Source organism: Bos javanicus, chromosome 26 (genome assembly GCF_032452875.1).
Source record: "Bos javanicus breed banteng chromosome 26, ARS-OSU_banteng_1.0, whole genome shotgun sequence".
In the NCBI taxonomy this organism is placed as follows: domain Eukaryota; kingdom Metazoa; phylum Chordata; class Mammalia; order Artiodactyla; family Bovidae; genus Bos; species Bos javanicus.
In genome coordinates, this window is record NC_083893.1 from 50464193 (window position 1) to 50742563 (window position 278371).

At 58.1% G+C, this 278371-nt stretch overlaps 3 protein-coding genes and 3 long non-coding RNA genes across 10 annotated transcripts; 3 read left to right on the forward strand and 3 right to left on the reverse strand.

The window, feature by feature from the left end:
* The first annotated feature begins 3643 nt into the window (after positions 1-3643).
* Positions 3644-147995, forward strand: INPP5A (inositol polyphosphate-5-phosphatase A). Of its 3 annotated transcripts, none has more exons than XM_061403912.1 (16): positions 3655-4017; positions 56011-56052; positions 73325-73425; positions 76341-76428; positions 100650-100713; positions 108677-108780; positions 113343-113395; positions 114591-114710; positions 121838-121922; positions 132414-132509; positions 132871-132945; positions 137288-137361; positions 143026-143137; positions 145561-145629; positions 146428-146464; positions 146603-147995. In XM_061403912.1, the coding sequence occupies exons 1-16, from the start codon at positions 3943-3945 to the stop codon at positions 146650-146652; spliced, it is 1245 nt and encodes a 414-aa protein (XP_061259896.1). In that variant the 5' UTR covers positions 3655-3942; the 3' UTR covers positions 146653-147995. The 3 variants fall into 3 exon arrangements, with proteins under 3 accessions (XP_061259898.1, XP_061259896.1, XP_061259897.1); XM_061403913.1 differs by having other exon boundaries at positions 3656-4017; positions 146428-146515; XM_061403914.1 differs by lacking the exons at positions 121838-121922; positions 132414-132509; positions 132871-132945; ... (3 more) ...; positions 146428-146464; positions 146603-147995 and adding an exon at positions 116847-117309 and having other exon boundaries at positions 3644-4017.
* Positions 131764-132479, reverse strand: LOC133239582 (uncharacterized). Its single transcript, XR_009733900.1, has 2 exons — positions 132390-132479; positions 131764-132057 (listed from the first exon to the last, which is right to left on the reverse strand). It is a non-coding gene; the product is annotated as an uncharacterized LOC133239582 (long non-coding RNA).
* On the reverse strand, positions 147682-151110 carry NKX6-2 (NK6 homeobox 2). 2 transcript variants are annotated; one of them, XM_061403916.1, is made up of 3 exons: positions 150502-151110; positions 150242-150414; positions 147682-149999 (listed from the first exon to the last, which is right to left on the reverse strand). In XM_061403916.1, exons 1-3 carry the CDS (start codon positions 150905-150907, stop codon positions 149754-149756), a joined length of 825 nt encoding a protein of 274 aa, XP_061259900.1. In that variant the 5' UTR covers positions 150908-151110; the 3' UTR covers positions 147682-149753. The 2 variants fall into 2 exon arrangements, with proteins under 2 accessions (XP_061259900.1, XP_061259899.1); XM_061403915.1 differs by having other exon boundaries at positions 147682-150011; positions 150502-151103.
* Positions 151111-167186: 16076 nt separating this feature from the next.
* CFAP46 (cilia and flagella associated protein 46) lies at positions 167187-261706 on the reverse strand. Its single transcript, XM_061403917.1, has 59 exons — positions 261560-261706; positions 260901-261025; positions 260616-260747; positions 260094-260158; positions 259050-259214; positions 257931-258054; positions 257402-257496; positions 255974-256084; positions 253305-253404; positions 245290-245388; positions 243420-243610; positions 236157-236385; positions 235948-236068; positions 235223-235346; positions 234963-235093; positions 234320-234447; positions 233302-233435; positions 231920-232132; positions 230797-230962; positions 229091-229240; positions 227770-227877; positions 227010-227176; positions 219324-219455; positions 218839-219001; positions 217117-217201; positions 213853-213991; positions 213084-213267; positions 209847-210006; positions 208843-209042; positions 207438-207587; positions 206696-206845; positions 203552-203700; positions 202617-202715; positions 201697-201829; positions 200933-201079; positions 199284-199484; positions 199096-199202; positions 197830-198006; positions 197013-197148; positions 189990-190178; positions 189123-189311; positions 187687-187818; positions 187435-187614; positions 186841-187011; positions 182284-182381; positions 181812-181888; positions 181015-181145; positions 180711-180835; positions 179904-179969; positions 179174-179358; positions 171825-171895; positions 171644-171704; positions 171535-171570; positions 170974-171076; positions 170224-170336; positions 169244-169325; positions 168568-168704; positions 168388-168486; positions 167187-167620 (listed from the first exon to the last, which is right to left on the reverse strand). Exons 1-59 carry the CDS (start codon positions 261606-261608, stop codon positions 167496-167498), a joined length of 7809 nt encoding a protein of 2602 aa, XP_061259901.1. The 5' UTR covers positions 261609-261706; the 3' UTR covers positions 167187-167495.
* Positions 183231-186481, forward strand: LOC133239584 (uncharacterized). The gene is made up of 2 exons (XR_009733901.1): positions 183231-183968; positions 184607-186481. It is a non-coding gene; the product is annotated as an uncharacterized LOC133239584 (long non-coding RNA).
* Positions 190114-201952, forward strand: LOC133239585 (uncharacterized). 2 transcript variants are annotated; one of them, XR_009733903.1, is made up of 3 exons: positions 190114-190545; positions 199313-199495; positions 200146-201952. It is a non-coding gene; the product is annotated as an uncharacterized LOC133239585 (long non-coding RNA). The 2 variants fall into 2 exon arrangements; XR_009733902.1 differs by having other exon boundaries at positions 201812-201952.
* Positions 261707-278371: the final 16665 nt, after the last annotated feature.

Below are 278371 nucleotides of genomic sequence, written 5' to 3' on the forward strand. Positions count from 1 at the left end.
TAGGTCCCTTTGATATCATGTGCATCAAGCTTTACTTGGCTTCACATGGATGTCCAGTGGATCCCAGAACCGTCAGTGGAAAAGACAAGCCTTTCCCCATAGATTTGGCTCCTTTGTCTAAACTGATGACCACACAGATACAGGTGCCCTGTTCTGCCCTCGGATCCACGTGTCTGCCCTGCCGACGGAACCGTCCTTGTTTCTGTAGCTTCATGGTCAGGCTCCATCCAGGCAATGTGAGGACACTAGCTTTGCTCTTTTCACAACTCTCCTATCTCGTCTACGTATTTTACCTCTCCATATATCTTTTAGAATCGACCTGTTAATTTCTAAAGAAAATCAAACAAAACAAGCTTTCTGAGGTTAGAGCAGGACTGCATGAAATCTGGGCATCAGTTGAAGAAAACTGACATTTTCACATCTCAGAATTTTTCAACCCACAAATACGTTGTATCTCCCCATTTACTTAGATGTTCTTTAAATTTTTTTGATGTGGATCATTTTTAGAGCCTTTGTTGAATTTATTACAGTGTTGCTTCTGTTTCATGTTTTGATTTTTTGGTTGTGAGGCATGTGGAATCTTAACTCCCCAACTAGGGATTGACGCTCACCCCCTGCGTTTATTGGAAAGCAGAGTTTTAACCACTGGACCTCCAGGGCAGTCCTCAGATCTTCTTTACCTTTAATTCTCCATGTTTTGTAGGTTTCTTGTACACCTTTTGTTACATTTATTCCTACACATTTTCACTTTCTCACGATTATAAATGGAAATGATTTAAAATTTTATTCTTCCAATGTTCATTCTGATATATAGCTGTACAACTGATTTCTGAATACTGACTTGAATTCCATGAACTTGTTAAATTCACTTTTTCAGTGGCATGTTTTGTAGATTGTTGAGGATTTTCTATGTAGATGATCAAAGGCAGAAAGCCAAGGCAGGCGGGCCAGTTCTCTCCTGAAACTTTGCAGAACTTCTTTCTCCTCCTCCTTTTCCTTACTATTATTGCAAAGGTAACAAACACAGAACAATGTTCAAAAGGCAAAGAAGGGCATCGAGCAAAAATGATTCGTGAACGTGGCTTCTAACACAGGTGGTCAACATTCAGTTTCACTCTGAAGGTTGGGCAGCCCTGGCCCTGGGCATGGAGATGACTCCTGCATGTCATCGATTCACGCAATACATGTTTCTGGATGTTTCTCTGTGACAGGCTGTGCCACGTGGTGCGGGACGGGAGGCAGTTGACAGGCCGAGGGGACCGGAGAGTCTGGTTTCCATGGTGAGGTGAGTGATGTGACATGGATGTGTGGGGTGAGGTGGCAGGGGTCAGTGGGGTGCGGCGGCAGGGGTCAGAGGGGTCTGATGCAACCAGGGACACTGAGAAGCCTGACAAGCCGGAAGAAGCTGGTTGAGTCACCCCCAGGGCATGTGGCCTGGACCCTGCCATGGTCGCGGGTCCGAGACAGCAGCAATCAGGAATCTGTGGCCATGAGCTGGGTCTGAGATGGCCCTGTCCAGTGAGGCACCCGGGCGCACGGCTGAATTAGGAGACCGTGATCACAGTGAGGGTCCCCATTGTGCTCTGAGGGCCTGGGAGGGAGCAGCCCACTGGCCCTGGGGAGAGACGGCCCGACTCTAAGGACCAGGTCTGCAGCAAAGGGAGCGGACAGAGGGAAGGAAACGGTGGCTGCAGAGCAGGTGGAACCACACGGACGGGGTGGCCAGAGGGAGGAGGAATAGGTGCTGGAGGCCTGCCGACCCAGCGGGAACACCTCTGACTACAAATCCTCCCCTGCTGAGGGGTCAGGGCATCCCTGGGTGGGAGGACCTGTTGACGACTTGGAGCGGGAGAGGAAGGGGTGCCATCTTGGAGTGATGGGGGCTTGAGCGGCCAGAAGGCCTGGTATTCAGCGTGGACATCCCTGAGGTCGGTGCGATGTTGGCTGGGGGCAAGGGGTTAGAGTCTCTCTAGTTTCCCCTAACCTAGGCACAGTCTCAGAGTGAATGTGTGTGTGGGTGTGCATGTGTGCAGTGGGGTTTGCTCCTGACTGCAGTGAACTGGGGCAGGAGGGAGAAAACAGCCGAGGTAGGGGGCGATGCCACTGCCCAGGACAGGCTCTGGGCGGCAGCGAGGCCTCCGGACCAGCTTCTGTGAGGGTGCCCTCGGCCCGGGCTGCTCCTGTCAAAAAGCAAGAGAGACGCGGTGTCAGTCAGCTCACACTGCCGAGCCCGAACACCACAGCCTGCACCTAAGCGACAGTGATTTTTTTCTTCCAGTTCTGTTTCTGGTTTGTGGACGGCCACCGGCAGACTGTGTTCCCATGACCTCTTCTTGTTTTCTGTCCAAACTGGGAGCTGGTGGGGGGAAGCGAGTGCCCTGGGTCTTTTCTTATAGAAGCAAGGCTGTTGAGAAACAGTCCCACCCTCATCACCGCCTGTAACCTTAATTAACCTCCAGAGGCAGGTCACACAGGCGGCCACACTGGGAGTGGGCCTCATCTGGGGACTCTGGGGACACGTTTGGTCCACAGCCAGCCGCCGCGGGGACCGGACAGGCTTTATGCGGGCAGGAGGGGACGGCTTCCCCGCAGGGCTATGCCCTGCCCTGTGTCCCCTGGACACTGTCCCCCCTGAACACTCCCCCTGGACACTGTCCCCCCTGGACACCCTCCCCCAGACACTGTCCCCCCTGAACACTCCCCCTGGACATGCCCCCTGGACACTGTCCCCCCTGGACACTGTCCCCCTGGATACTCCCCCTGGACACTGTCCCCCTGGACACGCCCCCTGGACCCTGTCCCCTTGGACATGCCCTCTGGACACTGTCCCCCCTGGACATTGTCTCCCTGGACACGCCCCCTGGACACTGTCCCCCCGGACACTCTCCCCCCTCCCCGACACTGTCCCCCCGGACACTCTCCCCCCGCCACCCCGACACTGTCCCCCTGGACACGCCCTCTGGACACGCCCCCGGAGCCCAGCGCCGCTGGGAGGAGGCCGTCGGCCAGGCGCCTTCAGAGCCCCCGGAACCACGCGCGACCCGCATCGGCCGCGCGGACGGCGCCCATCGCCAGCTTCAGCGCGGCTCCCTGTCGCCTATTCCGGCGTCCAGTCTCCTCCGCGGACCGCCGGGCGCGCGGCGTGCGCTGGGTGACACCACCGGCCCGGCACGCCGGCGGCCCTCAGCCCGCGGCCCGGTGGCCTGGCCTCGCCGCCCTCCTCTGTGCGGGTCCTGCGCAGTTCACACGGGGCCATGCGCTCCCGCCGCAAGCCTCGCCTGAGGGCCAGGGGGTCGCGCTAGGCAGCAGCCACGAGCAGCGCGCGGCCCCTTTAAGACGTGCCCTGTGGGAGCAGGGCCGTGACGTCATGGGCTGCGGGAGGAGTCTGTGCGCAGCCGCGGCGCGGGGGAAGGCGGGGCGGCCGCTGACTGACAGGAACGCGGCGGAGGCTAACTCCCGAGCGCCCCGAGCAGACCCCGCCCTTCGGGCCCCGCCCTGTTCCCAAGCCCCGCCCCTTCAATGCCCCCCCACCCCCGCCCTCCGCGCACTCCCCGCCCCGCCCCGCCCTCATGCCCGTCCCCTCCCCAGTGCCCGCCCCGCCCCTCGTACCCCGGTTCCACCTTCCGCAGGCCCCGCCCCGCCGTCGCCCCGCCCCCGGCCCGGGCGGGCCTCGCCTCTGCTCTCGGCGGCGGTGGCGCTGCGGGAGCTCCGGCGGCCGCGAATCTAATGGCTGCGCCCGGGCCGCGGTGATCGCGGGCGGAGAGCGACGGGCGCGGGGCCGCGGAGATCGAGAGCGAGCGCGGCCGGACCCCGGCCCGGCCCGGCCCGACCGGCCGAGCCCGCGATGCGCCCCGGGGCCGGCCCTCGGCGCAGCTGACGCCGCGGCGCGCGGAGACCCCGGCCGGCCGGCTCCGGAGAGCGGCTGCCCCGGCCCAGGCCGCGATGGCGGGCAAGGCGGCTTCTCCGGGCACCGCGGTGCTGCTGGTCACGGCCAACGTGGGCTCGCTCTTCGACGACGTAAGTGTGGCGCCGGACCCGGGATCCCGGACCCCCGGACCGCGGACCCTGAGCCCCGGGACCAGGATCTCGGTCCCGAAGCCCGAAGTCCCAGGACCCAGACCCCGAGTCCTGAGCCCTGGGACCCCGGGACCCGGGCCGGATCCCTGGCACCCAGGCAGAGACTTGAGCGCTGGACCCGGGAGCCTAGCCCCGTCCCTGGAATCCTGGTCTCCAGGTCCAGCCTTCAAACTCCATGGGTTGAACCCGGAGACCAGTCCCTGAGCCCAGGTCCCTAAATCCTAGTCCTGATCCCTGTCCACGGTCCCCAGTCCTGACTCCAAACCCCAGTTCGAGGGCCCCACACCCTGTACCCAATGTTGACCCAGGAAGCTTGACCCTGAACCCTGGGTTCCCAGACCCAGCCCGTGTCTCCCGGGCCCCAATGCCTGACTTCTGGCCGCTGACTCCCAACTCTCTAGTCCATGGCCCTGGCCTCTGCCGGTCTGCCTGTCTCCCTGCCTAGCCTGTGGCTGCCCCCAAGTGTGGGCGCCCTCATTTTACCTTGTAACTTAGTATCTCTCTAGTTCTCAAACAAGGGGCTTCTGTTGAAAGCCTGGAGGACTTTATGTTTCTTGCCTGTTAAAGAGAAAGATGCGAGAAGCTTTTCAAGGCCAGAAAAAGGATGCTGACTGTCCGAGGCCTTTACCTTCTGGGGCCTCCCACCCGGCACCCGAGGCCACTGGGAGAAGAGTCAGCCAAGGCCTGGTGCTCCCCCGGCTCCGGAGGCAGGCCCAGGCTGACCTAGTTCACGTTGTAGCCGCGGTGCCACCCCGCTGTTGGTACTTACACTGCCAACCCAAATAAAGCAGAATGCGGCTCCAAGTGGCGTGCTTGTTTAAGAAAAGAGGGTGATGGCCCAGATGGAGCTCCAGGCAGCCCCGCACTACACCCCCCCACCCCCACGGAGATGAGCGGTGGGGCGGCCCCTTGACCAAGCAGACCATGGGGCAAACATGCCTTCCACCTCTGCCTTCCTTTGCTGGCTGGCAGTGAGCATCGGTGAGGTGTTTCTTGGGGTAAGTTCATGCACAGGCGAGGAGTGATTTTATTAATCAAAGGTGGGCGCTAGTTTTGTGTTTTTCTGTTTTTAGCTTCCAGGCCGGCGTTCTGTACTTCCCTGCTGGGGGTGACCTGCTTGCCTCTGGCACGGACAGGACAGCTTTATCTAGTTTCACGTTTGATCATTTTCTACAAAAGTGCCCGGTCTGGGTGTGTGTCTGTATATTTAGCATTCTATTCTTGGCTTTCCAGTAACATCCACTCTAACATGGTTTTACTCAGATGATTCAGATCCGTTAGCTGTGGCTTCAGAGCCTCAGAAATGTCAGGAAAATTAAGCACGATGGGGTATTTCAGTCTCAAAGGGAAGAGAATTTTGCTGTGCAGACGTTCTTCCCAACAATTTTCTGACCCCGAGCTCTAGTGTTTCTGTTGTGTTTCAGCTGTGTACACACGCTTCCCTCCATGGATGTTAAAGTGGCTCACTTGGTTTACTTTTGGTTAGCACCAGCCTCTCTCCGACTTTCCATTCTTCTGAAAGGCGGCGTGGAGCGCTGCATCTTGTTTGTATCGTGAAGGAACCTTTGTTTTGGTAAGCCGTGCACAGGTTAATTCTGCTCGGTGGCTTTCGACTCAAGGGCCAGGAGAGACGTGTCTGTCCTCACCCACATCTTTCTTAACGTGCGCAGCTTGGCTGAGGACCGTCCCTCCTCAGCGGTGTGGAGAAGCAGGGGTGGGTGTGGACCAGTCCCCCGGAGCCTGGCCGGGGAAAGCAGCCGTTGCCTGAGTAAAGGACGCTCTGACTCTTCGCTTCGTGGGAGGCCTCAAGAGGGCTGCTCCATGACTCTGTCTTGTGTGGCGTGCGCCCTGCGCACTGACGCTGCTCAGACGGCCCAGTTTCATCATCTGGAAACCAAGCTCCGCCGTGTGGCCGGGCCGTGTGGTGGGCGACATCGGCCCCCTCCTGGGGGACGCGGGTGGGGATGGCCCTGCTGGGTGGGGGACGCGGGTGGGTGGGGATGGCCGTGCCGGGTGGGGGACGCGGGTGGGTGGGGATGGCCGTGCTGGGTGGGCACGGTCTCCTTTCGTGCTCAAGCGACAGGTGGCTGTGTTTGCTGGTGCAGCCCCGTGGGCTCCCCTGGCTGCCCCTCCTTGTCCAGCAGTGACCCCGTGGAGCACTGGATGTGGACTTCCACGTGGCTTGGCCCTAACCCCCTGCGAGCTGCAGAGCGTCCTGTCTGTGGTCGGCTGTGTCCTCGCATGCTCCCCCCGGGCTCCGTCGGGTCTGGGGTGGCTGAGCATCTTGCCCCCTACGGGCCCTCGTGTTGCTCCCCACTGTGCAGTGCTACACACCTGGGGGTGGGCAGAGTCCACAGTACAGTGGTTCTCAAACTTTTCTCGCTTAATTATGGAGTGCCCGAAGAGTCCTCGATCAGCCCCCGCCGGTCAGTCCAGAGAGACCGAGGATGGCGGAAACTGAGACCGCTGTAGGTTCTCTTAGAAGGAAGGTGTCCTCGCATGTCACAGCCCTGGCAGGCCCTGCCGGTCGCGCGGGAGGTGGTGGGATAGAGCGTGAGCCCTCAGGTTGTCTTGCTGTGGACAAAGCTGGGACCTGCCTCACCCCCGGACCCAGGGCCTCCATCCTGGCTGGGGGCGAGCATGCAGCAGGGGGCTGCCCCCCGGCGCCCCAGGGAGCCCAAGGCTGTCCGGAGTCGCCGGTTGGGCTCCTGCTGCCCCGAGCCGCTTGCTGGCAAGACCCCTCACCTGACTGCTTTGCTGACTTTAGACGAGCGAGGCTGCTAGCTGTTGGTTCTTTACGTGGTGGGCTTTTTTTTTTGCTAGAAGTTAGCTGGGAAGGTGGATTCCTGCAGCTGTGGCTTCAGAGCACGGTCCCACCCTTACATGGTAAGGCTGCTTCTTGGGAAGGAGACGAAGCCAACAGCGGGGTTCTGAGAGCGCGGCTCGCTCTTGGGTGTCTGCCTGAAGCACTGGTCCTGCTGTGCCTTCCCGGCCGCATCAGCCTTGAGCCGTCTCCCACCTCCCCCGGTCTGCTTGGGAGCAGCCCTCTCTGTGCCCGGACCTGGGGCTGCCGCCGGCTGTGTGTTGGGGTCTGGGAGCCCCTGCGCTGGGCTGAGCGCCTCATTCACCTGTGCGTCTCCCTCCAGCTTCGTCCGTTTGCCCTGTAGCCCCATTCCCATTCCGTCCTGAAAGCCCCTTGCCCTGGGTCCCCCTCCAGCTCTGTCTCCGCCTCCCCAGCCCTGTGTGCAGGGGGCCCATAGGGGCCTCATGCAGGGCCGGCCTTGGTCCCAGCCCTCTCACTTGCTCTGATGGGGGGAGTCCCCCCACTTCTTGGAGGAGCTGCATTTGGTGATGGCTTCACCAAGGCGTCATTCACGTACATGGACTTCATTCCTGGGAGGTGTACAGCCCAGCGGTTTCTGGAGTCACACAGCTGTGTGACTGTCCCCACAGTCAGCGTAAACTTGTTTTCTGGAAAGGACACTCCGTACGCCTTAGCTGCCCCCTCTCCCTAATTGCCGCCGTCTCCCCAGAAGCCCCCAGCCCTTGGTCAGCACCTGTCTGCTTCCTGTCTCTGTGTGTCTGCCTGTCCTGGGTGTCTCGTGAGTTTATAAGAGCAGCTGGCTGGCATTTTCAGAGCTCAGCAGCTGGATGTTAGCATGTCCGTCACTCTGGTGGCCAAGGACCGCTCTGCCATCTGGCCGTTTGTCCCCTGCCGGCGCTGGGTGTCTGGGCGGCCTTCCATGCACGTTCTGCTTCTCCTGGGCCCGTTCTTGGGACAGGGGTCGGCCGGGCCTGTGTGACTCGCGCTGAGCCTTTTGAGGAACTGCCGGCCATTGTGCAGCATCGTGCGCTCTGCGTCCTCGCCAGCTCAGCTCGAGGGTTCCGATTTCTGCTCATCCTCCAGCGCCCAGCGTCCCCCGTCTTTTCTCCAAGTCTTGTTCTGGGCCTCTGCCCCGCCTCCCAGGATGGCATGCTGCTTCACGGGAGCTCGTCTCTTGGGACTCTGGTCTTTCACTAGCTCTGTACACGGACGCCCAGGAGGTAGGAGGAGCCCCCAGCCCCAGGGAAGGGCCAGAGCATTTGGCCAGAGCTGAGGACCGGTGGCCAGATCTCCTCGAGGACGGTGGCGTGTCTCAGTTTCAGAGGCGGTGCTTCCTGCACTGTCCCTTCAGCCCCAAGGCCCTCGAGGGCTGTGGCGCCGGCCAGGGTGAGGCTGAGCCCCGGGCCTCTCTGCAGACCTCTCCCAGCCCCCGGCAGCGTGGGGACGGCTGTGGGGGAGAGACGGCAGCGGGAGGTGTCTCTGCGTCCTGGCTTTGCTGCCTCTGACCTGGGGCCTCCGCGTCCTTCCCCTGTGGGAATTTTGTCTGTGTGCCGAGTTTGGGTCTCTCTGTAGATGGGGTCCCACCCGGCTCCAGTGTGGTGGGGTTCAGCCTGGTGGGGTTTCGGGGTTGCTCCCCCAGGTCAAGAGGCCGTGCCTGCACTACACACCTCCTCGTGGCCTCAGTGAGCCACGGTCCCACCGCCGCGGTGCGCCTGGGGTCTGCAGCCCGTCGTCTGTCCACAGGCGTCCCTGCCCCCTCCGTCTGCCGCCATCCCCGGCTGGCCGCCGGCGCGCATGGTCACCTGCGGCCTTTCCTCATTCATCGGCGCTGCAGACGCTGGGAGGCCGGAGGCTACTGTGGCAGAGATGTGGCTCAGCTTTAACGTCTCGGATGTTTTGTGTTTTGAACCCGGTGGCGTGAGCCCTGCGGGACAGCTGGGGGAACAGCCCTGAAGGATGGGGTCCCGGGGCGTGTTCACACCCGCTGCCTCTCAGGCTGTGTCCCTCCTCGCGGTCAGGCTCTGGGCCCGCGTCGTGCGCTCCGTTGGCACGTGGACCGAGCCTTCCGGGGGAGGAGGGGCTGCTGCTGCTGACCAGGGTCATCTCAGGTGGACGTTTGCTTCTGGGAAGGGAGCTCCTGCTGGGGGTGATTCCACGACGTGTCAGGTCTGATTCGGAAGTTACAGAACTCAGACCAGGCCTGCCCCCAGGAGACATCCCTCGTTTAGGGAACCCGCCGTCTGACCCAGGAGTAGGGATGAGGAAGCAGGGAGGCTGCCTAGGGGAGGGGGCGAGCCTTGCTGAGGAGCCAGGGCAGAACAGCTCCTTCAATGTGGACCCCCCAGTGCCTGCCCCGGTGGGCAGGGGCGGGAAGCAGGGTGGCAGCATCTGCTGGGGGGTGGGCCCCGTCCAGGAATGGGGTCCTAGGCAGGGGGGTCAGCATGGGGCTGGGAGGCTGGTCTGAAAGGCAGTGGCGAGTCTGAGGGGCGTCTCAGCCCCACGCTCTGTGTCTCCTGGGCCATGGCCCTGCTCGCTCTGTGTCTGCAGGGCTGGGGCCCCTTCCCACCTGAGTGAGTTTCAGGGGGGTGGTCGTGGGCCCGCGGAGGGGGAGGGGGAGGGGCGAGACTGTGGCGCGTTCCCCAGTGGACACGGACGTGGCTGCCTCAGTTAATCGGGGCCCGGGGCGCTCTGCTGATGAGCCTGAGGGTGACTAGACATGAGCTCTTGTGCTGGCTGGGGTGGGCGGTGCGCCCCGAGAAAGGCTCTGAGCTGCGGGACGGCCCACCCCGGAGGACACAGGCTCTGAGCTCGTGGGACACGGGCTCTGAGCTGCGGGACAGCCCACTCCCGGGGACACTGGGGGCCTCGCCCTCGGCGATGCGTGTGGGTGAAGGGCCGCTCCCCAATGCGGCTGAGACGCGGGCCGGCGCAGGGCTGCAGGCTGTCGAAGTGATGAGAGGCGTCACCCACGCTGTTGCTGTGTGAGGGTTTCTGTGACTCCGGAGTTGGAGGGTAGGGGTCGCCCGCGTGTTCCTGAGCCTGTGGGGACCTTTGCCCGTCTGGGTGAGGCTGGGCACATGTGGGCCTCTGTCTGGGGAGCATCCCGGACTTCCTGGGGTCTTCCCAACCCTTCTTCAGTCATGGTCTCTGCATCCACTTAGTTCTGGTGATGAGACCTGTTTTCTAAAACAAACCAGGTGCAGCAGGTTTCTTTGGGAGATGGACATGGCGCTGGGGCAGGGGTCCCTTCGGGTCACTGTGTGTGCAGGGATGGGGACGGTGTGGGGCTCAGGCTGCACTGTGGGAGGATGTGAGCGGGCTGAGCAGCGAGGGCCGCGGGGTGTGGGGGCGCCCTGCACCTGACCCAGGACGCCGCCTGCTCAGCGCCAGACCCCGAGCTCCTGGAACGAGTCGGGGTGGGCGGCTGTGCACACGGCGAGGGGTCCTAACCGTTAGGGACGCGCACAGCGAGGGGTCCTGACCGTCAGGGACGCGCACGGCGAGGGGTCTTGACCGTCCCGTGCAGGGCGAGGGGTCCTGACCATCAGGGACGCACATGGCGCTGCCCAGGCTCACGGAGCTTTGCTTTTGCCTTGAGTAAGAAGCCCAGCCGTCTTGGGAGTGCGGCCATGGGTCAGCGTGGGTCCTCGAGACCCTGGGCCGTTTGTGCCTCAGGCAGGGAGGAGGGACAGTGGCGCGGTGGCCGCCAGGGGTCATGGGGCGACGGGGTGCCCGGCGGGTGTGGGGCCCTGGCGCTGCCCGGCCTGTCCTGGCCGTCCCCACGAGGCCTCGGTGGGCCGCAGCCTTGTCCTCGCCCGTGTCCCAGGCTGGGTGTGCTCAGGCTTCCTGGCGGGCCCCTCACCACGGGTGTGGCCAGCAGGACGTCCCAGCATGCTCACGCGCTCCTTCCCAGGGGCCCCTACGCGTGACCCTGGCTTGCGCCCACACGAGCGCCTTCAGCTGCACCTCCCCTCCCCCAGCAGAACGCGTTCTCCCGTCTCCGTGCTTTGGCATCAGTCCAGGAGTCCCGGCCCCTGGGGTGGCAGACATGCACCCTCGGCACAGGTCACTGCCCAGCTCTCTGCTGCCTTCTCTGCCCCCCCATTAATTACAAGCTCCTGGGTTTTTGTTATGTTTTAGGGTGATCGGGCCTGCTGGCCTCTGACCAGTGGTGCGGGGCTGGGTTTGGGATCCCGCCCCAATGGCCGTGTAACCAGACTTGCAGCCAGCCCGCTGGCCGGCTGGACCCTGTCAGAGCTGGGCGGGGGCTGAGCTGGGGAAGGCAAGTGCCCCCTGCCTGGCACCTTGTGGGCATCAGGGCCCAGTGTCAGAGCTGTCCTCGGCCGTCGGTGCACAGGTGTGGCTGTCAGGGCAGACGGACTCACATTTCCGGCAGCTTGCCCTGCGAGAGTGGAGCCCTCGGTCTGAGAACAAACGTTTGCCGCCGTGCAGCGGTCCCCACCATCCAGCCTGAAGCCCAGCCCTCCTGGCCGCCTGCGGGGCTGAGCCCCCAGCTGCTCACCCCCCAGCTGTCGTCACTGAGGGTCCCACGGCTCGGGCTGTCTGGGGCCCTCCTGCCGAGCGCTGCTCTGCTGGCTGGACAGACCAGCCGGCGTCCGACAGGTGCACAGTTTGCCACGTTTCACGGGTGGTTTTTGGCAAACTGTTGACTGTGTGGACAGCAGCGGCTCCTTGGGGGTCACCCTTCTCACTCCCTGGGTGGGGGGGTAGAGGGAGCCAGAATCCCCCACGAGAGGCCTGCTTCGCCCGGACAGCAGTGGGTTACGACGGGGGCGCCCCTCTGAGCAGTGTCTTGTGGGAGCACGGGGCCACCGTCCGGGGCTCTGCTGTGGCCAGGGGTGACGGACAGCACCCCTCCCTGAGGGGCTGGCATGCCGGCCGAGTCCCGCGCTCTGCCAGGGGGTGGGCTGCTCAGTCTGTGCGAGGGGAGGGCTCAGGCGTGCCCCCTCCTGCTGACCCCGATGCGGGGCGCACTTCCCCAGGTTAGGGGCTGACCCCCACGCCCACCCCGCTGCCTTCTCTCCTGGCAGAGGAGCCGTGAGCCCAGTGTGGCCTCGGGTCAGCTCCCACTGGCCTGCGGGTGCCTCGCCTGCCCCCGGGCACAGGGTCCCTATGTCCGTGCCCGTCTGGGCTCGAGGGCGGGGAGGGCAGTGTTGCACAGGGCCGCAGCGTGCGGTCAGGTGCCCGTGTTTCCGGCCACTTGGTGCTGGAAGAGCAAGAGGCGGCCCTGTGGCCTGTGCCGTCCCCTTTAGGAACAGCGTCTGCCTCTGGTCCCCGTGTGGGGGCAGGTGTTCAGGCTCCGAGAGGCCTGCCCCCAGCCCAGCCCGGCCTCTTGCCGTCTGTGTCTGACCCAGTGGTCATTTCTGCACGTTGGGCCTCTGCGGAGGTCTGTGGGGTACGACAGTCACTGCTTGGGCCTGCGTCCCTGGGGAGGGGGCTCAGGACCCTGTGTCCTCCCAGAGGGGCTGCTCTGGGGACCACCTGGGCTGGGCCAGAGGCTTGAGACCCCCGCTCCGAGCACCTGTCCCGCCTTCAGGGGCTTCGGGGCAGCTTCCGCATGGGTGGTGGAGAGCTGGGCAGGGGCGCTCTGGCCCCGCGGTGAGCCCGGGCATGGGGGGCAGCCCCGGCTCTAGCCATCAGCACTGCCAGCACCCTCGTGGGCTCCTCCCACAGCGTTGCTGGGGCCCCTGCCCTGGGAGACCGCCAGGAAGGGCCGGGGAGGCCCACCGTCCCGGTTTGCCTGCTGGCGTCCCGGGTGCTCTCCCCTGCAGCGTCTCTTTGCCCAGGGCTTAGCTGGGGCGCCTCGGGGGCACGCGCCTGGTCCATCGCAGGCCGTCTACCCCTCTCCACAGGGCGGAATGCGACTTGTGGTGGCTGTGCTGGAATTTGAGGTGACGTGGGCTTTCCTTTCTGTTGGACTCACTCTGTTAAGAATGACATCTGTCCAAGTAACCAGAAAGCTTGTGGGGACAGCTGTTTTGCTTTTGTTTTCTCCTCCATCCCTGTCGCAGTTTGCAGATCTGTTGTAACTTCCTGTTTTTGCCGAGGCGTTGCTTCCCTCCTGGCCGCCTGCAGGGTGAGCGGCCCAGGCGGGGGTGGGGGCGCAGGCCAGCCGGGACGCTGTCGTGGTTATCAAGGCAGCTGGCAGGACACGGGGCATGTGGCGGGAGCTGGCCGGCGGGGCGGGACACAGGGCTGTCTCAGGAGAGCAGGTGGCGGCTCACCTTGGTGGCCGAGCAGCGGCCCCCAGGACCTCGGCCTTGTGTGCGTGGCCCTGGGGACACGGGGGCTGCAGGGGGCACGGGGCAGGGGGTGCGGGCGGCCCAGGGCTCCCGGGCCTCGGGGCCAGCCTCCGCCGAGCGTAGGTATGCGGTGACACCAGCCCCTCAGAGGCTCGTCTTTGAGGACGTTTAGCGCAGCTGCCCACCCAGGGGAGCTCACTGGGCACCCTGCAGGTGTGCCCCTCCCCCAGCCGCACTCCCACCAGCCCGGCCCCAAAGCCCGTCCGGGCGTCTCTGAACTGGTGGCCTCTCGTGAGCTGCCCCCGGCCCGACACCCCTCATGCCTGCCCCTCCCGTCCTTGTCTGACGGAGCAGGGGTCTGTGGCCCAGGGAGAGGCCGGGCAGGTGGGGCCTGGGGGGGCAGGGTCTGGGAGGGGCGTTCTGAGAGTGGGAGGAGTATTTGGAGGAGGTTGCTGGGGGTCCCGAGGCTCAGGGTCCAGGAGGCTCTAGGAGCCCACAGGTCCGCCTGCACATGGCCTGCGGGGCCGGCGCATCCCCCGGTCGTCGCCCTCTGGGGCCGGGCTCCCGACGCCCTTTGCTTACAGGGCAGAGGGCGCGCTGACTCGGACCCCCTGGCTCATAGCTCGTGCTCGGTCCCAGGCTGCCCTGGCTGCTGAGTGCAAGCCGGAGACCATCAGGGACCTCGGCAGTAACTCGCTCAGGCGACGCCCTGAACACAGAGACCACAGAGCGTCTCCTGGGCTGGGATGCAGGGCTGGGTCCTAAAGGCTCTGGGACATGGGAGTCAGCCGGCGAGCTCAGGCAGGGTGGCCGCTGGGGCCGTTGTGGGCTGGAGCAGTGCAGGAAGCGGGGAGCCGGCGTGTGAGGCCACGTGGCTGGCGTGGGCTGGCCTGGCCCACGTGGGCGGTGAGCTGGAAGCCGGCGCTGCAGGACCGTAATGGTCTGTGCATCTGATCATGCCAGGCCCAGGGCCCTGTAGGGGACGCGCGGGGCCAGGCCTCAGTGTGGACAGTCGGCTCCCTCCTCCAGGGAGCTGCCTGTGACCCGTCTGCGTGTTTAACAACTGATACGAGTCGGTGTGGAAGGGGAGGATGCGGGGACTCAGACCCGGGAGGGCGCGCGCTCTGACCGCTGAGGGGTGCTGCTGGAGGCTGCCAGCCCCTGGAGGTGCGCCAGGTTCAGGGGATCCCTCCGGAGGGCTGCCCAAGGAGCCCAGGGTGGCAAAGCGGAAGCACCAGTGTGTGGCCTCTCCACTCAGAAAGCTGGGAATTTGTCCTAGCTTCCAGGGAAATTGACGTCTGTGCGTCGTGATGACCCTGAGAGTTTGTTTTTCATAAGGGCAGTCACGTGGCAAGCCCCGGAGTACCCCAAAGCGCCTCCTCTGCTTTCTGCAGGGTGCTGCCTTCTAGCCACCAGCCCAGACGGACCCCGGGGAGACCTCAGTGTTTTGGGCAGCTGCTGCGCCACAGACCTGTGCTGTGGACACAAAACAAGGTTCTGATGATTAGTAAGAGAATGGAGTCCTCACTGCCCAGCGGAGCCCGCCAGGTGGGGCCGCAGAACTGCGCCCCTGTGCTGGGTCTGCTTCTCTGGAACGGGGCAGGCGGGCGTGGTGCCCCGTCCAGAGCCTGGCTGCGTGTCCGTCCGTGTGTCCTGGCGAGCGGAGCTTGGGCGAAGGCACCTCCAGGCCAGTCCTGCCTTGTTGGGGACGGGCTGCTGAGTCCCTGGGCCTGGACTCGAGCTTCTGGACTGTTTGAGGTGGAGCGGGGCCCGGATGGCGCGTCCCCGCAGCCCAGCGCCCTCTGTCGGCTGAGTTCTGTGCGCTCGCGGGCTCCCTCCAAGATCCACTCCGCCAGGGCCCCGGCCGAGGCTCTTCCTGTCCTCGTGGGGTCCCCATTCCCGGGAGGTGCCAGGGCCCACGGCTGCGTGACCTCGCAGGGAACAGGCACTCAGCATCCCCAACGCGGAGCCTCTCCTTGCTGCCCCTTCAGCCCCAGCCTGGCACCCTCAGGCCCCCGAGTGGCCTCTCCTCCTCTCGGGGTCCCTTAAGGACCTGGTGAGCTGCTGCTGAGCCAGAGCAGGTGGTGGGGTCCCTCCTGGCTCTGGAGGAAACCTGCTCAGCACGCCTGGGGTGCTGTGCCCTGGCCTTTGTGCTTGCTGTCGGGCAGGCGCCGCGGTGGCTCCCTCCCGCGTGGCCCCTTAGGCCTGGACCCCCATCCGGTCTCGCCCCCCAGCTGCGGCCCACGTGTTGTGAAGGTTTCCCGCCATGGAGGGCCCGTCATTCTGCCGGGAGGTCTGCACTGGCTGCGTTCACTTGTTGTTACCATCATCTATGGAGGACAGGGCCGCCCACTCCAGCATTCCTACCTGGAGAATCCTGTGGACAAAGGGCCGGACGGGCTACAGTCCATGGGGGTTGCAGAGTCGGACATGACTGAGTGACTCACACACACACGCATTATCATCCAAACGTCGAGACAAGCTTCAGACCCTGCGTCCCGCTCTTCCTGAGCCTGCCACTCAGCCTGTTGACGTGTTCTCCAGGCTGAGCAGCCGCCACACGGCCCCGCCCTCGGGGCGCTGTCGGCGGTCACTGCCCGCCCCCCACCCCAGACCCTCGTCTCCACTGGTCCACCCCTTGTCTGTGCATCGGGCTATTCTGGACGCTTCCTGCACACGGCTTCGGACACCTGATCTGACTGCTCTTTCGTATCCGTGGTCAGGGCTCATCCACGTCGTGCGTGTAGCAGAATCTGCCCCGTTCACGACTGAGCGCCACCTCGCAGAAGCGCAGACCACACTCTGTCCGTCCAGCAGCTGATGGACGTGTGGGTTTTATGCATCGTGTGGCTGCGAACATTCGTGTTTAAGGTTTTGTGTGAACATGTTTTAGATTCCCTTGGGTATGTATCCAGGCGTGGAGTTGCTGAGTCACAGGATAGCCGTGTATAGCTTCTCGAGGAACTGCCAGACTGCTTCCCGGAGTGTCTGCACCGTTTTGAATTCCCACCAGCAACACGCAAGCGTTCCGGTTTTTCCACATCCAGAAACACTTGTTTTTATTCGCCTGTTTGAGTCCAGCCGCCCCGCTGGGCGTGCAGCGCATCGATCTGCGTTGCCCTGACAACCGATGATCCTGAACGTCCCGCCTCCCCCTGCCATGTGCCTCTTGGGTGTTTGTTTGTTTGTTCACCTACTTTGGAAAAGCATTTATTTACATCTTTTGCCCGTTTACAATTTTCCTTAATTGTTGAACTTTTCTGTGCACATTCTGGTTGTAGATTCTTCTCACACACACGATTTGCAAATGTTTCTCTCGTTCTTCGTGCTTTCTTTTCACACGCTTGGTAGGGTCTTATTGAAGCCCTAGCGTTCCAAACATTGACGAAGTCCAGCTTGTTTGTTTTTCCTTTGGTTGTGCTTCGGATGTCACATGTAAGAAGCTGTTGCCAGGGGGAATGTGAACTGGTCCAGCCACTGTGGGGAAGTGTGGAGGTTCCTTATGAATTAGAAGCAGAGCCACCTCGGATCTTGCAGGCCCACTCCTGGGCACGCACCTGGAAAAGACAAGAGCTGATCAAGCAGAGGCCTGCGCCCTGCTGTCAGTCACAGCGGCAGTGTTCACAACAGCCAAGACACAGAGGCAGCCTGCGTGTCCACAGGCAGATGCGCGGATAAGGAGGGCGTGGTGAACACGCACATGGAATACTGCTCAGTGTGAAGAGAACGAGCGAACCCCGTTTGCAGCAGCAGGGACGGACCTAGAGAGAAACACACTGAGTGAGTAAGTCAGAGAAACACACGTGTCGCTCACATGTGGGCCTACAGTGCGGTGCAAGTGAGCCTATTCATGAGACAGAAACAGACCCACAAACACAGAAAACAGAGCTACGGGCTACGCAGGGCGGAGGCGGGCAGGCGACTCAGGAATTTGGGATTAACAGGTGCACACTGCCGAACACAAGGCTTCCCGGTGGCTCAGCGGTGAAGAACCCGCCTGCAGTGCAGGAGACTCAGGAGATGCGGGTTGGATCCCTGGGTCGGGAAGGCACCCTGCAGGAGGGCACGGCAACCCACTCCAGTGTTCTTGCCTGGAGAATCCCGTGGACAGAGGAGCCTGGTGGGCTGCAGTCCATGGGGTCGCACAGAGTCAGACACGACCAAAGTGACTGAGTATGCACTGCTGCTGCTGCTGCTGCTAAGTTGCTTCAGTCGTGTCCACTCTGTGCGACCCCAGAGACGGCAGCCCACCAGGCTCCCCCATCCCTGGGATTCTCCAGGCAAGAACACTGGAGTGGGTTGCCATTTCCTTCTCCAGTCAATCAGCTATACTTCAGTTTAAAAAATACAGGGAAGACAAGAGGGAGAGAGAGCAGAGAGAACAGAGCCCATTGCCAGTCCAAAGTCGTGAAGATTTATTCCTGTCTTTCCTCTAAAGCTAACAGTTTTAGCTCTTCCATGCAGATTCTAGATTCACCTTGACTTAGGTGGTTCAGACAGTAAAGAATCCGCCTGCCGCACAGGACACCTGGGTTGGATCCCTGGGTCAGGAAAACCCCCTGCAGGAGGGCATGGCAGCCCACTCCAGTCTTCTTGCCTGGAGGATCCCGTGGATAGAGGAGCCCAGCGGCTGCAGCCCCTGGGGTCGCACGGAGTGGGGCCTGAGTAAGCGCACCGGCACGCAGCTCCTAGACTCATCCCGACGGTGCTTCTGTGCCTCGTGTGAGCTGGGCGGCGCCCTGGTTCCTGGGTGTGTGCGTGTCTTGCTGCCCAGCACTGTTTGTTGGAAAGACTGATCCCCCCATTGAACCGCCTTGCAGGTTCAGCGTAGTCACCCACCCTACCTGACTGTAGACATATAGACTTTCTCTTGGCCTCTCATTTCTGTTTTCTTCATCTCTCGTCTGTCCGTATGCCAGGACCAGAGGGTCTTGGTAACTGCAGTTCACAGCGAGTTTTGAAATAGGAGGTATGGGTCCGCCAGCTTCTGGTTTTTCACGTTTCTTATGTCTGTCCTGGGTCTCTGCGTTTCCACGTGAATTCTGGGCTTCGCCCGTCACCCCCAGCTGGCATCCTGCTGGTGGCTGCCGGCTCTGACTCCGGGTCCCCTTCCTGCATGAGGAGCTTCGGACAGTTTTCCTCCGCGCCCAGCCCCGGGCAGGTGGCCCTCCCTGCAGTTTGCTGGCTGTGCCTGCTGCTTGAATGAATGCAGAGCAGGGCCTCCTGCACACTTTGGCTTCCTGGGCCCTGCGCTGGCAGGTCCGAGCCCCTGAGGGTCATCGTGGGCTCCCTTCATGGTGGGCTCCCTCTCTGACACAGGCAGGCACAGTGGTCTAGGGTTGTCCAAGTCGACCCCAGGGCAGTCTGTCCAGCCTCCTGGTGGCCCGAGGACACCTCCGACCTGGAGGAGCCCACGCGGCTGGCTCTGGGGGCTGCCCCTGCGTCCAGCCCTGGTCCCCCATGAGTGTGGACACTCTCCGCCTTGGGCGGTTTCCTGGGGCCCTTGAGGACCAGATGCGGCCTCGAGCCCTGCTGCCATTGCTCCGCGTCCCAGGAGAGAAGCGCTTCTCGCAGCCAGGCGGGCCTGGCGCCACCAGTGTGAGCAGCGGGTTGACTCGAGTCCTTGGGAAACAGCTTCCCGTGGGACACACCGACCCCGCGTGCCCTGCCCCACCCCTACCCGCCCCGCTCTCCCTGAGGCTGCTGGCGGCCGGCCCCCTGCTGCCACTCAGACACCTCACGGCGGAAGGTCAAGGTCACCGCTCCCAGCACGAAGTTGCTTTGGGGGGACCCGAGAGAGTCTCAGCTCTGGGGCTGGCTGGAGTGCTGAGCTGGCTCTCACCAACCACACTCCGGACCCTGCCTGGGTAGGAGGAGGCCCGCCTTGGCCCGAGTGGTCGGCCTGGCGTCCACGCCCAGCACTCGGGGTCCTCAGGGGCCCACGGAGAGTCTTCCATCCCCACAGAGACTGAGCTCTGTCCTGGGCTCGGTCTGAAGCGAGTACCAGGCCCTCCCGGGGGTGGAGGCCCCTCTAGAAGTGGTGTGGCCGCACCGACCCAGGTCTGAGCCCCGCTGTCGGTTGCAGGGGGACCACGGCCCGGTTGCCCGCTCTCAGCCGCGGGTGCAGGTGCCGGAGGTGGAGCTGGTGTCTGAGCGGAAAGGGAAGCTTAACGAGCAGGCGGCTCCGCTGGGCCCAGTCCACCCTTGCGCTGCCGTGGGGCAGGAGGCGGGGCGCCGGGCCTGCCCGGGGCCTGGGGCAGCGGGTCCTGCAGCCTTGCCGAGGTGGGCGTGGGCAGGCCTCCTCTGCTCCGCGCTGGGGTGGGGCCCAGGAGCCGCGGGGGCCCTGTCTGGCCGGGGTGCTGTCACCCTGAGGCTGCGTGACCCCCGCTGGGCATGCCGGCTGGTAGGTCTTCACACGCCCCGTGTGAAATTCTGGTCACTATGAACAGCAATACTTTGGCCTAAAATATTCTTTTCCAGCAGCTTGTCATTAGAGCCTAAAAACAGACATTTTAGTCTAAAACAGAAAAGGAAGAGCTATTAATAGAGTGAAAGGCAGGAAAGCCTGGCGCGCTGCAGCCCGTGGGGTCGCGGAGTCGGGCGCGGCTTAGTGACGGGACAAGAGCGTCAGCAGAGGGAAGGCTGTTCGTGGCTCCTTGCTCACGGCCGCGCCTGAGCCGGCGACCCTGGGCGAGTGCAGGGCTGGGTGCTGGGGGCCGGGGCCGTCAGGGCCTGCAGGGCCCAAGCGCGGAGCTGCCCGCCTGTGTCCTCCGTCTCCTCCGCTTGACATCAGTCTGCGGCGGGACACGGCGCGTTTGTGTCTGCTTTCCTGGAGGTTTTATAAAAACGGCCCTTGATGGGTGTTGATGGCTCTGAGATGGAGACCACGTGAGTGTGCGTGTAGAGTTGACAGCCTGTATATAGACAGGCGTCGTCCTAACAAATTACCTTCCGTTTATTGCTCCTTCGCAAACACTGGTTTTCAGAAACACAGGAGCAGTGATGGTCTCTGTTGACTTTAAGGAGGGCGTGGGGCACGCAGGGCCCCCCTTCCTGAGTCTGAACTGCGGGGAGGAGCCACTGGCCAGGGCCTCGCGGACACCGTCCTGGGTTCAGACACAGTCCGGGGACCATTGCTGAGCAGCGGGGTCTTGGACTTTTGCCCAGGCCGTTGACCCGGAAGGAAGAGGGAGGCCCCCGTGCGGGTCAGGATCTCTAGGCGCAGCAAGGCCTCGCAGGACTGGCCCTGTGCCCGGGCTCTCCCGGGACTGCCGCAGATGCGGCCCCCAGCCTCGCGCCCCACGCCCCTGGGCCCTCCGGTCCTCGAGCCCGAGACGCCTCCTTGCGTGTCCGGGCGTCGAGCAGCTGTCGCCGGCTTAGACGCCATGGGAGGGACTCGGGCTCATCCCACGGCATGTGCTGGCCAGCCTGGGTGGTCTGCCGCCCACCGCTGAGGCAGAGGGCAGAGACACCCTGGTCAGAAGGGGATGAGGTGGTGTCCCCGAGGAAAGGGGGTGACCCGCGGGGCTGTCCCGGCCGCAGTGCATGGCTCCTCTGAGGCCCGCCGAGGCTGACCCGCTGCCGGCCGCCCTGGGCCTTTCTCAGCTACGAGGGCACCCACCTGCGGGCTGGCCCCGTGGGGCTGGCACCGTGCTGCCTGTGCGAGTGCTGGGGAGGCCCTCAGTGGCTCACCCGTCTGCCGGGTGGTTTCCAAGCTCTTCACACCTGGCAGTGCTATTGTCGGCCGGGGGGCCCAAGCCACCAGGGCCACCCGAGGCGGTCAGTGTCCCCCCGCCCCTGGTACCCACAGAGACGGAGCTCTGGGGCGGAGGCTCCCTGGCCCTGCCTGGGTGGGACTGAAGCAGGGCTGGGGATGCGGGGGCTCTCAGACCCCCGGCCACGATGATGGGGGGCCTGTGTCCTTACAGCCTCTGTGTGTTTTCTCTCTGGGCCTCCTTTGGCCTTTGGAGCAGGGGTGACGGGCCGTAGGTTCAGGGGTGACGGGGGTCGTAGGTTCAGGGGTGAAGGGCCGTAGGTTCAGGGGTGACAGGTCCGTAGGTTCAGGGGTGACGGGGGCCGTCGGAGCAGGGTGACGGGGCTGTGGTCTGAATTGGGAGTCTAGGCAGGAGCAGGCAGGAGCTCGGTCAGAGTCTGGGCCGTGAAGCCCCGGGCCCAGAGCTGGTCTCGGGCTTGGACCTGGTACCAGGGTCTCCTCACTGCCTCCCGCACAGCCCCTGACCCCCGGCCCTGGACCAGGCTTCTGGTTCTGGGGTTTCCACTGGGGGAGTGGCCCGGGACTCCCTGTGAGGCTTGAAGTCAGGCCGTCCCTGCGGGGGTGGCTCTGTCTTTTCCTGGCGGATGAGGGCTCTCTGGTGCGGATGCTGGCTTTACATTTAAGACAGAAATTAAACAGGCGTGTGTTCGTGCTGGCGAGTTTTGCAGGAAGGCTCGGGTGTCGTGTGTTAGTGAGTGAGTGTAAAGCGTGCACAGGTGGGGAAGCGATGGAAGACACCCCCGGCGGAGAGGGTTGTCATCACACACTGTGTGGCGAGTAACCTTAAGATCAAAGGCCTTCTTTTCTCAGCGCTGCTCCTGAAAAGCAAAGTGTGAGGGGGTGTCCCTCGAAAGAGGCCACAGAGAAAGGAGCGGCAAGAGGGAGATGAGCCCAGACCCCCAGCACGCGGGCTGGCTGTGTGGCATCGCCATGACTGCTGCTCGGGCCTGACCCACGGGGTTCAAGTGCCCAGTCCTCATCACTCCATGTTTCGAGAGGCAAGGACGTCCGTCCTCTCGAAGCTCGCCAGCCAGGGCCTCCAGCACAGGCTCGCAGACCCCGTCTCTAGAGCCGGCAGGCTGGCCGGGCACAGCGGCAGGGCCCCCGCTGCCCCTGCGGGCTCCTCTGCCGTGCACCGCGCCCCTTCAGCCGGTGCCCTGGAGCCCGTGAGCCGCAGCAGGAGAGTAGCCCCGCCCGCTGCAGCCAGGGAAAGCCCCCCCAGCAACGGAGACCCAGCGCGGCCAAAACAATGAATAAATGAATAAATAAGATAAACATGGGGCAGTTAACAAAGTCAGCGGTGGATGGGCAGCATGATGAGGGTACAGCGTGGCTTCTGGGTGCCCAGCACAGCGGGCGATGGGGTGACGCTCCTCGGGACCCGCGCGTTCCAGCCTGCGCGGGGCTCCCTTGGGGTTGACTCCCGTGGCGTGTGTGTACCGCGTGCCCACCGTGTGCCCGGCCCTGCATGGCCCGGGGGACGGTGCCAGTGGGCGAGCCGTGCTCGGAGGCCCAGCTGGCCCTGCTCTGTGGGAGGGCGTGGACACCCCCACCCATGGCGCGCCCTGCAGCCCGGCCGAGTGTGACACGTCCCCACACGTCTGTGTCACGTGGTGCCTGTTTGAAGACTTACTTCCATTCCAAATCTAAACACTTAAGAAAGTGAGCTAGACTTTTCTTTAGGAACTTTTCACCTCTCTGTCTTTGGCATCCAGCCCGCTGGTGTGGACGACACGCATGGTGTTCGAGGTCTGCCGAGATCTGAGCGCCCCCCTCGCAGGTGCCCCTGGACTCGAGAGTTGGACGGGGGCGCGGTCAGGGCTGGAGGTCCGTGTTTGTCCGACTCTCCACAGACCCGTGTACCAGGAGCTCTCCCTCCTAGTTGCGAGGCTCTGAGTTTGGGCTGTGTCATGGAGGCGACTTCAGCAGGATGTTGGGAAAGAGACGAGGCGGTCACCGGCCTCCCGGGCAGTGAGGCCCCATCGTCCCGGCCGGCCGCCAGGAGCAGTCTCGGCATGCCTGTCATCTGCCCACCTGCAGTGACTCCCTGGGTTCCCTGAGGGCCCTATCAAAAGGAAAACATCTTTAAGGTGTTAATTTATTCAAATGTGCCCAAATAACTTTGAAAATTTTTTTTTCAACAAAAAATTTGTTTTCTAACAAAACATATGTGACCACACTGACCCTAGAGAAGAGAGAAAAGCGGAACCAGCCAGTCATTTGAACCGAGAGATCAGCGGGCTTGTGAGGGCCCAGCCCCAGGAGGCTCGGGGTGTAGGTGTCCTGGAGTGGGTCCCACTGGACGCTCCGGGAGCTCCCCCTGCGGTTCCACCTGAGCCGCCCACGAGGCCCCAGGGCCGCGGATGCAGCGCCAGCCCGCTGCAGGTGGCCCTTCTGCCTGGCCGCGGGATGGCCCTGGGGGGGCAGTGGTCAGCAGCGGATCAGGAAGGTCAGACCCAGAAAGGCGGGGCTGGGCAGTCGAGCTTATTAGAGTTAATGGTTTTATTAAATTACTGTATTTGTTTTAATTGGAGAGTAATTACAGTATTGTGGTGGTTTTTGCCATACATCAACATGATTGGCCACAGGTGCATCCTGAACCCCGCTCCCACCTTCCTCCCCATCCCGTCCCTCTGGGTCGTCCCAGAGCACTGGCCTTGGGTGCCCAACTTCATGCATCAAACTTGCACTGGTCGTATATTTCACATATGGTAATAATATACATGTTTCAGTGCTGTTCTCTCAAATCATCCTGCCCTCGCCCTCTCCCAGAGTCCAAAGGTCTGTTTACATCTGTGTCTCTCTTGCTGTCTCGTATACAGGGTTATTGTTACCATCTTTCTAAATTCCATGTATATGCGTTAGTATACTGTATTGGTGTTTCTCTTTCTGACTTACTTCACTCTGTATAGTAGGCTCCAGTTTCATCCACCTCATTAGAACTGATTCAAATGTATTCTTTTTAATGGCTGAGTAATACTCCATCAAGTATATGTACTACAGCTTTCTTATCCATTCGTCTGCCGATATATGTCTAGGTTGCTTCCATGTCCTGGCTATTATAAACAGTGCTGCAATGAACACTGGGGTACAAGTGTCTCTTTCAATTCTGGTTTCCTTGGTGTGTATGCCCAGCAGTGGGATTGTGGGGTCGTATGGCAGTTCTGGTTCCAGTTTTTTAAGGAATCTCCACACTGTTCTCCATAGTGGCTGTACTAGTTTGCATTCCCACCAACAGTGTAAGAGGGTTCCCTTTTCTGCACATGGAGTTAATTTATCAGTAGGAAATCCCTTCCTGGGTCATCTCCATAGATGCTAAAGTTATATATATTTGATAAAGTTCAGCATCTCTTGATAAAATTGAAACCAGTAGCTGTATCCTTCATTTGATTTTAAAACATGGAAATCAAACATCTCCATTAGATTCAGGGGGTAAGGCAAAGATATTTGATGCAAACAGGATTATCTGGGGCTTCCCAGGCGGCCCTGGTGGTAGAGTCTCCCTGCAGTACAGCAGACACGAGCTGTGGGTTTGACACCTGGGTCAGGAAGATCCCCTGGAGAAGTGAAGGGCAACCCACTTCAGCATTCTTGCCTGGAGAATCCTGTGGACAGAGGAGCCTGGTGGGCTACAGTCCATGGGGGTCTAAAGAGATGGGCATGAGTGAGCACACACACACACGCACACACACACACGATCATTTAACATGTTTGAGAAGCGCTGGCTCGTGCCATCAGCAGGCGACTGAGAGGAGCACAGCTGTTGCGGTGTTAGAGTGGACACGGTGACACATGGCTGGAAACACTGGAGAAGCTCCTGAAAGCCCACAGTGCACAGTACAAGCGCTTAGAAGTGAGTTTAGTGCGTTCTTAGACACCCAGACAGGAAACAGGGGGTCCTGTGTATGACAAGGAAACACACAGGCATGAAGGGCCACGTGGGGGCTGGCCCCGGTGCTGTGAGGCTGACCCCCTCTCCAGGTAAGCTGGTGCCGGCGTCACCCCACCGTCCCATCCTGCCCTGCTGGTCACCGGATGCCCCCACTCCCGGGAGCACCCACGTGTTGTGTCTGAGTTTCTGTTAGTCTTCCTGTTTGTTCCTTGGTTCAGCTGTCCTTCAGCGTGGACTCACGGACTTTCGTCCTGTTCCTGAGTCGCAGCCATGACTGTAGTACACAGGGACGCAGGTGAGCGGCGCTGGCCATGGGGAGTCTTACAGCCAGCTCCGCGTTCATGCCCGTCCTGCTGTTTTCTGAGCGCTTCCTGACTTTGGGCCCAACATGGTGCTCCCAGCAGCTCATCTTGGACTTTCCCTACCCAGGCCTGGAGTTGGCCCGTTCTCCAGAGTCGGGCTCTTTCCTTGAAGACAGGGTCTGGGTGCTTATTCCTGGGCATGTCACAGGAGACTTCCTGTCACAGACAGAGCCTGCTGGAAGGCCCCCCAGGGCCCCCGGTCTTGTCCAGACCGTCTGGCAGCCGGTCAGGCCAGCCGGCCTGCTTACAGGGGCCCGGGGCCAGCCCTGGGTGGGCACGTGTGCCCCTAGACCACCAGCACTGCTGGCAGGTGTCCAGGTAGGGCACACGCAGTGGCATCCGGGACTGCTCTGAGTGCGGTGGGTGGCGGGGTGGCGGGGCACTCAGCCGCTGGTGCAGGGGCCACACGCCGGGGACGCAGGCCTGTGGGGCTGCAGGGGCCGCGCGCCGGGGACGCAGGCCTGTGCGGCTGCTGTTGGGAGGCGTCGGGTGGCCACAGCGCACACGGCTGTGCTGCAGACGTGCACACTGCCGGGAGAGTCGAGGGGCAGAGGCTAGCCTTCCTTGTCTCACGGGGAAGACCGTGACCCTGTGAGGCGCTGCAGGCGCCCCTGCTGCCGGGGCTGTTCTGCTCCATAAACAGGTATCCAGCCCTCACTTGTACACCTGGAAACGCGTGCGATGTGCGGTGTCAGTTATGTCTCTAAGAAGCTGGAGACGAGGTCGGGGGGCACGAAGAACCAGAAAGACCCAGAAGTGCACGCGAACTTGCCCTCCGAGCCGGCGGGGCTCTGTGGTGTCCGCAGCAGCCCGGTGGCCCGTGAAGAGCAGAGCTGAGTCAGACCAACTGCCGTCCCCACACCCGAGAGCACCGCTGGGGTGGGGCACCTTCGCCTTCTGCAGCGAGTTCTCAGGAAGGGCCCAGGAAACCACTGTGGAGGGTCCCCACCATGCGCTCGCCGGGCAGGGCGCTGAATCCGCATGCTGAGCAGATGAGACACAGGAAGGTACCAAGGAAGTGAAAGGAAGCGGAAGTCGCTCAGTCGTGTCTGACTCTGCGACCCCAGGGATTATACAGTCCATGGGATTCTCCAGGCCAGAACACTGGAGTGGGTAGCCTTTCCCTTCTCCAGGGGAGCTTCCCAACCCGGGGATCAAACCAGGGTCTCCTGCATTGCAGGTGGATTCTTAACCAACTGAGCCATCAGGGAGAGTACCAAAGTGATTTTTTCTTTAAAAAATCCAGGCATAGAGAAGACCTTTCTGACTAGCACGTGAACACGTGTACATGCCGGCACACACGCACTCGTGCACACACGTACTCGTGCACACACACACCTGTGCACACATGCACTCATGTGCACACACACTCGTGTACACACACACACAGAATCCACAGCCGTCTTCACAAAGGTCAGTCCGTCCGTCCTGCCCATGTTGGCCTGTCTGTCCTGCTCCAGCCTCGCTCTAGGCTCTGGGGAGAAGCTGGTGAACAGGACACAGCAGACAGCCCGCCTGTCCGAGTGGCTTGCCTTCCAGCCAGCGTCTGACTGACGTTCATGCTCAGAGTGTTTGTTTCCACATAAGGCGGCCTCTGTGGGGTCGCATAGAGTCGGACACGACTGAAGCAACTTAGCAGCAGCAGCAGCAAGGCGGCCTTGCGAGGTGACTGCACGGCTTGGTGTGCTTCTCACAGCTGTGCCTGCTCCCCGGGCCCCACCATCTGCCCCGAGGCCCGCTGACCGTCCCCCACCATTATTTCAGTGCCTGGTTATTGATGGTACGTTGTTAATTTTCTCTGAATGCAAAGCTTGCTGTGACGCGAATTACACTCCCAGCTAGTTTGGCATTACACGATAGCCTCATGCTCAGTGGCAGCATCTGCAAAACGCTCCTGTAACTCGGTGAGAGCCCAGCCATTCTTCCTCGTCTTTGCTCTCCCCATGCGAGGCCCAGATGAGGTTTCGCACGCAGACCCTTGCGAAGACCGCTTTCGTCAGCGCTGATAGGGAGGTCTGTCCTGGAAGTTCAGAAGTGTGTCTGGCAGCCCCGTGAGAGCAACAGGCTTTTCAAACGATTTTAATTAACCCTCGATCTTTCCATTTCAAGCAAGTCTCTATGAGTTTTGTGAGACAATGGAAGCTTAGTTAATAAAGATTGAAATTTTATTGCCAAAAACAGTAAATGTGAATTCATGACATATATTTGCAAAAATAAACGTAGATTGCAAGTGATATATGTATGTTTTGAACATTCTTTTCAACACTGGACATCCAGAAATGTCTGATGAATTCTGGTCACACAATAAACAGCATTAAATTCAGACACTGCATCTTTTTCTTTCAGATTGTCATTGAGTCTCTGAAGTTAAAAACAATTTGAATTTTACTTAGTTCAGTTCGGTTCAGTTGCTCAGTCATGTCTGACTCTTTGTGACCCCGTGGACTTCATCTGGCCAAGCTTCCCTGTCCATCACCAACTCCTGGAGTTTACCCAAACTCATGTCCATTGAGTCGGTGATGCCATCCAACCACCTCATCCTCTGTTGTCCCCTTCTCCTCCAGCCTTCAATCTTTCCCAGCATCAGGGTCTTTTCCAATGAGTCAGTTCTTCGCATCAGGTGGCCAAAGGACTAGAGTTTCAGCTTCAGCATCAGTCCTTCCAATGAATATTCAGGACTGATCTCCTTTAGGATGGACTGGTTGGATCTCCTTGCAGTCCAAGGGACTCTCAAGAGTCTTCTTCACATCACAGTTCAAAAGCATCAGTTCTTCGGTGCTCAGCTTTCTTTATGGTCCAACTCTCAAATCCATACATGACTACTGGAAAAACCATAGCTTTGACTAGATGGACCTTTGTTGGCAAAGTAATGTCTCTGCTTTTTAATATGCTATCTAGGTTAGTCATTAGCTTTTCTTCCAAGGAGCAAGCGTCTTTTAATTTCATGGCTACGGTCACCATCTACAGTGATTTTGGAGCCCAAGAACATAAAGTCTATCACTGTTTCCATTGTTTCCTCATCTATTTGCCATGAAGTGATGAGACTAGATGCCATGATCTTAGTTTTTTGAATGTTGAGCTTTAAGCCAGCTTTTTCACTCTTCAGTTTCATCAAGAGGCTCTTTAGTTCCTCTTTACTTTCTGCCATAAGGGTGGTGTCATCTGTATATCTGAGGTTATTGATATTTCTCCCGGCAATCTTGATTGAAGCTTGTGCTTCATCCAGCCCAGCGTTTCTCATGATGTACTCTGCATATCAGTTAAATAAGCAGGGTGACAATATACAGCCTTGATGTACTCCAAATTGAGAAATTTGGAACCAGTCCATTGTTCCGTGTTCGGTTCTGACTTGCTTCTTGACCTGTATACAGTTTCTCAGGAGGCAGGTCAGGTGGTCTGGTATTCCCATCTCTTAAAGAATTTTCCACAGTTTGTTATGATCCACACAGTCAAAGGCTTTGGCATGGTCAATGAAGCAGAAGTAGATGTTTTTCTGGAATTCTCTTGCTTTTTTGATGATCCAGCGGCAATTTGATCTCTGGTTCCTCTGCCTTTTCTAAATCCAGCTTGAACATCTGGAAGTTCTCAGCTGATGTAATGTTGAAGCCTGGCCTGGAGAATTTTGAGCATTACTTTACTCGTGTGTGAGATGAGTGCAATTGTGTGGTAGTTTGAACATTCTTTGGCATTGCCTTTCTTTGGGATTGGAATGAAAACTGACCTTTTCCAGTCCTGTGGCCACTGCTGAGTTTTCCAAATTTGCTGGCATATTGAGTGCAGCACTTTCAAAGCATCATCTTTTAGGGTTTGAAATAGCTCAGCTGAGTTGTACTTAAATGTCTTATTTTAAGAGGCTGACTTAGGATAGTCTTGTAAAGGCTCCTTGTTGGTGAGCCCCATTTGCACCACTGCGGTGAGCCGTGGCAGCCTGGACCCCCAAGACCCAGGGCGGCAGGACGCCCCCTGTGCCCCTGGCCGTCGGCACGAGCTTGGGGGGTGGTGTCACTTGGCGGGGGTCCGTCCAGATTCTGTTCATAGACTCTGACAGGTGCCCCGCGCTTCTGGGCAGTGCCGCTGGCTGCAGGGCGAGACTGGGGCCACCCCTGACTGGTGCCCCGCGCTTCTGGGCAGTGGCGCTGGCTGCGGGGCGAGGCTGGGGGAGAGGGAGGGCCCCTGGGCGCCTCAGACCCCGCCGCGTGCATCCTGGATGTCTGCACCTCACGCTCTTACATGCCCTTGTCTTTCTGAGTGCCGACATCCTTGCGTTTCCCCCTCTCCAGAGCACTAACAGTGAACCCGAGGCTCTAGCCAGACCACCCGGAAGGGCAATAACAGGAGTGGAGCATGGACTCGGGACTGAGGGAGGCTGGCTGACACAGCTCTCAGGACAGCGGGGGTCTCGCGTGGCGGTGCCCGCGACCTCAGCGGCACACGGGCCCCCTCTCCCTGTCAGCCAGGCGGGGTCAAGGGGCTCCCTGCTCTGCTGAGGGCGGCCGCGTGGGGACCTGGGTCATTTCCTGGGTCAGTGGAGGCGTGTGTCAGCCCAGCTGAGTCTGTCTGAGCGCTGCTGTCCGCAGACGGCGCTGGTGGACGTTGGGCTCGTGGTGGGCGTGGCGCACATGGGCCGTGAGGATGGGCTGGCTCCCGCTGAGGTTGCTCTTGGGTCTGGCCGGGTCCTGGTGGACGTGGACTGAGGGGGGCTGTGCTCGCCTCTGATTTAGAGGGGTCTGTGAAGGTGGCTTCCGTCCAGTGCACCCGAAGCTGTGGGTTCGGGGGCAGGGCAGGCGGGCTGCCATGCTTTCCTGGTGGGGAGCCTCCTGTCTAGAAGCCTCGCAGCCAAGCGACGATGACCAGTGCAGAGCACGGCGCGGGGGCTCACGCCCGTGAACCGGCGCCGACCCCGCCGCCCTGTGACCCGGGCCTCTTCTCTGCAGCGCGTCTGCCGCAGAAGGGTCTGCTCCCGTGGGGCGGTTTTTGCATTAACTTGCGAGGGGGGTCTCGGGCTCACTGCAGCCATCTGGGCTCTTCCGTGAGAAGGCCCATGGTCTCCGTGCCGCCCGGGGCCTGCACATGTCTTTAGGACTGCCCGGTGCCTGTCTGCCTGGCCGTGGCCTGTGGACGGCGCCTGCTCTCCGCCTGGATGTTGGTGCTTCTGCCTGACCCCTGGTCCCCCTGCAGACGCCTTCCCCGTGAGCTCCCTGGGCTCAGAGCAGGTGGGCTGCACAGGCAGGAGTGAGCCGGCGCCCTCCGCAGACCCACCGTCGGCGCGTCCGGGGGCTGGATGCTCAGGCAAGTAACCACATCCAGTCATGTGGAACCAGCGAGAAAGGGAAAGACCGCGCCGTCCACTTCCTCAGGAGACCACAGCGGGCATGTATTTACTTCTAGGCTTTTTCCTGCAGAAATCCGTTTATTTGAAATTCTGAAAGCTGTGTTTATACTGGCGAGGCGCGATCAAGAGTGAACTCGAGTCCATGGCTTGAGGGGGCCTCCACCGTCAGCCATCAGAGCAGCCCTCCCCACAGCCCCGCCCGTGCCGGCACCCAGGTCCTGTTGGGGGGGCCTCTTCTTTTTGTTCTTGTGCTGGCGTCCAGGCAGCCGTCCGAGGGAGTGGACACCGTGGCTCCTGTCTGCTCCTGGACGGGGGACTTCAGGAAAACAACTCTCCCTGCCCTGCTGCCACTGCCTCCCCCACAAGGCCCCGCACCGGCCGATGTCTGTCCCCCGCTCGCCCTTGGCCATGTGCACGGCCCTGACGCAGCAGCGGGGTGCCGGCTGGGGAGGGGGCCTGGGGCACAGTCCCTCCCCCTGAGGACCTGCCCTGCTGTGCTGGTCATGGTGGACGGAGCTCTGGGTTTGTAGGGTTTGCATTCTGTTTGCAGGGTGAAGGGTGGGCTCAGGGTGGGGGGACAGATGTTTCTAGCACCTAGTCCTGAGGGATGGGGGATCCCCCGGGGCGGCCTCCTCCTCGTGCCCCTCCATTCCCCCCCGCCCATAGCCAAGCCCCGAGCCTGCACTGCATGACGTGGACACCTGCCTTCCACTCTGCTGGCCAGCAGTGCGCGTGTTGGGACGTTAGCTCGGAGCTTCCGCATTGCTTCCAAGAGCTGTGTTAGCTGTTGAGATCACGGGGCCACCCTCAATGGGCCCAAGCCCCGCCCTTGCTGCCCAGAGTGCACGCTGTCAGCTCTCTCAGCCCAGGGCCTGGGAGAGGCCCGGCCAGAAGGTGGACTGCACTCCCCAGTCGATCTCAGAGGTCCCGTCTCCGTGGGTAGGGTGGCGTTCCTGGCATGTGTCCCGGACGCTGAGCGGCTCTCCATCCCCCTCCATCCCCCTCTTGCTGTCCTCTCTCTCTGGTTCCTGGGTAGCCGTCGAGCTCCTGACTTGGGAGACAAGCGTGGGCTTTCAGGCCTTTAGGGGCTCCGGGGCTGCTCCCCAGGCGAGCTCCGCAGGGCGGGCAGCGAGCGGCTGAGATGTCAAGGTTTCTGGGTTATTTTAGTTGTGGGTACATTTGCTGAAAGTCAGCTGAAAGTCTGGCCTCAGCATCTGTTTTGAGATCAGACTTAATATTGAACTTGCATCAAAAGCAGAAACTAGAGCCCTCAAACTAAAAGGAGGGGAGAGCTTCGTACCCCTTGGGGGCTGGTCACGCCCGCAGCAGAACAGGCCCATGCTCACACCCGGTCGCGGTGGGCAGGCAGGGCCTCCCAACCTTGTGTCTGTCTTTGGCTCGGTGGCACGGGACCCCTCCAGCCCCAAACTCTGCTGCTGCACATTGTTAGGGTGGGCTTCCCAGCACAAACACAGCCTCGTGAAGGTGCATGTGTGGGGTACGCAAGGGGTACGCAGGGAGCACGGGGGCACGCTGGTCCCCTGCTGGCCTCTGGACGCCGCAGGGTGTGAGACCCGGCGGAGGGGCCCTGCTGGGGCAGGGTGCAGCCTGTCGCCCGCCGCCCAGGGAGGTGTGCAGAGGGCTGGATGGCAGGCCCTGCGAGGGTGGGTGGCAGCGGGGGTCAGGGGGCCGGGGGGGCAGGTGGTGGGGGACTGGCCCAGCGTGGGGGCGCAGCTGTGGGGAGTGTCTCCCAAGGCCGCGGAGGAGCTGGAGAGCCACAGGGCCTGTGGGGGTCTCTGGTGAGAGTGTGACGGTGGGGTATGGAAGGGTTGCTCTGGAGTGAGCTGGTAGGAAGAGAGTCTCCGGGGAGGGCACCCGGGGGTCAGGTGGCCTCCAGGTGACCTCGGGGAGGACGGAGGCTTGCTAAGGTGAGGGACCCTGCGGGGCTGGGGCCAGGTCACTGGAGATCATGCCTTCTCCTGGCGGGGAGGCAGTCAGCAGTCCTAGAGGGGCAGGTCCTCTGCGGGCGCGTGGAAAATAGTGGGAGAGGACGCTGTCTGCAAGCAGAGTTGTCCGGGAGGCCGGGTGTCAGGAAGCAGAGGGCGTGCTTGATTGTTGGGGGTCGTGAGGGGCCCTGTCGGGTTCTGACTGATTTCTTTGGGAACGACACTGTGATTTGGGGAAAGCACAGATTGTTTTCCAGGCCTGCATTCAGAGCCGGACAGGGTGAAGCCAGGCGCTCGGGGCTGCTCACTGCCGCTGTTTCCCCACACGCTGGAGGCCGGGCCGCCGTCCCCTGCGAGGATGATACAGGGAGAGACGGCCTCCCGCGCTTGGGAGCCCTGCAGGCCGGGCCGCTGGAGACGAGGAAGCCCGGCCTGAACACCGGGGACATGGCCTCGTCCTCGCCAGGCCTCAGGCTCCTGGCTGGCGCCCCCCGGTCAGCAGCAGGCATGTGTGTGTGTGGGGGGGCAGTGGGATTCTATCTCGGCCGCAGGCAGCCTCATGTGGGCCCAGAGGTCTGTCCGCCAAGTGCTGAGGGCCCCCGGGCACCGTGGCTCCGGCTGCGGGCAGGGCAGGGGACGGGGCCCACGAGGCACTTGGGGCTCAGGCTCCCTCGCAGAGGGGCCTGGGACGGGGGAGGGCGGGGCCCTTGGCCTCCGGGGTTGGCCGCCCTCCAGGCTCTGTCTTCCCTGGGCACACTGCTGGTGCCCACCCTGCCAGCTGGGCTTGGGGGGGGCTGGTACTGGTGGTGCTGGGGGGGGCGTCTCCACGCCCCTCAGCCTGGCCCCCCTCCCTCACCCTGATCCCTGCCTGCTGCGCCCGCGCGTGTGTGTGTGTGTGTGTGTGTGTGTGTGTGAGAGAGCCAGCCCTGCCCACGCTGGGGGCCTTGGGGGACCCTCTCCAGGGCCAGGGCCCCGCGGAGCTTGGGGGGCGCTGTGACACCCGGCACCACTCAGGGGCTGGCTCCCTTATGTTCGCCGGTGAGAAGGAGAGGAGAAGCTGGAAAGATTTTGAGTGTGTTTATTTTGCAGGGGCCCTATTTTTAGACTTCAGTTATTCTGGACTTGAGTTTTACATTTTTCAGAAGTCTCCCGAGACGCAGAATTAGCATGTCTGATGGAGGCAGGATGCTCTGCTTCGCTGCTCCGTGACCCTGGCGGTCCTTCCATGGCTCCTGCCTCCTGTCTCCTGCTCAGTCCCCGCTGTTGAGGCTCGAGGGGCCACTTGCTGTGTCCCCCAGCCTGGACTGTGGGCGGCCCCCTGGCCTCCCTGCACCGTGGTGTTCTCCTCCCGCAGGGACTCCGTGGCTCCGGGGTTCGGGCTGGGTCAGCTTAATGCCGTGGCCTGCCCAGAGGTTCTGGGGACAGCAGGTCTGCCTGCCTGCTTCGAGCAGAGAGGAATTCTGCTTGAAAAAAAGAAAAGCAAACTCTGCTCCACGGCGGAAGTCAGAGAAAGGACCTCAGAGACTGTCAGCGTCAACCCTTTGTTTTTTCTTTTAAGCTCTTTCCCGGCATTTTATGATAAATGTTCCAAGAAGAGAGTCAAGTTGAGAGAGTTTATCGTTAGCGCTTGCGTGTCACCGATCTAGACGCCGCCACGACCGAGTCACGAGGCTGCTCTCGCGCTCGTCCGCCGGCTCACCCGCTGGTCGGCCTCGTCTTCCACACGTCGCACAGCCAGTCGCAGCTGTCAGGTGGCGGCGGTGGCTTAGTCGCTCAGTCGTGTCCGACTCTTTGCGGCCCCATGGGCGGTAGCCCGCCAGGCTCCTCCGCCCATGGGATTCTCCAGGCAAGAGTACTGGAGTGTGTAGCCAGTTCCTCCTCCAGGGGATCTGCCCGACCCAGGGATCAAACCCGGGTCTCCTGCACTGCGGGCAGATTCTTTACCAACTGAGCCAGGAGGGAAGCTGCCCTCTCAGTACTTCAGTGGGAATGTCACTGGCTAGAGTTCATTATTGGTTTAGTTGTTTCTCTGAGACAAAATTTATGTACAGTGAAATGTACACATTTAGGCATACATTTACTGAGTTTTCACGAATGCTTATGTTTAACCCAAACTGTTATCGTAATATAGAACGCGACCATCACCCCGGAAGGCTCCCTTTCCCTTTCCCTGGCTGCACCCCGCCAGGCCCCGGGCTCCGATTGGCCGCTTGCAGAGAGTTCTGCCTATCCTAGGACGTCCTGTCGGGGGTCCCGCCTGTGTCCCTGCTCTCTGTCGGCCTCAGCCCGTCGGGGAGGGTTTTGACGTTGGCTGAAGGTCCTTCCCCGTCTTGGCAGGCAGGTGCCCTGCCCAGCGCCCTGAGTGCCACAGTGGCTTTGGCACGTCGGACCTTATGGGAATGGCCATCGAACCGTCGTCCCCTGCGTTGGCAGGCAGAGTCTTAACCACTGGCCCACCAGCCAAGCGCTGCTCGAGCCCCAGGAGTTCTCACCCGGGGCCCCTGCACCACCCTCAGTCTCTGTGCCCTGAGAAGTCTTTGCCCACTACCTAGTCATGAAGACAGACTTCTCGCCTCTTTTAGGGACTCTTCGGTTTTCCCGTCTACGTTCCAGGGCTCCGTCCTTTGCAGGTGAGTTTCGTGTGTGCGGTGAGCTGGGGCCGCAGCGCGAGGTCCACCACCTCCTCTTGTGACTTTGTTTCCCTGGGCGTCGCTGCGGCACCTTCGTTGAGAATCACTGTCCGTGTGGCTCTTTCTGGACGCTGTCCTGCCCCACTGGTCTGCCCAGTGAGCTTTGCTCCAGGACCACCTGTCTTGGCTGCTGTGGCCTGATTGTCGCCATGGTGTCGGGGAGGGCCTCCCACTGTGGCTGTCACTGTGGCATTCTGGCCCCGCTGCACCTCAGGCGCGTCTTGGAGTCAGTTAGTCCGTTTCTACAGATTGTCTGATGAGATAATGGCCAATGTTGCACTGGACCCACAGGCCAGGGTGCAGAGAGCTGACGTTTCAGCGATTTCAAGGCTTTGCTTTCGGACGAGGCATCACTTCCTTTATTTAGGTCTTTAATTTTTCCCATAGCATTTTGTGGTTTCCAGTGTAGAGGCTTGCGTGGCTTTTGTTAAATGTATTCCTATGTAATTTGCTTTCTTTGGACGCTGCAGTAAGTGGTATTTTTAAACGTTTCATTTTCCAGTTGTTTGCTGTTGTTAAATAGAAATGCAAATGCGGTTTGTGTATTGATCTGTCGTCCGTGACTTTGCTAAACTGCAGCTGTTCAGGGAGGCCAGTCCTCTGTCAGCGTCTGCATGCGGGCGTACCGTCCGCCCCGCTCTCTGCCTCCTGCTGCTCAGGACCGGCCGCCCCCGGCAGTCAGATGGTGAGTGTGGGCCGCCGCGCCTCTCTTTGAGGCAAAGTATTGACCTGCATCAGTAACAGCGGTGGCAGCTGGAGGGCTATTTTTCTTCTTTTTTTCAGTTGTCGTTTATCCAACTGAAGAAGTTTCTATTTCTTACTTTGCCAAGAGGTTGTTTTGTTTGTTTAGCCATGAAAGAGTGTTGGATGCTGTTAAATACAGTTTCTGCATCTACTGACATGATCCTGTACTTTTTCTTTTTTGTCTGTAGATTTGGTGAATCAGGTTTTCAAATGTTAAAGCAAACGACTGCATTCCTGGGCGACGTACTTGGTCAAGTCATATTCTTTTTTACGTATTTCTGCATTTGGTTTCTGTGTGCATTCGTAAGAGACGCCGGCCTGTAATCCTCTTCCTCTGCCGAGCGTTGACGGCTTTGGGTGTGGGCATCGTGTTGGCTTCTTAGAAGAAACCGGAACGTGTTCTCTGTGCTTTCAAAGGACTGAGTAAGATGGGAGTGTTTCTTCCTTAAGTGATCAATGGGACTCACTAGTGCAGCCATCTGTGTTTTTGTAGGAAGGTTTTTGGTACACATCCAGTGTCTTTAATAGATAAAGGCTATTGTTTTCTCCTGAGTTGCCTTATTTTTCAGGCGTTTGTGGGTGCAGTGTTCACACTCCCCTGCCGTCTCGCTCGCGTACTAACAGCCCCTTCCTGATTCCGGCTTTGATCCTTTGCGTCCCTCTCCTCCTGCTCCTCTGCCCAGGACTTTTCAGCGTCGGCAGTCTGCTCCCTGCCGCCCTGGCACAGCGGGCCGGGGGCAGCTTGTTTCCGCCCAGGGCTCCCCGGCCCCGTGGGGTTGCTGTGCCTCAGTAGGTTGAAGCGGAGGGTCCCAGCCCCGTGCTAGTGTTTCCAGCGTGAGGCGGGCTTGTTCACAAGCCTGAGTGAACCCAGTGCTGGCCCTGTGTGCTTGGCCTCCCTGCCAGCCCACCTGGGGTCGCTCCCAGGGGCTGTCCTGCGTCCTTGCGAGCGTCTGTCTGCACTGTGGCCTGAGCCGTCCTGGGTGCTGGTGGGTGGGCGCTGGCTGGGCCTCTGCCCAGGCGCGGCGAGCTTTCTCCTCGCACTTCCCCGTGGACCTGGGCTGCGATGTGTCTTCAGACACCCACACTGCCCTCCCTGGAGCTCAGCGTCTCTGCAGTTCTCCTGGGACCGTGCTCCTCCTGCTGTGCCCGTCTGTACCCGCAGGCCCGCCGGGGTCTGGCCCTGCCCTGCAGACGGTGGTGTGTGGATGCGGGGCGGTGTTACGGGCAGTCGGGCCTGTCCTGGGCAGTGGAGTCTGCCCCTTGGACTCTCCTGCAGAGGTGGGCTGCCGTGCGGGTCCCTGAAGGTGGGGGGCTCCGTGGGGTACAGGGCTCCTCCTTCCTGTGTGTCTCCCGCCCTCCCAGACTGTCTCCGCCTCTTGCTGTCCTGGGTCCACCCAGCAGGGGCGAGGGGCACTCCAGCCACTGAAGGCCGCTGTGGAGTCCTGCCCTCGCAACTGTCACCCAGACGGTCACCTCTAGGAGAGGCACCTGTCCACCCTGCAGGGAGAGGCACCTGTCCGCCCTGCCCCCACCTGCTCGTGGCCCTGCGCCCCCCGACCGAACTCCACGGGGGGGCCCCTCCTAGTCCTGTCTGGCAGGGTGCCCGCCAGTCACCTGTCCCCTGGGGTTGGGAGGCCGCCTGACAGCAGCTGCAGTGGACGGCCAGCTGGGAGGGTGGGGGCCCCAGAGGGCGGCAGCTTGACTGTATTTCTGGGCCTCCTCTTGCTAAACTTTCCCCAATTTTTGAAACAACTATGATTCTCTTTTGCAAAGAAACCTCTTTTTAATTTTTCTTTGAAGTTGCCAGTTTTATTTAAGACTTTACATATCTGAATAATTGGTTAAAAAAGAAATGTTCATCATTTTTAGAGTTGCACAAATAAGGAAAGTAATAGCTGGCTGGCCAGATTCGTGTGATGTGAGGCCAATGTCCTTAAATTAAAAAAAAAAATCTGAGTTTTAGAACCCGGGGCTCTAAAAATAGCACTTGGAATTAATACTGTTCTTGGATTCATGGTTTAAGGGAGTCACTACATTTTATTTCTTGATGCTATAGATTTAACAGCATGTGGGTAGAAACATGTAACTTCTCACGTGGGTTAGACATGGAAACCAGTTTGTGTATATAAACTTAAACACTGAAAATGCATACATTCAGCTATTATGGAATTTGTAACAAATATAAAGTTTTTAACTTTCTTTTTTTTTTTTTATCCAAAAAAGATTTATTCTATTACATGGAGACCCTCAAACATGTTTGAACATAGAGTTTGGGTCTTTTTTTAAAAATCTGCATTTAAAGAAAGTTTAAATTCCAGCTTTCTGTGCCTTTACAGTGTATATAGCACTGGCAGATTTTCCCTCTTTTTTTCCAGTCCATAAAAAGAGCTTCTTAATGCTCAGATCCCAGGAGCTGGGAAAGCAGGTCATGGTCAGTGACAGGAAGTACAAGTGCTCGAAACTCCGAACTCACTGGAAGGTGTTAGGTGAAAATTCATGTTGACTGCAAGCAGCGGGTGCTTCATGAATCAGGCATGAGCCAGGCTGACGCTGTTTGTTTACACAGACTTGATTCATTAAGTCAGAGCCCGGCACCTTTCCCCGGATCTCTGCCCCGGAGCGCCCTGCATTAGGCCGCTGTAATTGCCCCTGTTGGAGCCTCTGGGAGGCCTCTGGTCCCAGCACCTGTGCAGAGGACTCAGAAACCACACTTCCCTCCTGCAGGGCTCCCCCCATACACCTCAAGTTTTTAACTTTCCAGAAGGAAATAAAAAGCAGTATTAATAAAGAGTGGTCTTTTGCATCATTTTCAAAAATTCTTCCTCCTTTATTTCTCCATCCCCATCACGATCAGCCTCATCAAGCATTTCCTGAAATTCTTCCTCTGTTAAATCTTCCCCTAGTTCCTTAGCAACCCTCTTGATGTTGTTCAGTGATATACTTCCTGTATCATCATCATCAAATAATGTGAAAGCCTTCCATAGTTCTTTTTCACACTTTTCACTCATTTTTACAGTCATTGTCCCCTGGAGGAGGGCATGGGAACCCACTCCAGTATTCTTGGACAGAGGAGCCTGGCGGGCTACAGTCCATGGGGTTGCAAGAGTCAGACACGACTTAGCGACTAAACCACCACCGTGGCAAAACAATCTTCAAAACCGATGGTGCCGCTTCCTTCCTTGTCAGTCTCAGCTTTCATCTTTCTAACATCTTCCTTCTTTGGCTCAAATCCGAAGGCCCACATTGCAATCATGTCCCCAGCCGGTGCCCTGGCCGGGACCTCCCAACTTTACCTGCCTGCCACACCGCCCAACGGTAGTTCACTGCCCGCGAGCCATTGCTCAAGAAGCGTCTTTGTAAGTCGGACAGAAAGGCGTCGGTGCGGCTCACGCTTCTCCCCAGGCGCCCCCTCGGGGCTTTTCCCGTTGCCCTCCTGCGTTTCTGGGGCCTGGGGCTCCCCTGAACTGCAGTCCTGGGGACCCACACGCACCGTGTCCTGGGCCCAGATGCGTGCCCTGCTCTCCTTGTTTCTCTGCCTTTTTCTTAGAAAAGAAGGAGGATCAGCATGAGGAAGAGAGTGTGTGCGCTGTGTTGGCGGGGTCTGGAGGATGGGGCGGGGATGCTGGGCGGTGGCTCGCGTGGGTCCCCCCGCAGATGCCTGCGATGGGGCAGGATGGAGGCAGGCCTGTGGGGGCGGGGTGGCGTGGGGCCCAAGGTGGAGCCCACCCCTCTGCTGCCACCCCAGGGCTGTGCGGGGTTCCTGGCGCACCGCGTTTGCTGTTCAATCCCGAAGCGAGGTCCTGGCAGGACCCGGGGTGCCAGAGGGAAACGTGGGTCCTGGGAGGAGTGCCCGCACTGCAGTCCCAGTGCTGACACACCAGGGTCTTGAGACCCCACGGGTTTCCACGCCGACATACACCTGCCTCTGACGGTGGCTGCCTGCCACACCTGTTTCCTTCTGCACCTGGTGCCAGCGATCCAGCTGGACAGGCCTCTGCTGAGAAACAGGCTCGCACCCGGTCTTAGCCCTGGTGGCTGCCCCAAAGATGGATCATTTCCGTTTTCATAGGCTGTCATTTCTAAGTTAAGCTTGTTTTGTTTCCTAGAATTTGACCCTGTTGGATGACCCTGTCCTTGTGTGTGCTCAGTTGTGTCTGACTCTTTGCGACCCCATGGACTGTAGCCCACCAGGCTCCTCTGTCCATGAGATCCTGCAGGCGAGAAGACTGGAGTGGCTTGCCATGCCCTCCTCCAGGGGCTCTTCCCCACCCAGGGATCGGGCCTGTGTAACCCATGTCTCCTGCGTTGACAGATGAATTCTTTACCAACCACACCACCTGGGATAGATTGGCATTTAAACACACGATGCCCAGGGCACTCTTCAGGGCAAATGTCTATTGTGTCATAGCTTTGCCAGGCCCTCCATCCCGGTGAGTCGGGTTCTCAAGTCCCAGGCCTCTGTGGGGGGCCTTGGCAGCGTTTGTAGATGTGAGCTAAAGAGGAGGATGCTGCTGGGTTATCTGTCGTGGGAAAGCCTCCCTCGCTCTTCTTATTTTCATCTTTTTCCTTATTGTCATTTTTTCTTTATTTTCATTGTTTTCCTTTCATTCTTTCATTTTTAAGCTCTGCAGGGTTTATCTAAAGGCCTAACATGCAGAGAGGACAGGTGGACTTCAGGGCACGCTCCCCGCCCGCCGCACGGCGTGTCCGCCGACTGGTGGCCGGCCCACCGGCATTTCCTCTGCAGAGCTATTCTTAGCCTCCGTGTTTGTGCCTCCAGAGACAAGATTTCCTTTCTCGGGAAAGGAAATGGTTTTCCACAGGGATAAGCGTGCAGCGTGGGGCAGGATTTCCTGAGAAGCCGGGGCAGCTCAGTGCCCAGAGGCCTCGCCGCAGGCGCAGAGCGGGGAGCCGGGCGCCGTTCCTTCCTAGTGACTTGCCCTTGGACGTTTCTAGGGCATATTTGAGAAAGACGACTGTACGTCCTGGTGCTCCCGGTCCTGCGCTGTCTCTGTTGGCTTGGAAGGCGGGTGCAGCCACCTCCCTGCGGGCTGGGTTTCTGCCTTCAGGACCCTGGGGCTTTGAAGACCCTGACTCCGCATTGCCCCAAGCCCAGGCTCCAGGCCACGAGGCCGCTGGGCGCCCGGCCACGCGTCCCAGGGCAGCTCCCTCAGTCCCAGTGCCGCCTCCCTCAGATGCTAAAAGCACATTTCCATGTTTTAGCCTCTGAATTAGACCAGGCTTCACAGTTTGAACCTTAAGGGGCGACAGTGCCCTCTTGGATGTGTGAAAGGGGTGGTCTCACTGGCGGGAGTGCGACGTGCCGAGGGGCCTCCCAGCGCTGGTGGCCGTCTTGTGGGGCCTGAGTCTGACCTTCAGGAAGGGGTGCCTCACTCTTTTCCCGGTGGGGACCCTGGCTGGGCGGCCGTGCCTTCCTGGGGCCCTGTAGAGAGAGCTGCCGTTGGCCCCTGGCTCCCCGGGCACCTTGTCTCAAGTACCCTCTGCTGCTCACAGTCTGGTTCCTTCCGAGAAACGGGGCCCTGGCCCACAGAGAACCGAAGTTTGGCCTGGGCCGGTGGGAAGCAGGCACGTTTGACCTTGGAGTACAAAATGAAGCAGAGCAAAGGCTAACAGAGTTTTGCCAAGAGAAAGTGAAGTGAAAGTGAAAGTCGCTCAGTTGTATCCAACTTTGTGACCCCATGGAGTTTGTCCATGGAATTCTCCAGGCCAGAATACTGGCATCGGTATCCTTTCTCTACTCCAGGGGATCTTCCCAACCCAGGGATTGAACCCAGGTCTCCCACATTGCAGGCGGATTCTTTACCAGCTGAGCCACAAGGAAACCTAAGAATACAGTAGTGGGTAGACTATCCCTTCTCCAGGGGATCTTCCCAACCTAGGAATCGAACTGGGGTCTCCTGCATCTCAGGCAGAAACTATAAAACTCCTAGAGGAGAACATAGGCAAAACTCTCTCCGACATACATCACAGCAGGATCCTCTATGACCCACCTCCCAGAATATTGGAAATAAAAGCAAAAATAAACAAATGGGACCTAATTAAACTTAAAAACTTCTGCACAACAAAGGAAACTCTAAGCAAGGTGAAAAGACAGCCTTCAAAATGGGAGAAAATAATAGCAAATGAAGCAACTGACAAACAACTAATCTCAAAAATATACAAGCAACTCCTACAGCTCAATTCCAGAAAAATAAATGACCCAGTCAAAAAATGGGCCAAAGAACTAAATAGACATTTCTCCAAAGAAGACATACAGATGGCTAACAAACACATGAAAAGATGCTCAATATCACTCATTATCAGAGAAATGCAAATCAAAACCACTATGAGGTACCATTTCACACCAGTCAGAATGGCTGTGATCCAAAAGTCTACAAGCAATAAACGCTGGAGAGGGTGTGGAGAAAAGGGAACCCTCTTACACTGTTGGTGGGAATGCAAACTAGTACAGCCACTATGGAGAACAGTGTGGAGATTCCTTAAAAAACTGGAAATAGAACTGCCTTATGACCCAGCAATCCCACTGCCGGGCATACACACCGAGGAAACCAGAATTGTAAGAGACATGTGTATCCCAGTGTTCATCGCAGCACTGTTTATAATAGCCAGGACATGGAAGCAACCTAGATGTCCATCAGCAGATGAATGGATAAGAAAGCTGTGGTACATATACACAATGGAGTATTACTCAGCCATTAAAAAGAATACATTTGAATCAGTTCTAATGAGGTGGATGAAACTGGAGCCTATTATACAGAATGAAGTAAGCCAGAAAGAAAAACACCAATACAGTATGCTGCTGCTAAGTCATTTCAGTCGTGTCGGACTCTGTGTGACTCCAGAGACGGCAGCCACCAGGCTCCCCCATCCCTGGGATTCTCCAGGCAAGAATACTGGAGTGGGTTGCCATTTCCTTCTCCAATGCATGAAAGTGAAAGTGAAGTCGCTCAGTCATGTCCGACTCTTAGCAACCCCATGGACTGCAGCCTACCAGGCTCCTCCATCCATGGGATTTTCCAGGCAAAGTACTGGAGTGGGGTGCCGTCGCCTTCTCCGATACTAACGCACATACATGGAATCTAGAAAGATGGTGATGATGAACCTGTATGCGAGGCAGCAAGAGAGACACTGATTATAGAACTGCCTTTTGGACTCTGTGGGAGAGGGAGAGGGTAGGATGAGTTGGGAGAATGGCATTGAAACATGTATAACATCATGTATGAAACGAGTCGCCAGTCCAGGTTCGATGCACGATACTGGATGCTTGGGGCTGGTGCACTGGGACGACCCAGGGGGATGGTACGGGGAGGGAGGAGGGAGGAGGGTTCAGGATGGGGAACGTATGTATACCTGTGGCGGATTCATGTTGATATACGGCAAAACCAATACAATATTGTAAAGTTAAAAAATAAAATAAAAAAGAAACTCAGCATTCAAAAAATGAAGATCATCACATCCAGTCCCGTCGCATCGTAGCAAATAGATGGGAAAAGTGGAACGGTGACAGGTTTTACTTTCTGGGGCTTCAGAGTCACTGTGGACAGTGACTGAGCCACGAAATTAAGACACTGCTTTACTCCTTGGAAGAAAAGATATGACGAATGTAGACAGTGAGTTAAAAAGCAGAGACATCACTTTATGGACAAAAGTTGGCATAGTCAAAGCTATGGTTTTTCCAGTAGTCATGTACAATTGTGAGAGTTGTACTGTAAAGAAGTCTGAGTGCCAAAGAATTAATACTTTTGAACTGTGGTGCTGGAGAAGACTCTTGAGAGTCCCTTGGACTGCAGAGAGCTCAAACCAGTCCATCCTAAAGGAAATCAACCCTGAATATTCATTGGAAGGACGGATGCCGAAGCTGAAGCTCCAATACTTTGGCCACCTGATGCGAAGAGCTGACTCATTTGAAAAGACCCTGACGCTGGGAAGGATTGAAGGCAGGAGGAGAAGGGGACAACAGAGGATGAGATGGTTGGATGGCATCACCGACTCGATGGCCAAGAGTTTGATTAAATTCTGGGACCAAAGTAATGGTGAAGGACAGGGAAGCCTGGCGTGCTGCAGCTCACGGATCACAAAGATTTGGACACGACCAAGGGTCTGAACAACAAGCTAGATGCAGAGGTCCCTCCTCGGGTGCTGTGGGGAAGCTCCTGGGACCGTTGAGTGCTGTGGGTAGGATGAGTCTTAGAGACAAGCGTGTCCCCCAGGCCAGGCGGGGAGACCTCGGTGGGCGCTGAGAGTCGGGGGGATGTGGGCTCTGGTGGCCCGCTGACAGCTCTGCCGTCCGGGCCCACGCGCCCCGCTCCTGCCCGCCTGTGCCTTCCTGGTCCGGCGGCTGGACACTGACCACTGTCCATAGCCAAGCCCCTCCTGGGTGCAGAGGGGCTGTGAGCTGGGGTGGAACCTGCCTAGAGAGGAGGTGGCAAACAGCCTGCCTGCAAGGACAGTGCCCGTCCGACCACTGCGGGCTTTGCTGCCACAAAGCTCCCGGTCGGAATGAGTCCCGTGGCCCAGTCTCTTCCGCACGTTGCTTTCCCTGGTTTTCCCGTGGCGTGGGGTCTCCGTGGGCCTGGGGCACGGTTGTCTCTTCCAGTCTGGCCCCCATCCCTGATCCTTCTGCCGCTGACCGTCCTGCAGGGTGACTGCAGCGTGGATGCCTACGTGTCCCCCCTTCGGTTTCCGGTTGGACTTTGGGGTCCAGGTGCCCCCCTGCCCCACCTTGGAGCCCGGCCCCTCCGGTCTAGGAAGCAGGCGACGTCTCTCCCACGAGAAGTTAGTCAGGTGTCTTTTCTGTGATGCTGTTTGAGTTTTTTCATATTTTGCCTTTTTCCCCTCGACTTTAAAGAATTCTTCAAATATTAGGAAGATAAGCTCTTCGCCCCTGATATATATTACAAATATTTTCAATCAGCTTCACAGTTTTTGATTTTACTAATTTTTTCGCTATGCAATTTAAAAAAATTTTAGTTGAACACATGATTGTCTTTAAAACTGATATTCGAACTTTGAGTCATGACTCCTTTCTCTGTGTGAACTTTAGAACTGCTTATCCGGTGGAGCTGGGTGGGGTGGGAGGCTCACCGGGGATCAGCCCTGACGCTCCCCCGGAGTCAGGCTCTGAGGACCGCAAGGCGCTCCGGTGACTCACATCTGACTCTCGTCTCTGCCAGGAATGTCTTAATACTTTTCTCTTGTAAACTTGTCACATTTTAAAGTTTACTCCTCACTGGTACCTTTTCTTATGTTGCTGTTGTAAGTGGGGCTTTCCTTCCCCACGCACCTTCTCACCGGCTGCTGTCTGTATTTGTGGCCGCTGCTGATTTTTGTATGTTAATCTTTTGTCCTGCCATTTTCCCCGAGTTCTTTTGCTGTTTGTTTCAGATTTACCACCTGCTCCGCGGGATCACGCTCTGTGGGGCGGGCAGCCTGGCTCCCGTCCTGCCGTGACGCCTCTGGCTGCTCCTCACGCGATGCCACCCCTGTGGCTTGGGTGTCAGGTGGCATGAATGTGGGAATGGTGTGCGCCCTTGCCAGGCACCTGACCTTTCCAGGAGTGCCTGGCGTGGCTGGCCTGCCCACAGGAGGCAGGGACTGGCCTTAGGATGAGGGGCAGAGGTGTGCATGTGGTGGCGTTTTTCTAATAAATATACTCTGTGATAAGTTGTGATAGTATTAAAAATAAAGAAAGCACTTTAGTCAAAATGAAATAGAGAAGTATGCCATAAACTGAAGGAGCGTGGGAAGGGTAAACATAAATCCAAACATTGCTGAATAAGAAACAGGAAAAGCCCAGGAAAGCAGTAACCTAAGGAAGCGTTGAGTTGTTTGTTTGAATATGTGAGTGAAATAAATATTTGATAAGGCCGATTATTGGAGGGAGCGAGGGAGGCACAGACAGGCCGGCCGTGCAGTAGCAGCTGGGGAGAACAGTTACTCGTACAGTTTAACCATTTGGGTGGCGTTGTGAATTAGATCCTTGCCATAGGCCTTACCCCGCAGTGAAACCAGAGCGGGGAAAGTTTAAAGTAGCAGGCCTTCCGTCTTCCTGCACTCACACGTGCGTTTGCAGCATCAGGGTTGTGATGGGCTCCCCTGCTGTGCAACAGGCCGTTGTGGACTTCGGGTTAGCTCAGCGCCTCCCTGTGTCCCTCTTCTGCAGGGTGGGGGGTGGGACACAGAGCTGGGTCCCCTTCCCAGGGGCCGCCTGCTCATCTGGAGCCCCCAGGTGGGACAGGCTGCGGGTCAGCTCCCCAGGCTGTACAACCCTTGGCGTCTTGCTTCTTCGGGGCGGCAAAGGAGAGCGAGATCCTTTGCTTCCAGACTCTGACCTTTAGACCCTTTTAAATGACTCACCTGATACCAGATAAGGTTGGACCTACCTGAGATAATCCCCCTTTTGATTAACTTAAGATCCACTAACTTTGGAATTTCATTACCTCTGCAGAGTCCCTTTCATCTTGGCCGTGTGTTAGCCAGTTGGGGGAGTGGCATCTTACAGAGTCACCCCCGCCCCGTGTGGGAGTGAACGCCCAGGTGGGGCCCCTGGAGGCTTGTTGGAATTCTGCGCGCTCAGGAAGCACTTACCAAATCCTGGTTGATTATCATTTTATCATAAATGTTGCTTCTATTGAGGAACTTTTCAGTTAATATTTTTAGCCTTCGTTTATTTCTTACCCTTATTTAAACCCCCTTATTCTATATCCCCTCTATAATTTTCTCTCTCCCTGAAAAACGTTTGAAGCCATTACTTTTCGTGTTCGCGTGTACTGGTTATGAATCTCCTCAGTTTTGTTTGTCCAAGTTTAAGTGTCTCCCCTTTACTTTTGGAAGATAATTTCGCTGGATACGTAACTCTGGGTTGGTGTTTTGGTTTTCTTCCGCCCACAGGAAACATGTCGATTCCCTGTCTCCTCGCCCGTGGGTTTGTCAAGTTCACTGTGGTTCTTGCCCTTGTTCCACTATAGATTAGGTGTGTTTGTTTCCTCCTTATTTCAAGGTTTCTCCTCATCTTTTGCTTTCAGCAGCTGTGCCTAAATGCCTAAGATGAGGTTTAGATGTTTTAGTGTTTATCCTACTTGGGGTTGTCTAAGCCTTGGGGATCTGCGGTTTGGTCATAACTTTGCAGAGTTCTTGGCCATTGTCTCTTCAAACTTTTCATCTGCTCTCTTCTCTCTCTCTTCTGGTCTTGCTCTTTTGTGTCCTACAATTCTTGGATGTTTGGTAAATTTTTTTCGTTTTTATAATCTCTGCATTTCAGTTTTGGAAGCTTCTATTGCCGTATCTTCAAGCTTACTATTTCCTTGGCTATGTCTAATCTGTGCATGAGCCACTGAAGACAGTCTTCATTTTTGTTAGTGTTTCTGATTTCTAGTGTTTCCTTTTGGTTCTCAGAGTTTCCATCACTCTGCTGCTGTTACCCATCTGTTCCTGAAAATTGTCCACTTTTCCTGTCACAGTTATTTTAAATTCTCTTTCTGATAATTCCAAAATCTGTGTCATAATTGAGTCAGATTCTGATGCATTTTTTAAAATGTCTTTAAGGAATTCCTTGCAGGTCCGGTGATTAGGGGGCTTCCCCCCAACTCCAGTACTCTTGCCTGGAAAATCCCATGGACGGAGGAGCCTGGTGGGCTGCAGTCCATGGGGTCGTGAAGAGTCGGACACGACTGAGCGACTTCACTTTGACTTTTCACTTTCATGCATTGGAGAAGGAAATGGCAACCCACTCCAGTGTTCTTGCCTGGAGAATCCCAGGGACGGTGGAGCCTGATGGGCTGCCGTCTATGGGGTCGCACAGAGTCGGACACGACTGAAGCGACTTAGCAGCAGCAGCAGCTGATGGCTCAGCGGTAAAGAATCTGCCTGTGATGCAGGAGTCTCTGGTTCGATCTCTGGGTCAGGAAGATCCCCTGGAGGAGAGCATGACAACCCACTCCAGTATTCTTGCCTGGAGAATCCCATGGAGAGAGGAGCCTGGCGGACTACAGTACCTGGGGTCGCAAAGAGTCAGACACGACTGAAGCGACTGAGCATGCACGCATGATAGTGACTAGGACTTCGAGCTTCCAACTGCCGGTGGCCCAGGTTCTACCCCTGGTCAGGGAACTAAGATCCAAAAGCTGTCCATAAATATCAGTCAATCAATCAATCAATCACGTTTAGACTGATTTTCTCTTGCTGTGTAATTTTTGTTGAAATCTGCACGTGATGAGTTGGGTCATAGGGACTGAGGCCTGCAGTGCGGGCTGGGGGTGAGCCGTGTTTACTGTCAGCTGTGGCTGTGATGTCAGAGGTTTGCCCCCTGCCCCCTGCTGTCCTGGTTTGGGGGCCCCCTGTGTCTCCCCCCATGTCCTGGTTTGGGGGGCCCTGTGTCTCGGGTTTGCCCTCCACCCCGCCGTGTCCTGGTTTGGGGGCCCCTGTGTCTCGGGTTTGCCCTCCACCCCGCCGTGTCCTGGTTTGGGGGCCCCTGTGTCTCGGGTTTGCCCTCCGCCCCGCCGTGTCCTGGTTTGGGGGCCCCTGTGTCTCGCCCTCTCCCGTCTGGAGCCCACGACTGTTGCCCTGGAGCCTCCTCGTGTGGGGTAAGGGGGGGGCAAGGTGACCTGTAGCCTGTGGTGACGCCTCTCTCTGCTAGGGGGCCTCTGCCGCTGGGCTGAGACCCTCACGTGTCTCATCTCCCCCACCCCCATCCCTGGGACGAGACGGGAAGGCTCACAGGGGACGTGCACGGGTGGTGGAGCTCCAGCCAAGCCCTTCCGCTGCCGAATGTCTAGTTGACTTCTCGGTCACTGTAGAGATAATCATGTGCTTTTCTTCATTTTGTTGGTCAGTTGCGTTAGAGGCTTTCCTCACGTTGAACCGTCCATTGCTTCACGGTTGATTGCACTTGGTCCTGATGGTGAGTTTTCTGTCTGCCGCCGCGTTCTGTAACGGGGCGTCTGCACTGCTCTGTGAGGCTGACCTGAACGCGCCCTCTTTTGTATGCGGCCTTCCTCTCCTTTCTGTGTCAGTCGATAGCATATGTGTTTTTCATGGTAGACCTCAGAGTTTTTCTTCCTTTTCTGTTATCCAGAGCTGTACTGTCTAGTAATGGCTAATTATGTGTGACTCATATTGATTTAATCAAAATTAAGTAAAAATTTAAATTCAGTTATTTAGTCACAGTACCCATTTCAAGTGGAAATTCAGCTGGTGCAAATAGAGAACGTTCTTATCATCACACAAAGCGAGTGGACAACACTGGTCTTGAGTCAGAGACGTTTCCTGTGTTGATGGAAACACTCTGAAATCTGCTCCATCCAGGCCAGTGGTCACTGGCCACAGGTGGCTTTGAGCAGCTTTGTATCTGTGGGGTGTGTGTGTGTTTGTGGTGTGATGTGTGTATGTGGTGTGTGTGTGTGTGTGTGGCATGTGTATGTGTGTGGTGTGCGTTTGTGATGTGTATGTGGAGTGTGTGTATATGTTTGTGCTGTGGTGTGTGGGTTGTTGGTTTTCTGACTTATTTTTGTGCAGGAATAAGCAGATCAGCCCAATACCTTTCATATAAGCTGCGAATACTTTTCCCTGTTTGTCCTTTGCCTTTTTTTTTTTAATTGTTTATAGGGATTAGCGGTTGTTTCAAATGTTGCCAAAGTATTCTGAGAGCTTTCATTCTTTTTCTCTTCCTCAAGCTTTTAAAATTAGGAGTTAAAGATATGAAAGTAATGTAATTATAAACATGAAAATGAAGAAAATAAAAGAAAAATACAGCCACTCAGAATTTTGGTGTTCTTTTCATTGTTTTTCTCTTCCTCAAGCTTTTAAAATTAGGAGTTAAAGATATGAAAGTGATGTAATTATAAACATATTAAAAAGAAGACAATAAAAGAAGGAGAAATCCTTCACATACAGCTGCTCAGGGTTTTGGTGCTCTTTTCTCAGTCTTTTTGTTGCCCTGCTGGAGCGTTTAAAGCGGCAGCTGGCCAGACCGCGCCTTCGTGCACCTTCCATGCAGCCCCTCGTTCCTTGCGGGCCACATGGGCCGTCCAGCTTTCACGGGGGCCTGGGGAGGATGTGGTGGGCACGGCGGCCAGGCCTGCAGGGGCTTCTCAGCAGGTGGGCGTGTGTGTGCGGGCCTGGTCCTCGCTGTGGGGCTTGTGCTCCTTGCATCTCCGTTAAGGTGGAAACCGCTTCCGTGTCAACGTGTGCTCATCAGATGTTGTGAGTTTTTTGGTAAAATACACCTTATCCTTTTGGCCTTTTGTAAATGGCATTACATCCCGTTTGCGGTGTTGTGTGAGCAGCACCACGTTTATCTGTTCAGTTCAGTCGCTCAGTCGTGTCTGACCCTCTGCGACCCCATGGACTGCAGCATGCCAGGCTTTCCTGTCCATCACCAACTCCTGGAACTTACTCAAACTCTTGTCCATCTTGTTGGTGATGCCATCCAGCCATCTCATCCTCTGTCGTCCCCTTCTCCTCCTGCCTTCAGTCTCTCCCAGCATGTTTATACTCAGGACTTATTTACTGTTTCAGGAATTTCTTTCTGTTGCCGCCTCCTTCCTTTCCGCAGACGGCCCACGTGACTTTCTTTATCAGTGAACTCTGTGGTATTCTTAACTGTAACTCTTATAAATAATGCCATCGTGAACTTCTTTGTGTGCAGAGCATTTTTGTTGTTTACGATTACTTTTTTCTAGGATCGAAAATTCCAGAAATAGAATTTCACATTTGGAAAGAATGAGTATCCTTAACACCTCCCAGCGTGCTTTGACAGTCTCTGCTCTGCAGACAGGGTGCTTGAGAGCTCAGGGCGGCGTGTGCTTCCTGTGAGCGCACAGAGCCGGCCTGGCCCATGCTTTGGGCTGAAATGAGAGTATTTCTTTAAGAACTATTATGTGTGTTTATCTTTTATTCTTACTTTAGTGGTTTTAAAAATAACTCTGCATTAGCCAAATATGGGCTGCAACTCTGAGGCCTCCAGGCCTGGCTGAGAGCAGCTCCTAGGGCAGAAGCGAAGGAGAGACAGATGGAGGAGCTGGGGAGGGGCAGGGGGGCGCAGGCACGTGCGAGGGCAAGCATGCGTGTGTCCGCGTGTGTGAATGTCTATAGGTGTGAGATGTGTGTCTGCATGTGCACGTTTGTGAGCTTGTGAGTGTGTATCTGTGTGTGTCTGCGTGTGTGTCCACATGTACACATGTGAGTGTGAGCAGTATGTCCACATGTGTCTGCATGTCTGTGTGTATGTGAGCATGTGTGTATCTGCATGTGCATGTGTGTGTGAGCATGTGAGTGTGTATCTTTGTGTGTGTGAGTGTGTATCTTTGTGTGTGTGTCTGCCCACATGTGCACGTATGTGAGCATCTGTGTGCCCACATGTGCACATGTGTATGACTGTGAGCATGTGTGTGTGCGCATGTGCGCGTGTGAGCATGTGAGTGTGTATCTTTGTGTGTGTGCATGTTTGTGAGAGGTGTGTGAGTGTGTGAACATGTGTGTGCCCACATGTGCACATGTGTATGAGTGTGTGAGCATGTGTGTATCTCTGTGTGTCTACATGTGTGTGTCCCCACATGTGCACATGTGAGTTTATGAGCCGTGTGTCCTCATGTGAACAAGTGTGTGAGCATGTGTGTATCTTTGTGTCCACATGTGTGAGTGTGTGAGCATGTGTGAGTGTCTGTGTGAGAGTGTCTGCATGAGTGTGTTTGTGTGAGCATGTGTGTGTGAGAGCATGTGTGTCTGAGAGTGTGTCTGCATGAGTGTGTGTGTGTTGAGTGTGAGAGCATTGTGAAATTGTGAGTGTGAGAGCATGTGTGAGTGTCTGTGTGAGAGTGTGTCTGCATGAGTGTATGTGAGAGCATGTGTATCTGTGTGAGTGTTTGCATGAGTGTGTGTGTGAGCATGTGTGTGTGTCTGTGTGAGAGTGTATGTGTCTGTGAGTGTGTGAGCATTCGTGTGTGAGAGCATGTGTGAATGTCTGTGTGAGAGTGTGTCTGTGTGAGTGTGTGAGCATGTGTATGAGTGTGAGAGCGGGGAGGGCAGAGGAGCCTGAGGTCCGGTGGCTTGGGGTCATGGTGCTGCCCCTCAGCACTGAGGGTCTAGGCTGGGGGCTCCAGAGTTGGGCTAGGCTGTGAGGAGCCCTTGTGAAGGGAGAGGGACATCCCCTTGTGGAGGTCAGGGGTGAGCGGACAACCTTCAGGGACGCGGAGGGGCTGAGGGGCCAGCAGTCAGCTTGGGTGGGTGAGATGCTGGCCAGGAAGTGCCCGGGTCGGGTCAGCGAGTGGGTCAGCGTGGCCCTGATGTGCAGGTGGGCTGGGTTCTCCAGCTGCTCTTGTCCCCTGTTGTCTGTTTAGAGCTGCCCTTTAATTATCCCACAGCCTCTGGAGGCCTCTCTAAACATAAACATGGGTGTATCTTTGTTGAAAGCACTTTTATTAGGACTGTTGGGTTAATGGTTTTGAGGAACCCATAGCCGCCTGGGCTGAGAGTCATACTGGTGATCTAAGCGAGCTGGTGACCCACAGTCCGACTAGAGGAGCCTCAGGTCCTGCTGCCCCTTCCCGACGTGGCTGCCCTGCGGAGCGTCCCTGCACTGCTCTTAGGCCGTTGACCTGGCAGGACCGCTCCCAGGCCGTGGGCCCGACCATGCACGGAAGGTTCTGGTCCATTTCATAGGCTGCAGCAGGGCGCCCAGATGACTTACAAGCTGCTTGGGGCCGAAGGCCCCTGGAGTAGGTGGGCTTCTGTGTGAGCCACTGTGGAGCACACTCTGGTCAGTATGGCCAGGACCTCCTGGGCGGTGGCAGAGTGGACGCCCACTTACAGGAGGCCGTGCGCCCACTTACAGGAGGCCGTGAGCCCACTTACAGGAGGCCGTGCGCCACTTACAGGAGGCTGTGCAGGTCTGTGACCGGGGAGGGCGGGCCATGCTCCGTGCTGTCCGTCCCCCACAGGGCCAAGTCCAGATGGTGGTTATGTGTACACACGCATGTGTGTGTGTGCACTCATGTGTCTGCATGTGTGGGTGTGTGCACACGTGTGTGCCTGTGTGGGTGTGCACGCGTGGGCATGCATGTGCATGTGTGTGTGTGTGTGTGTGCGTGCGCGTGCGGGGTGTGTGCACGTGTGGGAGTGTGTGTGCTCTCAGTGTGCCTGTGTGGTGTGTGCACACGTGTGTGTGCATGGCTGTGGAGTACCTGGCCCAGCTTCTGAGTGCCCGGTAGGGATGGTAGGAGCAGAGGCCTGAGAACCTGTGGCCGCACTGGGGACCGAGCCCAGGCCGCGCGGAGAGATCTGTTGCCTCAGCCCCGGGGCCTGTGCGTGCGGTTTCCATTACAGGGGACACCACAGGCCTCTGTCCCCCCGTTGATTCCTGTCCGTGCCGTCCAGAGTCATGCAGGGCAGCCCGCTTCATCCACATGCCCATGTTTTCCCGGGGACCTACCGGGCAAGTGCCTTGCCTGCGGTGTGTCCAGCCTGTCTCAGGAGAGGGAGGCCCTCCGGCCCCACAGCTTTGTGCAGCCCTTCCTCGTGCAGGACCCTTGGTTCAAGCATGGGGGCATCGCGCCCCCAGTGCGGCGTGAGCCCGCCTGCTGCCGGGGGCCTGACTCCCCCTGCACTGTGCCCGCCCCAGGCCTCTCCTCCGGCTCCAGGCTCAAGCCCCCTGTGCAGCAGCTCTGGGGCGCCTCCTGGAGGGAGTGAGTCCCGGGCACCCGAGGTGGGAAGCTCAGGCTTAGGAAGGTTGGGTGGTCCTCGCCCTTGGAGACTTCGCCGGCCCACCTGGGCAGTCACGCGGGTTGGGTCCTGGGCCGGGGACAGGATTGAGGGTCCCGGTCACGCCTGTCCTGTGGGTCAATTGGGAATGTGGTGAGGGGTCTTAAACAGCAGCAGCTCAGCGGTCCTAAGGCCTCCTGCCTCCTGCTGTCGCCACTTCCTGCAGGGTTTTGGCGAGGATGTCGTGGACACATGTGTCGGGCGGGGCCGCAGGTGTGAGTGCAGGGCTAGGGGCCTCACGTCCGGCTGTGCGCCTGGACATCAGGACTACGGACCGAATCTCTCCTTCCTCTGTCTCCAGGCCGAGCCCATGGACGCTGGTGTGGAAACGTTGCAAAAATGCTGGTGGGGCCCTCTGCACCCCCAGACCAGCCCCTTTGCCCTCAGTCAGGGCTGGGGGGAATTGGGGGCCTTGCCCTGAAAGTTCTCTTCCTTTGATCGCCTTGGGGCCCGAGGCCGACTGACCGTGGCCCCCGCCCCTGTGCCGGCCCCGGCGCGGGTGTGCTGGGTCCCTGGCTCGGGGAGGGGTCAGCAGGGTCTGTGGGGGAGGGGCTCGCACTGCAGTGCTGTTCCCGCTCTCAAAGCGGAGCTGCCCCCCCACCGTCGTGGTCAGCGCATACCAGCCCCGCCCTCGGATGCCGGGGCTGGCAGCGGCCCGCCCTGTCTGTGGGCCTGCCAGTTCTGAGCGCTGTGTAAGCTGGAGTCCGGCCTCTTGCACTAAGCACGGTGTTTCTGAGGCCTGCCCACGTGTGGCCCGGGTCCGTGGCTGCGTGCTGTGCTGCGTGACCACGGATTTTATCACTCTGTCTGTGAACTGATGGCATGTGTGGCCCGTGTCCGTGGCTGCCGTGCAGTGTGACCACATGCCTTATCTCTCCGTCCCTGAGCTGATGGGTCTCCAGGTAGTTCCTGCCTTTCAGCTCCTGGTCTGCTGCTGCGCGTGCTCGTGGCTCTGTCTCTGTGGATGAGCATTTCTGGGTCTCGTGGGCACATCGCCCAGCCACATGGCAAGTCCACGCTGTTTCCCACGGCTCCTCCACCCCCAGCGTGTCTGAAGGTCCGCTTCTGCACAGACTCCCCACGCTCGCTGCTCTCTGCTGTCAGCCTCCTGAGGACCTAGGGTGGAATCTCTCTGGCTCGGGCGTTGTTTTCCCTGAAGTCCAGAGACTGACGTTCAGCCTTGGCCGTGCTGCCCGTCACGGCTCAGCCTCTGCCGGGGCTTCTCCGGGCTGCCATCTCCCGCTGTCATCTCTTCGCTCGCCCGTGAGGGTGGTAGAGGGGGTAGGGCGTGCCCTCCTCGCTGTTCAGACGTGGGGCAGGGGGCCTGGGGGCCTGGCTCCCGAACCTGGCCTTGGGGACTGGAAGACCCCACACCTGGCTGGACCCCGGCCGCCGTCTGTGTCCGGCAGGTGCCTGGGACATTCTCTGCCTCCTGCTCGGTGGTCTGTGAGGCTCTGGGTCTGCAGGCATTTTTTCTCTTTGTTCGTTGATCTGTCCACAGTCCAGTCTTCCTGCTTTTCGGGACACGTGGAAGCCTCTGCTGGCGGCAGCCCCCGCCTATGGCGCTGCTGTGGCCGTGTTGCGCCCGGGTGGTCGGCCAGGCCCTGGCTCCGCCTGCATCCCCGGTGCCCAGAGCCCTGCTTGGATCCGGGGTGTGAGTCTCAAGGGTGCTGGGCTGTGTTTGCTCTCAGTCGTTTCTGCGTGTGGCCCAGTGGCGTTGGACGTCGGGCTTCTCGTCTCCCACTTGTGAAGCTCTGCCACCTCCTGAGGGTCCCGTGTGTCTCCTGTCCCCGCCTCAGCTCCTTGACCATGCTGGGGGGCTGGGGCTGTGTGCCCTGCTCGGCTGGCTGGTCTGGGGGTCCAGGAGCCTGGTGGGACATGTGGGAAGAGGCGCACCCCCATTTTCCCTGTGCCAGCTCTTCCCTGGGCCCACAGGCCCAAAGCTGACACCTGGGGCCACGCAGCTTTTTGCCCGTTCTTGCCCGTTCTCAGGCCGCAGCTTTTTGCCCATTTTTGCCCGTTCTCAGGCCAGTCCTGGGCCCCACGCTGCTGAGTCCTGCCTGACACCCTGGCCTGGCCTCCAGGAAGCCCTTCCAGGGACGCCCCACTGCTGAGGACGAGCAGGGCTGGGGTCAGCTGTGGGTCCAGCTCCGGTGCCCGCCCCTCATCCCCGCTGAGTGGCAGACCAGGCCCCGGTGTGGAAGGGGCCCCACCCCGTTGTGCCCCAGCCCTGCAGTGAGCACGCAGACAGGCCATCATGTTAGCCTCTGCTCGCGGCTGCTGGCCTGTGTCACGGGCCTGACTGTCTTCTTTTTTCTCTTTAATTTACAGCCAGAAAACCTCCAGAAGAACTGGCTTCGGGAGTTTTATCAGGTAAGAGCCAGGCGGCAGCCGGCCCACGCGAGGAAGCACCTCAGGCTGCTGGAGGCCCGGGTTCCCCTGCGGCCTCGCTGTCCTCGGGCGGGGGGAGTTCCCAAGGTGGAGGGCCCCCCTGGGAGGGAGGTTTGGGGGAGGGAGAGGGGCTGTGGCCTCGGCGTCCTCGGGGGGGCGGGGGGCACGGCACGGAGGGGAGAGTTCCCACTGCGGGGGTGCAGGGAGGAGTTCCCACCGGAGGGAGGCCCCCTGGGAGGGGTTCCATGGAGGGGGAGGGGGAGGGCTGCGGCCTCAGTGTCCTGGGGTGGGGGAGAGTTCCCACGGGGGTGGGGCGCAGCGGGGAGAGTTCCCACCAGGGGGGAGGCCCCTGGGAGGGCAGTTTGGGGGAGGGGGAGCGGCTGTGGCCTCGCTGTCCTGGGGGGGATTGGGGTGGGGGTCCCCCTGGGAGGGGTGTCCCCCAGCGGGGGAGGGGTGCCTCCCACTTCCTGGTTCCTCCTCAGAAGCCCCTGCCTTCTTAGATGCCCCTGGATGGGGCTCTGCTCGTCAGCGGGGACCTTCGGGAGGACCTGCGGTGCAGGGTGGGGCAGCAAAGCCCGTGTTCGGCCCCGGGGTCTGGGCAGGATGCGTGCTGACGCTGGGCTGGACTGTGGCCAGAGGCTCCAGGCGAGGCCTGACAGGCAAGCCGCTCCTTCCCAGCTCCCCGAGGGCCGCACGTCTGTGCTCAGCTCTCGCCGGGACGTCAGGGTCAGCTCTGCGGTGTCGACAGAGGGCTCTGCTCCTGGAGCCTGTGTTCCCCAGGCGGGTGACGTGCGTGGGACCCCCCGTGGGGCGTCTGAGAGGCCACTGGGAACTGCTGGGCAAACGACGTCCTGCTCGGCCAGGGCTGCTGGGGGACTGTGGCACCTGGAGGCTGGCGGGGCCGCAGAGCAGGGAGCTGGGCGGGGACAGCATGGCTGACAGCGCGGGGCGCTTCTGCGGTGGGTCTGCGGGGCAGGTGCGGGTGCTTTGATGGCAGGAGGAGGTGCAGGAGTCAGGTGGTCCCAGGCGCTGAGCCTCAGCGGGTCCGCTCCATGTCCTTCTGTGTCTGGGCTGTCCCCCGACTCCTGCCATCCACACTGGCACAGGGGGCAGCTGCTTGTCCAGTCTGCTGGTGTGGGTGGTCCACACCCCCAGATGTACCAGCCACGGTGAAGGCCAGGGAGGGGCAGCAAGTCCTCTCTGGAACCGAGAGGCCCGGGGTCTAGCGGGAAGGGCCTGGGCTGTCGGAGGGGACGGTGGTCTTGGCCAAGGGGGACGGGTTCCCACCCGAGGCCCAGGAGGGTGGGGGGCGCGAGGTGCCAGGGGCACGTCCAGCAGGGCATGGGCCTTGTTCCTGTCACGGGGCATTCCGAGCCCGTCCTTCCCCGCATTTCACCCGCCCAGGTGGGCAGCGGCCTCAGGGTCCCTGGCCGAAGCCTGGCCCGGCTGAGCTGTGGGGTCAGCTTTCGGCAGGCAGCTGGCCCAGTGGGCCGGGCGAGGCCCCTTTCCTGGAGAGGTCACCTCGGAGGCGTGCTCAGGCCCCAGCGGCTGCCCGGGCTGACTGTGGAGGGAGAGGCCCGGAGTGGGGGGCCCCGTCTCGACCGTCGGCCTCTGCTCTCCGTCACTTTTGTTTGCTTTGCACAGCTGGCCCCGGCAGGTGTGAGACGCGGTGGGAGTATGTTGGGGTGGTGGCAGGTAGTGGCCCTGGGTCCAGGCTCAGAGGGGTCCTGGTGGTGACAGCCCCCTGGGAGCAGGCGGGAGGCGTCCCTTCAGAGCCTCCTGGCCGCACATGCAGCCCGGCGGCTATACCCCAAAGTGGAGCCCAGGGGGCGGGCAGGCATTTCCCTCCAAGTCAGTGTCCGGGCGCCCGCCTCCTCCCCGGAACACACGCCTTGGCCCGGGGACCAGGAGTGTGTGTGCACCGGGTGTGCTCAGCTCTCTGGATGAGAGTGAGGAACTGCGCAGATATGAGGATAAATAAATGCCGCCCCCCGAATTCTGCCTCGAGTTTGACGTCAGAGCCTCCCGCCCAACGTCTGTGCGTCCCAGGGAGAAGGTGCCGCCCTCGCTGGTCACAGGGCTGCGCACGTGTTGACGGCATGTGGGGCGCTGGCTCACACACAGACACGAGAAACGAGCAAGTGGTGACGACTCTTTATTGAGATAATAGATATTTGTTATTTACTGACGAGAGAACCAGTAAGGTGTTAAAACTGGTTCAAAGAAGAGTCCAGAGGGGGAACACCGGCCTCTCTTTTCAGCAATGCCAAAGGGAGGGCTGGCCAGGCGTGAGCTGTGCTTCTCTGGACACTGGCGTCCTGCGGTCCTGAATCCTTGCGATGCTGCTGGAGTTCAGAGTTCACGGGACTGTACAACAGCTCGGGGGTCACTAAGGTTGGAAGAACCCAGACAGGGGCAAGGCGCCTCTAGTCTGTTATGCCCATTTGAAAGCCTTTCACAGTTTTCCCTGGCAATAATTTAAAAATAACGTGATGAGTATTATCTGCTTCCAGCTAACATGGAGCAAGTGAAAAGTGAAAGGCACTCATTTGTGTCCGACTCTTTGCGGCCCCGTGGACTGTAGCCCGCCAGGCTCCTCTGTCCATGGGCTTCTCCAGGCAAGAACACTGGAGTGGGTAGCCATTCCCTTCTCCACGGCATCTTCCCAACCTAGGGATCAAACCTGGGTACACACAGAAACAGGTACCAAATTTCCCGTCCTGTCTTAAACAAATTAAAACCAGAAAATGTGTAAGAAACACTGGTTTTCAGACCTCAGGCAGTGGGCAGGACAGAACAGTGTGGCTGCGGGGATCAGGGGCCAGGCTGTACTGGCCAGTTAAAGCCCGAGAGGACGTCCAGGCTAGTGTCCAGTGAGCTGGAATGCACAATTTGATGTTTACAACCAATAAAAAGAAACGAGCAGGCAGGCGAAGATGCAGGGACATCAGACCCTTCTGCCCATGGGACGGTTAGCGGTTCCCCAGCTGTGCTGACCTCGGGGGCTGCTTCTGATTTTACTGATTCTGTCCGTTGTTTTCTTTTTCACTGTTTTTTTTTTTTCCTTTTTCTTGATTACTTTCCATTTAATTTGCTCTTCTATATCTAATTTCTGAAAGTAGAAGATAAGAATTAAAGAATGATCAATTTCAGAAATTTGACACTGGGGAATGGTCACTGAAAATCCTGTAGACAATAAAAAGATAGTAAAGGAATGATCACGAACAACTTTTTGCCAATAAATCTGGACACTTACATGAAAGGAAGATGTTTTTGGAAAAGCAAAGGAAGCTAAGTCGAGAAGAAATAAACGAGCTCTTTATTAAAGCTTTCCTCAACACTGATAAGTTCTGTCAAACATTTAAGCAAGACACACTGACGTTTCTGTCGAGCTTTTCAAGAAGCTTGAAACACGTGACGCTGTGATGCGAGCGGTGCCCTGACAGCAAAGGCGGACAGAGTCGTCTCGGTGAGAACACAGGTCTGTCTCCTGCGTGGAGTAAACGCCCGAGTTCAAGGGACTTCAGCAAGTCAAGCATGTAGAGCTGTTTACGTGTGTAACAATGCATGCAACACAGACGCACGCACACAGACGCACACACGCACACGTGTGTGCATGCACACACAGATGCACACATGTGCACACATGCACACACATGTGCGCGCATGCACACATGCACACACAGAGATGCACACATGCATGCCCACACATGTGCACACACACCCACCTACGCATGCACACACATGCACACACAGACGCACACGCATGCACACGTGCACACGCACACATGCACACACAGACGCACACGCATGCACACACGCACGCGCGCACATGCATGTGCATGCACACACACGCATAGAAACAGCGGCGCATCAAAAAGTTATGCGTGAGCACCAAGGGGCTCAAGCCTGTGTAACGTTCAAAAATTAATAGATAAGATCACCCAAGTCAACCAACTGTGAAGAAAAACTACACCATCATCTCAGCACATGCCGGAAAAGCGTTTGCTGAAATTCTGTAACCATTTCTGATGAAAGCTTCCAGCAAGCTGAGTGGAAGGAGCTTCTGTAACGAGCACTCGTGCCCCGAGCCTGACGGTGCAGCTCCTGGGAGATAGATGCTTTCCTGCCAGGACCCTGGACGGGGGCGGGGCGCCGGGCCTGCCTGCAGAATGGCGGTGAAGGTCCTCGTCGTAGGGCCATGGAGGAAGCAGAGTTCTACAGACTAAAGGGAGGAAGCCGGCCTGCATCTGGGCAGAAGGCGTGACGGGCTCTTTGGGAAGCTGTGAGGAGCGCACAGAAGTGTGAGTGTTACCTGATGTAAGTGAATGTAGTCAGTGTGCAGCACACAGGGCGCTGTGAGAACACCTTTATATTAAATGTGAACATACACAGCAGCACCAGAATGAAATAGTGGCTGCACATCTGACGTAACACGTTAATGTCTTTGCTCAAGCTGGATTTAAAAAAGGCACACAACCCAGAGATCAGATTGCCAACATCCGCTTTATCATCAAGAAAGCAAGAGAGTTCCAGAAAAACACCTACTTCTGCTTTATTGACTACGCCAAAGCCTTTGACTGTGTGGATCACATTAAACTGTGGAAAATTCTTCAAGAGATAGGAATACCAGGACACCTGACCTACCTCTTGAGAAACCTGTATGCAGGTCAAGAAGCAGCAGTTAGAACTGGACATGGAACAATGGACTGGTTCCGAATCGGGAAAGGAGTAAGTCAAGACTGTACATTGTCACCCTGCTTATTTAACTTCTATGCAGAATACATCATGCGAAATGCCGGGCTGGATGAAGCACAAGCTGGAATCAAGATTGCCGGGAGAAATATCAGTAACCTCAGAAATGCAGGTGATACCACCCTTATGGCAGAGAGTGAAGAGGAACTAAAGAGCCTCTTGATGAAAGTGAGAGGAGAGTGAAAAAGTTGGCTTAAAACTCAACATTCAGAAAACTAAGATCATGGCATCTGGTCCCATCACTTCATGGCAAATAGACAGGGAAACAGTGGGAACAGTGTCAGACTTTATTTTTTGGGCTCCAAAATCACTGCAGATGGTGACTGCAGCCATGAAATTAAAAGACACTTACTCCTTAGCAGAAAAGCTATGAACAACCTAGACCACATATTAAAAAGCAGAGACATTACTTTGCCAACAAAGGTCCATCTAGTCAAGGCTATGGTTTTTCCAGTGGTCATGAATGGATGTGAGAGTTGGGCTGTGAAGAAAGCTGAGCGCCAAAGAATTGATGCTTTTGAACTGTGGTGTTGGAGAAGACTCTTGAGAGTCCCTTGGACTGCAAGGAGATCAAACCAGTCCATCCTAAAGGAAATCAGTCCTGAATATTCATTGGAAGGACTGATGCCAAAGCTGAAACTCCAACACTTTGGCCACCTGATGCAAAGAGCTGACTCATTGGAAAAGACTCTGATGCTGGGAAAGATGGAAGGTGGGAGGAGAAGGGGGTGACTGAGGATGAGCTGGTTGGATGTCATCACCGACTCAATGGACATGAGTTTGAGTAAACTCTGGGAGTTGCTGATGGATAGGAAGGCCTGGCGTCCTGCAGTCCAGGGGTTCGCAAAGAGTCGGACACGACTGAGTGACTGAACTGAACTAAATGTCTATGCAGCGACGAGAGCAATCAAGAAAGGCCCGAGGCAGCAGGGAGGTGTTCCTCTCCAGGGAGACCAGAGGCGGGGTCCCCGCTGCTCTCTTCGTCAGCCTCTGAGAAGCCAGGCTCGTGCTCTGGCCTGCTGGTGTGGTGTGTGAGACAGGAGGGAGGCGCCCCTGCGGGATGGGGGCTGGCAGGGAGGCAGGGGCTGGGCAGTGCCCTGTGCCCTCTGCGTGGGCCCCTCCGCACCCGCCGCTCTCTGCTCTGGGCTCGGCCTGAGTCTGCAGCTGCCCCCAGTGCCCAGCCTCCTTCGTGTCGGGGTGCGAGGTCCTCCCTGCAGACCTGCCGAGCCCGCAACGGGCTGCTGATGCCGCTAGTCTGTACTGTGGCCGCGGATGGCAGCCCGCCCTCACGGCGTGTGAAGAGGGCACACTTCCCGGGGGCCCACGGGGGCCTGATGACAACCCTCACTGGCCTTGAGGAGCTGCTTGCTTGCCGGGTCAGCGTGGTCACGTGTAACAGTGCAGCCGGGCGGGGATCAGGTGTGCCGTCTGCCCCACACGCCCCGAGGCGCCCGTGAGTGCCCGGCGCACACGAGCATCCTATCCCGGCCCTTGGACCCCCACCCCACCCCAGCTAGAGCTGCGGCTCCCTGTCTGCCTCTGATACGGAGAGAGGTGGGTGCTCCCTGGGAGCCCAGTGACCTGGTGGCACCGGTATGTCCAGGCTTCCCTTCTGATACGGAGAGAGGTGGGCCCCCCGAGGCGGATTCTGGGGGGGCTCACTCACGCCCATGGGCGCCCCCCGCAAGGTGGATCCTGGTGGGGGCTGGCTTACGCCCATGGGCCCCCCCAGAGGTGGATCCTGGGGTGGGGCTCACTCACGCCCATGGGGCTGCTGTGGTCAGAGGCTGTATGGGGTGCTCTCGGCAGCCTTTCGGCCCGTGGTCAGCGTGTGCATCCCCCCAAAACTGGAAACCACCCTGAGGAAGCGGGTGGCTTCAGGGAGGAGGTTCTAGGGCTGAGATCAGGAAGCTGTGGCCGCCAGCTGGCCCCGGGGTCCGCGGGGAGAGCCAGGAGGCAGGGGGCACCCCGTCGGCTCGGGACCTGCTTCCATCCTGCGTGCCCCTCGGCGGGAAAGGTGCTTCTTAAATGAAAATCAAGTCATTCTTAGAGACCTCTGATGTCCCAAGCAACAGGCTGTATTAAGAGCGGACCAAGCTCCGTATTTCTGCCCCTTTGGAAGGAGCAGCCTTGTGTCTGTCTGTCTGGATCTGGGGTAAAGCCACGGTTCGCCTGCTGGACGCTGCTTCAGCTTTGCGGTCGGCGGTCAGGCACACTTGTGGGTGCCCAGGGCCAACGGCCGCACAAGAAATCCTCCAGCCCCAAGGACTCGGAGCGGGCCTCCTGCCCACACGGGGCCCGGGAGCCACCCTCGCTGCTTGGACGGCCAGGCCCCCCGCCTGCTGGCGAGCTCGCGGAGCCTCATGCTGCCCTGGGTGCCGGCCGGCAGCGGCTGTGGGGCCTGGGCTCTGGGAGCGCGTCCGGTCGGGGCTGCCAGGAGCTGAGTCTGGGCCTTCTCGGGGGGCAGGCCCCTGCCTCCCCCGCACCGTCCTGGCTCAGCCCTGTGGCAGAGGGCGGGCGGCTGGGCATCCAGAGGACCCCTGCCTCCCAGGCTGAGGGTCACAGATGTCTCTGCAGGGTGTTCTCAGGCGTAGCTGGTAAATAGCAATCTTGCCTCCGGAGAAATTCCTTTGTCCCTTTTCGCTCCTTATCTCGGCTCTCCGGCCTGTGCTGGGTTGTCTGTAGGGTGTAATTCCTTTTTAGGTAACTCAGATACTTCTCTCTGGAGCAGGCCTAACAAGGCCTGGCTGCTGCTATTTTTAGCGGGCCGGGCAGCTCTGCGTGTCCTGGAGACCAGGGCCGCCCTCTCCTCACCACCTGCACAGCGTCAGGACAGGGCCTGGTTTTGTTTGGCTGCGTGGTGTGTTTTTGTTTTTATTTTTAATTCCCTCAGCTTTTCCTTGCCAAAATCTCTAATTCACTCTTTTCCAAAATATTTTCCTGAGCCTTCCTAGGAAAGAACCCGCGTGTTCCTATCAGCTGCCTGTTTCTCCCCTAGAGTTCGCAGGATAGAGTTCGCAGAGGCTCCTTTTTTCGGTAAAGGATGTTGGCCCGGCGCGTGTGCAGATGTGGGCAGGATAGGAGCCCAGTTAGAGCCCAAGCTGCGGAGGCCCCGACCCTGACCCCCGGGGCCAGGAATCCCCTGCCCGTCCAGCTCCTGCTTCTCTGAGCTCCTTCCCACCAGTCGTGGCCTGAACTCACCGCCCACATCTTGGAGGGACTTTCCTGTCCGTCCTCAAGACAGCCGTGCCATCCTCCCCGAAGGGCTCTCCATCTAGGCTCCTTCCCGGAGGCGGGGGAGGCCTGCAGCTCTGACCTCAGCGGCCCAGAGAGCTCCAGGCCGGCCCTCTCACTCCGGGTCCCGGGGTCCCCCCGGTGACAGCTGGTCTTGCCCCCGCGGCACTTGTCATGGTGTTGAACTGGCACGCTGTCCGGTGCTTACTCTGCGTCCGCCCTGAGCACAGTGAGTGAGCAAGGCAGGCACGTGAGGAAGGGGGCGCTCAGGGAGCCTGGGCCAGCGGCGCTTGCTGCTGTTCAGTCGCTCAGTCGGGTCCGACTCTTTGCGACCCCATGGACTGCAGCACGCCAGGCCTCCCTGTCCTCCACTATCTCCCAGAGTTGACTCAAACTCATGTCCATTGAGTCGGTGATGCCATCCAACCATCTCATCCTCTATCGTCCCCTTCTCCTCCCACCTTCAATCTTTCCCAGCCATCAGGGTCTTTTCCAGTGAGTCAGGTCTTCGCATCAGGTAGCCAAAGTATGGAGTTTCAGCTTTGGCATCAGTCCTTCCAATGAATATTCAGGACTGATCTCCTTAAGGATGGACTGGTTGGATCTCCTTGCAGTCCAAGGGACTCTCAGGAGTCTTCTCCAACACCACAGCTCAAAAGCATCCATTCATTGGCGCTCAGCCTTCTTTATGGTCCAGCTCTCACATCCATACATGACCACTGGGAAAACCATAGCTTTGACTAGATGGTTTGTTGGCAAAATGATACCTCTGCTTTTTATTCCACTGTCTAGGTTTGTCATAGCTTTTCTTCCAAGGAGCAAGCGTCTTTTAATTCATGGCTGCAGTCAGTATCCACAGTGACTTTGGAGCCCAGAAAACAAAATCTGTCACTGCTTCCACTTTCCCCTTCTATTCACCATGAAGTGATGGGATCAGATGCCATGATCTTAGATTTTTGAGTGTTGAGTTTCAAGCCGCTTTTTTAAATCTCCTCTTTCACCTTCATCAAGAGGTTCTTTAGTTCTTCTTCACTCTCTGCCATTAAAGTGGTATCATCTGCATATCTGAAGTTGTTGATATTTCTCCTGACAATTTTGATTCCAGTTTGTGCTTCATCCAGCCTGGCCTTTCACATGATGTACTCTGCACAAGTTAAATAAGCAGGGTGTCAATATACAGCCTTGTTGTATTCCTTTCCCAATTTTAAACTACTCAGTTGTTCTATATCTGGTTCTAATCATTGCTTCTTGACCTGCATACACGTTTCTCAGAAAACAGGTAAGGTGGTCTGGTACTCCATCTCTTTAAGAATTTTCCACAGTTTGTTGTGATACACACAGTCAAAGGCTTTAGCATAGTCAGTGAAGCAGAAGTAGATGTTTTTCTGGAATTGCCTTGCTTTCTCCATGATCCAGTGAATGTTGGCAATTTGACCTCTTGGTCCTCTGCCTCTTCGAAACCCAGCTTGAACACCTGGAAGTTCTCAGTTCACATACTGTTAAAGCCGAGCTTGAAGGAGTGTAACCTTACTAGCATGTGAAATGAGTGCAATTATACAGTGGTTTGAACATTCTTTGGCATTGCCTTTCTTTGGCATTGAAATGAAAATTGACCTTTTCTAGGCCTGTGGCCACAGCTGAGTTTTCCAAATTTGCTAACATATTGAGTGCAGCACTTTCACGGCATCATCTTTTAGGATTTTAAATAGCTGAGCTAGAATTCTGTTGCCTCCACTAGCTTTGTTCGTAGTGATGCTTCCTAAGGTCCACTTAACTTCACACTCCAGAATGTCTGGCTCTAGGTGAGTGACCGCACTATTATGGTCATCCAGGTCATTAGACGTTCCTTGTATGGTTCTCCTGAGTATTCTTGCCACCTCTTCTCAACCTCTTCTTCTCCTGTTAGGTCCTGCCTGTTTCTATTCTTCACTGTGCCTGTTCTTACATGAAGTGTTCGCTTGGTATCTCCAATTTTCTTGAAGCGACCTCTGGTGTTTCCCATTCTGTAGTTTTCCTCTGTTTCTTTGCTTTGATCACTGAGGAAGACTTCCTTATCTCTGCTTGCTGTTCTCTGGAACTCTGCGTTCAAATGCGTATGAGTGCATCTCCTTTGCCTTTCCTTTCTCTTCTCTCCTCAGCTGTTTGCAGAGCGCCCTCAGACGACCATTTTGTTTTTATGTATTTCTTTTTCTTGGGGATGGTTTCAGTTGCCACCTCCTGTACAAATTACGAACCCCATCCATAGTTCTCCAGGTACTGTGTCTACCGTATCTAATGCCTTGAATCTATCTGTCTCCTCCAGCGTATAGACATATGGGGTTTGATTTAGATCACACCTGGATGGCCTAGTGGTTTTCCCTACTTTGTTCAGTTGAAGCCTGAATTTTGCAATGCGGAGATGATGATCTGAGCCCTAGTGAGCTCCCGGTCTTGTCTTTGCTGACCGTATGGAGCTTCTCCATCTTCGACTGTGATCCCTGAAAGGCCAGGCAGCAGCCTGTGGTTTGTTCTGTGGCCTGCGACGGCCTTTCCTGCCGAGTGGGCCGCAGGAGAGGGTGCTCCCCGTGGCCGTGTCCTGGGCCCTGCCAGGGCACTGTCCACACGCGTGTGTGTGCGTGCACTCGTGTGTGCGTTCCCGTCACTGGCGTGTGCACGTGTGCATCTGCCTCCCGAGCCGTCTGTGGTCGTCCTGTGCCCGTCGTCCTCTGGAGCCCCCGCCGCTCCCTGAGGCGCCTCCCGGCCCCTGGGGCTCAGGCGCCAGCAGGGCCTCGTCTCGCGGGGCCTTCCGTGGCGGGCGCTCTGCTCTGCGCTGTCTGGCGTGGCCGCCACTGTCCACGGTGGCCGGGCAGCCCTGCCGCTCAGCGTGGGCCCAGGCCACCAGCGTTCGGTGTGGCCGTCGGCACGCTGGGCTTGGGGCCTGCCCCGTGTTGTCTGTGTTACGTGTACACCTTCTGGGCTGTTGCTTTATTTCCCCATTTCGGCTTTCTTTTGGATTACTTCTCTTCTTCTTTCGCGTTCCATTTGAAATCGTTTACGTTCCTGTTTTCCTGGCAGCTGTGGATTTTGAGTCCCCTGCCTCTGGTTGACATCCTGCTCCTTCATGTGCCACGTGGACGCGCTGGACCGTGTAGCTCTCCGAGCAACATGTGCTGTCCCTCCGCCTGCACTGGGGGCTCCATCCGGCGGCTTATGGTTGCTGTAAACTATGAGTTGTAGTTGCTACTTTAAATTAAGGGTCAGCACCCCGTCCCTTCCCCCCACCTTAGCCGGTCCAACCTGCCGCCTGGCCTGGGGTCAGGCTCCCGGGGCGGCCTCACCCCCTCGCATGGCCCCCACACCTGCCCAGCGGCGTTGCCTCGAAGCTGCCGGCCGTGGGGCCTGAGTCTGCACTGGTCCCCCGGTCAGCGTCTGCCCAGCCTGCTCTAGTGGAGCTCCACACGGGCTCACGGGGACAGAGCCCACCTGAGTTTACTCGTGAAAACGTTTGAAGGACGGTTGGCTGAGTTGTGTGATTCTTGGCTTATACTTACTCGCATTGAGGATGTGAGCCAGAGCGTCCTTTTTATAAAAGGTGGTTCTGCCACTGCTCCACTTAGACGTTAGTTCTGGTGTGGGTGTCGGCGGTTCTGGTTTGGGTCTCTGGTTCTGATGTGAGTGTTGGTGGTTCTGGTGTGGGTCTCTGGCTCTGGTGTGGGTCTCTGGCTCTGGTGTGGGTCTCTGGTTCTGGTGTGGGTCTCTGGCTCTGGTGTGGGTCTCGGTGGCTGTTTCCTGGAGGCCTGGAGGACTGTGTCTTTCGCTGAGGCGTGTCTGGGAGTCCGTTGCTCTGGGGTGATTCCTTCTGGTGCTCAGGCGCCCCTCAGTGTGGTTCAGCTCCCCTGCCTTGGGAGGCTTCCCTGGGCCCCCAAGTTTAGATGTGAGTTTAGATGTGAGCTCCGGGCCCTGCCTCGCTCTCTCCCCTGGGGACCGGGGTGCAGGGCTCCCCGCCTGCCTTCGCCACACCGGCCCCCGCCCCGCCCCCGCCCTCTTCCTGAGGCTCTTTTCACTTTCTTGGGTTTTAGTGGCCTGTGCGGCCCTTGCTGAACTTTCCTCGAAGTTGATCCTCCCTCGGGCGCTCTGAAACGTGCTCTTCTCTTCTGGGACGATTTTGTCCTTTTCCCCATTTCTGTCCTGTGGTTGTTCCCGTCTCTCTTTCGGGTTTCTTCTCCCCTCGGCGCCTGTTTGGATGTTCAGCTCTGTCTGCATGGGGCTCGCAGCTCTGGGTTGCTCTGTGCCTCTGTCGAGGGCGGGCCTCTTCCTGGGGGTGCTCTTGCCTCTCGGGCCGCAGCCCTGCAGGGACGTGCCCTCCCTCTGCCCGCCCCCAGCGGCCTCTGTGCAGGTCGTGTTCCTGGCCTCACAGCACCCTCTTCTGTCCGTCAGGCAAAGCTGTACCGCCTGCTGTGGGAGAGGGGGTGCCTCCTCTGCGTCTCAGAGCGCCCGACTGCCCCCTGCTCCCCAGCTCACATTCCCACTGCAGCTGGCCCGTCCTCCTTGTGGCCCTGCTCTGCAGAAGCCGGGCCTCCTGGCGCCCTGCAGCCAGGCCCGTGGACCCTGCTAGGCTGAGTGTTTCCTGCCATCTGCAGCCGCCTCGGGCCTTCCCTGCCCAGGGTTGGAGTGTGACTGCGCCGTGTGGACTGGTCACCAGGCTGCCGTTAGATCCAGAAGCTGTGAGCCCAGCGACCTACACCCCTCCCCCCGCCCCTCACCTTTTCTGCTCTGTTTCTCCGAGCTGCTTCGATTCCGTTTGGATTGAAAGTTGGTTTGGGTTTTCGCGTGGGGGCCTCTCTGTACCCGCTTCTCAGCCGGAAGCTCTGGGTTCCCATGTGGCCGCGCAGAGTCTAGTCCCGGGGGCTCCCCTCCATTTCTTGGCTTGACGTTTCCCTGAGCGGGGCTTGCCCTCCCGTTTCCCCAGAGACGCAGGAGGGAAGGAGGGCTTCATTCTCTTCATCCACTGGTTTTCAGAGGGGTGTCCTGACTCCACTCTGACTGACATGTGAGGGGAGGTTAGTGTCGTCATGAACTCATGGATCTAAGTGTGTGTGTGAGTGTGTGAGTGTGTGTGTGTGTGTGTGTGAGTGTGTGTAGCCTGTCCTGGGTGGACCAGGAGTGCTGGTTAAACTCTGATGTGGCATCAGGCTCCTCTCCCACTTCCTGCAGGGCCCCCCAAACCCCCCTGACACCCCCCCACCCCGATGCTCCTTGTGGGGCCAGGCTCCTCTGAACCTGCTCTCTCCCCCGAGCCCCGTTCCTAGCTGTGCATTCGTCCCCAGCCTGCCCAGGGAGAGCCTCTGTGGACCCCATGTGGCCTCTGGCGTGGAGGGTGTGTGGTCTGCAATCTGCGGAGACGGGCGTGGCGGCTGCTCTCCCGACGCGCGGGGCCCCTCTCGCAGGCGTCTGTCTCTTCCCTCCCCGAACGCGTGGTGGTGAGGACCTGTCACTTCAGCACCTTCGTTCTCAGGCGAGACGTGCCTCTGTCTCCTCCTGTCCACTCCCGCGTGAGCTCATCCGGCGCCTCATCGTGGCTTTTGAAGCACCCTCTCCCCTCCTCTGTGTGGAGGGGTCTCCCCACTGGACCCTGAGGCGGGTGTGCCGGGCATGCGGGCCACTGGGGGCTCCCCGACGTGTGGAGGGGCGCAGGTGGGCTATTTTTGGATCCTTCATTTTTTCGAGATTTGTGGGATCAGAGTCAAGTGTTTGAGGAGTTTGATGTCATGTGAACAGTGAATTCTGTGCCTTAAAAGGCCACTTCAGTTCAGACCACGACAGAGTGAGTGGTCTCGTGAGGGAGACGCGTGCAGGCATGAAGGCGGGCAGCAAATCCCCGCCCAGAGGGACGCGCCCGGCCCGAGGCGGCTGCTTGAGGGGTCACGTCCTGGGCTCCCTGAGTCGCCGCGGGGCGTCCTGGAAAGCGTCGCTTGGCCCTCCCTGGGGACTTGGGTGTGGTTGTTGCCAGACTCTGGTGACCCATAGCCTCTGTGCACCTCGTGGCAGTGTGACCTGCAGGAGCCCACGTGAGAGCCCTGCCCGTCTCTGGGGTCCCTTCTGCCCTTCCCGCCCCCGGACTGGAGCTGGGCCTGAGCTGCAGGGCAAGGGGGACTGGGCCCAGAGGACGCAGCCCTGAGTGGGGTCATGAGCGGCCAGCTTCCTTGGGATGACCTGTGCGTGTCCATGCCCTCCCCGTCTGTGCAGCTCCCGGCGACCAGGGGGAGCCGCTCGGGGGGACCCTGGGCCCCTCGTGAAGGTCTGCCTTGTGTGCTGTCCCAGGTGGCAGCCGCGGCGGGGACAGCCGTGCACACCACGCAGCTTTTGGTGGCCTCCACGTGACTATGCTGTCTCGTCACTCGTTCCTGGGCCTGAGGCCAGGCCGTCTGGTGACCTGACCCAGGCTGCCCCGGGCCTCTTCTGACGGGGGTCCCTCGTGCCCTTTGTGGGCCCGGCCCCGGGCCCAGAAGCCAGCCCGCAGCCTGCCCTGGTTGTGGAGGTGGTCTGCTGCCCGAGTGCCTGGGTCCCTGCCCGGCTGTGGGGTGTTGGGTGAGGCGCCCACTGGGAGGCGTGCTGCCTGTTTCCTTGAGCCCTGAGGCTGGAGTCCAGGTGTGGGGGGTCCAGGCAGGCCTGTGTTGAGGAGGCAGTGAAAGCGCCCGGGTGAACATCCTGTACCCTGCTCAGACGGAACGCAGGTGCGAGCCGGGTGTCACCGCATGCCCTTCCCTGAGGGCACGCCCGGGTCTGGGCACACTCCCTGAAGCTGGACGTGCCACCCACCATCTCAGGTCAGGGGGCAGCTGCTGCCGAGCGAGGCTTCCTTCTGCCCCTGCCTGGCACTCTGCGCTCCGCTCCAGGGCCTGGCCCCACATCCCTTCCCCCTGGCCGGCTCTCTGGTCAGCTGGTTGAGCCCCAGGTGCAGCCCCTTCCTGTCGGGGACCTACCTCACTGCCCTGTGCCCAGAGGAGCCGTGTCTCAGCCCGTTGACCGCAGCCCATCTGCCCACGGCTTGCTGACCTCTGGGCAGGACGTGGTGGCCGAGGCTGGGTGCAGGCGGTGTGGGAAGCAACACTGTGGCCCTGGGGTGGGTCGCCTGCTGTGGGAGGCCTGCCTCTGGGATGGTGGGCGGGGGAAGCCAGGGTGGCTCCGGGGCTCGGTGGGCGCTGCACCAAGGGTAGAGCAGAGCGGAGGACGGGCGGGGCGCGGGCGTGGATGGCCGGGGCCCTGCTGCTTCCCCAGCGCCGGCCGCGCTGTCTGTCCCGGCCACCCTGCCCTGGCTGCTGCCTCGTGGACGTCCTGGCACTGCTGCCCACTCCCCAGCTGTGGGCGCCCCAGGGGGTGGGGCCACGACCTCCGGGTCCCCCCGTGAGCCCGTGTGGGTCCACACCTGCCCCGGTGACCCGAGGGTCGCTCCCGACGCCCAGCCCGTTTCAGGTCCCAGGGGAGAGGCGGGTCTGGGCCGTTGCCCGAGTCAGGACTCTGTGCGGGGAGGGCTGCAGGGCGGCTGCGCCGCTGGACGGCTCCCTCTCAGGACAGCTCCCCCTCAGGAAGGCTCTCCCCCTCAGGCTGGCTCCCCGACTCAGGACGGCTGTCCCTCAGGACGGCTCCCCCTCAGGACGGCTCTCCCTCAGGACGGCTCCCCCTCAGGATGGCCCTCCCTCAGGATGGCTCCCCCTCAGGATGGCCCTCCCTCAGGATGGCTCCCCCACTCAGGACGGCTCTCCCCCCCTCAGGACAGCTCTCCCTCAGGACGGCTCCCCCTCAGAATGGCCCTCCCTCAGGACGGCTCTCCCCCTCAGACTGGCCCTCCCTCAGGACGGCTCCCCCTCAGGACGGCTCCCCCACTCAGGACGGCTCCCCCACTCAGGACGGCTCCCCCACTCAGGACGGCTCTCCCCCCCTCAGGACGGCTCCCCCTCAGGACGACTCCCCCTCAGGACGACTCCCCACCTCAGGACGGCTCCCCCTCAGGACAGCTCCCCACCTCAGGACGGCTCCCCCACTCAGGACGGCTCTCCCCCCCTCAGGACGGCTCCCCCTCAGGACGACTCCCCACCTCAGGACGGCTCCCCCTCAGGACGGCTCCCCCCACCTCAGGACGGCTCCCCCTCAGGACGACTCCCCACCTCAGGACGGCTCCCCCACTCAGGACGGCTCTCCCCGCCTCAGGACGGCTCCCCCTCAGGACGACTCCCCACCTCAGGACGGCTCCCCCTCAGGACGGCTCCCCCCACCTCAGGACGGCTCCCCCTCAGGACGACTCCCCACCTCAGGACGGCTCCCCCACTCAGGACGGCTCTCCCCCCCTCAGGACGGCTCCCCCCGCCTCAGGACGGCTCCCCCTCAGGACGACTCCCCACCTCAGGACGGCTCCCCCTCAGGACGGCTCCCCCCACCTCAGGACGGCTCCCCCTTAAGGACGGCTCCCCCCTCAGGACGGCCCTCTTGTACTCCTGGCAGAGCCTCCAGGCTGCAAGGCTGCAGCTCCGAGGAGAGCTCCGTGGTTGAGGTTGAATGACAGGCGGGAGGCGCGGCTGGGCGCTGCCTTGGGGCCAGTCTGGTTGGCGCCCGGAGTGGACCCTGGTGACCAGGGAGATGCTGCAGGCCCGGCCCCGGGGGCTGGGCTGAGCCAAGCCCGGGGCAGTGGGCCCGCCGGCTCTGCTGCCTGCCACTGCGTGGCTGCTCCCAGTTCCGCTGACCGCTGCAGCGTGTCCACCTCGCCAGGGGGTGGGCTGGGGTTCAAGTGCGAGTGGGCGTGAGGCAGCGCCCGCCCTCGCGGCCAGCTCTGCTTCTCCGGTGCTGTGTTAGTCGCTCAGTTGAGTCTGACTGTCTGTGGCCCCGTGGACTGAGGCCCGCCAGGCTCCTGTGTCTGTGGGATGTGGGTCGCCATTCGCTTCTCCAGGGGATCCTCCCGACCCAGGGATTGGACCCAGGTCTCCCGCATTGCAGGCAGGTTCTTCACTGTCTGAGCCACCAGGAAAGCCCTGCTGCCTCCTAGATGGTGGGAAACATGCACACACGTGTGCACAGCCCCGACACACACATACGACACGCGTGCACCCGCACCCCCGCGGGGCCACAGCAGTGTCAGGACGGCTGTCCTCTGGGCCCTGCCCGCTGCTCTGTGGCCGACACAGGACCTCCCGCCATGGCGGGGACACCAGCGTTCCTGAGAGACCAGGAGCTCCCTGAGCCTCAGCACGGGGCCCGGGCGTGGGCCGCCCTGACGCCTGCCTCTCCTCCACAGGTCGCGCACGCCCACAGGCCGCACTTCCTGGCCCTGCACTGCCAGGAGCTCGGAGGGAAGAACTACGGAGCGTCCATGGCGCACGTGGACAAGTTTGTCAAGTAAGTCTGCGGCAGCTGCCTGGCCTCCGCCTCCTCCCGGGGCGAGGTGGGTGTGGCTGGGGGCGAGGGGCACAGCCCCACCTGAGGGCCAGGCCCGGGGCTGGGGGTGGGGGAGCAGTGGGACGGCTGTGCCCCAGGGTTAAAGGCCATGGCACCTGTGGGCTCAGAAACGTCAGTCCCAGGTCCAGGCCGAGATTCCGTCATGTGGCCTGATGGCTGTGAGCCACCTGCTGCTGCTAAGAGCAAACAGATGGACGGACCGATGGACAGATGGACTGGGTGTCCACTCAGAAGCTCACAGCTTGTTGGCCGCAGTGGGATGGGCACAGAGCGCCATCGTCCATGGGAGGCGCGCCCTGTGGCTCTGTGGGAGTCAGCCCTACCCAGAGCCGCCCAGAGCCGCCCGGGGACAGGGACGCGGACCTGGGAGCCGGACGCGGGGGTGGGCAGGAGCGGGCCCGACGGCAGGCGCCTCTCTGCTCTGTGTCCCCCAGGGTGGGCGCCGCCCCCGACCTGGACTCCAGGCACCGTGACAGCTCCCGCTGGTGGAGGGGGCGGTGGTGCTTCTGAGGCAGCTGTGGGGGGTGGGCACCGGGCCGGGGGGCGTCCAGCCTGGGGCCCACCCCGAGGCCGAGTCCCACAGCTGTCACTGGCCTCAGTTCCCCTGTGGATGCTCATAAGTCACTCATGTTTTCAGCTGTCACACTGTGGGGTCATTTGTTAAAAAACAGATTTTTAAAAACTACCACGTTTTCCCCAAATAACCTATAACTTAAAGCAATTTCAACCAAAATGTCTTCTTAGCGCTGAAACTAGTACTAGAGTCACCGTAGAGGAGCAAGGGTCAGGGCTCGCCACAGTGATTCCGCAGCACAGTGAGGCCCCCCGTGTGTGGGGGCAGGGCGGCCCCCCGTGGGCTGTGCAGGAGCCCGCACGTCGCCCCCGGCTACGGCCAGTGGCAGGTGGCTCGGGAGCGCACCGCGGGGTCCTGGGCCAGGAAGCCGTGAGCCTGGGTCCCCGCCCTGCCCTGGTCCCCCCACCCCGCCTTGGCCGAGTTCCAGTTGACCCAGAGCGAGGTCGAGAGGCCTCAGGGTGGTCCGATGGTCCGAGGGTGAAATGCAGGAGAGCATCAGGGCAGAGGCTTCTTCAGAAGGTGTGCAGGTCCAGCAGAGGAAAGACAGGCACGCTGGGCCATGGTGACGTGAAAGTCGTCATCAAAAGGCGCTGTAAACAAAGTCAGAGTTCAGCCACACTTGGGAAAAGATACCTGCAGTGTACTTGACTGACAAAAATTGTTAGCGTTTAGCTATCTAAAGAACTCTAATAGGTCCACGAGAAGAGAACACTGGGGAAGCCGGGCATTCAGAGACAGGCAGACGCGGCTGCAGGGCCTCGCCTCCACGCTCACGCGCCACACGCTCCCGGTCCCCTGCTATCCTCCTGCTGGCGTCAGAGACGCGTCATTCCTGCCCAAGTTGTGCGTAACACGCGTGTGGCTGTTTTTGCTCTGACCCAGTCAGCTATGTTTTTCAAAGGTTAAAAAGGGCAGGAACGTGTCCCCTGTGTGGCCACCTGTCGCTCCCGGGGCACGGCCTTGTCTGCACGGTCAGCTTTCTCTCCGCACCATCTTCCTTCGACCTGAGAACGTTAACATGTATCTCAGCCCAAGTTGCTGCTCATCAATTATCTCAGCTTTTGTTTGTCTGAAGAAAGTCTTTGTCTTCGTTTTTGAAAGGCGTTTTGTTGGAAACAGAATTCTGGCCTGTCCGCTTTCCCCTTCAGTGCTGTAAGGGTGCTACTCCCTTGTCCTCTGTGCGGCCTTGTCCCTGAGCAGAATGGGCCGTTGTTCTGGTCTTCATCTTCTGTGGATAGTGCATCTTTTCCCCCAACACCAAGTTTGTCTTTCTAGCTGGTGTGTAGCAACTCGATTGTTTTGCTTTAGTTTGATTTTCTTTGTGTTTCTTTTGCTTGCAGTCCTTTGAGCTTTTCCAACCCGTAGGTTCATAGTTTTACTGAAATTTCAGGAAAGCCTGTGGGTTGTTCCTTCCTTTCTCTTTGTTCTCAGACTCCCACTTCTGATGTTAGACTGTCACGCTGTCTCTACAGCTGTTTCAGATTTTTTCAGTTCATATTTTTCTTCTTTGTTTCAGTTTGGATAGTCCTGTCTTATAGTCACTAATCTACACTCTCTTTTTTTACATCTCCATCTGGTCTTATGTCCATTCAGTGAATTTACTTCTGGTGCTGCAGTTGGGGCTCTAGAAGTACCATTTATGTCCATGTTTTCCTTACCTCTCTGCACGTTTTCCTATAAATCTTCGGTGATATTTATAGTAGCTCTTTCAAATTTCCTTTCGGTGAATTGCATCACTTTTGTCCTTTCAGGGTCCGTTTCTGTTGACTTTCTTGTGGAGCATGGGTCCCGTTTGCCGCTTCTCGGCATGCTGATCTTGCAGGCTGTCATGCCTGCATCCCGCCTGTGCCCGCAGGCACGCTGGGGCTTGTCTGGCAGGCGGCCGGGGCTCGGGCACTAGTCTGACCCCCTCAAGGCTGGTCCTCTCGGCCCTCCTCCCCACTCCTTCCTGCCTCTTCACTTCTCAGATCTGGAACCCCCTTCTCCCCACCCCCGGGTGGAGGGCCAGTGGGTCACACGGCAGCCGTGTCGCCTTCCCTTGCCGGGCAGTGTTGGGGTGCAGCCCTCGGGGGGTCAGGCACCCCCATCTGTCCAGAGCCATCGCAGACCCCAGGGGTGCGTGGCGGCTGCACTCCAGGCACGTCTTAGAGATGGGCCTCCCCCTCCCGCTTCCTTCCCCATTCCCCGTGGTTTCCAGGCGGCCGTTCCTGCCCCCATAAGCGCTCCTGTGGGACAGGGAGCGCCTGCGTGACGTGTGTGAAGACGTCCCTCTTCCTTCCAGGGAGCTGCTCTCCAGCGACGCGATGAAGGAGTACAACCGGGCTCGGGTCTACCTGGATGAGAACTACAAGTCGCAGGAGCACTTCACGGTGAGCGTGCTCCGCCTCGGCACGGGGCGGGCCGTGCGTGGGTTCCACGTGACGGTGGGGGCACCACAGACACCAGCCCCCGCTGGCGTGACGGCCAGGGATGTGCTGGGTGCGGAAACAGGTGGGCGTCTCGGGGCAGCAGAGCTGGGCAGCTCTGGGTGGCTGTTTCTGCTTCCGGGGTCTGCATCTGGTGGAGAGGGGTATCAGTCAGCTCGTCAGGGGACGGGGCCTTGTTTCTCGGGCACAGACGCCGTGGCCTCAGCAGGGAGGGAGTGCCCGCTGTCTGTCTACCTGTCTCTCTCACACAGCCCTGTGGAAGTTTTCTGTAGCTTTTTGAAATGCTCAGTTGTCGAATTCTCTGTGGTCTGCTTGGAGTCACCTGCCGTGCCGTGCTGATGCAATAACTGCACTCCTGCAGCCAGATGCTTGGTGGGGTGAGGAATGGTTCACGGTGGAGGCGCCTGGGGGCTAAGAGAGCTCCACTGTGGTCTTGCCTCATCCCTGGAGGTTTATCTCAAAAAGGGGTTTCTCAATTTGCAACGGAAAGCAGAAACCTGCATCAGAGCATTCCCACCACTCAGCATCTTCCCTGGAGGAGTGACCGTCGTGCAGACGGTTGTATGTAAGGAAGATCATGAAAAATTATTTGCCAGTGAAAACTGGAAGTAATTTTAAGTACCCAGAATTAGACATTTTCACAATGTGGACGAGCCACCTGGCTAAATAATCTGCAGCCGCTACAGATGACGCGCCCAGAAGACCCTGCCTTCCGGTTGGGCGTTGAGGTGTCGAGGCCACGCCCCTCCTGTTCTTCCGGGACCGTCGGAGCCTCGGCCTCCCACGCCCGCCTTTCCCTCTCTTGTCCAGTACACTGATGGCGCGATCATGACAGGGCCATCCTGCTTGGTTTCAGCCCGGGAAGGCACTCGAGGTGGCGCCTCCTTGGGCAAGACTGACCCCACACCGGACGCCAGCCCGGACATGGGACAGCCCGGGTCTGAGGTCCCCGAGGCTGTGTCCCGGGGTCCCCGGGACCGGACAGGGTCTGGAGGCGAGGCCGGAGGCCGGACCTGCCCGAGGCGTGTGGGGGCCCTGCTCCCTGCCTGCTTCACCCCACGGGCTGTGGCCTGCTCCCTCCCAGCGCCGCCATCAGCAGCCGTGGTCCTGCGTGGCTGTGTCTCCCCCGGGCGGGAATGCCCGCAGGGCTCCACACCCCGGTCCGGACCTCCCTCTGGACGTGCGGCCTCGGGGGAGGCGTGCATTTGGCAGGAACGGTCTGAGATGAAGGCCTGCCGGGCCCTGGCCCTGGGTGCCGTCCACCACCCCCTCACAGTCGTGCGTGGAGCCACCTTTGCCCGGCCCTCTGCCGTCCTGGTGGAGGGGCCTCTGTGCCCCTGCGGTTCTGGGCACGGCTGGGCAGCCATGTGGCCACCCCCTCGCCCCAGCCTGCTGGCCTCTGCCTGTCAGAGGGAGGGAAATTTAATTTTTACAAGATTAATTGCGTTGGAGTAATATTTTTAGCTGAGTGTGGTTCAAATAATAGGCCATTAATTGAAAAAGGAAATTGAAATGAATTTATCTTGTACATAAATGCTGTCACAGGTATTAATAGGGATCAGAAAATAGTAGCCTGTTCCCAGAAAGGGGGTGAACCTGCAGCTGCCCCTGGTGATGAGCACGAGGTAGGGGCCCCAGAGCCCGCAGCAACAGTAAGGGGCGGGCTCTGGTTGGGGGGTGCAGCCTCTCAGCAGGGGACTGCAGGTCCTGGTCTTTACCAGGAGGTGGCAGCAGAGCAGCACTTCTCATTCCAGCTGGAGCTGCTGGAAGCGCGGATTTTAGACTTAAAATGATAACGCTAAATTCTGTCTGCTCCCAAAGACCATCCTGAGTGGCCGCTCACTGAAGCAGGTGGCTCATGTGGTCCACTCGGGCCTGAGGAGACAGAGCGTCCCCCACTGGCCGTCCTGGGTGGCTCCGATCCCTCTGACCTGCCCACTGGCCAGGCCCCGCCTGCCTGTTCTCTTTTGGGAGGTCTGCTCCTTCTGAGGTGCCCCAGCCTCCCACCCGCCCGTCCTGCTCCTGAGAACTCGCTGACTGTCCTCACAGGCTGACAGCCCGGCCCCTGGGTGGACGCAGCCATGCGTGAGCTGGACGGGCTGGCTGGAGCTCACAGGCTGGCCCAGCCCCCTGGCCCCTGGACCCCTGGACCCCCGCCTCGGGCTGCGGACACCTTGCTGGGCTGTGTTGGCCTTCTGCCCTCTGCGTCTGCCCCTTGGATCTAGAGTCTGGGAGCAGCAGGTCTGTCCCTGAGCGGCCCGGGCCTGGGCCTGCTTCAGCACCTACCAGCTGCTCGGCAGACTGTCTGAGAGGGTGGGCGGGGCCCGGATCTCAGTGGGCGGCCTTGCGCTCCTGGAAGACTGCTGGTTGGGTGGGTTTCCCCGGTGCTGGGGGTCTGAGCCTGGGGCCTCCCCTTTGGAGTCGGGGAGATGGAAGGCTCATGCATAGTTCGGGAGGTGGGGGCTGGTATGAGATGGAAGCCATGGGCAATGGAGTAAGACCCCACAAGGAAGGGGCTGCCCCCCAGGTGCCTGCCCTCCCTGGCCCTGATCCCCGCCCCGGTCTCCCTGAGCGGACGTGGGCGTCTCTGTGCCCAGGGGTCTGGAGAGGGCGCTGCTCTGGGCGGGGAGGGGGCTGTGCAACTGACCCCATGCTGGACGGCTTCGCCCCAGTGTTGTCCGTGGTGCAGTGGAAAGCGCCCTGGGTTTCCTGGCCAACTTCCACACCCGACACCCTGGTGGTTTTGTGTTTGTCCAGAAGAGCCAGGATGGCCCAGTTTTCATCCCCCATGAGGCTCAGACGCTGGCTCTGTCCCCTCCACACCAGGTACGCCGTCAGGGAACCCCGGGAGCCCCTTGCACTGTGACTGGGGGGCCCTGAGGCCCTGCCCACCAGCTCCCTGCTCCCAGAGCCCCTCCTGGGGCAGCTCCCGGGCCCTGGCACCACCTGCTGGGGACAAGCCTGGTGGGGGCTGCGAGGCGTGGGGTGAAGCCTGTGGCCACATGCCTGGCGGGTCCTCAGCTGCGCCTGCAGGGCGTTGGCAGATGCAGGAGACGGGGCGGGCAGGGCTGACCCTCCTGGCCTGTGGCAGCCCCACCCAGTGCAGGCGCCGAGGCCAGGCTCCCGAGGGCTCTGCGCCCAGCTTTGACGAACACAGCATTGCCCTAGAGCACGGAGGTTCTGACTTCCCCTCAAATCTCTGGAAGTGGGTTCCATGTGGACCGATGGGTCAGCGTGCTGGCCCCTGCCTCCCGAGTCCCTGGGCTGCGCGGCTGCACCTGGAAGATGGAGGCAGTGCTGCCCACAGCCTGGCTGGCCCCCCGCTCCCCCCACCAGCTTCCATCATCCCCACCGGCCTGGACCCTGGAAAGAAGCTCCTGGGCTTCGTGGGTGGGCGAGAGTGTGGCCAGGCCCAGTCCCAGAGACATGGACTCGCAGTTCTGGGGGTCTCCTGGGACTGGGCCCTGTTGGCAGGGGGACATTGGAGAAGGGCTGTCTCAGGTCCCCCCAGGAAGCCCCCTCCCTCCCCGCTGACGCTGTGCTGTGCAACCCGCCGGCCCCCGGTCACTGGGCGAGCAGCCCCCGACGGCCTGACTGTGTTTCTTCCTCGTGGTCAGACCAGGAGGCCCAGGTCAGGCCCTGGTGTCCGGGGTTGGGGGTCTGTTCACACCGAGGGGTCCCTTCCTGCCCTGGGGGGCCTGCCGTGCTCCCACTGGTGGCTGGTGTCTACTCTGGTGGCTCCTGGGCCCAGGGTGCCTGGGCAGCAGGTCACCAACAAACCGGCTCCTTCCTCTCCCCTCAGCGCCGTGTTGGGGGGCTTCTTCTGCTCCTCACTGGGGGCGCACAGGCCTCAAGGGTCCGCACTAGCCCCGTGGTCTCCTCCAGTAGGGTCTGGGCCTGTCCTCCAGCCCAGGGCACCTGGAGGGCGCCTGCTGGAGGGGGTGGGGTGGCACCGGCTCTTTTCCTCCCTGCCCCCCACCCCCTGGCCTGATGCCCGCTCCTTCCAAGGGTTCACCCTGCTCCGCAGCCTCTTCCTGTCTGCTCTCCTGGATAAGACTTTGGGGGAGATTTACGCAAATTGATGGCATTGGCTGCAGCTCTTTGGTCCGAGGAAGGGCAGAAAGGCACCGGCCTCTCGGATGCAGGACGGCCTGCGTTAGCCCCTTCGGCCCCGCCTCTTGCCCCGCCCGCAGGTCCAGACAGGCCTGATAAAGTGAGGGAAGCAAGATTGGTTTTCCGAGGGCGCAGGGCCCTCGGCGCTCAGCTAAATCACGGCTGCCGGCCTCGGGGGCGGGGGCGGCCGCTCCCCCTGCGGCCGGGCAGCCCCGCGGGACGCGGTGATGTGCCGCCCAGCAGCGGCAGGGCTGAGGGAAGGTGAAACTGTCATATCGATCTTTTTAGCACTAAAATATGAGCCACTTTACTCTGCTCCCCGCTGCTGTGATGTGAAAAATAATAACTTGGGTCCAAATTAAAAATATTGATCTCTGGAAGGTGCTGGAAGTAAATAAACACCTTCCGAAGTTTTCGGGTCAGCCGAGAGACGGCACTCGGCAGTAAATGTGTCCACGTGTCAGAGTCCAGGGTTCTTGATCTGTTTTTTCTTTAAATTGATTTTTCATTATTTACTTCCTAAAAGTGTTGGAATCTGGTCCTCTACTGTTAAATCCCAGTGTTTGGGCAAATCATTTCTTTGGGGCTTATAAGGTGCTCCTAATCCACTCCTTATTGATTGATTGATTTTTGACTCAATAAGCGTGCGGGCCCGGCCTTATTTAGGGCTTCCATCATAATTTTTTATGCATTTAGGCTCGACTTTTTTATTTCCCTCTAGTGCATGAGCCGCGTTGGGCTAGCCGGCGGGGAGGACAGTTGCCACCGGGTTGGTTTGCCTCCAGGTGGTGTCCCGCGGAGCTGGAGCTGCGTGTGTCCTGGCCGCGGGCTTGTGGCGGGGCTGAGCCCTGCCCGGCCTCTGAGTGCCCCTTTGCACACAGGGGGTGACACGGGGGTCGGAGAGCCTCCTGTGACTGCGCGCGCGAGTCTGCGATGCTGTGGTCCCCGGTGGAGCTCCCCTGTGGAGGCCCTGAAGCTTGGGTGCGTCCGGGTCACCATGAGGCCGGAAGGTGGGAGGGTGGGGGCCGCCCGGGACAGACAGGAGGTGTTATGTGGCGCCTTCTGCATGGCCGTTGGGTGAGACCGTGCCTGGGAAGACCTGGGACTTACAACAAGGCACCTGGCCGGCGGTGTGTCCAGCTGCCCCGAGAGCCAGCAGCCGTGTCCATCTGGAGCCCGGGACAGGACGCCGCCAGGCAGGGGAGGTCCCTGAGCCAGACCGGGGCGGGGGTAGAGAGAAGGGGGCGGCGCTGGGGGCTCTGGGGGGCTGGTGCAGGCCCACCCTGTGCTCTGTTCTTGAGGCTGTGCCACGGTGTTGGTGATGCTGCTGAGACACGGGAACCATGTGTGTGGGGCTGTGTCTGCCCCTCAGGTCCTCCAGGAAGGCCTCCAGGAGCCTCCCGGCTCCCTCACTGACCCACGGGTGCCCTGAGTGGATGGAGGAGGCCAGTGGGGACGTCTCTGCCTCACCTGGACTTGAACCCCGACCAACAGGCCGCTTCAGAGCCTGGCCTGAGTGCTCAGGGTCCTGCCCCGCCCAGGCCAGGGCAAATTGGGAGGATGGGTGGATGTTCCCAGAGTGGCCGGCATGCTGGCCAGAGGGCAGGAGGGCCACTGGCTGGGGCACCGGGCTGTCAGTGGCCCCTCGACAGAGGCCAGAGCCTGCGGGGGTCTCATGGGCTTGTTGGGAGGGAGGGGCTGCTTTTCTCCTTCCTGGTTTGGAAACTGTGGAGTGAGGGGGATGCAGCAGTGGTCGCTGCACCCACATGGGAGGGGCAGGGCCCTGGTGAGACGGTGGCCTGCCGGGGTTTGGGTGGGAGGCAGGCTGAGCCCAGCCACCCGGGACATGAGTCCAGCTCCCCGGGGGCTGCGACGACCCCTCCTCAGCAGGGTGCTCGTCTTGAGTTCCACCCACCCCTGAGTGTCCAGTCCGGGATCATGTTTTCCAGCTGATGCCCTTTCCTGGATCACCAGTACCTGCCCCTCGCCTTGGGCACCACCTCCCTTGAGAAGCCAGGTTTCAGATGAGAATGCATGTCTCAGAGGCTGGTGTGCCCATAAGGTGCGCCCAGGAGGCTTGCTGGCTGCAGGAAGAAGCTCTGGGTTGCTGCTCTCCATTTCCCACCAAAGATCAGAGGACTTCCCTGCGCAGCTACAGAAGGGCCCACACTGGCTGCCGCAGCCCAGGCCCCACTCTCACCTGGCAGGTACGGAGCCCAGGCCACAAGTACCGCCTCCCGAGAGCAGGGCCGGCTATTACCAGCGGGGGTGTGGTCCAGCGTCCCAGGCACCAAGGTGCCGTGAAGCCATCCGTGTGGCCACAGGACGTGCGTGTTGTGCTCCGTGTGCTGGGCCTGCTGCGGGTGCCACGGATGCAGAGACACAGGCCAGAGGCCACAGGCCACCCGTAACGCTCACACTCTGCCCTCTGGAGCTTGCACACTCCAGTGAGCACAGGTGCACGCACACGACACTCAGCCTGCACGGGACGCAGACACGCTGCACGTGACCCCTGCACGCGACGCACGCTGCACGTGACCCCTGCACGTGACGCACGCTGCACGTGACCCCTGCACGTGACCCACGCTGCACGTGACCCCTGCACGTGACCCACGCTGCACGTGACCCCTGCACGTGACCCACGCTGCACGTGACCCCTGCACGTGACCCACGCTGCACGTGACCCCTGCCTACGCGTGACCTGACACCCTCTCTCTGTGCCTGGTGGAGCTTGCAGAGCCCAGGAACAGGCACACTCTGTGTGGCTACAAGATTGAAAGAGTGGGTGTGAATGCGTCCAGTGCCCAGTGCCACCCGCAGGCCTCTTGGAGATGGGAGTGGAGACCAGACTGCTCTGAGGAGGCCACGTTTAGTGGGGCCAGGAGGGCGTGCAGGAGTGGGCAGGGAAGGGGGAAGGTGGTCGTGTTTGCACGAGGCCACGGCAGATGTGGAGATGGGCCACAGGCTCCGCTGGGGATAGCATGCTGCTGGCCATGGGTGCATGGTCCTGGATGATGTGCTGGCCCTGAGGCCGTGTCCTGCCCGGGGAGCCCACCCCGGTGACTGAGGAGGGCTGAGGGTGTGAAAGACCCAGCACAGAGGCCTCACGGGGGGTGACCCTGATCGAGGAGAGGAGTGGGCCAGGGGCGGGGCCCTGGCAGTGCCCACTTCCCAAGGCCATACCGAGAGGCAGAAGACAGACCTCAAGCTCTGGCATGCCAGAATTCCCATCCAGAATCCCACCCCGCAGCCTCTGAACACACAGGTAGGAAAAAAGGAGAATTGTGTTTCAGAAGCATCAGGCTTTCACGGTGTGTCCCTGGTGCCTTGGTCAGGAAGCTGTGGTGCTCTACCCAAGGTCCAGAAAGCCCGGAACGCAGGGTTTTGAGCAGCCAGCTCCCTGGAAGTGGGAGCAGGGCCCAGACATGGAGTGGGTGCCTGCAGCTGGACCAGGTGTCTGCCAGGCCCTTAGCAGAGGCCGTACCTGGCTCCCTGGGCATGAAGAATGGGTGCCCTTGCCTTCAGCTCTGCAGATGCTGATGTGTGCCCCCCTGTGCCAGGCCCGCCTCTCTGCTCTCAAAGGAGCCCCCAGGTCAGTGGTGAAGGAGCTCCCGGGGGAGAACCATGTACCCTGCGGGAGTAGTCAGCTGGCTGAGTTTCTGAGAGTCTCCAGGAAGGTGAGACTGATGTGCAGAAACACGGAGATGAGGTTTAGACAGTGTGTGAATGAAGCGTGATAAATGTGTCTTAAAGATCTCAATTAACAAAAAAGGAGGCAGTAATGAAGTCCAAGGAAAACAAAGAGCTGTTCAAGACAGGAAAAGCAGTTGTAGTGTAGTAAGTGGTTCTATTGTGAAGAGCATTCTAAAGTTATAATGATGTGAAGACTGATTAGTAGTTTAAATAAAAATGTGTTTTTATCCCGAGGATGGGGCTCAGGGATTGTGTGTGTGTGTGTGTGTGTGTGTGTGTGTGTGAGTCCGTGTGTCAGGCATGTGAGTGAAGGAAGGTGCTAAAAAGGGATTAAATCCTTGTTTTCCACAGCAGAGAAATCAATAGTTAATATTGAAGACTAGGAAATCAAGCAGTAGCATTGTAAGCTTTAGCAATATGGAGGTAAATACCAAAAGAAAACAATTAAAATAAAATAATGGCCTCTGGGGAGTAGAACATTGAAATTATCAGTTCAGTTCAGTTCAGTCGCTCAGTCGTGTCCAACTCTTTGTGACCCCATGAATCACAGCACGCCAGGCCTCCCTGTCTATCACCAAGTCCCGGAGTCCACCCAAACCCATATCCATCGAGTCGGTGATGCCATCCAACCATCTCATCCTCTGCCGTCCCCTTCTCCTCCTGCCCTCAGTCTTTGCCAGCATCAGAGTCTTTTCCAATGAGTCAACCCTTCGCGTGAGGTGGCCAAAGTATTGGAGTTTCAGCTTCAACATCAGTCCTTCCAATGAACACCCAGGACTGATCTCCTTTAGAATGGACTGATTGGACCTCCTTGCAGTCCAAGGGGCTCTCAAGAGTCTTCTCCAACACCACAGTGCAAAAGCATCAATTCTTCTGGCGCTCAGCTCTTTATAGTCCAACTCTCACATCCATACATGACCACTGGAAAAATCACAGCCTTGACTAGACGGACCTTTGTTGGCAAAGTGACGTCTCTGGTTTTTAATATGCTATCTTGGTTGGTCATAACTTTCCTTCCAAGGAGTAAGCGTCTTTTAATTTCATGGCTGCAGTCACCATCTGCAGTGATTTTGGAGCCCAGAAAAATAAAGTCAGCCACTGTTTGCACTGTTTCCCCCTCTATTTGCCGTGAAGTGGTGGCACCGGATGCCCTCGTCTCCGTTTTCTGAATTATCAGGGCACTGCTGTTTTTCCATAATAAGCCGTGCAGAACTGTAACTTTTCAGACAAACTTAAAAAAAAAGCAGGAAGAGACTCCCTCCCTTGATGGTGACCTCAGAGAAGACGTGCAGTGGTGGCAGGGAGGTGGCGCACGGGTCTGGGGTGTGGAGGCAGCGGTGAGACATGGTGGCAGGTGGGGCTGTGTGTTGGCTCAGGAAGGCAGCGGTGGGCAGTGGAGGTGGCATGTGGGTCTCTGTGCCCTGGTGCAGGGAGAAGGCCTGAGGCGGCAGCCGGCAGGTCATCCCGGCTCTCTGAGCACAGACTGATTGTAAGAGACTGCAGGGAGGGAGGAGGCTGGGGTCCTGGAGATTCCTCAGCATCAGGAATGGGATTTGCTTGTGAATGTGAATTTGAACAGTTTTGGGGAAGAGGTGAGGCCGCCAGAAGGGCAGAGAAGGGACAGATGGGTTGTGTGGAATGCGAAAGGCATATCACAAGGCTTTGAAGTTCTGGTTGAAGTCAGTGCACAGAGTGGGCCAGAAGTAGGGGCCCACTGTGATTTTATTTTCTCTCTCTGTGCTGTCTTCTCTCTGAGCCCGTGCCACCCAGGGCATGTCCCCTAGCCAACACTATGGAGAAATGGGCTGAACCCAGGAGGTGAAGACAGTGCAGGCTGAGCCTCCTGGGATGAGGCGGCCAGCGTGTGGCCAGTCCTGGAGTACAGCTCACGACCACCGCTACCTACCCCCGCCGCACGCACTTTACTCCAGCTGTCACGCAGCTCCTCCATGTATGCATCAGCCTCTCTGTGCTGTACTTCTGAAGACACAGTCCAGAGCCAAGGGCAAATTGTTTGAGGTTTGAGATCAACTTTACTGAACTGACTGCATTGAATGTAATGGGAACAATGTCTTCTTCAGGGAAAAACAATACAAAATGAAGTGCTTTCGTGAATAGTCACTTTGGATTTGCTAAGAAAGTAAAATCAAAGCGAGCCACTACTTCTGATTTGTTAATGTAAAGTATTTAAAATCTAGTCCTGTAGTTACAGCTTGTAAGCTGTCAATTTGCAAATGACTTAGGTGGAAAATGAATTTAAATGATCTTGCCATTTATAGTAGCATCAAAACATGAAACATTTAACTTAGGCCAAAGAGAGAGCCACTACAACATACTGCTCAGAGAAGCTAAAGAAGATGCGGAGAAGCATACCATGTTCATGGATGGAAAGGCTCAATGTTGTTAAGATTTCGTTTCCCCCTAGATCTATGTAAAGATTCAGTGCAGCACCAGTTAAAATCAGGGCAGCCTCTTTTTCTTATGGAAATTAACAAACTGGTTCCAAAATTTATATGGAAATGTTCAGAACCTAGGATAGCCAAAACAACTTTGAAAATGAACAGAGATTGAGGAGTTACACTGCCTGATTGAGATTTATTATAAATCTGCAGAACTCAGGACAGTGCAGTCTTGCTGTGAAACCAGAGGAATAGATCATGGACCAGAGAATTTAGAAACAGATCCCCCACTGATTTTTGATGAAGGTATTGGGATAGCTCAGTGGGGAAGACAACCTTTCCCTAAATGATGCTGTAAGCAATGGCTATGTACAAGGGAGCCTCGACCCTCACTTCGAAACTTGTGAGAATTTAACTCTGAAACTGTAAAACGTCTGTAGGGACATGTAGGAGGAAATCTTAGTGACTTTGGCTTTGGCAAGGGAAAGTCACTCAGTCGTGTCCAGCTCTTTGTGACCCCATGGACTATATAGTCCATGGAATTCTCCAAGCCTTTGGCTTTTGCAAAGATTCCTTAAATATGACACAAAAAGCAAAAAGTATTACTAAAGAAAAAGTTAGCTATTGCGCTTCATCAAAATGAAACATTTGTTCTTCAAAAGATACAAAAATAGTTTACAGCCAAGAGAAAATATTTGCAGAAATCTGTGATTAAGGAATTTATCTCCAGTGCTACATGTAAAGATCCATTACAAACTAGTACTAACCAGACAACTGAATTTCTGGAAGGTCTGAACAAACTCTTCACCAGGGGAAGTACAGGAATGGCACGTGAGCATATGCTCAGCACCGTTCCTCAGTGGAGCTAAAGCGAATGGAGAGCACGCTGCTCACTAAGGATCGCAAGTGTCCAGTCTCGGCTACAGTGAAAAGACCGACCATATCCAGTGCTGGGGGGCTCGGGGAAGAGCCAGACCTGTCAGATGTCGCTGGGGAGGGCGCGGGGGGTGTGCTGGGAAGCGCCTGAACAGTTAAAAGCTCAGCGACCGTGAGACCTCACCGTCCCACCTCCAGGCGCCCACCTTGGAGAGATGCAGGCGCATGTCCACATGGGGCTGGACACAGGTGTTTGTGGCAGCTTCACCCCCAGGCTGCGGACCACGCAAGCGTCTGCCAGCAAGTCTGCACCAGCTGCGGGACCAGCTAAGCGCCGCCGGCAGAGGCAGGGGAAGAACAGCTGAGACGCGGGAGCGCGGCGGCGTCAGCGTGAGGCTGCCCTCGGAGGCCGCCGTCGGGCTCCGGTCCATGTCACCCTCTACACGCCGCGCCCACAGTTCGGAGAATGGCAGTTGTCCGTCCATAGCGCTGTGAGCAGTCACGTGGCTAATGGCTGAGAGGCAGTCAAATTTTAAATTACTTAACTGAACAAGAATATTTCCGTTACCAGCTGACTCCACGTAAAAGCCACCAAACGGCTGTGTGTGTCTCATGGTCAAGGAAACCGAACGCTGCACAGGAAGTAATAGCAGAGTGCGCGTAACTCTGTGCGCTGTGCAGCTCTCGCGAGGATAAAAGTCACCCTTTAGGTTAAGTAAGGCTGTCTGGGTCTTGGGTGTAGCTCTGCTCCAACTCAGTCAAATAGTGTTCACTTTGCTGCGCGTTTTCTCCCGACCTCAGGCGGGCGGACGCGGTCTTCTGGCGTGGAGTCCGCCCTTTTGGTCATCATTTGCAGTGGAGCCATGGTCTGTAGTGGGAGATTGGCAGCTCCGTGGTGCCAGGAGGGGTCCCCATGGCAATGGGCAGCTGCCGCCATCCCCACGAGCAGATCTCGCCCCACCCCCGCCAGCCGCTCGTCCCCCCCCACCCCCACCGCGCATCCACCCCTACTCCCGCCCCCGCCGCTCTCTACCCCGACCCCTGCTGCTCGTCCCCCCCACCCCCACCGTGTATCCCCAGGCGCCCCTGCTCCGTGGCGCTCATGGTGTGCAGGGGGCTCGGTGAGGAGCCCTCTGCCTTCACCCGGATCCCTGGCGGGGGCGGGGGACTGTCTCTGCCCCCCACCCCGCAGGCCCCTCCTGCGCCCTCGGCCCGTTCGGCGGGTGGGAGCCGGGCCTGGCCGGGCTGCCGGGCAGTGCGGGGCCGAGCAGTGATCGGTCAGACGCAGACAGGTGTGATGGAGCGTGTGTCAGCCGCGCCTGGAAACAAATGCAGCCCGGGAACGTCCGGTGAACAACTGAAAGATTGTAAAGCTCTTAAGGACTTTGGTGCTTGTTAGCGTTTTCTGACAGGAACTCAGAGAAGCAGGGGCGCAGAGCGGCCCTGCCGACTGGCGTTTACCTCGCCGTCCTCTCAGTCGGCCTGAGTGGGGTGTTCCCCCCGCCCCCCCCCAGCCCTGAGCTCACCAGCTCCCCCAAACGCTCCCGGGGACCTCTAGGAGCCCCCAACCCGAGTGGACACCTCCTCCGACACTGGCCGCTGGCCGGGAGATGCCGGGAGTTGCAGGGACCTTGGGCTTCAGAGCCCGCTCCCATAGGAAGGCAGGTGCTGGGTGCCATGAAGGCCGTGCCCTGTGGTGCCCGTGGGTTTTAACTCAGTGGGCAGGGGACGTGGCCTTCGCGCTCTGCGTGTCACATCCGTTCTGGATTTGTGTCTGTGGAGCTCGCCTGTCCACATTATGCCACGTCCTGTGTGTGCCAGCGCCATTGGCCAGAGGGCAGGGAACTGTGTGGGATCGCCCGGTGCAGGGGTCCTGACGGGCCCTCCTCTGCAGCGGGCGTGAGGCTCCGACGACCCTCAAACCGGGGTCAGAGCCCACGGTCCTGCCCCCGGGTGGCCGGGTCTCTCCTGCTCCCCTGGGCCGCATTCTGGACAGAACCTCGGAAGACCGGCTGCGTGGCTTACCCAGCTTTCAGACAGAAATGGCTACACTTGGCTCTTCATCTTAATATTAATGCTTGGTTGTCAATTTTTACTGCTGATCTGATGGACGGGGCCCAGGGCCGGCCGTCGTCCCCTTGGAGCAGGCCCCCCCCCGGGGCTGGGGCCACCGCCCCCCATGTGCACCTCCCCGCCCCCTGTAAGTGGCTCAAGCGGAAAAGTCCCTGCACAGGAGACTCGGTCAGACGGGCTGGCTGTGCTGTGTGCCCAGCTCTCTGGGTCACGGGCGGGTAAAGGTGAGCTGCTTTCTGTTTGTCTAATTTTCTTCTGTTAATCCCCTCACTCCCACCCACCACTCAGGAAAACAAAGGCTGGACACAGCTGTCCGAACTGGGCCCAGACCAGCCGGGATCGGGCAAGGCCAAGGTTTCTGTGTCGGCCCCCGGGACCTGGGAATGCGTGATCTGATTGTGCTGTGTAAGTGCGGCGGCCAGAGCACGCGGCAGACGCCCCACTGTGACCTGGCCCGGCGGGGCTGCGGCCCCACTGGGCCCAGAGCCCCACTATTCAATAAACGCAGGCCCTTCTTCCAACCATCAAAATTACCTAAAGCATTTTCCGAAGAGAGAGAACAAATCCAATCAAATCATAACTGTTGTACCTCGTTCCGGAGTTAAGTGTATTTGCTAACATGTGGGCCTGGTACAGAACCTCCTCCCAAGTTTCATCTATTATCACAATAATTGAGTTTGTCGCTGGAATTAGATTTATCAAATTGCGTTATCCTCTTCAGAAATTGGGTAGGTAGCCTGGCAGGGCGCGGTGGAGTTAATCCGCTTTGCTGAAGCCCCGGTGGCTCCGCGTGGCGGCCGGCCACGGCTCAGACATGTTCCTGTCACCCTGGACACCGTGTAATTTCTCCTCGATCCCTTGTGCAAATAATGACATTTGAATCGAGCATTAACAGGCTTAATTACTTTAAAATTGTCATTTTAATTTACACTGATATAGTATTGATCATACAAGCAGAGATTAAGCTGTTCAGTGGAGCGGATGATGGGGAATTAAGCAGTAAAGGGCCCTCCAGGGGCCGCGCACTGCCCAGCGAGTGCGGAAGAGGGATGATGCTGGTCGGTAATGAACTGGCGGCATGCGGGGACATGAATCTCGGGCTCCGGGAGAAGCGGAAATAATGGGGTTTGGGCAGCATTTGCAGGTTATTCATTCGCTGCCATGCACCAATTCTCCGGTGATTCATCCGCCTCACCAACATTTATTTATCCAGCAAATTCCGTGCTCTGACCTTTTGGCTGAGCGCATCGACCAGAAGTTGGAGCGGAGATCTTTCAGGGGTAACTTTTGTGTCTGTTATGCTCGCGTGTGTCTCGGTCCCAGCCCACAGAAGCCTCAGGGTTTGGGGACGCTCTTGTGTCCAGGCCGTGCGGTGATTGACAGCAGGAGGGTGGGCCGGGTAGGTGTCGCTGGCGCCTTTTAGATGAGAGGACCTGGGGGTCTCGCACGTTTCGTGGGAAGTCACAACCCTTTGCCTCCTTCGGGTTCATCTCCCAAGTTCTCCTGCAGTCAGAACGGTCCCCACCGCCCGTCCAGGCGCTGTAGGGGGAGACGATGTGTAAATGGAGCTGAGACCGCTCCTTCCAGGGGGAGCACGTGGACAGACTCCTCCCGCCCATGTCAGAGCACTTCAAATAGTTTCACCTCAGACCGTTTCCCTCTGAGGAGGTTACGTAATAAAAACTCAGCCTGATTGATTTTATGGCTCAACAGGGAAAAATGGAATTCCCGGCCACTGTCCTAATGGCTTATTGTAAGCAGCGAGGGCAGGGTTAATCAGAGAGTGATGGGGGCAGGGATGCAGACACGGCTCCCACGGCAGGTGGGCTCCGATTCCACGGGGCGTCTCTCCTCAGGGTGACCTCAAAGCTCGCTTTCCAGTTCCCTTGTTCCTGCCGGGCTCGCGTGTCCTAACCCCTGGACGGCAGCACTTGCTGGGCTGAGCTGTGTGCTTTCGGCAGAAACGGCCGTGCTGAGGCGTCACCAGCTCTGCTGCCTTCATTGGGCACCTGCTGTTTGCCAGGGTTGTTTTGAAAGTCCTCCCACGATCCCACTCTTCAAGGCTGGGGGCCTGGGGACAGAAAGGCCCAGAGACACTAGTGACCAGACGTGGTGGGCAGTCTGGAGGGTCACAGGCATGGCCCCCAGGGCCCCAGCCTGAGGCCCTCTGTAGCCACGCAGGTGGATGTTGAAAGGGAACACACACTCGTGTCGTTCTTTCTGAAAAGTGTTTAGTTCATTTGGCTGCACCGGGTCCTGGTTGCACCACGCAGGATCTTCAGCCTGTGCTGTGGCGTGGGGGATCCAGACTCCTGACCGGGGATGGAACCAGGCCCCTGCACTGGGAGCACGGAGTCTTAGTTACTCAACCACCAGGAAAATCACACGTGTCCTGAACCCCGCACTTTCAGACCCGCCAGTGCATCCTTCCAGAGTAGGACAGGCTAGCGACCCAGGCTCATTCTCCACAGGACGCCACCCAAGGACACTCCTTGAACGGGTGGCCGTGCTCCGGCCGCCCGCTGGCCTCTGGTGGGGGTGGGGCGGCCTCTGGCAGGAGTCGGGTGGCCTCTGGCAGGAGTCAGGCATCATGCTCATGGCTGGGACTTGGCGTCCCCCCAGCTTCCCAGCAGGGACCATCAGAGACCCCCACCAGCGCCACTGGCCTTCCCCATTGGCAAACACCGGCTGCTGTTTCCTCTTTCCTGGAAAGATGCTCCTGACCTCGTCTCCTCCGGGTCCTAGGAAAACACGGCTTCTGTTACTGCCCTCCCAAAGGGCACGGAGCTGAGTGTGGCCAGGGCCGCGGCGCCTCCCTGAGCCTCGGTCCCACCCGTGTAGGGGTCGGGGGCCCTTGTGGTCTGGCCCGAGAAGGGGGCAGGGAGGAGGGGCGTGCCTGTCATGTTGTGGCCCCGCCCCCATGACGTGGACGCCCCCCGCGTCCGCCTCTGTCTTGGGGTGGGGGCCGGCGGAGGAGCTCCTGCAAGCACCGTGCACACAGGTGGGGCGGGCTCCTGTCCTGGCCGAGCGCCTCCCGGCCAGCGGCACCACGTTGTACCTTGTGAGGCCTGTTCCCCACCCTGGCGGGGCCCCGGGCAGCAATGGGGAGAGCTCTCACCTCTCATCAGGCTAGAGGTCCACTGATCCAGCTCCGCCCGGGGCCAGGGGAGGCAGACCCCGTGACCACCTCCCCAAACAGGAAGAGCCGGTGCAGGAGGTGAGCTCAGGCTTCTGAGCCCACTGTGCCCCTTGGCCCAGAAGACGGCTGAGGAGGAAGCCGGGCCTGAGCCCGGTGTGGCGGGGGACGGTTGGTTCAGGTCGGCCCTGGACGCGGAAGGCGGAGCAGGCGTTGGCAGCTGGAGGCGCCCTGACCCCCGGAGGTGCGTGGAGGGCCCCGTGCGCCTTCCTGACGCATGCGCAGCCCCTCACAGACCTCCGAGGGCCGGTTGGACCAAGCACCCCTACCAGGGAGGGCCTCTGTGTGCGCGCCCAGTCTCGAGGCTGGAGCCCTCAGAGCGGAAGACACGGAGCGTGGACTGCAGGCGGTGTGTGGGCTGCAGGCGGCCCCAGAAAGCGTGAGAGCATCTGGAAGAACGCGGGCGTGGGGCAGAGGTGAGCACCCGCCGTGTGGTCCCGCTGACGTGGCCGAGGGGACGCCACTTTGAAGAGAAAACAGTGACAGTTTCCCAACAGACGAGGGACAAATACACAAATTCAGGGAGATAAAATCAGCGCCCAGAGAGGTCACAGCAAAACTGAACAGAACCCTGCACCAAGGGGCCCCTTTGAAAGCAGCCGTGGGGAAGACGGGTCCCCGAGAGGGGAAGTGGTGACCGCGATGCTGAGGGCCATACCCCCAGCCATTGCCATGTCTCGAGGGAGAGGCCAGCGGAGAGTCCCGCATGCAGGATGGCGGGTGAAAGCGCCCTGAAAGGAGTCGGCCGCAGCGGGCCAGTCCAAGGGGACGCATGCTGAAGGACGCTCTCCTTGCGGGAGGGAGTGGCCGCCAGAAGGAGTCGGCCGCAGCGGGCCAGTCCAAGGGGCGCATGCTGAAGGACGCTTTCCTTGCGGGAGGGAGTGGCCGCCAGAAGCAAGCGGACACTGCGGGTGGGAAGGCTGGGGCAGGGAGCGCAGGCTGGGGAGGGCAGGCGTGGTGGTGCCCCGCAGCGGGGAGACGGCCTGCGGTGCAGACGGAGGCACGAGATCCTCCAGCAGTAGGGGATGGTGGTGCCCCCCGACTGCCGGGGTGAGGAGGGCTGAGGGGCTGGGGCCATAAGCTGTGCCCTCTGCAGGTGTTGCTGTGTTAGCATCTCTGTGGAGTGGGGGTGGCGTTAGGTTATTTGAAGCAAAAGTAGATGGCAGTTTCCCAGTGGGGTTGAAGTTTGAAAATCGGTTAAACCTTCCTCCTCACGTTTACTGTGCAGGCGTCTCGACAGCGCACGCATCCTATAGACAGCATCGCCCAGTGCTGGTGGCCCTTGAGGCGCGTTTTCCCTTAACCGTCCTCTGTCTGGGATGCGCTTTCTCCAGAACACTCGTTAAGGATGAAATTGTAATTGAAAAGCTAATGATTTTCAGAAGATGAAAGATGAAGTCAGAGCTGCTTTAGCTGCGATGCAAACTCTCTGAGTGATTTAATTGGCATAAAAGTTTATCGATTTGCTTTGCTGATCATTTAGACATGGGGAATACAACAAATCTTATAAAGAAGACTAGTCATTTTAAGTCTGATGTTTTTCTTTGCTTATTATCAAAGCTTTCCGTTTGCAAAGTAATACTGAAAAGAGTATTCGTCCTGCAAAGGACTCTCATCATCTCAAGAGGATGAGATCATGATGCAGAGTTGAAGGTGGCCTGGGGGTGCTCGCCGAGGGGCCCCGGGTCTGCAGTGTTCCGTCGCCCTGGAGGGAACTCTTGTCTCGTGTACAGGTTTCCTTTCCCACCCGCGGCCGGGCGGGCTGGAACCTGCTAAGTCAGGTGGAGTCAGGAGCCTTTCGCTTCTGAAAGGGAAGGTCCGAGATACTGTGCCGAGCAAAACGCGTGATTCTGCGGGGGGCGGACTGGGCCCTGGACGCGACAGCTGAGGTGTCCCCCAGGTGCCGCGTGGGTCTGGGGAGTCCCGAGTCCCCGGCCTGGGCCACAGGCCGCGAGGAGCCCCTCAAGCCGGAACTTCCTGTATGTCGCCCCTGCCCTCTCAGCTGGGCCCAAGGTCAGCACCCCTTCCCAAGCCCTCAGTGTCCCTGCGCCCTGGAGACTCAGCTCCAGGACACCTCCTGCCCCTCCCTGCCTCTTCCCCACTGTGCCTGACCCCCACTGACCCGTGCGTGTCCCTGAGGGCCACCTGTCACCCCTGCTCCCTGGGCCCTCACCGACCCCTGCCCTTCACCCTGGCTCTGGTTCTCCTGGGAGCGCAGCACCTTGCTGAGGACTCTGCACACGGCGACCACTGCATTTACATCGGGGCCAGACCTCTGTCCTGGACTCCAGGCCTGCCACCCCTGTGAGGCGTCTTGGGGCCATTTCAGCCTCAGCTCGTTTGAAGCTGGACACCTGTGCTCTGAGCTGTCCCCACCTCAGACCATGGTGCCGTCCACTTCCAGCTGCTGGCAGGAACCCTGGACTCGTTGCCCAGGCCCTGACTGCTCTCAGGACGTCCCAGGGACGGTGCCCCTGCTCAGAAGCTGGCCTCCTGTCCAGAGTCCTGGTCACCGTCCCAGGCCTCACCCCGCCCGCAGGATCTCAGGCCGGACTCCTCTCTGCCCGAGGTCACCCCAGTGGTTTCCAGGGCGGGTGCCCTGGCAGGGCCATCCTGGCCTGAGGGGGCCTTGCCCAGGTGGACTGAGACCAGTGTCCCTGCAGTTTAGGGACCTGGTGACGTGCTCTCTCCGTGGCCCATGTCTGCAGGGCCTGGTGACATGTCGGCCGCCTTGCCGTGGTGATCAGACATGTCAGCAGCATGTCAGCCTCGCGGGGCCTGAGGGGACAGCGGGGCCGGGCTGTGACAGGGTCAGTGCGCAGTGCATGCTTTATAAAACGCTCTTTAATTCAGCAGCGGAATATCATTAGCTCTGTACGTAGATGAACACAATGGACAGCCAATTTGATTACCTTCTGATGCTGGCCGTCGGGCGGGAGACAAGATGAAATTACACGCAGCCCTGGTGCGGGCGGGCCGCGGGGAGCGGGGCGCGGGGGTCAGCAGGGCCTGGCCGTCACTCCAGGTACAGCCCAGGGGCTGACCTGGAAAGTCGGTACTTTGTGAACAAGTCAGTTCTCATTTGCGAGAGTCACAGAGCAGCTCTGCGGGGCCGGGAGCCTGTGACGGTGACACCCGTGGGCAGCCTCTCCTGCAGGCCGCCCTCCAGTGACGCAGGCCAGTGTGGGCAGTCAGGCTGCCCCATCCAATTAGGCTGGCCATCGCGAGTTTATTATGCCGGAGAAGATCAATGAAGCTCTGCATTGATTGAAGCAGAAGCCTTGTTTCATTTATTATTGTTTATAATCTAATGAATGTTGCAGTAACTTTGCTTTGATTTATTACTCAATCTGTTAAATTGTTTTAAAACCAGGAGTCTGGGGGCTTCCCCTTGTGAGAGGGAGGGTCGCTCCCCTTGTTGGTGAAGGCGTGTGACCCGTGCGTCGGGCTTGGCTTCTTGGTGCTGCTGTGAGGCCGGGGTTGGCTTGTCCTCTGAGGCCTGCAGCGCGTTGGCTCCGAGCCGTGGACCGGTCTCCTGGGGAGGTGGGGGACACGCCTCTGTGTCTCACTGTCCAGTGATTCTTGCCGCGTGCCAGGCCTTGTGCTGGGGACTCAGAGGTGACCAGGCCCCTCAGGGAGCTCCCTCCCCTCCTGGTAGAGAAGGAAATAAGCACACAGCCAGAGTGGGCAGCACCACAGAAGGGCGGGGCTGTGCGGGGGCTGAAGTCCGGGAGGGCTGCTCAGAGGAGGCAGCGTTTCCACGGGAATGTGCAGCATCAGGGCTCACGTGAGAGGAAGGCGGCAAAACAGGAATGCCCATGGTAGCAGAGCTTGGCCAACCTCAGGCCGGAGGCCAGTGTAGCCAGAGCTTTGTGAGCCGGGGGGTTGTGGTGATGGGGGTGACCGGAGAGTGGGGGACAGGGCCAGGCTTCTGGTGGCCCCACAGCAGACGGGGGAAATGGAGGGGCAGGAGTGCAGGGACTGCAGTGGTGCAGGAGGCGGGGCTCCCCGGGGCTGAGAACGGAGGGTCAGCAGTGCCCAGAGTGGTGGTCACTCGGGGAGGGGCCGTTTAGGGAGGGCGTGGTGGTGGGCACGCCACATCAGGGAGGACCAGGGTTCCAGCGGGAGAGGGAGAGCGATGCCACAGGGCCCCGAATCCGGGAGGCCGGCCCCTTGGGACGTGCGCACAGGAACTGCGTGTCCCACACCCAAGGCTGACCCCCGGGGGCACCACGCTGGAGCTGGCAGCTGGGAGACGGAGCCTATGCAGCTGCTCGTGGAGTCAGAGCGGGGCCCCCGGTGAGGGCTGAGAGTGGCGTCCTGCGGGGTCAGGCATCCACGCTGCGGGGAAGCGGAGGGTCCAGGGAAGTCTTGCTCTAACTCCCGGGTGGGCTGTCACAGACCCGGCTCAGCAAAGTCACCGGGTGGCAAGGGTGAGGACCAGTCCAGGAACAGGTGAAGGCCCTGGACGCAGTCCAGCCGCCAGAACCCACGAGTGTGAGCACGTGTGTCGTGATCAAGCCAGCCTGGGGCCAGCAGTGCAAGGCTGGCCTGACGTTTTCAACCCTCTTAGAGCAGTGCTCCGCTTTAACCCCCTATAAACCAGACTTGAGTGTGGCTCAAGGCGTGTCGCAGTTACGGGAAGGAAGACTGAGCCCCGTGAAGACGCCACTGCCCCCCGGGCAGGCTGTGTGTGATCTGCACCCCAGCAGGATGTCTGGGTGTAATTTGGCAGCTGTTGGGGAGTTTCACTTGGAAGTACAGAGAGCCAAAAATAATAAAAGCAGTTGTGAAGAAAAGCAAAACGGGGCATTTATCTCTACTACTGAATATGAAGACTTATAAAGCTAAGCTAGGAAAAACTGCTGTTAGACCGACGAGAGGAGTCAAAGCCCAGAGAACAGACCCCTGGAGAGATGGGAGTGTGGCCTTCACGTGAACGACGGGGAACCACATGGATGGAGTGGTGGAATCCACTGGGTGCCTGTGCCCTGCCCACAGATACATCCCTGGTGTGGGGAAAAGCAGCCTTACGCCTCTTCCCTCTCAGCCCGGCCCTGGCCCCCACTCTCCTGTCGCCCCTCTCATCACAGGCTCTCTGACCATGCTGGGCTGCAGCCCGAGGATGGCCATGCTCTGCCATCGTGGGCGTTACCTGCTTGGCCAGCCTCTCCTCATGTGAACCTGGATGCTGCTGGTTTCCATGGAAACGCTGCCTCCTCTGAGCAGCCCGGGTATCAGAGGGCGGTGAGACTCGTCGTGGAGTGAGAGAGAACTCTTGGCAAACCAGGAACGGAAGCCTAAAGCCATGAAGGAGGTGTCGGGTTGTTTGACTACCTTAAAGATAAAAGTTTTCATTCGGTGAAAGATACCACAGAAAACCGACAAGGTGAGCCAAGGCCCAGGAGATGTTCCTCATCGTGCAGGTAACAGACACGGGGAACGGAAAGTGGACTCAGTGTGAGAGCAAGGCCTTCAAGAGAAACCCACGCGCCCGGTGTGCTAGAAGGAGGCGCTCAGCTGCTCCAGAGTGAGGGCAGCACAGGTGAGACGCCTGCTGGGTCGCCCGCGGGCCTGCAGCCGCAGAGGGCTGCCAGCTGGTCTGCCGGTACCAGGACCGGGCAAGGGGGTGGGCAGTGGGCACCGCTGGCGGTGCCGTGTAGAATCCTGCGTGGAAGGTGCCTACCCACCGTGACCCAGAAACTCCAGCCGCGTGTCACGCACACGCGCCCACTTAATACAGGCGTGCAGGGGTGTGCGTGTCTCTCACGTGAGCTCAGGGACGCCACGCAGTGTTCCCTATAGCATCAGCTCCTGTAGTGAACACCTTGGACACATGTCAGTGTGTGAGAAGACGTGTGTGTCCCTCTTCCCTGTGTCTGGAGGGCAGATTTGCCCCTGTGGCCCTTCCTTGGTCGGGTTGACTCGAGCCTTAGGGGCCGTCTCTTCCCCAGGAAAGCCAGCAATCTGACACGGAGGCGCGGGCGTCATACCGAGATGGTGCGTCCTGGAGCATCCGCTTCGTTTGCCAGGAGAGGCAGTGGGTGCACATCCGAGGGCTGGCCTCTGGGGCTACGTGGCCTCCCACCGCGGGGGGGCGGTGGCTCGCCTGCAGGACCCTTGGCAAACCCGCGCTTCGCGTCTGCTGGACGTCTGCGGACGCATGGCTCCAGTGTGGGGAGCAGCCTCCCCGCCCCCTGTCCCCTACCCTGGGTCAGCGTGTCTGGAGATCAGCTCTTGGTCCTCAGTCTTCAGCCCCCCAAAGGCAGACGAGCGCCCAGATGCGGCCCTGGGTCCCATCAGCAGCCTACTCAGTCGCTGCGGGAGACTGTCTTCGCAGCGTTTGCAGCATCTGCAGACCCTTGAGGGACCTCGAGCTGCCAGGTGGGTGGAACCAGGGGCCCTGGACCACGTCTCCTGCCGCGTTCATCCCTGGTGCTCGCGTGGGAGTTGCACGGACCCGGATCCAGGCTCACGCTGCATCCCTTCAGAGCCCGGCCGCTGGATCCCCGTAGCCTCGGGGCGAGTCTGCCCCCGAGGCCGTGCTGCTGCCGTCTGTCAGGGCTCCTGCCCCGTGTCTGAGCCCCAGTGGACACAGCAGCAACTGCTGCATTTCACTAATGGAGAAAATAGGCACTCCTGACAGGTTTATAAATATGTAAAAAGTATTTGAATTGTTTCTAGCAAAGCAGGCAAGGAGTCAATACTCTCCGACAAGACGAACACTCTGCTGACAGTTGCGGGGTCAGAGGACCCACGGGCCAGCGCCCGGCCTTGCTCGCTTCCCTCCAGACGGCCTCGCAGCCGCTGACAAACGGGCCCTGAACTGCATGGATGGGGTCGGTCAGGTGTGGGAAAAGTTGGATAGCACTTTGACTTGAAATACTCATTAGAGCTAATTATGGATTTTCTGACTCTATGAGTTACAGTTTCTGTTCCTACATTGGCAATTTATTTTCCATTTATCATGAACTTCTTAATATTATATTAGCTTTATTGCATTCAATGAGGCAATAGTTCAAATATTTGCAATCACATTTATTTACTTAGGCTTTTTCTGAGTGCTTACTTTGCTCACAGAGATGAAAGAATGCCCATTTACAGGCCCGCGTGAGCAGAGCAGCTGTTAGGATTCTCTTCCTGGGGTCCCCGTGCTGCCCGAGTCCGCTTCTTGGAGGGGCCTCGGCTGTCCAAGGTCGGAGCAGAAAGCAGAGGCTGGGCCTCGGGTGTGTGCGTGCAGGGGCCGCAGCTCCCCTCGGGGAGGGTTCAGGGCAGCTGATGACGGCTGGGGTCGGGCGAGCGGCATGTGGGCTGTTTATTCTGTGCCTGCGGAGCCCCAGCCACTGACCACACGCCTGAGTCCCCGTCACACACACAGGCACACATGTTCACGTGCACTCGCACACCCCAAGTGAAGTTTGAATCCCAGGTAAACAAGTGATTCCGGCTTCGGGTGCCCTGACCCGCCCCGCCCGCCCCGCCCGGGCCTGCACTTGGCCTCCTGAGAGGGGCGCTGGGCCGAGCTGGTCGCCCAGAGCCGCTCCTGGCGCCGGCGGGCGGTTGGTGGTGCTGCTCATGGCCGGGGGCTCGGGGGCAGGGTGGCCGCAGCTCCGTCCTGCAGGGTGGGCCCCGCAGTGGATATGGGCAGCGGGGCGGGCGCGGGGGCCTGGCTCGAGGCCGGACCGCAGGTGTCCGGGTCGGGAGGCTCAGCCCGGAGCCATGACTGGCCGCCATGAGCTGGACTCGCCTTTTTGCGCAAAACTGCTTTAAAATCTTCTCAGGCCGCTCACTTGGTTTCTTTTTTTGCTCTGCAGGCACTAGGAAGCTTTTACTTTCTTCACGAATCCTTAAAAAACATCTACCAATTTGACTTTAAAGGTAAGACGCCATGCTGTCCTTCATGTCCTCTGGGATTTTCTGTCCTGCTGGACCCTGCCCACTGCCCCGTGGTCTGGCTTCTCCCAGCCCCTTCCGCCCAGTGTCCCTGCGAGAGGACCGCAGGTCCAGTTTGATCAAGGCTTTGCCGCGGTCACTCGGCAGGGACTTGGGAGGACGCCTGCTCTATGTCTTTGAAACCTCGATGGTCAGACCGCCCCGGACGGCTTCCCCTCTGGCCCCGGCCAGCCCACCCCTGGGCCACACCCCTGCCAGCCCTCATGGCTCAGGCTGGGGGCTCTGGTTTTCCTGTAATAAAGAGGAGAAGGGAACGGTTTGTATCTCTGTGCCTGTCAAATGTGAGAAAGTGGGATAAAAATGAAAAACACAGCCAGACAGCATGTTTCAGGAAAGAGCAGGCGAGAGTGTGTTTGTGGCGGAGCGGACAACGCCGCCCGTGTTCACTGGGCAAACTCTGTGCGTCTCCTGAGGGCCCCCGAGTGCTCACGCGCAGAGGCTGTGCATCTGCCCCGGTCTGAGGGCCGGCCGCCCGCAGGGTGCGTGTGGGTTGACCGCTCAGGCAGACTCGACTCCACATGCTGAGCGTCAAGCTCTCTGAGCTGCACCAGGGCCGTGGAGCCAGATCACAGGCCTCTGCGATGCTTCCCAGGTGTGAGGACAGTGGGGGCAGCCTGCCTCGCAGTCTGTTCAGAGTCATCCTCTCTGCTTACTCCGGAGACAGAGCGCGCCCACGGGCCGAGAAGCAGTGATTCCATCAGCCTGAGAACAGGGTCCCAGCAGCAGGCGTTCACCAGCCCATCGCCTGTGGATTCTCTGCCCCGCCGCGGGGCTGAGAGCGGCCCAGCAGACCTGGCGGGAGCGGGCTGCTCTCCCCACGCTCTTGCAGACTCTGGACGTCGTATCATGTCTGCGGGGCCGTGAGCGGGGTGGCGGGAGGGTGCAGGCACAGTGGCTCCCGGCGTGGCTGCAGCAGAAGGGCTTTGCTTCTAACGAACCTGCGCCTCTGGCCCTACAGGTGCCACCTCTGTTAAGGTTCTCCTCTTTTCAAGTAAGCCTTTGCAGAAATGCTGTGTTACTACATCAAAGTCATCATGAAGTGCCTGGCTAGCCCACAGTCTGTTTACAGTTGTACCTTAGATGTACGTTCCACTCCAGCAAAACCTCCACATTATCAGCGACAAGAACTGTGATAACACGGGTGGTGGTCATGCCCTGAGCAGACAAGCCTGGCTCAGCCTGGCGGGTGTTCCTGCCGACCCACAGCAGTGGGCGTGGCCGGAGTCTCAGGCAGGCATGGCCACTGGCCCCCGCTCCCCCACTCCTTGCTCTTCAAGACTTGCATTTCTGCCTGAAATTGAGCTTCAGCAAAAGCAATCCAGATCTGTGCAGTTTGAACACACTTTAAAGAACAAACAGCCTGGATTTTAACAGATACTTTCCTACTTAGAAAGTTGAGATAAGACAGATAAAAGGGGCTCTGGTTTCTGGTCCGACATGTGACGAGCGAGGAAGCAGTCACTTCAGCCTCGCAGAAGATGATCCAAACCAGCTGAAAATAGGTGACTCTCCGTGGACCCCTCAGAGGAGCAAGGCCACAGGACAAACTGCTGCCCCTCAGGCTCGGGGGGAGGCTGGCAGGCCAGAGAGGCAGAGCCATTGAGCAGTCAGGTCACGGCAGGGCAGCCCCACATGGCCATCCTTGGCCCCCCTTCGTGGGTTGGCCTCCAGGAGCCCCACCAGGTTCCCGGGATGAAGATCAAGGGAAATCCCTGCGTGCCTCTGGCAGGGGAGGGGAGAGTAGCAATTCTGAAATGCCCAGAGCATTCTGTCAGGTCTCCCAGAGGCCTGACCAGAAGGAAAGCCCTTGACTAGAGTCCAGCCGGCTGGGGTCTGATCAAGGCCCAGACAACAGGGAGGGAGACAGACAGCCCCAGCCTCTCCTCAGTCTCCTGTGACACCTGGGCGAGAGGAGCAAGTAAGACCCAGAGTAGGTAGAAGAGAAGAAACAGCGAGCCTCAGAACACACAGCAGTGAGACCAAGAGCAGACGCTCAGTGCAGAGTCAGCGCGGCCGGGAGCCGACGCTGAAACAAGGAGCAAAATCGGCAAACCTTCAGCCAGGCTGACAAAGAAAGACACACGTTAATATCAGAAACGAGAGAGGGGCCGTCACTGCTGATCCAGTGGATGTTAAAAGGATAATATGGAAATATTGTGAATAAGTCTGAGCCTGTAGATTTGATGACTCAGATGGCCCGCTTCCTTGAAAGATACAGTCTATCAAAACTCATTCAAGGAGGAGTAGATAATATGAATTATCTGTTAAAGGAAATTCAGTCAGCACTTAATAACCTTCTAAGCAAGAAAGCATCAGATCCAAATGCTGTCACTGGTGAATTCTACTAAACATTTAAGGAAGAAATTATACTGATTCTTTAGAATCTTTTCCAGAAAGTAAAAGCAGAGAGAAAACTTTCTAATTCATTCTACATGGCTAGCATTACCCTGATACCAAAACTAGATAAAGATATTACAAAAAAGGAAAACTACAGGCCAGCATCTCTCATGAACATACAAAGCAAAATTCTCAACATATTGATAATATTAGCAACTCAAAACTAGCAACATATAAGAAAAATTATGCACTGTGACCAATTCAGATTTATTCCAGGTATGTAAACCTGATTTACCATTCGAAAGTCAGTCAGTGTACTCCATCACACCAATAGGCTAAAAAAGAAAATCACACGATTACATCAATCGATGTAGAAAAAAATTTTTCATAAAATACAACGCCCATTTATCATAAAAACTCAGGAAACTGCGACTAGAGGAGAACTTCCTCAACTTGATGAAGAACAGCTGCAGAGATTCTGCACTAAGTCATACTCAACAGCGGAGAACTAGATCCACACGCTGCTCCCCTAAGGCCAGAATCTAGGTGGGGTGTCCACTCTCCCCGTTTCTCTTCCACATCACACTAGAAATCTTGGCTACTGTAATATGACAAGAAAAGGAATAAAAGTCTTATTGGTAGGAAGATGCTGTCTTACATCTTAGGTGACTAGTTTATACAGAAAATCCTGAGGAACCAACATCAGCAGCGGTAGCAGCGGAAGCTGGTACCAGTGAGCACAGTCAGGATGTGAGGTTAATAAGCACAAGGCAAGGGCTTCACCGATAGCATTTAACAAGTAGAATTCGAAATTAAGAACATAGCTCACATACCAAAAAGAAGTACTTGGGATAAATCCAACAAAACACGTGCAGCATTGGGGTTTCCTGGCGGCTCAGTGGTAAAGGCTCCTCCTGCCCGTGCAGGACGCACACATTCAACCCCCGAGCTGGGGAGACCCCACATGCCACGAGCAGCAAAGCCTAGGGGCCCCACCCGCTGAGCCCATGCTCCAGAGCCTGGGGGCGCAGCTGCTGAGCCCCTGTGCTGCTGCTGCTGGAAGCCGCAGGCCCTAGAGCCCGCACTCCACGGCCAGAGACGCCACGCCGTGAGAAGCCCGTGCCCATCAACCAGAGCAGCCCCCGTGCAGCAATGGAGACCCAGCACAGCCACACATAAACCGATTAGGTTATTTTTAAAAGATATGGGCAATATCTGCATGCGAAAAACTATAAAATCTGATTAAAGGAATCAAAGAAGACCCAAGTAAGTGGAGAGAGAGTCCATGTTCATTTATAGGAAGATTCAGTATTGTCAAGTTCTTCCCAACTTGATCCACAGATTCAACACAAGCTTGTTCTAAGTCCCATAAAGTTGTTTTGTGGGTACTGACCAATGTATCCTAAAGTTCACATGGAGAGGAGGCAAAGACCCAGAATAGCCAACCCAGTATTGAAGGAGGAGAACGAGATTGGAGCACTGACACTACTCAGCTTCAAGACTTTTCTATAAAGTTGCAGCAATCAGAACAGCGAGATGTTGCTGGAAGAACAAACAGACCAAACGGCATAGCGAGAGCAGAAGCGGATCCTCACGCACAGTCACCTGATTCTTGACAGAGGAGCAAGACAAATAAAATAGAGCAAAGACAGTCGTCTCAACAGGCGGCGCTGGGGTCTGTCCATAAGCACGGAAGGCGAATCTACTCACAGACCTTGTACCTTCCCAGTGTTAACTCAAAAGGAGCCAGAGACCCCACTGCGAAGTGTGAAACCATGAAACTCCTGGGCGATTCATAGGAGAAAACGGAGGTGACCACCTTCCCAGTATTAACTCAAAAGGAACCAGAGACCCCACTGCGAAGTGTGAAACCATGAAACTCCTGGGCGATTCATAGGAGAAAACGGAGGTGACCACCTTCCCAATATTAACTCCAAAGGAACCAGAGACCCAGCTGCAAAGCATGAAACCATGAAACTCCTGGGCGATACGTAGGAGAAAATGGAGGTGACCTTGGCTTTAGTGATGACTCTTTAAATACAACACTAAACATGATCCATGAAAGGAGTAATCGTAAGCTGGAGTTTACTGGAGTGAAAAACATGTTTTCTCTTTGCCAAGAGGATGAGAAAACCAGCCACAGACTGGGAGAGACTATCTGAAAAGGCACGTGAGGACTGTTATCCAAATAAAAAAGAACTCTTTAAAACTCAGTAATAAGAAAACAACACAATTTAAAAGTGAGCCAAAGAAAGGCAGTTCCGAAGAATGCTCAAACTACCGTCCAGTCGCACTCTTCTCAGCTCAGTCAGTTCAGCCGCTCAGTCGTGTCCGACTCTTTGCGACCCCATGAATCGCAGCACGCCAGGCCTCCCTGTCCATCACCAACTCCCGGAGTTCACCCAGACTCACGTCCATCGAGTCAGTGATGCCATCCAGCCATCTCATCCTCTGTCGTCCCCTTCTCCTCTTGCCCCTAATCCCTCCCAGCATCAGAGTCTTTTCTAATGAGTCAACTCTTCGCACGAGGTGGCCAAAGTACTGGAGTTTCAGCTTTAGCATCATTCCTTCCAAAGAACACGCAGGGCTGATCTCCTTCAGAATGGACTGGTTGGATCTCCTTGCAGTCCATGGGACTCTCAAGAGTCTTCTCCAACACCACAGTTCAAAAAGCATCAATTCTTCCGCACTCAGCTTTCTTCACAGTCCGACTCTCACATCCGTACATGACTACTGGAAAAGCCATAGCCTTGACTAGATGGACCTTTGTTTGCAAAGTAATGTCTCTGCTTTTTAATATGCTATCTAGACAAGCTGAGACATTACTTTGCCAAAAAAGGTTTGTATAGTCAAAGCTATGGTTTTTCCAGTAGTTATATATGGATGTGAGAGTTCGACTGTAAAGAAGGCTGAGTGTCGAAGAAATGGTGCTTTTGAACTGTGGGGTTGGAGAAGACTCTTGAGAGTCCCCTGGACTGCAAGGAGATCCAGCCAGTCAGTCCTGAAGAAAATCAATCCTAAATATTCATTGGAAGGACTGATGCTGAAGCTGAAGCTCCAACAGTTTGTTCACCTGATACGAAGAACTGACTCATTGGAAAAGACCCTGATGCTGGGAAGGGTTAAAGGCAGGAGGAGAAGGGGGCAGCAGAGAATGAGATGGTTGGATGGCACCACCAAATCAGTGGACATGAGTGATAGCAAGCTCTGGGAGTAGGTGATGGACAGGGAAGCCTGGCGTGCTGCAGTCCATGGGGTCACAAAGAGTCGGACAAGACTGAGTGACTGAACAGCAAAAGCTCTGAACAGAATCTCAGCCAGGAAGATACACAGATATGATGAAAAGCTATCCAACATCATATGCCGTCAGGGAAATGCAGGTTAAACCCCCCACACCGCTGTGAGAATGCCTGAAATCTGCCGGCATGCTGGCGGGATGTGGGGCAGCAGGAAGTCTCCATCTTTGCTGGTGGGGAAGCAATACGGTCCGGCCTCTGTGGTTCACAGCTCGACAATTTCTTGCAAAGCTGCACACACTCTTATATTTCTTGGCATTTACCCAATTGGAAAACTTAACGACAACACACAAACCTGTACAGAAATGTTTACAGTGTCTTTTTTCATAATTAGCAAAAACTGGAAGTAACCAGAGTGTGTCCTTTATAAATGAAAGAGTATACAGACTGTGGGATGTCCAGACTTGGAATATCTCCCAGCAGCAAAACGAAATGACTATCAAGACACAAAAACTCACGGAGGAACTCAAGCGTGTGTTCCTGAGGGATTGTGGCCTGTTGGGGAAGGCCGCCCACTGTGGAGGCAGCAGAAGGGAGGCTGACTGAACTGGGTTGGGTGGGGCATGGTTTCAGGGCCATGGAAGTGCCCTGTGAGGCTGTAGTGGTGGATCTGTGCATTTGTGATGTCTGCGTTTGTTGGGACCCCCAGCACGGGCAAGCCCACCAACGCAGGCTGTTGGGAAGGTATGAAAGTGAGTTAGTCACTCAGCCGTGTCCAACTCTTCGTGACCCCGGGAACTGTAGCCCGCCAGGCTCCTCTGTCCTTGGGATTCTCCGGCCAAGAAGACTGGAGTGGGTAGCTGTGCCCTTCTCCGGGGGATCTTTCCAACCCAAGGGCTGAACCTGGGTCTCCTGCAGTGCAGGCGGATTCTTCACCATCTGAGCCACCAGGAGGACGGGAACACTCCACTTTCAGCTCAATTTTTGTAATCCCCAAGCTGCTCTAAAAATAAAATCTTATTTGTTTAAGAAAGACCGAGGCCTTCTCCTACCCACCCCTCCCCAGTCTCCTCTTTCCTCAGGGACCCAGGTTTCATCTCAGCAGGACGGCCTCCTGCCGTGGCCCCCAGCCCCGCCCTGCTTCTGGCGAGCCTCGGGGCCGAACCTCCATGTGGCCCGTGCCCTCCGCAGATGGTGTGGGGGCCCAGGCTGCCCCTGGGTCCCCGAGCCGGCCCAGCGCCCCCCGCTCCGCGGACTCCCTGACCTCCTCTGCTCTGACCCTACCCGTCCTGCGCACTGGCTGCCGTGCTCCCATTCTGGAGCTGACTCCTCCTCCGTCCTGGGGGCTCGGGCCTCTCTGGGCCCTTGTCCGTTTAGCCTCCCCCAGGCGCCCGGTCGTGGGGAGCCAGAGGCCGCGGTGTGGGGAGCCGGGGGCTCAGTTGAGGTGCAGAGGGGCCCGGCTCTCTGGTTTGGGGACAAGGTCAGAGGCGCGGCAGGACCCGCGCAGCCCTGCCCCGGGTCCGGTGGAGGGGGCTCTCGTCTTGTCCCTGGGCTCCCTGGGATTGGGGGGCAGGCCCTGCTCCACAAAGCGCAGCTGGGGCTGCTCGCGGGACACCAGGCCAGACCCCAGGGGCACTCTGGCAGGATGGCTCGTCCTCTGTCCCGAGCACCCCAGCGCCCTCCCCCCGTCCCCCCCGGAGCAGGGAAAGTGTGACGCCCCCGCAGTCGGTGGGGGTGCCCTGGGGCAGTCTCAGCAGGCTCTCTTGCTGCCAGGCTCCCTGCTGGCGTGTGGGGAGGGCTCGCAGCCTTCTACCCCGCCAGCCCAGTGAAAGCTTGCGTTTAGCCCCGCGGTGGACACAGGGACAATGGTCTGTGAAGGGAGTGATCCTGGCCTGGGTGTGCAGGGGTCGGCCGGATACAGGGCGGGCGCGGAGCCGGCCCAGAGCTCCCGGCTACCTTGCCTGCGCCCCGACCCAGTCTCACATAAGGACTCCCCTTCCCTGGCTGTGAGTGACGGCCCGAGGAAATCAATGTTATTAAATAAATTTACCTGGAGCGCGAGTGGACGGTAGCGCCACAGCCCTTTTAAATGCAGCCGTTTGCTCAGAGGAGCGAATTAGCCCCCTAAACCTGAGGCCAGGTGCTCCGAGGGTGATGAAGTCCAGGGTCAGGGTCCAGCTGCAGGAATGGCAATTTCTCGGCCATTCTCGGCAAAGCCCTCGGCCACACGGGGCTGCCCGGGTGGGACGCGGGACCCTGTGGCCCTGAGCCGGGGATGGGGTGCAGAACTGAGGTCACCCTGGGCCTTCTTCCAGCCAAGAAGTACAAGAAGGTGACCGGCAAGGAGATCTACTCAGACACACTGGAGAGCACGCCCATGCTGGAGAAGGAGAAGTTCCCGCAGGACTACTTCCCTGAGGTAGGTCACCGCCAGGGCCGCCAGCCCAGCGCGGGGCCGGGGCCGTGAACGCATCACAATCCACAACAGGACGTCCCCACCCCACCCCTGTGCTGCTGTGCCCCTGGCGTCCTGCTCTGCTGGAGGTCCCGCCCCAGGTGAGTTTGGCGGGTGGCCTCGGGTGAGGGCTGGAGGACCCGTGGTTGACATCAGCAGATGAGTCCTCCAGCCATCGTCACTCCCAGGCAGAAGACCCTTCCCCCGAGGGTGCAGGAGGACTGTCCCTTGGGGCTCCCAGCAAACCTCGCTGTGCGTGTCAGGCACACTCCGGACGGGAGCGCTGGGGCGTGGGGCGCAGGCCCTCGGGGGCTCTCCCTGGCCCCAGGGTGCTGAGCAGTCCCCGCGCTTCCACAGGGAAAGCCCTGGGGTGCCTGCTCCGCTGAGCTCCGATTCTGGAAGCACAGGCAGGCGTGGGTTGTTCTCACCACCGCTCGGACACAGTCAGAAAGCCTGGGCGCGGTTCCTGGGCGTTTCAGGCACTCTTGTACAGTTTTCTTATTTTTATGCCTCCATTACACTGCACATACAGTTTTGGATCCCAGTACTCTCAGAGAATGTTGTAATAACCAGCGTCTCTGGAGCCTCCTGACGGTGAAATCCACAGGTTGACCTAGACGGATCACCTTCCCTGGGGGCCTGTGGATGCAGAGGGGGACGTGACCCGGTGACGCTTGTGGGGGTGTGGAGAGCTGGGTATCACCCCGCCCCCTCCCCCGACTCTGGAAGAGCATCGCCGCCCCCCGCCCCCTCCCTGCACCCGGCACTTGATTTCAGCAAGGCCATGGCTTTATTAACTTGCTTTATGACCCGCTCCTGTGGTGAAGGAATTGTGGCTGCTTCCATGAAGGATGAGCCCCTCGTCCCGCCAGGCACAGCTTCCCCATCCATTGTCCCCGCCAAGGACTTGATGTCAGGGGCAGCCTCCCAGCCCGCCGCCCCACCCGCCGCAGTCCCTGCCCCAGAGACTGTCCCCTCTGCCCTGTGGGTTGGGGAGGGTGTGGCGGGGGAGCTCCGGAAGCTTCCTTCCTCGGTGCCCCCTCCCCTGACCCCCCCCCATGCAGCCCAGCCGATGGGCCCTGCAGTCCTCCTGGGCCGTTGGCCAGAGCCGCGTTCAGCAGGAGGGTGGTTGAGCTTCCCGGGAACAAGGCAGGGGCTGAGAAGTCAGCTTGAGAGGTCTCCTGGCCTCACCCCCATCCAGACTCCCCCTGGCTCCTCTGCAGCCAGCACTGGCCCCGTCCTGAGAGTAACTGGGGACCACAGTGGAAATGGTGCCAGCTGCGGGGGCTGGGAGGGGTCTGCGGGGCCACAGGGAAGGTCCCAGCCTCTGACAGCAGGAGGGCCAGCTTGCAGGGTTCCAGGGGGCAGGTAAGGGACCGCCCTGAACTGGCCAAGTAGGAGGCTCTGGTATTTCAGCAGCTTCTCTGCAGGGGGGGACCCTGACACCCCTGGCAATGTCCGGGGTCTGTGCACCCAGCAGGGAAGGCAGGGCACTTCACCTGGTCAGGGCAGGGGCTGGACAGCCCGTGGGCAGCGCTGGGCCCAGGGCCTCATGGGGCGAGGACTTGAGGGCCGGGTGGGGAGTTTTTGAGGTAGCCCCCCTTCCCCCACCCAAGCAGCTCAGTATCTGTTTGCGACTTTCTCCGTTGATCGGCACTCGAGCCCTGAACCATGGCAGGCCAAGGCAAGTGCGGCCCCAGATTGGCAGGCACCTGGGCTGGCAGGCAGCCTCTGCCCAGCCAGCCGGTTCCCTCTTGGTGCCGCTGCCCCGGCCGCTGCCCCCCAGGGGCTGCCTGGTGTCCAGGACGTTGCCCCACTCCACACCCACCAGGGCGGGACGCACCTGGTGACCCGGCCCAAAGCGGACGTGCATGGTACATCCTCATCACTCCGGAGACTCAGCTGATCCCCCAGTGCCCCTCGTCCCCGTCACTCACAGCTGACTCCGAGGTTGGGGTCTTCTCACTGCCCTGTGGTCTTGGAGCCGGGTCACCAGAGGCTCGCAGCCGGGGACTGGAGCAGTCCTCAGAGCAGGTCATCCATGACGGTCACCGCGTCCTCCTGGGCCGAGGAGCCCCGTGGACGAGGCCACTCCCTGCAGGGAGGCCTGGCGCCCGACCCAGAGCCTCTGCAAGCCCAGCCCGCCTTCCTGGCCTGTACCCCTCCCAGGACCGTGGCCTCTTCTGAGGGTGCCCGCACCCCTCACCCTCTTGCTGTGCTCTGCAGGGCACCCTCTCTAGGCCCAGAGTGCCTGGGGTCCCCCCGTTTCTCTCCCACCAAGCCCCGGGGGTGTGATGGGGGCTAAGGCGGGCGGCTGGATGGGTAGGTGCGTCAGGGGCTCAGTCGTGGTCCCCCCCCGACATGCACACCCTCCGAGGGAGGGGCTGGCAGGGTCTGCGGGCTCCGCGGGGCCCCCCTGCCCGCCACAGGCAGAGGGCAGAGCGTCTCTGGGGGAAGGAGGCGGGGTGCCTCTGTGGGGACCCAGATTTCTGCATCGCGGCTCTGTGTCGCGGCTCTGTGTCGCTGGGACGAGGTGACCCCAGCCTGGGGCCCCCGCTCCACCCCATGGAAGCACCTGCGTCTGTGCTCTGCTGGGTCTGACGTCCTCTGAGTTTCTAGGACTTGTTCATTTTCCTTTCATCTTGACGAATTAACGGGAGGAAAATCTTATTGAGAAAAACGCATGTGCTTCTACCGTTCTGTCGATAGTCTGGGATTTCTCAGTTGTGAGAAACCCCAGGGCCACGTGTCTAGTGGAGGCCCCCGCCCTTGGGGTCCTGTGGGGGTGGCCAGCCCCCGGCAGGCGCTCCTGCTGTGCAGGCAGGCCCGCCCCTCCGTTTCGTTCACACACACTTTGGGGGAGGGAATTAGTGTAAGACTGATTTCTCTTTCTTTTATTACCACCGCTTAAGGATAATCTAAATGTAATTACCATGATGGAGGCATAATGCCATTCCAAATAATTACAGCCCACCGTGTTTAAAACTAACAGAACTCTCCCCGCTGATTTACGGGTTCTTTTGGCTCAACACGCGTTTCAAACACTACCTCTGGGAGCAGCACTTCAGATAATGCGAGACCATTTTTAAAAAGCAGATTTGTGTAGTCGATTGGGGCCGAGGCGTTTTTTTTTCCTCAAGCCCGTAGTGAGAAATTGGTTGTTGCCATAGATCACGGGGCCCGCTCCGAGCTCTTATGAAAGATGAATTAATCCCGCTAATGCTCCGAGGCGGGCCTTTCACGGGGGCTGTGTGCTGATAGCCTCCCGCAGCCTCCCTCTTCTCACCGAGATTTATGGCGTCTTTTAGTAGATGAAGCTGCTTGTGCTCACAATCCGTCTGCTGGTAAAGGAATCCTATTAACAGGGTACCTGAGCGGGCACTTGATATTGTCTGCTGAACGACGTGCCCCCACCCCCGACCGCCGTGGTCTCCTCTCCAGGGCTGAGGGCCTCTCCGAGAGTCGGGGTGGGCACCGGGGGGCAGCGGGCCAGCCCCAGACACCACGGGCCTGGAGAAGGCGGTGATGGCCAGGGCGCCCAGCAGGGTGGACGGGACGGTGGGAGGCAGGGGAGACCCCAGCCCCGCCCGCGCAGCCTTCCTCTGTGTGCAGCAAGCATCTGTGTCCAGAAGCTTGTGCACAGATACCCCGGCCCCCTCCACGTGGGTGCGGACCGCAGGCCACTCCGGGGGTCCGGACCCTGGTCCTGCTTCCGAAGGCTCGCCCTGAGCCCAGAAGCCAGGCCTCTGAGGCAGGGCTGCTCTGCACTGCGGCTTCCAGTTTCCCGACGTGCCCAAGGGCAGCAGGGTGGCGGTGACCACCTCCCATTCTCTGCAGGGGCGGTGGTCCCGGATGGAGGGTCAGTCACTGGTTCTCCAGAGAGGCTGCCGGGGGGCGGGGGAGGCACCAACCTCCAGTGCACCTGGAGACCCCCTCCGCCCCCCGCCCTGGCACTGGGAGGGGGCGAGGGCCCCCGAGGACCGGCCGTGACCACTCCCACGAGACCCTAGGTGCCGTTCTCAGCCTCAGGGGCTCCCGGTTCCACAGTAGCCGTGCCGACCGGCGAGGTGGTTCTAACCACCTGTGATCAGAGAGGAGGCCAGTGAGGCAGGAACCCAGCAAGGGCTTGTCCGGACTCGAGATCGCTGTGACCTGGCCAGCCCAGGCTGTGCAGAGGGTGGGGCCCGCCGGCAGGAATGGGAGGAGCCCCTCGTGAAGTCTGGGTGTTGGGGGATGGGCAGGGATGGGGGGTTGGTGACGGGAGGCCCTTTGGGCTGGGCCAGAGCCCCTGCCGCCCTGGACGCAGCGTTGGGACCATACGGGCCCTCCCCACACCCCTCCTGGGCACCAGCCCCGGGCTTCCCTGGGAGGGCAGATGTCCCAGGAGGCCGTGCTAGCATGAGGCTGTGGCCTGGGGGTCAGAGTTGGTGAGGACGCCACGGCACGTGGTCCCAGCAGTGTTGTCTAGAGCCGTTGCGGCCGCCCCCCCACCCCCTGCTGACCCGTGTGGCCTGTTTGCCTTTCAGTGCAAGTGGTCGAGGAAAGGCTTCCTCCGGACGCGGTGGTGCCTCGCAGACTGGTACGTTCCCCACAGCCCCTGCGGCCAGCCCCGGCGCCCCACCGCCGGCTGGACGGGGCTGACGGGCCCTGCGATGCCGGGCCCCCGAGCGTGGCCAAGAGGCCCAGGCCGCGTCCCGGCGCTTGCTGGTGGCCCCCCGTGGCCACGGCCAGCAGCGCTCGGAGTGAGAGTGGGGGGACCCTCGGGAAGCCGGGCGCCCCCACCCCTCTGCTGGGACGGGGTACCTCGAGGAGCCCGCACCCCACCCATCGGCGTGTGCGTGCCCACCTGGCTCTACACTGCGAGTGCTCCGCTGGCTGACCGCTGCGGCCCCTTCTCGGGACCGCCCCCACGTCCACACAACCCCCTCTCGGGCCGCACGCGGTCGGGGCGTCCCCTGGGCGGGGTCCCAGAGCTCTGGGGCGGGAGGAGCCGAGACCACCACACCTCCTAACCCGGCCCCCAGCTGCCACCCACGGCCCAGGGAACGGCTTGGGGGCCGCCTGGGCTCAGTGGTCACTGTGTGGCTGGAGCAGAGAGCTGGAGCTTCCTCCATGTGCTCGGGCCGGGGGGGGGGTGGGGGGCGTGTGCTGTCAGGCTGGGTCTCAGGGCCTGGTGGCCCCAACTCTGCAGGGGGCATGGAGCCCACCCACCTGCTCTGCTGTGAACCAGATAGGCCCCAGCGACGCCCCAGGGCTCCTGGGGGTGACGGGCCCCCCAGCTTCCCCACACCCCTGCAGGCCCCCAGGAGGCATGGCTGTGGAGTTTCCCCAAGGCTCTCCAGGGGCTGTGAGCTCAGGGCTGCTTCTGCAGCATGAACTGAACCCCCTAGTCCCCCCAGGGACCCCACGGGGAGCCCTGACCACACGGGGTCTTCAGGCTGCACGACCAGCTGCGTGGGGAGCTGAGTCCTGGGCGAGCGCCCAGCTCCTCCCCGCTCCTCACCCCTCTCCCGCTCCTCTGTTTTGAGGCAAGTTCCTGGTATCCTCTGTGGGCCCCTTTGCCGCTGGTGGTAACCTTTGTGTGGGGGTCCTTCCTGTGTGAGGACTCGCGTGCGTGAGTCCAGTGTGTCTCCTCTGACTTCACCTCAGAGGAGGACTTGCCCCGGGCATTCTGGCTGAACCTGCCCGGGGAGCTGGGTGGGGTGGCAGGGGGCCGCCCAGGGGACCCAGCAGCTCCAGCCCGCATCCTAAGCTTCCTGTCTCTGTCCCCGCAGTGCCTTCGACTTGGTGAACATCCACCTTTTCCATGATGCTTCCAACCTGGTTGCCTGGGAGACCAGCCCCTCCGTGTACTCAGGGATCCGGCAAAAGGCCCTGGGCTACGTGCTCGACAGGTGGGTGCTGAGGAGCCCCTCCCCACCCGCCTCTGCAGAGGATTGAGGCTGGCTTTTCACCTTGTCCTAGCTTGCTTTCCCGTTTACCAAAAATACAAAACTGACACATGTCGACCCGATGATAAAGCACAAGCCCTGCCCCTTGACCCCTGAACCCTTCCCGCTGCCCCCTGCCCCCTGCCCCCTGCCTGCTTAGTGCCGCCTCCGTCCCCGCTCTGCCTCTGCTTCCCGGTCAGAGCTTCGGGCCCCTGACCAGAGGGGCGGCCGCCTCAGTGGTCTTCAGGACGGAGGCTCCACCTCCTGCTCCGGCTCTCGGCCCCCGCAGCCACCCGGCCCCATCAGAGCCTGTGCGCCGGGCCCCCACCTGGGCCCTCTGGTCCTCGTCTGTCCGTGGTGATCTCCTGTGACCTCCGCCGCATCAGCACTAAGACCCTGTTGTCTGGGCAGGAGAGGCCGTCTCACCCCGGGTAATCGGCCGTTCAGGCCTGGTTTCCCAGAGCCCAGCACCTGCGAGCCCTCCCCTACAGCAGCCCCACTCTCAGGGGGCCCAGCCTGCCTGGCCTTGGGAAGTGTCTCCAATTTCCCCAGGGCCCTGCCGGCCCGCCTGGACCCCAAGGTGTGCTCGGCCGGGACACGCCCTGGATGGAGCGGGAGGTCAGGGCCTGTGCCTGGGATGAGGCAGTGGTCCCCAAGGTCCATCCGTCATCCTGAGACCCCGCACGTGGAGGACACGGGGGTCTGCCTGCCCTTGCCGCATCCACAGCGGACACTCCTCGGGGCTGGGTGTCCAGCTGTGGACCGAGCTGGGTGTTGATTGCCGGAGGCAGGGACAGCAGGCTGGACCCGAGCCTTCGCCGCTCGGGGCTGGGGTAGCCGGGTGCCAGCACAGCCGGGTCGGTGCTGAGGCTCCAGGCAGTCAGCCCGCAGGGGCATCGGCCTGCAGCCCAACTGGAACAGTCGTCTTGGTCCAGGGGAAGGGGGACGGGCAGTGACGAGTCTGCAGTCACGGCAGACTCGGGAGTGGCCGGACAGGCCTCCCGGGCCACCTTCAGGGCAAGGTCGAGCTGGCCGGGGAATGGACCGCTCTTGGAGGCTGCGGTCGGTCGGCAGAGGCGAGTGGCCTCAGGGCCTCAGGGCCTGAACTGCTGCTGCTCCGCGGCCCCGGGAAGCGGCCTCTGCGTTCCCATGGACGGCGTCTGTGGGGCGCCCAGCCAGCCGCGTCCGGACCTCCCGGCGCGGCCGGCTCCCGCACAAAGGGCTGCTCTGTGGCGGTGAGTGACGGACGCCCTTTCATCGGGGCTGCTAACCTTTTGGCAGCCACCAGCAGACTGCATTCTGCTCTGCCGATGGGAGCACAATGCCACGCTGGCCCCTGAATGGACGCTGCCACCAAGGGGGCCCCATTCAGGGCGTTGGGAATCTCTGGGAGCATTGTCTGCGGCCGACGTGGGCGCAGAGAGGCAGTGCGGGGGTCCCGGCTCAATCTCCCCAGAGGGCCTCGCAGGCACATTTCCACCCAGGCCTGGGAAGGGCGGCCCGGTGCCCGCAGGCTGGGCCGGGGGACCTGGGTTAAGACCGAGGGGCACCTCGTGCCATCCTTGCAACTCTCCTGTGACTCGAAGATGATTTCAAGGTGAGAACCTACTTATGAAGAAAAACACCCAAGAGGAAGGCTCTGGTCCGAAATGTGTGAACTTGCAGACGTCAGAAAACAGGCTTTCTGGTGTTACTAGAGGGCAGGTTTTATGGCAAATAACAACTGATGTTTTGCGCCATAATTTCTTGCTTGAAATCTCTTGTTCTGAGAGGTTAGGAGGAGACAGACCTCTAGTTAGGGAAGCGTACCAGGCTCAGAGATGCAGGATGGCGGTGTCGGGGCCTCTGCATGGGGTTGGGGTCCCATCCACCTGGGGGATGGCTCGGACCCTCCCCGAGCCTCTGGGGGGCTGCGTGCACCTTTGTGCCCATGGAGGGTCCCTGTCAGGCACATAGCTACACCCTGGGGGGTAGCATTTTGGGCGTCAACCCAGCCGCAGAGACCAGCTCACACAGCCCTTCCTGGCCTCTCCCAAGCTCTCGGCCGTGAAATGAGGTTTTTTTCCACAAGTGACAGGGCTCTTGTGTCTCCCTTTGCAGTGTGGCCCGGCCAGGTCCGCAGGAACAATCTTACATCACAACTGTGAAATCCGGGCAGAAAGCGCCCCTTTGTCCCAAGCGTCTTCTCACAGATACAGTCCATTGTCACAGCGCTGAAGTTAATTTGGTCAACATTGGGACATTTAACTTTTATGTCCGGTCAAAAGAGTTGTTTCATGCTCATTTTGGGGCATTCAGAGAAAATGATTGCCAGAAAAATAAAGCTGCCCGGGGCGACTCCAAGCAATTAGTTCCCAGGGAGCAGCGGCGTGACGCGGCAGCCACACAGTGCCTTTGTCGCCCTGCGGGCGGCCATCCGTCAGCTGTCAGCCTCTCAAAGGCCCGCGTCCCAGGGCTTCTCTCCGGGCCGTTCCCAGAGCTCGCCCCGCCAGCCAGCCGGCAGAAAATAAAGCCTCTGGTCTCCAGGCAGGGGCAGGCCCCGTGCTAAGGATGCAGGTCGCCGGGACGCCCTGCCTGGTGGGCCCCCTGGGCGGCCGCTGTCCCCGTGTCGGAGCCCAGCGCCTACGGGGGCGTCCAGGCCGCACGGGCAGCCTCTTCGTTGGCCGGAGGGCAGGGCCCCCGCGTGTTCCTGGCATCGGGCAGGAGGGCGTGCGCGGTCCCCGGCCATCCAGGAACGAGCTGCTGTCCTGACAGCACGGGGCTGTGAGCCCGCGCGTCACAAGAGCGAGCGCAGCACCAGCGAAGGCGAAGTCAGGGCCCCGCTCAGTGCGCCTGCACCCTGTTTCCGTGTCCTTCTGGTCAGACGGAGTTGAGGGTGCCGCTGGGGCCCTTCCCCAGTTACCCGGGGCCCCCCCTTCCCTGCCCCCACCTCAGGCTCCGTGTGCCGGCAGCTGGCACGCCAAGGACCATCCCCAAGGGCTGAGGTCCCCCCAGCCCACACCAGGGACAGTCCCCGGGGCTGCGGATCCCCAGCCCACGCCAGGGACTGTCCCCGGGGCTGCAGATCCCCAGCCCACGCCAGGGACTGTCCCCAGGGCTGCGGCTCCCCCAGCCCACACCAGGGACTGTCCCGGGGCTGCGGCTCCCCCAGCCCACACCAGGGACCATCCCCCAGGGCTGCGGCCCCCCCAGCCCACGCCAGGGACTGTCCCCGGGGCTGCAGATCCCCAGCCCACGCCAGGGACCGTCCCCGGGGCTGCGGACCCCCAGCCCACGCCAGTGACTGTCCCCGGGGCTGAGGCCCCCACAGCCCATGCTGGGGGCCAGCACGCCACGCGGGGCAGAGTAAGCGTGCAGTCCCGAGAGTGGCTTCCAGGAAGGTGGGTCTGTTGAAGGCGGCTCAGAGGGAAGCCTGGTTGTCAGAAGCTCCCACCGTATTTTGCTGTTCAGGTTGTTCTACCCGAGCACGTGGCCTCCCCCAGATCCGAGACGAGCCCAAGGTTGGTTTCTACCACGTTCAGCAGTTAAAACTACCAAAAGAGGGCCCCAGCGTCCAGCTGGGCTGGTGGGCCTGACGTGCCCTGCCCCGCCTGGCACCCTGCCCACAGCCTGGGCATCACGCGGTGAGCTCACCCGTCAGTGGAGAGAGCCTCTGTCTTCAAGGCCTAACCCATTGATTTTTATGGCCTTTCTTGTGACTCTGCTCCTGAATTAGGCACGCTGTATTGATGTGGGCACACTTTTTAATCATAATAGCTACTGACAAGGTAATTAATTTTAAAACAACTCTTTTTCCTGCTGGTCCGAACAGTGCTATATTGAGATTAAAAGCGTAGGCCTCGCCCGCTCTCTGGCAATTGCCTCGGCGGACAGCCGCTCCATCTCGCGCCCACGCTGCAGTTATTGATGGGCGCGGGCCATTACGGCAGAAGGAGCGGGGCAAGGAAATATGATAAAGTTTAGGGCTTTAATGATAGAATTACACGACGAGACAAGCTGATGAAATCCGTCACCAGTCACCACGGCCGTCACGAGAGAAGCCACGGGGCCGGGTTCCAGGAAGGCTGCCCAACGCAGCCTCTCTCCCTGCAAACCCCTGAGCTTCTCAAAGTTGATTCAGTCCGATAGTAAATCTGAAATCTGTTATCTTGTATAAAAGGAAATTACCCCCAAATGGGCCAGTTGTCTGCTCACCCAGTTCTGCGTCGGCTGTTTATCCTGCTTCCTGGTCCCGGGCCCGTCCGTCCCCCGGTGGCGATCCCCGGGTCCATCTGTCCACTGTTGAGGACCCCCAGGTCCGTCTGTCCCCTGGCGGCGACCCCTGGGCCCGTCCGTCCCCCGGTGGCGATCACCGGGTCCATCTGTCCTCTGCTGACGACCCTCGGGTCCGTCAGCCGGGCTCCCGCTTCACCAGCCCTTCCATCTCCTGCTCGGCACCTCCGGCCTCTGGGGAAACCCCGGTAGGGTCCAGAGCCCACACCCGGGCTGACCCTGCACATCCCTCTGCCCCCGGCTGTGGCCGCCTCCCCCCCCCGGCCGCCTCCCACCCCCAGGAGCAGGAGCGGGCTGTGGCCCCCCCAGCGCCGCCCGGCCTCTTCCAGAGCGTGGGGGGTCCCAGAAAGCATGGCACCCTGGCCTTTCCCACCGCAGGAACAGGGCAGGTTCTTTAAAAACAAGATTGAGCAGAAACGCTGGCTAGAGAACGTGTGGTATCTGGGTGCTCCGGCCCGTGTCCTGCGTCTGAGCCATGTCCGTCGCCGCACTCCCGTGTGACGTGCAAACCGACACCGTGGCAGGGCGACGCCCGAGGGCAGAGGGTTTGCCTGAGTTCAGGGCTTTTCTCGGGGACCCTGCTCCTGGGCTTCTTAATAAACAGGGTGACAGGCCATCAGGACAAAGAGTGTAGGCGTGTGACATTTAAGGTACGCCTGCTTCCTCCCTTCAGCAGATCAAGCGGAAGCTTTGCCTCGGTTCAGTTTTCCTTAAAAAGTTAATAAATACAAAGAGGGAAAGAAAAGTGAGGCGTTGGAGTGGCATGAGGTCGTATGTTGGCGGGAGGTGGTCCCAGGTCCCTGCAGGGGTCACCACTCGCTGCCAGTCCCCTGACCCAGGGCCTCCTGACCCGGACACCCTGACCTGGGGCCCCCTGACCCGGGGCACTGAGGGTCGCCCCCAGGTCTTCCTTTAGAGGCAGCCCCCCTGGGCGGGGCGGGAGTCAGAGGCCAGAAGCTGACCCTGGGGGCCTTGGGGCCTCTCCGCAGGGTGGTGGGGCTGCCCAGCACAAGGCTGGAGGGCACGGGAAGCCCCTATCCCCCCCAGTCTCGTGCAGCCAGTGGTCGAGGTGGGGACCGTGGGGGCTGCTGTGAGTGGAGCAGGTTGGGGGCTTTTTAGAGAGCAAGGTGGTGGTTCCCGTGTGTGTTGCTCCCAGCTGCCCGCTGGGCTCCGGAGGCAGGGTGGGGAGGGGGCGGGGCTCGCCTCCTCTCCTTTCCTGGGGAGGGTGGGCTGAGCTCGGGGCCCCCCGGAGGTGGGCGACCCGGGGGCCACACCCCACTCCTGATGGGACACCATGCAGGTTCCCTGAGGCGCGTTCTTCTGAAGGCGTTTAACAGCAAAAGATTAACCTTTTCAAGATGGCTCAGGTCCCTCCTGCTGACCGTCTGTGGGTGCCCGGCGGGTGGGTGGGGTAAGGGGCGAGGCTGGTCCTGGGCGCAGGGCTCCCCGGGGTCGACCCTCTGGCCTCCCCGAGTTTTCACCCTGGGGGGTGTCTCCTCCACAGAAGATTTAACTTTAACGCAAGAAGCGACGTGACTGCTCATCGGCACTGTTGGTAATAATCTGTTAAAATATGTCCTTTCTCTTCAAACTTGTATGTGTGAGAATCAATCTGGTTAAACCCGAAAACAAGACTTTTCATGGAATTCAGCAACAGGATACAGCAGTTAATGTGCAAGAAAAACGTGGAAACAGCTGAGAAGATTTTTAGAAGAATTTCAGTGAGAAGCACATCTGTCAGGAAGTGCTGTTAAAGTGACAGGAACGGGACAAAGACATGCAGGAAAGGAGAGTCTCAGAAGACCCGGCATCGGGGACTCTGCACAGACTGCGGCGGGGAGGACTGAGCGTTCTCCTGAAGGGTTAGGATCAATCACTGCTGGAGAGACCCATGGACTCAAATCCAGTCCTCCAGAGCAATTCCAGATGGATTAAAGGCCGCCAACTCCGCCTGGAGAGGAGCCAGCCTGGGGGAGAATGCCCGAGGCCCAGCGGGGGAACGGGGGCGTGTTTTCTGCAAGGAACTCAAGGCCCCGGGGCAGTGCCGGGAGCACAGGGCTCAGGTGCTCTTTCCAGGGAAACCCCTGGGACTCAGGGCAGGAGGCAAGGAGCCAGGCAGGGGCCCTGGCGGGGAGAGCATGGGCCCGTGTGTGAGAGGAGCCACCGCCGGCCTTCCCGGCTGTAGGGGGACGGATGGACGGGGGATGGATGGGCGGATGGATGGACAGAGCCGCCCACCAGATGATGGCCCCCCGCCCAGCACCATGAAACGGCCGTGACACTGCTCCTGGTCAGCTCTTCCTTAACAAGTCCCTGGGAAGGACGGCTCCAGGGGGCTGCCCTCGCTCTGCACACTGGGGCCCGGTTCGGGGTAACCGGGCGGACATTTCTGAGTTGGTCGGGGGTGAGTGGTGCTCCCTGACTCTGCCTGCTGGTGACACGTGCTTTCTCAGAGCCCACCGCGGGCTGAGGGGGCGCCCCCCACCCTGGGCCCAGGGGCCCCGCCGCCCCGTCTCAGTGGGGGCGTCTGTGCAACCGCGGCTGGGCAGCGAGCCTGGGGGCCCGAGCCTACCTTCCCCCTGCTGGGGCGCCTGTCTGCCTGCGGGCAGTCCTGCTAGAGACAGCTCCCATCTTGCTTTGAGCCAGAGGTGACCGGCGCGGGCTTCCTTCACCCACAAGGCCAGCGTGGCCGGGGCTCTGCTGGCGAGATCACGGCCTCGGGCGCAGGCTGAGGTTGGGTGTGGCGGGCGGCTGGCGCAGGGCTGAGGTCGGGCGTGGCGGGCGGCTGCACCTGTGACCCCTTCCCTCCTCTCCTCCAGGATCAGCGACCAGCGGTTCCAGAAGGCGTCCTACTTTGTCTTCGGCGATTTCAACTTCCGGCTGGATTCCAAGTCCGTGGTGGAGGTAGGCTCCGTGGGAAGTCATGTGCGTTCGGTCGTGTTGTGTAAACAGCAGAGCTGGCGGCCCTCGACGGGCACGTTCCCGCCCTCCCGCTCGCTGGTTTGCTTACTGCAGGAACGCCCCGTGAAGAAGGCCGCAGAGTCACGGGGGGCGCTACGAAGCGGGGGCAGGAGGCTGCAGTGAGGATTCGGCTGGTCAGCGGCTCACGCCAGGCGCCCCCGCGTCCCTGAGTGCCTCCTGAGCCCTGGGGGCCTGGGTGAGGGCCCGGTAGCAGCAGGCATTGATGCAATCAGGTCAGACCAGCTGGGAGGTGCCCAGGTCCGTCAGGCCCCGGCTGGGGGAGCTGGTTGTCCTCAGTCGCCATGTTTCCCGACTCGTGGGGCTGCAGGCTGATGGCAGTGCCCACGGGGCCTTGAAGTGGGGGCTCTGCCTGCCGCCCAAGAAGCAGGTCCACCCAGGCCCAGGCCTGGTGGGGGCAGCGCACAGAGCCCGCCCAGCGTGGGCCCTCCGAGCGAGCGTGTGGGTGACCACATCCCCCGTCGTCTCCCTCTGGCCTCTCAGGTTCAAGTGACCCCCCCTTGCAGAAGGCTTCCTCGCAAATCTGAGCACTGGGGTGGGGGGAGCAGGTGCCTGAGTGTGGCGAGCGGCCGTCCACCCCTCCGGCGTTTTCAGATGAATGATGAAGGCCCGCGTTGGCTCAGTCAGCGGCAGGATCCACGATCCCCCAGGCGCGCCCCTTCAAGCCCCAGGCGATGCCCATGTGCACACAGCGCTGGGAGGTGCTCAGGACCCGGTGCCCGCAGCCACGCCCTCAGCCGCAGAGCCTCTTCGTGGGTTGAAAAGCCACATTGTCCCAACTTGAGCCCCGGACCAGGGCATGTCTGGCTGGTACTTGGGCCCGATGAGCCTGCTGTGCCCGGAACAGCCCCTGTGCTGGCCCAAGGCCCCGTGTGAGGCCGTGGCCAGACCAGGGCTGGCGCCCGGGGGCCACTGAGCCGGGCGCTGGGAAGGGTCAGGAGGTTTCCAGAGTGGCCTTCTCTTCCCCAGAAGGGCAGACACCACAGAAAGGGCAGTGGCTCCAGGACCGGGCAGGACTGTCCAGGGACACAGGCGCCTGGGAGCTCTGGTGTCCACGGGGGTGGGAGGGTCTCGGTGCGTGGCCCCCGGGGGGGGCACAGTGCCCGGCCCGGGGGGTAGGGGGGGCGCGGGCAGCTCAGTCAGGGACTCCTTACCAAGTGGGAAGCAGAGGACACGGCCCTGGGTGTGTGCAGGTGTGAGCAGGTGTGTGTGGAGCCGAGCCGACCACACACCCCCATAAAATGTTCGAGCCCACTCCCCTCCCCAGACCCGTCTGCCCAGCGCCCCTTCTCCTGACTCTTCACCTTCAGACCTTGGCTTGACCTCAGGGACCCGCCTGTCACCCTAGAGGAGGGGGCCCAGCCACACAGTGACCGCGCGGATGGCCAGTGCTGGCCAGGGTCGCAGGGGGCTCTGGCCGGGGTCCCTGGGGCTCTGGCTGGGGTCGCAGGGAGCTCTGGCCGGGGTCCTGGGGGCTCTGGATAGGGTCGCAGGGGGCTCTGGATGGGGTCCCGGGGTCTCTGGATGGGGTGTCGGGGGCTCTGGCCGGGGTCCCGGGGGCTCTGGCCGGGGTCACAGTGGGCTCTGGCCGCGGTCACAGTGGGCTCTGGCCGGGGTCGCAGGGGGCTCTGGCTGGGGGCAGGCAGGCGCTGCCCACGGCAGGGCTGCTCTGTCCTCCTGTGTGTTTGCCCTGAGCAGGCAGCCTGGCCTGCCCAGCCCAGCACCCTCGGGACACCGGGGCCCCACGTCCCTGACCACGAGGGAGAGTGAAAGCCGTGCTGCAGGGAGGAAGTGAGCCCCCCGTGTGCAGAGGGCTGCCTGCTCTGGGCATCTGCAGTGAGACCTTGAGTGCCAGCACACTGTTCTGAAGGCCCCCAAAGCCCCCAGGGTCTCTAAGACCACAGGCCCTGGGTTTCAGGAGGCCTCCGGCCCGCCCCTCCTCTCCCTCCCTGAAGGCCCGGGGGTGTTCATCTCGGGTGCCTTCCCAGCTGACTTGCATGAGGAACGACCCGAAACGCTGCTCTCTACACAACTCTCACCAATGGCCGAGTTTTCAGAGGAGCAGAAGCTCCTGCACAGGCCTTCCCTCCCAGCCCCGAGGGTCCTGCCCTGGCCTCCCCACCCTCAGCTTCCATGGCCCGGTCGCCCCGGGACCTGACCCATGAGACAGAACCAGCACCAGCCGAGCACCCGATCCTGCCTGCCTCTTTCCCTCGGCGACCACGCAAGAGCGGGTGCAGGGCAGTTATCTCGGCCGCTAACAAGTCGTAGACGCCCCACCTGCCCGCGTTGCTTCCTCGGGAGGCCCATTAACAGGCAGTGACTCCGCCGTGAGCTCCAGGTTGGGCATTCTATCCTGAGCTCCAGGTTGGGCGTCCTATCTCTTCATCGGGAGTCCCACTGACGGTGCTGCGGGCCCCGGAGGGACCCACGCGGTGACGGGTCTGGGGCCACAAGGGCCAAGGGGCCGTCTGGCGCGGGGAGGCGGGGGCCAAGGTCGCCCAGCGAGGGGTGTGGCCAGGACCACCTTAGGGCCAAGGAAGGTCCGGAGGGGCATGGTCGGGGTCCCCCTGCTCCCTGACCAGACGTGGTTGTTTGAGCGACAGCTCTTCTCAGTGGTGACTGGTTCCAGACGGCACAGCCGGGTGCCCTGGCCTCAGAGAAGCAGGGGTCCCATGGGGCGTGGAGGACGCACAGCGTGGTGCATGGGGTTGGGCCCACCCCTGTGTCCCGTCCAGTCGCCACACGGCCTTTGGCCCCAGGCGGGTGCAGCTGGTCAGGAACGTCACAGCAACCACGTGTGTCCTGAAGTTCCTGCTAAAGACGGCTTTGCCTGGCGGCACCTCCTGGGCGCGGCCTCGAGGCCCCTGCAGCGGCATCTTGGGGCTCTGAGCTCGGGGGCTCCCTCCCACTTTGTCAACTACGGGGCCCCCGGCACCCCTCAGCTTCCGCTGGTCCTCGCAGGCTCCCGGCCTGCCGGCCCCCCGCCCGTGTACGGACAGTCCAAGCAGACATGGGCCACCCGGAATCCAGGGGGACCTTGGCGGGAGGGCCGTGACCAGTCACATCTGCCGAGTCCAGTTCACAGCACGGCCTCCACTGAGTCAGGTGGAGCTGCCGCCCTCCCGCCAGAGCTGATGCCGTCGGTAACTCAGAAAACGTGCTTGTGGGCACGCCTAGCTCTAAACAGCTGAAGACAACCAAGCTCCCTCTGTTGGGTTAACTTCAGCAGCTTTCCTACTAAGATCTTCAACTTCCACCTGCCGTGTTAGCGTCTCGTGGACTGATGGCGTCTGCTGGCCAGCGGGCCGTTTTGAAAGGATTTCTAGCTGTGGATGCCACTTGGAGAAACTTGGGGAAACCAGAGAAAGCTTCCCCAGGTTTTCCCGAAAGGCCGTTGGGCAGAGGGGAGGGCTTCCCAACTTGAGCGGCAGCGTGAGAACCAGGCGCCAGGCGAGACCGCCGGGACTTTGCTGCCTCAGGGCTGTGGCTGTTACCGGGGAGCCGTGTGAGGGTGGGGGAGCCTATTCTTGGGGCTCGCACAGCCTCGGTGAACGGGGGCTCCAGAAGGAGGGGGTGGGGCTGGGGTGCCCCGCTGAGGACTGAGCCCAGGAGGTGCACCCATGCCCTTCGCCTACAGACAGCAGGCACAGGGCCTGACCTGGGGCCCTGGCCCGGGACTGACCCTCCCCCCGGGTGTGGGCAGCCCCAGCGGCAACCCCCAAGAGACGCCCGGGTCTGGTCTGCCCAGACCAGGTCCTGGGGCAGCAGAGACCACGCGGGCCTCAACCTGTGTTCCTGGAGAGGCCAGTGCCCACAGCTGGTGGGTCACCCCACAGATGGTTTCCAGATTGCCCAAGGTCAGTGTAGGGCCCAAGGCGACCCTGAGCAGCCCAGACCACAGTGCAGCCCGGTAGGTAAGGTCAGAGGGGACGCGGGCGGACGACGTGGGCGCATCTTCTCGCCTGGAGGTGACAGGTGACCCTCCCTGAGGAGGAAAGCCCTGGTCACCCTCTGCCAGCCCGATGAGAAGCCTGCTGGTTGGGGCTCTGGTTTCCATTGCTGATCCCCAGCCCCCGGGCAGCGGGTTCACCCTGGGGTGCCCGGGGTGTCCTGCTCCTGGGTGCTCACCCCACCAAATCCTAGGGGAGCCCCGAGGTGAGTCAGATCCTTCCCAGAGCAGCGAGGGTCCCAGGCAGAAGTGAGGCTGCGCCTGGCTGCAGCGGGCAGGGCCTCTAGGAAGACTGGCCGGCCGGGGGCTCCAGAGCGAGGTGGAGCCCCGCTGGCCCTCTGCAGCACAGGGTCTCGGGCGCCTTGCTGGGCACCAGCCTCAGAAAGACGTGCAAAGTGAAAGGCTGTCCCCCTGGAACTAGAGCTTCCCGTCTCAGATGCAAATTAATACGAACAAGCTCACAGGGCAGAACTGAGAAGATGGTCCAGCGATCAAGCCTGGCACCGCCGAAGCTGTAATTAAAACACACACAAGAGTAAACGCAGTGATCACGCGCCGTCTAAGGGGCTGCGCGTCCCGAACTGGTCAACGACGCTCAGCCCTGCCGGCGAGATTGCTCAGAGGCATGTTCCATGCCTTGCGTGGTGGCAGCTGGCAGCTGGGCGCCCAGCCGGCCAGTGACAGAGAGAGACAGCAGCGCCAGGCGCTCCCGTCCCCGCCAGCCCGGCCGCGCCCACCTGCCGCCCGTCACCGCCGACAGCCCCAGTGACGGCTGCGTTTTCGGAGGTTGGTGGCGGTTTTTAACACCCGGCTGCTGGCTGCTGACAGGTACAGGCTCAGGTGCCCCCCCGGGAACCTGGCTCCTCAGAGACTGCAGCCTTCCCAGCGCTCACGGTCCCAGGGCCCCAGGCCTCATCCCAGCAGCCAGGGCGGGTTCCCACGTGGCCGGGAGGGGTGTCGCCCCTGGTCATCAGCCAGGCTGGCCCTTTGCAAGGCTCCGTGAGCCCACCCAGCTTGTCTCTGCATATTCTTACTTCTCTGGTTAAATATATTCTCTGGAACTCGGGGAGGGCCTAGGAGGCTGACGTTTTTCTGCAAACTAGAGGCAGGTGGAGGACAGGGCTGGGGTCTGTCCCAGGAGGCCCCGGGGCGTCCTGCTCGGTCACAGAAGGAAGTGATGAGGGTCTCGGTCTCCATCCTGCCCTGTCCTGACCCCGCTGCCCCGCAGGCCTGAGCCCTGCTGTCTGGGGAAGGCCGCACCAGGCGTGTGGCAGGCCCCCCGGCTGGACCCACGGCCGCCCAGTCCTGCTGGACACGAGCCCAAGCTGCTTCCTTCCAGAAAGGTCAGCCGCGCTCCCCTGGTTTGCCCCGCCGGCCGCATGTGGGCACTGTCCCCTCGCCATGGGCCGGTAGGGAGTCGGCGAGCGTCTTGGGGCAGAGATGAAAGGGTCTTTATGGGAGTTATTGTTCTCTTGAACAGCTGACAGCGTAGAACAGAGAGGGTGCGGGCGCCTCTGACGTGGGCAAGGCCGCACAGCAGGGCCTCCGCGGACCGGGCAGCGGCGCCCCCCGCGGGGTCCATGCTTCGGGCCCTCAGAGTCCGAGGCTCTCGGCAGTCAAGTGATGTCTGTCGTCCCCGGACTCAGGGCTCTGCCAGGGAAACCTCTGAAGAGATGGTGTCACTGAGGGTCAGCGTGAACGGAGTGGGGGCGTGAGGGGGGCAGCTCCCTCTAGACGCAGGGCGACCCCGCCCCAGTGCTCTCCGGTGAGAAGCCCGCACGGGCGCTGCTCAGCCTCCGATCCTCGGCCGTTCTGGGACGGTGCCCTCTGTCTGTCGGGCAGGCCGCCGGACCCTGATAGCCAGGGATCTGTCACCAGAGGCGATCCCTGCAGGTGGGGTCCCTGCCAGCCCCTCCTGCAGCCTCACACCCTAGCCTGCACCGTGGAGGAGAAGGGGGGTGTCGCTCCCTCGTTCTCGGGGTGGCTGCTCTGGGCCCCAGTCTGTGCAGCTGACGGTGGAAGCTGCCCAGTGACATCGGTCTTCACAGCGTGAGTCCCCCGCCAGGGGCTGCAGCCGTGGCCCAGGCCCCTGGCCACAGACCCCCTGCCCCCACCCCTCCCAGCACGGTGGCCTCCTGGGCCTCAGGCCAGCCAGGCCACCCAGGGGCCCTGCGCCCGAGCAGGCCAGGCACGCTGGGGCCCCTGCCTCCTAGGAGCTGTGCGTCCACGTGTGCGCGCGCGTGTGGCGGGGAGGCTGAAAGGGATCCGCGGGCGCTGGCGGAGGACCTGGGCCCTGCCTGGTGGGCGGGGCTGCGCCAGCGTCCCTGACCCGCGGGGCACCCGCCATCAGCCTCTGGCACTTTGCGCTCCATGACGCGTCAGTGCCCAGAGTCGGGCCCAGGAGCCCCCACAGGCTGGCCTTCGCCCTCCATCCTGAGAGGCGGGTCTGGGCGGCGGGCTCGTGGGGATGCGGGGACTGGTCCTCCAGAGCCCAGTCCCACGTGAGCGGCCTGAGCCCGGGGCCTCCGAGAAGGCCGTGTGTGCACACCTGTGTCCCGGGGCTCGAGGCAGGTGGGGGCTGGGCCGCTTGGTCCCAAGAGGAACACCGAACCTGTTCCGAGGTCTGGGCCTTTCCAGCTTCACTCCCTGCGCCTGAAACGCTGCCCAGGGCAGCCACTCACTCCCCAGAGCGAGGCTGCCGTCCTTGTCCAGGTGGGGTGGGGACGGGCCTCCCTGCGGCGGGGCCCCTAGATGACAGTAGCCGTGTGGTGGGCGGCCAGCCGAGGGTCCTCACGCTGTGGGCACCACCTTTAGCGCCCCCGGGACGGGCCTCCTGTCCAAGCTCTCTCCTGCAGCCCCTCGGGCTGGCCCCGGAACGTGCTAGCTGCTGAAGAGGGGACGGCGGCCACGGCCAGTCGGCCTCTTTGTGCCCTGGCTTTGTTTCCGATTTCACGCTATCAGAGGGTCCGCATGTTTCCTGCGTGAGGTTGTCAGGGGATGAAAGCCCCAAGCAGGGCGCACGGAGCCCACCCACCAGCCTGGCCCCCGCGGCCTGCCTCCCCCCGTCCCGGATCCCGCCTGTAGGTGCCCGGAAGGGCCAGCCTGCAGCAGGGACCTGTGCTTTCTTCAGACCAGCGCCTTCTTCCCCGGACGAGCAGGAGACCCGTCCCTCAGTGGCTGAACCCAGCTGGAGGGGCTCGCCCGCTCTCCATGGAGCTGGAGCCGGGGCAGGGCGGGGCGGGGCGGGGCAGGACGTGGTGGCCCTGCATTTTCCAGACACACGGCTCCGTTTCAGGCAGTGGAGGGACCCCAGCTCTGCGGAGCTGTGTCCAGTCCGCGGGCCACAGCGTGTGGCTGGCTTCCTGGGGGGGCTGCCGGCTGTCCTTCCAGCAGGTCCACATCCCGTGGGGGGAGGCCACCCGAGGCCCTGCCGGGCTGGGCTTCACAACTTCAGGAAGCCGCTGTCCAGTAACTTTTCATTTGAAGGCCAGTTTACTTTCCATTTGATGGGACAAAGGTTAATCCCTGAAGGTCTTAGAAACCGAGTGATCTGGGCAGAGACGAGGACCCCGTGGGCTGCCTCCCACACCCCTGACGGGGAGAGGCCTCAGCACTGGCAGACGGGCCCCACCACGAGGGTGCTGGACCCCGTGGGCACGCCGGCCCCTGTCCGTGGTAAGAGCGTCCCCACGCACTGTGTCCTCAGGGTCACACACGAGCAAAAAGAGAAGGTGCGAGGAAGGAGCTGGAGCCGGGGCTGCCTCCGGGGCCAGGCTGCTTGGCGGCTGGTCTGGTTCGTTTAAGCCCTTGCGCCCCCTCCAGGTGGGGGAGAGCCGCAGGGAGGACCCTGAGCAGGTGTGGGGGGGGGCAGTCCCACCCCCGCCCCCCAAGCCTGAAACAGCCTCCCTCTGGCTCTAACACCCAGTCTGGTCAGGATAAGTTGGGGACAAAAGTGTCCTCTGAGCCCAGCCCCTTCGCGTGTGGTCCTGCCGGGCCCAGGGGCAGGGTGAGAGCCCTGGCCTCGGCCTGCGCGGGGCCCCGACCAGCCTCCCTGCTCTGTTAGCTCTGTCACGGTCTCCCTGACACCCCCAGCCCCATGCGTGCCCCCCCTGTACACGCTGCATGTTCCAGACACCGACCGCAGGTGCCCGCCTGCCTGACCTCTGCGGGTCCTTTGGCAGCTGGGGGTGCAGAGGACCCCCTCCTGTGGTCCAGCATGCTGGGTGCGGACAGAAGCAGGGTCTGTGGAATCACAGCCATGACTGGGCTAAAGCCTAGCAGGACGTCGTAAACAGACGAGGCGCTGTGTGACACCTGCTCTCTCTTGGAGTGCACCCACAGGAGAGCCCCGACGCTTTTCCTCACCATCTAAAACTCAGCAACCGCAGCAAAGAAACGGCTGGTGTGCCTCTGACCTCTGCACACCAAGCTTACTCTACACTTTTCCCCAAAAGCGCTTCTCGACCTGTAATAGAGATCCCTCAGAACAGAGACCCCCCAGGTCAGGCGTTACTCTGGCCAGGACGGCCCTGACCAGCTCCTGGCTGACCCCGGGGCGGTGGACCCCCATCCTCGGGTGAGGGGCTGGCTGTCCGCCCCTCACTCCCTCCATCTGGCAGAGATCAGAGCGGGTTCTGTAAGGCCACACTCACGGGCTCACGTCTTGGGGCCTGAGGGGCTCCACCAGCACTGAAATTTGGACCCGGGGTGGGGTGGGGGGGCGCGTTTGTGCTGCAGAGGGGAGCGGGCCAGCCGCGCAGCGAGAACACCACAAGCTGCCTTTCCGGCCCTGCCGTCCTGGGGGCCCTCATGGTGCCTGTCCTTGGCAGTGGCTGCGTCGCCAAAGTCCAAGCAAAAAGCCCGGGGCCCCGAGTGCCAGTAAGACACCCGCGTCACCCTCCGGTGCCTCCACACGGCCACTGATAGCGAAATAAACCTCAGATGGTTCTTTAAAAACAGCATTTGGAGAATTTTTTTCTCCTTTGAAAAGAGGAAAATGCCTCTGTAAGGCAAGCCGGAAAGGCGCTGTCCCGGGCTTTCTGCTCCAGCGGTCACGGCTGCGGCTGAAAGGGGAGGCCTGGGCGCCCTGAATGAGGGGCTCCGGCGGGTGTGGGAGCGGCCGCGCGCGAGGGGCCGGCCAGGCAGATGTGTATCCGCTGGGAGCCGGTGCGAGGGGGAGAGAGAGCGTTTTTTTAAGAAGTTTGCAGCAGCCGCCTTTGGGCGAAGACTATGAGTTTCCTCCGAGTAAGCCGTCTGCCCGCCAGGCCTCCCCATTCACCGCTCTTAAGCCCCGTAGCACATTAGCATCTGGATGGCTCGGCCTCCTCGCGGGCGGTGGGCACGCCCAGGCAGGGTTGCTGGGGCCCTTGTTCTAATCCGGCCATTTGAAGGCGGCCAGACTGATGTGTGACACATGAGTCCAAAAGCCACTTTGGGGGCTTGACCTGATTAGCTGTGTGTGCCCTGAATGTCAGTGCCCCCCCGACAGTGCCAGCCACCCCGGGCCTGAGCCCCGCTGACCTGATTAGCTGTGTGTGCCCTGAATGTCAGTGCCTCCCCTGACAGTGCCGGCCACCCCGGGCCTGAGCCCCGCTGACCTGATTAGCTGTGTGTGCCCTGAATGTCAGTGCCTCCCCTGACAGTGCCGGCCACCCCGGGCCTGAGCCCCGCTGACCTGGTTAGCCGTGTGTGCCCTGAATGTCAGTGCCCCCCCCACAGTGCCGGCCACCTCGGGCCGAGCCCCGCGCTCCACCGCAAGGTCCTCCCACGGGCTCCTCGGATGAACGGGCGTCTTCAGGTCAACATTAGTCCTGCTGCAGCAGTCCTTCTTCTTTATCTTTTTCATAAAAACTATGGGGACAAAAAAAAAATGGCTCTATCGAGGTATAACTTACACACAAAACAAAATCTGGTTGTGGCCCCTGGCCCCCGCAGTCTCTCTGGACCCTGCGGACAGACTTTTCCGAAGGGAGGTGCACGGCCCGCGTCCTCGTCAGCACTTCTCCGAGCCTGGCCGTCTCTCAGCCCTTCTGGAGCGGTTCTCTCTCCACTGTACGTGGGTCTGGCCAGTGCTGCCCTGCTGCCCCTGGGCCAGGCTCCGGGTTCGTCCTGACTTTGGGGAGGGACCCTGTTTACCTTCTTGCTGTGGCCTGTCCTTGCCCCACGCCCAGGGTGGGGCAGGACCGGGTGTACCTGCTGGGAGGCCTGGCCCCCTCCCTCTGCGCCCCCCGACGGCCTCTGCCTCCCTGCCGCCCTCCAGGTCCTGCCTGGCTGCTCTCCACCGTCGTGGCCGTGGGGCCTCCTGGGCCCCTGGGTCCACAGAGCAGCCTGGACGGAGGGCAGAGGGGCCGGCCGGGCGCTCAGGAGGAGTGAGCCCCCAGCCCAGCCGGACAGCGAGGACGGAGGGACCGGGTCGGGCGGCCAGGCGACAGGTCTCGGACCTGGTTCCTCCGTGTCTTTCCCAGACTCTCTGCACAAAGGCCACGATGCAGACCGTGCGGGCCGCGGACACCAACGAAGTCGTGAAGCTGATATTCCGAGAGTCAGACAACGACCGGAAGGTGAGCGCAGAGGGTGCGCAGGCGCCCTGGGGAGGGGCCCCAGCTCTGACCCGGCGCCCCCGTGGCCCCGCCGTGGGGAGGTGCCCCGCCCTGGAAAGGGGGCCCACCTGCTCTCACGCCCCTCTGCACCCAGTGACCCGGCCTGGGGAGGGCCCCTGCTCTGACCCTCCCCCCATGGCCCTGCCCTAGGGAGGGCCCCCTGCTCTGACAGCCCCCTCTGTGGCCCCGCCCTAGGGAGGGGCCCCCTGCTCTGATGGCCCTCCCCCGTGACCCCCCCTGCTCTGACGCTCCCCCCCCCCCCCGCCCCCCGTGGTCCCGCCCTGGGGAGGGGCCCCCTGCTCTGACGCCCCACCCCCAACAGGTGATGCTCCAGCTGGAGAAGAAGCTCTTTGACTACTTCAACCAGGAGGTTTTCCGGGACGACAACGGCACTGCGGTGAGTCCCGCCATGGGATGTGTGGTTGGTCCCCCGCCGCTGCTCTGGGCAGTGCTGACCCCCGGCCCTCCCATCACTTCTGGCTGGGCCCTGCCTGGTGTGCCTCCTGCCTCTGGCCAGGCTGCATCCACCTGCCTTACTGTCTTTGACGGGCAGAATAGCCCTTAGCCCTGGGGACCCCCCAGGTGAGAGGCAGAGGGCTGACAGCTTTGGGTGCAGACCCTCTCTGTTCAGGGCCCACCCACTGAGGCCTGGGCTTCCTTTGGAAAGAGGAGAGACTGTCTTGAGAATTTGAGGGACATCCTCTGCCACCAACCCCGTGTGTGTGTGTGTGTTTGTGTGTAGTGAACCACGTGTGTATGTGCAGAGTGAAGTACACGTGTGCATGTGTACAAGAAGGAGACTGACAAATCCAAGGACAAGAAGTGTGCAGTGAAGTGCACACATGTGTGCATGTGCAGAGTGAAGTACACATGTGTGTGCAAAGTGAAGTACACGTGTGCGTGTGTGCATGTGCAGAGTGGAAGTACATGTGAACAGACCCCTGCAGCTTACCCCCGCTCCTGTGAGCAGGTCCCTGCACAGACTGCCTGCACACGGGCAATGGGAGGGCTGGGCTGGGGGCTGTCCCGTGGTGTGAACGTCAGCTGGACCTGCTTTGACCCATTCCTCTGGCGCCTGTGTGTTATCAGCAGGTCAGCCACGCCTGCAGGCAGCCTCCCCCACCCAGGTGTGCCCTGTGCCCCCCCTTCCTGAGGCCCTGGCTGCTCCCCCACCCTGGTGAGGCACTGTCTGTACCACGGTCCCCACTTTTAGCTCCTGGTTACCCCACCGAGACCACTGTGACCTCTCAGGGCCGTCTTCATCTCAAAGGCCAGAACCGTGTGCAGATTCAGCCCCTGTCTGTCCCTCCGCCCCCGTTCAGCCCTCTGTGCTCCGGGTGCCCTGGGCAGCCTGGTCACCCACAGACTCTGGGCAGTACCTCTGCGTCACATCTCCTCAGGCCCCACGGGGGCTCTGTGCCTCCCTGAGCAGTGTCCACCATCTGCACCCAGAGAAGGGCACGTCTGTCTGGATGGGGGACTGTCTAGCTGTCCGGCAGACCCTGCCAGTCCCGAGTCCCTGCACAGAGCCGCCCTGCCCTGCCTGCCTGCCTGCCTGCCCCTGGGAAGCCCCCATCACCCGCCGGGACCTCTCACCTCTCATGTCCATTGGCTTTGGGGCCTGGACTCTCCACCACCTAATCTGCCCCCACCCCCGCCCCCGGCCCCTGCCCCTGCCTCCTTCCTGCACCCCACCCCCTCCGACCCCCCCTTCCCCGGCCTGGAGCTCAGCCGGGCCCAGTCACACGGCCATCCACTCAGCCCAGGTTTGAACCCACCGTGGGGGGCCCAGCCCTCTTCTGTGAGGCCGCCTCCCCCACTGCACGGGTTCACCCCGGCCCCAGGCGCTCCCGAGCCTCCTCTGCCGCTTCCACCCACCTGGTGTCCTTGGAGACTGGCCCACAGCCTGTGAACAGCTGGCTCCTCGGGGACCCTTGGGTCCCAGGGAGGTGGGCTCCTCCTGCGTCCCACAGCGTGGGGGGTGGGCCCAGAGCCCCGCTGGCCTTCCTTACTGCCTGGGAAGTGTGTCATCACCTGGAAACAACAGACATCACCTTAGACATAATTTTATTTACATATTATCTTGTGAAACCATGCTTTCAATGTGGAGGAAAATTAATTTGAATATCTGGGAGAAGTTTGAGTCTGCTCCTAAGATGAAAAGACGTGATGGAGTCGAAGCAGAGATGAGGCCTCCACGAGGGTTTCTGGGGGGCCCCTGGGCCCCCTGGTCGGGTCAGGAAGCTCGGGGGCGGAGGCCTCATGCCTCCCAGTGCAGGGCTGGCTCCACGGTAACCGCGGCCCCCTGCAGGAGGCGGGCGTGCAGACCCCCAGGGGCCTCCGGACAAGCGCTCACCTTCAGGGTGAGACGCCCACCAGGATGGATGTGCAGCTCAGCCACGGCCCCGGGTCCATCGCATCCTTGATCAACCACTGGTCTTGTTCCCGCCTGACAGAAATTTAATTCAAGCTGGCTCTGAAAATAATTATTGTATTTTAAGAGTAGTAATCATCGGCCGGGACATGATTGAACGTGTCCATGCCTATTGACTTTTTCTATGATTTATAGCTTTGTTTAGTCGATATTCCCATCGAAATTGTATAATTAATTATAAGTGTGGCTGTCAGGGCGGCAGGATGGAGTGCCCTGGTGAGGATTTGGAGAGATTAAATTCTCCGCGGCTGTCCCCGGGCAGGCGCGGGAGTGTTCCCGGCGCTCGGCCCGTCAGATGGAGATGTTTTCTGTGTGTGTAGCACCTGCTCTGGCTCCGCCGCATCGATTTTCCAGCCTCTTCCCTTCATCAGCGCCGTACCTCTGCAGCAGCAGAGGCAGGCGTGCAGCCCGGACTGTGCCTGGCACATACGGCCGGCCGGCCGCTTCATCACTGTCCGCACACGCCCTGCGCTGTCCCTCACTTTGTGATCAAGAAGAATGTTTACGATACATGAGAAATTGGTCATCAGGCTGTGAAAAATCTCAAAGAGATACAGATTCCCACTTCAACAGAAATGCAATATCATTCCTGAAACACGGCGTGCTGGCCTCCCGTGGATGCGGGGCAGGGAGCCCTCCACGGTAGCGAGAGTCCAAGAGGTCAGATCACGGAATGCTTGATAAAAATTCTGAGACTATTTAAAGGAAACAGAGAAAGAATCAGAAAGATAAACACCATACGCTCAAAAGTCCAGGCAGATGAAGACACACAAGCGGCTCTCACAGCAGCCAGGGACGGGAAAGTCCCCCCCAGGGAGCGGAGTGTCCAGACGGACAGAGCGGGCCGGGCATGGCGCTCATGTGGTGGGTCGTGGGCGGGACACAGGAGGGACGCTTGGAGCTGGCAGGGGTGGGAGGCGTGGTCCTCAAGAGCTCGGGGCGTCTGTAGCAGGACACCAAACGCCAAGATTGAGAGCAACCCCAGCACCAGACCCCCCACGGAAGGACGCTGGTGGCGGGCCTCCGGGGGCGATGCGCTGCGATGCTGGCAGACTCCGCGGGGGTCAGGGCCGTCCTCCTGAGCTGCAAAGGCCGAGCATTCACGTTCGGGAGGCTGTGGATGACACGCTTGCTGTCTCCCTGTGGGGGTGCGTCCTGCGAGCGTGCTGTGAGGGTGTCTCCAGGCACACGTGTGTGCACACCTGTGTGAGCCCAGAGCTGGTCCAGGCCCCACACTCATGCTTCACCCTCCCTGCAGACTTGTTCCCCACCCCAGGCACCCTGAAACACCGACTCGGGAACCTTCCAGAAGTCGTTTGGCCCCGGCTGCTCCCTGGAGGTGGGGGCAGGAGGCTGCTTGTGCCTGGGAGCTGAGGGGCTCTGGCCCCAGCCCCCACCCCCACACAGCCCCTGCCCTGTGCCTCCCCTCCCCCCAAAACCCTTTCTGCACCCCACTTCTGGCCCTGCACCCCTAGGCCCCCAGCAGGGGTGCTGAGTGGGGCGAGGTTTGCCACCGGTGCCTCTTAGCAAACGTGGGCTCACGGTGGCAGCCGTGGGACCCAGCCTCCAGCCTCACCAGGCAGGGTCGGCGCTTGGTGGCCACTGGGATCAGGCGGCTGTGTCTAAAGCGTCCTGTTTGTGCAAAAGGAGCCTCAGTCCCCCCACCCCCGTAATCACCCCCAGGAGCTCCTGCCAGGAGGTGTCCGGCCTGCTTCCCCCTGACTCACCCGAGGAGGGCGGCCCAGCTGAGGGCTGGCCTGCTGCCCGCGGGCTCTGCAGGTGGCTTAGGTAGAGCCTGGTGCCCAGGGTTGCTCTGCACACACGGCGTGCAGATCGCAGGGCTGAGATGGCGGGAGCAGAGAGGGCCGTATGGCCTCGGACCTGTGTGATGCCGTGCTCCCCCACGTGCCCAGGGCGCGTGTGGCCGCAAGGCCCGCCTCCTGGAGGTGCAGTGCCCATGGGCGTGGCTCTGAGGGGCCTACCAGGCCAGTGCCATTTGCGGTCCTCTGGGCGAGGCCCACACTCTCGAGTGTGACTCCAGCTGGACCCTGCCTTCGGGCGAGGGCACCTCAGAGTGACTCCAGCGTGGCCGTGGCCGCACCCTGCATGCTCAGTGGGACAAAGTGGCCCCAGTTGGACAGCACCGGGCCTCACCCTGGGGCCTGCAGGACCGCCCAGGGCAGCCCTGGGCAGCCCTCATGCAGGGCAGGTGCCGGGGTCTGAAATCACGGTGTCCCTGCCCAGGCTGTCCGGTGCCCCCAGGAGCGCAAGCCCAAGTGACCCTTATCTTCTTTTTTTTTCTCAGCTATTAGAATTTGACAAAGAGCTGTCTGTGTTTAAGGACAGACTGTATGAACTGGACATCTCGTTCCCTCCCAGGTAAGGACTGCCCACTCTCTGGACCACAGGGAACCTCCCGTCCGTGCTTCTGTGCCCCCCATGCCTCCTCCCGCCCCCTCCCCAGCCTGGAGAGCGTGGTAGGGGCTGCTCTCCTCGGTGCCGACACTGCCTCCCAGAGGCGCCTACGAGGGGCCGCTGAGGCAGTGCCAAGCTCTGGATCTTTCTTGGGCCGTCGGGACGCGGGTGTTGGTTCTCTTTCTCGGGTACGTGAGCTTTTGTGGTGTTTTGCTCTGGTGTTTACAGAATCTTGAAATCCGCGGCAATAACAGCGTGCTCCTCCCTGACCCGCCCGGGGCCGCAGGGGGCTGGGTTGGGGTGGGGGGAAAGAGAGCCAATTACAAAATGGCCCAGGACACTCAGCCCGCTCAGCCACCCCAGGCCCATCTGGAGGACACGGACGCCCCCCACGGCTGCTCCCCCGTCTCTGTCGTTTTACAGATGCCAAGTGGGAATTCTTACCACTTGGGAGAAAACGGGCCTTGGGCAGTTTCGGGGAATCGTCCTCAGGGAGCGAGGCCGCTGGGAGCCGCTGCAGGTGGGGCTGAGAGTGCCATCTGCTCCCCCACCCCCGTCTGTGCCAGGCCTCGGGGGAGGTAAACACGTCAGATCCGCATCAGAGGTCCTCCCGGGCTCCCCGTGAAGCTTACCCTACTTCCTGAGCCTCACTCCAGAGGTCAGACGTCCGCTGGACCTGGGACTGCCTGAGTCCAGACTGGCTGAGGTGTCTGGGTGCCTGCCACTCACCGTCAGCGCCCAGACCAGTGATTCGAGGTGCAGGGGCCAGACAGGCAGGGATATGGCCCCCGGGGGCCTGGCGGGCACCCAGCAGCGGCTCCGATGCCTGGGAGCCCGTGCATGACTCAGCAGCTGGGCCTGAGCGGGCGGCCTCAGCAGCGCGTCCAGGAGCTGCCCCGCCGCGTCGTCCTTGGGCTCTGATGCAACTGAAGCAACATCAAGTGTGCAGTGACACGAGCCGCCAGGGACCGCTGGAAGCTGAGGCCGTCCTGAGGGACCGGTTTCCCCCCGCCCTCTGGGGGCGGTGTGGGGGTCCTGGGCATCTCTCCCGCTTGATCAGGGTCCACACGCCTCCCTCAGGGCTGCGGCCCGGCCAGGAGGAGGAGCTGTGGACATACGGCTCCCCAGCAGCCCAAGCAGGTGGCTGTCCCTGAGCTTCTCCAAACCTCGCAGCCTGGACGTTCAGCCAGGCACAGAGCGCAGAAGGCGCAGGGGGATGGGCCCGCCGGGAGACCCAGGACTTTGTGGTCGCTCTGGTGGCCGAGGGACATACCCCCATCCCGCAGGCAGCAGAGAGACAGGCACGTCAGGGCTCGGAGGGACCGGGCGGCCTGCACAGACCTTGGACTTGAGCCAGGCCCCAGGGGTGGGCTCTGGGGAGGGGTGTGGCCCCCAGGAGGGGCGTGGCCCGGCGTGGTCTGGCCTGTGAGATCCTGCTGGTAGGTTGGGGGTGGGGATACTTTGGTGCCAAGTGGGAGGAACTCTGGGTCGGTGCCCACGCTGTGGGCACCCGGAGGTCACCTGCCCTCTTGGGCTCACCTGCCTCCGGCCTGACGGGCTCGTGCGGCAGGAGAACAGCCTGAGATGTTCTGCCCTTGTCCTGGAAGCATGGACATCCTGTGACCTGGTCGGTGTGTTAGGGCCATGCCAGCTCTCCAGGAACGGTGTCCCGTCCTTGCAAGCACGTCTTGGCCAGAAACCTTTCTCTGGCTGGAGGTGGGGCTGCCTCCTGAGGGAAGGTGGTCTGGAAGGGACAGGGGGTGGGGGCCACTGGGAGCCCCATTGGTCAAGGGGTCAGACTTTCTCCGTTTAACTGGGAAGTAGCATTTCAGGTTCTCTGGGGTGGAAAAGGTCATGGTTTACAGACTAATCCGTGGGCTCCCTGAGCTAAGGGTGCCCGCTCACAGCCCCTGACCTCCCAGCCTGCATGCAAAGCCTGAGTCTCCAAGGCAAGGCCATCCAGGCCACTGCCTGTGTCACCCACCCCCCCACCACAGCACAGGTCATCAATCCCTCCCCCACTGCCCGGGTCACCCCCCTCCCCCACTGCCCGGGTCACCCGCCCCTCCCCCACTTCCTGGGTCACCCATGCCTCCCCAATGCCCAGGTCACTCATCCCTCCCCCACATTCCAGGTCATGGCCCCTCCCTCACATTCCGGGTCACCCACCCCTCACCCACATTCCAGGTCACTCATCCCTCCCCCACATTCCAGGTCACCCGCCCCTCCCCCACATTCCAGGTCACCCGCCCCTCCCCCACATTCCAGGTCACCCACCCCTCCCCCACATTCCAGGTCACCTGCTCCTCCCCCACATTTCAGGTCACCCACCACTCCCCCACTTCCAGGTCACTACCTTATTATCCCTTCCCCCACTACCCACCTTCCCCTCCTCCAGTGCCTGGGTCACACCCATCCCCTCCATTTTGTTCCCTCATGTTTAAAACCATGTTTCTGACCATTGGGTGGCTCTCACAGCCCCGTGTCTGGAGAGCTGTCCCAACACTGGGAACCTGTCAGCAGAAGCAGCTGCACGGACGTGGTTAGAAACAGTGGCCGTTTGGTACCCAGATGTGTTCTCTAACTGCCAGAAACTAAGTGATCCCAGGAGCTTTCACTTTCACTTTTCACTTTCACGCACTGGAGGAGGAAATGGCAACCCACTCCAGTGTTCTTGCCTGGAGAATCCCAGGGACGGGGGAGCCTGGTGGGCTGCTGTCTATGGGGTCGCACAGAGTCGGACACGACTGAAGCGACTTAGCAGCAGCAGCAGCAGTGCTGCCTGTGTGTGTGCAGGCATGAGCTCCTGTGCACACGTGTGTAGGGTGTGTGCACAGAGGATCGTGCGTGTGTGTATGTACTGTGTGCACTGTGCCAGCACGTGTGCCTGATGGGGCCCCCGCATGGGTGTGAGTGCCTGTGTGTGCAGGCATGTACTTGTGTGGGTGTGTGTGCAGGATGCACGTGGTCAGGTTACAGGCTAATTGCATGTGTTTGTGCAGTGCACGTCGGCATGTGTGCATACGGTACCATAGTGCACAGGTGTGGGTGTGCACAGGTGTGAGTGTGTGTCCATGGTATGGACGCACGTGTGTGTGTGCAGACATGGTTATACAGGCACAGGTGTGGATATGTGGGTATGTGTGCGTGGCTGTATGCAGTGTGTCTTGTGAGTGTGGGTGTGGGTTGTGTATGCACATGTGCATGGGTACGTGTATACCTGGGCCTGTGTGTGGTGTGTGTGTGTGAATACATGTGTGTACAGGTGTGCGTTGCATAGGTGTGGCTGTGTGTGTGCATAAGCTCCTTGTGCACATGTACATGGTGTGTTCACATATGAGCAGACAGGAACTGGCACGTGTGTAGATTTTTATGTGGGGGTATGTTCATGATGTGTTCGTGACTTTTTGTGTATGTGGTACAAAACTCATGTCTATATGTGTATACATGTGTGTTTCCTAGGTGTATGCATTCCCTGGGAGTGTTACCTGGGTGTATGGCTAGGGTGTGTACCTGGGTGTGTGTATTATCTGGGTGAGTGTGTTGCCTGGGAGTGTATCTGGTGAATGTGTACCTGGGTAAGTGTGTACCTGGAGGCTGTGCACCTGGTAACTGTGTACCTGGGTGGATGTGTACCTGGTGGCTGGGTACCTGTGTGTGTGTGTGTGTACCTGATGGGTGTGTACCAGGTGGGCGTGCTGCCAGGTGGGTGTGCTGCCAGGTGTGCAGGGATGTCCTCGGGCACATCTGCCTGCTCCAGGGCATCCTGTGCCTGGGCTCTACCACGCTGCCCTCTTTGTGGTTAAAAGGTGGAACCTCCTGGCTCTGTTGCTTCTGTCGTGGCTGAACCCCCTGGGGATCTGTCCAGAAGCAGCACTGGCCAGGGAGGGAGACCACGTCTGGGTTTGTCCACGTGACCTGTCACAAGGAAGGGCCGCGCTGGCTCCTCTCCACACTCCCCAGGCCTGCATGATCCTGACTGTTCTGTGAAAACGACTCCTTCTCCCACTTGGGCCAGGTGGTCACGACAGAGGCTCATGGGCCCGGGGCTGCGGGCTCTTGCGTTTGTGGAGACGGCCTGTGCTCCACTGGCTGTCCAGCTTCGGCATCTCCTGGGGGCAGGGGGTGATGGACAGTGTCTGAGGGACAGTGGCCACCCCAGGGCATCCAGCTTGTCAACCAGGGAATTATGCGCCATGGGCATCGCTGGTGCCAGCAGACAGGTGGTGCTGACAGCAGGGGATACTCAGTGGCGTTCTCTGGCTGGCACACCTGGTTTTCAGAGCCTCTCTGCACCTCCGCTCTCATCATCCCAGCTGTGAACACACTCCAGGTCACACTGTCATTGGCTTGAAAACAAAAATGAAGTGAGACGGCTTAGCAGGCTCACCCACCAAGGTGCGGCAGCGGCTTCCTGTGACGTGAAAGGTTCTCGCCGCGCACGCAGCCCTGTCCAGACCCCTGCCCTCGGGACAGCGCCTTCCAAACCTCCCTTCCCTGAGGTCTGAGGGTCCCACCTTCACGTGCTCCCCACTCCTCCCACCGACTCCTAAACCGGCTCTCACAGGCTCGAGATCCAGTCCAGGAATCATTCTTGTGGCCTCTGCCTGTGCGGTGTGGGGTGGGGCCACGCGAGCACCGTGACAACAGCAGGTAGCATGTCTGTGTGACCACGAACACAGAGTTTACCTTCCAGCCCCCAAAGGATCTTGGGCCCCTTGGGGGTCCACTCATCACAATCAAGAACTCCCCAAACCTAGAAGTAACCAAAACGCTTCCAACAGTGGATAGATGCTTGCTGCTGAAACGGGTACGGGAGCAAACAGGAAGCAGGGTCCCAGCAGCTGGCTGTGGTCAGGCGCCTGGGTTGGGAGTGGGCTGCTGAGCCCCTTGCGCGGGGCTCTGCCTGGGTACGTGCCTCGGGGCGACCGTGACCAACACACTGGCAGAGGCACACCCCCGGCCCCGCCCAGGCAGAGTGTCTGACTCCCCAGAGGGACGCATCCCTTTCCAAGTATGGACGAGTGCTCTACGTGGGGAGAGATGCTTTTACAGGACAAATTATTAGGGAAAAAGCTCCAGGGTTCACTTTTGTGAAAAAGAAAAATGCGTATAACACAGGGACAGCATGCATAGCAAAGATGGGGCACCAGGGGCCTCCTCCCTGCAGTGAACAGGTCCACTTTTATATTAAAGGTTAGGAAGCGCTTCTTGGACTTCTCTGTGGTCCCTAATTCAGAGTTGGACCACGTGTAGGTTCTTGTCTGTAATGATAAATATAAAATGGTGATATTCGACCAAGAAGGTTGTGTGCCTGGCCAGGACGTTTGTCTGTCCAGCTGGTCCAGGGCTCCCACACACGGGGGCACAGGACATGTGCTGAGGGGAAAGGAAGGGGTCTGTCAGCCAGCCAGCCGCAGGCGTCTGTGCAGGTTTGTGCTTTAGGCTGCGTCCAGAAGCATATCTGAAGTGCTGGGGACAGTGCGGGACTCGGTTCTGGGAAGCTTCTGTCGCCTCTCTGTCCCCTGGACAAGCTGGGCCTTTCTGGGGTGCGGGGCCCGCGTGGAGGAGGGGCAGCGGTGGGGCCGGCGAGCAGCTGCTGACCACGCCCCCATCCTGTCTCCCCAGCTACCCATACAGCGAGGACTGCAGCCAGGGCCGGCAGTACATGAACACCCGCTGCCCCGCCTGGTGTGACCGCGTCCTCATGTCTCCTTCGGCCAAGGAGCTCGTCCTGAGGGTGAGTGAAGCCTGGGGGGCCGGCTGGGGGGCGGGCCCAGGCTGGGGGCACCCTCCTGCCTCCGGTCCTAGGGCTGGGACATACCCGGGTTCTGGAGTCAAAACAGCGTAGACGGTCGGTCACCGGGGCATCAGGAGTCGTTTCACTTTATTGCGTGCTCGGAGAAGTCGACGGGCTCTTGTCCTCGGAAGAGCTCCTGAGCTGTGAAGTCGTCCTGTTTCCTTAAGTTGTAAACCTGAGCTGAGTCACACAAACGCCAGGGGCTGGAGGCTGCGTGCAGTGCTGGGGTGGGGGTCTCCAGTTCCCGTAGCCTCTCGATTCCTGGGGTTTTCAACGCCCACATTTAACACAAAAGGACTGCTCTCAAGAATCAATATCTGCACTGGTTTTGTCAACACCATCAGTGAAAAAATACAGTAATGAAGTGCATTGACTCATCAGGCAGCAGCTCGGCTTCTGAGTGACATGGGCAGCCAGTCAGGAGGGGGTGGGTGGCCCCCCAACCTCAACCCAGGACGTCCGGGGCTCTGGCCACCACCCTGCACGGCCCCCGCACTTGCTATGAGGGGTCCCCTCTGTCCCCCGGGCCCAGACCCTCATCCAGAGACGCAGCTGGGAGGGCAGAGCTTCTGGGATGAGCTGCGTGCAGGCTGACCCCGCCAGCAGCCCCGTGGCCCCCTACGGAAGATCCTGCTGGCCTTTCCAGAGCGGGTGGCCCTGGACGCCCGGCTGCAAGCCAGCTCCTGGGGAGAGTCCTCCTGGACCAGGCTGGGTGCATGGGGCCTGCAGTGAGCATGCCCTGACAGGGCCTGGGGGCCTGCTGGACAGCTGGCAGGCAGGCCCCAGAGCCCAGCACGGAGGACGGGCCGTGGGTTCTCCCACAAGCAGGCTTTACGACATAAGCCAGACAGGGCAGACGGGCCCTGACTACACAGACCCTGCACACACGTGTGGCCTCAGACTCGGCCCCATGCTCTGCTGGGCCTCCCCCCTGGGCTCCGTGATGGGACGTGAGGAAGCAGAGTGGACAGTGGATACGGTGGGTCATAGCTGCCGGCTCTGAGCACACTGGGCCGGCGGAGCCCAGAGCTACGGCTAGAACAGGCGCCTCGGGGCAGAAAGGAGGTGAGGGTCATCTTCCAGGGAAAGGCATCTTGCGGTGAAGCCACCGGGACAGCTGGAGCGCCTGGCGTCGGGAGGCACCCGGGGCTGCAGAGTCCGGAAGGCGGACGGACGACCGCCACCCACACGTGGCCTCGTCTCCACTCCAGGGCTGGAGGTTTGATGCTGCAGACTCGCGGGCACGGAGCCTGGCTGGGTGGCCTGTTGTGGGGAGGGCCTGGAGCCTTCCTGGCGGGGGGCTCCCCCAGCGGGCCCTCCCCTGGGGCTCCCGCAGTGGTGGGCGTCACCGGCCCAGCAGCCGCCTCCCCGCGTTTTCGCGGCGTCATCCATCATGCCACGCTCGGTCAGCTCGGCATCATGTCGGTTCTGCTTCCCGCCCCAAACGCGGAGGGGGCGACGGCCACGATGGATGCGCGGGGAGAAGCGCGGAGGGGGCGACGGCCACGATGGATGCGCGGGGAGAAGCGCGGAGCCGCCGTGACCTGTGTGTCTGTCTCGCGATTATGCGCTTGGAGATCCACACTTTTATGCTGCCTTTGTAAATTCCCACGCAGCGTTTGATGAATGCTTCCCACTCCAGGGAGGCCGCCACGGGTGTGCAGGGGGTCTGTTGTCGCAGTTCCTGGCAGGCAATCCCGCTGGAAAGTAAAGCTGACCTCACACTTCCTACTGCATTAAGGATAATTCAGTTTATAGTCTCAGAGGCTTCAGCCACGGCAGTGAAAGCCCTGCCCAGCTGGAGCCGGAACTGACCGCCAGTGGCACACCCTGGGCGGCGCCCGCAGGCTGATGGGCGGGAGGCCTGTGCATGGGGCCCTGCTCTAGTGGCCTCTGGGCGCGGCCCTGTGGCGTTCAGGGGCGTCTGTTCTCCTCTGAACAGGGAGTTCTGGGTCAAAAACAAATGCCAAGGGAGAAAATGGAGACCATTTTTGGTGCCAGGGGCACAACTGGAAAGAGAGCTCCCATCCGCCCTGATGGCCGTGAGCAGAGGCCACACCAGCACCCCGGGAACGTTGCCTCCAGCCCCCAAGGAAGGTTGCCGCCCTCCCGAGGCCGGAGCCCTCCCACCCCGCGAGCAGGGGCTGAGTGCTGCCCGGCCGCCTCCAGCCGCTGCCTCCCGGGGGGCAGCCGCTCCCTCCTGGGGGCCAGCTGCTCACTGGCAGTTCTGAGCCAGCAGGAGCCCCACGGAGGAGTGGGCAGGGTGGTGGAGGGTGGCACAGCCACAGGGCTGTCTCCGCTGCTCCCCAGGAAGCCCCCCCGTTTCCGCCTCCCACATCTCTTCCTCTGTTTGCTTTTCCCAGTCGGAGAGCGAGGAGAAGGTTGTCACCTACGACCACATCGGGCCCAGCGTCTGCATGGGAGACCATAAGGTGACTGGCCCGTACGGGGGCGGTGGTGGGCGGCGGTGGGCGGTCGTGGGCGGCGGGCTGTCGGGGTGCTTCTCCTAACCCCCTTCTCCGCCTCCTGGTCCGGCTTCACAGACATGGCCGAGTCAGTCTGTGTTTAATTTCAATAAAGCACCAGCAGGTAGGTAGGTAGGGGGGTGGTGAGGCAGGTAGATAGGAAGGCAGAAGAGACTGGCTCAACAAGACGGAGTTCGTGTCTGAGACGGAGACTGTGTCCCATGGTCCCTCTGGAGGTGTTTCTGAGCCTGCACCTGAGCACCCTACTGGCCTTTGGTGTTTCTGAGCCTGCACCCGAGCACCCTACTGGCCTTTGCCCCTGCCGCCCCGGTGGGGAGAGATGTCTGTGTCGCTGCCCAGCTTCAGGGAACCACCCAGCGTTCCGGAACCAACCTTGGACGTGTGACTCTGCCCGGCCCCCAGCCTGCAGCCCCTCCGAGGGGAGTGGGGTCACGGGTCCTGTGTCCCCGGCGGCCCGGGAGAGACGGTCACCACTTCCCCTTCTTAGGCCGGCCGCCCACCCGAACCAGCGGCTGGATCCCAGGCCAGGCTCTGTCCTTCCCCATGTTCTCAGGGCCTGAATCACGGCTCTGAAATGACCTTTTACACCGATTTCTATGTGGAAATAATGCCATCTTAACGGAGCATGACGGCCCTGTGCCTTCCGCCTCGGGGCACCCACGGCCAGCTCCCCAGGACAGGGTTCAGCGCTGGGCCCACTGGCCGTGGACGCTCGGCCCTGACGGCCTCTCTTCTCCCCCGCAGCCCGTGTTCCTGGCCTTCCGCATCGCGCCCGGGGCAGGTAAACCTCACGCACGTGTGCACAAGTGTTGTGTGGTGCAGTGACGTGGTGGTAAATATGCCTCCTTCCCTCGAGTTCACCTTTCTGAGCTTTTCCTGGTGTGTATGTCCCCGTAACCAACGCCTGATTCCACGGCAGGGAGGCGATGCCAGCGCCTCGAGGGGACCCCCGGCGAGACCCCCCCGTAGCACGAGGGCCCACGTCCTCCGACAGCTGCGTCCAGACCCGCCCGAGCGCCACCGCTAGACGGCCGGCCCCACACTCTGCTTCAGCCCCGGACGGCGCTCCGGACAAGCCTCACATACCTCACCGTCGTGTCTGTCCATGTGGCATCAAGTAGAAACATTGGGTTTTTTTTTAACAAGTCACAGTCCTGTTGCCAAAACTCTAATAGACAGCAAAAATCTGTATTTTAGACGTCACGGTTTTCGATTTTTAATCATTGTCAGCGTGGAGGAGCTTCTCGGGAGCAGAAACCCCACGGGGCTCAGAGTCGCCCTGCGGCGGGGGCTGAGCAGGCCGGCCGGGCTCCACGACTGGGGGCACGTGGCCCCCGCTTTCGCTTCTGGAGGCCTCTCCCTGTCAGTCACTCTACTGCCACGTTACGTGGTTTTTGAATCACACTGCAGCTGCTTCCCATTTTTATATATATAAATATATATAAATATATACTTTTTAAAAATAATTTATAAACCTTACCAAAACTTACGCTAAATATACTTTCCAGTATGAATGCTTGAGTGTCATATCAGCAGTAGAACCGAGTCTAGGACCTGGTCCCCCGCACGTCCACACGCAGAGCTGTCAAACCGGGACTGCGCCCGGTGGCGCCGTGGGGCTCGGACGGCCCGCGGCTCTCACGTGAGCAGTCAGACTCCTAGGCTTCCTGCTGTGTAATATTAAGAACTGAATGTGAAGTTTATAGCTAGCTCGGGTGTACCTTTCAAGAATTTTGTAAACCGTTTTGTCCGTCTTTTGTTACTGTTCTATGGTGCCAAGTATTCTACATAAAACAATAACATCATGGGAGAAATAAAAATAGCCTAGTCTGCTTCTGATAGAAACCGCTTTTAACATGGGCTGTATATAAACTATTAAGAGAAACAAACTGTCCTCGTCCCCGGTTGCCGTGCCTCCCACGGCCCGTCGTGACCCTGCCGCACGTCTCTGTCCCCGACACCTGGCGCAGCGGTCAGAGGTGGCGCCCGGCCCGAGGATGAAACACAAATGGCGTTTATTGATCTGCTTCAACACTACAGGACTCCCGGGCTGGGTGCAGGCGCCGGGGGGAAGCTTGGCTTAGGTGAATCACTACCCTCGCAAGCCGTGTGGCATCCACCGGCCGAGTCTGCATCCTTGACAGAATGATTGGGGTGTGTGTCAAGCTGTGGTCACTCCGTCCACGTGCCACACGGCCGTTCCGGCCCACAGTGATTTCTGTGTAGCAGGGTTTCAGCTGTTGCTCACTCTGGAGGCCTTTGGAAATGACCGCTCCGGTCCCTAAGCAATAAAATTGATCTTGGTGAAAACACCATTTGACTGTGTTCCCTTCTCTGGCGCTCCGGGCCCTTCGCAGGCTGCAGTCCAGATCACCTTGTCCGAGACCCGGGCCCCGAGTCTTGTCAGATTCTGTTATAGAGCTGAGCCGCAGTGGGAAGCAGAAAGAAGGTCTTTTGGACTGTTTACTGCACAGGTACATACTGGGATTTACCCCTCAGCATTTTTTAAATGAAATTACATAAATGCATTGCTTTCCTCAAAACTTTAAAACTGGAAATTCCTTTGCTCCTAACTTAGAGCTGAGAGAATTGTTTTTACGCACATAAATTTTTTAAGTTCTCTCTTAAAAAGAAAACCAGTCAGTGGAAAGCATCTGTTTTTAAAATTGGTGCAGTTGTGTGGAAAAAAAAAGACTCAGCCTTTTACTCTTTTAACATTTCCAATAATGACTTCCAAGATAAATCTTACAATAAAATAACCCTTTATATTTAACTTTTAAAATTAACACCACAGTCATGCCCATGAAGCTGCAACCACGGGGAGCATCCAGTCTGGGGCTTCTGTGAACCAGAGAGATCCAGCTGTTCACCAGAATCCTCGCCTCTGAGGTGGGGGTAAAGAACATGCCAGAGAGGAGGGCTTCCCTGCCTCTCCGCGGTGGGGCCTGGGGTGGGGGCGGGGTCTGGCTGGTGAGGCACCCTGGGGTGCAGGCCGAGCTGCCCGGAAGGATGGACCTCAAGGGGCCGCCAGACATGCTTCTGCTGCAAACCCCAGGGCCCCCAGAGAACTTCGAGCTGCTGGCAAAATTACTGTGGGCTTCTCTTTGTAGTCCTTTGAATTAAGTCGCACTTTCTACCCATAAAAAAAATCTAATAGCAGCGGATCAGCTATGGTGCTGATGAGTTTAAAAACCTGATTTATTTCACCCAATGTTAAGGTTAGCGAGACTTCCGAAGTCTGCAGCTACTAAGGCTGGGCGGGTTGAATCTACATAATCAGAATAGAGCAGGTAGGCAGGAGCCGGGGCCCAGCGGCGCCCTTCACCGACCCCCCCACCCACCCACAGCTACCGCGCACGTGGGGCGGGCACCGGGAATGTGTTTAAACCTGCCCAAACCTCATCCACCGCAGCCGCGAAAGGAGGGTCCTAGCCCCGGGGTGGCCGGAAAACAGGAGGCCCTACCTGCTCCCTGCTCCGCCCCGCGCCGTCGGCTCCGCTGCAGCCCGCCGAGTCCCCGAGTCCGGCTCCTCGCGGCTCCCGGCCCGGGCCGCCCCTTCCCTCAGCGGACGGCCCGCGGGGCCGGGACGCCTTCCCCGCGCCGGTCCTCTCGGCGCCCTCGCTCCTGCGAGCTGCTGCCGCCCGGGCGCCCGGGCCGCGGGGCGCCCGGCCTCCGCTGGGCCCGCTGCCGAGCCCGGCCCTTCCAGCCCCCGGCGCCCTTCCAGCCGAAGGCGCGGGCCCCGCGGGCTTGGACACTGGACAGCGGCCCGGCACGGCGTCCCCGGCAGGAGCGGAGGCCGCGCAGCCGCCTCGCCCGCGGCTTTCCGAATGGGAAGAAACAGGCGAAGGGCCTAGGGAGCCGTGGCTCCGACGGGGACGTGTTAAATAATTTATTGATTATACAAAGTGATCCCACCGGGACGCGGGGCGGCGGCGGCCCCGACGCCGAGCCCGAGCCGGGCCGCCGTATAACTTACTCTGTAAAAATATATATACACACTGCGGCGCGGGCGGCTGGCGAGGGCGCCGGCCCGCGTCCGTACCCTGGTTGTCCGGCCCGGCCCCGCGCCCTCAGGAGGCGTCCCCCGCGCCGCCGCCGCACGGGCTGACCAGCGCCAAGTTCGGGGCTCTGTGCTTCTTGAGCAGCCGCGTGATCTTCTCGTCGTCCGAGTTGGGGTCCAGGGGCCGGTTGTACTCGTCGTCGTCGTCCTCCGCGTCCGAGCCGCCCACCTTCAGTTTCTCGGCGTCCGAGTCCTGCTTCTTCTTGGCCGACGCCATCTCCGCCGCGTGCCGCTTGCGCCACTTGGTCCGGCGGTTCTGGAACCACACCTGGGGTGGAGGGCGCCCATCACGCGGGGCCCCCCGGAGCACCCGCCGGCGGCAGCACGGCCCCTCTGCGGCCCGGGCGAGACGCTGCCGCCTGCGCGGACGCCGAGGGCCGCCCCAGACTGCCCCTCCGCCCCGGCCCCGGCCGCGGCGTGGCCGCTCGCGCGCCTTTCGCAGGACGCGGGGGATCGAGCGGGCTGCGGCCAAGCGAGCGCCGCGCGGCGCCGCCTCACCTTGACCTGGCTCTCGGTCATGCCCAGGGAGTAGGCGAGGCGCGCGCGCTCGGGCCCCGCCAGGTACTTCGTCTGCTCGAAAGTCTTCTCCAGCGCGAAGATCTGCTGGCCCGAGAAGGTCGGCCGCGAGTGCTTCTTCTTGCCGTCCTTGTCCAGGACCCCGCCGGCCTGGGCTGCAGAGGGGGCTCGGTGAGTGCGGCAGGCGGTCCCGCCCGCGCCCGCCCGCAGCCCCACGCCGAACCCGCGCACTGGCCACTTACCCGGGCCGGCCAGGCGGGGGTCCCTCCAGGGCGAGCCCTGCACCACTCCGGGCCAGAAGATGGGCGGGCGCCCGGGAAGCTCCGCCAGGGGCTTGGGATAGCCGCGCGCAACGGCGGCCGCGGGCCCGAAGTAGACGCCAGCCGACGAGGCCAGCCCGTTGAGCCGGGGCAGGCCGCCCAGGAGGCCGCCACCCGCTGCGCCCACCGGCCGCCCCAGGATGTCGCTGATGCCGTGCGGGGTGCCAAGGGGCAGCTGCGCGCCCAGGCCGCCCAGCGCGGGCGCCTTGAAGCCGGCCGGGCCCTGCAACGCATACGGGAACAGCGACGTCTTCATCTCGGCCATGTTGTGCAGCGCGGCCAGCGGGGCGCTGCTCAGCACGAACGCGCCCGGGCGGTTAGCGTCCATGGGCGCCGCCGCCGCCGGCCCGGACGCCCATCCGGGCCCCGCCGCCGCCGCCGCCCGCCGGCCCGGGAAGTTTGCGCGCGGTCCGGGCGGGCGCCGGGCGAGGGCGCCGACGGCGCGGAGGGCGGGCGCGAGGGCGGGTGGCGGCTCCGGCGCAGGGCGGGCGGCGGCGGGGGCGTTCCGGGAGGCGGCGGCGGCGGCGGCAGCCCCGGGGCCGGTCGGAGCGGCGCCGCGCGGGCCGGACGCGCTGATAACCGCGGGGCCCCGGCGCGGCGCGCGCGCTGATTGGCTGTGGGCGCCCGCGGCCCGGCCATTGGCCAGCGCCCGCCATCCGCGCGCCCCCGCCGCGCACTCCATGAAGCGCCCATTAGCGCGGCGGGTCCCTCCCGGGCCGTAAATTTGCCCCCTGATTTATCTCCTGGGGGACGAAATAAATCCCGTTGGATGGGAGTTTAGTTAGGCAAAGGTTTTAATGGGAAATCAGGAAAAAATACGAGAGCATATTTTATCACCGAGAGAATGCAGATTTGAGGATCCACTCGGCACACGCGTTGCGCCCTGTTCGGTGCAGAGGCGCCGGCGGGAGGGCGCGGGGAGCCAGCAGGCACTCTCGGGGTCGCGGCCCCAGGTTTGAGGGAGTACCGAGAACATTTCCGAGAACCTCCTGCTCCGGGATGCAGAGGGCACGAGAAGCGGAATGTCAGCGTCCACGGGCCGAAGGTTAGACTTGGCCCGCGAGAATCCGCTCTGTTTCCCCACCCAGTGGCTGGCGCCTCGGCGAGGCCTGTCCCGGGGCCGCCGGGTCGCGTGTGGTGGGTATGGGACCGGGTTCCCGTTCACTCCCGGCCCCGCGGGGCTGTACTCGGCCGGGCTGGGTCATTTCCCGGTCACGCGGTGGCACCTCATTCCCGGGAGGCAACCTGAACCCGGAGCTCGGATCTGGACGCCGCGCGGGACCTTACGCGCAGTCGCTCCCTCGCGAAGCGCGGCCGGAGCCTGGGGTCGGGGACCCTGGCAGACTTGAGTCCGGGTCACGGGGCGTGCGGGGCCGCGGGCAGAAGCGCGGCCTTTTGACTGGCGCGCCGGGCGCGTGGTGTAGTCCTGGGGTGAGAACTCCTCCCACCTCGTAGGTGGTCGTGCGGGGGTTCAAATAAGATCGCCGTAAACTGCGGAGAGCAGGCGCCGAAGAGGCGCCGAGTACAATCGTGGACCTTGCCTCCTTGGTTCTCTTGGGTGGTGTCACATATTATTAAGTGATGATTATTACTATTATTCGCTGCCCGTTGGGAACGTGACGGGAACGCGTACCAACCGACGGCCGCCGATTCGTCGGAGGGGGGGCGGGTTGCGGTGTCTGCCAGCCGGCCTTTCTAACAACGACTTTCCCGTTTCACCCGGGCCGCCAGGATTTCGGTGGCACAAACGACAGCGGCCCTCTCGGCTCTGGGCAGGAACCCAGCGTCCCCTGGTACCGGGATCTCCAGGGTTCCATTTTCGTTTTGGGCAGTTCTACGAGTGTGGTGCTGCGAGTCCCTACGCCAGATCGCCTCTAAGAAAGCCACTGGCCGCCGGGCCTGGGCGGGCGTTAGGTGGCTCCCGCGCCCCGTGCTGTCCCGGGCGGCGCGCCACCATGCGTGATACCGGCCGGCTTCGTGTGCGGTGCAGCTAGTGCGCAAGGGAGTTTCTCTCTTCCCGCTTGCTTGGCCGGGCCGCACTCGCGGGATCCGGGTGCGGCTGCCCCGCAGGCGATCCGCACCAGCCGAGCCAGACCCGGGAAACCGAGCTTCTCCGCGCTCACTATGGCGGCTGAGCCCTGAGATCCGCCCCGGGCCTGGCTTGCGCCCCTTACCTCGGGCACAGCGTATGTGAGAGAGCGCAGCCGCGGATCCTTTTCTGCCGGGTTTGGGCCCTTCTGGGCTCCTGGAAGGCGGCAGCCGGGCCTCCCAAGCCTCTGATCAGGGAGGGAGGTCAGGACTTGGGGGAGGGACCAGAGGGACTGGGGCGGGGCCGCGTCAGGGGCGGGCCGGGCCCCTTCTCCCGACACTGCCGGGGGGAGCAGGTTCTGGATTGCTGCGGCTGAAGTCCTCTTGGCGGGCCAGGCGTGGCGCGCCCGGACGGTCGACAGGGCTCATTATCCTCCCTGATACCTTGGTTCGGTGGCAGGAGGAGCACTGCCGCTCTGGGCGCCGCGCTCTGCTCCTCGAGCCCCCAGGCTCAGGCCTCTGCATCCTCCTTCCCTCCGAGGAAACGGTGCCGACCCGCTCCCCTGCATCCCGGGGGAGCTTGCGCCCCGGGGCCCTCCCTGGGCTGCGGCCGGAACGCTTGGGGTCGCGAATGGGGCTGTGCTTGGCTTTCCAGGGAGCTGGATGCCGTGGGTGCGGGATGGGGGGGCCGGAGTGCCATTTGGAGGGGTCAGAGTGGGTTGAGGGCGCCGAGAGTGGGGTGAGGGCAGCTGCTTCTCCATGCTTCTCCATGCTGTCTGGCGGAGGGTGTCTCGGTGCCCTGTCCACGCGCCCTGTCCCGCCCCGCGCGCGGGGGTTCCCAAGCCCCAGACGCCCGCCCGCCTACCCTTCCGGACGCGGTGGCACGGGACAACCCCCACCACCATCCCCGACCCCAGCGCCCCAGTTCCGGGTGTGTAGGCTCAACCTGTTCCACCTGTCGGCCCCCCATCTCCGGGCACTCCGGGGCTGCGTGCCTCCGCTTGGCGCCTGGCCCCCGCCCCACCTTCTCCTCCGGCGCTCCCGGGAGCCGCCCTCCCGGGTAGGACCGAAGGAAACGCCTCCCCGCCCCGGGTCGGCCAGGGGAGAGAGGATCCTGCGGGGAAGGAGCGCCTCGGGTCGCGCCGCCCGAGCCGATTCCGCCGGAACGGACGGGTCCGCCAATGCCCCCGCCTGGTGCCGAAGGAGAAGCCCCGCTAAGGACGGCGGCGGTGCGCCTCGCCGCGCTCTCACGTTGACGTCGCGGGCAAATGCGGAGCTCGCGGTTTGGCAGAGATCTTGACTTAGTCACGTTTATTTATCGGGTCATGCTCCCTGTCAGGCGCGCTCGGGGAGAGCCACGTGAACAGCGAACGCCACCCTGCACCCCGGCGGGCACGACTGGGTGTTGTTCAGTCGCCAAGTCGTCGGGCTCTTTGCGGCCCCATGGGCTGCAGCAGGCTCGGCTCCCCTATCCCCCACGGTCTCCCGCAGCTGTTCAGATTCGTGTCCATTGAGTGGGTGATGCCATCTAACCATCTCATCCTCTGCCGCCCTCTTCTTCAACAATAAACAAAAACCCGCAAGTCCGCGCAGCAGAGGAACGGCGGGACCAACGATGGCTGGGAAGAGGGAGGTCAGGGAAGGTGGTCCCTCAGGAGGGCCAGCCAGGACCAGCCGCTGTCCTAGCCAGGACTGGGTCGGAGCCTGGCAGGCGCGGGGCCGGGGGACGGAGGGGAGGAAAGAGGTTTGTCTCTGAAAGGAGCTTGGCTCCCGTCTCCAACCACGCAGATAGCTCTGAAGTTGGCAAACGGATGAAGATTTTTCATTTTGAGGGGCTGGTAAGTCGTGGAGCTGCCCCTTGCCCCAAGCACGCCTCTTCGATGGCTCCCTGCAAAGGGCAAAGGACCCTGGCTTTGTCCTCTCACGTGGGACCAGTCCTCGACCTCCGAGAGCAAGAGAAGGAGACTGCACCTGGGGGCGGAGTCAGGGGGCTGCTCACCAGGGGTTGGTGGGTCAAGAGAACTCAGTGCCTGCCAGCTGGGGGCGCAGGGATGTCGGGTGGCGTGGCCCCCGGGGCCCTGGAGCCGGAGAGGCCGCCTGATGGGCGCCTGTGCTGCAGGAGGGGCTCCCTGGTTCTGCATACGCTGAAGGGAGCTGGGTGAGCGCAAACCCCAATCCTCCCCGCAAACATCCGGGCCTGTCCCGCTGGTGCCCTCGCCTGGCCGACCCCGGAAAGGCAGCTGGCGGAACCCCTGCCCGCTCCGCTCCGCTGACCCCCAGCGCCACCCGCAGGGTGACTGCCTAAAGGGTCACTGCGGGCTGAGGGTGCGCCTGGGCCTGGGCGGGGGGGCGGGGTACGGGGGCCACGGAGAGGAGGCCCAGCGGGGCGCCGGCCCGACCCACCCTCTCCCCGCTGCTTGTAGCCCAGTCCTGCCCCCCATACTCCGCTTGGGTCTAATCCCCATGAGATGACCAGTAAGCCTCAGACCCAGGCCCCAGCGGCCCCCTCCCCTCTGACCCCACACCGGTCCCTTTGCTGCCGCCCTGCCCTCCACCACTCCCCGGACTACCGTCCGCTGGCTCTCCTCGTCCTGAGGCTCACTCTGCTCGGTCCGCTCTGAGCCCCTCCACACTGATGCACCTGCCGTCAAGTGGGCACCTGGCTGCAAGGGCCCCTCATGGCTGGGGCACCCAGGTGGCTAAGTGCTACAGGGCCAAGAAACGAACATGAACCCAGTTCCAGGCTTCAGAGGGTTTTCCCAAAGCCTGGGCTCCCCCAGGGAGATCCCTATACTCAGGTGTCAGACACCATGGGCGTGTGGGGGGGGTCCCTGAACGGGGCTTTGAGCCAAGCACCTTCCCTGGGAAGATGCTGGCAAGAGCCTTGGCAGGTGGGAGGGGCCCAGCAGGTTTGTAAAGGAAGCGGCAGAGACCAGGGAGCAAAGGCCGAGGGGCCCGGGCTACCCGCCCCTTCCCGGCAGGAGGCGGCCTGGACAACGGCCAGGGCTCCCGGACCTGCGAGGAGCTCCCACCCCTCCCCCTTGCGCTGCGAGGCTCTGGCTTCTCTGGGCTGAAGCCCCGCCCCCATCCAGGGACAGGTGGGCGTCTCCCCCCTGCAGAGCCCCTCCCCGCGCCCCAGTTCCCCTTCTCCAGCTCCTGTACTTCTTTCAAAGTTATGCGTCTTGATACACGTAGGAACATCCCCAGATCAGTGCACAGAACCACACTATTCCTTCTTGTCTGCAGACCCCCGCCTCTCTCACCATGCTGTGTGCGGGCCTCACCTTCCTTCTGAAAGAAGCACCCAGTCGCCAGGTTGAGACTGTTCACCCGTCCAACAGAAACAGGGCGGCTGTGACCACGTGGCCTCCCAGGACCTGCGGCTGTGCAGGGCCGCACGGTCACCTGAGCTCACGACTCTGGGTCACTCCCTCCCGGGGGCACATGGCCTCAAGCCTCTCGTGCCTGCTGGGAGGTGCCCACGTACGAACAGACGTCCACCCTCCACTGACGTAGGCCCAGTTGTTTTCAGGCTCTTCTCAGGCAGCTTCTTAAGAGGGTGGCACCTTGCAGTCTCCTTGACTGGTGCACCTGGGCTCAGCAGGGCGCCCCATCTGATGGGCAGGCCCGGCCTCAGCCTCTCCGTCCCTGTACGTGGGCGGCGCTGGCCACACCCCCGCGACCCCGCCCACCTGGGCTTCCTTCCTCCCTCCCCGGGGCCCCGCCCCCGGGCCCGCTACCCACCCCCTCACACTTTCCACGTGAACGTCCAACGGGCACCAAGGCTGGGTCACCTCCTCATTTCCAAGGTCCTGCAAGGTTCTTGGTCCAGGACAGGCTCTGATCCACCAGGGGCCCAGGCTGCTAAGAGCTCGAGTGAAGGAATGGCTGGATGAACGCCTCACGGGCCGAGTATCGGGGGCTCAGGAGGGAACCGCCCATGCGGGTCTGGTCCACGCCACAGGCATGGACGAACCTGCCCCTCAACCTCCCCCGTCCACCCCCAGGCCCGCGGGCCCCCAGCTCCGGCACCTTTCTGGGGTTGCCATTTTGCTCTGCTTTCTGCTTCTGGGTGGTGCTCGGCTCTTGTTGGAGACCTGTGGCCCCCAGTCCCTCGCAGCCACATCCAGGCTGGGCCAGGGGGTGGTGCTGGGGAGGGGCTCCAGCCCCCAGGAGTGCGGCTCCCACTCCCTCCCTGGAGGGGTCCCGCTGAGGCACGCACCCAGAATGTTCTGACATGAGCTGGAAATCACTCCCCACCCCGTGCCTGTGAAAACTGGAGCCAGGCAAAGGAGCCCAGAGGAGGAGGTGCAGCCGCATGGCGCCTCAGAAGCGCTCCTCGGGGTCCCAAGACTCGTGTCTCCTTCAGGGAAGGACAAAGACAGGGCGGCCATAAATCAGCCCCAAGCTCATCCCAGGCCCCCCGCCCCGGACCCCCGCACCAGACGCGCAGTCGCGTAATGATCTCTCTCCGGGGCTGCTCTCCCGGGGGTCTGACCGCGTGCCAAACGCGCTAATTGGGCGCCTAGCGCAAGATTTGTGTTAGGGCCTCGGCTCCAGCCTGTTCGCTGTGCTCCCAGGATGGCTCGGACAGCGCTGGCCAAGTGGACGCTTCCGGAAGGGCTTCTGGCTGCTCTCCAGGCTGCTCTGGATGCCGTGGGGGCTTGCTGGCAGGTGAGGATCCAGCTGTGCTGTGACCAGCGTCACCCCCACGCCTGGGCCCCGCCGATGTCGTTGGCCGAGGCTGGGGGCTGCACTGATGCTATCTTCTGCTCCCGCCGCGGGCGGGGTCTGGCGCTCAGGCCCGGAGCGTCCATGTATCCCCAGGTCTTTATTAAAATGCCTCTTGGGGTAGAGGCGGCAGACAGGAGGCCAGTTAACGACTGAGCCCGACACGTGTACGTCGGCGTTATTGACAGGGTGACCCCTGCACAGTCACCAAGGGCGCCCAACGGCTACTTGGGGGAGGGCCTGCTTCCCGGAGACCCATGAGGGGGTGGAAGCTGGGGCGGGGCCGCCCCAAGGACCATCCCAGAAGGCGGGGGTCATCTCCAGGGGAAGATCTGCCGCTGATGGGAAACTATTCACACTTTTAAAGGGTCACTGGGCAGCTGGCTGGACCAGGAAGGGTTTCAGGGAAGCACGTTGAGGTCCCCGCCCCGTTCTGGGGTGAGGGGGCGGCAGGCAGGGGTCCTGGGTGGAAGGAAAGCCTCTCCACAGGCGCACAGGTCAGCGCTGGTGTCTGCCGCAGGCTGGCACCTCTCCTCTAGGCTCCTCAATGGGGACAGCAGTTCCCCGACTTTGAGGAACGTGTCTGCCATGTGAGGCAAAGAGCACCCCATGCCTCCTGCAATGCCTGGGGGGCTTCTGATCCCCAGCCCAGGCTGCCCACTGCCTGGCCAACCCCCGTCTGGGAAATGGGTCTCACAGGGCTAGGGAGGCAGTGAGCTGGGCCCAGAGGCTTGTCTACCCCAAGCCCCCTAAGGGCTTCAAAGCTGTGCAGCTGCCAGGCCACCAAACCCCTATGCCATGGGGTAGGGGTGCGGGCACCCCCAGGGGCTGGCGGCCTGTGACATCATTACGAAGTTTGGTCTGCGGGATCTGTGAGCTTGCGTTCCACAGCCTGGTTGCCTCTTCCTACAAAGGGTCCCAAGAGGTTGTGCCTAATTTAATTCACCTCAGGAAGTTAATCCACCTTCCCGGCCAGAGTTCCTCCTGCCTTGCCCGTGGGGGTCCCGGGCACACAGCGGGTGTCCTGGGCTCATGGGGGAGGGGTCCGAGGCACACAGGGGGAGTCCTGCACATGCGGGGGGTCCCAGACACTTAGCAGGTGTCCTGGGCACACGGGCTCCCGTGCACAAAGGAGGGTACGAGGCTCGCGGGTGCAGGCTGGGTGCTCCCTGGGCCCCGCGGGCTCCGGCCGCGGTGGAGGCGGACTGACGGCAGAATTTGGATCCTGGTTCTGCTGTCAAGGTGTCTTTGATGGCCTCAGGCCAGGGCGGCGTTCCTGGCATCTTTGGAGAAATGACAGTTGACAAAAACCTGGGTGGAAAGCAATTTTGTCTCAAACAGAGCTTTTCTTCTGGTCATGAGGGTGACAGACACCAGCTGTGAAACACTGAACCCAGTGAAGACAGGAGCCGTCTGCCACGGCTCAGCGCGCACCCCGCGGCGTGACCGGCCTCCTTTCCGCTAAACCCTTCGCTCTCCCGCAGGACCGCAGCCTGAGCACCTGCGGGGCCAGCACTACCCCGGTCCCCGGGGACATGACCCCTAAGCACCGAGTGTATGAAAGACGCCACAAGTGGGCGGTCTCTCTGTGTAAGACCCCCACCCAGAACTAACTCACACGCTCTCCAGTCCAGGCCCCTCTGCCCACCCCACCTGTGTCCCGGCACCCGCATGGCACCGCTGGGCAGGACCCAGGATCGCAAGCAGTTTTGTGGGTGTCCCACAGTCTATATGCCAGCGCCTTGGGTTTTCCCAATTTTCCACCTTTAGCAATTGTACTGGGAGGAAGGCGGGGTACGTGTGCAAACCTGGTGACCATGCTGGGATGAGTCCCTCTGGGCCCCTGAGCAGATCTGGAGGTTCTTGAGATCATCCTGCCGACGGGCGTGGTTCCAGCAGTGCTGCTGGTCTTCCGTGCCCTGGTGTGCCGTGTCCTGCCTCGCTTCTCACCTGTGGTTCCCCCCCGTTCTTCCCCTTTGTCATCCGGTCTGCTTTTCTGCTTGTTTAGTCTTCCTCTGGCTAGGACACAACATGGAGACCTGCGAGGTCCAGGTGAGGAAGGTGGGGGCATCCCTGCCAACCAGGCAGTCTGCAGGTGACCTACAGACGTGTGTGGCCCGACTGTAAGGCCTCTGAGGTCCAACTCAGAGCCACAGTTGGTAACAGTGGAAGCTACAAGCTGTTCTGAGGACAAACCCGGCACCAAAGTCCTTAAGAGTTAAAAAGTGACAGAAAGGCACAAAGAAGCAAAAAGAAACCAAATTGTGGCCGTGAACCTTGACTCACCTCCTCGTCCATGATGGCCCGAGTCAGACGCGGGGACTGGAGGGCTAAATGATCGGTGCTGGGATCTAGTAAATATATTGATTTCTCTGCTCTGAAAACAGAGACACGACCAAGTTACGGGAGCGACCGCACATTATTCACAAAGCAGGTATCAATAGTTTCACCGAAGTAAACAGACTGCTTGTCTCCTGGGAGAACAGCAACCCGGGCCGGGGCTGTGTGTGAAGTGTGAGACATCCGCGAAAACGAGCACGATGGGGGCCGCCTGCTCTGACAGCATTTCTAATATAATAGCACTTGGGGAAAATGTGCCATCATTTCATTAAATAGATTGTCATTTCATCGTTAAATATATGGACACTTATCCAGAGAAAAATCTCATAAGCAGCCACGGCACCAAACCCTGCCCTGGGGAGGAGCCTGCGCGGGAGGGGGAACAGCCTGTGAGAGGAGGGGGAGCCCGGGTAAGGGGTGTGGCCTGGGGAGGAGGAAGAGGTTTGGGGGAGGGGAAGAGCTTGTGGACGAGGGGAGGAGCCTGCAGAGGAGGGGGAGGGACTTGGAGAAGGGGCGTAGCCTGCAGAGAAGCAGAAGGGACTTGGTGGAGGGGCAGAACCTGTGGAGGAGAGGGAGGGACTTGGAGGATGGGGTGGAGCCTGAGAAGTGGGAGGGACCTGGGAGAGGGGCGGAGGCTGTGGGAGAGGGGGAGGGACTTGGTGGAGGGGCGGAGCCTGCAGAGGAGGAGGAGGAGGGACTTGGAGGAGGGGCGGAGCCTGCAGAGAAGCAGAAGGACTTGGTGGAGGGGCAGAACCTGTGGAGGAGAGGGAGGGATTTGGAGGAGGGGGTGGAGCCTGAGAAGTGGGAGGGACCTGGAAGAGGGGCGGAGCCTGTGGGGGAGGGGGAGGGACTTGGATGAGGGAGTGGAGCCTGAGAAGTGGGAGGGACTTGGGGGAGGGGCGGAGCCTATGGAGGAAGGGGAGGGACTTGGAGGAGGGAGTGGAGCCTGAGAAGTAGGAGGGACTTGGGGGAGGGGCGGAGCCTATGGAGGAAGGGGAGGGACTTGGAGGAGGGAGTGGAGCTTGAGAAGTGGGAGGGACTTGGGGGAGGGGCGGGGCCCGCGGAGGAGGGAGAGGGCATATGGTGCCTGCCTTCCTTCTCGCAGTGTCCAGTGTCCACTTCTTCCCCATGTTTCCTGTGTACATGATTCCTTTTATTAACTCAAACATCAAAGGTCCACATCCTGGGAGCTGACTGGCTGTTGGTCAGGACGGATGAGGCCGGCCTGCGTCTGTTTGAGCTCGAGAACCGTCTTTTCCCGCCCTGTTGACTGCGGGTCTGTCAGCAAAACTAGCGACACGGGCAGAGGAAGCTGGAGCCCCAGGGGTGGCTGCGCGGTGCGGTCAGCAGGCAAGGTGGTTCTGGCCATGGGGTGCTCATGACGTGCGGTTCCTCTGAGCAAGCCCCCTTGACTGGACCCGAGGGCCCCAGACCTGCTGGGCCGCAGCCCCGGGCTCATTCAGGAGCCTCTCCGCTCTCAGCTGGGGCCCTCCTGAGTCTCCACCCTGCTACCCCCATGCGGGACGTTCACCGCGAGGCCTGCCTGGGGTCCAAGGAGCATGCCAGGACTCGGGGCTGGTCCCTGCAGCAGGACAGCCTCCTCGGTTACTGCTCGTGCCTGGAGAGGCCGGGGAGGACCTGCGGGCCGGCGGCGGAGCTCCGGCCCGCGGTGGGGGGTGCCATGTGAGCGGCTACAAGCTCCTCCAGCGGACTGCAGAGTCAGCTAGAGAGGCAGGCTGAAGGCCACGAGGGGCAGGCATGGAAGCACCCTGATCGTGGGCTGCAGGGCAAGAAGGCTGCAAGGGGGCATGACGGGGGGTGCGTCGGAGGAGGACAGCCCCCCGGATCTGGCCCCTCCATGCCCTGCCTGGGGCAGCTCTGGTCAGGACCAGGCTGCTGTCCTCCAGCTGATCGGAGCCCTGAGTCTGGGCAAGATCGTTTGTGTGTGTGTGTGTGTGTTTTTTTAATATCGTTTGTTTTTATCTTAACGTCTCACTGCATATCCAAACTGGCTCCGGAGCCAGCAAGTCAGGGGGTGATTGGTAGCTTTGTAATACTGACCCTGCAGCCGGGACACCTGGGTGGTCGGGGAACTCAGATGCTGAGGCCCGAGAGCCCTGGGACTTGGAGGCCACGGCCAGGCCAGCAGAAGGTGGTTCAGGCTGCATACAAATCTTCTTCCCCCTTTTACTTAAATGCTGAGATTTCGGCCCTAAGGATGATGTCTGCACTGTTTTCGGGAAAATCCAAACTAGCCTGTTTTGAGCGGCTGGAGGGCCGATTGGCAGCCAGGGTGGGAGCCTTCGGAGGGCAGCCTGCTCCAGGATGCCAGCCCTCAGCAGACGGCCGCACCTGTGGCCACACCTAGCTCTCCTCACTTGTCCCGGCTCCTGAAACTTGTCCCCATCACCTGTCACTGCCCCATCACTCCCGGGGTCAGGGGTCAGGTGTGACAGCTTCCATCACTACAGACGCCATCCTGACATGGTCCTTGGCTGCAGCGGTGGAGGTCAGACACGCCCCCCTCCCCAGGCTTGTCCCCCTCCATGCCCCGCCTCCACTGCCTGCCTGGGGACTGTCCCCACTGTCCCAGCCCCCGCCCAGACCCAGGCTCGTCCAGTACAGCTGCCCCCCGAGAGGCCTGCGCCTCCCTGGGGAGGGGCTCTTGCTGGCCCCACAGATCCCTGGAGGTGGACCCCCAAGATCCTCTGGATGGCAGCCCCCCCTGCCCGCCTCCAGTGTCCTCCACCAGATAGTATGCATGACTTACATGGCTCAGCTGGTGAAGAATCCACCTGCAACGTGGGAGACCTGGGTTCGATCCCTGGGTCGGGAAGATCCCCTGGAGGAGCCCATGGCAACCCACTCTAGTATTCTGGCCTGTAGAATTCCTTGGACTGTGTGTGGTCCATGGGGCCGCAGAGAGCTGGACACGACTGAGTGACTTTCACTTTCACTTAAATGGAACAGTAAACCAAAAGCCCTCTGTAGAACAGCCACTTGGCCCTGTGGAGGACAGACGCCTGGGCCCCCCATGTCCCCTCACCAGGTGTTCCAGCAGAGTCCCCGGGGGGTCCCTGCCTGCCAGCTCTATTCCTGGCCTCTGAGGCAGAGAACAGGAGACCCAAGCTGCCACTAGATACATGAAAAGATGGTCAACTCACTGGTCAAGGAAATTCCACCCAAACTGCCCCCGAGACGCTGGCCCCCGGCATCCCTGAGTCTGGGGGCTCCAGCCGCAGCTTCTTCCAGGGGCGGTTCTGAGCCCGAGAGCTGAGCAACCTGTCAGAGCATGGTTCCCGGGCGCGGGGGTCCTAGGGCTCAGGCAGGGAGGCCCCTGGTCCCCCCCCCGGACTGTTTGCCCCCAGAACCCCTACCCCAGAGCCTGGCTCAGAGCAGGTGCCCAGAAGAACAGGGAGGGTGTGGGGGCACCCCGATCCCAGGGCTCTGGGCCGAGGAAGCCCTAACTTATTGTCCTGCTGCCACCTCTCGCCGTGTGTCACAGAATTAAAATCTGTAATAAGAGAATTTAAGAGCTCCCCATCAGCTCCATCCCGGCCATTAGCCAACAGCACGGGGTGTTAATCTAGTCATCTGCCTCTGGTCTCAATGAATTGTGATAAAAACGTCAAACAATTAGATTATCCTGGCCGCCAGCACCCTTGATTGAGTGGCGAGGCAGGGCACGTCCCTTGAATCACCCTGACAAAGGGGCTGCTCACTGCAGGGAGTCCCCCGGCCCCTCCATTTCCACGTCGGGGCACGGTCCATCCAAGGCCAACACAGGTCCAGGGAGCAGAGCTGTCTCTCAGGAGACCCCCTTCTGGGCGTGGGGACCCCGGGGGGCCAGACTGATGCTGGGTGGAGGGGAGGGGCAGGCAGCCCCCTCCCCTCCGGAACAACCCCTGGGAGGCTAAGGTCACAGGCCCCTCCCAGAGCCCCAGAAGGGCTGCCCAAGGAGAAGCCCCTGGTCCAGGGGAAGACCCCTCAGTTGGGCTGCCACCTGGAGGGAGTTTGCAGCGGCCGCTCCCCAGGAACCACGCCGCCTTCTTCTTTGTAAGGGTAGAGACATGCTGAAAATTGATTTCTCTGTTGGAAATGGGATAATGAGACTGGTTGTTTCTATCTCCATCATCGTCATAATAAAATGAGAGGACGTGAAGTAATATTGTATGTCTTAATGCAAGGGAGCATTAATTGAATACAAATGGCCTTTCTTGAAGTTGCTGGGTTATATTTCAGACATATGGGATAATGATGCCAGTTAATCATTTTTACAAGATATAAAATTACTGGCTCCTCCAGGAAGATCATTAAGGAAAACAATTGTTCACAGCAATTGAAAATAGAGTTTTAATTATTTAATACAGAAATTAAACTATTAGAGACCAGTGTTGAATGAGGGAACTTAATAGAAATTTATATACAAGAGTCTGTGAACTTTTTAGCTTTATTAACCCACCTAATTTCTTAATCCCAATCAACCCAGAAGGGCTGTTTGAGCTGTGAGAGGGAATTAACTGCTGGGAGAGGAAGGTGGGCCCAGGTGCTGGAGGCCCTGGGGGACAGGGGACCCGGCTGGAACCGTAGGCCTGCCCTCTGGAGAGGACCAAGGCAGGTGCCCTCACGCAGACGGGCGAGCTCTGGGCCAGGACAGACGGAGGCCCGGATCTCCCTCGAGGTGAAAGCAGGGGCCACGTCCTGGGAGACGGACCTTGGTCTGTGCCTGGTGATGCTGTTCTGTGGGATTCCATGAGCAAAAGGGTGCTGCCCGAGGGGTGGGGGGTGGGAGGGGGGAGCTGGGACCACCCCTGGGGCAGATCATAAGAATGGGAGCCCCCTGCCCGGGCTGGCCCGGCTCCACAGCCCACAGCCCGCAGACCCCCAGCCATGAGGGGGACCCTGGGCTCCTCACCCATTCAGAGATCCCCCCAACCCAGTGGCCCTCATCCCGGGGCACTGGAACTGTCGTGTTTGCAGGCAGCCTGTCTGAGGGTAGGAAGGTTTTGAGCAAGATTCTGACTAACATCTCAAAATGACAAGGCCTTTACCAAGTGTGAAAACACCAGGAGCTCGCTGTAGGAAACAGAAAATCAGTGCTTTTCTCCCTTTAATTTACCCTTAAATTTCCTACAATAAAGCATACTGCTAAAAGAAACTCCGTATTTTAAAAATGCGGAAACCACTATTTCCAAGGTGTAAATTCAGAAAGCAAGTTGAACTTTGAAGCAGGTGATTGACTAACAGAAACCGATTGGTCCCAACCCCGGCTGCTGGGAGCCCCCCCGACCCCGCCGCGTCCTGGGCGCCGCGCTGTCCGGGGAGGCTGGGGTTCCAGGACGACCAGCTCAAGGTCGGGGAGCTGGTCTGGACTCTGGAGCCCAGGCTGGCCCCGAGCCAACTGCTGCTCAGGAAGGGGGAGGCTGGGTGGGGGCAGGGCGGGGATCTCCAGGGGACGCTGCCCCCGCCCCGGCGCCGGGGCACCCCGGCACCCCTCTGCGTCCTTTCTGGAACACTCACAGCTTGCAGGCCTGGCCGCCCTTTCTCAAAGGGCTGTGCACTGTTGGAATTACATTGTCTCCTATTATTACCAATAAATTCCAAGTGATCTTTTCTCTCCTTATAGTTTTTAGGGTTACATAAATTTCACCTACGCAGTTTTTCGTGCTTGAATATATTACAGAATGCCACTTGTGTTACAGCAGCTAATTGATACTGTGATTTGTCATGTTGCCGGCACATAACTCAGAGGGCGACTGAAGCCCCGGCTACACGGAACAGCACTCACATTTCTCACAGGAGAGGCACGGCAGCAGGTGAAAAATGTGACTCTGCGCGGATGAAGTATTTCCAGAAGCTTTTATCCTTGTTGTCTGGGTCGGTGCCAGCATCTTTCTAGAGGGAAGCTCGTATTTCCAACGCTGCTCCATTTGAATTTATTCCCTGGTCATTAGCGCTTTTTTGAAAAAAAAGAAAAAAGAAAACGGGAACAAATATGCGTATATGTTTGAAGAAAAGAAAAAAATCAAACATAAAAGAGGGGACTTGTCACCTCAATATAATCAAAGATGAGCTCTTAAAAAACTTCTTATGGTGAATTAATTATAGATTCACAGGAAGTTGCAGAAACAGCGCAGGCAAACCCGGAGCCCGGGCTGGAGCTGCGACTGGGCGGACCTGCGTGCTGCAGGCCCCGCCACGGGGTGTCTGTGTGACGTGTGTTGTGTGTAGCTTCTGTGTCTATGTGTGTGTGTGTGTGTGTGTGTGTGTGTATGTCTGTGTTGTTTCCCTGTGTTTGTGTGTGTTCATGTCTGTATGTCTGTGTCTGTTGTGTGTCTGTGTGACATGTGTCTGTGTGTAGCTTCTGTGTCTATGTGTGTGTGCCTGTATGTCTGTGTTGTTTCTCTGTGTTTGTGTGTGCCCACGTGTTTGTGTGTGTCCGTGTCTGTATGTCTGTCTGTTGTGTGTCTGTGTGTGCATGTCTGTGCGTGGCAGGGCACGGCGCAGTGTTCTCCCACATGTAGATCTGTGGCTCTGTCACAGCCAGGGTGCAGAATCCGCTTTGCCCCAAGGCTTCCGTGGGCCCTGTTCTCTCTGCTGTTCTGAGCTTGGAGGATGTTGTGTGAACGACATCACAGTGGATGATCTTCTTGGTGTTGGCTTCTCCACTCAACACGATGCCCTTGAGGTCCAATCCAGCCACGCGTGGCTTCCTTTCCATCATGGGCGTTCCAGCAAGTAAAGGCGCTGTCTGCTTAACCACTTGAGGTGGAGGCCTTTGGGTTGGTTCTAGTTTTTGCTCTAATGGGATGAAGCTGGCAGACACATTCATGCGGGTGTTTTTGTGTGAACCTAAATTTCCGTTCCTCTGGGATCCATGCAGAGGCTGGCTCAGGTGCTAACTGCACACGCAGTTATGAAAACCTGCCAAGCTCTTTTCCAGAAGGGCTGCACCGCTTTAGGTTCCTTCCAGAGACACATGGGAGACCAAGGATTCCTGGCGTGTTTGCTTTGCATTTCCGGTCCCTCGATTCAGGGGAAACGAGGTCTTGGCCCCAGTCTCCCTGCTGGTTCTTCTGCCTGCCCCTGCCACCAGCCTGTCCCCTCCGGGTCCCCACAGCCCTGCGGAGCTGGGTCTGCCCTGCAGCTGTCGGAGCACAGACCAGGCCGCCTCTGCCACGGGGCCGGGACATCAGGGCTGCCGAGTCCCACGCCAGCCATGCCACCAAGGCATTTGCAGTGGACACCCCAGCCCTTCCCACCCCTTTGGCAAAGCCCCACGGGGCCAATGGGTGAGATCCCGGGCTGGGCCCCTGGGCGTCCTGAACACACGGTCACCTCTACCCGGAATGTGAGTCCCACTCCCAGGTGGAAAGCTGGGGCAGGGACGCCTGGGGGCTCAGGTCGTGGCCACACCCTCCCTGTGAGTTTGGATGTGCTGGCATCTGCGCCAGGCGGGGGGCAGAACCAAGACGGTCCCTACTTTGGGGGCACAGAAACACAGCTCGGAGGTGATGAAGCTGTTTATTGAAGCACTTGGACAGACCCGTGTCCTCATTAGGAGCAAAGGCATGGAGGCCTGGGGCCCCAGGGAGAGCCTGGAGAAGCAAGGGGCCCGGGGTCCAGGCAGCTGTGGGGTGGGCCCAGGTACCCCCACCCGCCCCCAGAGACTCTCCACCCCCCACCACGGGGCCCTGGCTTCACGGTGGAGACGGGCACGCGCTGCCCTGTGCAGAACGGGGTGGGGGCTTCGCTGCGCAGCCTGGCAGGGGTCTCAGGAGGAGGCTGAAGGCGCCTGGGAGTGGGCCGGGCGCCCCTCACACGATGGCCTGGTGCGGCAGCCCATACAGGACCGTGTTGAGGGTGATGGGGAGCCGCTCGGAGCCCTGCAGCTGCGGCCGGAGTGCCGCCGGCCGGTCCTTCCAGGCGTGCAGGGACTCGTCTAGGGAGAGCGGATGGGCGCGCGATGCAGGCTCATGGGGACATACACCTGGGGCCAGCCCGACGGAGGGGACGGTGCCAGGCCCTGCCTTCCAGCAGCCACGGGGCCACAGGCCACCCTCACCCGCTCGCCCGTGCGATTGCTCCCTCACTCACACACTCTCACACACTTGCTCCTACACGCTCACTCACACACCCACTCACACACTTGCTCATACACATACTCCCATACTTGCTCACTCACACACACATTCACTTATGCACACACACACTTGGCTCACTCATGCACTCACTCGCTCATTCAACAAGCATTTATTGTTTGGCCACGACCTCCCTGGCACTGTGGACCGTGGGATTTTAAACTTTAGGCTCTTCTGCACTCTGTATTTGAAGACCTCATGAGCTAGGCTAACTCTTTCTTAGTTACAGCAGACTCTCGCGTCAGCGTGCTGCACTCGGGTTTTTCACACCAGAATCCACGTGGGCGCTGTCGCTACATGTGGACATTAGGGTTTCATTTGCACTGGAGGAGTGGGTGGGCTTCCTCCCCAAGAGCGCCCCGGGGGGCTTTTCAGGGTGTGAGGACCTGAGCCTTTTGAAGATAAAGATGTTCTAGTCATTTGCGTGTTTCTCCCTAAACATACTGGATGCCAGATTTCGCACGGGCTATGGGCTGTCAGAGGCTGAGGGTCCCCAGAAACAGGAAGAGTGAGAGTCCCCCAACCCCAGACCCGAGGGGCTGGAGGAGGAGAGGCCATTGCTAGTTACCGTGGTGGGCAGCTTCACTGGCTCCCACCTCCTGAAGCAGGCGGGTTGTTCTCCCGATCGGCCTGCCAACCGCCAACAGATCTAGAGAAGAAATCAGCCCTGAGATGGGCCATCCACCCCCCGCAGGCCCCAGGAGGCCGCATGGCTGCAGGACTGCACAGCAGGGCCGGAACCACTCACTTTCCCACAGGACCCGGGCCCGCATCGCGTTGTCCTGCAGGACCGTAGGCCACTGGCTCGCCACGATGCTCCCGACCCCCACCAGGCTCAGGAGGATGGCGGTCTCGACTGGCTCCTCCAAGGACAGCTGGAGTTCACTGCAGGGGACCAAGATGGTGGGCCGGCACGAGGGGCCCGGCCAGAGCCTCCCCGTCCACAGCCCAAAGAGTACCAAGTGTGGGACCCAGTAGATGGACTCACCATCCTTAAGCTTCTTGAAAAGTCAAGATTCCACCCGCCCACCCACCGCCAGCCTCCCTACGCGAACAATTAAGTGCCATTTAGCAAGAAAAATCATTTCGGGGTACCGGCACACTCTGGATGGCTCCCTGCGTGGGGGGAGCCGCGAGGGGAAGCACCCCCCGCAGAGGTGGTCTGCAGCCCCGCTGCCCACAGCCCCTGAAACCCTGGGGGGGTGTGATGGGTGATGTGGGGTGCTGGAGCCAGGTGTCCTCCCCACTGCCCCCTGTCTCCCGTCCCAAGCCCAGCTGCCCGAGGCTCCGGCCAGGCCTGTGGTCTGGGGGCAGGTCACAGCGGCCCGGCTGCCGTGGGGGGCAGGGCCAGTGCCCCAGATGGACATCCACCGCTCACACGCCCCCTGGGTCTCCCATCAGCTTCCAGAGGGGACCCCTGGCACCTCCTGCTCTCCGAGGACTCTGCGTGGCGCCGCACACTCTCACAGGACTGGGCCAAGTCCAGCAGCACCATCATCTGGCACTCTGTGGTCACAGGTGGGACTCATCGGTGGGGTGCCCAGGGCGGGGGAGGGGGGGAACCCTGTGGGCAGGTGTCACCCAGGGCACAGGCAGCTGTGGAAACGCAGCCCCCTCTGCCCGAGGCTCGGACTTTGGTCCATTTTCTGGGCCACATGGGCAAGCTGGTCGTTTGCCCTAGGGGCTCCACACCTTCACAGTCTCCTTAGGCGGCCAGGCCAGGCAAGGAGTGAGGGGCAGGAAGTCCACCCGGGGGGCCTACTGCATCTCCCGACCTGCAGGAGGGGTCTCAGCTCCCAGCTGCCCCCACGAGGCAGTGGCCTCCTGTGCCCATTGAAACAGGGCCTGTGTTGGAGCACTTGAGTGTGGGTGTGAGAAAGCCCCATGGACGGAGGCCAACCCCCGCGCAACCTGACTGTGGGCCAGCCTCAGGGGCCATCCCCAGGGGAGCAGACAGCACAGGCTTGGCTGGGGGTGGGGGCGGAGTACCGGGGCACCTGGGTGGGGCAGGGTGATGAGGTGCCACTGGACAGCAAGGAGGAAATGGGAAAAGGGGCCAGAGCCTGCAGTTCAAGCAGAAGAGCTGGGAGCGGGGAGAGTCGTGACCAGAACCTTCCAGAAATGCCGGCCCAGCCCTCCTGGACTCTGCATGCTCAGTCCTAAAGGGTGAACTGCCCCAACTCCAGAGTCTGGGCTCTCAGAGAAATGGAGGAGGGGGACGGAGGGCAGGAGGGGCCTCAGCCCCACCCCCAGGCCCTGCTGTGCGGTCCTAAAGCCCCCAGCCCTTCGTCAGAGGACGGGAGACACCTGGTAAGACACAGGGGGCCTGCTCCGTCCTTGTGCGAATTCGACCTGTGGCCCGTGCCGGTGGGCTTAGCGGAGAGGCGGGCCTCGGAGGTCTCACCTTCCAAGTTCATGGCGGCCAGCCTTTCCACTAATATGTGCGATAGGAAGTTCTCCATCCCGTAGAAGAAGAAGCCTGTGCAGCTGCCCAGAAGCTGCTCCCACTCGGCCTGGCTGCCAAGACAAGAAGAGGGAGAGCGGGGTTGGGGAGGCGACGGGGCTCGGGCCGCCACCGTGAGCAGCCTGTGCCGCGGTCCGCTCCAGCCCTCCCCCGGGCGGTTACTCTGAGAAGCAGCAGAGGGACCTTCCTGCATCCCGGGAGCCCAGGTCCCTGAGGGCGTCGGCTGGGACGAGCCCGGCCCGCAGCTGGCCCAACTCTCGCAGGCCCCGCCCAGACCCCGCCACGGCCCCGCCCCGCTCAGGCCCCGCGCTCCACGGCCCCGCCCCAAGCCCCGCCCCGCCCAGGCCCCGCTCTCCACGGCCCCGCCCCAAGCCCCGCTCTCCACGGCCCCGCCCCAAGCCCCGCCCCGCCACAAGCCCCGCCCCTCCCAGGCCCCGCTCTCCAGGGCCCCGCCACAAGCCCCGCCCCGTCCCAGGCCCCGCCCTCCCAGGCTTCTCCCTCCAGGGCCCCGCCCCCGACACGCCCCTCGGCGAGGCGCTGCCTGGAGGCCCTTGAAGCCGAGCGGGTGGGCGCGCACCCGCCGGGCGCTGGGGCTCTAGGCGCCTCCGGGCAGTGAGGAAGGGACTGAGGAAACAAGGGGTCAGCGCGGGAGGGGAAGGGGTCTCCCGTGGGCGCAGCCCAGAGGCCAACCTGGGAAACTGCTTATTGCCCAGGTGCCCCGTCCATTTCGCAGTGAACGTGTCTCGGAATCTTTCCAAAATTTCCCGGGTCACGGAGACAGGAGTCAGCATTTCTGCAACCAGAATGGGATGGTGACAAAACGGGCGTCGAGGGTGCGGACACGGGGGGCCCTTGGTGTGGCGGGCGCCCGGGGCCTGGCTCCTCATGGGCAAGGGGGCCCGGGGAGTGGAGGGGTGGCGCTCCTTCCCTCCTCCGTGAAGATATGAAAACCAGCTCAGCCAAAGAGCCAAGGAATTGTCCCAGAGCCGCGGGCGCAGCCCTCTGCCACAGGCCCACACCCGGGGGCGGCACCTTCCCAATTCAGGGGTCCCTGCCAAATGCTGTTGACCTGCCCTGGCTGCAGACGAGAGTGAGGGCGGGTCCCGGAGCACACGGCCACCGCCCCCCTTCCCCGGGGCAGTGCAGCAAGAGCTGACCCAGGGCCACATGGAGGCAGGGCAGAGGCTGAGGCCAGCACCCAGGCCTGGCTGTTCCCAGTGCTGTGGGTGGTCCCTGGCAGGGAGCGCTCACCTGGGCCTTGGGCCTCCTCGTAGGGGTCCACGACAACTGGGCCTTGGTTAAGGAGAACTAGGCCGCAGGATCCGTGTCTGGGGCGGGCGGGTGAAGCATCAAAGGATACACTTGAAGCTGTCCGAGTCGACGAGGATGCAGTGGGAGGGGACGATCCGGGGTAAGCTGCCCTGTGAAGACAGGCAGGAGTCCCTGAGGGTGCAGCCTGCAGGCAGAGCTGACCCGCTCCATCCAGGGGCCGGGCCTTGGGCCCCCCAGGCCCGGGGCTCGGTGGGGCCTGGGCCACCTACCTTCCCAGCCTTCCGTGTTGTGCCTCTCTTCTTATGATCTTTGCCTCTGCTCTCCTTCTTCATGCTCCCCTCTGTTGAGACAGTAACGGGAAGTGGGGTCACGGAGCTGGACAGAGCCACAAGGACTGACTGCACCAGACGCCACTGCATTGTTCACTTGAAAGTGGTTAATTTTATATCACGTGACTCTCACCTCAGTGTAGAAACAAGTAGTGAGAAGAGCTGGTTTTAATTTTGGTAAATCCAAAATGGCAGTAATTTCTCCAGTGGAAAGGCTCCCAGGGCTGGGAAAGACCTGGGCCAGGGGGTCTCAAGAAGGAACAGTTGCCAGAGGCGCCAGGCCCGCACGCCTGACCATTCACACACCACGCTGGGCACCTGCCAGCGTGCCTGCCGCCTGGCGCACTCACCACGGGCAGGGCACTGCTTGCTGGCTGCTCTGCCTCCTGAGAATGCACACCGTCCGCTCCCTGCCCGTCCCTCTTCTGATGGAGGCCTCCAGCTGAGCACAGATGGAAGCGCTGACGTGGGGGCTGTCAGCCGAGCCCTGACTTTATGGGGCACACGGGAGGCAGCCTGCTCTAGATTCAGATCAATTCCTCCATCAAGATGAGGCGTTCACTCCGCTCCTGGCTTGCTAAGAATTTCTGTTGTGAATACCTGCATCATCTGAGATGTTTACAGGTTCATTTTCCCTTTACTCTCTTCACCTGTGACATCTGTAGGTTTTAAGGTCACATGGGGTGATGAAATGTTGTATTTTTCTTTCCTATTCCTGAGCAGCTCGGGTGTCAGGTTCGCCACTGACCAGCAGAAGATAGCCTTTTTCCTTCTACCTGGGAGATATGTACAGACTGACAAGAATGGTTTCTTGGAATTTTGGTAGAATTCAACAGAAAAAGATGGTAAAACTGGTATTTTTGTGGGGGAATATAAATCTGTTGATCGTTCTTTCTTGGCTATAAGGCTGTCGGGGTTTTCTTTCCTTCTTGAGTCTCGAGTTCTTTCTCCCTAGGATGTTGTCCAAAATTTGCATAAATTTTTGAATATATTGCACAAAGTTGTTCACAATATTCTATTATCTTCAATCTCTGATGCTCTTTAGAATTTGTGTCTCTTTTATTTCTAATATTGTATATTTGTGCCTTTATTTTTTCTGGGTCATTCTCACAAGAATGTGTCTATTTTATGAGGTTTTTTTGTTTTCTCAAACAACCATGTTTATCTTTGCTTCTAATTTTGTTGGTGTCTGTTCATGTATTTTTGGTAGGCTTCCCTTTGCTTTCTTCATTTTTTCTTTTGTTTTTTGTTTTTGCTGTTCTTCTCTAACTTCCCGAATTAGATGCTCAGCATAAAGCCTCCAGCCCTTTTCCTAACATAAAGGTAAAAGATCCTTCTCGATTCTGCTATAATCCAGTCTTTTTGACATTTCTATGGTCACTTCTTCTGAGTCCCATGAGCTATTTAGAAGTCACTGTTATAAAATTTCTAAAAGTATGGGGATTTAAAAAAATCCATCTTTTGGGAGTTGATATCTGACCCAGTCACACATGGCCTCAACCTGTTTCTCTAATTTCTAGACACAAGGTCCACGTGTCCGCGAAGCTGAGTTTAACTGTGTTGCTCAAAGCCTGTCTGTGCTCTTTCTGCTCATCCGACTTGCAGTGGTGGATGCGGGCTGGATTCTCCCATCTCGAGCGTGGGTCCCACAGTCTTGCCCCAGGTTCTTGCTACTTGTACTTCCCACGTGTGGGGCTCTTTGGTCACTGAGTGGTGGCCCTGCCCTGCGGGGGCCCGAGGCTACAAAGGCGGCTCCGCTGCACAGTGAGAAGGTGGCCCTTTCAGTGGCACCCGGCACTGCTCTTGTCTGTTGCTCTGCTTTCCTGCTGCCATGGCTCCTCTCTGGTCAGGAGTCTCTCGCTCAGACAGCACCTGACTGGCACGCTCTGGCTCACTCTGCCCTTAGTGGCAGGTGGGGCCCACTCACCTTTTTGGCTCACGATCAACGGACGAGTCCCGGCACCTCGGCCCGTGTTCCGTGTGTGGGTCTCCGTCACCCCCGTGTTCCGTGTGTGGGTCTCCGTCACTGGCCGCTCGTAACTTGACTGAGGTCTTGGGTCACCTGTTCTCTTACTCATTTCCCCTCTTTACTGGTTTGGAATTTATACACCAGTTGTCTTCTTTTCTGGTTAGCCTTAAAGGTTTGCCCTGAATAATTAACATTCAAAGAGCACTCCTGCAGCCTGAGGGCTCCAGGGTCTGAGGTTCCTCACTCTGGGGTGTGCAGAATCCTTCTTTCTATCCCCACTCAGCACTGCTTCGTAAGACAGCTCACACTCACGCGGTGTGCTCGCTACTTTACGGTGAGAGTTTGCACGAGTGTTGCCGCTGCTGCAACACAGGACCACAATGCAGGGGCTTCAACAACAGCTCCAGAGGCCAGAGCCCAAAAGGGGTCCCGCTGGTTAAAACCGAGGTGTGGGCAGGGCCGGGTCCTCCTCAAGGCTCCAGCACAGTCGGCGACCCTGCCTCTTCCAGTCCCTCCGTGCCCGCCCCCCGCCTGTTTTCAGGACCCTGGTGATGGCACGGGGCCACCCAGACAATCGGGACAATGTCCCCATCTCAGGGTCTGTCACTAATCACACCCCGAAGGCCCTTTTGTCTTGTCGGGCCGCGTCCTCTTGGGGCCTGGGGATCAGGAGAGGGACATCTCTGGGACGTTGTCCTGCGTCACCGCCGGATGCCCATAGGATGATCTGCTCTTCCAGACAACGCTGGCAATGCAGAGCAGAGCAGACAGGAAGGCCCTCCAATAATGGTGTGCAGACAGCTGGGGCCTCACGCAGAAAAAAGAAAACTAAACCTCACCTCACACTGTACACAAAAACCAGCGTCAGATGGAAGGTAGGCGAAAGCACGAAAGGTGAACGAAGGAGACAGAGGGCGTCACAGAGTATCTTCATGGTCTTCAGGTAAGAAAATAAATGTCTTATTTTAAGACCTCATAAGCATGAGGTGTTACGAGAAGATGGATACACTGGGCTATATTCAAATACTTTGTTCACAGAGAGGTACCAGGCACAGGAGTGAAGAGACCAGCTTGAGGGAGATCGGCAGTTTAGACAAGTGATCGGAAAATGTATGCAGACCTAACGAGCAAAACCTGGAAAACCCAAGGCAAACACTGGCGAAAAACTAGAACAGATTCTCACGAAGGCATCAAACAGCCCATAAAATGTGAAAGGGGCGGGACTCCCAGCAGCAGGGCGCAAATGGGCGGGGCTTGTTCCAGGCTCTGCCCGCCCACCCACTCCTGCTCTTGCTCCGAGTGGGCCAGGAACCCGCACTCTCTTCCGTCCTTAATTTCTGGCCCATTAGTGTCCTTTGATTTGAGCTGATTGCCTTAAAGAAGCACGTTTGGGGCCAGGCCCTGCATCTCCATTCAGGGAGGGGACCTTCTCCTTTTGATCTGGGTGTTTTGACCTTGCACGGAGACTGATTATTGGTGTGTTCGGGTGCAAACACACCATCTTGCTGTTTTGTTTCTCTTTGTCCTGTCTGCTTTGCTCCATGTCCCCTCTTCCTGGCCTCTTCTGACCAGTCCTGCTGCTTCATGAGTCTATTTCATCTTCTCCATCGTTTACTAGCTGTGCGTTTCTGCCTCTGTGTGCAGTTGCTGCGCTGGTCGCTGGTCACTGGTCGGTCAGCACACGACCCTCACCCCCAGCCTTTGCTGCCCCACACGTTCCATTTATATAATGCTGTAAACCCCATCACACATTGCTATTAATTTTTAATGTCAACATCTCTTAAAGAGATTTTAAATTAAGAAAAAGTTTTAACGCCCACCCACCCCTTTCCAGCTTCTGGTGTTTATTCCTTTGTGTAGATGTGGACTCCCACCCTTTTTTCCCTGCCTGGAGAACATGCTCAGCTTTTCTTGTGGGGTAAGCAGGCCTGGTGGGAATAATTCAGCTCATCTGTTTCTGAAAAAGAATTTTGCCACTGTTCTTGAGAGTTATTTTTGAAAATATCTACATTGATAGATATTTCTGTAATAATTTAGAGACGTTCTTCACTACTTGTGTCGTTTCAGTTGAGAAGCCTGCTGTGCCTCTTGTATTTGCTTCTTAATACACAAGGTATCTTTTCTCTTTCAGTTCAGTTCAGTCGCTTAGTCAGGTCTGACTCTTTGAGACCCCATGGACCGCAGCATGCCAGGCCTCCCTGTCCATCACCAGCTCCCAGAGTTTACTCAAACTCATGTCCATTGAGCTGGTGATGCCATCCAAACATCTCATCTTCTGTCATCCCCTTTTCCTCCCGCCTTCAATCTTTCCCAGCATCAGGGTCTTTTCCAATGAGTCAGCTCTTTGCATCAGGTGGCCAAAGTACTGAAGTTTCAGCTTCAGCATCAGTCCTTCCAATGAATATTCAGGACTGATTTCTTTTAGGATGGACTGGTTGGATCTCCTTGCAGTCCAAGGGATTCTCAAGAGTCTTCTCTAACACCACAGTTCAAAAGCATAAATTCTTCAGTGCTCAGCTTTCTTTATAATCCCAACTCTCACATCCATACATGACTACTGGAAAAACCATAGCCTTGACTAAACAGACCTTTGTTGGCAAAGTAATGTCTCTGCTTTTCAATATGCTATCTAAGTTGGTCATAACTTTTCTTCCAAGGAGTAAGCGTCTTTTAATTTCATGGCTGCAGTCACCATCTGCAGTGATTTTGGAACCCCAAAAAATAAAGTCTGTCACTGTTTCCCCATCTATTTGCCGTGAAGTGATGGGACCGGATGCCATGATCTTCGTTTTCTGAATGTTGAACTTTAAGCCAACTTTCTCACTCTCCTCTTTCACTCTCATCAAGAGGCTCTTTAGTTCTTTTTCACTTTCTGCCATAAGGGTGGTGTCATCTGCATATCTGAGGTTATTGATTTTCTCCTGGCAATCTTGATTCCAGCTTGTGCTTCATCCAGTCCAGCACTTCGCATGATGTACTCTACATATAAGTTAAATAAGCAGGGTGACAATACACAGCCTTAACGTACTCCTTTTCCTATTTGGAACCAGTCTGGTGTCCCATGTCCAGTTGCTTCCTAACCTGCATACAGATTTCTCAAGAGGCAGGTCAGGTGGTCTGGTATTTCCATCTCTTTAACAATTTTCCAGAGTTTGTTGTGATCCACACAGTCAAAGGCTTTAGCATAGTCAATAAAGGAACTCTCTTGGTTTTTCAATGATCCAACAGATGTTGGCAATTTAATCTCTGGTTCCTCTGCCTTTTCTAAATCCAGCTTGAACATCTGGAAGTTCACATACTGTTGAAGGCTGGCTTGGAGAATTTTGAGCATTACTTTGCTAACATGTGAGATGAGTGCAGTTGTGCGGTAGTTTGAGCATTCTTTGGCATTGCCTTTCTTAGGGACTGGAATGAAAACTGACCTCTTCTAGTCCTGGGGCCACTGCTGAGTTGTCCAAATTTGCTGGCATATTGAGTGCAGCCCTTTCACAGCCTCATCTTTTAGGATTTGAAAGAGCTCAACTGGAATTCCATCACCTCCACTAGCTTTGTTCGTAGTGATGCTTCCTAAGGCCCACTTGACTTCGCATTCCAGGATGTGAAGGTCTGCCTCTAGGTGAGTGATCACACCATCACGATTATCTGGGTCGTGAAGATCTTTTTTGTATAGTTCTTCTGTGTATTCTCGCCACCTCTTCTTGGCTCTTTTCCCCTTGGCTGCTTGCAAAATACTCCACCACTGGTTTTAATCACTCACTACAATGGCCCCTTTGTAGCGTTCTTTGTTTCTTGTGTTTGAGATTCTCTGAACTTGGGTCTGCAAGACTGCAGTTTTCATGAAATCTGGGGGGAAAGCTGGTGATTATGCACTCACATAATCCCCAGAGCAAGCTCCTCTGCAGGCACATCCAGTTGCTGGACCTTGCCCGGCAGCTCACTGCTGCTCTGTTCTCCACAGTGTTTTCATTGTGTTTTTTCCCCAGTTTGCTTTTTCAATCTCTTCAAGCTCACTAGGCTTCCCTCCTGCCATGCCAGGCTGCAGTAACGCTGCCCAGGGCATGTCTCTCCTCAGCAGAAGCTCAGTTCGGGTCCATTTCACGTCTTGCCCGTCTCTGCTCACCGCACTCCCCCTCCCACCACCTCCCGACACGCGGGCCGCAGGTCAGGGCCTGCCTAACGGTCTGCTGGCTGACTGCCACTTGTGTCATGTCTGCTTCTGCTTTTGACGGACTTTTCTTTAGGGGTCTTTGAAAGCAGGTACTTTTTGATTGGATGTCAGACATTTCAATTTTTACCTTGTTGGGTCCTGGATATTTTTTTAATTTTGAAATTAAATTTAATTTTTACTTTAAAAAAAAATTTTGAAACCTTATTTTGAGATGCAGTTAAGCTACCTGGAAACAGTTTGATGCCTTGAGGCATACTTCAGCTCTGGCGGCAGGACTGAAGCCGGTTCCCCTGGCAGAAGCTTGGCCCCTGTGCCTGATGCCGAGAGCCATGAGCTCTTGTGTTTCCACACACACCTGGCTAACTGGCTTGCATCTGGGGATGGAGGGGACCCTCTGCGTGTCTCTCCTCCCAGGATCGCATGTGTCCCCAGCCCCACTCTGCTCACCTTGGGGAGACCGCTGGGCTCTGCCTGAGCCCCCCTCACCTGTGCAGCCTGAGACTCTTTCCAGGCGGAAAGCTGGGGCTCACCTGCCTGGTTCCCCCCTTGGGGGTTGCTGGGCCCACTGCCTGGTTGCCAGTATCTGAAAACTGGTGCTTCATGTATTTTCCTCTGGGTGTTCGTTGTTTCAGCTGGAAGGGCATATCTGGTCTCTTTCACTTTATCTTGGGTGAAAATAAAAGTCCAGTCTCTTTGTTTTTAATGTTGTGTGACATTTATCGCAGTGAAACATACCTGGAAACCACAGGGCACGAATGGGCAGCCTGGAGAGTGTTCACACGCCCTGCACGCTCATGGAGCACAGTATGACCACACCCGGCTCCCCCTGCGCCCAGGCCAAGCCAGGCCTCCCGGTCGTCTCCCTTGCTGCCTCTCACCATCTAACCGATGACCAACTATATCGTTAGCTGGTGAACACCAGTCCCCTCCTTAGAGACAGAAGTTTGTGAGGCCAGGAGGGAAGTTAGGGTCCTGCCTGGGGTACACTGGCAGCTGTCAGAGCACTGGCTCATGGATGTGCTCCCTAAACACTTCCAAATGCGCCAGGGTCTCGAAAAGCATGGCAACTTAGATAACTGCCTTTTCACAAGAGTTACACTCTCTTATCGTGAAAAGCCGTCTACGCATTTCAGGTGTCCGCCGGGCTCTCACCTGGCTCCTCTCTGCGGAGGCGATTGCACAGCATCTGGAGAGAAAACTCCCGTGACAGCGAGGAGACCAGCCCGTCGTCGAACACGGAGAGCCCTTCCAGCGGCAGCTCCAGCAGATCCCTGTCTGCGATCAGGATGACGTCATCTGCGACCTCGGGTTGCACTGTGGCAGGGGGGACGCAGCTGCTACCGCCCACTGGAGGCACAGACCCCTGCCCCTCACACCCCCACCCCCACCCCCACCCCGCGAGGGACTTAGGGAGGAGGCTGAACTGGGCACAGTCAGGACCTGGACACAGCCCGGGAGGGGGGACAGCATGTCCTCTGTGGTGCCAAGGGCCGCCCACGCTCCGTGGGCACTCCTGAAGCAGGTGCTGGAGCCTCGGCTCCTCCCACCAGGGAGCCCCTTCAGGGACAGGCAGTTGCGCTAGCCCCCCTCCCCGAGGACTGTCCGGAGGGGCCCGTGGCCACTGGGGCAGCTCCGTTAGAGGAAGGGCAGTGCTGCTCCCGGGACCCCGCAGCCACCCCAGCCGTCGGCCCCCGAGGGTGACGGTGGCATCGCCATGGTCTCTGCCCCTCGGCCTGCCCAGGCGGGGCTCCTGAGGGCGGGGTGGGCAGCGGGGGGTTGCACGTGGCCCACCAGGGCACCGATCAGCGCCGTGCGGAGTGGTTTCTGCCGGCCCCCGTCCCACAGGCCGGGCCCCAGGCCCCGCTCACCCTGGGACAGGGACGCTTTCCTCGCCTTGTCTTCGCCCTTGGTTTTCCCAGAATCTGCCACGACCGTGGGGATCGGTGCTCTGAGAGCAAAGGCACAGGTTCAGGTTGAAAAAACCCATGAGCACCACTGAGAGGGGCACTGAGTCCTCGGGCGGCACGTCTCCAGGGCAGCATCAGGGCATGAGGCTCCCCAGGCTCCCTGCTGGGGGCCTGTCTCCTGAGACCAGGGCGTGGACATGAGCACATTGGAATCAGGACACTCTGACCTGCTGGCCAATCAGGGAGTCCATGCGCTGACCCCTCCAGCTTCCTTCCCCCCAAACCCAGATCCACGGGGCCGGGCCCTTTGCCAGGCTCTCCCCTCCCACCACACTCAGACTAGAAGACAGCGGGGCTCCGCGTGGCAGTGACATCCCCCAGAAAAGGTCTGGGGTGGGGCCAGACTTCCCCCCGACAGCAGGTGGGCAGAGCCCAGCTTCTGTCTCCGAGGGCCTGTGCTCTCTCCAGGTCAGTCCGCCGCCCAATTCCGCACAGAAAGAAGCCCGGGGCTGCGGCCTCAGAGTCCCCAAGAGGACACGGCTCTGCCTGCCCCCACGCCCACAGCCAGCCGCTCAGCTAGCCGCGGGGCTCAGGGGCGGAGGCTGAGCTGGCTTTCGCACGGAGCCCCCTGCCCGCCCACCCTCGCCCTGGGCGTCACACTGCTTGGGACCTGTGCACACCTGTGGGGACAGAGGGACGCCGTGCCCCTCCACCCCCAGGGTTCCAGCAGTCTGGCTGGAACTCGGTGCCTGAGCCCCTTGGGAGGCAGCCCTGGGCAGTACCTGGGCTCCGGGGGGCAGCTGAGCAGTGGGAACAACGGCTGCAGGTACTGCTCCATGGACTTCAAGACCGCCTCGAACCTCGGCAGCGCACGGTCCTCCCCCATCGGGTGCACGCCTTCCGACTCCTCCTCAACCCAAACAACCGCGGAGGTCAGAAGGTGTCAGAGAGGACCCCGCCCCAGGCGGCCAGAGGGAAGGGGCCAGACCCTGTAGGCGACCCCCAGGAAAGGCCCGCTCAGAGCCAGGGCACCCCAGCCCGCAGCACTGCTCTGGTCCCCGCCCTACCCATGGGCTCAGGTCTCACCAGGCCAGTGCTCAGGGCCATGTCCCCACTGTAGGCCTCGGCCTGGGCCTGCTCCCGGAACTGCTGGACCCTGGCCAGCAGGCGGGAGAAGTCGGCGGGGCTCACGGCCACCCGAGCCACCTTGCAGGAGCCTGCGGAGACAGAGGCACGTCCCCACACTGGGCCTCGCAGACTGCCCTTCAGGCCGAGAGCACTGCGGACGGAGCCCTGTGCACCACCAGACTTGATGGGGGGTGGCAAGCTAAAGGCAAAGCTTTGGGACCTTCCCCAGGAGTCAGCGCCAGAACCCCGCTGAAGGGGGGACGGCCAGAGAGGTTGGGAAGGAAGGTGGACAGAAACTTGGCCTCTGCAGTGTGCCAAGACTGCTCTGCAGACACAGTGAGGGGCCAGCAGGGAACGGGGGGTCGGTCCCCCGGCAGGGGACAGGTGGGTGGTATCACTCCTGTTGACGTTCAGGAGCGGGGACAGGCCCTCGGGGCACCAGGAAGTAGCCGGGGGTCCTGGGACAGAGCAAATGGCTCTCTATCTGTGCTTGTAAATGAATGGGCAGGTGGAATGAAGTGCTGAGGCTGAGGAAGGAGCTGGAGAGGGAATGTGGGGGGGGGTATCCCCAGTGGGAGGCACACGGGCCAGGCTCGGCTGCTTCCACCTGATGCCCCCTCCCTACCTGGGAAAGATGCCTGGATGGGGGCTGGCAACCCGGGGAGGGGGGCGGTGGAGAAGTCTCGGGTCTCTGTGTGTCCCGCCCTCCCAGGGACGCCCCACTCCACAGAGGACGGCGCTGTGGCACGACTCACGCCCTGTCTGCAGTGTTCTGCCCTTGGCGGCAGGGATGGAGTTGGGTTTGTCGTAGGAGGCGCCGTACAGATGGGTCCTGTTGGCGGGACGGGTGGGGTCCCAGAGGAGCCCAGAAGAGGCGGACTCTGTGCCACCCCCCGGACATGAGGCCCTTCCTTGAACCTCAGACAAGTCAGGACACGGGGTCACACAGCACCCCACCCCCCGCCCTGCTACCCAAGGCCGGCAGACCAGGGGTTCTGCTGCACTTCAACCGTGCCCTTTAGACCAGGGCTGTGTGCTGGCAGGACGCGGCACTGTGCCCGGCCCCCCGCCGTCATACCCGTCAGCCTGGGCACCCTGGCAGAGGGACGGTCCACCCACCCCATCCCAACGGGCGGCCCACCCTGGCCGGTGCCGTGTCCACAGCGACCGCCGGAGCAGGAGGCAGGGTCCTGGGGAGCAGCTGGGGGACAGGGGAGAAGGCCTCACCCGTCCCTGCTGTGGTGCAGAAAGACGATCCGCATCGTGGGGGGAATGTCATTCAAGAGGTTAAAGTGCTGTTCGGTGACCCAGAGGTTTTGCCAAGCCTGCGGGTGACACTCGGGGTCAGTCCGGGCCGGCGGCCGCCGCCAGGGGGCAGCAGAGGCACGCGGACCTCGCCGCGGGCACCGCCGGGAAGACACGGACCCAGCGCCGCGGAGGGCCCGGCGGCCCCGCCCCTCCGCTCCCCGCGGCGCCTCCCCCAACCCCAGCAGACACAGGCCCGGAGGCCCGCAGTCTCCCAGCCGGTAGGTGGTGCGGTTCAGCCCCTCTCCTGCGGGCCTGCAGCAGGAGCCACAGGCAGCCCGCAGACCACCCCCACAGAGGAGCCGCTCACACCCTCTCCCCACTTGCTGATGAAATGAGCTTCAGGTTTGCAGCGACTGACCAGTGTGCACACTCAGGTCCACGGCAGGGGGCGCGGGGAACGCCTGTTCCAGCAGAGCAGACGGATCGAAGCAGGGGGAGACCGTGCGCCCCAGTCTGGGGGATGGGTTACAGGGGCCAGACCGCCTCCGCTCCAGCGGCCACGCCCAGCGTCCGGGGCCCCTCCAGGCTGGCACCCGTGGCAGCTGACCCTGGTGCCCTTTTCGCCTGCAGTGTCCCACGGGGGAGCCACAGCCTCTCATCCGCCTGTGGCCAGTGGGCACTAATACTGCTGTGACGTCTGTCCTTGGGGACCACAGCCCGCAGGGAGACTTGCTGAGTTGAACTCACTTCCCAAGGGGCTACGTGCGGACGGACCCTACCCCCACCCCCACCGGGGCCCCTCCTCTTCAGCCCTGGGTGCTCTCCGCCCCTCTGGTGGACGTCCAGTAGCACTTGGGCAGGGTTTTAAGTTTTGCGTTTCTCTGATGACCAGTGAGACGTTTTAAAAGTTTACTGGGCATCGCTTTAAAAGTTTACTGGCCGTTTGGGTATCTTCTGTGACAGTCCAGCCTTGTGAAGTTCCTCTATTGGAAGCTCAGTCTTTCTCTTCCCGAGAGCGGGCCACGTCTTTTCTCCACACAGGATTCCAGCTCCCGGTCACTCCGGGAGCGTGCTGGACCTCTGAGCTCCGCCTTTGACTCCTGGGCTGTGGTTCTGATGAACAGAGGTTCTTCACGTCCGTGCAGTGCAGCGTGTAGTAAGTACCTCCTTCCTGGTGATGAGGAGGCTCGTCTCCGAAGGCGTCGTCCTCGAGCTCCGCTGTGTCACCTTCTCAGGGGGCTGCACCGTCCCCTCCCCGCCCAAGTGTCGCCCTCGACGTGCGTCAGGCGTGTGCAGCGGGCCTGTTCCTGGCCTTTCTCTGTGGTCTCTTCCGCCGCTTCAAGCAGGTCCTGCTATTTTGTTTCGGAAGCTGGCACTTCCTTACATCCCCCAGACGAGGCTGCCTCTCTGCTTAGTCAGTTCTTTTTGAATTTGCCTTAGAGACGTTTGTGGTTTTGGGGGTAGAGACCATATGTCTTTTATTAGATTTTCCTTAGGTGTTTGATTGGCTTTGATGTCACTGAAAACGGTTATTCAGACACTGTCGCTGCTTGTAACTGGCGTGCGGAGACGCAGTCACGGCACAGCCGTCAGTCGTGGCCTCCCGCCGTCTGCATGTTGCGTCTCAGAGATGCTGACTTTCGAGGCCCACGATCACGCTGACTGTGAGTACAGTTTTACTTCTCCCTTTTCAATGCTTCTGCCCTTTATTCCTTTTTCTAGTCTAACTGTTCCATTGAATAGAAGTGTGATAGCTTTCTTGTGTCATTTCAACTCTAGGAGAAAAGTTTTCAGAATTTTTCTGAAAATTAATGTATAGTATGATCTTTGCTGTAGAGTTTTAAAGGTATTCTTTATCAAGTTAAGGAAATTATCTTCTCAGTAACATGGAAACATACATTACCATATGTAAGCCAGAGAGCCAGTGGGAACTGCTGCGTGACTCAGCCAACTCACACCCGGCTGGGTCACCACCCAGAGGGGTGGGTGGGGAGGGAGGGGGCGGGGCAGGGGTAAACCCCTGGCCGATTCATGTTGGTGTTTGGTAGAAACCAGCACAACGCCGTAAGGCAACCACCCTTCAATTAAAAATAAATAAAATGATCTCCTATCTTGATTTTTTGAAATCACGGGCTGGTGTTGAATTTTGACAGTTTTTCTGCATCTATCATCTTGATAGATTTTATGGGCCTTATGATTGTCTCCTTTTCCTCCTGTTAATACGGTGGACTATACTGAACGAGTTAAAATACTGGACTGCATGGTGCACAGCATCTGATCCTCCTGCGTTATCCCTTCACAGTCGCTGGGCCTTCGGGCTGATGCTTTGTGTCCACCGCGGTAAGAGATTTTCCCCGCATGTGAGGTCCTCGCTGGGCCTTCAGTACGGAGGCTCGTGGGGCCTGATGCTTTGTGTCCACGGCGGTAAGAGATTTTCCCCGCATGTGAGGTCCTCGCTGGGCCTTCAGTACGGAGGCTCGTGGGGCCTGATGCTTTGTGTCCACGGCGGTAGGAGATTTTCCCCGCATGTGAGGGCCTCGCTGGGCCTTCAGTATGGAGGCTCGTGGGGCCTCTCAAGAGTCAGGGGGTGTTCCTCTTGCTCCTGATCCCTGAAGGATCATTTCTTCCTTCAGTGTTTGGGGGAATTTGTTGGTGAAGCCAACTGGGTCTGGGACTGTCTTTGTGATGGTGTTAAGGCTTCACTTCTTGAAGAGAGATTAAGTTATTCAGATTTTCTATTGTCAGCTTTGGTAGGTTATGTTTTTTGAGGAATTTGTCCATTTCATTCAAATTGTCAAATTTACTAGAGTAAGGTTATAAAAACAGTCTTACTAGTTTTTCGATGTCTGAAAGATCTCATGATGTCATATCACCTATCCTGAAATTTCTGTCTTTTCTTCGTCAGGTCCTCCTAAGTGTCTATCAGTTTTACTATTGGCAGTCTGCCCCAGGAACCCATTCTTGCTGTTATTGATCTCCTCTGCCGGAGGCGTGATTTAATTTCATGGTTTCTGTTGTTCTGTCTCTCAGTTGTTTTCCTTTTTTCTTAAATGTCTTTATTCTAGCTTCTTGAAATCAAAGTTTAAATCAGTTTTTTAAGGCTTTCTTTTTGTACTCGAGGGTGTATTTTTCCCTAAACCCTGTTTTAGACAAGGCTCCTAGGTTTTCATATATAGTATTTTCATTCTTTAAGTCAATTTAAAGTATTTTGTAAATTCCATTGTCATTTCTTCTCTGACCAATTGATGATGATAGACATACTGTTTAATTTCAAGGAAATTGCGTTTATTTTTACGTGTATCTTTTAGTTATTGATTTATGTTTTAATTTCCTTGTGGTTAGAAAACAAACTCTGAGTGATTTCAGCACTTGGCGTCTGCTGAGGCATCCAGCGGCCAGGGACGGTCCGCTTGGTAGAGGTTCCGCACACACCTGGGGGGGCAGGTGCGCCTGCTCCTTCCTGGCTCCTCGTTCCATGAACGTCGGGCCACGTCTGTGCAGGCCTCCTGCACTCGGGGACGTTCTCGCACACTTCTGCAGGTTGCTGCCGATTCATCTTCTCTTTCTACCAGCAACTGCCAGGATGGGTCCAGCTCCCCACGGAGCCGAGGATCTGTCTGCGGCTCCGTCTGAGTCGGTTCTGTTCACACATTTGAAGCTGTGCCACCGGTGCTCACGGGCTGGGGACGTGGATCCCCGCTGACTGGCCGCTGGGGCGTCCTCTCCAGTACCGTGTCTCAGCAGAAGACTGCCGGGCTTTCAACTGATGAGTTTTCCCAGGGTTTACAGACTGCCTCTCACCTCCTCCAGGCTGGCCCTGCCCTGCAGGAGCGGGGGTTCCTGTCCCTGGGTCACGGCAGGGCTCTTGGCCTGGAGACATTTCTGGGGTGTCACGCGGGAAGGCACTGGAGGCCAGGGCTGCCGTAACACCCCCGGCACACACAGGACGGCCGTGCGCAGAGAGCCATCCCATCCCTGCTGGTCAGAAGGAGAAAGGCAGCCTGGATCGAGGGGTGCGAGGTCTGCCCACACCAGCGGCCATGGAAGCCCCACAGAGGAGGAGGGTGGGCTTGACCAGAGTGTTCTGGCCTGTTCTCTGTATTCAATTTCATCAAGTTTAATTTCTTTAAGTCTCCAATTCATACTTGCTAGTCCAAATAAAAAGGAGGTTCTATTAGCTACCATGCTCTGCAAATTTCTTCCAGAATTAAATTCTAAGACTTAGCGGAATATAAAACATTTCCTCAAACACAGCATGAACTGAAATGGACCCCCCTAGAGCCCCATCCTCCCGATGGTCCTTCACGACCATCGCAAGCCTGGGTGTCTGTACTGTGAGTTTGCAGAGTCCAGCCAATGCTGAAGGTGAGCTGCTCTCCCCACTGGGCCCATGAGAAGCTGCAGCTCAGAGATGGGGAGTGGGTCTCCCAGAACCATACAGCAAGCGGGAGGCAGGGCCGGGATCTGCACCTGGTCCGAGGGCATCTGCAGAGCTGCGGGGCGGGGTAGGCTCAAGGGTGGCCTCGGCTGGTTTACCTTGGATATGGCGGCCAGTCTCTGCTCCACGCTGGCACACAGGTTGGTGGATGTCCTCTCCTGGCGTCTCAGCCTGTCCTGGAGCTGCAGCAGCGCAGCCAGCTGTGAGCTGCTGGTGTTGGCCGTGGCGGCGAGCAGGACATCGCGCATCCTCTCGGAGGCCGAGCAGCTCTGAAACAGACCGCTGAGGCTGCCATGGGGGTCCGGGCAATGTCCGTGGCAGGTGGGCACCCAGGCGCTCCTCCAGGTGGCTGGCACAGCCTAGAGGCCGGGCGAGGCGGCCTTCACCGCTGAGCCCGCGGGCCTACCGGCTCAGGACGCAGGGAGGAGAGCGCTCTGCTCTCCCGAACCCCAGAAACACAAGCCTGGGGGCTTCCGCTGCTCGTGCGCCCACAGGAACTGCGATGGGGGGCCGGGCCCCCTTCTCCAGGTACCTGGGGTGCCTCCTCCAATGAGCACTGTCCTTAAAGCGGAGCCCAGTCGCATCCTGGTGGGTGGGGCCGCCAGCAGAGGGAGCACCGGGGTCTTGGGGGGGCCTCCCTCTCCCCAGTGGCCAAGGGGGACCTTGCAGAAGGGGACCAGAGCAGAGCACACCTGAGACAGCACAAGGAACTGGCAGGCGGTCGCGGGCTCCAGGATGCCCATGCACTCCACCATCTCCAGGCTGGCGGCCGCGGCGATGTCCAGGAGGTTGCTGCCCAGGGCCCCGTGCAGGCACTGCAGCAGCACCTCGGACGCCTGGGCCAGGTACTGCTGGGCCAGCACCACCCTCCTCTGCGGGGGGAGCTCAGACTCAGGTGGGCTCTGCGGGCCGGGCGGCCTGGGGCTGGGCAGGGGCCGGCGTACCCTCTGATCCCAGCCCTTCCTCTGCTCCTCTGGGGTGGCCCTGAAGGACGGCAGTTCACTGTAGGGCCCTTCATGTTCCAGGTCCTCCTGGTTGACCTCCAGACCCCTGAGGCTGCTCAGCTCAGCGGCTCCCTGCGGAGGACACCCCTCCAGTCAGTGCCTGGGGCAGTGTGGATACGCATCTCGGCAGGACTCCTGGGTGAGGGGCGTGGCAGGCCAGCTGCAGCCCATCCTTCGCTGATTTAGGTGACCGGTGGGGGCCTGGCAGAGAAGCTGGCACCTAGCAGGTGCCACAGGGAGGAGCCTTGGCATGCCCGTGGGGTGGCCTTCTGTGCTGTGCCCCTTCAGGCTCCGCAAATCCCCTCCCTCGAGCACCAGGCCTGGGGGAGCTGGGTGCCCATCTGCCCCAGGGGCCCAGGGGCCAAGGCTCCTCTTGTCTCCTCTGCAGGACAAGGTACCCTGAAGGGGTCCTCGGGAGGCCAGAGGGACCTGCTTGGGGGGCAGCGGGCCCAGGAGACTCAGGTTGGGGGAGCCCTGGGTCTGCGGGGATAAGACAGAGGCGGGTAGCCCCTCTGAGTGGGCGTGTGGTGAGCGCAGCTTCCTTGACGGATGCCCGCTCACGAGGCGCCACATGTCTGGTCCGTATCTACCTGACTCAGAACTACCTTTTCAGGTGCTCAGTGCATACCGGTTGAATGCAGGGCCACAATGCCACCAATTCCCCCAAACGTGAGTCATGTCTCAGGACCCGGAGACCCGGACAGCTGCCACTGAGCCGACCCCAGGGCTGTGCACCCGGCCAGGTCCCTGGGGCCGGCCTGGCTGCACCTGGGCCGGTGCCTTCTGGCATCTACAGAGGCGTTTAGGATGACGACCAGGAGCTCCCATGGTGGCGGCTGTCACCAGAATCCCTTCCTAGGGGCAGGGGCTTCCTCAGGGGCACCAGGCCTGCAGGGCAACCTGGCAGGGGTGGGTACTGGAGAGAAGAGGGCAGTCCTGGGTGCATTGGCGCGGCTGTCGGGAGGAGGGCTTCCCTGGACCGTGTGGGTGGGTGGGGGCGGGGAGTGAGGGGTAGCAGCAAGAGTGGGCAGGACCGATCCCTGGGTAGGGCAGGGGCCCGGTCCTCAGGCACAGAGCTGCTGGGGTGGGGGAGGCGCCAGGAACCACCGCCCGGGGACACCCCCATTTGGAGCGGGGGTGGGATGCTCCACATAGGACAGCCTGTCCTGCTTGCCCCTTCTCCCCCTCGAATTCTTCCTCCGGGGGTCAGGCCTTTGGCCTGCCTTTTCCTCCCTCCACAGCCCACACCATGCTTCTTGACCCCAGAGAATTCAAGGCCTGTTTTCTACCCCAGTTATTACAAAGATCCAGTGAGCTCTGAATATATTTTTGTTTTTTGGGCCTAAGCGGTCAGTCTGGGAGCCAGCAGAACGCACCCAGAGGCTCTCCTCCCAGGAGCAGGCGGGCAGCAGGAGGTCCCAGTTCTCAGCCAGCAGGCGCAGCGCCTTCCCGGCCAGGCCCAGGAGCCGCGGGTGAGGCTCCTCGCACTCCGTGCTCAGCGACTGCAGGCTCCCCAGCTGCGCCAGCACCACGTGCGCCAGGCAGTGCTTCAGGTTGAACCACTTCTTCAGGGACACAAACCACCTCAGTCAACAAGGGCCACCGCTGCTGCCCACCCAGGCCCCACCCTCCAACAGCCCTGCCATGTGGTGAGGGTCTCCAAGGCTCAGGTGCTGGGAGGTTCTAGAGTCTGCTGAGGAGCCTCAGTTTGGGGCAGGCTGACAAGAATGGGAGTGGGTGATGGGCAGGGAGGCCTGGTGTGCTGCAGTCCATAGAGTCGCAGAGAGCTGAATGTGACTGAGCTACTGAACTGAACTGAACTGTCAAGGACATGAGTTTGTACTGAGTCCCATTTAGGACTATTTGGTTCATTTAGTTATGTCAAATTATTTGGGTCCACACTTGATGAAATCTCAGTCTAAGAACAGAACACATTTTCCTCAGAATCGTTCTGCAGATGTAACTCATCTTTTTAACAGATGGCAGCTCACCTTTATGGACGGCTTCCTGTGGCGACACAGCGGTCAGAGCACCCGCCTTGGGAAGGGGCACCTCCCCCAGGCAGACCCTGATCTCATTAGCCAATCAGACGGGCCTTTTTGGGCTGCTGGGAGCTACCGGGGCAGAGAACCCCTGTGCTCAGAGATCTCGGGGGACGTTTATGAACCCCGACCTTCTGGGTTCCCAATGGCTGGTCAGGCACACGGTGGGGGGGGCCCCCAGCGCGTGTCCGGGGACGTTACCAGGCCGACGGCGGTGTAGTCACTGGGGCTCTGCAGGAAGTCGGACAGCAGCTTGTCCGTGGAGCTCTGCTCCAGCTGCCGCTGCCGGGCGTCCTCCCAGGTGAGCTGCAGCGTGTCCAGACAGCCCTCCACGAGGCTGAGCCTGAGGTGCCGCAGTCTTCGCATCAAAGGGCTGCTGACATTCTGTAACTGAGGGGTGCGACCATCACCGCCCGACCAGCTCGCCCGCCGGGCCCCCGCCCACCGCCGGGCCCCCGCCCACCTCTCCCGCCGCTTCTCCCTCCGAGGCGAGCCCAGCTCACCGCCACGCCCCGCGCCCGCCCGCCGCCACGCCCACCAGGCCCCGCCCACCGCCAGGCCCCGCCCGCCTCTCCCGCCGCTTCTCCTTCCTAGGCGAGCCTCTCTTCCGGCTCGGTCAGTCAGTGGCTCTTCCTGATTTTACGTAATGGAACCGCAGAGCACGTGCTCTCTGCAGGCTGTGTCCGTCCTGGGAGTTGTTCCGTCGCTCAGCCCTGTCAGACTCTCTGCGACCCCACGGACTGCAGCGCGGGGCGCGGTGAGTCCCTTCACCCGGACGAGCTGCACTCTGCCGAGGCCATCTGCCCGCTCGCTCCCACTCCCCCAGTTTGGGGCTGTGGCAGACAGCGCTGAAGTCAGCGTTCGCACACGCGTGTGTGGGGCACACGCCCCGGAGCGGGGTGGCTGGGCCACACGGGGGCGTGCCTTCGCTCTTCACGAAACCGCCAAACCGTTCCCAAGTGGTCGCTCACGCTGTCCCCACCGGCAGCCTAGGGGGCTGTCCCAGTGTCCCACGTCCCGATAACATTTGGTGTGGTTGCTCCTTCAAGTTGTGGCCGTGTTAACAGTTGTGTGGCGGTTTTCCCTGACTCACTAATAAACTTGCCGTCTTTTGTGATTATTTACCATCCACGTATTTTCTTTGAAGAAAGGTCCGTTCACATGTTTGGCCAGTTATTATTGGGTTGCTTATGTCTATTTTGAAAGTTCTTTACATTAATATAGTCTAGATACAAGACCTTTGTCAGATAAATGATTTGTAAATATTTTCTCCCAGTTGGCAACTTGTCTTTGCATTTTCTTACTGGTGTCTTTTGAAGAGCTGAGTCCAATTTATAAAATTTTTTTTGATGGATTATGATTTTGGTCTCATGGGTAAGAAAGACTTTGGTCTCATCTGCTAAACTTTAAGGCTGCAGAGGCGTTTTCCTATGTTTTCTTCTAAAAGTGTCACAGTTTCAGCTCTTACATGTAGCCCTGTGACCAGTCTTGAGCTGGTTTTTACACGTGGTGTGAGGTATGAACGGAAGGGTAATTCTGGGGGATGGACGTCCAGTTGTTCCCGCAGCTTTGTTTTAAAGGTGAGCCCTTCTTACTGAACCCTCTTTGCGCCTTTGCTGAAAGTCAGTTTTCTTTCTGTATGCATGTGTCTATTTTTACATTCTCTATTATGTTCCACTGATGTGTAAGTTTACATTAAAGCCACACTATCTCGATTCCCATAGCTTTACAGTTTAGTTCAGCCGCTCAGACGTGTCTGACTCTTTGCGACCCCATGGACTGCAGCACGCCAGGCTTCCCTGTCCATCACCAACTCCCGGAGTTTACTCAAACTCATGTCCATTGAGTCGGTGATGCCATCCAACCATCTCATCCTCTATCGTCCCCTTCTCCTCCCGCCTTCAATCTTTCCCAGCATCAGGGTCTTTTCCAACAAGTCGGTTCTTCATATCAGGTGGCCAAAGTAGTGGAGTTCCAGCTTCAGCATCAGTCCTTCCAACGAATATTCAGAGTTGGTTTCCTTTAGGATGGACTGGTTGGATCTCCTTGCAGTCCAAGGGACTCTCAAGAGTCTTCTCCAACACACTTCAAAAGCATCAGTTCTTCGGTGCTCAGCTTTGTTTATACTCCAACTCTCACATCTATACCTGACTACTGGAAAAACCATAGCTTTGACTAGACGGACCTTTGTCAGCAAAGTAATGTCTCTGCTTTTGAATATGCTATCTCAGTTCAGTTTAGTCACTCAGTCGTGTCCGACTCTTCGCGACCCCATGAATCGCAGCACGCCAGGCCTCCCTGTCCATCACCAACTCCCAGAGTTCACTCAGACTCACATCCATCGAGTCAGTGATGCCATCCAGCCATCTCCTCCTCTGTCGTCCCCTTCTCCTCTTGCCCCCAATCCCTCCCAGCATCAGAGTCTTTTCCAATGAGTGAACTCTTCGCATGAGGTAGCCAAAGTACTGGAGTTTCAGCTTCAGCATCATTCCCTCCAAAGAAATCCCAGGGCTGATCTCCTTCAGAATGGACTGGTTGGATCTCCTTGCAGTCCAAGGGACTCTCAGGAGTCTTCTCCAACACCACAGTTCAAAAGCATCAATTCTTCGGCGCTCAGCCTTCTTCACAGTCCAACTCTCACATCCATACATGACCACAGGAAAAACCATAGCCTTGACTAGACGGACCTTTGTTAGCAAAGTAATGTCTCTGCTTTTGAATATGCTATCTAGGTTGGTCATAACTTTCCTTCCAAGGAGTAAGCGTCTTTTAATTTCATGGCTGCAGTCACCATTTGCAGTGATTTTGGAGCCCAAAAAAGTAAAGTCTGACACTGTTTCCACTGTTTCCCCATCTATTTGCCATGAAGTGATGGGACCAGATGCCATGATCTTAGTTTTCTGAATGTTGAGCTTTAAGCCAACTCTTTCACTTTCCTCTTTCACTTTCATCAAGAGGTTCTTTAGTTCTTCTTCGCTTTGTGCCATAGGGTGGTGTCATCTGCATATGTGAAGTTATTGATATTTCTCCTGACAATCTTGATTCCAGCTTGTGCTTCATCCAGCCCAGCGTTTCTCATGATGTACTACTCTGCATATAAGTTAAATAAGCAGGGTGACAATATACAGCCTTGACATTACTCCTTTCGCTATTTGGGACCAGTCTGGTATCCCATGTCCAGTTCTAACTGTTGCTTCCTGACCTGCATACAGGTTTCTCAAGAGCCAGATCAGGTGGTCTGTTATTCCCATCTCTTTCCGAATTTTCCATAGTTTGTTGTGATCCACATGGTCAAAGGCTTTGGCAGAGTCAATAAAGCAGAAGTAAACGTTTTTTCTTTAACTCTCTTGCTTTTTTAATGATGTTGGCAATTTGATCTCTGGTTCCTCTGCTTTTTCTAAATCCAGATTGAACATCTGGAAGTTCACGGTTCATGTATTGTTGAAACCTGGCTTGGAGAATTTTGAGCATTACTTTACTAGTGTGTGAGATGAGTGCAATTGTGTGGTAGTTTGAGCATTCTTTGGTATTGCCTTTCTCTGGGATTGGAATGAACACTGACCTTTTCCAGTCCTGTGGCCACTGCTGAGTTTTACAAATTTGCTGGCATATTGAGTGCAGCCCTTTCACAGCATCATCTTTTAGGATTTGAAATAGTTCAACTGGAATTCCATCACCTCCACTAGCTTTGTTTGTAGTGATGCTTCCTAAGGCCCACTTGACTTCACATTCCAGCATGTCTGGCTCTAGGTGAGTGATCACACCATCGTGGTTATCTGGGTCATGAAGATCTTCTTTTGTACAGTTCTTCTGTGTATTCTTGCCACCTCTTCTTAATATCTTCTGCTTCTGTTAGGTCCATACCATTTCTGTCCTTTATTGTGCCCATGTTGGCATGAAATGTTCCCTTGGTATCTCTAATTTTCTTGAAAAGATCTCTAGTCTTTCCCATTCTACTGTTTTCCTCTATTTCTTTGCATTGATCACTGAGGAAGTCTTTCTTATCTCTCTCTATTCTTTGGAACTCTGCATTCAGATTAGTATATCTTTCCTTTTCTTCTTTGCCTTTCACTTCTCTTCTTTTCACAACTATTTTAACGTCTCCTCAGACAACCATTTTGCCTTTTTGCATTTCTTTTTCTTGGAGATGGTCTTGATCCCTGCCTCCTGTACAATGTCATGAACCTCCTCCGTCCATAGTTCTTCAGGCCCTCTATCAAGTCTAATCCCTTGAGTCTACTTGTCACTTGCACTGTATAATCGTAAGGGGTTTGATTTAGGTCATACCTGAATGGTCTAGTGGTTTTCCCTACTTTCTTCAACTTAACTCTGAATTTGGCAATAAGGAGCTCATGATCTGAGCCACAGTCAGCTCCCGGTCTTGTTTTTGCTGACTGTATAGAGCTTCACCATCTTTGGCTGCAAAGAATATAATCAATCTGATTTTGGTGTCGACCATCTGGTGATGTCCATGTGTAGAATCTTCTCTTGTGTTGTTGGAAGAGGTTGCTTGCTATGACCAGTGCATTTTCTTGGCAAAACTCTATTAGCCTTTGCCCTGCTTCATTCTGTACTCCAAGGCCAAATTTGCCTGTTACTCCAGATATTTCTTGACTTCCTACTTTACATTCCAATCCCCTATGATGAAAAGGACAACTTTTTGGGGTGTTAGTTCTAGAAGGTCTTGTAGGTCTTCATAGAACTGTTCAACTTCAGCTTCTTCAGCATTACTGGTCGGGGCATAGACTTGGATTACTGTGATACTTGAATGGTTTGCCTTGGAAACGAATAGAGATTATTCTGTCATCTTTGAGATTCCATCCAAGTACTACATTTCGGACGCTTTTGTTGACTGTGAGGGCTATTCCATTTCTTCTAAGGGATTCTTGCCCACAGTAGTAGATATTATGGTCATCTGAGTTAAATTATTCACCCATAGCTTTACAGTAAGTCTTAAAATCAGGTAATGTTAGGCCTCCAACTTTGTTCTTTTTCAAAGTTGTGTTGGCTTTTGTTAGGCCTTTTAAATTCCACATAGATTTAAAAGTCACTTTGTCAATTTCTATTTTAAAAAACCCTGCAGAATCTTGATTAGTATTGTAGATAATTTAGGGGGAGAATTGACATCTTAATAACATCAAGTCTCCTGAGCCATGAACTTAATATACCTTTCCATTTATTTAGGTATTGTTTAATTTTTCTAGCAATGTTTTGTGGTTCTCAGGGTATGAGTTTTCACTTTCTGGGTCAAATTTCATATGAAAGTGAAAGTGAAGTCGCTCAGTCGTGTCCGACTCTTAGCGACCCCATGGACTGCAGCCTACCAGGCTCCTCCGTCCATGGGGTTTTCCAGGCAAGAGTACTGGAGTGGGGTGCCATCGCCTTCTCTGAATAACATAGATTAGGAGAACAATCGTATGACAATTTCATATGTATGTGGTTATATTTAATATACATTGATCGTTATTGGCATATGGAGATGTACAATTAGTGTTTGTGTACTGTTCTTGCATCGTGCAACCTTATTAAGCTCACTCCTTAGCACTAGCAGCTGTACTTTTCTGTAGATTGCACAAGGTTTTCTACACAGACAACCACATTATCTGTGAACGAAGACAGTTTTGCATGTCCGTTTCTAATCTGAATGCTTTAGTTTCTTTGTCTTGCCTTGTTGAACTGGCTAAAACTCTAATAGCATTCTGGATCAAACTGGTGGAGGACACATTGCTATCTTAGTCCTCATCTTAAGGAAAAAGCATTCAGTCTGCCAACATGTGATGCCCTCAGTCAGACTAAGGAAGATCACTTCCGTTAACAGTTTGCTAAGAGGAATGGATGCTGGATCTTGTTACATGCTTTCTTCTTCTAACTGTTTTCTTTCTGGTTGCGCTGGGTCTTCTGTCGCTGCACACAGGCTTCCTCTAGTTGCGGCGAGCTGGGCTTGCTGCCTAGTTCTGTGGGCTTCTCTTACCGCAGAGGCTCTAGGTGCACGAACGTCGCAGCACGCGGGCCAGGAGCTGCGGCACGCGGGTTTAGCTGCTCCACGGCGGGGGAGTCTTCCTAGACCAGGGATCAACCCCCTATCCCCTGCGTTGGTGGGTGGATTCTCATCTACTATACCACCAGGGAAGTCCAATAATGTTTAATTTTTTAAAATATCTGGTGAACCAAATTGATTGACTTTTGAATGTTACACAAGTCCTGGGATCAACCTGGAATATTATCCTTTTTACACACTGTTGGATTTAATTTCCCATATTTTGTTTAGATTTTTTACACCTATGATCATGAAGAACTGTCTATAGGGTTTTTCTTAGTATCTTTATCTTGTTTTGGTATCACACTGACACCAGCCCTACAGAAGAATTGGGATGTATTCCCTCCTTTCCAGTTTTCCCAAACAATCTATACAGAACTGGCACTGTTTTTTCCCTTAAATGCTTGCTGGTATTCTCTAGTAAATTCATATGGGTCTGACAGTTTCTTCATGGAAAAACTTTTAACTACAAATTCAATTTATTTAATAAATTGAGGGCTACTCACATTATCTATCTCTTTATGACTGAGCTGTGGTCGTTTGTGTCTTCCAAGGGATTTTCCATTTCATCTCCATTGTCAAACATATGGCGTAAAGTTGTTCATGATATTCCCTTATTATATTTTCAACATGTGGAGTCTACAGTGATGTTATATCTCTTATTTCTGATATTGGTAATTTATATTCTTTCTCTCTTTTTAATCAGTCTGACTAGAAGTTTGTCAATTTATTGATCTCCTTAAAGAAACAGCATTTGGCTTTGTTGGCTTTCCCAGTTTTCAGTTCTCTATCTCATTGGTTTCCACTGTGGTCTTCAATTTCTTTTCTTCTACTTATTTTGAGTTTGATTTGCTCTTTCTACTTTCATGTTGAGGTAAGTGATTTAGGGTTTTTTTCTCTTCTCACACAAGTATTTGGTGCTACAAAAGCTCCCCTAAGTGTTGCATTAGAGATCTCTTACACATTTTGATATGTGCCACCCCCCACCACACACATACTGTAGTTCAAAATAGTTTCCCTTCTGATTTTTTCTCTGGCCCACAGTTATTCTGGTGTATGCTATTTACTTTCCAAATATTTGGTCATCTCTCCCGTAGCTTTCTGGGATTTTTTTTTTTTTTAATCACAACACTTTTTTTTAACTGGGATTTTTAAAAATTGAGGTAAAATTCACATAATGTCCTTACGTCATGAAGGGACAGTAAGCTCTGGACACTGAGAAACAGGTCCACCGCTCCAGCCACAGCTCTCTGGGCCAGGTCATATGCTTCCAAGTACCGTGCAGTTCTCTGCTCTTCGTATTTCTCACTTTGGGCACACAACCTTTATCAGAAGAAGAGTGGCCTTTAGAACAAAACCGTCAAAGTGTCACATGGTCAGCACTAGACGTGTGTAGCATGCAACTTTCATGTAATTACGATGTATATTTCATTAGTACTCTAAATCTTATAATTAGGTGTTTTACCTGGAAGGATCCTCTCAGTCTACCTGGAAGAGAGATGGAGGACCGCGCATGCAGTCTGGAGCTGTTGTGCAGGCGCTGCGGCAGTGCTGCCGTGCGGGGGCCGGGTGGGCCCCTCCCTTCCCTGCCCGTGTCTGAGTGTCCCCAAGCCCTGCAAGGACCCCAGCGGCTTCGGCGACCACAGCTGCTAGCTGGGGGCTCCCAGGTGGCGCGTGGCTTTTCCCTCATAAAGGCTACTTGTAACGCCCGGCCTTTGGTTTGCTGGCTGTGTTTTGAACCCCTGCATGGACCCCTCGGTGGGGTGGCCCTGGGTAGGCGGGGGGTTGGGGATGGGCAGATGATGGGAGCGGTCAGGGGAGGTGACGGCACTGCTGGGGGTGGGCAGCTCCTGGCCTCTGAGGTGACACCTGTGCGGTTGAGTGTGAAAAGGTGTGCATGTCCACGCCTGAGCGAGGTGTGGAGCGACGCTCGCGTGCCCTGGGCTGGGCGGGACGCTGCATCTGCCCGCTTCCCTGGGGCAGGGAGCGCAGGGGTTCCCCCACCTCTTCATGCGGGCCCGCTCCAGCTGAATGTCCATGCACCTCTCCTCATGGCCGATGCTGGCAAACTTCTCCTCGACCTCCAGCAAGCGGTTCTCTATTTCCAGCATCAGAAACAAGTTCTCCAGGGGGTCTCTGTCCAGCTGCTCCCGGACAGCTCTGATCTGGAGGTGCACACACCTGCGAGGGCGGGGGCGGGGCATCGCTGCGACTGACGGGCAGGGCCGCCAGCCACCCACCACCAGCTTGGCTCTGGGAAACCGGAGGGGCACCTTCGTGACAGCACACTTCTCTCCACACCACAAGCCATGCCCTTTGGTGACAATGCCACAAAGTTAGAAACTAACCTCTCCCCACCCCAGGCACTCTACATCCCTCTGAAAATTCAAAATCCCTCTCTTAAAGAACTCTGGGGAAGAACAGAAAACCAGGTGGAAATGCAGCCTGTTCACAGGTCAAACCTGCAGCTGGGGGTCCAGGTGCATCTGCTGGGGCGGGACCGGGGCGCCCCCAGAGGTGGGGACAGAACAGCCATGAGGAGCCCTCTCCCAGCACAGGAAGAGGTCAACAGAGAGCGAGGGAGTAAAGAAAACCCCAATCAGGCGAAAGGTGCGGCGCTCTGGTCGTGAAGCAGAAGCTGCTCTGTGAAGGCAGGACCTGCAAGTCTGACTTGACGGACAGACCTCGGCCGGCTCTGCACGTTCCCAGAAAGAGGCCCATGCAGCTGGAGCTGAGGCCATGGGAGGCTGCTTTCCAGAAGACCAGTGACCAACCAGGACGACGGCCCGGGGACAGACTGCTCGTCTGAGCGTGGACGTTCCTGCCTGGAGGCTGTCCTGCGGCCTCCTACCCCTTGGGCGTCTGCAGAGAGCTTGATGCTGTGTCCATGGGCCAGACGCTCGGGCCAAAAACTGGAGGGGAGAGCGGCAGGCAGACCGACAGACCCCGGGAGGAGGCTGACCACCTGGGGCGCCCCACACCAACTGTAGGGAGCGGAGTGGCCGGACCTTCCCCAGTCTTAGAGGCTTCCTGGACATCGAGCCACCTCTGAGGAGCTGAGAGTCCAGGGACAAACAAGCCACCAGCCCGCCTGGTCCCAAGAGAGAGGCTGGCTGCCAAGGAAGGGGTGCGGGAGGCAGCTGCGGACACAGGGCCTTGTCCTGAGAGTCTCTGAACTTCACAGGCTCGAAATATGACTTAGAGTTAATAGTGGAAAGAAGTACACCACAACTTCCATGGTGATTAACATTCTTCCTCACAGAAAGTTACCTGGCCTCCAGGTCTGTGGTCATGAATTCCAATACGGGCATTCGGTTTGGTCTCTCCTTCTTGAGCACGTTGAAGGTGTCTATGAGTTTCTGGAAGAGCTTGCAGACCTGGGGCAGGCCCGGCAGAGTCACCGTGGCCCTGCCACCCTCCACCCGCAGACCCCCGCCCCGCACACAGCAGCCCCTCACCAGCGTCTCTCTCCTCTCGCCCTCTGCAGACAGGAGCGTGTCCGCCAGGGTCAGGGTGGACTGGTACCAGAACTCCTCACTCCCTCCCAGGCGCTGGGCCTGCTCCACCATCCGCCGAGCCTGCCCGTGCTTCTTCTCCTTGTTGGCGAGCTGTGCCAGCAAGTGCAGGCATCTGGACTGTGCGAGAGGATCGCCTAGCTCCTGCAAAGGAGGTGCGTGTGGACGGAGGATGGGGTGGGGAAGTGGGCGAGAGAGACAGACAGAGACACATACAGAGACGGAGGCAGAGAGGCAAAGAGAGAGAGAGGGAGGCAGGAAATCGAGGTGGGAGAGAGACAGAGCCAGGGAGACGCAGAGACGGAGCGAAGGCACCATCCGGGTGCCTGCCCAGGGAGGAGCCTGCAGGACAAGGGCCCCAGCGCTGAGCTCAATGCCTGTGCGTGTTAAGACATGCTCCGCAGAGTCCCAGCAGCCCCTCCAGCAGCAGGAGGGCCGGGCGGCCGCCCGGTGGAGGTGTGGACAGTGCGTGGAGCACCCTTTCATGGGTCTGAGGGAGGCTGACTGGGAAGGTCCCGGATGCTCAGGCGCAGGCCAGGAGACAGGGTCGCGGTGCCCGGGGCCCGTGGGTGCCGGCTCGCAGCCCCGCCTCCTCGACCTCCTGCACCCCCTCCAGGTCCCCCCGCGTCCCCAGGGCCCGTCCTGGCTGCTCCCCTCCACCAGTTGCATGGCCGTGTCAGTCCCTCCCCCGCCACACTGTCCCCCTGGCCTGAGACAGAGCGCTACAGATGTTTGTCTCTCGAGGGTTCTGTTCCAAAGCAAGGGCCAACTCGAACAGTTCTGCAACCTTGGCTCCCCCTCCCAGGGAACAATCCTGAATGCCGCACGGAGACGGAGCCGCCCGTCGGGGGCCCCGGGAGTCGCTGACGCTGCAGCCCAGCTGCCCCCTCGGGGAGGGAGGGACACATGGGGTGGCTCTGCTCTGTGCTGCGCCTTCCCAGGGCACCATCCTCATGGGGACGGAGCCCAGGAAGAGGGTCTCAGTCCGCCTGGGGAGAGGAGGCAGGAGCCGAGGCATCCAGGAGCCGACACAGGAGGTCCCTCCCGGGGGAGCGGCCCAGCTGCCTCAGGAAAGCCAGCGGACAGCAGGGGCCTGGGAGGCTGAGCCGAAGGCTGAGCGTCCACACTGCAGTGAGCCTTTCCGAGGGGACCTGGCGAAACCCAGGCTTCCAGGAGACCTCCGAGCGCCACAGACGCCTGCAGGGCCCACACAGAGGAGCAAGACAGAGCTCCGGAGCAGGCTGGGGCCCGGGACACCATCTGCCTCTGAGAGCAAACCGAAGCCCTCGGCCTCTCGAGGGCCCCATCGTCACACGCACCGTGAGGGGCCTGCTCAGAAACACACGCGGCCCCGCAGCCCAGGAGGAAGACAGCCCGCAGTACAGACCCGCCGCAGTTACAGGAAACGGGCCGTAATGAAGCCAGAGGAGCAGACAGACAGAGCACGTGGACAGACCTCCACAGTCAGATGGAGGCTCCAGAACAGTCTTCAGCACAGAAGGTCCCTGCCTCCATCCTAGCAGGGGCCTGGGGGGCTGCTTCTGGGGGAGGAGCCCCCACAGGTGCGGTGGGCCCGGCAGGTGTGGCCTCACCTGGAAGGCCAGGTACGCCTCTGACAGCAGCAGCCGCGCAGGCTGGTACAGGTCCATCGCCAGCAGGACTTCGGCCTTGAGGGTCCACAGCAGCGGGAAGGATGTTCCGTCCAGGCCCCTGCCAGTCTCTTCGTTTACCTTCAGGATCTGTAAGATGCGCAGGCCCAGAGGGGCCGCGTGGGTGCAGGGCGGGCACCGTTGGCGTGGCTGACCCCGGCCCCGCATGCCCGAGCCCAGTCCCTGCTCTGGGGCCCATGGCCAGGCTATCCTCTCGGGACGCCTGTCCCTGCTCCTGGCCAGGCCACTGAGTAGCGCCAGGTGCAGGGGACTCTGCACACCCTGGGGTCCCGGCACTGCCCACCACAAAGGGAGCCCCAGGGACGGCACTGCCACGGTGACCAGTGCCCTTGGAGCACACGTGGGACGGTCACTTCCTTTCCAGGCAAGCCCACCGCGCGCGGGGAGGGCGGGGGGCGCTCAGACCTCCCAGCTGCCCTGCGCCTGCTGCGAGGGACCGCCCTTCCCTACCCGTTGATGTGGGAGCTCCCACCCCTCACCGGCCACCCCCAGCCTGTCCTCTCTGAACCACAGCTCAGACCCTGCCGTCTTCCCTGAGGGCCGGAGGGGCAGGGACACACCCCGCCAGTCCCTGGATTTCCCAGGAGCCGGCACAAGGATCAGGAGGTCTCAGCCACTAGGATAGGTCCAAGCAGAGTGGCTGGAGCTGGGCCAGGGGCCAAGCAGCTTCTGCAGAGCGAGGCTACCTTATCCTTTGCTACGAGGGGCTTCGTCTCTGCCTGCGGGGCCGAAGTGGGGGGCTCATTCAGTGTTGGCAGATTTTCTTCTAATAGAGGTTCCTTATTCTTCTCCTTTTTCAAGGCAATTTCTTTTCTGCAGCTAATATAAGTAAAACGAGCGTCATTATGCCAAAGAAGAAACGCAACGGCCAGAGCACCTGAGAATGTTCAACTTCATTAGTAACCAAAGAAATACAAAATAAAAAGCCACAACAAGCAACTATCCACTCATGTGTTTACAAAGTTCTTTTTAAATTCCCCTCGTTTAGCAGCACAGACGACTCCCACTTTTCCACATGTAGCCCTTTCTCTCTCCCACACTGTAGGCTCATGAACCAGCTACTAATTTGACATCCCAACCTGGGTGTTTAACACGAATCTCAGGCTTTCTCCAGCCAGAACTCCAGCCCATCCACAAGGCAGGCCCTCCTTCCTTGCTGGGCACCAACCGCAGAGTCCCGCCAGCTCCTGCCTCCTGGGGGCCCTACCTTCCCCGTGTGCCCGGGACACCACCTCCCTCAGCTCCGCCCCACCCAGACCTGTGCACCTGCCCCTCGTCTACCGCACACAGCCCTGTACATGGACATGGGATGCAGGAGGGCCACTGAGTAATGACCTGCCCCTGGGCCCAGGATGCCCCCAACATCCTGCGGTGGGAGATGGGTCCCCGGGCCCCAGGAGATGCAGCTGAGAGCAGGGCTGGCATTGAGCCCAGGCAGAGGGCGGGGGGGTCAGTGCTGCAGCAGGGGGGTCTGTGCCACATGGGGGGCCCGGGAGGAGGGCACCACAGCAGGGGTCCATGCCACAGTAGGGGGCACACACGGGGGTGTCAGAGCCGGGGGTCCTGCCGCAGTGGAGAGGGGGTCCGCACAGCCGCAGCATCTCACCTGGCCTGCTCCACGTCACAGATGTAGGCCTGCCCCACCACCTCCTCGTGGTACGTGGCTGCCTCCCTCAACCTCAAGTCGGAACAAGCCAAGGCAAGTCTGGGGGGTGAGAGGAGCGTCAGCCCTGAGTCAGGCTGCCCTGGGCTCAGGAGGCTTGACGCAGATTGGCAAACGGAAAAGAACAGATAATTTGAGGATGTTTTCAATAATCTTTAAAGCTAAGCCAAGTTACTAGAGGAAAATAACAGATGCCGTCATCAGATTTCTCAACACATTTATAGTCTCGGGGTCTCAGGGTCCCCTCCAGAGATGGAGACAAGGCCTGGTGGGGCACTGACCCCATCACAACTGCAAGCCAACGAGCTCTGCTCTGACTTTTGTGCGAAACACTCTTATTTTGAAATGATTTGAAGCTTCCAGAAAAGTTACACAAACACTACAAAGAATTACTGAACACCCTTCATTGTCCAGGTTCTCTATCTACATATACAATAATATAAAAGTTATACTAATATATATATAAATTACTTTATATATAAATTTTACATATAGCTTAGGAGCGTGTGTAAATATATAAAATTATGTGTGTGTGATCATATAAAATTTATATATATATGTAATTTTTTTCCTGACCTATTTGAGAGTAGGTTGAGGACACAATGCTCCTTTATTCTGCTTCTCCTACTTCAGCGTGTATTTCCTTGAAATAATGATACTCTCTTAAAAACCAGGTAGAAACTTTAAAAATATTTTTATGTTGAAGTATTTCGATGTATTCTGCTTTACAAATCTTAGAGACTTTATTATTTATATAAATAGTCAACCACAGAATTAATGTTTTAAGATCTGATTTGTCTCTAGTTGCTTTGGGCAAATGTCCGCTTTAGCCATGTAAACGTCTCCCAGCTTCCCTGAAATACAGCAGGAGCACCCACCGCAGGTGGTAGAGATCCTTGAGGCTCTTGCTTTCAACCACGGAGGCTGCGATGAGCACCCCCAGCTGCAGGACCGGGACTGCAAGCTCGTGAAGGAACATCTTCTGCAGGGCCTGCACCAGGTGGTCCAGATAGTACAGACTGTACGTCTGCGTCAAAACAGCAACACGCGAGGTCAAAGGCTGCGGAGGATTGGGTCCCGGCTCACAGGGCCTCCCCTAGGAACTCTGTCCTTCGCGGGGCCACGCACACGGGCTGTTGGGCTCCTGCCTGTTGAGGGAGCCACTGACTTGTTCTCTGCCGCCTCTGCTTCGTCGTTAGCTTTTATCTCCTCGTGTGCAATTTCCTAGCCTTTTTAGCACAAGCACAGTTGAAGATCCTCACGAGAATAATCTACCTGCTTTCAGTCAAATTAGAGGCTTTGTTTTCTCTATGTACCCACCAACTGCTTTAACACTTCTTATAACGTTGGACTAAGTTTGATAAAGCAATTATTCTTCAGTGGAAAATTAAAAAATATGGATGAACGATTTAAAAAATCCACTTAAAGCACTGAGGAGCGAACAACTCGGAAAAAATGCCAGGGCCACGACACGCAAGAAGGAGGGTGTCAGATGTGTGAACCCAGCGTGTCGGGGCTGTGAGCCGGGGCGTCGGCTGACGCCGAAGCGGCGGGGAGCCTGCGCAGCACCTCTGACTTTCCTCTGTTGGGTGGAGTTGAGGGGCCACTGAAGCCTTAAGGGCAATGAAGTAAAACAGCCCTGTCACATTCAAGCCCAGTGGTGTTTGGGTGGTCTGGGAAGCACGTGGTTTTTTGAGGGGCCAATAATTGATATTCCTGATGAGGCCGCTCAAGAAAGGGGGTGGAGGGAGACAGAAATATTTATAGACTTAACAGACACTAGAAAGATAATAACAGGATATTAAGAACAACATTATACCAGTAAATCTTATATTTTATATTCACTGGAAGCCTCCTACAAAAATACAACCCACCAAAATTACTACAAAAGAGAAATTTAAAAATCGAAAGTGTTCTGTAACTATTAAATAAAGTGGATCCATAATTTAATATCTTCACAAATAGGTCTAGGCCCGGAAGTCTTCACCAGGGAATTCTTCCAAACAATTAAGGAAGAAATAATAGCTAATTTTATACAAATTCTTCTCAAGAAGAGCTTTAAAAAGGAACACTTTGGAACTGACTGAAAGGTCAGTGTGATGCTGTAAGAAAATATGACACGTGCATCTGGTCTTGCTCCTGGTTCCAGCACTGAGCACCTAGAACCCTCTCACCCCACCCGAGTTCACACCCACGAGGGGACTCCTGGCCGTCCCTGTAGACCTTCAGGAGGCAGACTGGCGGCCAGAGGAACCAACCACATGGCAGGACAGTGAGACCCTCGGCCTGTCCCCCGATACCTGGGGAGGGGAGTGGCTGGAGGTCAAGTTAGGAACCAACGGCCCACAAGAGGACTGGTCGTGCCCTGTCCTGGAACCTACGTGATGCCCCTATGGGACGGGCTTGGAGAGCTTCTGGGCTGGTGAGCACGTCCACCTGCCAGGAGGGAGGGGCATGCTGGCCCCCAGCTCCTTGGGGACAGACACACTCCCGAGTTTGGGACCCTCCAGACCTGCCCTGCAGACCTCCTCATCGGGTTGTTTGTATCCATTACAACATTCTTTATAGCAGACCAGCATATCTGCTAAGTAAAGTTTACCCAAGTCTGGGGGCCGGCGTAGCAAATATCAAACTTGGGGAGGAGCCTGGGACCCCAAATGGTGGCCACACTGGAGAGACATGTGGTGGCCTGGGGACCCGATGCTCATGACGGGGGTCTGCTGGGGCAGGCCTCGAGGGAGCCCTGATCCTTGGGGGCCACACTGACCCGGTGGTTAAGTGTCAGAGCCGAGTTCAGTGAGGTGGTCCCCTAGCTGGTGTCCCCGGGGGTGCTGGGCACTGGCTGTTGTGTGGAAACCCATGTGCCTCGGGTCAGAAGCATTGGGAGCAGAAAACAGTTTGGAGTCAGTATAACTTCTCACCCCATCCTGACAAGCATGTGGTGTGAAAGGAAAACTGAACACCAACTTTTCTCATCAACATGGAGACAAACACCCCAAACAAAACATTAGCCTGTTGAACCTGATGATAAATGAAATGAGTAATACATCTCAACCAAGTTGAAGGAATGAAAGAGGAAAAAATTATCATTTGAATAGATGGAGAAAAATATTTGATAAGAATCTATAGCTGTTTGTGGGGCTTCCCTTGTGGCTCAGCTGGTGAAGAATCCGCCTGCAATGCAGGAGACCTGGATTAGATCCCTGGGTTGGGAAGATCCCCTGGAGAAGGGAAAGGCTACCCACTCCAGTATTCTGGCCTGCCTGGAGAATTCCATGGACTGTATAGACCATGGAGTTGCAAAGAATCGGACACAACTGAATGACTTTCACTTTCATAGCTGTTTAAGCTTAAAACTCTTAGCAAATAGAAATAAAGGAACTCGTTTAACCAGTGAAGAACATCTATGAACCTCCAACAGCATCAGTCACACGGAGTCTTGCTAAGACCAGGAGGCCTCGCCACCTGTGGTATTGAGCTGGAGGCAACCAGGCAGGTAAGATGAGGCGAGGGAACAGTGTCACCATGCCAAATTAGGGAAGACACTTGCAAATGAAATGCAGATTTTGCATACACACATAAAATCCAAAGAACCTATGGACAAATTACCAAAATTATCTGGGAGATGAGACAGACACAGAGGAGAAGCCGCGTGCGCACAGAGGCAGAGCGGGGGGCCTCACGGCACACACTTGGGAGCCCAGCTGCTGGCGGAGGCAGGGAGGACCCTCCCGGGCGCCAGGGGGCAGTGCGGCCTGCAGAGCCCTTGACAGCAGCCCAAGTTTTGAACCCGTGCCTCCGGAGCTGTGGGGAAGACCCTTCCGTTGCTCGGAGCACTCAGCAGCACCAGACGCCCTGGCGTGCAGCTGGACCACAGGCGCAGGGGTGTGGTCTGCGCGGGGAGCATGCAGCACAGGTGCCCGCGGAGGGGCCTGGGGCCCGACACCCTCTGGGCCCACAGAAAGCCCAGCAGGCAGGATGCGGGGACGCGGGCCTGGGGGAGAGGCGCTGAGTCCACTCACCGGCTTCTGCATAGTTGACGAGTTGATGGTAAAGTCACTCTGATCCTGTCTGAATACAGATATGACTTCTTCAGGGCAGGCATAGGAAGCCCACTCTTCTAGGCTTGAGGGCAAGTCTTCGAGGCATTTGCCAGGAGCAGGGCTCTGGAACTGCAAAGCAAGAAGCCAGGCTCTGCTTTGGGAGGTGGAGCTGGAGGCAGACACCCAGGGGGCCCCGTGGGAATAGAGGTCGTGAGCCCTGGGCAGGCAGCCCCTCTGGGGATGGGTGTGGTGGGGCTCCCTGGAGACACCCAAGCCACAGATGACAGCTGACACCACTTCCCACAGCCACTCGGAGCCTTGTGCCCTGGACATGACCCCCACCCACACATCCCAGCTCAGCAGGGCTGCGGGAAGGAGGCGGGGTGTCTCCTGAAGCCCCAGTCCGGCAGGATGGCCAGGGTTGGGGCAGTCCCTCCAGCTGATGAAGTGACATGCACAGGCCCCCAAGGGACGCAGAGAAAGTGCTGCCCTGCCCTGTACGGCCAGGGCTCCGGGAAAGCAGCTGATCACCAGGGCGAAGCCAGACCCTCCCGTGTCAGCCTCCTGACACCTGGGGCAGGGGCACTGAGGCCGCCCCACCTCCCAGGGCAGGAAAGCGGACAGAGGAACCAGGGCTCCTCGGCCTTCGAGGCCCAGCCTCTGGCACAAGGGCCTGCAGGGGCGCTGGGGTGCAGCCTGCCCGCCCGGAGGGTGCGGTCACCTGCTTCGGGTCCCTCCCCTTGTCTCTGTCCTTCTCCTTGTCTCTGTCTCTGCTTTTCTCCTTCTCTTTTTTAGGCAACAGCAAGTGTGAGCTTGCTACCGCTGAAATTCTACTTTCTGAAGTGGATTTTCCTGCTGTTGAGAAAGAAACCTGTGAAAAGAAATCCAAATTTGCAATGCTAATGTTCGACTGCAGCAGTGAAATGAAAAGACGCTTGCTCCTTGGAAGAAAAGCTATGACCAACCTAGACAGCATATTAAAAAGCAGAGACATTACTTTGCTGACAAAGGTCCGTCTAGTCAAAACTATGGTGTTTCCAGTACTCATGTATGGATGTGAGAGTTGGACCGTAAAGAAAGCTGAGCACCGAAGAACTGATGCTTTTGAACTGTGGTGTTCAAGAAGACTCTTGAGAGTCCCTTGGACTGCAAGGAGATCCAATCAGTCCATCCTAAAGGAAGTCAGTCCTGAATATTCATTGGCAGGACTGATGCGAAAGCTGAAGCGTCAACACTTTGGCCACCTGATGCAAAGAACTGACTCCTTGGAAAAGACTCTGAAGTTGAGAAAGATTGAAGGCAGGAGAAGGGGATGACACAGGATGAGATGGTTGGATGGCATCACCGACTCGACGGACTGAGTTTGAGCAAGCTCCAGGAGGTGGTGAAGGACAGTCTGTGGGGTAGCAAAGAGTCGGACATGACTGAACGACAACAATGACAGAGCTGGGTTTCCCTCCCCCCATGCAGATCTGAGGGCGGGTTGAGGACCCTACGGCTGGGCGTGGCCGGGCCGTGAGCACTCAGGGGACTTCCTCCAGGACTCTGGGCCTGCAGATACGCGTGGCTGACCCTTCAGAAGGGTTTGTCAGTTCCTAAAATAAATTAACGTCTTCAATGAAGAACACACTCAAGTGACTTTTAATGGTTCTCCTAAAAGAACTGCAGGGGGTGGGGTAGGGGCATCTTGCAGACAAGGATGGCCTTCCTCATCCTTCCCGCTGCCAAACGCCGATGGCCCTGCTGTCCCCATCACATGGCTGGGGGCGGGGGGCGAACTTGCCCCAAGAAGAGAGGCCTGTCCTGCTAACGCTGTCCTGCTGGGGGTCACAGCCCAGGGAGGTTCCTGAGAAGACGAGGCCACCAGGAGCTGCCCTGGGGACCCTGTAGACAGGCGGTAGAAAGGAGGCTATGTGAAGGGGCACAGAGAAGGCTCTGGAAGCCCAAGGGCAGTGCGGTGGGAAGGAAGGTGTTGAGGGTGGTTAGGCAAAGGCGCTGGCCTGAGTCTTGCAGAGGAGGAAGCCCCCTCAAGTCTCCAGAGCCGGGGGCAGGGGGCGCTGGGTAGGAGAGGAAGGACGTGGTCCCAGGAGAGACCAGGACCCCAGGGAGCATGGCAGGGGCCTCACCTGCCAGATGCGGTGCAGGAAGGCATAGGCCATGAGGCAGTAGTCCTGGTGGCCAGCGCCGCTTGGGGTCACCACCAGGGCCAGCAGTGTGTAGGCACGGGCCAGCGTCTCCAGCTGCCGCACGCTCTGCAGCTCCTGCAGGGAGGGGGGCCCCGGGTCCCCCGGGCCCTCCAGGGCCCCCAGAGTGGACGCCGGCTTGTCTGAAAGACAGGGCACTGCTGGCGTCCCCACTGACTGGCCCAGGGCCCGCTGGCCCCCAGCCCAGGGCTGGTTCTCTTCTGGAGGGGGCAGCGCCCCCCTCCCAGGGCTCAAGGTCAGCCTCAGGGACAGGCCTCCCAGGGCTCCCCTGGCCTGCCTGCAGGGACACTGGCCACATCCCAGGCTGGGGTAGGGGTCTGGGCTCTGGTGTGTACTTGGAGCCCCCCGCCCACCATGGTTCCCTCTAGCTGGCTGAGCTGGGCATGCAGACACACCCAGAAGGGGCTGGACACCAAGCGTATAAGCCCTTGAGCCTCTAGCTCCTGCAGACAGGAGGCGGCCCCTCTCCCACCCTGAACTCTGCAGGCCTAGGAAGCGGCCGCCTTGGGGCTGGGAATGCTGGCCAGCGGCCCTGGGGCCCTCTGCTGCCCGGAGCACCATCCTCCTGGGGGCGGGTTCCGCCCTCTGGTGACGGCGCTCACGCTGGCCCCCGAGTGGGCACCCAGAGCAGCTGCTGAGCGGCCACACCACACCCCCCACCACCTCCCTGAAGCAAGTTCTGCTCAGTCCGTCAGCCGCCAACCTCCCTCACGGCACTGGGCTGGGCGTGCCGGCTGCACGGGCCCTAGTGGACGCAAGGATGGGCACCCAGCGAGCGTGGCGGGGTCCTAACCTGGGCAAGCCCACAAGGAGCGTGCCTGGCAGGGGGATGTGGGGACGGCGGTGCCCAGGAGCCCCCAGTGGCGGGTGGCCCACCGCCAGCCAGAGGCACCCCTCACCTGTATCCACATTCACGGCCCCCACGCCGGCCGGCTCGGGGACGCCCCCCACCGGCTGCATCCTCAGCAGGATGTCGATCGCCCACTTGAGGTGGAAGATCACGTCTTCCAGAGGGAACTGCTTGTAGTACAGCCACTCGCTGAACTCCATGATGTAGTCCACCTTCTGCCACTCACTCTCTGGCTTCTTCGGGATCCAACAGAAAAGGCTGGAACACGTGGCAGCCGCGCAGCAGCCATGCGGCCGCCGCAGAACCCACCACGGGCATCATGTTCCTCCACTGTGAGAGCAGAGGGTGCCCACCAGGCTCGGCCAGACCGCCATGGGAGATGGGCAGCAGGGTAAAAGCCTGGCAAGTGTCCCCGGCCTCCGCGCCCTGTGGACGCCCCACGGCCCGCCCGCCAGGCCCTCTGCAGGCCCCCGTGCCCCTCCCGCCCACCCCTGGGGCAATGAAGGCCTCAGGGGCTCCCTGCCGGCCTTCTGACCTCGGCACGGGGGCTCCTCCAGCGCGTGGCCCACAGGGCGCGGAGGGCAGGGGAGGTACTGGGCCCAAGGCCTGCAGCTCAGACCCGACACTGGTGATCACTCACTGCTGCAGGATGGCAGGCGCTGCCCCCCGCCCCTACCCTGAGGAGCCTGCCCGCCCTTCACCTGCTGGGCCTCAGACTGGGCCCCACACCCTGCGCCTAGGAGGACGCGTGGCCGGAGGGGCAGGAGTCTGAGGGCAGGGGCAGGCGGCCAGGTGGAGGGGACGCAAGGGCAGGATGGACCAGCCTAGGACGTTGCGGGACACCACCGTGGGGGGTGCTGAATGGGGCATGGATGGACCCTGAGCAGGTCCCCCCTCATTATATGTGGGCAGACGGCACTAGAGGGCGGCCTGGAAGCCAGGTGACACATGACCATCAGCACAGAGAAGGGCTCAGATGGGGCCTCAGAATGGCCATGGTGGCCACTGGTGGCTTTGACAGGAGCTGTTCAAGACAGGTGATGGGGATAAGTGGCATGGAAGAGAGAATGGTCATCATTTCAACAGTGGAGCTGGGAAGACTGGGAGCCACAGACCAACGAACAGAGCAGGACCTCACGTCACACCAGATACAAGACTCAACTCCAGATGGAGCAAGGACTTAAACATGAGAGCTGCAACCATGACTCCCTTGGAAGGAAACGTAGAAATCTTCATGGCTGTGGATTACACTTCGGTTTCTCAGGTACAAAGCTTAAAGCACAAGCTCCAGCAGCAGAAAAAATCCATTAATCGGACTTCATCAAGATGATAAACTTCTGTGCTACAGATGACATCATCAAGAAAATGAGAAAGCAGCTGAAAAGACAAGCTACAGAATGACAGAAAATACTTACAAATCATGTATCTGATGAGGGACTTGTATCCAAAACACACAAAGAATATCTACAACCCAACGATAACTAAATGCTGGGCTGGATGAAGCTCAAGCTGGAATCAAGATTGCCGGGAGAAATATCAATAATCTCAGATATGCAGGTGATACCATCCTTATGACAGAAAGTGAAGAAGAACTAAAGAGCCTCTTGATGAAAGTGAAAGAGGAGAGTGAAAAAGCTAACTTAAAACTCAACATTCAAAAAACTAAAAAAACAGATCATGGCATCCGGTCCCATCACTTTGTGGCAAATAGATGAGGAAACAGTGGAAACAGTGGCTGACTTTATTTTGGGGGGCAGATGGTGATTGCAGCCATGAAATTAAAAGAAGCTTACTCCTTGGAAGGAAAGTTATGGCCAACCTAGACAGCATATTAAAAAGCAGAGACATTACTTTGTCAACAAAGGTCCATCTAGTCAAGGCTATGGTTTTTCCAGTAGTCATGTATGGATGTGAGAGTTGGACTATAAAGAAAGCTGAGCACTGAACAATTGATGCTTTTGAACTGTGGTGTTGGAGAAGACTCTTGAGAGTCCCCTGGAGTGCAAGGAGATCCAACCAGTCCATCCTAAAGGAGATCAGTCCTGAATATTCATTGGAAGGACTGATGTTGAAGCTGAAACTCCAATACTTTGGCCACCTGATGCAAAGAGCTGACTCATTGGAAAAGACCCTGATGCTGGGAAAGATTGAAGGCAGGAGGAGAAGGGGACAACAGAGGATGAGATGGTTGGATGGCATCACCTAGTTGATGGACATGAGTTTGAGTAAACTCTGGGAGTTGGTGACAGACAAGGAGGCCTGGTGTGCTGTGAGTCGCAAAGAGTCCAACATGACTGAGTGACTGAACTGAACTGAACTGAATAATAAGTGGACATACGACCAAATTAAAAAATCTGCAAAGGATCTGACATTTCTCCAAAGACATGCAGATGGCCAACGAGGGCATGAGAGGATGCTTGCTATTAGTGACTAGGGAAATGCAAGTCATACCAGTATTCAAGTAGTTAGAGAGTCATCACGTGGCCTGGCAGTTCACTCCCAGGTATGTGCCCAAGAGAATAACTGCACACGCATCTGTGCAAACTCCTGCACACGTATGTCACAGAGCTAGTAAGTGGAAGCAACACACAGGCTGGGGACACAACGTCCACCCACAGGATGGAAGGCTGTCCAGCCGCTGGGAGTGAAGCCCTGATGCGCGCCTCCACAGACAAGGCCCCAGGAGGGCGGCCAGATCCAGAAGACCTGCCTGCCTGCTCCCATCCTTGTGACTCCGGCTCCCTGGGGCTGGTGGGGAGGTGGGGAAGGACAGGATGCCAACCGACCTGGGGGTTGGGGGTGCCAAAGTGTTCTGAAACGGACTGAGACGGGGGCTGCACAGCCCTGCAAATTTACGAAAAGCTTGGCCAGTGGCCCCCCAACCTGGCCTTGGGAGCCCTGGCCTGGCTTCAGGAGCGAGGTGCAGGGGCGCCCATGGCCACTTGTCGGGGAGCCAGGCCTCTGCTTGACCACAGGAGCCTGTGCTTGGACCCTTTCCTGGGGGACACCCCAACCTGACAGAGCTCAAATCGAGGGGCCTGCCCCCCCCAGATCTCCAAGTGCATCGAGGGGAACCTGTGTCTTAGCTTCTGGGGGTGCGGGCTGTCCCCAAGGACCCCCAAACTCTGCAGAGCCCTGTGTCCTCCCTGACCCACTGGCCACCGCCCCCCCCCACCGCAGCCTCTCAAGGACCACGTCCCTTGGGCAGGAGGACGGCGTCTCAGGCCTGGCTCTGCCCCCTGCCCCACTCTCCTCCCAAGGCACCGGGCGCCTCCCCAGCCTGAGCGCGGGCCCCCAGCAGCGCCCCGCCAACCTGCAGGGCCTGGATGGCGTTGTGGTAGCAGGCCAGCTCGCCGTGCACGCTCTTGGAGTTGAGGGCCAGGCGCTGCCACATGAGGGCCAGGTACTCCTCGCTCTGGTCCCTGAACTTCTGGATCTCCATCAGGAAGCTCTGGCCGAGCTTGGCCTTCACGATGACCATGTGTTTGAAGATCAGGCTGAAGAAACGTCAGGGAGAAATTAATGCCTGAACGGTAAAAGCCGCAAACATATAGAATGCACCTGAATGGGTGTGTTTGTCCATGTTCCCACTTACAAAGAGAAAACAAAACAAAAGCTGAGTGTCTTGGAGATGGTGTGTTGCGCTGTGTCTTGTTAATTTATCATTTGTGTGTGTTGAGTGTTAAATCCCTTCTCTTCTTGTGCTGAGTTCTTAGAAGGGAAATAAAACCACCAGAGGAAAGGGGAGAGTGAAGGCTGTGGGGGAGGCACCCTGGAGGCTGGGGGGGAACCCTGGGGGCTGTGGGGTGGGCACCCTGGTGAGGGCTGTGGGGTGGGCACTCTGGGGGCCTGGGGGGCTGGGGGGCACCCTGGGGGGCTGGGGGGCACCCTTGGGGGGCTGGGGCGCACCCTGGGGGGCTGTGGGGTGGGCACCCTGGTGAGGGCTGTGGGGTGGGCACTCTGGGGGCCTGGGGGGCACCCTTGGGGGGCTGGGGGGCACTCTGGGGGCCTGGGGGGCACCATTGGGGGGCTGGGGCGCACCCTGGGGGGCTGGGGGGCACCCTGGGGGGCTGGGCACTCACAGGCGGTGCGCCGTCCGTGGCAGCACCTGCATGGCCTCGTCCAGCACCTTGAGGCCACCCTCCCAGTCGTCCTGGTCGGCGTGGGTATGGAAGAGCAGCCCGTAGAGTGCGGCCCGAAGTGTTAGGTCATCCTCAGTCCCTGCAGTGGGAGAGGGGGCTCAGGGGGGCCTGGGAACACCAGGGCGTTGGGTGAGGGTCCTGGGAGTGGGGTGTGAGCAGCTTGAGGCGACCCCACCCAGGCGTCTGCAGGACCAGGAGCCCCAGGAAGCACCGGGGACATGGCCGCCAAGGCCACCTGCCTCAGAGCTGGGCAGCGGGCAGGACCACGTGTGCATCCAGCCACCACACACTTGCGGTCTGCGAGCCTCAGACACGCACAGGGCTGCCCTGCAGGGTCAGCCTCGGGGCAAATGCCTCAGTCCTTTTGGGGGCAATGGCTCAGGGGTCCCCGCTGTCCCTAACCCCCCACAGCCTCATCTCCTCCAGATGCCCCGCTGCCCCCGCTCCCCAGGCTTCCCCAGCCTTGCAGGCCCAGGGTGGAGGCCGAACCCGGATCTCATGCACCACTCATGCCACACAGCATGGTGCTCGCTGCCTGGGCCTCAGCCCCAGCCAGCCAGTCAGTCAGTCAGTGAGTTCAGTCAGTCAGCCAGTCAGTGAGTTCAGTCAGCCAGCCAGCCAGCCAGCCAGCCATCCAGTCAGTCAGTGAGTTCAGCCAGTCAGTCAGTGAGTCAGTCAGTGAGTCAGTCAGCCAGTCAGTCAGTCAGTCAGTGAGTTCAGTCAGTCAGTCAGCCAGTCAGCCAGCCAGCCAGTCAGTCAGCCAGCCAGTCAGTGAGTTCAGTCCCTTGGTCATGTCCAACTCTTTGCGACCCCATGAATCCCAGCACGCCAGGCCTCCCTGTCCATCACCAACTCCCGGAGCTTCTTCAAACTCAAGTCCATCGAGTTGGTGATGCCATCCAGCCATCTCATCCTCTTCTCCTCCTGCCCCCAATCCCTCCCAGCATCAGAGTGTTTTCCAATGAGTCAGCTCTTCGCATCAGGTGGCCAAAGTACTGGAGTTTCAGCTTCAACATCAGTCCTTCCGATGAACACCCAGGACTGGTCTCCTTTAGGATGGACTGGTTGGATCTCCTTACAGTCCAAGGGACTCTCAAGAGTCTTCTCCAACACCACAGTTCAAAAGCATCAATTTTTCTGCGCTCAGCTTTCTTTATAGTCCAACTCTCACATCCATACATGGACCACTGGAAAAACCATAGTTTTGACTAGAAGGACCTTTGTTGGCAAAGTAATGTCTCTGCTTTTTAATATGCTGTCTAGGTTGGTCATAGCTTTTCTTCCAAAGAGCAAGCGTCTTTTAATTTCATGATTACAGTCACCATCTGCAGTGATTTTGGAGCCCCCCAAAATTAAGTCTGTCAGTGTTTCCATTGTTTCCCCATCTATTTGCTGTGAACTGATAGGACCGGATGCCATGATCTTTGTTTTCTGAATGTTGAGTTTTCAGCCAACTTTTTCACTCTCCTCTTTCACTTTCATCAAGAGGCTCTTTGGTTCTTCTTTGCTTTCTGCCATAAGGGCGGTGTCATCTGCATGTGTGAGGTTACTGACATTTCTCCCGGCACTCTTGATTCCAGCTTGTGCTTCCTCCAGCCCAGCGTTTCTCACGATGTACTGTGCATAGAAGGTGACAACATACAGCCTTGACGTACTTGACGTACTCCTCTCCCAACTTTGTGCCAGTCTGCTACTCCATGTCCAGTTCTAACTGTCGCTTCCTGACCTGCACACAGGCTTCTCAGGAGGCGGGTCAGGCGGTCTGGTATCCCATCTCTTTAAGAAGCATCCACAGTTTGTTGTGATCCACACAGTCAAAGGCTTTGGTGTGGTCAATAAAGCAATAAAGTGGCCTCAGCCCCACTGTCCCTCAAAGCAGAGGCCCCTCAGCTGGTCCCAGATGCTCAGGCTGTCCTCTTTTACATCAGTGAGCATGGAGCTCTCTTTCCTGTGTTTGAATCACTAGAGTGAAGGGGTGAACGTGCCCAGGATCCTGCCAGCACGTCATCCGGCTACCAGCTAAGAGGAGCAGCAACTCCCACCCCCCAGGCCCCAGGGGCTGCCTGAGCTCCCCTTCCCCTCTCCCCCTCCTGTCACTGCTGGGACGGAATTCACAGGGGCAGGTGGATTTAGGTCACGACCAGATAAACTGGCCAACAGCTGACACGCAGGAACCGTGTGGGTTCTCCCCAGACCTCAGCCAGTGCAACATAGAGCCACACGCCTGGGCCGAGAGGGCACCTCGCAGTCAGGGCTGTTTGTTACTGCAGCTCGGCGTCTCCTAACCTGACTGGTGCAACTGCTCAGGCATCACAGAAGTGTACCATTTAGGGGCCAAACTGGTGCAAATACCTTTCCAGTGTTCACTTTTTAATCTCCTGCATTTCTCATTATTCTCTCGTCATTTAAATTCTCATGTATCTGAAAGTGTGCCTTTTTGACCACTCTAAACTTTAGGAAGTAATCTTTCCTCAAAACACTGCTTTGCTCAGTTCTAGTTTCTCGTTTTCCCTATAATTTGAATGTTTACAGCTGCTAACACTGTAGCCATCTGATGTATATTTCAGCACGTGGAGTAAAGTGTAGCCGGGGCGCCGGGTGCGCCAGGGGGTACAGGTTCCCCCGCAGCCCAGCTCCTCGCAGGTCCTGAGCGTCTGGGCTGCCGTCTTCATCTCCCCCGGCCGCACCAGCAAACAGCCTGAATGGCTGGGTCTAGAGCTCAGCTTAATAATTACACACAGTCACATTCTTGTTCACTATTTTAAATCAGAGTTTCTCTCTCACAGGCTCCGCAGTGCCTGAGGGAGCGGCTGCTGCTCGAATCCACGTGTTCAGCCTTCCCAGTGTACACCTCGGCCCCTACGCTAACAAGGATGGGCTACTCTATTTTTTAGCAGATAGTCATCTTATCTTAGAAGTAAATTATAAAGTATTTACTGTCTTAAGATCACTTTTTCCCGCAGAAATGTACCTCCACGTTTCTATGGCTATAGAAGTGTGAGGTACCTGCCAGAACAACCCAGAGAGCAGACCCCAGGGCTCGGTTTCCTCGTGAGCACAGCGAGGGTCCCTGGTTGTTCGCAAAGGGCCCGCCCCGTGCCCACCCTGTGTTCCGCGCTGAACGGGCACTACGTGTGCTTATGGCCATGACTGTGCCAGCTCTACAGAGACTCTAAAAGCACAGGCGCTTCCCCGCCTACAAACCTGGGAGGAAATTCCCTTCCGTCATCCCTCCACTTTGGAAGTCGGCCGTGGGCCACTGGTGCAGAAGCAGTGTCCCCCCTTTCTCCTGAAGTAAAAACAGAGTAACAACACAGACGTCAAAGCTGCAGTTATTTCATCAGTTTGCTTTTCATTTGGCTCCATATCGAATTATGGAAATCACAGCTAAATTTCTGAAATACCAAGTCCCAAGAAGTGGAATCACATTTTGTTCCAGTTCAAGGTTCAGTGACTTAGAACCAATGCCTGTGTGTGACTTAGAACACACAGGCACACACACATATGCACAGACCAGCCCCTCAACATAGCTTATGGCTTTTAATGACACAAAGCATCCGAAGCAGCTTTCCAGCTTTAAATCAACGGGATCAGGAGCACATTAGGAAAACTTACGGGACACGACAAAAGCAGGGCTCAGGGGAAGACCACTGCTGCAAATGCCAGCGTTGAGAAAGAAGACGGACCTCACCAACAACCTAACTTTACACCTTAAGGAATGTGGGGGAAAAAGCTAAATCCAAAGTTGGGGGTGGTTACTAAATATAGAGCACAGAAAATAACAGGGAAAAAAATGCAAGATCAACAAAATGGACAGACCTTTAGCTAGACTGACGAAGAAAGAAGACACAGGTTAGTAAAAGCAGAAGCGAAAGTGGAAACGACAGCACCAGCCCTGCAGTGACAGAAGGAACTGCCGCATCCACAGACTATCAGTCAATTAGCAACTCTATTCCAACAAACTAGATAACACAAAAGAAACAGAGAAATCCCTCCAAACACTCAAATCGCCTAAGCTGACTCAAGAAGAAATAAAAAATTTCAACAAACTTCTAACAGTAAAGTCTGAATCAGTAATCAGAAACCTCCCAATAAAGAAAATTGACAAGATGGCTTCATGGGTGAATTCTACCAAACATTTAAAAAAAGAACCACACATATCCTTCTCAATTCAAAAACCCGAAGAGGAAGGAATAGCTCTTAACGCATTCTATGAGGCCAGCACTACTTTGACAGGGGGTCCCGGTAAAGACATCACAAGAAGAGAAAATGATACATGAATATCCTTTATGCATATAGAGGCAGGAATTCTCAACAAATACGCTGCCGAACTCAAATTGAATCCAAAAATATGGTAAAACATTGTTCACCATGACCAAGTGAGCTCTACCCCAGGAACACAGGGTAGTCCCACATAAAGAATGCATTAATACAAGGAATAAAGGAGAAAACCACACGGTCATCTCAACTGATGGAGAAAAGGCCGTTGACAAAATCCGAAATAATTTCATCACATCTCCCAGAAAACTAGGAGTGGGGGGAAACCCCTCAACGCAATAAAGCTATGAGAAGCTCACAGCTGTGCGGCGCTGAGTGCGGGCCACTGAGCCGCTCCCTGGGCCCCGACCGCCCTGCCACATGATGACGGGGCAGCGGGGAGGCTGCGCCCCAGGGGCCCCAGACGCCTTCCGTCCCCCGGGGGGCCTCCCTGGGCCAGCGTGGGCTGTGCCCCCGGCCTGCCTCCTCTCCGCTCTCATACTGGAGCTTTCGGTGAGGGGGCGGGAGGCCGTGCAGCCCCCTGCCTGCCCCGCTGCGGCCTCAGCGATGTCACGCCCCCGCCCCAGGCGGCCGCCGGGTTCCTCGCCCTCCCGGCTCCGCGGCGCCTGCCTCTCCCCGGAGGCGGCAGGACGAGCGGCGCCCCAGCACCTGCTTCCTGGCCTCCGTCTTGTTGATGATGCTGATGAGCCTCTGGGTGGCGCTCTTGCACTTCTTCCGGCTGCCGGCGGAGGACAGCAGCGGGAGCCAGGTGTTCCAGTAGTGCCGGGCGGCCAGCATCACCAGGGCGCTGCTCCCTGCGATGCCTGCAAACCTGCGGGGAAGGCCTGGCCTAGACCGGCGCTGGCGGTGGGAGCCAGGTCAGCTCCGCAGGGCCTGGACGGGATCCTCCGCAGCCTTGCTGTGACCGCTCACCGCCCTCCGCTCCCGGTTTCTTGGGCCCATCCCAGCTCAGCCGTTCATGCCGCCTGGGATCCTGGGGGTGGACTGGGGATCGCTGCACGGGGCAGGAGATGACCCTGGCCACAGGGCCCCCGGGGAGGGGAGGGCCTCGGGGACAGTCCCACAGAACACCACGCGCCGTGGTCCCCAGCATCTCCACCCACGGCGAGTGGCCCTCGAGAGCCGAGGCGCACCTGGCGCTTTCAATGAAGGCCTTGGCGGCCGCCAGGCGCAGCTGCTTCCGCCCCTTGAGGTTCTCCATGATGCTCCTGCCCTGGATGCAGGCCACCGAGCTCAGCATCTCCGCCAGCAGCTGAACTTCCACCCTGGAGACAGACAAGCGCCTCGCTCACAGGAGGCTCCCGGGAAGGTGCTGCAGAAGGGGAGAGCCCCAGGAGCCGCCTGGTGGGGGAGGGTGCTGGGGGCATCCAGAGTAAGCCGGTGAACGTCCTGGAACCAGAACTAACCTCTGAGTCCAGCCAACCCGCAGAGTCATGAGACAGAATCATAAACTGATGTCTGAATGGCTACTTTGTAGGGTGTCTTGCCCGGCAATGTGAGTGGAAGGAGGCCCCGCCCCAGGCGAGGTCCGGCCCTGCGGGAGCAAGGGGGCCCTGTCCCCAGGCCGCAGAGCAGGCCTTGTTCAGCGGCCTTGGCTCTGCGCTGAGAACTGAGAGCCTACAGTTCAGACTCTGCAACATCAGGTGCCACGAGCCCTCTCCTCTCAACGGCTCGTGCACTCACAAGACATGCATTCCTGCAGCTTGGCCTGGGGGCACCAGACTCACTCCAGGAGAAAAGCACTGGTTCCTGGGGAGACCCACCTCCCCATGGCCGGGACACCCTGAAGCCAGGGACCTGAATGCAGGAGCCGCCAGCTACTCGGCCACCCTGTCCATCAGGAGTCCAGGGGAGAAGGAGGCTGCTCCTCGGCCTGCAAGGATCAGGGTCTGCAGGGCCCCGTCAAGTCCACTCTAGGGATGAATGGCAAGCTGGCTCCATCCCCCGGGAGGTGGGGGAGAGCCCACCCGAGTGGGCCTTGGCATCCTGGAGACCTGAAGACCAGGACAGGGTCCTTGGGGAGAGTCTGTCAAGGACAGCTGGGTGACCTGCTGAGTGTTCTTTTCTTCTGTCCGCCACTGGAGAAGAATGTTGACATCTACAGCTGTAATTGTCATGTGTCTAATTATTTGATTTCTGAAGCTCTGCCGTTATATACACACTTAGGATTTTACATTTTCTTGCTGATTGAACCTTGTCTCTGATCACACTTCCTACAGCCCCACCAGTGCTCCTTACACCCGAGGCCGGCAGAGTCCACCTTCTGCCCCCTTAAACTGTTCCTCTATGTCTCTGTATTTGGAGCGTCTCTCTTGAAAACGGCTTCCAGATGGGTCTTGCTTTTTGCGTCCACTGGGGTAACCTCTGCCTTGTACCTGAGTGTTGGTCTGTTGACTTTAATACCTTCTTTGACGTGCTCAGGTTCAACCTTCCACTTCACTGCTTTCCTTTTGTCTCGTATGTTCTGTGTCTTTCCACCCCCTTTTGGGTTAATCGAATATTTGTTAGTATCTGACTTTATCTTCTTCACTGGGTTTTCCATTATAAGCTTTTCTTTTCTTGTGTTTGTAGTACTTGCTCTAGTGATCACAGCACACCCTTCACGAATCACAGTCTGGTTAACTGATGTCACGTCCCTGCACCGATGACAGGAGACCACCACACGCGTGTGTCTCTCAAGCCCACTCTCTGTGTAGGCACCGTCACACACTTTACTTCCACATTTGTCAACAATCTCATAGCACAACATATATTTGTTTTAAAACAGCATGTGCCTTTTAAGGGCTTCCCAGGCGGTGCTAGTAGTAAAGAACCTGCCTGCTAATGCAGGAGACATAAGAGATGCGAGGTTGATCCCTGGGTCAGGAAGGTCCCCTGGAGAAGGGAATGGCAACCCACTCCAGTCTTCTTGCCTGGAGAATCCCCATGGGCAGAGGAGCCTGGTGGGCTACAGTCCACGGGGTCGCAACGAGTCAGACATGACTGAAGCGACTTAGCACAGCACACAGTTGAGTGTCTTTTAAGGAACTGAAGAGGGGAAGAACTGTGCACCCTCAGCCGCTCGTCCACCACTCAGGCGTTCGTCGCTGCTTCCCGAGCGGAGTCTCCATCAGGGACCACCCTCCTTCATGCAGGACAACCTCCTGAGCACACTGTGTTCCGCGCTGGCTCTTCTGGGGATGGAGTCCCTCAGTTTTAATGAATCTAAAATGTCTTGATTTTGCCTCCATTCACTGAAGACTATTGTTGGTGTACACAGAGTTCTAGATTAACCAGGCTTTTGCTTTCTTACCCCTTAAAATGGGCTACATTGCTCCCGATGAGGACTCGGATGAGGACTCGGGCCTCGCCCCTGTGTGCCGTGTGTCTATTTCCCTCCCACCTTCCTTTCTGGGCTTGCCTGTCACCTCTGGGTGTGTAGTCCAGCGATTTGACCACGATAAATACAGGTGCGGTTTCCTTTATATGTTTATCCTGCGCGGGGTTCACTGAAAATCCTGGATCTCCATGTCGATATCTTTAATTCAATTTGAAACAATTTCCACCTTGCCCTCTGACCTTCCAAGACCCCACCTGCACTGGTGCGGCTGCAGCCCCCTCCCCCGAAGGCGCTGCTCCTGTTTTTCAGCCTTTCTTCCTGTACTTCGGTTTCCATGTCTGCTGACCAGTGTCCAGGCCCTCCCAGTGATGTGTCCATGCTAGAGATCATACTTGTCACTTCTAGAGTTTTCCCTAGTTCTTTACTGTAGTTCCCATTTCTTTGTTGAAATTCCCCACCTATACACTAATTTGTCTATTAAAATCCTTTCTTGTATTTATAATCACTGTTTTAAGTCCACCGTCTGCTGACTCCACCACCTGAGTCACGTCTGAGCCTGCTGACCGCCTTTCCTCCTGGGCCACACACGTTTTCATGTTTCCATGTGTCTAGTGGCTTTTGCTGCCATGCTGGGCACTAGGGGTGGGGGGCTGTGTTGTTCAGAGCGTGGCTGAGATAGCCTTCTTTAAAGGGAGATTGGGTTTCACCCTGGCAGCCGGCAGCCAGTGAATTTCCTTGTGGCTCATCCTTATCCGACTGAGATCTGGGTCAGGCTTCAGGGTATGTCTCGCAGAGCCCTTACAGCCCTGCCCCTAAGGCCTGCTCTTCCTAACAGGGGAGGTTCAGGGGGCACTCCCTGACTCCTGGGTCGGCCCAGGAACTCCCTCATCTCTGTCACTGGCTTCTGCCAGGCATGCATCGCGCCTTCTCTCCCCAGGAGCCTCCTCCCGCCCCGCGTCCTGTGGGGTCCAGCCGCCCCGGCAGCCCCTGGCTTTGATCTCCAGCCCCCTCGCTGTTTCTTCTGTCCGGGCTCCTCCACCTCCCTACCCCAGGCAGAGGCTGCACGTTCGGGTCATGTCTGATGGACTCTTCCTGCAGGAAGTGCTGCCCTGGGCCATCTGCTGGCCAGTGTCTGGAAACAGATGTTTCATGTATTTTCTCAAGTTTTACAATTTTAATAGCAGAAGCATATGAGATCCATTATGTGTCATGGCTAGAACTGGCAGAAAAAGTGACTTAAATTCATATAAAGACCCAACAGTGATGATGATTATGTTAAATAAAGACGCTAACAAAGTAGAAAGGTAAGCCATGTTGGTTTACTTTAGGGGTCCATGTGAAGTTTGTATGTTACATTAATAGGATAAACATGAAACTGATTCGGGTAATTACACACTTGCCCTGGAGGAGGGCATGGCAACGCACCCCAGTATTCTCGCCTGGAGAATCCCATGCACAAAGGAGCCTGGCGGGCTGCCGTCCACGGGTCGCAAGAGCACAACCGTGTGAGCCCCACTGTGTGCCATGTGTCCATGTGAGAATACTGGTTGACTAGTAACTGCACTATTTTTCACCAAGATCTGAAAACTATTTGCACTACTGTTGTGAAATGCCATCATAAAAATTACTCTGTGACCAATTCCACAGTTTATATAACTTGCAAAATAGAAAAAAATAGCATAAAATTTTGAAGTGTGTGTGTGTGTGTGTGTGAGTGTATATATATACACACACATTTTTTTAAGGTGAATCATTTGCAGCACATGCCACAGGGCTGAAGTTGATTGAGGATCTTGCTGACTAGGGCCAGGGCCAGGGCTTTGAGCGGCCAGTAGGGTCATGTGAAGTGTGGCCCCCCTTTAGAGACCGCTGGTCTCTGCCTCTTCAGCCTCCCAGCGCCAAGCTCCAGGCCTGCACGCAGCCGGTGCTCACTGTGGGTGAGGGAAGGGGCTAGTCCACGGTCAAGCCCCAGGAGGGGTGGCCCCACTGAGTGCAGTGACACAGGCCACCACGAGAGGGCAGCAGTAGTCTACAAATGAGTTCTCACAGGTCTTTAGTGAAAACCAAACTTTCAGTCTCATATAACCTGCCCTTTATTGCCATATGTAAACATTTATATTTATAGCCTAGTTTATTACGCTAGGAGTTGCTGTTTTAAAATGAAACTCAATTTAAGAATCTCTGATGAAACAAAGATGGACGGGCGCCCTGCCACTGTGGGCCTTGAGAAGCCCTGCCGTGCCTGCAACAAGCACTGACGTCAGCCTCATCAGTCGCTGAGGACAATGCAGCACTGACTCTCCTCGTAGCTTTTTCTTTCTTTTAAAATCAGCTTCTGAATTTTTATCACGTGGCACCTACTACGTGGTTAAGAACTTTCCACCCAGCACCCAGTCTGCTTCCCAGCAAGAGCTGACCCCACTCTTCAGCTCTCCAAAGCGGGAGGTTTATGAATTTTACACATAAGCGACAGAAGTCTCACCATGGAGAACACAGAGTATGGCCTCCTCAGACCGTCCTCTGCCCTTTTCCCGACTTACTAACACACTGGCCCTGGCGTTGCTTTGATTTCCCCTTTATTATCTCTGTACCTCGGAGTGCCCCGCAGACCTCCAGGGACGTCCCGCTTCCAGCTCCCGACGCGGCCTCACCCCGTCCTCTCCCCACTGCTCAAGTATGTTAGCTGTGCTTTCCCTGTGTTTTTGTGCTGTTAAAACTGGTAGCCCTTACATTTTATTGGGTAGCCATGGATAAATCTTGTCAAAATGCTAGTCCTAACACAGAAATATCAATAGACACCATGATGATGTCAACGTGTTTCACTGAAGAGTCAAGCAGTATATTACTTTCCTGTTTCCTGGCGTTTCCAATTGCCTTTTCTCCCTTCTTGCTCCTCTGGTCCTGCCCCTACATCCTGGCAGAGGTGGCCCTCAGCCAGCAGCACAGCTCGGCAACTTTTCTGGATTCAGTCTCTTATCTGCAGCCCCCGACATCTCTTCCTTTTTTGGCTTACTCCCTCATTTTTCCAGAGTGTATTCTCAAGTAACTTTCTAGAAACAGATGTATGGCAAATACGTTCTCTGTTTAAAAGTAACTTTCTTTACCCGGATGCCTGAAAGTTTGGGTGAGTTAGAATTACATGTAGAAATCTACTTCCACTTAGACCACTCTATTTTCTTTTAGCTTTAACTGATGGTTCCTGAGAAGACGGTTGCATTTCTATTTCCTACTTCTTTGCAGATAAGCTTCCTTCTAAAAGCTATAGGATATCCTTCTTATGACCTGACTATTCTGTGATGCATTTGGACGTGAGTATCTCTTCAATCTTCTCACTGGCCATAGTGTTGGAGAGTCAGTCGTGAGAGTCAGCCCCTGCTCAGGGAGCTCTCCTGCGCCACTCTTTCCTTAATTCCTCTCAGGAACTTCTTCTTCCCTCTTCCTGTAATCCCGACAGCTGGGTGCTGGGTCTCCAGTACAGTCCCCACACATCCTCCGGCTTTTTTGACACGTTTTCCATCTGTCCTTCTTTATATATTTTCTGAGAGATTTCCTCACACTTCATCCTCTAGTTCTTCACTGACTTTACTTTCACTTTCAGAAATTACCTTTCTAATTCTCAAGAGCTCTTTAAGCCGTTTCCTTCTTATTCCTTCTCCATAATAAGTAAGTGTTAGTCATTCAGTCGTGCCTGACTCTTTGCGACCCCATGGACTGCAGCACACCAGGCTCTTCTGTTCGTGAGATTTTCCAGGCAAGGATACTGGAGTGAGTTGCCATTTCCGTCTCCAGGGGATCTTCCCAACCCAGGGACTGAACCTGGGTCTGCTGCACTGCAGGCAGAATCTTTACCAACTGAGCTACAAGGGATGTCCTTTTCCATAATACCATATTTTAATTTTTAAATGTTACATCTTCTCAAGATATTGGAAACTATTTACTTTTTTAATGTTCATTCAGATCATCAGATGATCTGTGGAATGAATCACAGAGGCCTCAGCCACAGCTGAGTTGGGCCAGGCCTGTGGGGGAGGTCCCATGCCCCCATGCACCTCAGTTACCCCAGACAGGAAGGCGCCACCACCACATGCCCAAGATAGGAAGGCACCCCCACGACACGCTGGGGACAGGAGGGCGCCCCGCCCACACGCCCGAGACAGGTGCCTCTACTTACTGTGCAGATGGAGGCAGAGAAAGTGCCTCCGCCCCTCCCACTCTGTGACAGCCCAGCCAGTAGAGGCGGTCACAGCCAGCCAAAAGGAAGCCTTCTGCGCTTCAGACCCCCAGCTCCCCCAATGACCCCGGTCACTGCAGGCCCTCCCGACACCCCTTTTCCATATAAACGCAAGCGCCCCTCCTTGTTTTCTGGATTTTCTGTCATCCATCAAAGTTTGCATTTACCGAATGCAATTCTTCTGCTGTTCCCTGAATGAACCTGCCTTTCCTGGGAGATAGCTGGCCATTATATTATTATGGCACTCTCATCCTAAGCAATTTTCCTTATTTCTTCCTGTTGGTGTTCTCTTTAAAGCTGAAACCTTTTAAAACTCTGAGAAACCTCAGTTCACGCGTGATGAATGCGGCTTATTTGCTGATGGGCACAGCTTTACAGTGGTCAGGGGACGCCAGTGTCTGGGGGGAACCCCAGCAAGACTTCCGAGAACTCCAAGTCCCTGCCTGGTGTCAGGCGTCCCGCCGGGCAACCGGGTACTCTGTGTTACCCCCGCGCCTTCTCTGTCTCCCCACGCTGGGCACCTGGGCTGGCCGCCCCCTCATCTTCCCTGAGCCCATGGCCCCATCTGATACACCTCACCCTGCAGTGAGGCCAGGGTGCGGCGTCTGGAAATCTTTCACAAGCAGAGACTTGGATCCGGGCCTGCACTGCCAGCCTAGCCCTGCCGCCACAGTGGGTGGCTTCCTGACTGGGGGTCCAGGACCCCCTCTTTTAGGAAATAAACTCAGGGAATAACTTGAAGAGAAGAGCCTCAAGGAAAACAGTCTTTACAGCAGAAATACTCGTGATAGCAAAGAAGGAAGACTTGAGTGCCCTGACTACCTATGAGCTGAAGGGAGCCTGGGGCACAGGGCCACAGACGGGGCTTTGAGGAAGCGTCCGGACGGCACGGGGGTCCTGGAGAGCCGGCTGCCGGCAGCACTCAGGTAGAGAGGAGCCAGGTTAGGGGCGGGGGACATTTTCCTTTCACATTTTCCTAATCACCATTTAATTACTTCTGAATTTACTTGGCCTCCTAAGTCACCGGCTCAAAACCACTTTAAACGAAGCTTCCTCTCTGGAGCCATGGGTTGAGCTGTGAGACCCTTTCCACCTCTCTGCCCCCAGGATGCTGCTGAGCACGGCTTCCCAGGGCCCCCGGATGAGGTATCGCCCTGGCAGACATGGGGCTGGGAGGCGTGGGGCGGCTGTGGGGCCTGTCTGGTGGGGGGTGAGCCCCGGTGGAGGTGCCTCATCACGGGGGCACAGGTCAGGCCCAGGGTGACTCACGGATTGAAGGTCCGGAGGTACTTGATGCCCATCTGGATGGCCTTCTGTGAGCAGGCCATGGTGGCCTCGTGGTCCCGGGCCATGTAGGTGAAGTGGGTTAGCCGCATCAGGGTCTGCAACTCCACCAGAAGGTCGGACCAGGCGCACTCTGAGGCCATCTTCACCAGCTGCCCGCGTGGAGGAGGGCGTGTCTGTGAGTGGGGGATGTCTCTGCTGCCAGCATGCAAGCCGGCCTCCCCCGGGTCCACTGGTCACTTGGTCTTGGCTGAGCCACCCATGAGGGTGAAGCACTAGCTGCCAACCTCGGCCAAGCCCGGGTGGGTTGGCAGGTCGAGGACAAATGTCCCAGGGTCCACACTGCCTTCCTGCCACACAGGCGGCCCTGCCCTGGGCGGAGTGTGGAGAAGCACAGACATAGCCCTCAGGAAACCAGACTCGGAGGCCCTGAGGGAACCTCGGCGCTGCTGGAGGCGGGTGAGTGCTGTGCTGAAGACGTGGGTGGGACTCCAGCACGGGGCTCGGCCCTCTACCACGTTCCTTGTCTCAACAACAGGGTTCAAATAAGCACCCGAGTCGGGTAGGCTTATCAGGGCACAGCCCCTGGGTATGCCCACCAGACGCCTAGTGACACCGGCCTGGGCTGGGGGAGGGAGGGGACACCTGTGGGGAGGGGACACCTGTGGGGGAGGGGACACCTGTGGGATATGAGCTGACACATCTGTGGGAGGAGGGGACACCTCTAGGGTGGGGGGACACCTACCTGGGCTAAGGGGGGCACAGTGAAGTCCATGAGGCCCAGCCCGTTGCAGGAGTACATCTCCAGAGCGACAAGAACTCTGGTCGTGCAGTTGATGTCCTCACTGGTGCTCTGATGGGAGGAAGGCACCGAGGCCGTGAGGCCCAGGGGCTGGAGAGCCTGGAATACTTGGGACGTGAGCCCTGTGACAGCGGCTCTTCAGCGACAATAGGAGCAATTAGTGGGAAAGTCTGTCTCCGAGATGGTTTAGTCACTAAGTTGTGCCAGACTCTTGTGACCCCGAGCCTGCCAGGCTCCTCTGTCCACGGGATTCTCCAGGCCAGAATCCTGGAGTGGGTTGCCATTTCCTTCCCCAGGGGATCTTCCCAGCCCAGGAATCAAACCCAGGTCTCCTGCATTGCAGGCAGATTCTTTACCGACTGAGCTACGAGGGAAGCGAAAGACTTGGCAACGAGGGAAGCTACAAGGACTTCCCTGGTGGCTCAGCCAATAAAGAATCCGCCTGCAATGCAGGAGACCTGGGTTCCATCTCTGGGTAGGGAAGACCCTGGAGAAGGGAAAGGCTACCCACTCCAGTATTCTGGCCTGGAGAATTCCATGGACTGTGTAGTCCCTGGGGTCACAAAGAGTCAGATATGACTGAGCAACTTTCCCTTCCCTTCCTTCCTTCCTTCCTGTCTCCAAGTTATCTTTTCATGAGATAAACGGGAGCAGGCACTGCAGCCCCTAAGGTGATTGGGCAGCTAGCTGACCCAGCCAGACATGGGGGGCAACTGGCAGGCACAGCGGGTGGCCCTGTGCCTGCGGGCCACCTCCTTGAACCGGCTCCAATGCATGCTCGCTCCTGCCAAGCTTAGATGCCCCTCCCTGAGGGCCACACCCTCGCCAGCCTCACTTCCCACCTGAACCAGTGTGTCTTGGTCCAGCTGGGCCGACGGAGCCTCCCGTGGGCTCCGTCCGTGTCCCGGCCCCGCCTGCTGGGTCCCCAGATGCTCCCCACCCCTCACTCCCGTGGTCTTCTGCTCACAGCTCAAGGGCTGCAGGGCCCTGCCAAGGCCCCTCTGGCCTGGTGCCTCCAGATAAGCCCAAGTGAGGTATCACAGCAGGTGGACAGTTAGAACCACGGCCATCGGCTGGAGGAAGGAGGGGAGGCTGTGGCCAGGCAGCTCGAGAAAGCCTTCTGCCCCATCCCTAGGGGTGGCAGCCACAGCCAGGACAGAGCCTCCAGCGGGAAGCCTCCCAGCACGGCCCCGCCCCCAGAACGGCCCCGCCTCCAACATGGCCCCGCCCCCAGCAGGCCCCGCCCCCAGGCTGCTGGTAGCACCTGTTCCTCCACGCCCAGCCGTGGCCCGATCTGCTGCTGCAGGAGCTGCTTGCCCTTCACCCACGTTGCAATGAGCTGCTGCCGGGCACTCACCGGCACCACCTCCTCAGGCTCCATCCCGTTGGTCAGGTTCAGGGCAAACTCGCAGATCTGAAATGGAGGGGCTCTTGTTCACAATACCTGAATCCAAACAGGGAACCCGGGCCAAGACCCCATGTGCAAAAACAAGTGGACCTGGCTCTCGGTCCAGCCGGCAAAGTGGTCCACACAGGCCCAGCCCCGAGGCGATGAGGCGCGGCGGCTGCGGCCGCGTCCTCTCGTGCCCTCACCCCCTCGTGCCCTCACCCCCTCGTGCCCTCACCCCGTGGCGAGCCCAGCCCCTGGTGTTGCCATCAGGTCCCCACAGCACCGCCGGTCCCCACGGACCGCGACCCAGTGGCTGATGCTGCCTCTGCGCTCCTGCCCCGCCCGCCGTGACTGAGGCCATGGCTCCCTATCTGTCACTGGGGGTGGAACCCCATCACCGGCCACAGGCTTGGCCCCTGCAGCCACCATGCCGTGCACTAACCACGGGCCCCATTTTGCTCCATGTTTGCTGAGGTTTCATTTTTCCCCAAAAGTGTACCATGAACACCTGTCTTTCGTGAACTGCTCAAGACCCTGCAGCTCAGAAACCCAGGGGGCTGACGGGTCTGCCCCCGCTGTTCCTCTGCACAGCCTGGCCAAGGACATCCCCTTCCTGGGCTAGCCTGGGAAGACCCCTTCCCATCAGACCCCACAGCAGAGGGCATGGTGGATCCCAGATCCAGTCACCTGCCCTCCATGGGCACGCTGGCCTGGCTCTTCCTGCCAGATACCCAGCCATAGAACAGTCGTGCCTCATGGCCTGCTCTCCTGGATGGTCTGGAAGCCATCGGACAGGCACCAGCAAGCGCGGCCAGGCTCACCTCCCTGTCTGGTGGGGTCCCTGGGAGCCTCACACGTCGCTGCCTTCTGCCCTCTGCCCCCTCCCTTTCTGGTGGGACCCCTGGGAGCCTCACACGTCGCTGCCTTCTGCCCTCTGCCCGAGCCCTCACCCACTCCACCCAGCTCTGCCATCCCTGCCAGATACTGCAGCCGGCCCAGTTTGCCTGGGGCCCAGGCGCCCCTGCAGCCTGACACGGCAGCTCCTTTGACCTTTCTCCCCATCCTGTGTCACAGCCGGGCCTACAGCACGCGGCAGAGGTGGTCTTTGTACCCCCGCAGGAGGTGCTGCTCTGGGCCCAGACTCAGGGCAGCTGCGGGAACTCACTCTCCTTCACGTGGACTCGTGTGGGATGGTGGTCACCAGGTGTTGGTCAGCACCATCAATTCCCATCCTTCTTGGCTGGGATGACTACCCCAGTCCATGCCACCGGGAGGTAAAGTCAGGGGATAAGCCCCGCCTGCTGGGTCCCCAGATGCTCCCCACCCCTCACTCCCATGGTCTTCTGCTCACAGCTCAAGGGTGGCAGGGCCGTGCCAAGGCACCTCTGGCCTGGTGCCTCCAGATAAGCCCAAGTGAGGTATCACAGCAGGTGGACAGTGCCCGAGAAGTCCTCATTTTTAGAGAAAGCACGGCCCACCCACCCCCCGCCCCCAGCCCCATTTGCGGGCAGTTGAGAAGCCCCCAGCCTTACTTCCTCAGCTGCCCTCCCCGCACCGCCCTGTCTGCTGGGCGTAGGTACCTCCACGGCGGCCCTGACTTCAGAGGCAGCCTCGGGGTCCAGCGGCATGTGGAGCGGGTTGGAGCGCGCCTGCTTCCTGGCCTTCTCTGGCGCCAGGGCAGGGATCCAGTGGATGATCAGGCCTCGCGCGAGTGCGCTGCACAGCATTGCCAGCAGCAGTGAGTCCCTGCAAGACAAGCACGTCCAGGCCAGGCCGCCCCAAGGGGAGCCGCGGTGGCGCTGTGAAAGGCCGGCTGCAGGGCGACCTCTGCGCTGCATGGGCGGGACCCCCAGGGAGTCTGTGGGGCCTGGGCGCATGCCCACCACTGGGCCGTCTAGCAGGCCCTCCATCGGGTGCCAGGTAAGCGGGCTTGGGCCAGAATCTCCCTGCTTCTCTTTGAAAAGTTTCAGTGCCAGAACCGCCAGAACCGGCAAACACGTCTGATCTGTATGAGCACAGACGCAGACGACAGCCTGAGGAGGAGAGGCACGCCCCCCCCCCCACCAGCACCCACGGTCCCGGGGACCCTGCTGGGTCTGGTGCCCAGAGGAGAGCCGAGGGCACCAGGCAGGCCCCTGCCCCATGGCCCACTCTGGCTGTGTGCTCGTGTGTGGACATCTCTGGGTCCTGATTCACTCCAGCCTTCCTACTTCAGGATCCATCGAAAACCTTTAAATCTGAGTGTTTAGGCTAAAAGCCAAACCAACAAAAAACACAAAGAAGGCTTCAAAAGCTCATCATGAGGGAAAGCCTTGACCTTTGACCTGACTTGATGCTTTGGCGTTTCTCCCCCGATAAGGAAACACAGGCACCCAGGTCAGTTTCCAGCCCTGTCTCTGTGAGACTCTGGCCTCTGCCAACCTTTCCCAGAATCCCTCTGCTTGGAACAGATTGGGACAGGCTGGGAATCCGCGTGTGGGCATGAGGGCGCCCGAACGATGCCCCCATGCTGCCCTGTGGCTCAGAGCGGGTGCGTGTCTTGTCTGGGGTGCACGGCCAGTAAGACAGAAGCCCCATCCCTGCCGGGTGCCAGTGGCCCCGCACGCCCCTCCCCCAAGGGGACACATGTCTGCCCCCCGGCTTGCAGCCTGAAGCCCAGGGTCTCTGGCAGCAGCAGGACGGAGCCTGGGCAGCCTCACGCACCCGCTGTGGCCCACGGCCTTCATGATGCCCAGCAGGTGGTACAAGGCGTCCAGGAGCTCCCGCTGCCGCCCGGCCTTGATGAGGTGGTGGTTGTGGTTCAGCACATAGACCACGGCATTCTGCACGATCCACGGCTCCTGGATCTCCTGCCCGATGTCGGCGGAGCGCAGCCAGCAGTTCATGGCGTACTGCGAGAGGCCCTCGACCCAGCTCCTGTGGGAGGCGTGCGTCAGGCTCTCCGGGAGCCAGACTCTGCCCAAGCCGGCACTCAGACACCAGCCAGAAGCCGTCCCTGGAGCCGGGGCTCAGAAGGCTGCCCTGTCGGGGCTGCCCGTCATTCTTGTTGAAGGACAGGACCTGCCTGGCTCCCCCGCCCTCCCAGCTCCCTGCCCATCCCTGTCTGAGGCTGGACCCCCAGCCAGGCCTGCAAGCTGCCTGCCCACCTTTGCACCTGCCTGTGGCTGGCTCCCCCGGCCCATCACTCACAGGCTGCCCTCCTCGGTCCACATGGACACGGGACCTGCTTGCCTCAGACCGAGGCTTGGGGAAGCTTTATCGTAAAGGGCCAGACGGCCCGCACCTGGGGTTTGACGGCTACACAGTCTCTCCTCTGTTGTGTCTTTTTTGCTATTGAGCTTCACAAACTAAAACATGTCAAGACCACTGTGAGTTGGCAGGCTACACAAAAGCTGTGGGCAGATGCAGCCTGGCCCTCTTCCAGGCGTGGGGAACCCGGCCCTAGCCCCAGGCTGTGCCCTGAAACCTCCAGACAAACGCAGTCTGCACAAAGTCGGGGTCCTTCCCTGAGCCCTTCCCGGGCAAAGGGCACGCAGGAAACCCACAGTGAGCACGTATGAGGGCATGGCCACCGGGGCAGCCAGTGGAGCAGGCCCGTCTCTGAGGTCACTGGGCAGCTAGGGCCTCGGCTCCCGCGACGGCCCTACGGACGGTCACTCACGGCCACATTCACTGTGGGGGCACGCTTCACTTCAGATGAAAACAGCAAAACACTGTTACTACGACAGCACCTCGCTCTCCTGATTGAATGGCACTTGCCTCTCACGTGGATGAGGCTTCTGCGGGTTTCCTGAGGACCCTCGTCCCAATCACAGACTTCCGGGACAGCTTCCCCCGTGACCACCACCCCCCTCACATCCTGTTTCCACTAGTAACAGGAAAGACTGGCCACACGGGCACCGGTGTGAGCCATGAGACACGCCGGGCAGTAGCCCCTGCCTCACAGCGCTGAGCTCAGCCCAGCCCCCACCTCGCGCCCCCAGCCCTGCGGACAGCGCCCCCAGCTCCCGCCTCGTGTCCCCAGCCCCCGCCTTGCGCCCCCAGCCCCGCAGGCAGCACCGCCAGCCCCACGGGCAGTGCCCCACCGGTACATGATCCACTCAGCGTTGTCCTCTGGGCACTCGGGTATGTAGCCCATCGGGTGCTGGCTCACGTCCTCGGGCGGCGTGGGCCGGTTGTTCAGCTGCACGCCTTCTGACTGCAGCAGGTGGACGGTGGCCTGCGGAGGGAGGAGTGGCCAGAGACCCCTGAGCAGGGACTGGCACGGTGCCTGCAGGCCTTTAACCCCAGGCCCTCCCTGCCCCAGGTGATGTCTCTTCCCCCCACACACCTGCGTCTCAGAGATGCAGCCTCCCAAAACAAACGTGCCCCTCACGCCGCAGGGGCCACCAAGCCCGGGCCCCATCCTCCGCGGCCGCGCACGGACGCCCCGGAGGCGGCCAAGGCCACTGGGCAGGGTGACGGGACTGAGACGGGACTGAGGATGGGGGCAGGCGCCTTGCCTGACACCCTGGGCCCGCTCACTTGCCCCCCTCACAGCACTGGCCCAGCCCTCAGGAGGTGCCCGGCAGATGCTCACTGAACAAGCCCGGGAGCGTCTGTCTGGGTTATGCCAGGTTGCTCCCTCGACCCCCAAACAAACCACCCCAAGTGGCCTCACCGCTGTGTGCACTCGCAGGCCCCCCGCTGCACCACCCGGCTGGCCTGGGGTGGGGTCTCCGGCTGGCCTGGGGTCTCTGCACGCTCACAGAGGGGGCCGGCTTGCTGTGGGGGCTGGTCCCCAGCAGCCTCAACAGCCTCCGAGATGACAGCAGAGGCCAGGTTTCTCTCTCATACCTGGCTCAAAGTGCTACTGAAGCTACTCTCGGGCCAGGACACGCCCAGGTCCAGGACCAACCAGCCCCCGGGACCCACATGGCTGGGGACTCACAGTTCAGACTCCTTCCAACGACAATGAACATCAACACCCCTCACAATACATTTTGACATATTTTTCTTCCAGAAAACCTCCCAAGAATGGAGGAAAACTTTCGTAAGCGACAGGCCACTTGGGGAGCAGGGCTGGATGCTGACGGTCACGTCTGCGCACATATGGGGACGCACCTCAGCGCTGATGAAGCCCACCTCCGCGAATTTGCGCAGGAGGGTGGGGGATGCCTGCTTCTGCAGGGCAGCTTCCGAGTGGCCCCAGGAGTCCTGCCCCGGGCCATCCCAGCCCTTCTTCTTCTTGCCTGAAACACCAGAGTGCCACCCGTCAAAGCCTGAAGTGCTTCTCAGGGCTGGCACGGTCCCTGAGAAGGGGGGGGGCGGGGTGAGGGGCGGGGTCTGTGGGAGGCTGACCTCCCAAGTGCAGGGCCCTGGGGGTGGCGAGGGCTCCCCAAGCCAGCTTGGCCGCAGCGAACCTCCAGCTGGTTCCCCGACAGACAGGTCAGCTCTTGGTTTTGCGTGTGCTGTTCTGCCCCTCAAGAAGCCCCCATCGCTCCCGCAACACCCACGTCTCCGCCCCCTGGGGCTCCTGGCATGCCCCCGTGTCCTCACCATCCCCAAGACCACCGCTTCCAGAGACCTGCAGGCTGGACTCAGCCGGACCCAGGGCTCACAGTGGAGGGGCGCCCCCGCCCAGCCTCTGCCTGCGGGCTCCGGCCCCATGACCCCTTCCTGAGCTCTGGTGAACCCCACAGTGACCCCCCAGTGCCTGGGAAGAGCCCGCCGGCGCAGGTGCCCATGTGTGGCTGGAGGGACCCACCTCGCTTGAACTTGGCCAGCTTCTTCACCTTGACACTGTCGTACAGGAGGCAGAAGCGGCTGGCCGTCCGGCACACGTCCCACACGTTCTGCTTCCGGGCCACCTTGGCCAGCTCCGCCCAGATGTGTATCCTGCACAGACGTGCGGGCCATACCTCGCTCGGGGAAGCAGCCAGGGGCCGCCTGGGCGGGGCAGGAGGGTGGGCCGGCGCTTCGCCCCCCCCACCCCGACCCGAGGCCCTGCACCCCCAGGCTGCTCACCGCTCCTTGTCGTTCTGGCCCCCCAGGCGCCGCAGGTGGCCCACGGCCTTGTCCACGCTGAGCGTGTGGTGCCGCGCCTTGGCAAACAGGTAAGTGAAGCGGCCCCGGGTTTTCCCGGTGGAAACTGCAGGGGCCGGCAGGACGGGGTGCTGACGCAGCAGGCCAGGGAACACGCCCGAAACCAGCCCACGCGGGACTAGGGACAGGCTGGGGCAGAGCCTCCCACCGGCGTTTTTTGATCTTTTCATGAAAGTTAGGTCTCCCTAAATGTGCCTTGTCCGGGAAGGGACTCCAGGCGCCAAGACCAGCTGGCGGGCAGACTTACTGTCATCTGCAGCCGCCAGGCTGGCCCCCAATGCCCGCCACCCATGCCCAGGTCTTCAGGAGCTGGCTGGCGGAGACCCCGCTGAAGCCCCTTGCCCGTCAGCCCGCTTCTCCTGCCTAAGCCCTCGCTGGGTGCAGTGCACCAAGCCCCGTGTGTCTGGGGCACCTTCCCTTCAGGGCCCGAGCCCCTCACACCTGGCAGGACAGGAAGGAAGGAGGTGGGACTGCCTCCCGCTGGGCGGGCCGTGCAGGCCCAGGAGACAAGCTCCCCTGCCCTGCTCCGAGAGTCAGGTTAGGAAGGTGGGGCAGGCGGCTGCACATGGGTACAGAGGCCCATGTAGGCGGAGGTCCGGGTGGGCCGGGGGCTGCCCCGGGCGCTCCCACTGAGAGCACCCGCGCACCTTTGGCCTCGTTCTCGCCGTCAAGCACGATCTGGAAGGTGTCGGGGGCCAGGGCCAGCCCCGCATTCACCAGCAGCGCCCGCTTTTTGCGCACGCTGTCCTTGGGCATCGCTTTCTTCGCCTGCAGAGGGGAGGAGGCGTGATGAGCGGCACCCGCCCGCCCCTCGGGGCCTGCCAGGCCGCCACCCCAGGAGTGGCGCCTGCGGCACCTGCTCGATGGCCATGGTGGCCCTGTCCTCGTCGCGGGCGGGCACCTGATACAGCAAGGTGCACAGCTGCAGGCGGTTGAGGGCCCTTGTGATCTTGTCCTGGTAGAGGCCCAGGCCGTCCAGCAGTGCGGCCTTCCTCAGGTGCTCCGTGGCGGGCTCCAGCCGGTCCGCGTCCTCCTCGATGTGCGCCAGCTCCACATGGACCTGGCAGCGCAGCTGTGCCGCGAGGCTGGGGGGCAGACGTGGTCACGGGCATGGCGGCACCGCGGGTGCCCGGCGCCCGGCACCCGGCTTTCTGGCCCTGCCTTCCGCCTGCCTTGCTGCCAGGACCCACAGGAGGGATGAAGAGGAGGGCCCTGCGGACCCCGGGAGGTCTCAGAGACCACTGGTGAGCCACGAGGCTGGGGGGCAGACGGCGTCACAGGTGGGGCGGCACCGCGAGGGCTCCTAGCATCACCAGAAAGTGAGCTAGTGCAGCCCGAGGCCAAGGCTGCGTATTATCACCCTGCTTATTTAACTTCTATGCAGAGTACATCATGAGAAACGCTGGGCTGGATGAAGCACAAGCTGGAATCAAGATTGCCAGGAGGAATATCAATAACCTCAGATATGCGGATGACACCACCCTTATGGCAGAAAGTGAAGAGGAACTAAAAAGCCTCTTGATGAAAGTGAAAGAGGAGAGTGAAAAAGTTGGCTTAAAACTCAACATTCAGAAAACGAAGATCATGGCATCCAGTTCCAGCACTTCATGGCAAATAGATGGGGAAACAGTAGAAACAGTGGCAGACTTTATTTGAGGGGACTCCAAAATCACTGCAGATGGTGAGTGCAGCCATGAAATTAAAAGACGCTTACTCCTTGGAAGGAAAGTTATGACCAACCTAAACAGCATGTTAAAAATCAGAGACATTACTTTGCCAACAAAGGTCCGTCTAGTCAAAGCTATGGTTTTTCCACTGGTCATGTATGGATGTGAGTTCGACTGTGAAGAAAGCTGAGCACTGAAGAACTGATGCTTTTGAACTGTGGTGCTGGAGAAGACTCTTGAGAGTCCCTTGGATTGCAAGGAGATCCAACCAGTGCATCCTAAAGGAGATCAGTCCTGGGTGTTCATTGGAAGGACTGATGCTGAAGCTGAAACTCTAATACTTTGGCCACCTGATGAGAAAAACTGACTCATTGGAAAAGACCCTGGTGCTGGGAAAGATTAAAGGCAGGAGGAGAAGGGGTCGACAGAGGATGAGATGGTTGGATGGCATCACCAACTCAATGGACATAAGTTTGAGCAAGCTCTGGGAGTTGGTGATGGACAGGGAAGCCTGGCGTGCTGCAGTCCATGAGGTTGCAAAGAGTCAGACGTGACTGAGCAAGTGAACTGAACTGAGGCCCAGTCTTTGCCTCGGGGGGTGGGCCCTCTCTGCTCTGCTCTGAGTCTCTCCATCTCATCAGCTGTGGCACACACATCCCGGCTCAGAGCAGCCGTGTGTCCGCAGGCTGTGGGCCCTGCCTGGCCTCTGTTCCGGCTGCGTCCCTGCTGGAGCCACCCGCGTCTAAAACGATAACCACGGTCTCCCCAAAGCCTTTGCATCAACAGCACCTGCAGCCTCCGGCACAACCTCTGTGCTGCACAGGAGCATCAACAAGGCCGATAACTTGGGTCTAGTTAAAGTTTGATGGGACCCACGTGCCGACCCTCCTCCAAAACGAGGTGAGAGCATCACAGGCTAGGCCTGTAGCCTCGGGGATGAGGAGGCAGAGGTCAGGGCACCTGGGAGTCGTGGGCAGGAGAGGGCACCCGGTTGAGGCCAAGGGTGAGGTCTGCGCTCCCGTCAGGGAACTGGCTCCACAGTCTCTGCCTGGAAGCCTGGATGGTAGCCAGCGACGGGTCCCTTCCCCCTGGGGCAGGGAGAGAAGAGGCCCACAGAAGGAAGCTGGCCCAGGGCCACGGGGTGTGCTCAGGGCAGCCTGACCCTGAATCCACAATGTGAGACTCGTCCTGGGCTGAACCACCTGAGGAGCCAGCTGAGGCAAGCCGATTGAGAGTCCCCTGGACAGCAAGGAGATCAAGCCCGTCAATCCTAAAGGAAATCAACTCTGATATTCACTGGAAGGACTGATGCTGAAGCTGAAACTCCAATACTTTGGCCAGCTGATGTGAAGAGCCAACTCATTGGAAAAGACCCTGATGCTGGCAAAGACTGAGGACAGGAGGAGAAGGGGACGACACAGGATGAGATGGTGGGATGGCATCATCGACTCAATGGATATGCGTTTGAGCAAGCTGCGGGAGATAGTGAAGGACAGGGAAGCCTGGTGTGCTGCAGTTCATGGGGTCACAAGGAATCTGACAAGACAGTGACTGAACACCATCACAGCAGGACAGTCCCTCCAGGAACACACTAGCCAGCCATGGCCTCAAGGAGGCCACGGAGATGAGGGTGAGCAGACAACAGACTCAGACGAGAGAACCCGCCCCTGCAAAACAGGATGACCAGGATCAGATGAAGACGGCTTGAAAGGAGTAATTTTCAGAGTTACTCTGCTTCCAGCGGTGATCAGGTCTCTGCCACGCATAAAGTTGGACCGAACAGCCCCAGGTCTGGGCAGTGCAAGCCCGGGGCCCTGAAGCAGGAAACTCAGGAAGGAGCCCATGCTTGGGGCCTCCTGGAGACACTGTTCTGAGGCACCGCGGGCAGAATGGACCCATGCAGCCGGGGCAGAGGAGCCCAGAGAGGGGGCCCTCCGCTCGGGGCTGGAGAAGTGGAACTGGACCTGGAACCGGACCAGCTGCTGCCGGGCTGCCCGCCAGAGGAGAGAGCTGGGTGTTGCTCTCTCACCTGACGTCAGCCGAGACTGCACGGGGCTTCTCCCCAGAGGAGACAGCTGGGTGTTGCTCTCTCACCCGACGTCAGCTGAGACTGCACGGGGCTTCTCCCCAGGAGTGCAGGCCCAGGAAGAGCGCTCTTGACCCACCCAAGGAGAACGTACCATCAGAGCCTGCAGAGAACACGGTGCAGGCTGGAAAGTACCATGACCTTCCAGAGACACAGCCAAGGAAACACGGAGCCACCTCTCAGCCAGAAACTGAAGTGCCAACAAAAGCAAGTAAAAATCAACACTTTCCTGAAAAGACCACAGAGTCCACGACTCCACAGCGCAGCAGCCACAGTTGAACCAACGTTCAGTGCACGATACGCCAGGAAACAGGAAAAGGTGACCCACAGTCAGGATGCAAGATGGGCCAGATGCTGGGTTTAGCAGGTAAATCCTTAATGCAGATATTACAACACAAAAATAAATACGTACAAAAAGTTGAAGGAAAACACTGCTAATGAGAGAACAGACAGGGAATCTCAGCAGAGGAAGAAAAGGAAACACTGCAGCAAAAGATCTGTAATAACTGAAACGAAAAAATCCTTGGTTGAGCCTAGCAGCAGATCGGAGAGCAGAAAAAGAGTCAGTGAACCTGAAGTCAGATCAATAGAAACTATCCCACCAGAAGAACGTACTGAAAAGATTTTTTAAAAGTGAACAGAGCCAGGGCTTCCCAGGCAGTCCGGTGGCTGAGGCTTCACCTTCCAAAGCGGGAGGTGTGGGTTTCATCCCTGGTTGAGGAGCTGAGAATCCAACACGCCTGGCAGCCGAAAAGCCACAACATCAAACAGAAACAAGACTGTAACAAATTCACAAGGTTTCTAAAAATGGTCCACATAAGCAAAATTCCCAGAAGAAAATGAACAGAGCCTTAGAGACCAGTTAAGACAGTATGCAGTGTTGTAGCTCATGCTCCCCCAAAAGAGCAAATGAGGCAGAACTATACTTAAAAAAATAATAGCCAGTAATTTCCCAAATTTGATGAAAATATCATCTTACATATTTGAGTATATCAGCAAACCCCGAAAAAGACTTTTTTTTTTTTTTAAAGGCTCTAAGGAATCAGTTTCATTCAGTCACTCAGACACATGGACTGCAGCATGCCAGGCCTCCCTGTCCATCACCAACTCCCGGAGCTTGCTCAAATTCATGTCCATCGAGTCAGTGATACCATCCAAGCATCTCATCCTCTGTCGTCCCCTTCTCCTCCTGCCTTCAATCTTTCCCAACATCAGGGTCTTTTCCAATGAGTCAGTTTTTCACATCAGGTGGCCAAAGTATTAGAGTTTCAGCATCAGTCCTTCCAATGAATATTCAGGACTGATTTCCTTTAGGATGGACTGGTTGGGTCTCCTTGCAGTCCAGTGGACTCTCAAGAGTCTTCTCCAGCACCACAGTTCAAAAGCATCAGTTCTTTGGCTCAGCTTTCTTCACAGTCCAACTCTCACATCCATACATGCTGCTGCTGCTGCTGCTAAGTCGCTTCAGTCGTGTCCAACTCTGTGCAACCCCATAGACAGCAGCCCACCAGGCTCCTCCGCCCATGGGATTTTCCAGGCAAGAGTACTGGAGTGGGTTGCCATTGCCTTCTCCACATCCATACATGACTACTGGAAAAACCATAGCTTTGACTAGCACACCTTTGTTGGCAAAGTAATATGCAAAATGCAGAAAGCAAAAGATAAGAGATACAAATCTGAAAACAGCAGGGAGGGGGAGACACCTTCCACACAGGAGAGCCACGCTTAAAGTAACTCCTGGGTTTTTTTCAGAAACTATGAAGGCCAGAAGAAAATAAAACAGCCTCTTCAAAGTATTTAAAGAGAAAAAGTCTGCAAACCCAGAATCCAATAAATGGTGAAAATAACCTTCAGAGGTGATGCTAAGAGAAAGCCATTTTCAGGTCAACGAAAGCCAAGAGAATTCCTCACCAAGAGAATTCCTCACCAGCAGTCATGCGTTACAAGAGGAAATAAAGGAAGTTGCTCGGGCTGAAATACCCGCAGGCAGAAACCTGGATCTGAGCGTAAGCAGGAAGGGAGAGACTGCAAAATCGCCGAGGAAGTGGCAAATGTAAGGGAAGATTGTTTTTTTCTGTAATTTTCTTTAAAAACAACACCACCAGCTGCTAAGAGCAATACGGCACTGTGAGATGAACTTATAACACACTTAGAAGTAAAAGACAAGACAGCAACCACACGGTGGGGTGGACGGGGGCAGGCAGAGAGGCTTCTCTTGCTGCGTGGGAAGCACTGACCCCCACTGACCCGGCTCCCTCCAGCGACGCCCCTCCCGCCCAGGGGTACCGGGGACAAACGAGCCAACCAGAGAAACAAACACAGCGGCAGAAACTCAGGTAGCCTCAAAGAAGGCGGGAGAGAGCAGCGGCAGGGCACGAGGCAGAGACAAGCGGTGGGACTGGAGACGAGCCGGACATTACCCTGAACCCAGAGACTGAACAGCCCAGTCACAAGGCGGAGACCAGCGTGCTCGGTTTTAGAAAAAGACCGAGCTGCACGCCGTTGACAAGACAGGGTGGTAGGAGTTGTGTTCTACACTTTAAATCGAAAGGTCCACAGCACGAGAGTCGGAAGGATGGAAAGAGAAGCACTCAGACGGGCCCAGACAGCGTCACTGCATTCTGTCCGCCGCTTAAGCAAGAAAACGCCAACACTGCACAAACCCCTTCAGAAAGCAAAGCAGAAAGAGTCCTCCCACCGTCCCAAACCATTTAATGAAGTCGGCATGACCTTCATGTCAAATCCTGGGAAAGGCGTTAGAAAACAAGAAAGCCACAGGCCAACATCCTCATCATGAACATACACGCAAAAACCCTTAAGCACACTAAAGGACATCAAACCCAGCAACACAGAAAAAGCACGTGTGTCGAGACCACGCGGAGAAGGCAAGGCTGGTTCACGACTCAAAACCCCATCAGCATAATTCACCAGGTTAAAGAACAAAGGAGAAAAGTCAGAGCTCCTTTCCACGGTTACAGAAGCGTTCAGCAGCACTCAACACCCATCTGTGGTTAAGAAGCAATACAGCAAGCGGACATTGACAGTGTGTTCATTCTGTTGTATGCAGTTATATCGCAATAAAGTTAACCAGAAAAAGAGCTGTCAGAGGGAAAGAAGGAGGGCAACTAGATGTTATTTAAAAAAACCAAACAAATATGAAAATAAAAAGATATTTTTGAAAGACGACATCATTAAAATTTAAAAATACAGGCTAAAGAGAGGAAGAAAAATTAGAGAATTTGCAAAATAAAAGAGAACTAACGGGCTGCGTGAAATCTTCAGAATTTGGTGTGCGTCACGAGGGGGTGGGGCTGTGAACACGGAAGTTTCGCAGGGAGACCGGGAGTATGGGCTAGGAGCTGTCATACAGCCCCGTGGGATCCCAGAAGGAGAAACTGTTTTTAAATGAGTAAAAATCCCAGATTTGAAGAGATGTAACTCTTCACAGACGAGATCCCCAAGTGCCCGCAGGAAATGAACAGTGCTGGTTCTGAGGCCACCGGCCCCAACCTCGCCAGACCATAGGCTGAAACCGGTCCTTGGCGCCCCTGCTGGGAACCCTGCTCCAAGGGAGGGCTCACCATGGCGACAAAATTCACCCCTGATTAATCTCAGGGCTTCCCTGGTGCTCAGACGGTAAAGAATCCACCTGCAATGCGGGAGACCTGAGTTTGATCCCTGGGTTGGGAAGATCCCCTGGAGGAGGGCATGGCAACCCACTCCAGTATTCTTGCCTAGAGAATCCCCACGCACAAAGGAGCCTGGCGGGCTGCAGTCCATGGGGTCGCAAAGAGTCGGACACAACTGAGCGACTCAGCACACAGCACAGTTAATCTCCGAAGCAGACGGGGGCGGGGCAGGCCCCCACGGCCCCTCTCTGCGGCTGGACACCCTCCCAGGTGGCCCTCCACGCCTCTGCCCTGCCGAGTCCCCATCGTGCAGCCCCGTGTCCGCCAGGGACTGTCCTGCAGCACAGCCGCCCTCGGGGCCCCCGCCCGGGGCAGGAGAGGAGAAATACCAAGGCCCTCCCTGCTCACCCATCCCACCCCTCCCCTCCCGCGCCTGCGCCCACAGCCCCTGTGCCCACCGCCGTCACCCGCCCCGCAGCCCAGGACCCTCCTGATGAAGCCCTTTCCCCTCGGCCCCTCTCGAGCTCAGGTGGGTGCCACCTGGGCGTCCCCATCTGCCCCGCAGGGCCCTGCCCCTGAGCCCCAGGGCACCTCCCCCACGGCCTGCGGCCTCTCGAGCCGCCACCTCTGGGGGACGCCGTGGGCTCCTGCCCTCTTTCTGGGAAGATGAGCTGGATTTCATCCCTGCCCCGAGCCTCTGCTCCCCCGGCCCCCCCGGGGACAGCCCAGGCCGCCACCTGTCCGCCTTCTCCAGGACATCTGCGAGGCTGGTCAGCGGCTTCCGCAGGTGGTGGCGGAGGTTGTGCTGCAGCAGCGGGAGGCACGTGTTCCACTGGGTGGCACACACCGTGTGGACGAGCCGGGGCTCGCCCAGGCGCACGGCCCGCTGCAGCGTGGCGTCCAGTCTCCGCACTATGTCCAGCTGGGCCTGCACACAGCACAGCGGCCCGGGTGAGGCTGGGGGTGAGCCCCAGCCCGCCCCTGAGCCCCGGATGACGCAGGTGGGCCGGGCCCCCGGTCTAAGTCTGCCGGTGGAAGCAGCCCGCGTGATCTCTCAGAGAGAGCTCTGGCTCCATTGGATCTGCCCTCGGACAGGCACCGCGTGCCGTGGCAGCGTCTCTGTGAGCCCCTCTGGGCGAGGCTGCCTGCCTTCCAGCCCCGTGTATTCACGGAGCTCGTGGCCCTGCCAAGCAGACAGGGGCCGGCCGGCCTCAGCCTGTGCACCGGCCTCAGCAGCTCCAGGCCTCCCTCAGTGCCCACCAGGGCTGCCCGGCTCCTGAACTCAGCCATGTCCAGGGGCCTGGCTTCTGGCTCCAGGAGGCCTGCCCTAGCGCTACTCCTGGGTCATGGGGTTTAGAGCAGGCATGGTGTTCAGACCGTGGGCCTCCTGGCTGCCAAGAAGCGTCCATCAAAGCCTCGTGAACCGGTAGGTGCCCCTGAAGAGCCCTCGGCCAGCAGAGGCAGAAGACACAGCCCTGCAGTCCCACCACACCGCCTGCCGGCACCTGCAGGCAGCCAGCGGGCAGCCACGACCTCCCTCGAGAAGGGCAGCGCTGGCGGGGCAGCCCAGGCCCAAAGAGAGCACGTGAACCTGCCCGGAGCCCCCGCTGGGCTGCTCGTCTGCTGGCAGAGCTCCTCCCGGGCTGGGGCAGGCAGGGCCGGGGCAGGGGTCAGGGGAGCCAGTCCAGGGAGTGGGCACTGGGGCCCCAGAGCAACGCCAGCCGCCCTCATCCTGTTTCAAGGCATTTTGGTTCCCTTTCTCGACGGCAGGATTCTATCAAAGACACAGGATTGCTGGGTTCCTTCTCTGCGGCGGCGGCCGGAGCACACCCCACTGCACGGGGCAGACAGGCTGCAGGGCTCAGGCTGTCACTTTGCTATCGTGCTCACCAGCCCCCTGCCTCACAACCCCCGGTGGAACACTCTAGACAAGCCCACGGTCTCCAAGGGGGCACCAAGGGGGCAACGCTCACCAGGGCCCTCTGAACCCGCCGCTGCCAGGCCTCGGGGCCCCCTCTTCTCCTCCCTTCCCACCCTCCCCTCACCCTCCCAGGGGTCTCCCCTTACCCCCCACAGAGGTCCCCACCTCCCCACGCCTGAGATGACCTCAGCGCTTCCCCAGAGCCCCTCAGGCCCCGCACTAGGGCAGGGGCACGCCTGTTTGCCTGGACCTGAGTCAGGATGGCCAAAGCCCTCGGGGACTCGGTGTTCACCAAGGGCACGTGTTCTCAGTGTGCTGGGGCAGACTGCTCCACACAGGCCACACGAGGGCCCGGCTGGAGGCCCGTCTCATCCCAGCCCCCAGCCCGAGCCCCGGGAACAGGCTGCATGAACCCACAGGCCCGCCAGACAGGGTGAGCCCGGCAGCCGCGGGGCCGGAGCCAGGCGGGAGGACGTCAGCTGGCCTCGGCAGGCGGGGCCATGGGCCCCTGGACTTCCTCCCAGAGAGGCCACGCTCACAGGGGAGACCGGGGCACAGGAGGCTGGCTTGTGCCCATCAGGGCCCCTCCTCCAACCTGGCCCCTCCTCCAAACCAGGTCCACACACAAGGTCCAGGGACCTGCACAAGGGCTCAGCTTCTGCCCCGGCTCCTGGTCCACAACTTACCTCCACAGCCTCTCGAGTGTAGGTTTTAATTTTATTTTCCAGTCTTACAGCTTCCAATTCATACTCCAGGCACTCGACTTCCATCAGCCTCGCAGGGTCCTGTGGGCACAGTAGTTGTTGTATAGGCGGAGAGTTTTAATGAAAGCAATCACATTCACTAATGTCAGAAAACATTTCAAAATATAATTCACGGACTCGGTAGAAATTCAACAAAAAAAATAGGTAATATAAATATATATATATATATGAAAAACTTAAAATGTTTCTAAAAGATGCAAAGATTTAAATGAGAAAGCTAGAAAAAAATTTTTTGTTTTTATTTTTCAGTTAATTTCACTGGACATAGAACTTTTAAATAACGACACCGACTTCAGACAAATGCTCTGTTATGAAATCTGGACAATTCCTTTCACTTAACCCCCGCTGGGGTCAGGACGGGGTGCCATGCTGCAGGAGGGGGGCGGCGTGGGCCTGGGGTTTCCTGGGTGGGTGGGCAGACAGGTACATGTAACTTTCACAAAACTGCTAACCTGTTTTCAAAGGGATCCCTTTCTCACCCCTCCCCGGCCAGTGTGGGCTGGTCAGCCTCCAGGTGAGCCACCTGCCGGGTGAGTGGTTGAGAGGTAACAAGTCACAGGGATTCCTCTTGTTTTTCTTCTGTTTTTCCCCAGAAGTTTTCTCATTTGAGCTCTCACATTCTTGGTTTAGGGTGCGTGTTGAGTTGATCCTGTCCATGGGATGAAGGGCGGCCGGTGTTCATTTTCCCTCACGTGGTTGCTCCCCTGTCCGGCGCTGTTTTCTGGACGAGACGCTCTGTCCCCAGCAGAAGCCTCTGCACCTGGTCCAGGCCGAGGCCCCGAGCGTGTGGGTCTCTTTCTGGACCCCGTCCTGGCCCTCTGTCTGTCTGCATCTCCACGTCCAGGCCGCCCATCCTGAACCCCGGTGCCCCTCCACCAGGCCTGCACGCGAGGTCGTGCACGCCTGCTGACGCTGCTCCGCTTTTCCAGAGCTGCTCTGGGTTATTCTAGGGCCCCTGCATTTCCCTAACAATTTTATGCTCAGTTCGTCAATTTCTGAAAGACTCCTGTCAAGACTTTGATTGAATCACACTGAATCCACTGCTCCGTCTGGGGAGAACTGACATCATAATAATGCTGAGTCTTCTGATCCGTGTTATCATCTCTGCTTTAAACAGCAGGTACCTTTTAAAGCGCTTCACGGATTCTTCAGTCTCGCTCTGACTCACGTGGCCCCCTTACTGGCCCTCTTCACTGTTTGTGCGGATCCAGATTTCTGCTGCTATCATCATCCTTCTGCTTGAAAAAGCTCTTGAAACTTTCTTGCAGTGAAAGTCAGACTCTTTCAGATTTTGTATATTTTAATAAATATTTACTTTGCTTCTGATTTTCAAAGATATTTTCTCCAAATGCAATTTTTTAGGTTGACATGTTTTTTTTTTTTGGCCGCACCATGAGGCATGTGGGATCTTAGTTCCCAGCCAAGGACTGAATCTGTGCCCTCTGCACTGCAAGTGCAGCCGTAATCTCTGAACTGCCAGGGACGTCCCAACAGTTACGCCTTTTTCATTTTATTATTTGGATGTTGATCTGTCTTTTAGTTCATACTGTTTCCAACAAAAAGTCTGCTGCCATTCTTTTGACAAGTTTTATTTTTATTTGTTTGACTTCTCTCTGAGCCGCCGCGTGTGAACTCTTAGCCGTGGCGTGCGGGCTCTAGTTCCCAGTCAGGCATCGGACCTGCCCCTGCTTTGGGAGTGGGAAGTGGGAAGGATTAACCCCTGGGCCACCAGGGCAGTCCTCGCTGTCATTCTCTGTTCCTCAGTACATAATCTCTCCCTGTTCACAGACCACCAAATTTAGAATTTTGAGCCATTTTTCCTTCACATTTTTTCTGCTCCCCACTTAATCTCTGCTCCGTCAGATTACACGCACATCAGTTTGCTTGAACGCTCATGGCTAAATAATACTGCATCACACACACACACACACACACACATTTTCTTTATCCATTCACCCAAAGACAGACACTCAGGCAGCTCCCACATCTTGGCTTTTGTGAATGCTGCTGCAGTGAACACGGGTACAGACATCTCTTCAAGATCTGATTTCAGTCCCTTTGGATACACAGGAGTGGGATTGCTGGATCACATGGCAGCTTTTTAAAAAAAGTTTAAGGAACTTTCTTACTATTTTCCATAGAAGCTGAACCAGTTTCCATTTCCATCAACAGAGCACCAGGGTTTCCTTTTCTTCACATCTTTACCAACACATGCTGTCTCTTGTCTTCTGGACACCAGCCACCCCAGCAGGTGTGGGGTGATGCTCACTGAGGTTCTGACTTTACCTCCTTGATGATTAGTGGTGCTGAACACCTCTTCATGCAGCACTTGAATACTTTCTTTAGAAAAATGTCTATTAGGCCCTTAGCCCATTGTTTCCCTTTGGAGAATGGTGATGATGGTGATAAGGTGATTTCCTACTGAGGTATGAGCTCCTACATAGATATTAAATCCTTCCCCGATATATGGTTTGCAGATATTTTTCTTCTAGGTCACAGGTCGCCTTTTCGCTGTGTTATTGCTTTCTTTCTATGCAGACGGTTTTTAGATTGATGTAATCCTCCTTGTTTACTTTTGCTTTCGTTGTCGTATTCAAACAATCATTGCCCAGACCAAAGTCGATAGTTTTTTTCCGAAACCTATGTGTTCTTAAAGGAGTTTTACAGTTTCAGGTCTTAAAATCTGTAATCCATTTCAAGTTAACTTTTGTGAGAGGCGTAAGGCAGGAGTCCAGTTTCATTCGTCTCCGTGTGGCCATTTCCGTTTTCCCAGCATCGTTAATTGAAGAGGCTGTACTCCCCCACGGCGTTTTGGTGCCCTTGTCAAACGTGAGTTGACATCGTGTGAAGCCTTACTTCTGGGCTCGCGATTCTGCTCCATTGGTCTGTGCATCTATTTTCATACCAGGGCCGCACTGTTGTGGTCACTGTAGCTTTGACTACAGCTCATGGTGCCTCCAGGTTCGTCCTTCCTCGACAGTGCTTTGGCTCTTCTGTGATTCCATACAGATCGCCTTTGTTTTCTATTCCTGTGAGACACGCCACTGGAACTGATATGGATGTCAGTTTGGGGTAGTACAGACATTTTAATAATGTTCACTCTTCCAGGAACATGGGATATGCTTCCGTTTTTCACATCTTCATTCATTCATTTCATTACTGTCTCCTGGTTTTCCGTGTACAGGTCTTTCAACTCTTTGGTTAAATTTATTAAGTATTGTATTGTTTTTGATGCTACTGTAAACTGTTTAATTTTCTCTTTCAGATATTTCATTTTCAGGGTACAGAAACACAACTGATTTTTTGATGATGATTTTGAATCCTTCAGCTTTACTGAATTTGCTCATTAGTCCTAACAGTATTTGATGGAGTCTTCAGAGTTTTCTCTGTATAAACAGGTCATGTCACATGTAACCAGAGGCAGACGTATTTCCTCCTTTGTGGTTTGGATGCCTTTTATTTCTTTTTCTTGTCTGATTTTTGTGGCTAGAACTTCTAGTACTGTGTCAAATAGAAGTGGCGAGAGGAGGCACCATCATCTTGTTCTGGACCTTAGAAGATCAGCTTTTAACCTTTCACCTTTGAGTACAATGTTAGCTGTGGGCTTGTCACGTGTGCTCTTTATTACGTGGAGGTATTTTCCTTCCACACTTCTTGCTGAAAGTTTTTAACCTAACAGGATGTTGAATTTTTTTTCAAATGCTTTTCTTGCATCTATTGAGATGATCGTATATTTACCCTTCATTCTTTTAATGTTATGCCAAAGCCTTTGACTGTGTGGATCACAATAAACTGTGGAAAATTCTGAAAGAGATGGGAATACCAGACCACCTGACCTGCCCCTTGAGAAATTTGTATGCAGGTCAGGAAGCAACAGTTAGAACTGGACATGGAACAACAGACTGGTTCCAAATAGGAAAAGGAGTACATCAAGGCTGTATACTGTCACCGTGTTTATTTAACTTATATGCAGAGTACATCATGAGAAACGCTGGGCTGGAAGAAACACAAGCTGGAATCAAGATTGCCGGGAGAAATATCAATAACCTCAGCTATGCAGATGACACCACCCTTATGGCAGAAAGTGAAGAGGAACTCAAAAGCCTCTTGATGAAAGTGAAAGAGGAGAGTGAAAAAGTTGGCTTAAAGCTCAACATTCAAAAAATGAAGATCATGGCATCCGGTCCCATCACTTCATGGGAAATAGATGGGGAAACAGTGGAAACAGCGTCAGACTTTATTTTTCTGGGCTCCAAAATCACTACAGATGGTGACTGCAGCCATGAAATTAAAAGGTGCTTACTCCTTGGAAGGAAAGTTATGACCAACCTAGATAGCATATTCAAAAGCAGAGACATTACTTTGCCAACAAAGGTTCGTCTAGTCAAGGCTATGGTTTTTTCTGTGGTCATGTATGGATGTGAGAGTTGGACTATGAAGAAGGCTGAGCGCTGAAAAATTGATGCTTTTGAACTGTGGTGTTGGAGAAGACTCTTGAGAGTCCCTTGGACTGCAAGGAGATCCAACCAGTCCATTCTGAAGGAGATCAGCCCTGGGATTTCTTTGGAAGGAATGATGCTAAAGCTGAAACTCCAGTACTTTGGCCACCTCATGCGAAGGTTGACTCACTGGAAAAGACTCTGATGCTGGGAGGGATTCGGGGCAGGAGGAGAAGGGGACGACAGAGGTTGAGATGGCTGGATGGCATCACTGACTCGATGGATGTGAGTCTGAGTGAACTCCGGAAGTTGGTGATGGACAGGGAGGCCTGGTGTGCTGCGATTCATGGGGTTGCAAAGAGTCGGACACGACTGAGCGACTGATCTGATCTGATCACATTTATTGATCTGACTATGTTAAACCACCCTTGTGACTTCAGGATAAATCCCAATGATCATGGAGTTTGATCTTCACAATATGAGGCTGAATTCAGTTTGCTGGCATTTTGTTGAGGATTTTTGCAACTGTGTTTTTTTGGATTGTTTTGTTTTCTGTATTTCCTTCCTGTATTTTATTTTCTTATAGTTACTTTGTCTGGTTTGGTAGCAGGGTAATGCTTGCTTTGTAAACCGAGTTGGAGTATTCCTTTTTCTTCAACTTTTTGGAAGAATTTTTGAAGGATCAGCATTAATTCTTCTTTAAATGTTTGGTAGAATTCACCAGTGAAGTCATCTCGTCCTGAGTGTGTGTTTCTTTTTTTTTTCTTGATTTTTATTGGGGTACAGTTGCTTCACGCTGTCGGGTTAGTTTCTACTGCACAGCAAAGTGAATCAGCTGTGTGTACGCATCTTCTCTCTGTTGGACTTCCTCACAGAGCGCCGCGTTCCCTGTGCTGAACCGCAGATTCTCATTCGTTACCTATTTTACAATAATATCAAGCGTGTATATACATCAATTGCAGTCTCCCAATTCATCCCACACCACCTTTCCCCCTTGGGATCCACATGTTTGTTCTCTATGTCTATGCTTCTATTCCTGTTTCCCAAATAAGTTTAATATACCATTTTTCCAGATTCCACATATGTGCACTGCTGCTGCTGCTGCTAAGTCGCTTCAGTCATGTCTGACTCTGTGCGACCCCACAGACGGCAGCCCACCAGGCTCCCCCGTCCCTGGGATTCTCCAGGCAAGAACACTGGAATGGGTTGCCATTTTCTTCTCCAATGCAGGAAAGTGAAAAGCGAAAGTGAAGTCGCTCAGTCGTGTCCCGTGTCTGACTCTTAGCAACCCCATGGACTGCAGCCTACCAGGCTTCTCTGTCCATGGGAGTTTCCAGGCAAGAGTACTGGAGTGGGGTGCCATTGCCTTCTCCAATATATGCACTAATATATTTATTTTTCTCTTTCTGACTTATTTTACTCCATATGACTGTCTCTTGGTCCATCCATATCTCTAAAAACGACCCAATTTCATTCCTTTTTATGGCCGAGTAATATTCCATTGTAAGAGTTGGACTATCAAGAAAGCTGAGCACCAAAGAATTGATGCTTTTGAACTGTAGTGTTGGACAAGACTCTTGAGAGTCCCTTGGACTGCAAGGAGATCCAACCAGTCCATCCTAAAGGAGATCAGTCCTGAATATTCATTGGAAGGACTGATGCTGAAGCTGAAGCTCCAATACTTTGGCTACCTGATGCGAAGAGCTGACTCATTTGAAAAGACCCTGATGCTGGGGAAGATTGAAGGCAGGAGGAGAAGGGTATGACAGAGGATGAGATGGTTGGATGGCATCACCAACTCAATGGACATGGATTTGGTGGACTCCAGGAGTTGGTGATGAACAGGGAGGCCTGGCGTGCTGAGGTTCATGGGGTCACAAAGAGTCAGACATGACTGAGCGACTGAACTGAACTGAATATTCCATTGTATATATGTACCCCACATCTTCTTTATCCATTTCTCTGTTGACATTCAGGTTGCTTTCATGTCCTGGCTATTGTAAATCATGCTGCAGTGAACACTGGGACACATGTGTCTTTTTAAGCTGCATTTTCTCTGGGTACATGCCCAGAAGTGGGGTTGTTGGGTCACGGGGTGTTTCTTTATTTGGAGATTTTTCGATCACTAATACAACCTTCTCACTCATTGGTCTATTCAGACTTTCTGTTTCCCCACGAGTCAGTCTCGGTAGGTTGTATATTTCCAGGAACTTATCAGTTTCGTACAGGTTACCTGTCTTCCTGGCATGTAAGTCATATTGGTCTCTTAAGACCCTTTTTATTTCTGTGTTATCAGTTGTAAGGCCCCTCTTTCATTTCTGATTTTGATCTTCTATTTTTCCTTGTCTAGCTAATGTTTGTCAGTTTTATTTTTTCAAAAAACCAACTGTTAGTTTCATTGATCTTTTCTATTGGTTTTCTGGTCTCTCTTTCATTTGTTTTTGCTCTGATCTTCATTATTTCCTTCCTTCCACTGACTTCGGGCTTTGTTCTGTTGTTTTTTTTTTTTTTCCGTTTCTTGAGGCATGAATCGAAGGCAGGAGGAGAAGGGGATGACAGAGGATGAGATGGTTGGATGGCATCACCAACTCGATAGACATGATATTGAGCAAGCTCCAGGAGTTCGTGATGGACGGGGGAGCCTGATGTGCTGCAGTCCATTGGGTCACAAAGGGTCTGACACAACTGAGCCATTGAACTGAACTGAACTGAGGCATAAATATGGTGGTTTATTTTAAATCTTCCTTTTTCCATATTACAGGTGTTTTGGCTGCCAGCGCCCCTCTGAGGACTGCTCTTGCTGTAGCCCGTAGGCATTGGTGTGTTGTGTTTCCACTGTCCTATGTTTCAAAATCTTTTTTCCCTTTTGATTTCTTTTTTGACCCATTGGTTGTTCAGGAGTATGCTATTTGATTTCCACATTTCTGTGAAATTCTAGCTTAGCTCCTGTTGCTGATTTCTAGTTTCACACCATTTCAGTCCAAAAAGATACTTAACATGATTTCCCTCATCTTAAATTTGTTAAGACTTGTTTTGTGATCTAACATGATCTGTCCTGAAGAACATGCATTTTCCTCCTTCTGAGGTGTCGATTAGGCTCATTTTGCTCAATCGCAATATACCCATATTGATCTTCTGTCTGGGTGACCTATCCACGCTGGAAGCGGGTTATTACAGACCCTACTGCTGTTGCGTCTGTTTCTGCTCTCAGGTTCGTTGGTATTTGCTTGATGTGGGCAGGTGCTCCAGTACTGGGTCCACACGTGTGCACCACGGTTATGTTCTCTTTAACACACTGATCATCACTGATGACCTACTGGTGCAAAACCCACATCATTTCAACCACGTGAAATGCACTTAAAAAGACTAGCAGGGAATTCAGCAACAATGAACAGCTCGGGCGCCCTGGCGAGGGGCTTCTGAACTCCATGCCTGCTTTTGGTCCTTTAAGTCTCGATCACAGTGAGCAGGAGCAGGCTTCTGGCCGCGACTACTTACTTTGCTGTCCATCTTCTTCAGGTCTGAGAGGCAATCGGAGGCAATCTCCCAGCATTTCAAGATCAGAGAAAGATGGGCTAATTCAAAAAGCAAAATCATTCTGGAAACAGAAACGAAACAGCATTAGGTCAACAGGAGCCAACAACACACCCGCCTGCGGCTGGAATAAGCCTTCAGCCATCGCTCTGGGGGCATGAACAAAATGGGAGCCAAAAGGAATCCTATGGCGAGGGTTCCCAAGCCCAGCCGCCTCGGCCCTGGCAGGATTTGGAGAGACCTCCGCCGTCTCCGGGCAGGTGCAGGCGCAGCTGTGAGCCGCGGGGCAGGGGAGCAGCCAGGGAGCACATGTCCTCGAGGCGGACGCCTCCTACGCCTTGACCAGGCGACCAGAGCGGTCGTAGTGGCCAGTCAGGTCTCTGCAGAAACCAACAGGCTGGTGCTAACGTGTGGACAGAGATGCAAAGAACCTGGAGGACCATAAGCAACTCCAAAAAAGAACAAAGCCGGGGAATGAGCCCCCTGAATTTAAGGCTTAACAAAGAGCTACCGGAATCAGGGCAGTGTTCTGGGTGGGGGAGACAGGCCAGGCTTCCCAGCCTAACCCCCTCACGTCTGGACGCGCTGGTTCTCTGCTGGGTGGGGACCTGTCCTGCACGGGGTGGTTGGTGCGCGGTGTCCCCAGACACGCCAGCATCCCCTGGGGACAAGCTGGCGCCCCTGCTCTTCCTGAGGCAGCATCGGTGCCTGACTGTGGCCAGGACTCTCTGCCCTTGGGCAGCTCCTCCCAGGTGGGCAGGCCCACGCCCCGCCCTCTTCCAGTGATGGTGACCCAGCGTCCACCCACTCCCGAGGGGCGGGACCATGCCAGAGGAGTCCATCAACACTACCCCTCGCCTTCACCTGACATGCAAGGGCAAGAATGCCCTTTGCTGATGCAGAAGGTGAGTGGTCGCGGGGGCCCAGGGGAGGAAAACCCTCAGCTCCAGCTGGCAGGCAGGTGCCACTGTAGCTCTGGCCCCCGAGTCCCCGTGCCTCTCTGGCAGCTCTGAGCTCTGCAGACACCTCTGGGTCATCATCACAGGCCTTCCTCTGTGTGCAGCCCCCACAGTGAGTTCCTAACTGCGTGTCATGGAGCTAGGTCTTTGCTTTCAGTCTCAAAGACCCTTCTGAGCTCAGAGGATATTATCCTGTATCTCCCTCCCCTCCCCTCGTCCTTTGCAGGAGAAGGCACCTCCCTTCCCTGCATGGACAGGCGGGCCCCTGCCCAGCCCCACCCAGTCTGGACCACCAAGGGCCGTGGCCGGGCCTCGACCCAAGCCCCTCTGGCCTTCCCAAGCCCCGCCACACTCAGCTAAGAAGAGAACCCGCCAAAGTGCCCATGACTGGTTTTCAGGCCTTTTTTGGCTTTAAACTCATAGACCTTTTTTTTCCCACCCAGAGTTCCAGACACTGATGCCCAGGTGGGGAGGGGTCAGAGGGCCCCTCGATGACGCCTGGGGCTGAGGGAGGGCCTGACCCCACAGACGGCCGCTGCGAGTGGCTGAGCCCGGGACCTGGGCCAGCAGGGAACACGCGGCTTCCAGGTGTGGGAGCTGTGACGGAGCTGAACACACTGGAACCGCAGCAGAAGACGCTGTGTCCTCTCGGCCACAACACATAAACTGGCACCAGGGGTGCCACAGACGCATGGGGGCGGGTGGGCGGGCACAGAGTCCGGGGCAGGTGCAGAGGGTCAGGACTGGGTCGGGGGACCCGGGTCAGTGCCCACCAAGCTGGCTGCTGGGCTGGGACCTCGGGGACTCCCTGAGGGCCTTAAACGTGTCTGGCCCAGCACTGGTGGGGGGTGAACATCAGCTCAAACAATTCTTATCTTAAATAAAATCCATCTGGACATCAAAAGTTATCTTAAAAGACCTAAAAGGTAAAACAAAGTGAAACAGCTGATAAACACACTGGAGCAGGAGCACTCAAATCCTGCGAGTCTACAGTAAAAGCATTTACAAACTACTCTATGAAAGCTAGGGAGAGAAAATGATTGGAAAATTAACAGAAGGAAAAAAGTGTTTGCAGATACGTGAATAGCCGTTCCACTCGGTCAGCAGCAGCAGGCCTGCCTGGAGGGGCAGGCGTCCTGGTCGCTGGGTCCGCTCTGTCCCCAGAGCTCCCACCCCCCGAAACCTCAGGGAGGCCGTGTCCAGGGCCCAGCTGGACCTGCTCTGAGTTAGAGCTCGAGCCTGGGTGCATCCAGACCTCTCTTTCAGCCTTCCGCTCAGCCAGCAGCTCCGGGAACTCCGCCCGGGACAGAGCTCTGAGCAGCCCCCCAGCACTGGAGCAGAGAACTGATGACAGAAACCCCGGGCAGGGGCGGGGGGTTGTTCTTCCGCCAGTGGGACGACTCTTCAGAAGGTGTGCGATGGTGTGATAACTGGAAAAGCACTTGTGATTGGAAGTCAGTTGGACTTTTGAAAGCACAATACGAGATTGTGCAAACACATGCACAATCAGTGCAAACTTCAGGACAGAAGGACCAGAGAGAGGCAGCCCAGAGCCTCCACACGGCGGAGGCCTGCCTGGGGGTCACGGTTACGGTTTATTTTCGCTTTTCTTTCATGTTTTCCTGGAGCTGCCAAATGCTGGACACACATGGGAAACCGGAAGGACGCACTTACTTTTCCTCTCTGACTGAAGGAAAGCGCTGGTGGTTGTACTGACTTAAACGTCTGTAGGTGTCCTTCAGAATTTTGTTGACATCTTCAGGTAAATCATTTTGATCCAGTTTTCTAGAATGTAGATTAATTTAATCAAATATTAAGTAACAAAAAGATCCTGTCATATTTCTTTAAAATAAATTATTCTAAAACTAATTTAGTCTATGAACTTGTGTCCTCCACGAACAGAAGGCCTAGGTAACACGCCCGGCTTTCTCTCCGCCGGCCTGCTGGCGACCTCTCACAGCTCCTCTGCCCGCACCCCCAGTCCAGCCTCTGTCTTCCTCTGTCACTAAGAACGGGCCCTGAGGAAGCGTGCACAAGCCACCCACCCAGATCCAGCCCCACACCAACAGCCCGCCCGGGAGGCAGGGTCCTTCCCATCGGCTGGGTCCAACCCAGACCAGCTGCTGCCTCCCTCTGGACAGCTGTCCTGCCCACTCACACACCGGGACCTCCCCACTCACACACACCGGGACCTCCCCACTCACATGCACCCGGACCTCCCCACTCACACGCACACCGGGACCTCCCCACTCACACGCACACAGGGACCTCCCCACTCACTCGCACACCGGGACCTCCCCACTCACACGCACACAGGGACCTCCCCACTCACTCGCACACCGGGACCTCCCCACTCACACACCGGGACCTCTCCACTCACACACACACCCGGACCTCCCCACTCACATGCACCCGGACCTCCCCACTCACACACCCGGACCTCCCCACTCACACACACCCAGATGTCCCCACTCACACACCGGGACCTCCCCACTGACACACCCGGACCTCACCACTCACACACACCCAGACGTCCCCACTCACACACCGGGACCTCCCCACTCACACACCCGGACCTCCCCACTCACACACACCCAGACGTCCCCACTCACACACCGGGACCTCCCCACTGACACACCCGGACCTCCCCACTCACACAACCCGGGACCTCCCCACTCACACACACTGGGACCTCCCCACTCACACTCTCGGATCTCCTCACTCACACACCGAGTCTCCACCGCCCCATTTCCCGCGTGTCCCAGCAGCGGGCCTCTGCCAGGCACAGTCCCTCCCTTGCACTCTCTCCCGTCCCATCGGGGTTTCACGCACAGATGCCCATCATTCTGTCAGCCTCATGGCAAGTCTCAGGTGTCCTCCGGCAGGGCTGTCAGAGGCACCTGACGTGACTGCTGTCCCCGCTTCCTAAAAGCCGCCCACCTCACTGCCTGAGGAGCACACCCACTCTGGCCGCCTCTCCGGAGCCTCTCAGCAGATGGAGGCAAGGTCGGGCCTGCCCTCCAGCCTGGCCGCCACTGCACACACACCCCGGCCTGGGGCACGGAGCCTCCTGAGCATCTGTCCCCACCCCAGAACACCTACGCTTTCAGCATATTAATGTGGAAAGTGACAGACAGGCTGGTAGAACTTCTCCTTTCTTCCTTTAACTGAAGCTCATCCATTAGCTCATGTCGGACCTGTTATAAGATGGAACAGAATATTGAGATTTAAACAGTTATGAAGAGGCCAGATATCGTGCTTAGCTATTATTTTGAAAATATCGCTCCTTTAAAAATGGCATTTGTAACTGACAAGTATTTTCTAATTTCATATGCTTTATGCTTAGTTTTGCACATATAATTTCGGTTGAATTTTATACATAAAATGAATAGGTGATGAACACTCTTTACGTACCCTGTCTCAGTAATTATTTTATGAAGTTTCTGCTAATTAAAAAAAAAAAAAAACTCAGTGTGGTTAAAAAGGAAACGCTCAGTCACGAGGAAAGGAAAGGCTGTGCCTGTCCTGTCTACGCCTGTGCGCCTGTGTGTGTTTCTATATCCCAACGGACGGTCTTGGCTGTTTTCAGACAAAATGACTTCTTTCTGTGTATGTGAATATCCCGACTCACCATCAGGGCAAACATCTGCCGGTATTTCTGCGGCACGTGAGCCTTGATGAACGGCGCTGCGGTGGCGCAGAGCTTGGCGGCCTCCTCGCTTTCCCCGGCCTGCAGGTAGCACTGCAGGAGCTCCCTGGGTGAGACAAGAACAGTGCGTGTCAGGCCTGGACAGCCACGGGTTCTGCCGCGGAGGTCTAATAACCAGACTGCATACATGCGGGCTAAGTCACTTCAGTCGTGTCCAACTCTTTGAGACTCCATGGACTAAACCCCGCCAGCCTCCTCTGTCCAGGGGATTCTCCAGGCAAGAACACTGGAGTGGGTTGCCATGCCCTCCTCCAGGGAAGCTTCCTGACCCAGGAATCGAACCCATGTCTCTTAAGTCTCCTGCACTGGCAGACGGGTTCTTTACCACTAGCATAACCTGGGTTATCATATTTTTATCAACTTTATGTTTTACAAACTTCAGAAAGACACAGAAATTGGACAGCTCCTCACCCCATGCATGGTCTTGGGCTCACCTGAGTGGCCCAGACCTAGAGTGCTGGCCCCCACTCACAAAGGGGCCAGGGCCTGTCTAGCTGTGATTCCGAGCACCTCAAACAACAGCCTTCAGAGAAAAGACATGGCTTTACTAATTTTCTGTTAAAGCTTCCCCAAACTGCCATAAGAGGTGAGAAACACCTGCAGACTCCGGGTTCCAACTTCAGGGCCGGCCCTCTGGGCCCTCTCGGCACCTGTGCAGTTGCTGGCCGCACACAGCACCCCCCAGATACAGGAGAGCGTCACCAAGGCCTTTCAGCCCACCCGCCCGGCCAGGACCAGCTGCTGACACGGCTCGATGTGGCCCCGCAGGGCCATCCGTCCCGGGGCTGGCATGCTGGGGGCAAGCCTCCCAAGGCGGGGCGCGCATCCCGGCTGGGCTGTCTGTTGCTGGAATGTCTACTTTCACAGTTTCTTCAGTTCTTGGGTTTTGAGTAGAAGCGCGCTTCCTGTGGTAACGCCTGTCTGCTCGGGGCACCGTGGTGCCTTCCGCAGAGTTCAGAAACTTCTGCACACAAGACGCCCCAAACCTGGCTCCCAATTCAGCCCAGAGAGCGCAGGGGCCGGCGGGGGCGGGGGACTCACAGCATCAGCTCTGCCTGCCACTCCTTGTCCTCCTCCTCCGTCTGGCTGAGCGCGCTCACCATCTGGGCCAGGCTGGGGACCAGGTGGTGGCGGTAGCCAGGCTTGAGAAACGGCCTCACCATCTGCCAGTAGAGGACCGACGAGTTGTACACCAGGAAGTAGTACCTGCGGGGCCAGGAGGGGACGATGAGGCCCCCAGAGCCGCCCAGGCCTGCCTGAGGGAACCGGCTCGTGCTCAGCAGAGCAGCAGCCCCGCCCGGAGCAGCTGTGCTCCCCGCTCCAGCTCAGACCCTGCCGTGACCGAGGGGCACAGCACTGACCAGACCCCTTCCCGAGGGCACCCACCCCTCGGGCTCCGGGGCTCCAGGGCACAGTCACCCTGAAACACCCACTGTCCTCAGAGCTTCAGCTCGGGGTCAGGCCTCGCCCCCCCAGACATCCTGCCGAGGAAGGCTCTGTGGGGCTGGGCCCTGTACCCCCAGCGCGGAGGAGGCCGTGAGACGCAGGGAGGAGGGACAAATAATCCCAGGGCTGACACACGACTCCTAGGGCTGAGTGAGTCCTCCTCACATACGTTGTGTCAACACCAGTTTGTATGCACATTGAACAATTTCAGTAATACTTCTTTTTGATGACGGATTAACTGTGCCGGAGTTTCAGGAGAATCACCCCTCCAGATGCAAGGCTCTGGGCCAGGGGGAGTACAGGACTGTCGGGGGAGGGCAGGGAGGGGGCCCAGTACCAGTCCCCCAGAGAGGACCGAAAAGGAGACTCCTAGGGACTGGCCAAGGGTGAGGCTCCCACAGGGACAGCAGACAAAGGTCGTCTGCAGGTCACAGACTTGGCACAGGAAAGAGGACGCAGCCAGGGCAGACGTGGGTGCACGTGGCCCAGCTCCAGCGTTAGGAGACGTGAGCGCACGGCCAGAGCTGCAGTAAAGCATGAACAAAAGAAGACAGAACCCCGTCACCTACACAGACAGAGCCACCTGGCAGATTCTGGCTCAAACCTTCCAATTAGAAACGGCCGATCCATCGTGCCCACCTTGGTTCTCCTTTTGCAAAGTTGATTGCCTTCATATACTGAGTCACACAATTTTCAAATTCCTCCTAAAACCACATAAAGAATGCAGTTAGGTTGAACGGCCCACCCCCTCCCGGAAAGCCCACCCCCTGCTCCCCCCACACCCCCTCTGTGAGCAGGCATGACCATGCACCAGGACGCAAAGGTCAGAGGTCAAAAGGACACAAGCCAGACCCCAGGGCTTAGGGAAAAGCACAGATGGAAATGCAGCATCGCACTTTACTGACGATGAACCCGGTCACCCAACTCCCGACCAAACCACCCTGGAGGTGGGGGAACTGTTGCGGGGCGAGATGTGGAACTCTGAGGAGAATCCAAGGAACTCAGGGGCAATACAGCAGCGCCAGCAATAAAGTATTCAGCTCAGGACAGCAAACGAGCTATGGTGCCAGCAGACTCAAGGTCGTGTACTCCAAGGCTTCATCACTTAGAAGGAAGAGAATCAGGAGGACCCAGCACGCCGGGCTCAGGACCGCCTCTCACCATGTTTTCCGTGGACTTGGGGGCACACAGCTGGGCCCTGCACAGGTGCGCCCGGCCCAGAAACTGGGTGACTGGCCCCTTCACCTTGAAGTACATCTGGATGCAGTCTTCACTCACCTCCCGCTGCCCCATCTGCGTGAGAACAGAGCCCCGGGAGAGGCTGGGAGATGGAGCAGCCCTTGGACCACCCACCAGGGGCCCCCCACCCCGCTTCCCAATCCCAGTGTAAACCAGGAGATCGGGGTCCCCTGAAGCTGCCTCCCTAGGAGCCCTGGGACTGATCACCTTCAGGGCCTGCTCCGCACATACAACAAACAGGTCGGGGCTGAAGCTCTCTGTGGGGTCGAACTCGGACTTGCCCAGGTTGGCGGACTTAATCAACTGGTAAGCCCTCCTCAGAGAGTCAGCGTCTACCAGGACAGGAGTGAGGAAGAGGCGGTCATCAAGCAGCCACCGCCCCGCAGAGCAGCAGTGGGGACGGTCAGGAGGCCCCGGGGCTGGACTCGGGGCAGGCTGGGCCCCGCTGGTGCGCTCCTCTCCCGGGAGGAGCCCAGGGGCAAGGGGCCCCTAGCCCAGCCCCGAGAACCCCGCGGCAGCCCTGCTGCTCAGGCTTCGGGAGCCGCGCGAGGTGAGTGATTCTGAGGAACAGTTAGGAAAAACGAAAGCTTTCCTTTAAAAGGGCGCCTCAGTTTGCCCAGGTCAGACACATCCTCGAAGTGCTGGCTTCAAGGGGTCACTGGATCAGTAGGGCGGGGGTCATCAAGGTGGGGAGGGGGTCCTGGTAGGCCCCGGAGTCTCCCCAGGGGCTGGGATTCAGCGAGTCCCCGGGCCTCCCCGGGGGCAGGGATCCCTCGGTCCCGGGGTGTCCCCAGGGGCTGGGATCCAGCAGGTCCCGGAGTCCTCCCGGGGGTGGGGGTCAGGGGGTCTCGACCTCCCCCGCCCACCCTGCTGGCTCTCGGCGCGGGCCAGCTCCTGCGTTATGACCAGGTCCATGGCGCCGGCGTCCGAGGTGCCCACTGCCCGACGTCTGTTCGTTTTCTCTGTGCCGGGGCCTCGAGGTTGCCTAGCGACGGGGATGGATGCAGACTACGGGTCGGCGGCGGGACCAGACTTGTCGCGAGGCGCACCGCGCCGGCGCCCACCAGCCCCGCGGAGAGGGCCTGGGGAGGGGCCTGGGGAGGGGCCTGGGGAGGGGCCGGGCCCGGGCCGGTCGGGGGAGCCGGGCGGAGCGGGGGCCGCACCCTCGCAGGCGGGTCCGCAGCCCTGCCCCCGCCCCCGCCGCTGCCTGCGCACCTGGCCCGGCTGCAGACCGCAGCTGCCCCCGGTCCGCGCTGGATTCTGGGGGTCCCGGTTGGGTGTCGCTGGTCCAAGATGCCTCAGCTTCCGGCCCTGGCCGTCGCCTGAGCCCCTCCCAGCCCCCCAGAAAGCCGCCCTGTTCCTCAGCGTGCTCACTCACGTACCCTGCAAATAGCTGTGTGCCTGATCTGGGCCTGCGGGAGGGGCAGGCCGCCCGCGTGGGGAAGGACACGACACCTCACCGAGCATCTGTGCGCCCCGCCCCACAGGGGAAGCGGGGAGCCTGGCCCTTGGTGGAGAAGGCCCGTCCCTGGAAGGGCGTTGGGGGAATGCCCCAAGCTCAGGGCGGTTGAGCTGAGGTCTGAAAGAGTGGACAGTGCTGGACAGAGGAGGGGTGAGGACGCCAAGGGAGTAGCCTCTGCCGAGGTCTGGAGGGCGGGTTCCCCTTCCTACAGCTTGAACCGGGGTGCTGGCGCCAGCGGGAGACTGAAGAGAGGGCGCGGGTGAGGATCGTCGTCCACCGGCAGCCGCGCAGGGTGAGGGCAGGAACGGAGAGCGGTCGATGGCTGTGGGGCTGGGGAGGGCCGGGGGCTCCTCACTGCACACGGACACTGCACACCCAGGAGGCGGACAGGGCACGGGGTCACCCTGGGAGGCTCTGGGAAAGGGTGGGTGTTGGAGGACTCAGGGGGGTGGCAGGCCTTCTGTCTGGGACAGGTGGATCAGGGCGGACGTTTGTGGGAGGAGAGGTCAGGGCTGGAGGTGCAGGGCTGTAGGGAGGTGCACAGAGGGGATGGGGTGCGGGTGAGATTGCAAAGGGGGAGCCGGGTCCGGAGGTAGCCCTGGAGACCCCTGGGCCTCAGGCAGCAGGAAGAGCTTCAGGGACACAGAAGGGAGACTGGAGAGCTGGTCAGGATGCCGGGCAGGGCTGGGTCCCAGAGCCAGGGGAAGGGGCAGGGAGGGGTCAGCCAGTCACATGAGGCCCAGACAGCGGTGAGGTCAGCTCTGAGAAGTCCTGTCAGCTTTAACAGCACCCAGGAGGAGGCTCAGGAATGGTGTGTCTCTAATAGGGTGGTGGGGGAGGGCGGGTGGGGGAGTGAGTATGGGGAGGAGCAGGAAGTAAAGACTTGGATCCATAATTCTGTCCAGAAGTCCGGCTCCTAATGGGGAAGAAAGAGACTGGGGTGGGGAGGTGCTGTGGGGCCTTTGGGGTCTGGAGAGGGGTCTTTTAAAGGTTTATAAGACAACTGAGCACTTTTCAGGTTGATGGGCTTTTATCCATACACAAAGTGATCATGGAAGTTAAAAATCCTGAGGCATCTACCAAACACTGCACCAACAGGACCAGCGCCACGGGGCAGCAACTGTGTATCCTGACAGCCAGCAGAGAAGGGCAGAAATGGAGCCTTTAAAACATCATCAACTACCGTGGAGTAAATTTAACAGAAGATGCATTAGTACTGATCCACGGAAAACTAGAAGCCCCCCGTGAGCCCCGAGCTCGTGAACCAAGACTGACCTGTGACCCATCCTTCTTTCCAGCCTGATCTTTCCTCTTGGCACAATCTCAGAGTCCCAGCAGCGCCTTTTGAAAATCGACAGTGATTCTGAAGTTTACATGGAAACACAAAGGGCCTGGAAAGAACAAAGGTGGGGGACGCACACTCCTGGATTTGGAGACTTACTCTAAAGCCGGGTGTTTCAAACAGTGTCATGTTGGTGAAAGACGAACAGACGACAGGACAGAACGGTTCAGAACCGAGCCGCACGCGCTTGCCAGATGCGCCATTTCAAGAGGGAAAGGCAAGTCTTGGCAACAAGGATGCCAGGACAGCTGGGCAGGGAGTGGCCAGGGACCCGCATCAAGCCGTGGACAGAGCTAGTTTGAGCTGGGCCACAGATAGACTTTGAAAGAAAAGTTTCAGTGGGTACAGCTCCTTGAGTAAAACAAAATACTTCGCCAGGAGAAGGGAGAGGGCGGCAGACAGGAGCAGTGGCCAGCCAGTGGGCGCCTTGCCTGGGAAGCTGAGGGAGACCAGGTGGTCTGGGGAGGGGTGCGCAGTGTGGAGGAGGGTGGGGGGGTTGAAAAGAGGCTCCTGTGCGACCTGGGTTGGGGGCTGTGAACCCCAAGTGGTACTGTCTCCCCTTGAGTCTCCCACAGGGCCCAGGCGATCACATCCAGGGCTAGAGAAGGTCTCCTGGGGCCCAGGGGGTGGGAGGCTGAAGGGGCAGGTGAGGGGCTGTGAGTGCTGGGCCAACGTGAGCAGGAGGGAGGGCCGGCAGGCAGTAGCGGAGCGGGGTCTTGGGGCCCCGCACGGGGCTGGGCCCTGGGGACATGGCCAGGGGAGCCCGGCAGGCCCACCTGGGAGGAGGAAGTGTCGTGGGCCCTTTGACAGTGGCCAAGGGGCACCAGAGCGGCTCTCCCACACTCATCCTCCTGCCTTCAGGGAGGTCTTCTCTCTCCTCCCCTCGTCCTCAGGAATCAACCCTGGTTTGGGCAGGCACAGGATGGCCCCGCTGCCCACCTCCCTGATGAGCAGTGTTCTGGTCACTGTGATGTGGCCTCAGGGGAGTGTGCTCACAGGGAGAGTGCCTTTCTTTGGCCCTTCCTTTGGTGTGCTGCTGGGGGAGTGGCTGTGACGACCAGGGCTTGAGCAGCCGTTTTGTGCCATGAGGAGGAGACGTGCTGGGTGATGGAGCCCAGTGTCCTCATGCCGGCGGCTGCGCAGGCAGGGCCCTCACGGGCAGGAGGAGCAGACTGCCCCCTTGCCGACACTGCGGCCCCCGTGTTTCCTGAGACGCCCAACTGACATCATCACCAGGGCTTCAGCTATGCCTCTGGGTGAAGGGTAGGGCCCAAACGCAGACCCCAGGGCAGCGGTCCACTGGTCCACTGGAGAAGGGAATGGCAAACCACTTCAGTATTCTTGCCTTGAGAACCCCATGAACAGTATGCAAAGGCAAAATGATAGGGCACTGAAAGAGGAACTCCCCAGGTCAGTAGGTGCCCAATATGCTACTGGAGATCAGTGGAGAACTAACCCCAGAAAGAATGAAGGGATGGAGCCAAAGCAAAACCAACACCCAGTTGTGGATGTGACAGGTGATGGAAGTAAAGTCCGATGCTGTAATGAGCAATATTGCACAGGAGCCTGGAATGTTCGGTCCGTGAATCAAGGCAAATTGGAAGTGGTCAAACCAGATGGCAAGAGTGAACGTCAACATATTAGGAATCAGCGAACTAAAATGGACTGGAATGGGTAGTGGTTTCCCCTACTTTCTTCAACTTAACTCTCAATTTGGCAATAAGGAGTTCATGATCTGAGCCACAGTCAGCTCCTGGTCTTGTTTTTGCTGACTGTATAGAGCTTCTCCATCTTTGGCTGCAAAGGATATCATCAATCTGATTTCGGTGTTGACCATCTGGTGATGTCCGTGTGTAGAGTCTTCTCTTGTTGTTGGAAGAGGGTGTTTGCTATAATCAGTGCGTTCTCCTGGCAAAGCTCCGTTAGCCTTTGCCCTGCTTCATTCTGTACTCCCAAGGCCAAATTTGCCTGTTACTCCAGGTGTTTCATGACTTCCTACTTTTACATTCCTATAATGAAAAGTTTCCTACAACGGAAAGGATATCTTTTTTGGGTGTTAGTTCTAGAAGGTCTTGGAGGTCTTCATAGAACCATTCAACTTCAGCTTCTTCAGCGTTACTGGTTGGGGCATAGGCTTGGATTACCGTGATATTGAATGGTTTGCCTTGGAAACGAACAGAGATCATTCTGTCGTATTTGAGATTGCATCCAAGTACTGCATTTCAGACTCTTTTGTTGACCATGATCGCTACTCCATTTATTCTGAGGGATTCCTGCCCACAGTAGATATAATGGTCATCTGAGTTACTGTGGGTAGGAATCCCTTAGAAGAAATGGAGTTCCCATCATGGGAACTGAAATGGACTGGAATGGGTGAATTTAACTCAGATGACCATTATATCTACTACTGCGGGCAGGAATCCCTCAGAAGAAATGGAGTAGCCATGATGGTCAACAAAAGAGTCCGAAATGCAGTACTTGGATGCAATCTCAAATACGACAGAATGATCTCTGTTCGTTTCCAAACGAACCATTCCAAACCATTCAATATCACGGTAATCCAAGCCTATGCCCCAACCAGTAATGCTGAAGAAGCTGAAGTTGAATGGTTCTATGAAGACCTCCAAGACCTTCTAGAACTAACACCCAAAAAAGATATCCTTTCCGTTGTAGGAAACTCAGCCAAAGATGGAGAAGCTCTATACAGTCAGCAAAAACAAGACCAGGAGCTGACTGTGGCTCAGATCATGAACTCCTTATTGCCAAATTCAGAGTTGAAGAAAGTAGGGGAAACCACTAGACCATTCAGGTATGACCTAAATCATATCCCTTAATATGGTGGACGTGAGAAATATATTCAAGGGATTAGATCTGATAGAGTGCCTGATGAACTACAGATGGAGGTTTGTGACACTGTACAGGAGGCAGGGATCAAGACCATCCCCAAGAAAAAGAAATACAAAAAGGCAAAATGGTTGTCTGACGTGGCCTTACAAATAGCTGAGAAAAGAAGAGAAGCTAAAGGCAAAGGACAAAAGGAAAGATACTTATTTGAATGCAGAGCTCCAAAGAATAGCAAGGAGAGTAAGAAAGCCTTCCTCAGCGATCAATGCAAAGAGATAGAGGGGGAAAAAGTAGAATGGGAAAGACTAGAGATCTCTTCAGGAAAATTAGAGATACCAAGGGAACATTTCATGCCAACATGGGCACAATAAAGGACAGAAATGGAATGGACCTAAAAGAAGCAGAAGATATTAAGTAGAGGTGGCAAGAATACACAGAAGAACTGTACAAAAAAGATCTTCACGACCCAGATAACCACGATGGTGTGATCATTCACCTAGAACCAGACATCCTGGAATGTGAAGTCAAGTGGGCCTTAGGAAACATCACTACAAACAAAGCTAGTGGAGGTGATGGAATTCCAGCTGAGCTATTTCAAATCCTAAAAGATGATGCTGTGAAAGGGCTGTACTCAATATGCCAGCAAATTTGGAAAACTCAGCAGTGGCCACAGGACTGGAAAAGGTCAGTGTCATTCCAATCCCAAAGAAAGGCAATGCCAAAGAATGCTGAAACTACCGCACAATTGCACTCATCTCACACTCTAGTAAAGTAATGCTCAAATTCTCCAAGCCAGGCTTCAACAGTACATGAACCATGAAATTCCAGATGTTCAAGTTGGATTTAGAAAAGGCAGAGGAACCAGAGATGAAATTGCCAACATCTGTTGGATGATCAAAAAAGCAAGAGAGTTCTAGAAAAACATCTACTTCTGCTTTATTGACTCCGCCAAAGCCTTTGACTATGTGGATCACAATAAATTGTGGAAAATCCTTCAAGAGATGGGAATACCAGACGATCTGACCTCCCTCTTGAGAAACCTGTATGCAGGTTAAGAAGCAACAGTTAGAACTGGACATGGAACAGCATACTGGTTCCAAATAGGAAAAGGAGTATGTCAAGGCTGTATATTGTCAACCTGCTTATTTAACCTTTATGCAGAGTACATCACAAGAAACGCTAGGCTGGAAGAAGCACAAGCTGGAATCAAGATTGCCAGGAGAAATATCAATAACCTCAGATATGCAGATGACACCACACTTACAGCAGAAAGTAAAGAAGAACTAAAGAGCCTCTTGATGAAAGTGAGAGTAAATAAGCCGGCTTAAAGCTCAACATTCAGAAAACTAAGATCACAGCATCTGGTCCCATCACTTTATGACAAATAGATGGGGAAACAATGGAAACAGTGACAGACTTTATTTTTCTGGGCTCCAAAATCTCCGCAGATGGTGACTGCAGCCACAAAATTAAAAGACGCTTGCTCCTTGGAAGAAAATTTATGAATAACCTAGATGGCGTATTAAAAAGCAAAGACATTATTTTGCCAAAAAAGGTCTGTCTAGTCATAGCTTTGGTTTTTCCAGTAGTCATGTATCATGTGAGAGTTGTACCATAAAGAAAGCTGAGCACTGAAGAATTTATGCTTTTGAACTGTGGTGTTGGAGAAGACTCTTGAGAGTCCCTTGGACTGCAAAGAGATCCAACCGGTCCATCCTAAAGGAGATCAGTCCTGAAGATTCATTAGAAGGATTGATGCTGAAGCTCAAGCTCAAGCTCCAATACTTTGGCCACCTGATGAGAAGACCTGACTCATTTGAAAAGACCCTGATGCTGGGAAAGATTAAAGGTGGGAGGAGAAGGGGATGACAGAGGATGAGATGGTTGGATGGCATCACCAACTCAATGGACATGAGTTTCAGTAAGCTCTGGGAGTTGGTGATGGACAGGGAGGCCTGGAGTGCTGCAGCCCATGGGGTTGCAAAGAGTCAGACACGACCGAGCAACTGAACTGAACTGAAGGGCAGTGGGAGGAAGGGACAGACATCTGACATGCTTTCTGACACAGCTTTCTTAGGAAAAGTGTAGAGCCCAGTGCTTGATAAAATATGGATACACAGGTCCATGCATGACAAATGCTCCCTCTGGATTTCACTTTGAACCTAAATACCATTCTTCCTTGGGTGCAGAGCGGTGCGCCACCTTGAAGGGAGAAGGCTCAAGTCCCCGCCAAATTAGCCAGCGATTAGTCCTCACAGATGGTTCTCAAACGAGTCTTTGTTTATTCATAAAGACATCAGGCACCGTGTGCACAGTAGTTACAAAATATTTATTGCCACCAAGGAAGTGTCTCACAGACACTGTGTAGTAAGAGACTTCCAGAGTCCTGGAGTATTAAATATTAAAACTTGTGTTTCCAGGTTTATAGCTGCCTTAAACATTAAGAAGACTGGAAAGCAAAGTTATCTTTGCGGGATGGTGTCATTTAGCAAAGGCATTTCAGGTCAGCCTTGCTCTTTGCTTTATTTGCCCAAAAATCAAGTTGGAAATTGTGGGACGCCAGGTATTCACCCCTGTAATTCTCATCCCCTCCCTCCAAACGTGCGCGCCTGGAGGAGCCCGGACAGAACGGCCCAGCGTCTGCCCAGGGGGGGGTCCCGTGGGCCTCTCCTCACCTCAGACTCACCTGCACGCCTGTGCCCACCAGGAGCAGGACTCCCCTGGGCACCTGATGGTACATTAGGGTGGCATCAGGTCACCGCGGGTGGCGCAGAGGTCCTCTGTGTCGTTGGCAAGGGTGGGCGAGGGTAACACAGGGCCTGGGGGTGCCTTTCACGGGGCGGGGATTGGGGGAGGAGGGGAGGGAGGTGGGGGTGTGGAGGGGGAGGAGGGGGAGGGGAGGGGATGAGGGAGGAGGGGGAGAGGTGGAGGAGGGTGGGGAGAGAAGGACCTGGTCACAGCCGGAGCTCCAGCTGCTGAGGGAGGGAAGGCCCTGCTCCTGCAAACATCTGACCTGCCCTCTGTGCCTCACCCTGGAGCATAAGGTTGTTCTGCGCTTTCTTCCCAAACACAATTTAGAAACTTCTCTTTTTCCCTTCTCCCCACCCCCCACTCTGGTTTCATAACATTGTAATTATGTGTTCCTTAAAGGTTCTCCAGAGCCTGTGGAACAGAACTTTTTCTTTCTTGTTTTGAGCTGCTGAGTGATGTGTGCATGTGTTTCTGTGTGTGTATGGTTGGTGTGGATACATACGTGTGCACATATGTTCCGGCATCTGGGTGTGTGTGCGCGTGCGTACACGGGTGCACGCGTGAGGCTGTGCTGGGGCTCTGACACATGTGTACACGGGTGCACGCGTGAGGGTGTGCTGGGGCTCTGACACATGCGTACACGGGTGCACGCGTGAGGGTGTGCTGGGGCTCTGACACATGCGTACACGGGTGCACACGTGAGGCTGTGCTGGGGCTCTGACAACGCTCTCACTTCTGCGGGTGTGTGTGCGTGCGTACACGGGTGCATGCGTGAGGGTGTGCTGGGGCTCTGACACATGCATACACGGGTGCACGCGTGAGGGTGTGCTGGGGCTCTGACACATGCGTACACGGGTACACGCGTGAGGATGTGCTGGGGCTCTGACAACGCTCTCACTTGTGGCACCTGGCTCCTCCTGACTCACTTTGTTTGCTTCTCATTTCCTAATCTCCTGTGTCTCTCTTTTTCCTGGTTGTTAGCTAACTTATTTTTTATTTTATTCTATTCCTTCTGTAAAGGACCAACTTTTGGATTTATTTATTGGTCTGATCATTTTCTATTTTTTAAGTCATTTCTTCTTTAGTTCTTATCCTTCTGTCTGCTTAACTTACCTGTATTTTTAGTTTTTGAATTCAGTGCAAGATTGATTATTTTCACCTTTTCTTATTTAGATCAGATCAGTTGCTCAGTTGTGTCCAACTCTTTGCGACCCCATGAATTGCAGCACGCCAGGCCTCCCTGTCCATCACCAACTCCCGGAGTTCACTCAGACTCACATCCATCGAGTCAGTGATGCCATCCAGTCATCTCATCCTCTGTCGTCCCCTTCTCCTCTTGCCCTCAATCCCTCCCAGCATCAGAGTCTTTTCCAATGAGTCAACTTTTCGCATGAGGTGGCCAAAGTACTGGAGTTTCAGCTTTAGCATCATTCCTTCCAAAGAAATCCCAGGGCTGATCTCCTTCAGAATGGACTGCTTGGATCTCCTTGCAGTCCAAGGGACTCTCAAGAGTCTTCTCCAACACCACAGTTCAAAAGCATCAATTCTTCAGCACTCAGCCTTCTTCACAGTCCAACTCTCACATCCATACATGACCACAGGAAAAACCACAGCCTTGACTAGACGAACCTTTGTTGGCAAAGTAATGTCTCTGCTTTTGAATATGCTATCTAGGTTGGTCATAACTTTCCTTCCAAGGAGTAAGCACCTTTTAATTTCATGGCCGCAGTCACCATCTGCAGTGATTTTGGAGCCCATAAAAATAAAGTCTGACACTGTTTCCACTGTTTCCCCATCTATTTCCCATGAAGTGATGGGACTGGATGCCATGATCTTTGTTTTCTGAATGTTGAGCTTTAAGCCAACTTTTTCACTCTCCTCTTTCACTTTCATCAAGAGGCTTTTGAGTTCCTCTTCACTTTCTGCCATAAGGGTGGTGTCATCTGCATAGCTGAGGTTATTGATATTTCTCCCGGCAATCTTGATTCCAGCTTGTGTTTCTTCCAGCCCAGCGTTTCTCATGATGTACTCTGCATATAAGTTAAATAAACAGGGTGACAACATACAGCCTTGACGTACTCCCTTTCCTATTTGGAACCAGTCTGTTGTTCCATGTCCAGTTCTAACTGTTGCTTCCTGACCTGCATACAAATTTCTCAAGAGGCAGGTAAGGTGGTCTGGTATTCCCATCTCTTTCAGAATTTTCCACAGTTTATTGTGATCCACATAGTCAAAGGCTTTGGCATAGTCAATAAAGCAGAAATAGATGTTTTTCTGGAACTCTTGCTTTTTCCATGATCCAGCAGATGTTGGCAATTTGATCTCTGGTTCCTCTGCCTTTTCTAAAACCAGCTTGAACATCAGGAAGTTCACAGTTCACATATTGCCGAAGCCTGGCTTGGAGAATTTTGAGCATTACTTTACTAGAGTGTGAGATGAGTGCAATTGTGCGGTAGTTTCAGCATTCTTTGGCATTGCCTTTCTTTGGGATTGGAATGAACACTGACCTTTTCCAGTCCTGTGGCCACTGCTGAGTTTTCCAAATTTGCTGGCATATTGAGTACAGCACTTTCACAGCATCATCTTTCAGGATTTGGAATAGCTCAACTGGAATTCCATCACCTCCACTAGCTTTGTTCATAGTGATGCTTTCTAAGGCCCACTTGACTTCACATTCCAGGATGTCTGGCTGTAGGTCAGTGATCACACCATTGTGATTATCTGGGTCGTGAAGATCTTTTTGGTACAGTTCTTCTGTGTATTCTTGCCATCTCTTCTTAATATCTTCTGCTTCTGTTAGGTCCATACCATTTCTGTCCTTTATCGAGCCCATCTTTGCATGAAATGTTCCTTTGGTATCTCTGATTTTCTTGAAGACATCTCTAGTCTTTCCCATTCTGTTGTTTTCCTCTATTTCTTTGCATTGATCACTGAAGAAGGCTTTCTTATCTCTTCTTGCTATTCTTTGGAACTCTGCATTCAGATGTTTATATCTTTCCTTTTGTCCTTTGCTTTTCGCTTCTCTTCTTTTCACAGCTATTTGTAAGGCCTCCCCAGACAGCCATTTTGCTTTTTTGCATTTCTTTTCCATGGGGATGGTCTTGATCCCTGTCTCCTGTACAATGTCACGAACCTCATTCCATAGTTCATCAGGCACTCTATCTATCAGATCTAGGCCCTTAAATCGATTTCTCACTTCCACTGTATAATCATAAGGGATTTGATTTAGGTCATACCTGAATGGTCTAGTGGTTTTCCCTACTTTCTTCAATTTCAGTCTAAATTTGGCAATAAGGAGTTCGTGGTCTGAGCCACAGTCAGCTCCTGGTCTTGTTCTTGCTGACTGTATAGAGCTTCTCCATCTTTGGCTGCAAAGAATATAATCAATCTGATTTCGGTGTTGACCATCTGCTGATGTCCATGTATAGAGTCTTCTCTTGTGTTGTTGGAAGAGGGTGTTTGTTATAACCAGTGCATTTTTTTGGCAAAACTCTATTAGTCTTTGCCCTGCTTCATTCTATATTCCAAGGCCAAATTTGCCTGTTACTCCAGGTGTTTCTTGACTTCCTATTTTTGCATACCAGTCCCCTATAATGAAAAGGACATCTTTTTGGGGTGTTAGTTCTAAAAGGTCTTGGAGGTCTTCATAGAACCATTCAACTTCAGCTTCTTCAGCGTTACTGGTTGGGGCATAGGCTTGGATTACCGTGATATTGAATGGTTTGCCTTGGAAACGAACAGAGATCATTCTGTTGTATTTGAGATTGCATCCAAGTACTGCATTTCGGACTCTTTTGTTGACCATGATGGCTACTCCATTTCTTCTGAGGGATTCCTGCCCGCAGTAGTAGATATAATGGTCATCTGAGTTAAATTCTCCCATTCCAGTCCATTTTAGTTCGCTGATTCCTAGAATGTGGGCACTCTGTTAGCTCTATCCCATGATTTCTGACATGTCATGTAGAAGCTTGATTCTCTAATAGCTGGTGGGGGGGTAGGGTACCCGTTGGCCCATTGCTGAGGAGACTGGTGGATTTCCATGAGGCCTGAGGCTGGAGGACCTGGGATCCACTGACGGGCAGAGAAGTGAATCAGGTTCCGTGTCAGATCTGCAGCTGGTGCGCGTCACACGGCATGATGACAGCATCGCCTGAGGTCGCTTCTCTGCCCGCCCGCCTTCGCCTTTCCACAGGGGGAGCCCTGACCTCCCAGCTCTGAGCCCCCGGAGCTGCGCCTGCCGCTCCGCAGGCGAGGGCAGAGCCGGGTGTTGAGTCAGAGCCGTCAGCTGCCTCGTCTCGCAAGTCGGGGGCATTTTCCCGAGCGGTGAGGTCTCCCAGGATTGCGTCCGAGACCTTCTGTCCTGAAGGAGTCTTTCTTCTCCGGCTCAGTAGTTCCTTATGAAGTTGGAAGCTGCCTCCTGCTGCTTTAGCTCCTCTGTAAGCAGAGAGCGCGGGCCGGCGGCGCCTGCCCTACGTTCCCGAGGCTCCTCCTGGCGCAGGTGCGCGCCGTCCGAGCACCGCCGCGCGGCGCCCGTCAGCCCGGGCACGTGTGGGTTAGCCCAGCAGCGTCGCTGCAGCCTCCGCGCTGAGAACACGGCGCCCCCCGCCCCGGCCTCCCTGCCTTCGCTGCCGCTGGTCCTGCGCCGCGTGCGCGTGGGTGTCGGTGGCCTGCCCTCTGCACCGTGGGTCGTCACCTCTCGTCTGGCTCCGTCTTTCCGTGGAGTCCAGCCTCCTTGACGCGGCCTCGAGGTGCTCACTTGAGCACGCGCGGTTGCGCCGCTGCTGCCGGACTCTGTGGTGTAGGCCCGGGTGTTACACACAAGGTCACCACGAGCTCACTGCCGGTGCCCCTGGACGAGTGTTTCCATCTCTTTGGTGTAAAAGCTGAGCAGCGGAGGCCGAGGTCCAGGGCAGGTGCACACGTGCTTCACAGAAACTGCAAACTCTTCCCCCAAAGACTGCACCACTTTTCATGTCCACCGAGGCTGGAGGATGCCCTGTCCCCGGAATGCCCTGGATATTGGGCGACGCTTGGGTGACCCCTGGTGCTACTGTCTGCGGTTTTAACTGTTCTCGCAGGTGTGAAATGGCATCTCATCGTGGTTTGAGCTTGCGTTTCCTTAGTGACGAATGACGTGGACCACGCTGCCTGTGCTTTTGACCTTTGTGTGTCTGACTGTGTGAAGTGTCCGGTCACCTTGGCTTCCTCGAGAACTGCTCCTTGCGTCCGGGGTTTCACGTCATTAGCGCAGAACTGCTGACACAGTTGAGGAGCTGTAATTTTCTGCATCTGCGGTTAGTCTCCCCTTCCCAGAGCTGATTTTGTATGTTGACTCTTCCTTTGATTTTTTTTCTTGATTCAATTATCAGTTGGTTTAGAGATCTCATTGTTGTTATTCTTTTGCTTTTTTTTTTTTTTAAAAAAAAGAAAGGTACAACCACAGTGACCCAGCAGGCTCCGTGGGCCCTGCGCAGACCCCAGCCCACCAGGAGGTTCATCGGAGGGAAGAGGTGCTCCCTGCTGTCCAGGTGGGGGACAGGGCCAGGCCTTCTACACGCTGCTCTGGCCAGCTGTGCTTACACCACTCACACCCGTGCCCACTTGTGCCCCCGAGAGTGGTCACTCCGGCCTGGGCAGCCGGGGGTGGGGAGGGACAGGCTGCCTGCCCCCCCTATCGCTAGCCAGTGGGGCCCAGGCAGGCTCAGCCCAGGAACCAGGGGGGCACAGGCGCCTCCTTTCTCTGCGCCCCTAGACGAGGGTGCTGCCAGAGACCCCAGGCGGGCACAGAGGGCGGATCCCCAGGTGCTCTGGAGCGGGGTTCAGGTCACCGGGGTTTGGTGGAAACCTAAAGTCAATCCGAGGGGTGAAAAGCCTCCCAGTGGGAGGGGCTCGGGGGCCCTGGGACGCTGCGTCCTCGAGATGAGTTGGGGAGCCCGTGACCTTCCTGGTGGGTTAGAGCTGGGTGGGGGAAGGTGACAGTCCTGGCAGGTTTGGTCTGGACGCTGAGGTTGTGGGTCAGAGTTGAGCTTCAGGTGTGATCTGACCGAGGTTTATTATAAATCTGGTCCCAAAGAGTTTCTGGGCCCCCGTGGAGATTGCTGTCCTTAGATCGGTGGGGCCTGGGGCTCCTGTTCACGTGCTCGGCACCCTGATCCGGCAGCACCTCCAGGAGATCACATGTCCTTTTCTTCTGGCTGAGCCTGGCCCTCAATGGTCCCACAGGGCCATCCTCACCCCTGACCTGACCCCTGGCCAGCCAGCTGCTTGCAGTCTTGGGCCAGGGCCCTTGGCTGCATCTTCTCCCAAGAACAAACCATGTGGCCAGGCTGAGCATGGAGCCCCACTGCTCAGGGGGGACTCTGGTGCCCGTGAGGCCTGACCTCCCCTTTCCAGAGCCCGGCCCTCCCCCTCTGCCCCTCCCCACTACCCCCTCCCCCTCCCCCCTCCCCCTTGCCCCTCCCCCCTACCCCCTCTGTGCCCCCCTCCCCCTCCCCCTCTGCTCCTCCCCCTCTGTCCCCCAGGTCCCCCTTACCCCGGGGCCCCTCCCCCCTCTACCCCTCCCCCTCTGTCCCTCCCCCCCTCTCCTCCCTCCCCCCTCTGCCCCTCCCCCATCTCTCTCCTCTCCCCCTGCCCCTCCCCCTCTCTCCTCCCTCCCTCCTCTGTCCCCCATGTCCCCTGTCCCCCCTGTGCCCGCTCCCCCGTGCCCTCCCACCTCTGTCCCTCATGTCCCCCTCCGCTCTGCCCCCTCCGCCCTCCCCCAGTGCTCCCTCCCCCCTCTCTGCCCCCTCCCCCCCCGCCCCCTCTGCCCCCTCCCCCTCTGCCCCTCCCCCTCTGCCCCCTCCCCCCTCCCCCTCTGCCCCCCTCCCCTGCTGCACGTGCTCTGTCCTCGGGGGCGTCGCCTTCACTGCCCGCCCCAGGCACTGTCACCTGTGCAGACTTAAGAGAGGGAGGGCTTGTGTCTCCAGTCCTCTATCTTGATCTAGAACTGCGTTGGCAGACTTAACAAAAATCAGACATACACCAGAGGACACCCAGCTACATTGGAATTGCATATAAAGAGTTCGTTTTTGTATAAATATGTCTCATAAAATACTTCACCGACCCACTAGTGCATGACTTAGGTATGTACTGAAAAACGGTATTTGTTGTTTTACTAAAATCCACAATTAATGAGACCTCTTGTGTTTTACCTGGCAACCCTACCCAGAAGCTCCAAGCTGAGAATTTTACATTCAGCCAAACTACCGCCCAAATTACTGCAAAAGCTCAGGAAATGTGGCCCTAAGAGCACTTCCTGAAGACCCCAGGAGAAGTCTCCAGTCATGGGAGAGTGACGGGGGCAGGAGCGTCTCGCCCAGAGCGAGGGGCCTGGGCTGCTCTGCAGGCGCCTCTGGGGGTTAGGGCCGCGGGACAGAGGTGAGTGCCAAGGAGTCACAGAGAAGTCATCTCAGAGGACAGTTGTGAAGGGAGGGGAGGGAACAAAGGTAGAAAACAGCTTTTAAAAAATCATTAAAATTGATGTATCTAGAAGGATATCTAAATGTGTAGACTAGACCCCTGGTAAATCAAGATGTTACCCGTGAAGTTTGACTGGTGGACAGGAAGGACCGGGGTCGGTGGAGTGGAATACACCCTGAGCACCGTGGTCACGCAGAAGCCAGGACACCTTCCCCTGCAGGCATGTCCTCCTCGGTGTCGGGGGAGCCCGCGGCACCAAGGTGGGGCCGTCATGGTGATGTGCTAAAACAAGAAGACGAGAAACAGTAAAGACAGAAAGCTCCGCGTAAAACTTTAGAATATAAATAAAGATATGCATGAAATAAAACAGAAGCAAAGATAAATATGTAATAAGACCAATTTAATATCAAGAGAAATAAAGAGACCAAACCCTCCGATTGGATGAAAAAGACTCAAATCGGAGCTTGCTGTTGAAAGAAGCTCACGATTAAGGGACATGGAAGCTCGAACAGAAAAAAGGAGACGGAGGCCGGAGAGAACACACAGGAGATGGAGGCCGGAGAGAACATACAGGAGACGGAGGCTGGAGAGAACATACAGGAGACGGAAGCCGGGGACAACATACAGGAGACGGAGGCCAGAGAAGGAGGAGGAAGGAGGAAACTGGGACAGCATCCGGGATCAGGCAAGCTCAGCACCAAACCTGAAAAGACCAATTGAGAAAGAAGAGAAACGTTCATATGGGAGACTTTAATTCTGCCTCAGTTAAGGACAGATCCAGCAGACAAATGTAAGGTTTTATACATTAATGAGTCCTCAGATTCAGATATCTAGCTATAGTATATATATCTTGCTGAAAATAGAGGATAAACTTTTTTTTCAAGTACCCAGGGAACATTCGATTCTTTGATCATGATGGGTTACCAAAAATTCCTCAGTATAGTCTCCCAAAGTAGAAACAGTGGAGACAGCTGTCTGATCGTAAGACAAAGCGCATCTACAGCTCAGCCATTCTAGGGGCTTCCCAGGCGGCGCTAGTGGTAAAGAACCCGCCCGCCAAAGCAGGAGACGAGAGATGCAGCTTCCATCCTGGGTCAGGAAGATCCCCTGGAGAAGAAAATGGCCACCTACTCCCGTGTTCTTGCCTGGAGAATCCCATGGACAGAGGAGCCTGGGGGTCCATGGGGTCTCAAAAAGTCGGACGTGACTGAAGCAACTTAGCGTGCACGAATATTTCAAACAACTCTCAGATTCAAGAAGAAATCAAAACTTAAATCCATTAAATAGAGTATTGCGAAATAACCAGAGGGGAGGTCATGCTCCTTCTTGCCAAAGACAGTGCTTGAAAGTAAAATAAATGCTTGTGATTATAAACCAAGCATAATATTAGCCTTCTAACCTGAGTTTTAGAATAGAATGACCTTAACCTAAGAAAAATGCAAGGAAATAATTAAGATAATAATAGACAATAATTAGAAAACAGAAGAACCAAAGCGTGATAAGTAAATTCAACACATGGTTAGCCTGTCGCTAATTAAGAAAAATTGAGAAAGCACAAATACACGAAATAATAGATGGTGGCAAAACCACATAGAGACTTAAAATTTAAAATCCTAAGAGAGTACTTTGCTTTATGGATGCTTTCTAGAAAAATGTAAAGTGACAATCTACCCCAGAAGAGAGAAGATGTCTCAACGGACAAGTTGCTGTAGAGGAAATAGTGGAAGATGTTGAAGGACTATCCACCCCTAAAATTAGCCAATTTCACAGGGACAGTGTGCAAAATCTTCTAGGAAAACATAACTCTGTCACTGCTTCCAG

Coding starts and splice junctions, on each gene's coding strand:
- CFAP46 (XM_061403917.1), bottom strand. CDS start 261,608: ATGGACCTGGTCATAACGCAGGAGCTGGCCCGCGCCGAGAGCCAGCAG. Junction 232,133..233,301: donor GCTGAGTGGATCATGTACCG/GTGGGGCACTGC, acceptor CGCCTCCCACAG/GAGCTGGGTCGAGGGCCTCT. Junction 199,485..200,932: donor AGGCGTACCTGGCCTTCCAG/GTGAGGCCACAC, acceptor CCTCCTTTGCAG/GAGCTAGGCGATCCTCTCGC.
- NKX6-2 (XM_061403915.1), bottom strand. CDS start 150,907: ATGGACGCTAACCGCCCGGGCGCGTTCGTGCTGAGCAGCGCCCCGCTG. Junction 150,415..150,501: donor CCCCCGCCTGGCCGGCCCGG/GTAAGTGGCCAG, acceptor CCCCCTCTGCAG/CCCAGGCCGGCGGGGTCCTG. Junction 150,012..150,241: donor TGACCGAGAGCCAGGTCAAG/GTGAGGCGGCGC, acceptor CCTCCACCCCAG/GTGTGGTTCCAGAACCGCCG.
- INPP5A (XM_061403912.1), top strand. CDS start 3,943: ATGGCGGGCAAGGCGGCTTCTCCGGGCACCGCGGTGCTGCTGGTCACG. Junction 76,429..100,649: donor AGTCGCAGGAGCACTTCACG/GTGAGCGTGCTC, acceptor TTTGCTCTGCAG/GCACTAGGAAGCTTTTACTT. Junction 137,362..143,025: donor GACATCTCGTTCCCTCCCAG/GTAAGGACTGCC, acceptor CTGTCTCCCCAG/CTACCCATACAGCGAGGACT.